General features: G+C 38.5%; 1 protein-coding gene across 1 annotated transcript; it reads left to right on the top strand.

Annotated features, from left to right (window-relative positions):
- Positions 1–111,961: 111,961 nt before the first annotated feature.
- Positions 111,962–234,735, top strand: LOC121443862 (probable ubiquitin carboxyl-terminal hydrolase FAF-X; the record flags this gene model as incomplete). Its single annotated transcript, XM_041645613.1, has 30 exons — positions 111,962–112,057; positions 123,336–123,481; positions 124,567–124,646; positions 127,274–127,386; positions 130,007–130,225; positions 142,150–142,265; positions 142,459–142,710; positions 143,037–143,172; positions 144,402–144,554; positions 164,288–164,392; positions 171,646–171,852; positions 174,247–174,383; positions 176,646–176,779; positions 189,690–189,777; positions 191,384–191,726; positions 192,734–192,829; positions 193,446–193,657; positions 198,017–198,257; positions 199,352–199,501; positions 201,156–201,276; positions 204,926–205,056; positions 205,223–205,501; positions 208,261–208,386; positions 211,552–211,677; positions 212,705–212,874; positions 228,178–228,286; positions 228,480–228,626; positions 229,891–230,037; positions 231,559–231,781; positions 234,515–234,735. Coding segments are annotated over exons 1-30 (4,824 nt in total), but the record flags the coding sequence as incomplete, so codon positions are not given.
- Positions 234,736–237,030: the final 2,295 nt, after the last annotated feature.

Genomic DNA, 237,030 nt, shown 5'->3' on the forward strand with positions numbered 1-237,030 from the left:
CCTCTCCCCCTCTCTCTCCAGCCCAAAGAGCAGTCAGATTTCCCTGCCCTGTGGTAAGTCCTAGGTCCTCCCCCCTCCGTGCATTGTTAGGAAGGTGAACATCCAAACTGGCTAGGCTCCCACAAAGCCAGCACATAACGTAGGTTCAAAACCCCGTGCCATTGTCCTTGGGTTCTCATCAGCCCTCATTGTTCGCCATGCTCAGAGAGTCCAGTTTTATCCCATGCTTTTTCAGTCACAGTCCAGCTGGCCTTGGTGAGCTCCCAATAGATCAGCTCCACTGTCTCAGTGGGTGGGTGCTCCCCTCGTGGTCCCGACTTCTTTGCTCATGTTCTCCCTCCTTCTGCTCGTCATCGGGACCTTGGGAGCTCAGTCCAGTGCTCTAGTGTGGGTCTCTGTCTCTGTCTCCATCCATCACCAGACGAAGGTTCATAGACAAGAGGACAACTATATGCTTTCCTTTGGTTCACCTTCTTACTTAGCTTCTTTGGGATCACCAAGTGTAGACTCCGTGGCCCTTGATAATGGCTAGAAACCAATTATGAGTGAGTACATCCCATGTTCATCTTTTTGGCTCTGGGATACCTCACTCAGGATAGTGTTTTCTATTTCCATCCATTTGCATGCAAAATTTGAGAAGTCATTGTTTTTTAACGCAGCATAGTACTCTAATGTGTAGATATTCCATACTTTCTTCATCCATTCTTCCATTGAAGGGCATCTAGGTTGTTTCCAGGTTCTGGCTATTACAAATAATACTGCTATGAACATAGTTGAACAAATGCTCTTGTCATGTGATAGGGCATCTCTTGGGTATATTCCCAGGAGTGGTATTGCTGGGTCCAGGGGTAAGTTGATCCCGAATTTCCCGAGAAACCGAAACACCGATTTCCAAAGTGGTTGCACCAGATTGCATTCCCACCAGCAATGGATGAGTGTTCCCCTTCCTCCACAGCCTCTCCAGCAAAGGCTATCATTGGAGTTTTTGATTTTAGCCATTCTGACAGGTGTAAGATTGTATCTCAAAGTTGTTTTGATTTGCATTTCCCTGATTGCTAAGGAGGTTGAGCATGACCTTAAGTGTCTTTTGGCCATTTGAACTTCCTCTGCTGAGAATTCTCTGTTCAGTTCAGTGCCCCATTTTTTAATTGGGTTAATTAGCATTTTAAAGTCTAGTTTCCTGAGTTCTCTATATATTTTGGAGATCAGACCTTTGTCTGTTGTGGGGTTGGTGAAGATCTTCTCCCAGTCAGTAGGTTGCCTATTTGTCTTGGTGACAGTGTCCTTTGCTTTACTGAAGCTTCTCAGTTTTAGTAGGTCCCATTTATTCAATGTTGCCCTTAAAGTCTGTGCTGTTGGGGTTACACATAGGAAGCGATCTCCTGTCCCCATCTCCTGTAGGGGACTTCCCACTTTCTCTTCTATCAGGTTCACTGTGTTCTGACTGATAGTGAGGTCTTTAATCCATATGGACTTGAGTTTTGTGCATGGTGATAGATATGGGTCTATTTTCATTCTTGTACAGGTTGACATCCAGTTATGCCAGCACCATTTGTTAAAAATGCTTTCTTTCTTCCATTGTATACTTTTGGCTCCTTTATCAAAAATGAGGTGTTCATAGGTTTGTGGGTTAAAATTCGGGCCTTCTATACGATTCCATTGGTCGACTTCTCTGTTTTTATGCCAGTACCACACTGTTTTCATCACTGTAGCTCTGTAATAGAGTTTGAAGTCAGGGATGGTAATGCCTCCAGACAATCCTTTATTGTATAGGATTGTTTTGGCTATCCTGGGTTTTTTGTTTTTCCATATAACGTTGATTATTGTCCTCTCAAGATCTGTGAAGAATTTTGATGGGACCCTCATGGGGATTGCATTGAATCTATAAATTGCCTTTGGTAGAATTGCCATTTTTACTATGTTGATCCTCCCAATCCAAGAGCAAGGAAGGTCCTTCCATTTTCTGGTATACTCCTCAATTTCTTTCTTCAATGCCTTAAAGTTCTTGTCCAATAGATCTTTCACTTCCTTGGTTAGAGTTACCCCAAGATATTTTATGCTGTTTGTGGCTATTGTGAAAGGTGAAGCTTCTCTGATTTCCCTCTCTGCTTCCCTACCCTATCCTTTGTGTATAAGAGGGCGACTGATTTTTTGGAGTTTATCTTGTATCCTGCCACATTACTAAAGGTGTTTATCAGCTGTAAAAGTTCTTTGGTGGAGTTTTTGGGGTCGCTTATGTATACTATCATATCATCTGCAAATAACGAAAGTTTAACTTCTTCCTTTCCAATTCGAATCCCTTTGATCCCCTTATGTTGTCTTATTGCTATTGCTAGAACTTCAAGTACTATATTGAAGAGGTATGGCGAGAGTGGACAGCCTTGTCGTGTTCCTGAGTTAAGCGGGATGGATTTGAGTTTCTCTCCATTTAATTTGATATTAGGTGTCGGCTTACTGTATATAGCTTTTATTGTATTTAGGTATGACCCTTATATCCCTAATCTCTCCAATACTTTTATCATAAAGGGGGGTTGAATTTTGTCAAATGCTTTTTCAGCATCTAATGAAATGATCATATGGTTTTTTTCTTTCAGTTTATTTATATGCTGGATTACATTGATAGATTTTCGTATGTTGAACCAGCCCTGCATCTCAGGAATGAAGCCTACTTGATCATAATGGATAATTTTTCGGATGTGTTCTTGGATTCGATTTGCCAGTATTTTGTTGAGGATTTTTGCATCGATGTTCATGAGTGAGATTGATCTATAATTTTCTTTCTTGGTTGAGTCTTTGTGCAGTTTTGGTATCAGAGTAACTGTAGCTTCATAAAAGGAATTTGGCTATGACTCTTCTGTTTCTATATTGTGAAATACATTAAGGAGTATAGGTATTAGGTCTTCTTGGAAGTTCTGGTAGAATTCCACATTGAAACCATCTGGTCCTGGGCTTTTTTTGGTAGGGAGGTTTTTGATAACCTCTTCTAATTCTTTGCGACTAACAGGTCTATTTAGATTGTTCACCTGGTCCTGGTTTAACTTTGGTATATGGTATTTATCTCAAAAAGTGTCCATTTCCTTTACATTTTCCAGTTTTGTGGCATATAGGCTTTTGTAGTAAGATCTAATGATTCTCTGAATTACCTCTGTGTGTGTGGTTATGTCCCCTTTTCATTTCTGATCTTATTAATTTGCATATTCTCTCTCTGCCGCTTGATTAGTTTGGATAGGGGTTTATCAATCCTGTTGATTTTCTCCAGGAACCAGCTTTTTGTTTCATTGATTCTTTGGATTGTTTTCTGTGTTTCTATTTAATTGATTTCAACATCAGTTTGATTATTTCTAGTCTTCTACTCCTCCTAGGTGAGTGTGCTTCTTTTTTTTTCTAGAGCTTTCAGGTGGGCTGTTAAGTCTCCATTTTCTTTAAGTGGGCACTTATTGCTATGAGCTTTCCTCTTCAGACTGCTTTTATAGTGTCCCATAGTTGACTGTACAGTTTCCATGAGTTTGTAGGCTTTCTGGGGGTAGCACTGTTGTTGAATTCTAACCTTAATCCATGGTGATCTGATAAGACACAGGAGGTTATGAATATTTTTTTTTGTAAATGTAGAAGTTTGCTTTGTTACCCAGTATGTGGTCAATTTTCGAGAAGGTTCCATGAGCTGCAGAGAAGAAGGTATATTCTTTCCTATTTGGGTGGAGTGTTCTATGGATGTCTCTTAAGTCCATTATTGCTCTGTTAGGTTTATGTCTGATTGACCTGTCCATTGGTGAGAGAGGAGTTTTGAAGTCTCCTACTATTAGTGTGTGCGGTGTGATGGCAGCCTTGAGTTTTAGTAATGTTTCTTTTACGTACGTGGGTGCTTTTATATTAGGGGCATAGATATTCAGGATTGAGACTTCATCCTGATGAATTGTTCCTGTTATTAGTATTAAATGTTCCTCTCCATGTTTCAGATTGATTTAAGTTTTAAGTCCACTTTGTTAGAAATTAGTATGGCCACACCTGCTTGTTTCTTAGGTCCATTTGCTTGATAAACCTCTTCCCAACCCTTTACTCTGAGTAGGTGCCTGTCTTGGCGGTTAAGGTGTGTTTCTTGTAAACAGCAGAATGTTGGATCCTGTTTTCGTATCCAATCTCTTAGCCTGTGCCTTTTTATATGTGAGTTGAGCCCATTGACCTTAAGTGATATTAATGACCAGTGGTTGTTAATTCTGGTCACTTTTATAGTAGTAGTGTTTGAGTGTTTCCTTTCTTTGAGTTGTGCTGGTAAGTGTCTCAAGATGTTTGAGTTATTGTGGTCATTGTTGAAATCCTTGGTTAGTGATTTTCCTTCTATTATTTTCTGTTAGGCTGGATTTGTGGCTACGTATTGTTTAAATTTGTTTTTATCCTGGAAAATTTTGTTTTCTCCATTTATAGTGAATGGAAGCTTGGCTGTGTACAGTAGTCTGGGCTTGCATCCATGGTCTCTCAGTTTCTGTAGTACATCTATCCAGGACCTTCTGGCTTTCATGCTTTCCATAGAGAAATCTCATGTAAGTCTGATAGGTTTACCTTCATAAGTAACTTGACCTTTTACCTTTGCAGCTCTTAATATTCTTTCTTTATTCTGTATGTTTTGTGTTTTGATTATTATATGGCGAGGGGATTTTTTTTTCTTTTTGGTCTAGTCTATTCAGTGATCTGTATGCTTCTTGATCCTTCAAAGGAATATCTTTCTTTATGTTGGGAAAGTTTTCTTCTATAATTTTATTAAATATATTTTCTGGTTCGTTGAGCTGTACTTCTTCTCCTTCTTCTGTCCCAATTATTCTAATGTTTGGTCTTTTTATTGTGTCCCAGATTTCCTGAATGTTTTGTGATGAGAATTTGTTGGTTGCTGTTTTCTTTAATCAGTGTGTTTATTTTCTCTATGGTATCTTCAGTGTCTGACATTCTTTCTTCTATCTCTTGTCATGTGTTAGTAGTACTTGTCTCTGTAGTTCCTATTCGTTTACCCAGATTTTCCATCTCCATCCTTCCCTCGGTTTGTGCTTTCTTCATTGCTTCCATTTCATTCTTCAAATCTTGAGCCGCTTTCCCTACCTGTTTGATTGCTTTTTCTTGTTTCTCTTGGTTTTTTTGGGTATCTGTGAGTGATTTATTCATTTCCTCTACCTTTTTGTTTGTAATCTCTAATTGTTTATGGCAGTTTTCCACCTCCTGTTTAAGGTCCTTTATTATTTTCAATTAGTTCACTTTTGAGTCGATTTCTTCTATTTCTTCAGGAGTAGGGTGTACAATTCTTCTTATTTCGGAATCCCTGAATTCTGGTGATGTCATGTTGCCTTTCAGGTTGTTGGAGGAATTCTTGCCATGGCACCTTCCCATCTCTTCCTTCAAATGGATCCAGGAGAGGCCTGGTGTCTTGGTCCAGTCTTTGCTGTGACTGACTCTCTGGTTGTATCTCTTCAATGTAGAAGCAGGAACCGTCCCTTCCAGATGGAACTCCTCAGCACCAAAACATGGACGCCTGGTATTCCAATGTCCCGTGGACAAAAGGAGGAACTCGGGGGGCTGGGCGGGGATGAGTTGAACACAGGAGACCCTGCCGCACAAGCTGTATGAGCTGTATGTGCATGTGCTCCCTTTCAGTGGTCCTTGAGGCTTGCCCGGTAGGCAGACACTCACCGCTCTTGGTGGGTAGCCTTAGTGTAGGAGCAGCTAACTGTTCCTGAGCAAAGGACCTTGCAGAAAACACAGGCTTGTGGGGGGGGTTCGTCTGTAAGAAAGACAGCCTTGTAGAAGGAGCTGGGGGAGGGGGGTTTGTGCTCTCTTTCGGGACAATCCACCACTGGATAGCACACACTCACCCGTCCATGTAGTAATAAGGGGTGGCGGGGCTGCGTCCCTGGCATCCCCGCCGCCTGGCTAGCTTATGCCCCGAAATAATTACACGGACACTGTATTCTTTTAATAACTGCTTGGCCCATTTCTATCTAGCCTTTTTTCGCTAACTCTCACACCTGGACTAGCCCATTTCTAATATTCTATGTAGCAGAGCTATTTGCGCTTACCAGGAAGATTCTAGCCTAAGTCCATCCTGGGTCAGAGCTTCATGGCGTGCATCTTCCCTGGAGTGGGGAGCATGGCATCCCTCTCTGAGGCGTCTGCTCCCGAGAGGAGAGCTGTCGAGTCTGAGCTCACTTCCTCTTCCTCCCAGCGTTCTGTTCTGTTTACTCCTCCCACCTATCTTCTAACCAATAAAATGGGCCAAGGCAGTTCCTTTATTAGCCAATGACCTTCCTCCATCACGTCCAGAGCAAGCTGAAGGTGCCCGGGCTCCCTTACCAGGGACTTGAGGCCTGCCCAATAGGCAGGAACTCACCGCTCTGGGTGGGTAACCTTAGTGTAGGAGCTTAAAACTGTTCTTGAGTACTGGTCCTAGCATACAGCAGGGCAGGGTTGGCGGCGTTGCTTGGGGGCTGAGTTGTGCTTAAGAAAGACAGCCCTGTAGAAGGAGCTGGAGGAGGGGGGTCGTCCTCTCTTCCAGGACAATCTGCCACTGGATAGAATACATTGACCCATCCAGATGGAACTCCTCAGCACCTAAACATGGCCGCCTTGTAGCCCAATGATCCGGGGACAAAAGGAAGTTCAAGCATTCATTTTAATACAGTTAATCCTATATTTTTTGCTTCGAATAAAATGAAAAATGAAATAGTTTTTCAAGCATAATGGAGAAGAAAGAAACCATATTCTAGATCCTATGTATATTTTCTGTATGCAGATTTTTCCCTGAAAATATCTCTAAATATGGCTTAATAGAGAGCTCTGTGGTCTTCCAGATGCAGGATGATATTAAAAAGGAGATTCTGAAGGGACACTCTAAACGTTCAGGTTTATCTTAGGAAATCTATTCCACCTGGTAACCATTTTTACTTGTTTCCCATTCTTTTTGACAGATCTTCATTAAGTTTTTTTTTTAAAGGCAGTAAAATGGAATTCTGTTTATGATAAAACAAAAAATAGTCTCTTCTCAGGTGAGATGCATTTAGATGGGTGAGAGCAGCAGATGAGCATGAGTGTGTCCTTTTCAACAAGACACTAATAATGTCATCACCACAGACAGGAGCTTTCTGATTTGTTGAGCACATTTCTTATGGAGCCAATGGCAATTGATGGGGAATCTCAACAAATCACCTTGTATGGGGGGTGTTTGCCCTGGGCCCCAAATAGCCTTTAAAGCCATCCATGTGCTCCTGTTTGCCCCTTTTTATTTCCTGCTCATCGCTGGAACACTGGTTTTGTAAGCTCTCCCCTTCTTCCCCTTAAAAAAGCTGATATTAAAGCTAGCTTGGTTAATCCTATTGGCTGGGCAGCTGAGGAGAGAGCCAGAAATGGCTCTATCCTATAGCCATATAGATGAATATGTTTCATATCACCATAGGAACTTCATCCTGTGATGGATGAAGCTAGAGACAGAGACCCACATTGGAAAACTGGACTGAGATCCTAAGGTCCAAGTGAGGAGCAGAAGGAGGGAGAACATGAGCAAGGAAGTTAGGACTGTGCTTGCTGAACCCGACCACATAGACAGTTGGGCTGCCCTAAAAAGAGCTCACCAAGGCCAGCTAGATGATACAGCATGTGATCAAACCAGACTCCCTGAATGTGGCTCACAAGGAGGGCTGATTGAGAAGCCAAGGACAATGGCACTGGGTTTTGATCCTACTGCATGTAATTACTTTGTGGGAGCCTAGTCTGTTTGGATGCTCATCTTCCTCATCAAGGATGGAGGGGGGAGGACCTTGGACTTTCCATAGGGCAGGGAATCACGACTGCTCTTTGGACTGGAGAGGGAGGGGAATTGACAAGGGGTTAGCAGGAGGAAAGTGGGAGGAAGGGAGGTGGTAGAAATTTTAATTAAATAAAAAATAAATAAATGTCACTTATGCATGAATTCATGTGATATTTTTCTTTCTGGGTCGGGGTTACCTCGCTCAATATGGTGTTTTCTATATCTAACCATTTGCCATTAAATTTCAAGATGTCATTATTTTTTCCACTCTGTAGTACTCCATTGTGTAAATGTACCACATCTTTTTATCCACTCTTCAGCCTAAGGGCATTTAGGTTTTTTCCAGGTTCTGGCTATGACAAGTAATGCCACTATTAACATAGTTGAGCACCTGTCAATGTGGTATGATTGAACATCCTCTGTGTTTATGTCCAAAAATATCATTGTTGGGTGTTGAGATATGTTGTTTCCTAATTTTCCGTGAAATTGTCATACAGATTTCCAAAGTGACTCTACCAGCTTGCACTCCCATAAGCATTTTAGGAATATTCTCTTTACCCCATGGACTCACCAGTATAAGTTTGCCTCGGTGTTTTGATCTTGGCCACTCTGACAGTTTTAATATTGCATCTTATAGATGTTGAACATTTCCTTCAGTGTCTCTCAGCCACTTGAGATTTATTTGTTAAGAGTTCTGTGTTTAGGTCTATACCCCATTTTTATTACATTATTGGTTCTTTTCATGACCAATTTCTTGACTGCTTTATGTGTTTTAAAGTTCAGTCCCAATCTGATATGTGTTGGGTGAAGATCTTTTCGCATTCTGTAGGCTGCTGTTTTGTCTTTTGCTTTACAAAAGCTTCTCAGTCTTCCATGTTCTTAGGTATGTAGAATTAACATAATAAAATGACAATCTTACCAAAAGCAATCTACAGATTCAATTCAATGCCCATCAAAATCCCAGCAAAATTCTTCAATGACCATAAAAGAACAATACTCAACATCCAATTGAAAAGCTAAAAGCCCAGGATAGCCAAAACAATTCTGTACAATAAAGGAACTTCAGAAGGCATCCCATTTCCTGACTTTAAACACTGCTACAGTTCTACAGTACTGAAAACAGCCTGGTATTGCCATAAATACAGACAGGAGGCCAATGGAATTGAATCAAATCATGGATATCAATACACACACCTACAAAGTCCTGATATTTCACAAAGAAGCAAAAAATATAAAATTGAAAGAGAAAGTGTATTCAGAAAATGATGCTGGTATTACTAGATATTAACATGTAAAAGAATGAAATAGATCTATATCTACCACCATACACAATCTCAACTCCAAATAGATCAAAGACCCCAACATAACACCATCAATACTAAACCTCATAGAAAAGAAAGGGGAAGTACACATGAAATCACTTGCAAAGGAGACCTCTTCTTAAATATACTCCCAGTAGCACAGACTCTGAAAGCAATAATTAATAAATTGAAATCTGAAATTAATAAATTTGAAATAAATAATAAATGAAATTAATAAATAAATGAAATTAATAAATCTGAAACTGAGAAAATTCCATTTTACTGTTATTAAAGTTGATTAATAAAATCTGGACATGGTTAGTCAGTTAAGTGCTGTTGAACTGTTGGAGGACTAAGATATAACAAGGACAGACACCTGCAATACAGTTCTAATTCATCATCAATCTTTGAAAGACTTAGATCTAGCAAGGCCAGACAACTGCAATTTCTCTTTGTGAAATTTCACTCTATAATCATTCTACAAGGACTTCTGTCTGGCCAAATCCAATCATGCTGTCAGATAGTTATTTATAGAGAACAGATTGTTAAGGCTTTCTATCTTTCTTTTTCTTTCTTTGATCCTTTTTCTCATTCTTTTTTTTCTTTTTGCAGTTTAGGGCTAAATGTTTGGTTGTTTTATTTGCCAGGATGCACAGTTTTGGGAAAAAGTTATTCTATTACTAGAATATTGTAAGTCTGTGCCTGACATATGAGGAATACAACGCTTAAGTTTCCCAAAGCTAGGCCCTGTTTAGGTACTGAGGAGTTCCATCTGGACAGGCAACCCACCCTGAGCGGATCTTGCCCTGCCTGCCAGGGTTTTTCCTTTTGTCCCTGGATCATCGGGCTACCAGGCGGCCCAGTATAGGTACTCAGGAGTTCCATCTGGACAGGTGAATGTGTGCGATCCAGGGGTGAACTGTCCTGGAAGAGAGCACAGGCCCCCAGCTCCTTCTTCAGGGCTGTCTTTTGTACACATAACCCTCCCATCCACAAGCCTGCATTTTCTGCAAGATCCTTTGCTCAGGAACAGTTTTCTGCTCCTACACTAAGGCTATCCACCCAGACAGGTGAATGCCTGCCTACCGGGCAGGCCTCAAGGATCCCCCCCAAAAAGGGAGCACATGCACCTTCAGCTGTTGCGGCAGGGTGTCCTGTGTTCTACTCGTCCCCGCCCTGCCCCACAAGTTCTCCCTTTTGTCCATGGGTCATTGGACTACCAGACGTCTATGTTTCAGTGCTGAGAAGTTTCATCTGGACTGGACGGTTCCTGCTCCTACACTGAAGAGTTACAACCAGAGAGTCAGTAACAGCAAAGACTGGACCAAGACACCAGGCCTCTCCTGGATCCATTTGAAGGAAGAGATGGGAAGGCGCCAAGGCAAGAATTCCTCCAACAACCTGAAAGGCAACATGACATCACCAGAATCCAGAGATCCCGAAATAAGAAGAATTGTACACCCTACCCTAGAAGAATTAGAAGAAATTGACTCAAAAGTGAATTATATAAAAATAATAGAAGACCTTAAACATGAGGTGAAACACTGCCATAAACAATTAGAGATTACAAACAAAAAGGTAGAGGAAATGAATAAAGCGCTCAAAGATACCCAAGAAAACCAAGAGAAACAAGAAAAAGCAATCAAACAGGTAAGGGAAGCGGTTCAAGACATGAAGAATGAAATGGAAGTAATGAAGAAAACACAAACCGAGGGAAGGATGGAGATGGAAAATCTGGGTAAACCAACAGGAAATACAGAGACAAGTACTACCAACAGATTACAAGAGATAGAAGAAAGAATTTCAGACACTGAAGATACCATAGAGAAAATAAACACACTGATCAAAGAAAACAGCACAACCAACGAATTCTCATCACAAAACATTCAGGAAATCTGGGACACTATAAAAAGACCAACATAAGAATAATTTTGATAAAAGAAAAAGAAGTACAGCTTAACAGTCCAGAAAATATATTTAATAAAATTATAGAAGAAAACTTTCCCAAACTAAAGAAGGATATTCCTTTGAAGGTTCAAGAAGCATACAGAACATCGAATAGAGTGGACCAAAAAAAAAAAACAAAACAAAACAAAACATCTCCTTGCAATATAATAATCAAAACACAAAACATACAGAATAAAGAAAGAATATTAAGAGATGCAAAGGAAAAAGGTCAAGTTACTTATGAAGGTAAACCTATCAGACTTACACGAGATTTCTCGATGGAAAGCATGAAAGCCAGAAGGTCCTGGATAGTTGTACTGCAGAAAACGAGAGACCATGGATGCAAGCCCAGACTACTGTACACAGCCAAGCTTCCATTCACTATAAATGGAGAAAACAAAATTTTCCAGGATAAAAACAAATTTAAACAATACGTAGCCACAAATCCAGCCTTACAGAAAATAATAGAAGGAAAATCACTAACCAAGGATTTCAACCATGACCACAATAACTCAAACATCTTGAGACACTTACCAGCAAAACTCAAAGAAAGGAAACACATAAACACTACAACTATAAAAGTGACCAGAATTAACAACCACTGGTCATTAATATCACTTAATGTCAATGGGCTCAACTCACATATAAAAAGGCACAGGCTAAGAGATTGGATACGAAAACAGGATCCAACATTCTGCTGATTACAAGAAACACACCTCAACCACAAAGACAGGCACCTACTCACAGTAAAGGGCTGGGAAAAGGTTTATCAAGCAAATGGACCTAAGAAACAAGCAGGTGTGGCCACACTAATTTCTAACAAAGTGGACTTCAAACTCAAATAAATCAGACGAGATGGAGAGGGACATTTTATACTCATAACAGGAACAATTCATCAGGATGAAGTCTCAATCCTGAATATCTATGCCCCTAATGTAACAGCACCAACGTATGTAAAAGAAACATTACTAAAACTCAAGGCTACCATCAATCATCCCACACACTAATAGTAGGAGACTTCAACACTCCTCTCTCACCAATGGACAGGTCAACCAGACATAACCCTAACAGAGAAAAAAGGGAATTAATGGAGGTAATGAATCAAATGGACTTAACAGACATAGAAAATTCCACCCAAATAGGAAAGAATATCCCTTCTCCTCTGCAGCTCATGGAACCTTCTCAAATATTGACAACATACTGGGTAAAAAAGCAAACTTCCACAGTTACAAAACATAACATCCTGTGTCTTATCAGATCACCACAGATTAAAGTTAGAATTAAACAACAATGCTACCCCTTGAAAGCCTACAAACGCATGGAAACTGAACAGTCAACTACTGAACAACACCTAGATCAAGGAAGAAAAAAAGAAAGAAATTAAAGTCTTCCTCAAATTCAATGAAAATAAAGAAACAACTTACTCAAACTTATGGGACACTATGAAAGCAGTCCTGAGAGTAAAGTTCTTAGCACTAAGTGCCCACTTAAAGAAATCAGAAAACTCAAACATTGTAGACTTAACAGCCAACCTGAAAGCTCTAGAAAAAAAAAGATGCAGACTCACCGAGGAGGAGTAGAAGACTTGAAATAATCAAATTGAGGGCAGAAAGCAACAAAATAGAAACACAAAAAACAATCCAAAGAATCAGTGAAACAAAAAACTGGTTCCTGGAGAAAATCAACAAGATTGACAAACCCCATCCAAGCTAATCAAACGGCAGAGAGAGAATACGCAAATCAATAGGATCAGAAATGAAAAGGGGGACATAACCCCAGACACAGAGGAAATTCAGAGAATCCTTAGATGTTACTACAAAAGCCTATATGCCACAAAACTGGAAAATGTAAAGGAAATGGACACCTTTTTTCGATAAATACCATATACCAAAGGTAAACCAAGACCAGGTGAACAATCTAAATAGACCTGTTAGTCGCGAAGAATTAGAAGCTGTTATCAAAAACCTCCCTACCAAAAAAAGCTCAGGACCAGATGGTTTCCATGCAGAATTCTACCAAAACTTCCAAGAAGACCTAGTACCTATACACTTTAATGTATTTCACAATATAGAAACAGAACACTCATTGCCAAATTCCTTTTATGAAGCTACAGTCACTCTGATACCAAAACTGCACAAAGACTCAACCACGAAAGAGAATTACAGGCCAATCTCACTCATGAATATGGATGCAAAAATCCTCAACAAAATACTGGCAAACCGTATCCAAGAACACATTAGGAAAATTATCCATTATGATCAAGTAGGCTTCATCAAAGAGATGCAGGGCTGGTTCAACATACGTAAATCTATCAATGTAATACATCATATAAATAAACTGAAAGAAAAAAACCATATGATCATTTAACTAGATCCTGAAAAAGCATTTGACAAAATCCAACATCCCTTTATGTTAAAAGTCTTGGAGAGATAAGGGATACAAGGGACATACCTAAATATAATAAAAGCAATATACAGCAAGCCGACAGCTAACATCAAATTAAACGGAGAGAAACTCAAAGCCATCCTGCTAAACTCAGGAACACAACAAGGCTGTCCACTCTCACCATACCTCTTCAATATAGTGCTTGAAGTTCTAGCAATAGCAATAAGACAACATAAGGGGATCACCGGTATTCGAATTGGAAAGGAAGAAGTTAAACATTCGTTATTTGCAGATGATATGACAGTCTACATAAGCGACCCCCAAAACACCACCAAAGAACTTTACAACTGATAAACAGCTTTAGTAATGTGGCAGGATAAAAAAAAAACAACTCCAAAAATTCAATCGCCCTCTTATATACAAAGGATATAGAAGCAGAGAGGGGAATCAGAGAAGCTTCACCATTCACGATAGCCACAAACAGCATAAAATATCTTGGGGTAAATCTAACTAAGGAAGTTGAAGAACTATTTGACGAGAACTTTAAGGCATTGAAGAAAGAAATTGAAGAGGATACCAGAAAATGGAAGGACCTCCCTTGCTCTTGGATTGGGAGGATCAACATAGTCCAAATGGCAATTCTACCAAGAGCAATTTATAGATTCAATGCAATCCCCATCATGGTCCCATCAAAATTCTTCACAGATCTTGAGAGGACAATAATCAACTTTATATGGAAAAACAAAAAACCCAAGATAGCCAAAACAATCCTATACAATAAAGGAACTTCTGGAGGCATTACCATCCCTGACTTCAAACTCTACTACAGAGCTACTAATGAAAACAGTGTGGTGCTGGCATAAAAACAGAGAAGTCGACAAAAGGAATCGTACAGAAGACCTGGATTTTAACCCACAAACCCATGAACACCTCATTTTCGACAAAGGAGCTAAAAGTATACAATGGAAGAAAGAAAGCATCTTCAACAAATGGTGCTGACACAACTGGATGTCAACCTGTAGAAGAATGAAAATAGACGCATATCTATCACCATGCAAAAAACTCAAGTCCAAATGGATCAAAGACCTCAATATCAGTCTGAACATACTGAACCTGATAGAAGAGAAAGTGGGAAGTACCCTACAACAGATGGGCACAGGTGATCACTTCTTAGGTATAACACCAGCAGCATAGACAACAAGGGCAATATTGAATAAATGGGACCTATTAAAACTGAGAAGCTTCTGTAAAGCAAAGGACACTGTCACTAAGACAAAAAGGCAACCTACTGACTGGGAGAAGATCTTCACCAACCCCGCAACAGACAAAGGTCTGATCTCCAAAATACATAAAGAACTCAAGAAACTAGACTTTAAAATGCTAATTAACCCAATTAAAAAAATGTGGCACTTAACTGAACTGAGAATTCTCAACAGAAGATGTTCAAATGGCTAAGAGACACATTAGGGCATGCTCAACCTCCTTAGCAATCAGGGAAATGCAAATCAAAACAACTTTGAGATATCATCTTACACCTGTCAGAATGGCTAAAATAATAAGCACCAATGATAGCCTTTGCTGGAGAGGCTGTGGAGGAAGGGGTACACTCACCCATTCCTGGTGGGAATGCAAACTTGTGCAACCACTTTGGAAATCAGTGTTTCGGTTTCTCAGGAAATTCGGGATCAACCTGCCCCTGGACCAGCAATACCAACCTTGGGAATATACCCAAGAGATGCCCAATCATATGACAAAAGCATTTGTTCAACTATGTTCATAGCAGTATTATTTGTAATAGCCAGATCCTGGAAACAACCTAGATGCCCTTCAATGGAAGAGTGGATGAAGAAAGTGTGGAATATCTACACATTAGAGTACTACTCAGCGGTAAAAAACAATGACTTCTCGAATTTTGCATGCAAATGGATGGAAATAGAAAACACTATACTGAGTGAGGTAACCCAGACCCAAAAAGATGAACATGGGATGTACTCACTCATAATTGGTTTCTAGCCATAAATAAGGCTCACGGAGTCTACAATTGATGAACCTAAAGAAGCTAAATAAGAAGGTGAACCCAAGGAAAAACATATACTTATCCTCTTGCCTATGGGAAGTTGACAAAATTGCCGGGGAGCAAAGTGGGATCTTGGGGGTGGGGTGGGATGGGGGTAAGGAGATATGGGGAGAGAAAAGTGAGAAGGGGAGGATGGGGGGAACTTGGGAAAACAGGATGATTGTGATAAAGGAAGGCTGGATAGGGGAGCACGGAAGCACAATTCTTAGTTAAGAGAACCACTTTAGGGTTGGCAAGAGACCTGACCCTAGAGGGGCTCCCAGGTGCCCAAGCTGAGGTCCCCAGTTAGTTCCTTGGGCAGTTGAGAACAGGGAACCTGAAATGACCCTATCCTTGAGCAATACTGACGAATATCTTGCATATCATCATAGAACCTTCATCTGGTGATGGATGGAGATAGAGACAGAGACCCACACTGAAGCACTGGACTGAGCTCCCAAGGTCCCAATTAGGAGCGGAAGGAGGGAGAAGATGAGCAAAGAAGTCAGGACCACAAGGGGTGCACGAATCCACTGAGACAGTGGGGCTGATCTATTGGGAGCTCACCAAGGCCAGCTGGACTGTGACTGAAAAAACATGGGATAAAACCGGACTCTCTGAGCATGGCGAACAATGAGGGCTGATGAGAAGCCAAGGACAATGACATGGGGTGTTGATCCTACTGCATGTTCTGTCTTTCTGGGAGCCTAGCCATTTTGGCTGTTCACCTTCCTAGACGTGGATGGAGGGGGGAGGACCATGGACTTTCCACAGGGCAGGGAACCTTGACTGCTCTTAGGACTGGAGAGGGAGGGGGAGAGGAGTGGGTGAAGGGCGAGAAGGGTGGGAGGAGGGGGAGGCAAATGGGAGACTGGGAGGAGGGGGAAACTTTTTTTTCCCTTTTCTCGATAAAAAAAAGAATATGACAGAAACATAACCTGTATAGGAAGGAATAAGAATGTTTTTCCAGATAAAGAACAGTGAGAGTCAAAAGTATGAAGGAAGTCTCTTGGGTGAGGAATGATGCTTCCTGTGATCTGAGGTCATTTACATAGAAGAAAGTAATTAAAAGTCTTAGAATACTTTGCTGTTCTTGTTTTGGATCAAAGAGGGGCAACTGAGTCTTGGAAAGTAGGGTAGAGACTAATTATATGTCCACTGCTAGTTAAGAAGACATTTCAGTGTTGGAAAAAAAAGGACAGAGTTATTAATGTGGTCAGGGGCAGTAGAGGTCATCAAGGTCTAGTTAATAGATCAGACCTCAGGGAGAAAAAGACAAGGTAAGAGTTGCCTAAATGTAAGAAGGAAGGGGTAAGAGAAAGACATAGCAAGGTTCATTAGTGGCTGGAATTAATAAGTAACACAAGACAGAATGGGATTTTAGGGGAAATCAAGTGGCCTCTTCATTAACCCTTTTAGTTAGAGTATCTTGAAACAGTTGAATTTTTGAAGGTGATTGTCAGCCAAGGACAAAGAGTGATGAAACCACCGAGACAGATAAAATTAGTGGGATGAAAGTTATGAAGCAAAGAGAGGAGATCACAATAGAATTAATACATAATAGCTAGGCTAGACAAATGGCTCAGTGGTAAAGCACTTCCATATAAGCACAGGAGTCTGTGCTGGTATTTCCAGTACTCACCTACTTAAGAGGACACAAAGAAAAAAGATTGTGGCACTTTGTCAAGATAAGGCAAGACAATTCTTCGAAATTCTTGATTCATAGGTGAGTCTGCCAGATATTCTAGGATTATAGGCCAAATGTTTTATGCTCCAGTGCTGCAGAGGAATTCTGGGTGACTGCCCAGGTAGCTAGATGTCTCTGTCATTTATAAATTTTTGAAAGTTGCTTGCAATGCACTTTATTTATTCAGGTAATATAATATCCTTCTGAGGTCTTCAATGGAGTTGAACACTGGAGAGTTACAGTTCTATTTTTTCCTTAGTTATGATAGAAGGTAAATTAGGCACAAAACTTTGGACTCACTAAGCAGGCTAAATAATACATTATTTTCTTTAAAATTGCCAAATATAAATGGAATGGATATTGTAAATGAAAAAAAAAGATTCCCAAAGCTAAGTTAGAATGGGAACATGTTATCTATCACACAAGAGAATTTGTAGAGACATGCCTCCATCAGATATGTCAATCTCTGATGGATTGTCTTCTAAATGCCAGCTGATATACTGTGTAGCCTTGTAGGTCCCCTAAGAATGGCCTCTTTGAAACTTCAAAGAAAACTCCAATGACACACTTCTCCAATAAAGCTACATCTTATAAGAATAGACTTATTTCAATAGTCTCATTCCCTGGTGACCAAAGATTCAAATCTATAAGCATTTGGGGAACATTCGCATTCCAACCACCATTATCAGCATGTCTTGAACACCAAACTTGCAATTCTCTAACATGGTCTATGCCCTCCCCTTAACTGGGAAACTCTGCTGCCTTAAGTGTAGGACCCATGGGTCTACCCCTTCTCTTTGGGTTCATCTTTAGGACAGTTTCTGGTAAGCCAACTAAAACATCCTGTTTGTTCCTGTTTTTACTCTGGTGATTAGATATAGGGCATTGTTACTCCATTGTGGATGTGGCATTTTCTCACCCACCTGACTCGCAAATTCCTTGTGCATGAGCTAGGCCTGAAAGGATGTTCCCAAGGCTGAATAAATGGAATTTTGCTGATCTCCTCTCTAATGACCCAGGTCTCTTCTGTCTTCTTTTACTCTTCAGGCCCTTGCCAGGCTCAAGGTAACACAGAATAACTTGAGGCACTGCTGAGATGATCAGGAATTACAAATAAGGCTACCACCACAAAAGTGGCCTTGAGTGTTTGCAGCTGTGGCTGTCCTTGGGCAGTGGCAATCTTACTGGTGGGTCGTCTTCTGCAACTGCCCAACATTACTACTTGGGAAGGAAGGGTGCAAAGGAAGGGGAGGGGATAAGAAGAGCAAGGAGGAAACCATGAGAAAACAGAATGTTCAAGAAGGGGAAGAACCCAGATGGAAAACAACGAAAGAGATATCTAGATTGAGGGAACTATCAAAGCTCTAGCAAGAAACTTGGCACTAGGGAAAATCCCAGCATTCTACTAAGATGAATCCAAAAAGGACTCTAAGCAACTGTGGAGAGGACACATAAACTGGCCTTTCCCCTCTTAGCAGAGTGATTACTACCTTACTTGTCCATTCAGCAACTGATGAAAACAAATAAAGATATCTACATCAAAGCACTAGGCCAAGCTACCTGAGACCAATCCAAGAGAGGAAGGAGTGATGAAATGAGTACACAGGTCAAAACCATGATAGTGATACCCACAGAAACAGCTGACCTGAGCTACTGACCCTGGACTGATAAGTGGGGGAATGTTCATAGGATCAATCTTGGACCACTGAATGTGGAGGACAGTTATGGGGCTTGGGAAGTCTATAGGGCCACTTTCAGTGGGACCTGGAGTAGTTATTCCTAGTGTTTGAACTGGCATCATGGAGCACACTCTGGCTGGAGGGATAACCTGCTCAACCTAGATATAGCAGAGTGGACTTTGGTCTTGCATTGAAGTTAAGTGTCAGCCTTTTTGACTCCCCATGAGATATGTTACTCCCTCTGAGGAGTGTATGGTGGGTGGGATGAAAAGTGCAGGGCAAGGGGAAAGGAAGTAGTGGAAATGGAAATAGCTTTGCAAAATGAGAAAAGTTTGTATTAAAATTGCTAATAAAAAGAAATGTATACATATATACATATAAAATTACACACACACACACACACACACACACACACACACACACATATATATATATATATATATATATATATACACACACACATAAATTATTAGGTATTTAACAGAAGTGTGTAGAGGCTTGTTTGCCACTGCTGGTGGTTGAAATTCAAAACATAACTGTATTGTGTGCATTCTCTTCTTTTACCTCTTCTTAGATTCTGCAGAATACATTTGGATTCTAGGACTAAATTGATTTCACATTTGGGAGAGTGAAGCGCCATTCTCTACCCTACCATTTTGCAGAACTTGGCCTCCTGTTCTAATGAAACAATACTTACTCTTTTATTTTTAATGGTTATTCAGATTTATATTTGCTATTATTTTCATAATAATGACCAATATGATGGAAATTCCTGATTTTCAACTGAACAACATACTGAAGTAATTACAATTGAAGTGGCTATGTACACCTGTGACAAACTTTTCTTAATATCATTTGAATTGGGAAGATTTACTCTAAATCCAGAGCTTTTGAGATGGGAACATACACCTTATTTTTAGGACACATCTTTTGGTGGCTGTCTCTGTGAAGGAAATGAAAGACACTCTTGTCCCATTTATATGTAGAAAGTCATTGTGACTAATACACACAATAAAGGCTTTTTTTTAAAAAAATCCCGTGTTATTATAGTATGAAATAAAATTACAACTCAATTGATGAAGTACATGAGGTAATTCACCTTATTTGGAATAAAAATTAATTTGTTCAGCGATAATTCATAACAATATTCTAGAAAAAATGCTAAATGTTGATTTGTGAAGCCTTGGCAAACAGAAATGGGTATGACACCAAGGAATAGGATAAAAAGTTATTGGAGGATTTGATAATAAGGGATTTCTTTTTTGTGTTTTAACTTATATTTTGTACAATGGCTTGAAAGATCATTTGGTGATTGGAGTGCACTGCCAAAGCTTGAGAATCTGAGTTAAGATCCCTATCCAAGTAAAACCTAGATATGGTGACAAACACATATGTATTCTCGGGCTGAGACAAAAATGTGCAGACTATTATATTCTGGAGTTCGCTGGCCAGTAAGCCAGACAGTCTAAATGAGTCAGTGAGCTCCAGATTCAGTGAACGATTCTGTCTCAAAATGAGGTGGATTACCATAGAAGAAGACATCATTTGCCAATATCTAGCCCCTTATTGTGCTTCTACAGTTACACATGTGCATGTGCACATTCACACACATAGACACACATGCACATACTACACATAAATCAATTTTAAAGTCCTTACAAGTAGCTGGAGTTTAAAGTTTGTCTGTGAAGAACCATTTGGTGTATGGTAAACCTAGAAGTAAGGAGAATGGAAAACTCTTGCAGTAATGGAGATGATGAGTTACATCAGAGTGAATTATGTTTGATGATAAGCTACATACATGTTTGTGCTTGAAGTTATAGGAGAATCATGAATAACGCCTAACTTTGCTGAGCAGAAAATAACCATACAAAAGTGTAGGTCCCTTTAGAGGTCACTGAAAGCAAATGAACCAAATTTTCTAAGACGTTCTCATGAAAGCAATTTGGAAAATTATTGGGTATATGTTTGGGTGTGTGTGTGTCCATGCACATGTGGACACATGCACATACATGCTTGTGTTTGTGTGCTTGTATGTGTATGTGATTGTGTTGTATAGTGCATGTTGTGTATGTACTGAATAAATAGAGTCTGTCATGAAGAAAATACTCAAATAAGCAATCCATAAATATAAAATGTGTAGTGTAATAAATGATACTTTGTGTTGATCATTACATTCAAAGGAATGTATCTAAGGTTACATTTATGGGTCTTGAGGAAGGTTGTTTCCTAATTTTCTGAGGTATCACCATACTGGTATCCAAAAGGGCTGTACCAGTTTGCATATTCACAAACAATGCAGGAGTTTTAAATTTAACCCACATCCTCTTCAGCATAAGTGACCATCATTGTTTTTTTTTTATTTTCTGTTGTTCTTTTTTGTATTTTTTATACTATTTATTTATTTATTATGTTTACAATATTCCATCTGTGTGTATGCCTGCAGGCCAGAAGAGGGCACCAGACCTCATTACAGATGGCTGTGAGCCACCATGTGGTTGCTGGGAATTGAACTCAGGACCTTTGGAAGAGCAGGCAATGCTCTTAACCTCTGAGCCATCTCTCCAGCCCCCCATCATTGTTTTTGATCCTGGCGATTCTTATAGGTGTAGGAAGGAAATCTCAGAGTTGTTTTGATTTGCCTATCTTTTATGACAAAGGATGTTGAGCATTTCCTTAATGGTCTTTCAACCATTTTAGATTTTTCTGTTGAGAGTTCTCTGTTTAAGTCTGTACTCAATTTCGGGGGGTAATAGAGTCTAAAAATTTATGGTGACTGTATGTTGATATCTTATTCCCTTTTTAAGATAAGGAAGTATCTTTACACTCTAGTTTATGAGGTTTTTCTAGTTATTCATAATTGAAACTGGATTCAATGATATATTTTTATTTGCACACTTTGGTTAGGAATGTTTTATAGTTTTGTCAATGTGTTCATTCCTATTCACATATTTAATTGGTAATCTCTCTTTGCATTCATATTATAAAGTATCTCTTATATTAATGGTTGTTTTCAAAACCACATCTTCTTTAGTAAATTCTTTTTCTCGTTATAATATTTATATGCCCTTGAAACATAAATTGCTCTGCTTTATTGATCTTACTTCATATAGCAGGCACCTTTTGGGAAACATATCTTTGTGCTGCTGCTGACATGAGACTATAAGACTATGAATCCCAATGAGGCTATGTTTCTGAGTGCTTAGAATTTTTTAAATTTTTTTTCTGGCCCTTTAGAAATTTGAGAGCCTCACCCACCAGTTCACGAATAACCACTCTGAGGCTTAATATTAATTATTAACTACAAATCTCTTAAAATAGGCTTAATATTGCCTACATTTTACAACTTAAATTAATAAATTTTTATTATTCCATGTGGCTTATGGCTTGGTACCTCATATTTTGTTTCTCTGATGGCTGCTGGCATCTCCCAGACTCTGCCTTCTTTTTCCCTTTATCTTTGCTTGGATTTCATGCCTGACTCTATTCTGCCTGGATATAGGTCAAATCAGATTCTTTATTAATCATAGGTAATAAAAGATACAGCATACAAAAAATATCTAACATAAATTTTGTGCCTTATTTTATATTCTCTTGAGAAATAAGGCGTATTAAAAGAATGGCACTGAGTTGCTGAGGAATCGCATCAGGACGGGTGAGGGTGTGCTACCCAGGGACGGACTGTCCTGGAAGAGAGCACAAACCACCATCCCCCAGCTCCTTCTGCAGGGCTGTCTTTCTTTCGCACGACCCAGCACCCCCAACACCCCTCCCCAACACTGCCCTGCTGTATGCTAGGACCAGTGCTCAAGTACAGTTTTAAGCTCCTAAACTAAGGCCACCCACCCAGAGCGGTGAGTGCCTGCCTACCGGGCAGGCCTCAGGGTCCCCTGTAAGGGAGCTGGGCACCTTCAGGTCCTGCGCCAGGCTTCCTGCGCAGTCCTGGATACCACACCCCCTTGCTCCATTCATCCTGTTGGCCCTGGATCATTGGGCTACCGGCGGCCTTGTTTAGTTGCTGAGGAATCCCATCGGGACAGGAACGGTTCCTGCTTCTACACTGAAGAGATATACCCAGAGAGTCAATCACAGCGAAGACTGGACCAAGAGACCAGGCCTCTCCTGGCTCCATTTGAAGGAAGAGATGGGAAGGTGCCAATGCAAGAATTCCTCCAACAACCTGAAAGGCAACATGACACCACCAGAACTCAGGGATCCCAAAATAAGAAGAATTGTACACCCTACTCCTGAAGAAATAGAAGAAATTGACTCAAAAGTGAACTATATGAAAATAATAGAGGACCTTAAACAGGAGGTGAAAAACTGCCATAAACAATTAGAGATTACAAACAAAAAGGTAGAGGAAATTAATAAAGCGCTCAAAGACACGCAAGAAAACCAAGAGAAACAAGAAAAAGCAATCAAACAGGTTAGGGAAGCGGTTCAAGACATGAAGAATGAAATGGAAGCAATGAAGAAAGCACAAACCAAGGGAAGAATGGAGATGGAAAATCTGGGAAAAAGAACAGGAACAACAGAGACAAGTACTAACAACAGATTACAAGAGATAGAAGAAAGAATATCAGACACTGAAGATACCATAGAGAAAATAAGCACACTGATCAAAGAAAACAGCAAAACCAACAAATTCTTATCACAAAACATTCAGGAAATTTGGGACACAATAAAAAGACCAAACCTAAGAATAATTGGAGTAGAAGAAGGAGAAGAAGTGCAGCTCAATGGTACAGAAAATATACTTAATAAAATTATAGAAGAAAACTTTCCCAACCTGAAGAAAGAGGTACCTATGAAGGTTCAAGAAGCATACAGAACACCAAATAGGCTGGATCAAAAAAAAATCCCCTCGCAATATAATAATCAAAACACAAAATATACAGAATAAAGAAAGAATATTAAGAGCCGCAAAGGAAAAAGGCCAAGTTATTTATAAAGGTAAACCTATCAGACTTACACCTGACTTCTCTATGGAAACCATGAAAGCCAGAAGGTCCTGGATAGATGTACTGCAAAAACGAAGAGATCGTGGATGCAAGCCCAGACTACTATATCCAGACAAGCTTTCATTCACTATAAATGGAGAAAACAAAATTTTCTAGGATAAAAACAAATTTAAACAATACGTAGCCACAAATCCAGCCTTACAGAAAATTATAGAAGGAAAATCACTAACCAAGGAGTCCAACAATGCCCACAATAACTCAGTCATCTAGAGACCTTTCACCAGCACAACTCAAAGAAGGGAAACACACAAACCCTACTACTAAAAAAGTGACCGGAGTTAACAACCATTGGTCATTAATATCACTTAATGTCAATGGGCTCAACTCACCTATAAAAAGGAACAGGCTAGGAGGTTGGATATGAAAACAGGATCCAGCATTCTGCTGTTTACAAGAAACACACCTCAACCACAAAGACAGGCACCTACTCAGAGTAAAGGTCTGGGAAAATGCTTATCAAGCAAATGGACCTAAGAAACAAGCAGGTGTGGCCATACTAATTTCTAACAAAGTTGACTTCAAACTTAAATCAATCAGAAGAGATGGAGAGGGACATTTTATACTCATAACAGGAACAATTCATCAGGATGAAGTCTCAATCCTGAATATCTACGCCCCTAATATAAAAGTGCCCACGTATGTAAAAGAAACATTACTAACACTCAAGGCAGCCATCAAACCACACACACTAATAGTAGGAGACTTCAACACTCCTCTCTCACCAATGGACAGGTCAATCAGACAGAAACCTAACAGAGAAAAAAGGGAATTAATGGAGGTAATGAATCAAATGGACTTCACAGACATCTATAGATTATTCCACCCGAAGAGGAAAGAATATACCTTATTCTCTGCAGCTCATGGAACCTTCTCGAAAATTGACCACATACTTGGTAGCAAATAAAACATCCACAGTTACAAAAAAATATTAGTAACCACCTGCGTCTTATCAGATCACCATGGATTAAAGTTAGAATTCAACAACAATGCTACCCCTTGAAAGCCTACAAACTCATGGAAACTGAACAGTCAACTACAGAACCATACCTGGATTAAGGAAGAAATAAAGAAAGAAATTAAAGTCTTCCTTGAATTCAATGAAAATAAAGAAACAACATACTCGAAATTATGGGAAACTATGAAAGCAGTGCTAAGAGGAAATTTCATCTCACTAAGTGCCCACTTAAAGAAAACAGAGAAAGCACATATTAAAGACTTAACAGCCCACCTGAAAGCTCTAGAAAAAAATAGAAGCAGACTCACCGAGGAGGAGTAGAAGACTGGAAATAATCAAATTGAGGGCTGAAATCAACAAAATAGAAACACAGAAAACAATCCAAAGAATCAATGAAACAAAAAGCTGGTTCCTGGAGAAAATCAACAAGATTGATAAACCCCTATCCAAACTAATCAAATGGCAGAGAGAGAATATGCAAATTAATAAGATCAGAAATGAAAAGGGGGACATAACTACAGACACAGAGGAAATTCAGAGAATCATCAGATCATATTACAAAAGCCTGTATAACATAAAACTGGAAAATGTAAAAGAAATGGACACTTTTTTAGATAAATACCATATACCAAAGTTACACCAGGACCAGGTGAACAATCTAAACAGACCTGTTGGTCGCGAAGAAGTAGAAGCTGTTATCAAAAACCTCCCTACCAAAAAAAAAAGCCCAGGACCAGATGGTTTCAATGCGGAATTCTACCAGAACTTCCAAGAAGACCTAATACCTATACTCCTTAATGTATTCCACAATATAGAAACAGAAGTGTCATTACCTAATTCCTTTTATGAAGCTACAGTCACCCTGATACCAAAACCACACAAAGACTCAACCAGGAAAGAGAATTACAGGCCAATCTCACTCATGAACATCGACGCAAAAATCCTCAACAAAATACTGTCAAACCAAATCCAAGAACACATCCGAAAAATTATCCATTATGATTAAGTAGGCTTCATTCCTGAGATGAAGGGCTGGTTCAACATACGTAAATCTATTAATGTAATCCAGCGTATAAATAAACTGAAAGAAAATAAACATATGATCATCTCATTAGATGCTGAAAAAGCATTCGACAAAATTCAACATCCATTTATGTTAAAAGTCTTGGAGAGATTAGGGATACAAGGGTCATACCTAAATATAATAATAGCTATATACAGCAAGCCGACAGCTAACATCAAATTAAACGGAGAGAAACTCAAAGTCATCCCACTTAACTCAGGAACACGAAAAGGCAGTCCACTCTCTCCATACCTCTTCAATATAGTGCTTGAAGTTCTAGCAATAACAATAAGACAACATTATGGGATCAAGGGGATTCGAATTGGAAAGGAAGAAGTTAAACTTTCGTTATTCGCAGATGATATGATAGTGTACTTAAGCGACCCCCAAAATTCCACCAAAGAACTTTTACAGCTGATAAACAGCTTTAGTAATGTGGCAGGATACAAGATCAACTCCAAATAATCAGTCGCCCTCTTATACACAAAGGATATGGAAGCAGATAGGGAAATCATAGAAGCGTCACCATTCACGATAGCCACAAACAGCATAAAATATCTTGGGGTAAATCTAACCAAGGAAGTGAAAGAACTATTTGACAAGAACTTTAAGGCATTGAAGAAAGAAATTGAAGAGGATACCAGAAAATGGATGGACCTCCCTTGTTCTTGGATTGGGAGGATCAACATAGTAAAAATGGCAATTCTACCTAAGGCAATTTTTAGATTCAATGCAATCCCCATCAAGATCCCATCAAAATTCTTCACAGATCTTGAGAGGACAATAATTAACTTTATATGGAAAAACAAAAAACCCAGGATAGCCAAAACAATCCTATACAATAAAGGATCTTCTGGAGGCATTACCTTCCCTGACTTCAAACTCTATTACAGAGCTACAGTAATGAAAACAGTGTGGTACTGGCATAAAAACAGAGAAGTCGACCAATGGAATCGTATAGAAGACCCGGATTTTAACCCACAAACCTATGAACACCTCATTTATGATAAAGGAGCTAAAAGTATACAATGGAAGAAAGAAAGCATCTTCAACAAATGGTGCTGGCACAACTGGATGTCACCCTGTAGAAGAATGAAAATAGACCCATATCTTTCACCTTGCACAAAACTCAAGTCCAAATGGATTAAAGACCTCAATATCAGCCTGAACACACTGAAAAGGATAGTAGAGAAAGTGGGAAATATCCTACAACAGATGGGCACAGGAGAAAGCTTCCTATGTATAACCCCAGAAGCACAGACATTAAGGGCAACATTGAATAAATGGGACCTACTAAAACTGAGAAGCTTCTGTAAAGCAAAGGGCACTGTCACTAAGACACAAAGGCAACCTACTGACTGGGAGAAGATCTTCACCAACCCTGCAACAGACAACGGTCTGATCTCCAAAATATATAGAGAACTCAAGAAACTAGACTTTAAAATGCTAATTAACCCAATTAAAAAATGGGGCACTGATCTGAACAGAGAATTCTCAACAGAAGAAGTTCAAATGGCCAAAAGACACTTAAGGTCATGCTCAACTTCCTTAGCAATCAGGGAATTGCAAATCAAAACAACTTTGAGATATCATCTTACACCTGTCAGAATGGCTAAAGTCAAAAACACCAAGGATAGCCTTTGCTGGAGAGGCTGTGGAGGAAGGGGTACCCTCATCCATTGCTGGTGGGAATGCAATCTTGTGCAACCACTATGGAAATCGGTGTTTTGGTTTCTCAGGAAATTCGGGATCAACCTACCCCTGGACCCAGCAATACCACTCTTGGGAATATACCCAAGAGATGCCCTATCATATGACAAAAGCATTTGTTCAACTATGTTCATAGCAGTATTATTTGTAATAGCCAGAACCTGGAAACAACCTAGATGCCCTTCAATGGAAGAATGGATGAAGAAAGTATGGAATATCTACACATTAGAGTACTACGCTGCGGTAAAAAACAATGACTTCTCGAATTTTGCATGCAAATGGATGGAAATAGAAAACACTATACTGAGTGAGGTATCCCAGTTCCAAAAAGATGAACATGGGATGTTCTCACTCATAATTGGTTTCTAGCCATAAATAAGGGTCACGGAGTCTACAAGGTGAATCTAAAGAAGCTACGTAAGAAGGGGAACCCAAGGAAAAACATATAGTTATCCTCTTGGCTAAGGGAAGTAGACAAAATTGCAGGGGAGAAAATTGGGATCTTGGGGGTGGGGTGGGATGGAGGTAAGGGGAGATGGGGAGAGAAAAGTTAGAAGGGAAGGAGGCCGGGCCTTGGGAAAACAGGAGGATTGGGATAAAGGAAGGTTGGACAGGGGAGCACGGCACCACAATTCTTAGTTAAGGGAGCCACTTTATTGTGGGCAAGAGACCTGACCCTAGAGGGGCTCCCACGTGCCCAAGCCGAGGTCCCCAGTTAGTTCCTTGGGCAGTTGAGGATTGGGAACCTGAAATACCTTATCCTAGAGCAATACTGACGAATATCTTGCATATCATCATAGAACCTTTATCTGGTGATGGATGGAGATAGAAACAGAGACCCACACTGGAGCACTGGACTGAGCTCCCATGGTCCCAATGAGGTGCAGAAGGAGGGAGAACATGAGCAAAGAAGTCGGGTCCATGAGGGCTGCACCCACCCACTGAGACAGTGGAGCTGATCTACTGGGAGCTCACCAAGACCAGCTGGACTGTGACTGAAAAAGCATGGGATAAAACTGGACTCTCTGAACATGGCGAACAATGAGGGCTGATGAGATGCAACGGACAATGGCACGGGGTTTGATCCTACGTAATGTGATGGCTTTTTGGGAGCCTAGCTAGTTTGGATGTTCACCTTCCCAGATATGGACGGAGTGGGGAGGTCCTAGGTCTTACCACAGGGCAGAGAACCCTGACTGCTCTTTGGATTGGAGAGGGAGGGGGAGAGGAGTGGGGGGAGGGGGAGAAGGGTGGGAGGAGGGGGAGAAGGGTGGGAGGAAGGGGAGGGAAATGGGAGGCTAGGAGGAGGTGGAAACTTGTTTTTTTTCTTTTTCTCCTTTTCTCAATAATAAAATAAAATAAAAAAAATTAAAAAAATAATAAACGAATGTCACTGTTGTTAAAAAAGCAGTTCCTCTTCTTGCAGAGGACCTGAGTTTGACGCCCAACACCCACTCTGGTAAGCTAGCAACTGCCTATAACTTCAGCTACTAGAGAGAGCTGATGTCTAGTTGGACCTGAGGACCTGTGCTTGATCTCTGGAATGGACATAAAAGCCAATCATGATAATATGTGCTTGTTCTAGTATAGAGAGATGGAGACAGGGACTTAGTTTATTCGTTAGATGACCTAGCCTATTCACTGATCTTCAAATAAATGAAGGCTTATGTCTCAACAAACATGATGGAATAATGGATAATTTTTGCCCCCCTAGCTTCCACATTTTGTGTAAATATGTCTATGTGAGCACACACATGAAAGAAAAGAGATCTTTTTGTCTGGCAGCTCATCTGTCATCCCTATAGAAAACAAGATACAATCCCACCTCTTTGGCTAAAAATTTTCAGCACTGTCTTTTATACTTTTCTGTTGCTTCAGCAAAATTCCATGGAGGAAATATTTTATTTGTTATACAGCTTTCAGTCCATTGCAAAGGAAAATCAGGAGAGGAGCCTAAGGCAGGAAGCTGGAGGTAAGAACTGAAGAACAGGCCAGGGAGAAACACTGATTTATGGCTTGCCTCTAGTCTCTTGTTTAGCTACCTTTCTTATACTGCCTAGGCCCACCTGCTTATGGATGGTACTAAGGGACCACCCACAGTGGTCTGACTGTCCTGTATCAATTAGCAGTAATATTCCAACAGATATCCATTGATTCTGTTCAGATAGCCGTGGTTCCCTTTTTCCATATGACTCAAGGTTAATGGCTAGTTTACAGCTAAAGCTAAACTGTGATGAGAAGCAAGTGACAGAAACCCACTGGAAACACTGGGAGCCCAATGTTCTGATTCTTTGCAGTGGCATGTTGCATCCTGGCATATGAGGAGGAGGAAGGTGTGGTATGCAAGCAAGGACTCAGAAGCTCCCAATTCTCATGTCTGTCCTTCCTTCTTATTGCCACTATGATTTTATATATGCTCCATCACTCCCTCTCAGTTCAGATTTCTATAAATGACAGATATCGCTTGTCATAGTTACTGGTTCTTATCTAATATTTAAGAAAGCATTAACAGTGTTTATTTATATTCATCAGGCACTTGAACCTCAAGTCCTTATTACTTTATTTCTCCTTGCTGTGGTCTATTGGTTTTTTGATTGCATTCATGATTCTGAAGAAATTCCTTTCTCAAAGTTCTCCTCTAGAATTCCCACAATGGGTAGTGTTTTTTTTTTCTCAACACAAATGACATTATTAATATTATTAGTATTGTTGTTATTATTCTTATTGTTGTTTTTGACAAGGTCTCTCTCTGTTGCAGTGGCTTGCCTGGAGCATATTATATAGACCAAGCTGGTTTTGAATTTACAGAGCCATGACTGTCTTTGACTCTCTGGTGCTGGGATTAAAAACCTGTGCCATCCCAGCCATCTAAACAGTTTACTTTGACCTGCTTAAGAATGAGTTACATGCAGAATGGCCATTTCTCTTTTTTATTAAATTTATTTAATTATCTATTTATTTATTTTTATTAAAAATTTCCACCTTCTCCTCTCCTTTCATTTCCATTGCCATCCCCCATTCCCCTCCCACTATCTCTCCATTCTAAAGAGCAGTCAGGGTTCCCTGCCCTGTGGGAAGTCCAAGGTCCACACCCTCCATCCAGGTCTAGGCAGGTGAGCATCCAAACAGACTAGGCTCCCACAAAGCCAGTAGTTGCAGTATGACATGAGGACAATGAGGGCTGACTAAGAAGCCAAGGACAATCCTAGTGCCATTTCTCTTTAGATACTTTAAAGACCTTTTGAGACGATAATTATCCCACACACACTCTTATTTTAGAATCATCATCCACAGTAGATGGTTCTGTTTGGTGAGGTTGTCGAATTTGGGAGGTGGATTTATGCTGGAGGAAGTATATTATTAGGGTGCACATTAAGGGTTTTTAGACTGCTCCCACTACCTTCTTTCCCTCTACTTCCTGATTGCCAGGCCTACCAGCTTGCTCAGCCCCATGCCTTCTTTTCTACTACTGTGAGGAAAAGCAAACCCATTTCCCCCAAGTCACTTTCTGCTGTGTAATTTATTCTAACCACTCATCCACAATATTTCCCTGGGGTTCTCAAGTGTCCAAAGAGACAGTTCTACAAAGGATTATTTCACCTCCAAGCTTTCTCCACATTTTATCATTTGTCTGATTGTGTTCATTGTAGCCAAATTATTTTTTTCATCTGAGGCCTTAGTCTAAGACACTGATTGTGACCTGTCTCTATTCCATAGCGCTTTCCCACACTTTGTTGTTCAGACTGTGACATGCTTATAAAATGTGTCCTCTCTTTGTTGAACAACTTCTGGCTGATTTTTTTCATGTCCTTGTTCCAAGTTCAGTTTGTACTTCCAAAGGGTCATTTTCAAGATCCAGGCTGATTCTTCACAAGTGATGTTATCTTTGATCATCATGCTGTAGTTGCTTCATTTGGAAATTGTTACTTCTGCAGCAAGACTAGTACACTTTGCAAATAGCCAGTTTCTTAGACTTCCTGTCAGCAGTGGAATCCATTAATGATTCTTACCTGAGCCAACTAATGCATAAATGGTGGCTGCCAGGTGGTGGTGTCTAATTTCATGATTCCTTTGCATTTATGTGTGGGAATGTCACCCCTAGGTCCCAGTTTCTTCCTCTGCTGTTTGTTTAATCAAAACAGTTGGGATTCATAAACTCATTTTCTTCCAAAGATTATAAATGGCAGCTACTATTGGTTCTGGGATGTTAAATTGTTTCTGGTCAGCAAGTGACATCCCTTCATGCCATCTCCTGTGTCCCTTTTGACATTTGTGTAGTTTGAGAACTTAGTTTCTCCCTGGCTGCATGAGATAGTTTAGGCTTCTGCCCTCTGCCTCCCTCTGCCTATCAATCCACCATTTCTCCATGGAGCCCTGTCATCTTCTTCAGGGAATGGTATGTAGAACTTAAACCCCAGCACTTGGATTGATGAATACTGAATGAGTCTCATGTTTGAATCTATGGCCTCTCAGAGAACGGACATGAGGAAAGGCCTTTTATACACACACAGTACACTCACTACTGTATACATGTGAACATACATAGGTCAGCACATTAGTTTTCTCACATGTTTTTGCTGATCTACTTCATGCTTACAGTTCCTGCTGTATCTCTTTTCCACTTTAAGACTCACTTTTCTAGTGGTAAAAGCTGTGGCTCTCATTCCTCAGTACCCCAATATGGTTTCCATGGTTAAATCACCTGCTAGACTGTGAAAGACACAATCTAATCAGAGCTCAGTGTGTGTGTTTGCAGTAAGTTTGAATCTTTATTCTGAGGAGTTATTATCAATGTGTCAGGAAGTTACTTGCAGCTACTGTTAGTAGCATTTTGCATTGAAAGTACATTGCTCAATCTACATGTCAAGTACTGGGCAGCTGTAAGAATCTTCTCTGTCTTTGTCCTGGGTCCTGGAAGCCATGAAACCTTCAATAATGTATTAATTATCTTTCTTTTGATCTATTAATGTCATATCTTTCTCTTTTTATTCTTCTGTCCATACATCCTTCTATCCATCCATCTATTCCTCGTCTGTTTACCTATTATCAAACACCTGTCTGTCTATCTATTTTTCTATCATCTATCTATCTATCTATCTATCTATCTATCTATCTATCTATCCATCTTGTTTTAGTTATGGTTTCTAATGCTGTAAAGAGACATTATGACCACCATAAGTCTTATAAAGGAAAGCATTTAGTTGGGAGTAGTCCATTAACATCATGGCAAAATTATGCCATACTGCAGGAAGACATGGTGCTGGAGAAGGGCAAAGGATCTACATCCTAATCCTGTGGCAGCAGGAAGGAAGAATAACACCCTGGGCCTATGTTGAGCTTCAGAAACCTCAAAGGCTATCTCTGGTGACATACTTTCTCCAACAAGGCCATAACTCCCAATAATGTCACTCCCCATGGGGTGAGAGAGGGCCATTTCATTCAAACCAACACATACTTATTAATCATCTGTATTTGGACCATCAATTATTATTTATCATCACTCTATCATTTATCTGTCTTTTATTTACTTATTTTTACTCTATCAGTCATCTATCTATCCATCCATCTATTTATCTACCTATGTTAACTCCTATGGATCGTACTGTCAAGCTATTATGTTTATCTATGTACCTATTAGTCTGTCTATGTATTTATCACTGTGTCTCTAAGATATATATATATATAATTTTACCTCTGTACACATTTCTGCTATTTATGTTTTTATTATTATTCTATTGATGTATCAATCTATGTATCTCTATATATCTGTATTTGGATTTTTCTATTAACCATTGTTTCTTTCTATAATTCTATCTGCCCATTAACCTACTTTCTATCTATATTCCATCTATATAACTGTCTATCTATAATATACCTGTCTATCTATCTGTCTGTCTATCTATCTATTTGTCAATCTATCATCAATTTTTCTCCCTTCTACCTATTTATCTACTATCTATCTATCTATCTATCTATCTATCTATCTATCTATAATCTATCTACAATTTCTGTATGTGCTTGTAAGTTTTCCTATCTGTTATTTCCCAGTATTCAGTCATAATAGTTTAAAGCTCCCACTATCCTCTCACTCCATGTGTTTTCTCCATAAGATTTTTGATCAAGTGTTGTCTGTTGACCATGGCCTCCAACAACTCTGGTATTAAATAATTTCCTTTAATAATGCTTGACAAACAACTCTATGTAGAAGGATTTTCCATTGGTGAGCCGAGACTCAGATCTCACACAGTTTGCCAAGCAGGTCCTCCTGTGACTTTAGGTATTGGAAGATCTCCAGCTGCACCCCTTGGGCAGTGTCTACACTAAAGGCATTTCGGTGAAGGTAAGATGCCAGTGTTTAAGACCGTTGCAGGAGAGGAGAGGAGATGTCAGGGTAAATGTCACTGAATTCTCTGGTTTCCTTTTGCCTAAAAAGCCCAGATTCTGCATTTCTTGAGTAAAGGGCCCCATTTGCATTTGGAATAATTGCTGTCAATGGTATTTGTCAGTTTTTTTGTTGCTTTCACAGGACATAGAATCTTCTTCTTATCTTACCCTCTATGTTCTGTGGTATCATTCAGTTGAACACTTTTGGAAATGCACTTCTGAAAGGCTGTCTGCCCACTTTAGTATGAAGTCTAATCCTTCCCAGATCAGGAGATGAGGAGTTATGTCCCACAACAGATGCTTTCCTTGTATCTTTGGCAGTGGATAATATTGCTGTGATGTTGAATGAGGCGATTTTTTTTCAGTTTGCTAAAGAAAGGGAGTGATAGATATCCATGGATGATGGTGAGTAAGGTGCAAAAATCTAAGCAACGCAAGGAAGAGTTGAAACATGGAAACAGAGACACTGAGCAGTGTGCAACAGAGTTGTAAGTCAGGGACAGCCTTGATTTGCCATAGCATATCTGTGCCTGTACTTGAAATTCAGGCTGGGAGAAACATCAGTTTCTGTTTCAATAAATTCTCAAGGGCATAAACTGATGCCTGAGCTGGCTTTATTCTCTAGAGCCCACCATATCCCCTAGTCTCAGAGGAGACTTTTCAGTTGCAAGTGATAAAACACAATTCAAACCTGCTTTAGGGAAAGCTGAAGTTTAGGTAAAGCAGAAATTCTTCTCAACATTGAAAGACAGTGAGTAAACTTCAGGTGTGGTTGGATTGGCTGACCAAGAAATCCTGACGAAGATCCTGGTCTTGCTTGCTATTATTTTACTGACTTTACTATGGACACAATGTTAGGATGTTTTTCCTGGCTGTTTTAAGGTCATGTGCCATTTCACAAAGCCTTATGTGGTCAGGTGAGGTCAACTCTAACAAATCCAGTATGATATAAGCTGACTGGTCTAGCTAAATGAGGAAGGTAGAATATACAGTGTCCATCAGTTTGCCACAGAAAGAGAGGAAAAGCCACACATTCCTGGACATGGAGAACAGTTTCAAGGAGAAATAAAGGTAAGGGGCAGGAAGGTCCTTGTGGCAGCTGGGGTATACAAGTGCTTATTAGTAGTCAGCATTCTCTCCATTTTTGATATGGTTTTCTTAATTTGAACCCCATAGGAATTCTGTCATCACTGTGCTGTGAATTTCCCAAAATTGAGCAATCACTTTCTGAATGAATCTCAAGCTAAGACTAACATAAAGAGAAGAGAGTTTTTCTCAGTGATAATCAGCTGTATGTGTACATTCCTTTCAGACTGCCGAGGGCTTATTAAATGCTTGCCAAGTTGGTAGTGTATGCCTGTAATGTCACTGCTGGGGAGCAGAGACTGGCGGCTCTGAACTGACTGGCCAAACTACTTCTTCTATTCAGAAAATCCTAGGTTCCTGTAAGTGATGCTTTCTCAATTAGCATAGTAGATGGTTTCTGAGGAATGATCACTGAAGTTGTCCTTTGGTCAACACACACATGCACGCACACAGACACACACACACACACACACACACACACACACACACACTTTCCAAAAGCCTCCAAATAACACCCCAAACCACATAACTGCAGATGTACATATGCTAATTAATTAAAACATTTGGCATCATTTTTGTGCCAAGTGGCAGTCATGTCTGCAAGATAAGAAGGATGGACAGTGCCCCTTCCACGGGAGAATAATGAGATTTTAGCTGTTGGGTGGCTTAATTATCTTCAGTATGAGGCAGAACACTACCCAACTTTCTGGAATCTTCCAGCTTACTGGGATCCATCCCCTTTTAGTAACTCTATCTATTAACAGCTCCATAAGGTCTCAAAGGGTGCCCACTGATGCTGGCAGTTAAATATATTGGAGCAGCTTTGTGGGGGTTGCGAAAAAAAAAGCTTGCTCATCAGGTGTGTGGTGCACTAGGTGAAAAAGCCACAGGACCATTATCAGACCTGAGAGTGAGAGGGAGAGCAGAATGAATTATATGAGATGTACAGCAGGTGAACATGACAGGAGATGTAGTAGGAAGAGTTGTTTCCTTTAAAACATGGAGAAAGTCGTGTAGAGACAGACAGCATAACTGGATGTCAACCTGTAGAAGAATAAAAATAGATCCATATTTATCACCATGCACATTTGTACTCAAGTACAAATGGATTAAAGACCTCAATATTAATCTGTCCACAGTGAACTTGGTAGAACAGAGAGTTTGAATGATTCTGCAACTCATGGGCACAGGAGACTACTTCCTGTGTAGAACCAAAGTAGCATAGAGAGTAAGACCAACAAGGAATAAATGGGACCTGAAACTGAGAAGCTTCTGTTATGCAAAGGACACTGTCACTAAGACAAAAGGCATCCTACTTAATGGGAAAAGATCTTCACCATTCCCTATCATACAAAGGTCTGATCACCAAGTATATAAAGAAATCAAGAAACTAGACATTAAAACTCAAATTAATCCAATTGAAAATGGGGTACTGAACTGAACAGAGAATTCTCAACAGAAGAAGTTCAAATGGCCAAAAGACACTTAAGGTCATGCTCAACCTTTTTAGCAATCAGGGAAATGCAAATCAGAACAACTCTGCGATATCATCTTACACCTGTCAGAATGGCTAAAATCAAACTCGCCAATGATAGACTATGCTAGAGAGGATGTGAATTAAGAGGAACACACATCTCTTGTTTGCAGGAATGCAAAATTGTGCAACCACTTTGGAAATCAGTGTAGCAGTTTCTCTGGAAATTGAGAGTCAATCTACCTCAGAACCCAGCAATTCCACTCTTGGAAATATACCCAAGAGATGCACAATCATTCTACAAAAGCATTTGTCCAATAATGTTCATTGTAGCACTATTTAATAGTCAGAACCAGGAAACAACCTAGGGGCCTGTCAATAAAGAATGGATAAAGAAGGGTGGCACATAGATACTTTTGATTTTACTCAGTGGTAACAAAAACAATGACATTTTGAATTTTGCCTGCAAATGGATTGAAATAGACAACACTTTACTGAGTGAGATAAACCAGACTTAAAAAGATGAGTATGGTATGCCCTCCCTCATAATTGGGTTCTAGCCATAAATAAAGGACATTGAGCCTATAATTCATTATCCTACAGAAGCTAAAGCTAAATAAGAAGGTGATCCTAAAGAAAAACATATACTTAATCTCCTGGATATTGGAAGATTGCCAGGCAAAAGTTGGGAAGCAAGTGGGTGGGGGTGGGATGGAGGTAAGTGGAGATGGGGAGAAAGAAGAGGGAGGGGTGTATTGGAGGGGGCTTGGAGGAATGGGATGGTTGAGATAAAGGAAGTGTGGATATGGGAGCAGGGAAGTGGATATCTTAATTAAGGGAACCATTTTAGGGTTGGCAAGAGACTTGACTCTAGAGGGGTTCCCATGTGTCCAGGAGATTTCCCCAAATTCTTCCTTGGGCAGCAGAGAAGAGGGTGCCTGACCTGGCATTCTCCCATATCCACAATGATGAATATCTTCCATATCACCATAGAAACTTCATCTGATAATGGATGGAGATAGAGACAGAGATCCACATCAAAGCACTGGACTGAGCTCTCAAGGTCCAAATGAAGAGCAGAAGGAGGGAGAACAGGAGCAAGGAAATCAGGAGTGCTAGGTTTGCATACACCCATGGAAACAGTGGGACTGATTTAATGAGAGCTCACCAAGACCAGCGGGACTGGGACTGAATGAGCATGTGATCAAACTGGATTCTCTGTTTGTGGCTGACAATGAGGGATTACTGAGAATCCAAGGACAATGGCTCTGGGTTTTAATTCTACTTCATGTTCTGGCTTTGTGGGAGCCTAGTCTGTTTGAATGCTCACCTTCCTAGACCTGGTTGGAGGGGTGTAGAAGCTTGGACTTCCCACAGGGAAGGGAACCCTGACTGCTCTTAGGACTGAAGAGGGAGGGCCTGGGGAAGAGGGGTGAGAGGTAAATGGGAGGAGGGGTGGAGGTAGAATTTTATAACAAATAAAAAAAATTAGAAGGGGACTTATGAAAGACAGAGAGAGGAGGAGACAGAGAGATAGACACAGAAATAAAGATACACAGACAGAGAAATAGACACAGAGAGACAAAGGCACCTGCTTAACAGTCTCAGAGAAGAGCTGTAAACAGGGTTCTTGCTTGATATTCATTGTAGGATTTGGCCTCTTCAGACTGACTACTCGGGTGGTGGTGCCACATGCCTTTAATACTAGCACTAGGGAGGCAGAGGCAGGTGGATCTCTGTGAGTTTGAGACCAGCCTTATCTACAGAGTGAGTTCTATGACAAGTTCCAAAGCTGAACAGAGAAACCCTGTATAAAAAAAAAACAAAACAAGCTGGGTGGTGGTTGCCCACGCCTTTAATCCCAGCACTTGGGAGGCATAGGCAGGCAGAACTTTGTGAGTTCGAGACCAGCCTGATCTACAAGAGCTAGTTCTAGGAAAGGCTCCAAAACCACAGAGAAACCCTGTCTTGAAAAACCAATAAAAAACAAGTAAACAAACAAAAAAGAAGCAAAACAAAAGCAAAAAAAATTAATATGAAATAGAGATCCACTCAAATTATACCTTCTTTAACAAAACTCCTCTCTTTGCATACCATAAAAGGAAATCTAAGACAATAATTTGGGTTTTTAAGTGAGTGTTTATTCTTATGTGCCACTGTGGCTCTTGACAGTGTATTTCTTTTGGCTCTGTAAGACCACTTTGCTTTTGAATAGAGTTCCCTGCTCTATTCAAAGAAAAGAGTGACTACTATTTTTAATATAAATGATTAAATTTCTTTTAATGTGTGTGAGTTTATCTGCACATTTGTATGTACACCATGTGCATTCAGTACTTGTGGAGGCCAGTGTCAGATGTTCTAGAACTGGAGTTACAGATGTTTGTATGGGTGCTAGGAATTGAAACTCAGTCCTCTGGAAGACAAGACAGTGATATTATCTTCTGAGCCATTTCTCCCAATCAAGAATGACATCTCCCTTTCAGGGGTTGGCCTATTTACTAACAGACCTAACCAACAAAACCTGTGGGGGATTTTTTGTAGTCCAAACAGGATCCCAGTTGGTGGGTGACTCTCTCAGTCACCCTCCCTCATCTGCTCACTCTGGTTACATGTTTGCTCACCTGTGCCCTTTTCTCTCTTGCTTAGTACACAGAAGTCTTGAACACCACCATCCTCACTGGAAAGTCATGGGGGTCCAAGAAGATAGTTCTGTGATGGATGTCTTGGAGTCTCTGCAATACTACTGATCTAATAAAGATTTTGTGAAGGTACCGGAGGAACACACATGCTCTGGTGTTCCATTCTCTCTTCCTTTACACCTCCAGAATGTTTTCTTTCTTTTTCTCTCCCTTCACCTCCACCATGTCCACCCTTCTCTCTCCTGAATGTTCTGTCTGAATGTCTTTCATTTCAAGAAAGGGAGATGACCTCACAGAAGAGGAGGTTAGTGTCAACAAAGAAGCTGTTGTTTCCTTCTCTGGTTCTTGGTCTCAACTGATGATCTGTTCCCTTTTCCTTCTTCTTCCTTCCTCTCTGTGTTTCTCATAAGCAGGCTGCTTCCTTTATTTTGGCAATCCATAGATCGTTGCAGTTTTAACCAACTGGCAATGTCTAGTTGGATTATTTATTGAGTATATTTTCTTCACCAGGCCTCCTTTCCTGCAGCTTCTGTCTGCCTCATCTGGCTGGAGTATGGTGCCAATAAAGCCTCCTTTATTTTGGCTTATAAACTAATTTAGGGTCATTATAAGATAATAAAACCCACACATTTGATGTGTTAAAATTTTGTTAATATACATTAACGTAAATGACTATTAAAATAACAACAAAAAGCCTCATCATGTATATCCTGGCTTAATTTGAATACCACCAAAGGAACACCCAGCTTGCAGTTGAGATACTGCACACGGGTATTTCTACCCAATTCTCTCCATTCATGATCAATGCATATTTTGACTCCAAATTCTTTCAGAATCTTCTGGAAATTTCATTGCCCTTACTGTCTATGAGAAAGCTTTAAGATTAGTATTTCTGTTTCCCCCTCCTAGCTTTTGGCATATTGGTTGCTCATTGCTCTTCTGACAGAAACCACAGAGAGAAAAAATTCTAACTTTGAATCTTTCAGAGAGCTCCCAGTTCCAATCTGCTCAGATAGTGTAGGAAAATAAAATGCACCCAAAGTGCCTGCTCTTTACATCTCTTCTGCTTCTGTTCAGAGGTGAAAGGAGACCTGGCCTTAGACTTTTCCAACTTACATTTATTAATGTAATTTCTTAACATGTGCATGCACAAACAGATGAATGCATGCATGTGGAGGTTAGAAGACAACTGTCCAGACTCATGTTCCTCCTTCCACTGTCTGGGTCTCTGACTTGAACTCAGGTCATGTTGCTTAGTGGAAGGTGACTATATGTGTCGATCCACGTTGCCAGTCCTTGGCATCAGTCTTATTAGCCACTTCCTGGTGGCTAGCAAGGGAATGTCTAGAAAAGGTTGGTGCTTTCTCTGTGTGGCCTGCACAAGAATGGGGTTGGTCTAGAGTATGTCTGTTAAAGAAGGAAGTTAGATCCATAAATTCTCATTGAACTTGAATGTTAAGCAGCATCCAATGTGACATACTTTGTTTCCTGGGCAAGGGCTGACTTATAATCTAAATATGGCCTTGCCCTAGAACTCCTGGCATTCCTTGTGTTCATTAGGTAAGACAAATTAAACAAACTAAGGCCTTCCATATTAGGCGTCAATAAAAACATGAGTCCAGGAGATAGGTACATATAAAACAGACTGACAACACATATGTAAACACACAGACACACACAGACACACACATACACACACACACACACACAAACATATTTTTGAGACAGCTTTTCTCATTGAACCAGATGCTTACTGATTTTTCTTGAAGAGGTGATCTAACTGGTGTGTAAGTCTGGATCTGTAGTTGACTCTAGATCAAAAAGAGGCTACCCTAGGGCCAGACTTGGCCCAGAGGGGAGTGGGGATGTTTACGTGAGCACTCATACATATGGAAGTTGTTTCTTTCTCTCTCTCTCTCTCTCTCTCTCTCTCTCTCTCTCTCTCTCTCTCTCTCTCTCTCTGTGTGTGTGTGTGTGTGTGTGTGTGTGTGTGTGTGTGTGTGTGCATTCCTGTGTGTGAGTGCAGGTGGGCATTGCCACAGTAAGCATGTGGGCTTGTGGAGATCAGAGGACAACCCAGCATGTCAGTCATTGCCTTCCATTTTGTTTGATATGCTATGTTGTTTTTGTTGCTTATTCAAGGCTAGTTGACTAGTTAGATTCTGAAGAGTCTCCTGTCTCCACTGCCCACCTCCTGTTAAGAGAACGGGCCTTGCAGATACTTGTACCAATCCTGATTTTAAGTAGATTCTGAGAATTCAGTCACAGTGCCTTTCACATTAATGGCAAGTATTTTGCCCACTGTGAAAACTCCCTGGCCCATGAGTTACTTATTGTTACTATTATTTAATTCAGTAACATTTTGATTAGTCATGGTTCTGTAGAGTAACAGAATTTATAGAAAAAGTTTTAACACAATGGTTTATAGGTTATGGCCTCGTTAATCCCACAATGAAAGGAAAGTCCAAGAACAGAGTAGGTATTCAGTCCAAGAGTCTGAGTGTGTCAGCTAGTCTTTGGTACACACCAGAATTCCAAAGAAGTAGGTGTTAATGCTGGTGAGGAAATAGCCTTGCCCATGAGAGCAAACAGGCAGAGAAAGTGATTCCTTCTTCCACTTCCTTTATATAAGCTGCCAGCAGAAGGTGTGGCCCAGACGAAAGTGCCTCTTCCCACCTCAAAAGAGTCCTATCACAAAGATCCAGATTAGGAGTGTTTCTTACCACTTCAAAATTGTAATTAAGAAGAAAGACCGCCCCACACAAATATGCCCAGTCATTATGGATCGAGTTAACTCTAGATGTAGTCAAGTTGACAACTAAGAATAGCCATCCCATCATTATGGAAAATTTGGCAAATTCATGTAGAAATCTGTATTTCTAGCTTTTGAAAACCTCCAAGGTTGTATGGCCACAGATCTCCATCACTTCCTATGAGACTTTTATTAAATAGAGCAGAGACTGCCCCTTCTGTAGAAGGTCAATCCTGCTCACTGTAATCTACACCACCAGTTTAACTCCTTGTGGGGGTTGTGGGATGTCACACTTACATGCTGATTTTCTGGTTTATATTTTGAAGGAAATTAGAAAGTTTATTATTCAGGCCACCCTGAGGAGGGTGGCCAGCTGGGCCATGAAGTAGAGGAGAAAGATGGCACTGCATCAGTGAAGAGAGGGCCATCATAATTCTCTCCACACCTGTCAAGGGCCCATGTGGGGTAGATGCAGTGTGACCTTGCCTTTCAGGTCCTCAGAGTGTGGGTCCACTCTCAGTGGAAAGAAAAATATGGTAGTGCAGTGTGTTCCTTGGTTAAGATTTTAGACGTTGGTAATGAATTCAGATCCTGGTTCCATCCTTCCTTTCTCTTGGAACTATGTTAGACTGTGTAACATCTCTGAGCCTAGATTTCTTATCTTTGAGGAAGAAAGGAGGCAGGAAGCAAGAGGCCAAATGAGATAGTGGACAGCGTACTTACAGAAAGATTTCTTCTTATGTCATTGTGCGAGGCATGCCAAAGAGCAGTCAAAATAAATCTCAAAGCTCCTACAAAGAAATGTGTATATTTAGAAATTCAAAAGACAGTTGTTTAAAAGGATGAGTGTAATTTTTTATGGAAATGTGTATGCATGCATGCAGAGGCCAGAGTTAACCCTGGGTGTCTTACTTAGTTATGCTCTCTCATGTTGAAGACACATCATCTCTTTGAACCTGGAGCTGGCCAATTCCCCTTGTCCAACCAGAGAGTCCAGAGACCCAGGTGTGGCTGTCTGCTCAGCACTGAGTGATGTGTGCATATCTGTAATGCCCAAATTTTTACACATAGTTGGTGGCATAAAATTGATATTCTCTTATTTGTATAGATAGTACGTTACTGAAGAATAAGACAGTTGGTAAAAAAAATATTGAGCTATAAATATTCTGGATCAGAAAAGGGAATGGTATAACTTTAAAAGTATTGTTGGGGAGATCAAGATGAGAGACATTCAAAGGTGAATGTTTTTTCTTCCTCTCAAGTCTCCTGGTGGATGTGTCCAGAGGGCTACTGATTTATCCCAGGATGGGGAAACTGGCAACTGTGCAATCTGTTTGTGCTCAGGTCTCAATATCAAATTTAGGGGGTAATTACATAAAAGTGTACATCCAAAGGAAACATGCAATTGTTGGCCTATTACAGTAGTATATTGTTTTTAAAGCCAGATATTAATTTCTGTAAATGATCATTTTAGAGGGACATGGTTGCAGATGATCAAGGCAGGGATGCATTGCTATAGAAGCTTAAGGCAAGGAAATATTGCTCCAGATACTCAAGGCAAAGATGCATCATTGTAGATGCTCAAGGCATCTACAATTCATTACTTGGGACTGAAATGGAATTCCAGCTCCTTAGCTCTGGCAGCCAGGATTTGTGGCACATTAACCTTTAAAATGCTCTCAGTATCTTTCTGGGATTGGGATTAGGGTTTCTTCATTGCTCAGTCTCCTCACAGCCTCTTATTTTGCATAGTTTCAGTTTTTCAACTTTCTGATTATGAAAGGCATTTTTTGCAGTCTTAGCTTCCTACAGAATGTAACTGAATTTACTTTCTGGAACTCAGCAATTCCTCATGGTGTTACATGCCTTAGCTTTGGTATTAGGTCATCAGCTTCATTTGATGTTCTGAATTCTTCATCTGTTTCCATATTGCTGCCTATGGAATTTTGGCTATGTATGTTATCCCTCAAGCTGGATGTTCTTGCTATTTTTCTGTTATTCCTGTATGTGGTTCATCCCACTGTACCTGAGATAGAGACCAGTCTGGGGAAGAAGTCTAGCAACGAGGTCACATTGATGCCCTGGTATTACAATACCAGATGAGATGATTCCCAAACCAGCAGGCATCCTGCTCATATGATCAGAAGAGAGGCAGATGTGCCTGTGGAGATTGACATAATCACTTCCTGCATGATGCATTAGCTCCCATCTCTGTTAGTTATAAAGCTTCCCCAAGGGTCAGTCATGAGCCTTTTGTTACATCAGTGAGACTTCTTCTTTTTTTTTAATTTATTTATTTATTTATTAAGGATTTCTGCCTCGTCCCCACAACCGCTTCCCATTTCCCTCCCCCTCCCCCGATCAAGTCCCCCTCCCTCATCTGCTCGAAGAGCAATCAGGGTTCCCTGACCTGTGGGAAGCCCAAGGACTGCCCACCTCTATCCAGGTCTGTGAGACTTCTTGCTGAGACTCTAGTGAGACATGCCTCCTTCTGTCCATGGTGAGGATAACTCCAGGGGAAAAGGTTATAAGTGACACACTCTGGCTTGGCTCTCTCTGAGGAGAAGCTTCCGATGCTTGTGCTAGCTACTTGGAGATTTTTGGCTGAGACAGGAGTAGTGACTGTGGAAACAGCTGTAGCTGGACTTACCTTTGCAGCCAGAGCTCAGGCTCTTCTTTGACTATGGAGTGTACTGACAAGGGGCATCTTGACTGACAGACAGCTCCTGCTCCAGGCACAAAGGGAGGGTCGATTGGCCGTTCTTCAAGGGGCCAAGTGGGTTTCTACTTATACTTATGGGTACTGACCCAAAGAGAGTGTTATTAGAGAATTACGATTCTCAGCAGTTTAGTAACATTAAACGATAGCCACACTTGAAGGGTGTTAAGGTTATAACATCTGTTTCTATGGTAACTGTAACAGGGACTTAAAATATAAATTTGTTGTCTTATTCTATAGGCAGTAATCTATAGGATATTGTTGGGGCCATCTTCCTTATCAAAGATGTTGGTAGAATCCATTCCTGGCTCTTTTAGACCTAAAAGTCACCCACCTTCTTAGCTCAAGTCCCCTCCTCCATTTTGAAAGCCTACAGGGTAGTGCCCTCATACTCCCTCTCCTTCTCTTTTCTCTCTCCTGTGTGAGTCCATAATTGCACCTTCTTATCTGACTCTGACCCTTCCACCTCCCCATATAAATATCTTTAGTGCAAACATGGAGTCTTGATTGGTAGACTCTATCCTGCGGGGAAACTCCTTAAGTTAGAAAGTAAACAACTCAAAGTAGCTATAGAGAGTCTTTGAACCTGAGCAGATTCACTAGGCTCCTTTCTCCAAACAGTATATTGGCAGTAAATATATAACTGAGCAATCACCACAGACAAATAGAGATGCTTAGAAGAGGCTCAGATAAACTGAGCCACGTGATAAAAACAAAACAAAACAAAAAAAAAAAACACTCTTCAGTTCACCGAACTGCCTAAAGCCTGCACAGTGAGTTCTATGTTCTCAAATTTACTGAACTATTATCCATGCTTGGTGGGCCTTGGTAAACCAACTGTCATTGAGTCATTTCTCCTCCTGTAAGTGCTCTCTCACCCATATTCCTGTAAGTAACTCCAATAAAATTCATTGGTTCACCTCATTAGACTTGGCCTATAGTTAGTTCCTTTTCTTGGATGAGTAGTCAATTTGTTCACACAACATAGGGTTCACCCAGATAATCCATATTAGGATAGTCAATGAATCTTCAATACCCTTTGTTAGTGGAGGCCACTCATTAGTTAGTTTCCCAACCACCTTAACTTAAAATAATCAAATAAACCCTATATTATTTGCAACATTGTTTGGCCCATAGCTCAACCATATTTCTAAATTCCTCTCTTACTCTAAACAATTCCATCTGCATTTATCTGTATCACCACTAGTTCATGTTTTACCAACATACTTTTGGCAGCTCCAGAGAAGGTTGTTTCCCTGGTGGTGTCTACGTGGCTTCTCAGTGACTCTACCTTCTTTCTCCGAGCATTATTTACTTTTCCCACTTAGGTCTATTTTGCTAAGCTACTGGCTGGAAACAACTTTGTTTTTAACCAATAAAAACAAACGTAGACAGAAGGACTTCCCAAACCATCCCTTTATCCAAAGCATTAATTCCAAGAGCTGGTTTAAAAATTTATTATTAAACCAGGCACTTGAAAGAGGTTGATATTTATTCTGTTACTGAGAATAGGATCTGGAATGAATGTGTTTGCGGGGACCATATTTCCTCAAGAAGTCCTATGACAGGTGGCTCTTGACATTCCTCAGTTTGTATCCCTTCTCTCAATGTCTGCCCTGTTGTGTGAGTTCACCACTGTTTTTCTGTGTGACCCTTTTGATACAGGGGTTTGCCATTGAATTTAAAGGCCATCCTAACTTGAGATGACCCATTTTTGTGAATTTCAAGCTTCTATTTGCAAAGTTATTTATTTAAAATATGATTCCTCTCAGTGGGGGCTAGGACTTGGATATATCTCTTGTGAGTCCTGGTTCTTTGCTGCACTGTGTATTCACATGTTCACAGGATTAAAACTGTGTTACTTGGCAAGAGGTACTACTTCTTAGGTGACCTTGTGTGATTTATTTTTCCTTTGTTAAATAGTATCTTTAATGGTCTCCAGAGAATGGTAGTGAAATGCTATTTCAATACCTTAAATATGTCTTAATCCTTGGACATCTGTCCTTCTGAGGGATGGTTTTGTGTTTATTTCATTCTGTACTTGCAAAATGTCATGTTTTCTTTCCCGCTGCTGTGACAAAGCATTATGACAAACAAACAAGCAAGCAAAAAGCATCATGACCAAAACAACTCATGGGAGAGAAGGTTTAATTTGGCTCACCATTTCAGAGGGATTGGTTCAATATCTACAGGGAAGGCATAGCAACATGAGTGTGAGGTTGGCTGTCCACATTGCATCAACAGTTAGGAAGCAGAGAGAGAACAGGAAGTCAGATGAGTCTGTCGATTCTAAGCGCCTATCCTCAACACATTCTTCCTCCAGCAATTCTCTGCCTCCTAAAGGTTTTGCAACTTCTTCAAAAAGCACCACATGTTGGGGATAAAGTGTTCAAATATGGGAACTTATGGGGGACATTTCTCACTCAAACCACAACATGTTCTATGCCAGTAGGTTCCAGAAACAACCAGTGAAAATTATTATCACCCATGATGGGCAGCTTCTCTACTCAGAGAGAGATAAATATAAACACATGCACATCTTGAAGATGGCTCCTGTAACTTTAGGCTGCCATAATTACATGCCCAAACTACAGGCATCACATAGATTCAAAATAATGCAACTTTGAAAGGCTAATATATTTTAATATTTTAAAGTCTTTTTAACCCCAAGCAAGGATCCTGCTTCTGAAGAAGCTGTTCTGTGGAAGAACAAGTGGTGAGGAAGTGAATAACAGAGAAAAGGATAAAATGTTCTGTAGCTTGCTAAGCTGTTTGAGGAGCTGGTCACTGAAGCTAAGTGGAGAATGACAGCAAGCCCCACAGTAGCAGTTTATTGGGTCAGTGTGTGACCACAGTAGGCTGTGTGATCAAAGTCACCCTAAGTAGCTGGGCTTCCAAAGTAGATTAAATGGAAGGCAAGTGTGTTCTGAAAGGTCTCCTCAGGGAGACACACTTTAGTTGACATTACCCCTCAAGCAGTGGGAAGATTTCAGGTGTAACAGAGAAAGGGGGATTTGAGAGAACAAGGATGATTTCTGGAATGAGCAGCTATTATTTTCATTGTTGTTTCAAGTCATTGATACCAAAATCTACCTGCCTCTTTCAATTTGACTTGAAAGAACATGGAGAGAAGGGAAAAATCAGAGACTTAAAGCCATTTCTTTTCCTCTTGCAATGTACAATGCTTCACACAAAATATTCTATATAAAAAAGCCCCACTCTTAGTCTATTTCTGGGCACAAATTTCCTTCTTTTCCCCCATTGCCAGGAGCCATACAGCTAAGAAAAATTGTCAAGTTGTTTGGCTGTATCTTTTACCAAATTCTGTCCTTCTTTTTGCTGGTAATTTGTATGGTTTTTGTTACATTTCGTATTGGAGATGTGTCATGTATTGGTCAGGCATACACTCTGCTGTATTCTCAAACTTTTTTTCTATAAACTTCATTACACTTTCAATATCAATTAGAGCATTTGTTCCTTTTTGTTTTTGGCATCTCTAATTAAGAAATAAGCATCCTGGAACCAGTTCTGCATATATCTGGGCAATCTTGGAGTGAGCCAGAGCAAACCTACATACCTCCAGCTTTTCCCAGGAGTTGTTCACCTGCACTTTCTTCCCACCCATTCTAAGAGTTGAATACCTGTTGCTCTCCTCTCTGGACAGAGACCTAGGCAGATCTGGTTGTTGGTACCTATGCCTTCCACGGATATATTTATTGTCTCCTAGACATGTGCTTTCTGGGTATTCAGTGAAACCAAATGTATTTTGTTATTTAACCTAAATGTAATTAGATGGTGGGTGGAGCTATCAGCTTTATTTGGCTTGAATTGAAACAACACACACATGTAAGATTCAGTCCCAGGTAGTGATGTATCTAGGGACAGGATATATGTGGCAAGGCTAGTGTCAACCTCTGCCATATGTTTCCTAATAACTTTTCAGAGCAGTAATTGATGTCCATAAAAGGTAAATCTTTATAAAAATCTGATAAGCTTCATTTTATGTTATATGTATTTTTCCAATGTATTGATATTATCAATGTTACTTACTATCACTATCACTGCTGGCTTTATCTGCAAACCTGACCCAACTTAGAAGCAGATAAGAGTCTCAGTTGAGGCATTACCTCATCAGGTGTGTCTGTATGCATGACTGTTAGTCAAGTGTTAATCAAGCCCAGTCCACTGTGGGTAGCATCATTCTCTTGGAGTGGGCTACCCAGCCTCACATTGGGTAGAGAGTGCTCCCCATTTCTATTATGTGTTCAAATGATAAAGGTGAAGCAGGAAAACTCATGTTTTTTTTCTACCAGCTTATATATTCAGAGGTGTGTGTGTGTGTGTGTGTGTGTGTGTGTGTGTGTGTGTGTGTGTGTGTGTGTGTGTATGTGCATGACAAATGTATACATGTATGTAGGATTGTACTTGCAGGTGCCTGCATGAATGCGGCAGCCAGAGGTCAACTTCAGGTATAATTTCAAAGGTCTTCCCCACATTTAGGCTTCTTGTTTTTATAGCATGTGTACATGTGCCTATGCCTTGGTGCACATACAGAGGTTAAGGGACACCTTGCAGGAGTTGGTTTTCCCTTTCTACCCTGTAGGTGGAATATCAAACTCAAGTAGTCATCCTTGACAGCCTGAATTTTTACTTCCTCAGCCATATCACTGGTTCCACCAAGCCATTTAAAGATGGAAATGCTGCCAGGGTATGGTGGCGCATGCTTTTAATTCCAGCACATGGGAGGCAGAGGCAGGTGGATCTCTGTGAGTTTGAGGCCAGCATGTTCTACAAGAGTTAGTTCCAGGACAGGCACCAGTGTTACAGAGAAATGCTGTGTAGAAAAACCAAACAAAAATTGCAAAGGCCTCACACTATCCAAAGTGACTTTCCTGATAAGAGTCCACATTGAATGGTTTGGGTTAGGAAACACTTTCCATCACCACAGTTTTCAAAAATGTCATTCCCAGCAACATTCCCTGAAAACCTGGAGGCTAATAAATCTGTCAGAACTATTCTGATAGTCCTGTATCTAACCAACAGAATAACCTCATGCTGAGATGACTATATTTGAAACCATATGGTAATGATGGACTTCCATGTCCTTTTGTTGGCTGAGCTCATGGGGACAAAATAGTTAACACGGATCCTAAAAAATTTACCAGCTCTGACCTCAGAACTTGTACTATGGTTCTGCAAAGTGGGGTGTCCCTGGCTCATGGGAGAAAGTGTTTTAGCAAAGAGGTACAATACATGGCTGGAGAACAAGGCTCTGTTGGCAGAGGGGACCTCTGGCATTCATGATGTCTGGTTTTGCTGCTCAACACATCACCAACTAGTGATAGCACACATGTCTCTTTAGCCCAACACTTGGGAGGTATTTTCTGTAGAGTCAGAAGTATAAAGTGTTGATGCAGAACCACAGTTTTGACATCAAGTTCAAAGAGAAAAAAAGATACTTTATTCTGGAACCAAATATAAGTGAACATGTTCTGGAAACAGTCAAGTTTTCTCAAATGCTATGTTCCACAGGGCTATCCTACTTGAAGTTCTAGGTCTATTTCGGCTGTATGAGACCTCATTTCAAACAAAAGCTCCAACCAGACACACATGATAATACAGAATAAATAAAACCTATATTTAAAACATCTAGTAAAGGGGCAGAGGAGATGTCACAGTGGTTAAAAGTACTGTGTGTTGGGTCTCAGCACCCAAATGTCAACTCAGAAACATCTGTAACTCTAGCACCAGAGGATCTGATGTCATTCTATGGTCTCAGTGAGCACTGCACATCTATTCTCTCTCTCTCATCTCTCTCTCTCTCTCTCTCTCTCTCTCTCTCTCTCTCTCTCTCTCTCTCTCCAAACACAAATATAAACACACATATATTTTTGAAAACAAAGCAATCAAGTCCAGTATCTGGCATCAAATATGCAGTAGATACTGCCCTGCTGTATGCTAGGACCAGTGCTTAAGAACAGTTTTAAGCTCCTACACTAAGGCTACCAACCCAGAGTGGTGAGTGCCTGCCTACCGGGCAGGCCTCAGGGTCCCCAGTAAGGGAGCCGGGCACCCTCAGCTCCGGAACCAGGGTCTCCTGTGCTCTTCTGGATACCACCCCCCCCCTGCTCCATTCATCCTTTTGTCTCCAGATTATTGGGCTGCCAGGCGGCCCTGTTTAGGTGCTGAGGAGTTCCATCTGGACTGGTGAGTGTGTGCTATCCAAGGGCGGATTGTCCAGAAGAGATCACAAACCCCCTCCCCCAGCTCCTTCGGCAGGGCTGTCTTTCTTACACACAACCACCCCCCCCACATGCCAAGCCTGCATTTTCAGCTAGATCCTTTACTCAGGAACAGTTATCTACTCCTACACTAAGGCTAACCACCCAGAGCAATGAGAACCTGCCTACCGGGCAGGCCTCAAGGACCCCTGAAAGGGAGCACACGCACCTTCAGCTTGTGCAGCAGGGTCACCTGTGTTCTACTCGTCCCCGCCCTGCCCCCCCAAGGTCCCCCTTTTTTCCGGGGATCATTGAACTTTCAGGCGTCCCTGTTTTGGTGCTGAGGAATTCCATCTGGATGGGACGGTTCCTGCTTCTACACTGAAGAGATACACCCAGAGAGTCAGTCACAGCAAAGACTGGACCAAGACACCAGGCCCCTCCTGGCTGCATTTGAAGGAAGAGATGGGAAGGCACGAATGCAAGAAATTTTCCAACGACCTGAAAGGCAACATGACATCACCAGACTCCAGGGATCCCAAAATAAGAAGAATTATACACCCTACTCCAGAAGAATTAGAAGAAATGGAGTCAAAAGTGAATTTTATGAAAATAATGGAGTACACTCACCCATTGCTGGTGGGAATGCAATCTTGTGCAACCACTGTGGAAGTCAGTGTTTCGGTTTCTCAGGAAATTCGGGATCAACCTGCCCCCGGACCAGCAATACCACTCCTGGGAATATACCCAAGAGATGCCCTATCATATGACAAAAGCATTTGTTCAACTATGTTCATAGCAGTATTATTTGTAATAGCCAGAACCTGGAAACAACCTAGATGCCCTTCAATGGAAGAATGGATGAAGAAAGTATGGAATATATACACGCTAGAGTACTACGCTGCGGTAAAAAAACAATGACTTCTCGAATTTTGCATGCAAATGGATGGAAATAGAAAACACTATGCTGAGTGATGTATCCCAGACCCAAAAAGATGAACATGGGATGTACTCACTCATAATTGTTTTCTAGCCATAAACAATGGTCACGGAATCTACAATAGGTGAACCTAAAGAAGCAAAGTAAGAAGGTGAACCCAAGGAGAAACATATAGTTATCCTCTTTGCTATGAGAAGTAGACAAAATTGCCGGGGAGAAAATTGGGATCTTGTGGGTGGGGTGGGATGAGGGTAAGGGGAGATGGGGAGAGAAAAAGTAGAAGGGAAGGAGGGGGGACTTGGGGAAACAGGAGGATTTTGATTAAGGAAGGGTGAATAAGGGAGCACGGAACCACAATTCTTAGGTAAGGGAGCCACATTAGGGTGGGCAAGAGACTTGAACCTAGAAAAAAAAGAAGCAGACTCACCTAGGAGGAATAGAAGATTGGAAATAATCAAACTGAGGCTGAAATCAACAAAATAGAAACACAGAAAACAATCCAAAGAATCAATGAAACAAAAAGCTGGTTCCTGGAGAAAATCAACAAGATAGATAAACCCCTATCCAAACTAATCAATCGGCAGAGAGAGAATACGCAAATTAATAAGATCAGAAATGAAAAGGGGGACATAACCACAGACACAGAGGAAATTCAGAGAATCATCAGATCATATTACAAAAGCCTGTATAACATAAAACTGGAAAATGTAAAAGAAATGGACACTTTTTTAGATAAATACCATATACCAAAGTTACACCAGGACCAGGTGAACAATCTAAACAGACCTGTTGGTCGCGAAGAATTAGAAGCTGTTATCAAAAACCTCCCTACCAAAAAAAGCCCAGGACCAGATGGTTTCAATGCGGAATTCTACCAGAACATCCAAGAAGAGCTAATACCCATACTCCTTAATGTATTCCACAATATAGAAACAGAAGGGTCATTACCTAATTCCTTTTATGAAGCTACAGTTACTCTGATACCAAAACCACACAAAGACTCAACCAGGAAAGAGAATTACAGGCCAATCTCACTCATGAACATCGACGCAAAAATCCTCAACAAAATACTGGCAAACCGAATCCAAGAACACATGAGGAAAATTATCCATTATGATCAAGGAGGCTTCATTCCTGAGATGCAGGGCTGGTTCAACATACGAAAATCTATCAATGTAATCCAGCATATAAACAAACTGAAGGAAAATAAACATATGATCATCTCATTAGATGCTGAAAAAGCATTCGACAAAATTCAACATCCATTTATGTTAAAAGTCTTGGAGAGATTAGGGATACAAGGGTCATACCTAAATATAATAAAAGCTATATACAGCAAGCCGACAGCTAACATCAAATTAAACGGAGAGAAACTCAAAGCCATCCCGCTTAACTCAGGAACACGACAAGGATGTCCACTCTCTCCATACCTCTTCAGTATAGTACTTGAAGTTCTAGCAATAGCAATAAGACAACATAATGGGATCAAGGGGATTCGAACTGGAAAGGAAGAAGTTAAACTTTCGTTATTCGCAGATGATATGATAGTGTACTTAAGCGACCCCCAAAACTCCACCAAAGAACTTTTACAGCTGATAAACAGCTTTAGTAATGTGGCAGGATACAAGATCAACTCCAAAAAATCAACCGCCCTCTTATACACAAAGGATAGGGAAGCAGAGAGGGAAATCAGAGAAGCTTCACCATTCACGATAGTCACAAACAGCATTAAATATCTTGGGGTAAATCTAACCAAGGAAGTGAAAGATCTATTTGACAAGAACTTTAAGGCATTGAAGAAAGAAATTGAAGAGGATACCAAAAAATGGATGGATCTACCTTGCTCTTGGATTGGGAGGATCAACATAGTAAAAATGGCAATTCTACCTAAGGCAATGTATAGATTCAATGCAATCCCCATCAAGATCCCATCAAAATTCTTCACAGATCTTGAGAGGACAATAATCAACTTTATATGGAAAAACAAAAAACCCAGGATAGCCAAAACAATCCTATACAATAAAGGATCTTCTGTAGGCATTACCATCCCTGACTTCAAACTCTATTACAGAGCTACAGTAATGAAAACAGTGTGGTACTGGCATAAAAACAGAGAAGTCGACCAATGGAATCATATAGAAGACCCGGATTTTAACTCACAAACCTATGAACACCTCATTTTTGATAAAGGAGCTAAAAGTATACAATGGAAGAAAGAAAGCATCTTCGACAAATGGTGCTGGCACAACTGGATGTCAACCTGTAGAAGAATGAAAAAGACCCACATCTTTCACCTTGCACAAAACTCAAGTCCAAATGGATTAAAGACCTCAATATCAGCCCGAACACACTGAACCTGATAGAAGAGAAAGTGGGAAATACCCTACAACAGATGGGCACAGGAGATCGCTTCCTATGTATAACCCCAGAAGCACAGACATTAAGAGCAACATTGAATAAATGGGACCTACTAAAACTGAGAAGCTTCTGCAAAGCAAAGGACACTGTCACTAAGACACAAAGGCAACCTACTGACTGGGAGAAGATCTTCACCAACCCCGCAACAGACAAAGGTCTGATCTCCAAAATATATAGAGAACTCAAGAAACTAGACTTTAAAATGCTAATTAACCCAATTAAAAAATGGGGCACTGATCTGAACATAGAATTCTCAACAGAAGAAGTTCAAATGGCTAAAAGACACTTAAGGTCATGCTCAACTTCCTTAGCAATCAGGGAAATGCAAATCAAAAGAACTTTGAGATATCATCTTACACCTGTGAGAATGGCTAAAGTCAAAAACACCAACGATAACCTTTGCTGGAGAGGTTGTGGAGGAAGGGATACCCTCATCCATTGCTGGTGGGAATGCAATCTTGTGCAACCACTATGGAAGTCAGTGTTTCGGTTTCTTAGGAAATTCGGGATCAACCTACCCCTGGACCCAGCAATACCACTCTTGGGAATATACCCAAGAGATGCCCTATCATATGACAAAAGCATTTGTTCAACTATGTTCATAGCAGTATTATTTGTAATAGCCAGAACCTGGAAACAACCTAGATGCCCTTCAATGGAAGAATGGATGAAGAAAGTATGGAATATATACACGCTAAAGTACTACGCTGCGGTAAAAAACAATAACTTCTCGAATTTTGCATGCAAATGGATGGAAATAGAAAACACTATCCTGAGTGAGGTATCACAGACCCAAAAAGATGAACATGGGATGTACTCACTCATAATTGGTTTCTAGGTATAAATAAGGGTCACAGAGTCTACAATAGGTGAATCTAAAGAAGCTAAGTAAGAAGGGGAACCCAAGGAAAAACATATAGTTATCCTCATGGCTAAGGGAAGTAGACAAAATTGCCGGGGAGAAAATTGGGATCTTGGGGTGGGGTGGGTTGGGGGTAAGGGGAGATGGGGAGAGAAAAGTTAGAAGGGAAGGAGGTCGGGCCTTGGGAAAGCAGGAGGATTGGGATAAAGGAAGGTTGGACAGGGGAGCACGGAACCACAATTCTTAGTTATGGGAACCACTTTAGGGTTGGCAAGAGACCTGACCCTAGAGGGGCTCCCAGGTGCCCAAGCTGAGGTCCCCAGTTAGTTCCTTGGGCAGTTGAGAATAGGGAGCCTGAAATGACCCTATCCTTGAGCAATACTGACGAATATCTTGCATATCATCATAGAACCTTCATCTGGTGATGGATGGAGATAGAGACAGAGACCCACACTGGAGCACTGGACTGAGCTCCCAGGGTCCCAATGAGGAGCAGAAGGAGGGAGAACATGAGCAAGGAAGTCGGGACCAGAGGGATGCACCCACCCACTGAGACAGTGGAGCTGATCTATTGAGAGCTCACCAAGACTGGCTGGACTGTGACTGAAAAAGCATGGGATAAAACTGGACTCTCTGAACATTGCGAACAATGAGGGCTGATGAGATGAAAAGGACAATGGCACTGGGGTTTGATCCTACGTAATGTGTTGGCTTTGTGGGAGCCCAGCCAGTTTGGATGTTCACCTTCCTAGATATGGACGGAGGTGGGAGGTCCTAGGACTTACCACAGTGCAGAAAACAATGACTGCTCTTTGGAATGGAGAGGGAGGGGGAGAGGTGTGGGGAAGGGGGAGAAGGGTGGGATGAGGGGGCGTAGGGGGGGGAGGAGGGGGAGGGGAGAAGGAGGCTGGGAAAAGGTGGAAACTTTTTTTTTCTCCTTTTCTCAATAAAAAAACAAAACAAAATAAAGAAAGTAATAGAAGGAAAATCACTAACCAAGGAGTCCAACAATGATCACAATAACCCAAATATCGAGTGGCCCTTCACCAGCATAACTCAAAAAAGGGAAACACACAAACTCTACTACTAAAAAAGTGACCACAGTTAACAACCACTGGTCATTAATATCACTTAATGTCAACGGGCTCAACTCACCTATAAAAAGGCACAGGCTAAGGGATTGGATACGAAAACAGGATCCAACATTCTGCTGTTTACAAGAAACACACCTCAACCACAAAGACAGGCACCTACTCAGAGAAAAGGTCTGGGAAAAGGTTTATCAAGCAAATGGACCTAAGAAACAAGCAGGTGTGGCCATACTAATTTCTAACAAAGTTGACTTCAAATTTAAATCAATCAGAAGAGATGGAGAGGGACATTTTATACTCATAACAGGAACAATTCATCAGGATGAAGTCTCAATCCTGAATATCTATGCCCCTAATATAAACGCAACCAAGTACGTAAAAGAAACATTACTAAAACTCAAGGCAGACATCAAACGGCGCACACTAATAGTAGGAGACTTCAACACTCCTCTCTCACCAATGGACAGGTCAATCAGACAGAAACCTAACAGAGAAATAAGAGAATTAATGGAGGTAATGAAGCAAATGGACTTAACAGACATCTATAGAACATTCCACCCAAAGAGGAAAGAATATACATTCCTCTCGGCAGCTCATGGAACCTTCTCAAAAATTGACCACATACTCGGTAACAAAGCTAACTTACACAGTTACAAAAAAATAATAGTAACCCACCTGTGTCTTATCAGATAACCATGGATTAAAGTTAGGATTCAACAACAATGCTACCCCCAGAAAGCCTACAAACTCATGGAAACTGAACAGTCAACTACTGAACCATACCTGGATTATGGAAGAAATAACGAAAGAAATTAAAGTCTTCCTTGAATTCAATGAAAATAAAGAAACAACATACTCGAACGTATGGGACACTATGAAAGCAGTCCTAAGAGGAAAGTTCATAGCACTAAGTGCCCACTTAAAGAAAACAGAGAAAGCACACTGTGGAGACATAACAGCCCACCTGAAAGCTCTAGAAAATAAAGAAGCAGACTGACCTAGGAGGAGTAGAAAACTGGAAATAATCAAACTGAGGGTGGAAATCAACAAAGTAGAAACACAGAAAACAATCCAAAGAATTAATGTAACAAAAAGCTGGTTCCTGGAGAAAATCAACAAGATTGATAAACCCCTATCCAAGCTAATAAAACGACAGAGAGAGAATAAGCAAATTAATAAGATCAGAAATGAAAAGGGGGACATAACCACATACACAGAGGAAATTCAGAGAATCATTAGATCTTACTACAAAAGGCTGTATGCCACAAAACTGGAAAATGTAAAAGAAATGGACACTTTTTTAGATAAATACCATTTACCAAAGTTACACCAGGACCAGGTGAACAATCTAAACAGACCTGTTGGTCACGAAGAATTAGAAGCTGTTATCATAAACTTCCCTACCAAAAAAAGCCCAGGACCAGATGGCTTCAATGCGGAATTCTACCAGAACTTCCAAGAAGACCTAATACCTATACTCCTTAATGTATTCCACAATATAGAAACAGAAGGGTCATTACCTAATTCCTTTTATGAAGCTACAGTTACTCTGATACCAAAACCACACAAAGACTCAACCAGGAAAGAGAATTACAGGCCAATCTCACTCATGAACATCGACGCAAAAATCCTCAACAAAATACTGGCAAACCGAATCCAAGAACACATGAGGAAAATTATCCATTATGATCAAGTAGGCTTCATTCCTGAGATGCAGGGCTGGTTCAACATATGAAAATCTATCAATGTAATCCAGCATATAAATAAACTGAAAGAAAAAAAAAACATATGATCATTTCATTAGATGCTGACAAAGCATTTCACAAAATTCAACATCCGTTTATGTTAAAAGTCTTGGAGAGATTAGGGATACAGGGTCATACCTAAATATAATAAAAGCTATATACAGCAAGCCGACAGCTAACATCAAATTAAACGGAGAGAAACTCAAAGCCATCCCGCTTAACTCAGGAACACGACAAGGATGTCCACTCTCTCCATACCTCTTCAATATAGTACTTGAAGTTCTAGCAATAGCAATAAGACAACATAACGGGATCAAGGGGATTCGAACTGGAAAGGAAGAATTTAAACTTTCGTTATTTGCAGATGATATGATAGTGTACATAAGCGACCTCCAAAACTCCACAAAAGAACTTTTAGAGCTGATAAACAGCTTTAGTAATGTGGCAGGATACAAGATCAACTCCAAAAAATCAGTCACTCTCTTATACACAAAGGATAGGGAAGCAGAGAGGGGAATCAGAGAAGCTTCACCATTCACGATAGCCACAAACAGCATAAAATATTTGGGGTAAATCTAACCAAGGATGTGAAAGATCTATCTGACAAGAACTTTAAGGCATTGAAGAAAGAAAATGAAGAGGATACCAAAAAATGGATGGACGTCCCTTGCTCTTGGATTGGGAGGATCAGCATAGTAAAAATGGCAATTCTACCAAAGGCAATTTATATATTCAATGCAATCCCCATCAAGGTCCCATCAAAATTCTTCACAGATCTGGAGAGGACAATAATCAACTTTATATGGAAAAACAAAAAACCCAGGATATCCAAACCAAGTCTATACAATAAAGGATCTTCTGGAGGCATTACCATCCCTGACTTCAAACTCTATTACAGAGCTACAGTAATGAAAACAATGTGGTACTGGCATAAAAACAGAGAAGTCGACCAATGGAATTGTATAGAAGACCTGGATTTTATCCCACAAACCTTAGAACACCTCATCTTCGATAAAGGAGCTAAAGTATACAATGGAAGAAAGAAAGCATCTTCAACAAATGTTGTTTGCACAACTGGATGTCAACCTGTAGAAGAATGAAAATAGACCCATATCTATCACCATGCACAAAACTCAAGTCCAAATGGATTAAAGACCTCAATATCAGCCCGAACACACTGAACCTGATAGAAGAGAAAGTGTGAAATACCCTACAACAGATGGGCACAGGAGATCGCTTCCTATGTATAACCCCAGAAGCACAGACATTAAGGGCAACATTGAATAAATGGGACCTACTTAAACTGAGAAGCTTCTGTAAAGCAAAGGACACTGTCACTAAGACACAAAGGCAACCTACTGACTGGGAGAAGATCTTCACCAACCCCGCAACAGACAAAGGTCTGATCTCCAAAATATATAGAGAACTCAAGAAACTAGACTTTAAAATGCTAATTAACCCAATTAAAAAATGGGGCACTTAACTGAACAGAGAATTCTCATCAGAAGAAGTTCAAATGGCCAAAAGACACTTAAGGTCGTGCTCAACTTCCTTAGCAATCAGGGAAATGCAAATCAAAACAACTTTGAGATATCATCTTACACCTGTCAGAATGGCTAGAGTCAAAAACACCAAGGATAGCCTTTGCTGGAGAGGCTGTGGAGGAAGAGGTACCCTCAGCCATTTTGATGGGAATGCAATATTGTGCAACCACTTTGGATATCAGTGTTTCAGTTTCTCTGAACATTCGGGATCAACCTACCCCTGGACCTATCACTCTTGGGAATATACCCAAGAGATGCCCTATCATATAACAAAAGCATTTTTCAACTATGTCATAGCAGTATTATTTGTAATAGTCAGAACCTGGAAACAACCTAGATGCCCTTGAATGGAAGAATGGATGAAGAAAGTGTGTAATATATACACATTAGAGTTATATCTGCGGTAAAAAACAATGACTTCTCGAATTTTGCATACAAATGGATGGAAATAGAAAACACTATCCTGAGTGAGGTAACTTAGACCCAAAAAGATGAACATGAGATGTACTCACTCATAATTGGTTTCTAGCCATAAATAAGGGTCACGGAGTCTACAATTGATGAACCTAAAGAAGCTAAATAAGAAGGTGAACCCAAGGAAAAACATATAGTTATCCTCTTGGCTATGGGAAGCAGACAAAATTGCCGGGGAGAAAATTGGGATCTTGGGGGTGGGGTGGGATGAGGGTAAGGTGAGATGGGGAGAGAAAAGTGAGATGGGAGGATGGTGGGAACTTGTGGAAAAAGGATGATTGGAATAAAGGAAGGTAGGATAGCAGAGCAAGAAAGCACAATTCTTATTTAACGGAACCACCTTGGGGTTGGCAAGGGAATTGAACCTATAATGGCTCCCAGGAGCCCGAGGCTATGTCCCCAGTTAGTTCCTTGGGCAGCTGAGGATAGGGAATCTGAAATGAACCTATCTTTTAGCAATACTGACGAATATCATGCATATCATCATAGAACCTTCATCTGGTGATGGATGGAGATAGAGACAGAGACCCACACTGGAGCACTGGACTGAGCTCCCAAGGTCCCAATGAGGAGCAGAAGGAGGGAGAACATGAGCAAGGAAGTTGGGACCACGAGGGCTGTACCCACCCACGGAGACAGTGGGACTGATCTATTGGGAGCTCACCAAGCCCAGCTGGACTGTGACTGAAAAAGCATGGGAACAAACTGGACTCTCTGAACATGGTGAACAATGAGGGCTGATGAGAAGCTAAGGACAATGGCACGGGGTTTTGATCCTACTTAATGTGCTGGCTTTGTGGTAGCCTAGCCATTTTGGATTTCACCTTCCTAGATATGGACGGAGGGGGTAGGACCTTGACCTTCCACAGGGGAGGGAACCCTGACTGCTCTTTTGACTAGAGAGGGAGGGGGAGATTAGTAGGGGGAGGGGGAGAAGGGTGGGAGGAGGATTAGGGAAATGGGAGGCTGGAAGGAGTCGGAAGCTTGTTTTTTTTTCCTTTTCTCAATAAAAAAAATAAAATAAAGAAAAAAAAATAATTTTCATCCTTTATTTTGGTTGTCTGTTCCCATCTACTTTGGTGAGCATTGTTTTCTCTTATTTTTCCAAGGCCTCGGGTGCATTATTTATTTATTCATTTATCTGAGATCCTTGAATTGTTTTGAAGCAGGAACTTAGTCATATGAGAAAAGTTTATAGCAGTGTTTTTATTGTGATTTTGGTATGTTGAATTTTCATTCTTTCAATTCTTATAAAATTCTTAATTTGATTATTGAACCAGTTATTATTCAGTAGTGTGTTGTTTAGCTTGCATGAGTTTGTCTTCTCTCTGTAGATCTTGTTGCTATTGAAATTCAGCTCTATTCAATTGTGATCAGTTCGAATGGATGATATGATTACAATTTTCCTATATTTGTTGCTTTATGTTCTAAATATTTGGTCTATTTTGGAGACAGGTCCATGGGCTAATGAGAAGCACTTCAATACTTGGGTGAAATTTTCTATAGATAACAGTTAAGTCCACTTTATTTGTGATGCATTTTAATTCTAGGGTGTCTGCATATTTCTGGATTACCTTTCTACTGTTGAGAAATATCTCTCACTGTGCTGGGATCAATCTTAGATTGACTTCCTTATTTCATTCATCTCTTTGTCTTTTTTGTCTGACTATGGTTATGTTCATGCTTCTTGAATTCATTAAGATTAGGGGTCATTACTGAGAGATTTGCATTTTTGGAAGGTGATATATTTCTTTGGTTGTGTGTGTGTGTGTGTGTGTGTGTTTGTGTTTTAAATTTATGTATTGGAATTTGTGCTTTCAAGTTAGTTTGCTGATTGACTTTTTATTTCCTTTCCGTTAAAGCCATCTTTCTTCTTTTGACCACCCAAATGAAGGGTGGCAGAGATTGAGAGTTCTGGAGCCTACCTAGGTCTACAACATGTGTGGTGAAGATAGAACCCCTGATGGCAAGTGAATCTGGTATAAGGAGAGTTCCAGAAGGAGGGAGACCAGCTGAGATGATGGCGTGTCTTGCAAATAGCAAAGGACTTGCGTAACCCAAATGGAGGGTGCCATGAAAGGGGAGTGCTGGGAATCCAGGAATATGCTCTCAGTTACTGCTACCTCGGTCTCTGCCATATGTGGTGGCCACCCTGACTAATTTAATTGAGCACAATAGTTATAGTGTTTCCCCTAGGTTGGTACATATCTCCCTTTAGTTTTTTTTTTTAATTTTTTTCCCTTTAGTTTTTAATACTTTTCTGCTTGCTGTGAAAGTATACTTGTCCAAAGAAACTTAAAGGATGAAGGGTTTCTTTGGATGTACCGGCCATCAGGGATATGAAAGCAGCTCTAGATGGCAGCAGGAGTGTGAGGTCCTGGTCAGCTATGCATGCAGTGAGGGAACAGAGAGATTAATTCCACAAAATTTTGTATCCCCACCAAAAAGGGTACAACTAGGTTCCCAGATCTGAAGGTCTGTGGCAATGCTGATTGACTTTGAATTTGGGGGTAATGGCTATCCTGAAAAATGTGAGGCAATATTTCATTGTGGTTTTCATTTATATTTCTCTGTTGTGATTTTGAGCATCTCTTTACATATCTGTGGGTCATTCCTATGTCTCTCTGGATAAATATCCATTCAAATCCCTAGCCCATTAAGATTTATAGTATGACATAGTTTTGCTTCTGAATTATAAGAGGTGTATTTAGGTGTTAAATATAGCATGTCAGTTCTGGTTCAGTTATCACTGACTGATACTTCTCTTCATTATCTGTGAAATACTCTTTTATTTTTGGGTTAGCTAACATTTGGGTGCTGATACCATTTATTTCTGTGGATATAATTTATCTTTATCCTGGAACAAAGTTAGGGAGGAAATAAATGCTTAATTATTTGAACTTACCTCATTTGTTGCTCATTTTTGAGGATACTTTTCTTCTGCTGTCTAATAACTGAGATCTTCAAACCTGTTGTTCCATAAATTGTGACCTTTTGAGGCTTCATTCAAGTGGTAAAATATGTCAAATTATTGCTCTTTCATCTTTTCCAGAAGGAATCTGCTGAAAATTAGTAAGGATTAAATTATTTTAGTTTATGACTCTACTTCCTATTATTTTTCTAAATCTAAATGGTTCTTGGATTCTTTGCTAAAATATGGTTTTAATCTGTATCTCCTTTCTTAAACTGAAGAAAGTTAGTTAATCCAATCTTTTTTTTTTCTTTTTTTTATTTTTTAAGATATTCGTCAGTATTGCTCAAGGATAGGGTCATTTCAGGTTCCCTGTTCTCAACTACCCAAGGAACTAACTGGGGACCTCAGCTTGGGCACCTGGGAGCCCCTCTAGGGTCAGGTCTCTTGCCAACCCTAAAGTGGTTCCCTTAACTAAGAATTGTGGTTCCGTGCTCCCCTGTCCAACCTTCCTTTATCCCAATCCTCCTGCTTTCCCAAGGCCTGACCTCCTTCCCTTCTAACTTTTCTCTCCACATCTCCCCTTACCCCCAACCCACCCCACCCCAAGATCCCAATTTTCTCCAAGGCAATTTTGTCTACTTCCCTTAGCCATGAGGATAACTATATGTTTTTCCTTGGGTTCCCCTTCTTACTTAGCTTCTTTAGATTCACCAATTGTAGACTCCATGACCCTTATTTATGGCTAGAAACCAATTATGAGTGAGTACATCCCATGTTCATCTTTTTGGCTCTGGGATACCTCACTCAGGATACTGTTTTCTATTTCCATCCATTTGCATGCAAAATTCGAGAAGTCATTGTTTTTTACCGCTGAGTAGTACTCTAATGTGTAGATATTCCATACTTTCTTCATCCATTCTTCCATTGAAGGGCATCTAGGTTGTTTCCAGGTTCTGGCTATTACAAATAATACTGCTATAAACATGGTTGAACAAATGCTTTTGTCATATGATAGGGCATTTCTTAGGTATATTCCCAAGAGTGGTATTGCTGGTTCCAGGGGTAGGTTTATCCCGAATTTCCTAAGAAACCGAAACCCTGACTTCCATAGTGGTTGCACAAGATTGCATTCCCACCAGCAATGGATGAGGGTATCCCTTCCTCCACAACCTCTCCAGCAAAGGTTATCATTGGTGTTTTTGACTTTAGCCATTCTCACAGGTGTAAGATGATATCTCAAAGTTCTTTTGATTTGCATTTCCCTGATTGCTAAGGAAGTTGAGCATGACCTTAAGTGTCTTTTGGCCATTTGAACTTCTTCTGTTGAGAATTCTCTGTTCAGATCATTGCCCCATTTTTTAATTGGGTTAATTAGCATTTTAAAGTCTAGTTTCTTGAGTTCTCTATATATTTTGGAGATCAGACCTTTGTCTGTTGAGGGGTTGGTGAAGATCTTCTCCCAGTCAGTAGGTTGCCTTTGTGTCTTAGTGACAGTGTCCTTTGCTTTGCAGAAGCTTCTCAGTTTTAGTAGGTCCCATTTATTCAATGTTGCTCTTAATGTCTGTGCTTCTGGGGTTATACATAGGAAGCTTTCTCCTGTGCCCATCTGTTGTAGGCTATTTCCCACTTTCTCTACTATCCTTTTCAGTGTGTTCAGGCTGATATTGAGGTCTTTAATCCATTTGGACTTGAGTTTTGTGCAAGGTGAAAGATATGGGTCTATTTTCATTCTTCTACAGGTTGACATCCAGTTGTGCCAGCACCATTTGTTGAAGATGCTTTCTTTCTTCCATTGTATACTTTTAGCTCCTTTATCAAAAATGAGGTGTTCATAGGTTTGTGAGTTAAAATCCGGGTCTTCTATACAATTCCATTGGTCGACTTCTCTGTTCTTCTGCCAGTACCACACTGTTTTCATTACTGTAGCTCTGTAATAGAGTTTGAAGTCAGGGATGGTAATGCCTCCAGAAGATCCTTTATTGTATAGGATTGTTTTGGCTATCCTGGGTTTTTTGTTTTTCCATATAAAGTTGATTATTGTCCTCTCAAGATCTGTGAAGAATTTTGATGGGATCTTGATGGGGATTGCATTGAATCTATACATTGCCTTAGGTAGAATTGCCATTTTTACTATGTTGATCCTCCCAATCCAAGAGCAAGGTAGATCCATCCATTTTTTGGTATCCTCTTCAATTTCTTTCTTCAATGCCTTAAAGTTCTTGTCAAATAGATCTTTCACTTCCTTGGTTAGATTTACCCCAAGATATTTAATGCTGTTTGTGACTATCATGAATTGGTAAGCTTCTCTGATTTCCCTCTCTGCTTCCCTATCCTTTGTGTATAAGAGGGCGACTGATTTTTTGGAGTTGATCTTGTATCCTGCCACATTACTAAAGCTGTTTATCAGCTGTAAAAGTTCTTTGGTGGAGTTTTGGGGGTCGCTTAAGTACACTATCATATCATCTGCGAATAACGAAAGTTTAACTTCTTCCTTTCCAATTCGAATCCCCTTGATCCCATTATGTTGTCTTATTGCTATTGCTAGAACTTCAAGTACTATATTGAAGAGGTATGGAGAGAGTGGACATCCTTGTCGTGTTCCTGAGTTAAGCGGGATGGCTTTGAGTTTCTCTCCGTTTAATTTGATGTTAGCTGTCGGCTTGCTGTATATAGCTTTTATTATATTTAGGTATGACCCTTGTATCCCTAATCTCTCCAAGACTTTTAACATAAATGGATGTTGAATTTTGTCGAATGCTTTTTCAGCATCTAATGAGATGATCATATGGTTATTTTCCTTCAGTTTGTTTATATGCTGGATTACATTGATAGATTTTCGTATGTTGATCCAGCCCTGCATCTCAGGAATGAAGCCTACTTGATCATAATGGATAATTTTCCTCATGTGTTCTTGGATTCGGTTTGCCAGTATTTTGTTGAGGATTTTTGCGTCAATGTTCATGAGTGAGATTGGCCTGTAATTCTCTTTCCTGGTTGAGTCTTTGTGTGGTTTTGGTATCAGAGTAACTGTAGCTTCATAAAAGGAATTAGGTAATGACCCTTCTGTTTCTATATTGTGGAATACATTAAGGAGTATGGGTATTAGCTCTTCTTGGAAGTTCTGGTAGAATTCCGCATTGAAACCATCTGGTCCTGGGCTTTTTTTGGTAGGGAGGTTTTTGATAACAGCTTCTAATTCTTCGCGACCAACAGGTCTGTTTAGATTGTTCACCTGGTCCTGGTGTAACTTTGGTATATGGTATTTATCTAAAAAAGTGTCCATTTCTTTTACATTTTCCAGTTTTGTGTTATACAGGCTTTTGTAATATGATCTGATGATTCTCTGAATTTCCTCTGTGTCTGTGGTTATGTCCCCCTTTTCATTTCTGATATTATTAAATTGCGTATTCTCTCTCTGCCGTTTGATTAGTTTGGATAGGGGTTTATCAATCTTGTTGATTTTCTCCAGGAACCAGCTTTTTGTTTCATTGATTCTTTGGATTGTTTTCTGTGTTTCTATTTTGTTGATTTCAGCCCTCAGTTTGATTATTTCCAATCTTCTACTCTTCCTAGGTGAGTCTGCTTCTTTTTTTTCTAGAGCTTTCAGGTGGGCTGTTAAGTCTTCCATATGTGCTTTCTCTGTTTTCTTTAAGTGGGCACTTAGTGCTATGAACTTTCCTCTTAGCACTGCTTTCATAGTGTCCCATAAGTTCGAGTATGTTGTTCCTTTATTTTCATTGAATTCAAGGAAGACTTTAATTTCTTTCTTTATTTCTTCCATAATCCAGGTATGGTTCAGAAGTTGACTGTTCAGTTTCCATGAGTTTGTAGGCTTTCTGGGGGTAGCATTGTTGTTGAATTCTAACTTTAATCCATGGTGATCTGATAAGACACAGGTGGTTACTAATATTTTTTTGTAACTGTGTAAGTTAGCTTTGTTACCGAGTATGTGGTCAATTTTCGAGAAGGTTCCATGAGCTGCAGAGAAGAAGGTATATTCTTTCCTCTTCGGGTGGAATAATCTATAGATGTCTGTTAAGTCCATTTGCTTCATTACATCCATTAATTCTCTAATTTCTCTGTTAGGTTTCTGTTTGATTGACCTGTCCATTGGTGAGAGAGGAGTGTTGAAGTCTCCTACTATTAGTGTTTGTGGTTTGATGGCTGCCTTGAGTTTTAGAAATGTTTCTTTTACATACGTGGGCGCTTTTATATTCGGGGCATAGATATTCAGGATTGAGACTTCATCCTGATGAATTGTTCCTGTTATGAGTATAAAATGTCCCTCTCCATCTCTTCTGATTGATTTAAGTTTGAAGTCAACTTTGTTAGAAATTAGTATGGCCACACCTGCTTGTTTCTTAGGACCATTTGCTTGATAAGCCTTTTCCCAGCCCTTTACTCTGAGTAGGTGCCTGTCTTTGTGGTTGAGGTGTGTTTCTTGTAAACAGCAGAATGTTGGATCCTGTTTTCGTATCCAATCCCTTAGCCTGTGCCTTTTTATAGGTGAGTTGAGCCCATTGACATTAAGTGATATTAATGACCAGTGGTTGTTAACTCCGGTCACTTTTTTAGTAGTAGGGTTTGTGTGTTTCCCTTCTTTGAGTTGTGCTGGTGAAAGGTATCTAGATGACTGAGTTATTGTGGGCATTGTTGGACTCCTTGGTTAGTGATTTTCCTTCTATAATTTTCTGTAAGGCTGGATTTGTGGCTACGTATTGTTTGAATTTTTTTTATCCTGGAAAATTTTGTTTTCTCCATTTATAGTGTACGAAAGCTTGGCTTGATATAGTAGTCTGGGCTTGCATCCATGATCTCTTAGTTTTTGCAGTACATCTATCCAGGACCTTCTGGCTTTCATGGTTTCCATAAAGAAGTCAGGTGTAAGTCTGATAGGTTTACCTTTATAAGTAACTTGGCCTTTTTCCTTTGCGGCTCTTAATATTCTTTCTTTATTCTGTGTATTTTGTGTTTTGATTATTATATGGCGAGGGGATGTTTTTTTTTTTTGATCCAGCCTATTTGGTGTTCTGTATGCTTCTTGAACCTTCATAGGTACCTCTTTCTTCAGGTTGGGAAAGTTTTCTTCTATAATTTTATTAAGTATATTTTCTGTACCGTTGAGCTGCACTTCTTCTCCTTCTTCTACTCCAATTATTCTTAGGTTTGGTCTTTTTATTGTGTCCCAAATTTCCTGAATGTTTTGTGATGAGAATTTGTTGGTTTTGCTGTTTTCTTTGATCAGTGTGTTTATTTTTTCTATGGTATCTTCAGTGTCTGATATTCTCTCTTCTATCTCTTGTAATCTGTTGTTAGTACTTGTTTCTGTCATTCCTGTTCGTTTACCCAGATTTTCCATCTCCATTCTTCCCTCGGTTTGTGCTTTCTTCATTGCTTCCATTTCATTCTTCATGTCTTGAACCGCTTCCCTAACCTGTTTGATTGCTTTTTCTTGTTTCTCTTGGTTTTCTTGCGTGTCTTTGAGCGATTTATTCATTTCCTCTACCTTTTTGTTTGTAATCTCTAATTGTTTATGGCAGTTTTCACCTCCTGTTTAAGGTCCTCTATTATTTTCATATAGTTCACTTTTGAGTCGATTTCTTCTATTTCTTCAGGAGTAGGGTGTACAATTCTTCTTATTTCGGGATCCCTGGTTTCTGGTGGTGTCATGTTGCCTTTCAGATTGTTGGAGGAATTCTTGTATTGGCGCCTTCCCATCTCTTCCTTCAAATGGAGCCAGGAGAGGCCTGGTCTCTTGGTCCAGCCTTTGCTGTGATTGACTCTCAGGGTATATCTCTTCAGTGTAGAAGCAGGAACTGTTCCCGTCCAGATGGGATTCCTCCGCAACCGTCCTGATGGGATTCCTCAGCAACCGTCCCGTCCTGATGGGATTCCTCAGCAACTAAACAGGGCCGCCTGTAGCCCAATGATCCAGGGCCAACAGGATGAATGGAGCAAGTGGGGGGGGTATCCAGGAGCGCGCAGGAAGCCTGGCGCCTGAGCTGAAGATGCCAGGCTCCCTTACAGGGGACCCTGAGGCCTGCCCGGCTGGCAGGCACTCACCGCTCTGGGTGGGTCGCCTTAGTTTAGGAGCTTAAGACTTAGTTGAGCACTGGTCCTAGCATACAGCGGGGCAGGGTTGGGGAGGGGTGCTGGGTCGTGGGAAAGAAAGGAGTTAATCCAATCTTAAAGGAAGAATGTCTCACTGTATGGGGGGAATGCCCACTGAGGATCAAGGCTTTACAGAATCAGTAGTCATGAATTTGCTTAGCTATTTTCTTCCTTTCTCTGCAGCAACCTGGCTGAGATATAGAAAAGGCAGAATACATTCTGAATAGGGATATATTCCATAGAGCTATGTATCAGAGTGGGACAGAAAGAAAGCAAAAGAGAGGTGTGGATGTGGAGAGTGTGAGGAGCTGCTGAGCACAGAATTACTACTAAATTCCAGGCCATGCATGTGAGGCCTCGGGAGAGGCTGGGACAATGGACGGGCACTGAGTCCTTCCAGGGAAGTGAGTGGTTCCAGACAAAAGATCTGGAGGGGAGCTAGCTGAGGGGCCAGTTTGTGACTGGGCTGTTTGGGGGGCATTTCTAAGGTCTGTGGGGAATACTGCTAAAATTACTGTGCTGAAGACAGAACACAATAATATATGTTTATCTTCAGAACAATAAGCCGTTTCAGATTCAAGCTGTTTATTATTTATACGGACAATAAAAGGCAGCATAATAAAACATGCCAATTCCCCACAGCTCTTGTCTCATACATTAAGAATGACATCACCACAAAGGAGGTCACATTGTAACAACACAAACCGTGGCATACCCCAGGACTAAGGAGGCAATTCCATACTTCAGCTACCCAGTGTTCTTCATTACAGTTCTGAAGAAGGTAATGCCAGACGCACCACACCTTATCAGAACCAGGAGAGAAACAAGTATCTCCTGCACAGCCTCTCAGGAGAGTCAGGAAAGTGAGGGGAAATGGTTTAGTTCCATGCACCTCACAAGCCACCCATCAGTTCATATTTAGGAAGGATGCTATTCAACCATGACTTGGATTAAATAAAGTTAGATAGATATGTGGTATATAGGTTTGAGGCCAGTCTGAGCTTCATAGGGAGCCCCCACTTCAAACACCTACAATTTAAGACTTTGCTTATATGAAAGAATATCAGAGTGCCACAGCAGAGACTCCTGCCTACTGTCCTTCTATCTCTGAGGAAGGAAAAAGTAGGCTCTAGCACTGGAGTCACAGAGTGACTGAGGGCAGGGAAGAAGATGGAGTACTTTCCCAAGGTAGGATTTCAGGGCTCAGACTCAATACTGCACTCTAGCCTCAGCTCTCAGTCAGCCGTGGACTCCCTGGCTGAGTAGGTAGAGGTCCTCAAAGGCGGCAGGGGTGGTAATGCTGCTGGCCCTTCCCCTTCCCTCTGCTGACCTAACCCTCTGGCTCTGAACAGGGAGAGATGGAGGGGGGGCACGGAACCAGCAACCAGCCACATCAGGAGAGCCCAAGGCATCCACACTTGACACAACCAATCCCCTCAGCACAGACAGCTCATCTTTGCTGCCTCCCCCACCCCTGAGCTGCCCAGGAACTGCAGGAAGTGGAAGAGGGAATCTCTGCAGGCTCCTAGCCCCTGCTAAAGAAGGGAGCTGTACTCAAGGCTTACATTTTTTTCTTTTCAGTAAGTCTTGCTGTGTAACTCAGCTGTTCTTCAACTCACAATCTTCAGCCTTAGTTTCCTGAGTAGAATTACAGGCATATGTCACTATGCATGGCTTCCAAGCTCATTGCTTGACAGAAAAATTGAGTAGTGCTCAGAGCCCAAGATCACTGTGGTTACATATTTATGGAGACACTCATGTGTTCTTGACTCTAATATCTTGTAGGAGGGACTAAAGAGTAGTGGGAGAGTGAAGTATAAAGGAACATTTATTTATTCAAAGTCCATTGGCCTCCACTTAGCTGGAGAGACAGGAGTCTAAAATTGGAGAGGACCACATTTTCCATGTATAACCCCTGCCTTGCCTCAGAGAACGACGATCCTTCTCCCCACCACTGTGGTGACCTTAGTTTCATTTCACCATTATAGATCCAACCTGGGTTTGTAATAGCGAACATGTGGTATCAGAGGACAAGAAAAGCCAGGAGGTGGTGGTGCACGCCTTTAACCCCAGCACTGAAGAGGCAGAGGCAGGCAGATCTCTGAGTTCTAGGCCAGCCTGATCTACAGAGTGAGTTCCAGGACAGCCAGGGATACACAGAGAAGCCCTGCCTCAAAAAAACAAACAAAAAGGACAAGACAGCCATACAGGGCCTGATGCAATAGGTTTTTTTTAGTTGGCACCACCAGACTAGAAGGGATAATAAAATCTCTTGTGACCTGGAAATGGCCCCTAGAAAAGTACTTAGCATTGGGGAAACAATAAAACTTGGGATAAAACTTCTTAAATTTTGCAAGCAAATGGACGGAAATAAAAAACACTATCCCAAGTGAGGTAAGCCAGACCCAAAAAGAGGAACATGGGATGTACTCACTCATATTTGGTTTCTAGCCATAAATAAAGGACATTTAGCCTATAATTCATGATCCTAGAGAAGCTAAATAAAAAGGTGAACCCAAAGAAAAACATATAGGCATCCTCCTGAATATTAACCTTCATCAGGCGATGTAAGGATACAGACACAGAGACCCACATTGGAGCACCGGACTGAAATCCCAAGGTCCAAATCAGGAGCAGAAGGAGAGAGAGCACGAGCAAGGAACTCAGGACCGCGAGGGGTGCACCCACCCACTGAGACAATGGGGATGTTCTACCGGGAACTCACCAAGGCCAGCTGGACTGGGTCTGAAAAAGCAGGGATAAAACCAGACTCGCTGAACATAGGGGACAATGAGGGCTACTGAGAACTCAAGAACAATGGCAGTGGGTTTTTGATCCTACTGCACGTACTGGCTTTGTGGGAGCCTAGGCAGTTTGGATGCTCACCTTACTAGACCTGGATAGAGGTGGGTGGTCCTTGGACTTCACACAGGGCAGGGAACCCTGATTGCTCTTTGGGCTGACGAGGGAGGGGGACTTTATTGGGGGAGGGAGAGGGAAATGGAAGGCGGTGGCGGGGAGGAGGCAGAAATCTTTAATAAATAAATAAATAATAAAAATAATTTTAAAAAAAAGAAGAAAATGGCACCAATTAAAGGTTCTGTGGACTTGGCTACTGTGCAGGAAAGGCCCAAAGATATAGCGAAATTTTTTGCACGATAAAAAGCCTATCTTGTTGTCAGGCCACGAAAGGGCTAAAAAAACAAAGAGATTCTGTGGAGGAATCCCTTACCAGCCTTTGAATGCACTGTGTACAAATGGGAGAAGAACTGAGAGGAAGCAGAACCTCTCCCTGAGGTCTGTGATAGAAGCACTGAGGCTTACTCACTGATTTCAGTGCAGACTGGACCTAGATCCCCCCCTGCAAGAGAAAGCAAGATAGGGACACTCTTGTAAGAGATTGCTGGGGATTTTATAACCATATTGTCAAAACTACACATCTCTGGGACTAGAGGCTCAGCAGTTAAGAAAACTTGTTCTTGTAGAAGACCTGGGTTCAGTTCCCAGCATTCCCATACTTCTCACAACTGTCAATAATTCCAGTTCGAGGACGCTTGCTCCCCTGACTTCCATGCGCACCAGGCACCCATGTGGTGGTGTACAGACATACATGCAAAATAGTCATACACATAGAACAAATAAATCTAACAACAACAACAACAAAACCTCAGCTTTTCTGGAAACTGAGAAACAAGCTACTGTGGAGTTGAGCTAAACCCATGTGCACATTGGGAAAATGGCTTTAAGTAGATTTGGAACTGACTCATATCATACAATGGAATGATATAATTTTGGCGTAGTTCATCTGGGGCCAATGCATGTTCAAGTGCTGCTAAATGAATTGCAGGAAGAGATGTGTTAAGTACGTGTAACACTTCTCTTGCTTCTCGATGGTATTCCAAATGGGGAGAATTCACAATTATAATAGCACTAGTTGGATATATGTACCATTGAGAGCCTGCCTTGCTCCTCCAGCCCAGTCACATGACATCAGTAAAACAGGTTAGGAAAGCCAAGAAATGGAAGATAACAGGGAGGCATATCTCAGTCCATGGGAAAGTGCAGCAGAGGTAGTAATTTCTAATTCCAACTGTGCTCTGTCTCCCTCACAAAATAATGGACTCAATAACAGAATTGAGAATCACAATGAAGAGAATGCTATTCTTTGTACAAAGAATAAGGAGAAACTAGGAGTGTTGGCTCACAGATAAGCTTCTAGTCTGAACAAAGAATGGAAGTCCTTTTATGAGCAAGGGGTTGGAAGGAAACACCCAGGAATTTACAAGGATGACTCCAGCTAAGACTTCTAGAAATAGTGGATAGGTAGCCTGAACTGACCATCTCCTGTGACCAGGCAAGACTTCCAGTGGAGGGACTGGAACACCAAGCCGGACACACAACCTCTGACCTACAGTCTATATTGCCTATGGGATGTGCTGGGGTAAAGGTGGTGCAGAGATTGTGGGAGTGGCCAACCAATGACTGGCACAGCTTGAGACCCATGCCACAAAAGTAAGTCCATTCCCTACACTGCCTGAATTACCAGGACCCAGAAACTGGATGGATAGAACCACACACGATTGTAGAAAAAAAATGTCAGTGTAATGATGCCAAACAATATTCTGCCATACTCATAGATTGGTGACTACTCAGTTGTCATCAGAGAGCCTTCATCCAGCAACTGATGGAAATAGCTGCAGAGACCCACAGCCAAACATTAGGCTGAGCTTAATAGAGGGAGGAAGGATTGTAGAAGACAGAGGAGGTCAAGTATATCACAAGAAAGCCCACAGAAACAACAAGCCTGGGGTCATAGGAGCTCACAGAATCTGAACTGACAACCAGAGAGTCTGCACGGGACTGAGGTAGACCCTCTACTTATATATGACAGTCGTGTAGCTTGGTCTACTTGTAAGACTCCTAATAGTGGAAGCAGGGACTATCCCTAATGCTTTGGCTGGCTTTTGGAACCCTATTCCTCATACTGGGTCACCTTGCCTAGTCTTAAAGCAGAGAGTGGTACTTAATCTTACTGCATCTTGATATGCCATGTTTTGTTGATATCCATGGGAGGCCTGTCCTTTTCTGAATAGAAATAGAGGAGGAGTGGATGGAGGGAGATGGAGGAGGAAATGGGAGGAGAGGAAGCTGCGGTTGATATGTAAAACAAATAAATTTAATAAAAATGAGTTATAAAACAGAGCGAGGGGTTGGTAATAAGGGAGAAGGTTGTGCATGACTTCTTCATGGAAGGAGTGACTAGACGGTCAATTTGGCATTTTTCATGTCTCAAGTTCATTTTGTCTGGTTATATTCAGCATCTGTTTGTAGCAGTAGCAGCAGCAGCAGACACAGCCCCAAATGTCTGTTTGGCTGGCTAGGTATTGTCAGAAACCAAACATGGTTAGCAAAAGTAATTGTCTGTCAGGGTTTGAGAGGAGGTTTTCTAGTGATAACAGAGACAAACAAACATAAAAAAATGATTATACAGACTGCACGAACTACCTTTCCACTTGTATCAGTCATTCTCAATGAGCCATTTAAGATCCCAGTGTCAGTGACTAATGAGTATACAATAAAGTGGTGACAATACCATGTGGCCAGAAGCCTATGGTGCTCCTGAAGTACTGGACACAGAACTTGTCATACATGACCACATTATGTACCCCATTTAGCATTGCACAAGATATAATAATTGATCTGCAATTCAGAACCGGGCCCCCAAACCAAGATGCAGTCATTCCAGAACACAAAACCTGAAAGTCTGACACATGTTAGACTAACAGAACAAAGCCAACTGAGAAGGGACACATATGCAAAGGTACAGGACCTGGCCATTTATGGAAAATGGAAGAAGGGGGTAGGGACACATATGCAAAGGTACAGGACCTGGCCATTTATGGAAAATGGAAGAAGGGGGTAGGGACACATATGCGAAGGTACAAGACCTGGCCATTTATGGAAAATGGGTAGCTATTCACAGCCTACGCTTTGGTTTTGTGGTGCTGGAGATAGAACCCATGGCCTCATATATGCTAAGCAAATGCTTTACGTTGAGCCACACCCCAGCCTCTCTGCCTCTTGAAGATACTATAAGCTCCTACACTGACTTCTGCAGATAACATCTAATATGTTGCTGCCATCTCTGTGGACTGGGGTTTCTGTTCCAAAGAAACACACAGACGTCTACATTAATTATAAACTGATTGGCCTAGTAACTCTGGTTTGTTGACAGAGGTTTCCTTCCTGCCTGATCCCACAGCCATTTAGTACCAAAGAAACACAAAGAGGTCTACTTTAATTGTAGACTGGTTGGCCTAGTAGCTCAAGCATCTTATTAACTAATTCTTACATCCTACAACTTAACCCATTATTCTTGTCTGTGTTAGCCAGGAGGATTGGTACCCTTCATCCGCCAGGCCTTGTCATCTGTGTCTTCTATGTCTGGGGGGTTTCAACTGCAGACTGACTCTTTCCTCTTCCCAGAATTCTCCTGTTCTCATTGCCCTGCCTCTACTTCCTGCCTAGCAACTTGCCATCAGCATTTTATTAAGCAAGTACAAGAAACAAATCTTTACAGGGTAAAACCACTGTCCCACAGCACATCTCTGTCTACCTAACAAATGTATATGATAGTATCTGATGAGTCTCAAATTATGTTACATATTTGAAATGTTCTAAACATAAGATCAGACATTGGTACTGCCTTTATAGCAAAAACTGTTCAAAAGAAAGAAGGACCATAGATATAAGTTTTATTGTTTTTATTGAGCTATACATTTTTCTCCACTCCCCTCCCTTCCCCACCCCTTCTACTCTCACCCATGATCCCCACACTCACAATTTACTCAGGAGACCTTGCCTTTTTCTACTTCCCATGTAGATTAGATTAAAAATTAGATAGATAAATAAATAGTTTATTTGTGTGTGTGTGTATGTGTGCATGTGTGTATGTGTACATGAGTCAGACAGTAAGATGTCTGACATGGATGTTAGGAATTGAACTCTGGTCCTTTAAAAGGGCACAAAAGTCTTAACCACTGACCCATTCCTCCAGATCTAAGGTAAATTCTTAAAGTAGAAAAATCAAATCTTGAGGATGACCAAGACATATCAGTGTAACATACATTCAATACAAGCAGTTTCGTTTGTGATCCAATAGGGTGTATGCATTTAAACTGAATGTTTAATTATGAGGTTGGTCAGAGTGAAAAGGTCCTGACTACTTTTAGGTAATGAATTCCTTTTCTAGTTTTTTCCCTGCCATATCTGCCCATGTGTAAAACAGCCATTGAAATTTGCAAACAGGCACAAGTTATGAACTGGTAGATGATTTTTCTAATTTCAACACATGTTAATATTACATACTAATAGGGGTTCTATGTGATATTTGACAATTCACATAATGCACACTTATCAAATCTGGTGTTTATCAACCATATGCCTACCTTCCTAATCTCTACTGAAGGCCATCCTACAGTAGGATATTTGCCTTCTTGTTTCTGACTTGTTTAATAAAACTTAATGTTTTCCAGTTTCATTCTCTTACAGCTAATGTATCTATATTATATCTATATGATCATGTTTTTCTTTATCCATTCATCCAGACATGATCACATTTCTCTCTACCCATTCATCCAAACACCTAGATTGATGACATTGTCTTAGTTATTGTGAATAGTGCTGGAATAAACATACAGATATTACCTTATAGGATCATTTGGAGAATACTTATTAGTTCTTATAATAAAAACAAAGTAGATAATACATTTGTATATTTACTATAGTGTATATTCATATATAAATAGAATAAAAATAAGCTTAACATTTCTAAACAAAAATGTCCATTAACTTTTATAAAATACCAACTCCATACAAGAAACTGAGATATTTTTCTCAAGTTTATGACATAGCTAAATTTTCTTCCTAAATAAAACTATACATATATATATATCATTTTTATGCACATAAATAAATAAATTTTAATGCTTTCATTTATTCTCTGATAATTTCACATAATATATTTTTATCATAGTCCATTCTCTCCCCAGCTCCTCCCAGGTCCTGTACTATGCATTAGTCAAGATTCTCTAGAGGAACAGAATTACTGAGGCACACAGGGTTAACATCAGAGAATTGGGAAGATTACAAAAAGCAATGAGTGATTACTATAGGGTCTAGTCATATTGATCATGTGAATCTAAAAAGAGAAAAGCATCCATAAATAACAATAAGAGAAAGTTTCTTTAACTTGGGGTGATGAAGTGTCCATTTATGAGTTCATAAATGTTTGCACCATTAGGAAGTGTGACCTGGTTAGAGGAGTATGTTTTTTTTTTTTGTCTGACCCTGAGTCATTTACTTTAGGCACACTCAAGCGCAGCACAATTTGGTGAAAAAAAAATTCCTGGTGATAAATTTAATCCCCTGATCACAATAAAGCATAAGACATGACTACATCAAACCTCTTTGTAAAATACATGTGGCATCTTCCCTAAACCTGGGTTCTATAGATTGACAAGCTCATGATAAGAGTCTGGTTGAGGCTCTGGTATGGTCTTTGATACACAGATAGCTCAAAGGTCACCAGGCTGTTAACTACGTTGGTTCCCAGGGTTCTGGATGGGAAACAGTTTGTGGATCCCTCTCTTTGAAGGGACAAAGGGGTCCCTTTGAGGGCTGTGTGTTTAGTGTTCCTGGTTCCTCAGTGCTTATCCGTGAGCATAAGGGCCTCTGTGCTTCCCACAGGTGGGGTAGGGGCTGGACTTGTGTGCACGATGTACATCCTGGCCTGAACTGGAGGCTGATGACAGTGGAAGTGGAGCTCACCAGAATACACCTGGGTGATGGTGTGGAGCCCAGGCTAGATCTGAGGAAGGGGGAGGGTATGCAGAGAGTAGGATTAGGAAGACCCTCCATGCTAGACCTCAACAGAAGTTATGCAGGACAGGACTGGGCCTGGATATTTAATGTTCCATATAAAGGATGAAGTCAAGGGATTCCAGTGGTGGGAAGGAAAGAATATTGTTTTGCATTATTTGAAACAGGGCACCACTATTCTGTATCTCTGACTATCCTAGAATTCACTATGTAGACCAGGCTAAACTCCAACTCACAGAGATCCATGTAGCTCTGCCACCCAAGAAACTACAGAATTTGATAGTCAGTGTTTGACTTGCTGGGTTTCAGTCTTTCGTTTTTCCCAATCTTTATTCACTAGGACTTCCCTTTCCAAATAAGAATGTATATTCCATGCCACTGTATGTTGGAAGTATGTGTATTTATATACATGCATTCATTATGAAATTGTGTATGTTGTACCAAGCTACCAACAAGTTCCAAAATCATGACATGGAGACTTCTTATTTGTTATGAATGTTTGGCCTATCTTAGGCTCATCTCTGGCTAGTTCTTTTAACTTAAATCAACCTGTTTCTTTTTATCTACCCTTTGCCTCAGGGCTTATTACCTTTCTTACTTTGATATATCCTACTTTCTGTGCTTCTCTTTGTCTAGCTGGCTAGGGGATGCTTGGATTCTTATCCTGGATGTGTCCCTCATTCTCTTCTTCTCTTATTCTTCTTCCTGAGCCTAGATTTCTCCTCCTATTTAATCTCTTTGCCTGTCAGCCAGCCCTGCCTATCCTTTCTCTGTCCGGGTATTGACATTTAGTTCTTTATTAGACCAATCAAATGCCTTATGCAGGCACAGTGAAACACATGCAACACATTTTATATAATTGAAAACACATCCTTAAATTATTAAACAAATGCAGCATAAACAAATGTAACAACTATATATATATATTCTTGAACATTCTAATAAAGACATGTGTTCATGTTTTATGTAAAAGAAAATAAAAAGATAAAATGGTCTAAGATGTGTTATATGAAAGCCACCTTTTCTCTAAAACACAGCCCAAACTTATGCAGAGAGTGATGTGTGTGTGTTAGGGATGGGAGTTGCAGAGGGCTCACAGTTAACAATCTACCTTGAGTCTCAAAAGAGACTTTGGACTCTTGATCAGTGTTAATATTGTTAAGGAGTATATGGACTTCATGAAGTTGGGTTAAATGCATTTTTCATCATGAGCTGGCCATGAGCATTTGTGGGTTGGAGTAGGCTGTAGAAGTTGTATGATGTATGTCCCCCATCGGCTCATGTACTTGAACACTTGGTCCCTAGCTAGTGGCACTGCACTGGAAAATTGTGGAAGCTATAGAAGGTAGAGGCTTGCAGGAGGAATTATGTCACCAGGGGTAGGACTTGATTATTTATAACCTCACACCACTTCCTGTTCTTTTTCTCCGATTCCTGGATGTGAATGAAAATGTGATCAGCCAGCTTCCTGATCCTGTCACTGTGCCTATCTAGTGCCATACCTTCCCTGCCACCGTGGAGTATATCCCTCTTGAACTTAATGCGAAGTAAATCTTTTCTTCCCCAAGTTGCTTTCTGACATGATAGTTTATCATCGCAATGGGAAAGAACCTAGTTCAAGGACCTTGACCTCAGTGATGAAGTTGTAGTCTCCTTTCATTTATTTGAGAGTCCATTCTGTAGCTCCCAACCCATACACTAGCTGATTCAAATTCCTGAGAGAATTGAGCAATTCACAGTTCTAGCTTTAAAATATACTTTATGCCTTATTTTGCATTTCTCGCCTTTAAGGATTCCTGAGCTGTAGCTGCTCAAGTGACTTGGACAGTGCTGATCCAAGGATTTAGAGATAGGCCCCAAGTATTTGGGCAGGCACTGACAAAAGACTTTTCTGAATTTTCCCATTCTCATGTTTTGGTCCTCTAGTAGGTAGAAGACATCTTTCTCTGTTGCCTTTACAGAAGCTCCACAGGAAGGCAATAATGCCCTTTTCAATTTCCTGTCAAACAGAGGCCATCAAGTCTCCATATCTAAAGTTCAGCTGTCCAAGGACACTTTATAATACTTGGAGCTACTTTTGTCACAGGGCACTAGGTCATTAAGTGAAGGAGTCCAGTGTCTCTTATCCACTGTCTGAAGCTCTGAAACAACGTACAGAATTCCCCGGAGTTACAGGATTCCGCTGGTTATGAATCGCTGGTCATTGTGACACAACTTGTTCTGTATCTGCTAATAAAAGATACCCAGGCATCAGTAATGTGTCTCTTGACTTGGGAACCAGAGGCACAGCATTCCTTTAGGTAGTAGTTAAAATGTGCTCTACTTGAAACCACAGTCTTGAGCTTTCCTGTTAGAAAAGTAGTTGACATTTATATGTCAGAAATGAAATGAGTGCTGTTGTGAGCTCTGACCAGCCCCGTGGTCTTGCCTGACAGCCTTTTGACTCCTTAAGCAAATAATCAGATTTAGGCCAGATATGATGGTGTGTGATTTTTAATCCCAGCACTTAGGAGACAGAAGCAGGCAGATCTATGTTGAGTTTGAGGCCAGTCTGGTCTATATAGTAAGTTATAGATCAACCAGGGATACATAATAAAACTCTCTCTCAAAAAAAGTATATATCTAGTGGCCAGCCCACCTTAGGGTAATAGTAACAGTAGCCCTCTTAATTCTTGAGGCTACCAAATGAACCTTGGGAAACAAACAGATTATATACATGGTTGGTTAAGCCTGTTATCCTCTAAAGGAAAGTTCTGGATAGCTAATAATTGGCCTCTAAGATATAAATAGCCCCCGTGTGAATTAAAAGCACTAGTGATCCACTTACAGTTACCCATAATGCATCAGTGTCACATTAAGGAACAAAGTAAAAGCACTTGCCATTAGAGTCATTTAACCAAGAATGAGTTCAGATTAGAATTTTCTACTATGCTCTTTGTGTCTTCCACCCTCTTTCTGTCTGTTATGTGAGTCTAAATTTGTGTCTACCTGTGGGTTGTCTTATGACTCTGTTCCTGTGTCTGTGTCTGTCCCTGTGTGTGACTGTGCCTGTCTGTCTGTCTCTGTTTCTGTCTGTCTCTGTGTCTGTCTGTTGTCTGAGCTATCTTTTGTGCTTCTCTCTGTGTGTATGTCTGTCTGTATACCATGTGTCTGTCTGTTACATGAGAGTTGTGTGTATTTGTGTGTGTGTGTGTGTGTGTGTGTGTGTGTGTGTGTGTTCCTATCAAAGGTCTTCAGTCTGTCTTTATTGAGCAGCACAGAAAGGACCACATGGGAAAGGAACAGTCTACTTGCCAGAGCAAAAAATTTCACAGAAATAAAAAAATTTCACAGAGTTTTACAAGTGATTAAGTTACCGGCTTCAGCTGATCCAAACAACAAAAGATGCTGCAAGCATTATTTATGAACAATATTCATAAAGAGTTTCTTTCAATGTAGCATAAATAATAAAAGTCTAGAGACAGATATTGGGGTTCAATCTGAAGATCAGAAAAGCAAAGCAGCCAAGCCACTAGAAAGATCTTACCTCTACCAACGCTCAGACAAAGGGACAATCCTATCCTCAGCATGACTGCAGACCATAATGTTCTCCACCAAACCTTAGATGGCAATGAGTTGTTGTCTCCCTCTGCCTTATATACCCCTCTCTACCCAGCCATATCACTCCTGTCTCCACCTCTGCAGTGCTGAGATGAAAAACCTGTGACTCCAGAGTGCTGGGAGCACCTTTGTGTGAGCTCTGTTTCTCCTTTTGGACAGATTAAAACTTGTGTAGCCCAGGGTGGCCTCGAGTCCTGAGATTAAACATGTGTGCCACCACTCCCGGCCTCTAGAAGCTTAGCTCTGCACTCTGATCTTCAGGCAAGCCTTATTTATTAAAACACATATAAAATATCACTATAATTTACACTCAGATATCTTAGTCAGTGTTTGCCTGCTATAGCAATCCTGCAGAATCCTGAGATGTTTAGTGGGGCTTAACCCCAGCATAAACCTCCATAAGAGACCAGTAAAGCAGACATGGACAAAGATTTCTGTGAGCCATTGAGGAATTAAAATTCCTCTCCAAAAGGAAAAGAATGATAAGTCTGTTTACTCCTCCTTTGGGGAATATGTAATATTTTATGTCCTCAATGCTAGCTAGCTCTTTATTTCTGTCTGCTTATACCCCAAATGAAAATTTGTTCCTTGTGTATGCCCAGGAACATGCTGAAATAGTAAAGAAAGCATGGTGGGTATGTTCTCTTTAAGGAGATCATTGAAATCAGTTATAGCAGAACATTAATCAGGCCAAACCTAATTCCTTGACTTTAAGCCACACATGTACATAATATAGTTTGATCAGAAGTGGGCTGAAAGAAATGTAAGTAGAGTCTGTATCAATAAGATAACTAATGAACCAAAAGGAAGTTGCTGTGGTGAGATCATGAAGGCAGACAAGCACTCTGACAGGCAGAAAGGCTGGCTCTTAAGTGTAGGGATAAGTCCTGCCCCTAAGGGGGCGTGTTCAAACTCGGGCTAATGTTTGCCTATAAATTTGGCGAACGTGCTCCCAGCCGTCGTTTCTGCTTTCCTGGTCTCCGCGGGAACGGTGGTTCTGTAAGTCTATTTCTCCATTAAAGCTGTATATATATTTTTACAATCTATCTGCATTCGCATATGCCGTTACACTTAAGGTCCGATGACATACTAAGATCTCTAACTACCTTAAAGTAACCTTATCACCGTGACAGAATTGTCAACTTGACACTGAGGAGACAAGGCTCTGGGTATACCTGCGAGGGATTGAATAGATTAAGGTTGCTTGTGACAATGTCTGCAAAGGATTTCTTGATTACATTAACCGATGTGGGAAGGCACATTTTCATCATCAGCAGGACCATTCCATGGGTGAGGATACTTAATGGGATAAAAACAAGAAAGCTGCATAAATCGCAGCATCCAGGCACTCATCCCATCCTCACTGGTACTTTATTGCATCTACTTTATGACTACCTACCTGGGGCTCCTGTCTCTGGGACCAACCAGGCAATTATGGGCTCTAACCTTGAGCCCTGAGCAGAAACAACCTTCTCCCACTTATTTGCTTTTCTTTGGAATATCTTATCAGAATAACAGGAAAATAAACTAAGACAAACACCACTTACTATTTTTGAAAGTTTTTCAATTCTCTTTTAATTTAATTTTGGAGGATGTCTTATATGAGTTCTGTATTTATATCACTTCCTCCTCTTTTTCCTCCTTCCAACTCCTCCCATGTCTCCCACTCACTCTCCAACTCATGGTCTCGTATTTGTTAATTATTATTGTCATGCACACGTTTATATAAATATAGTCTGCTGAACCCATTTAGTGTTGCTCATATGCATATGTGTTTAGGATTGACTTGGAGAAGATTCATTCTTCCTCTCCTAGAAGCTGTTAACTGCTTGCACCTCTTCATCTCAGAGTGAGGCCTTTTGCAATTTCCCCCTTCCATATTAGCATATCAACCAGTATTATAATTTTCAGGTCTTGTTTATGTAACCATATTGTTGAAAGATAATGGGTGCAGCTGCCCCATCATCTATAGAAGACAGTATCTTATTTTTTCCTTTTTGATTTTTTTCAAGACAGTGTTCCTATCTTCTAGATAGAACTAGCTCTGTAGACTAGGCTGGCACTGGACTCACAGGATACACCCTGCGTCTGATTCCCAAGTGGAAGCTGGGAATAAAGGCGTGTGTCACCACTGCCCAGCTTAAAAGACAATATCTTGCAGTAGATATCCTTGCCCTCTGGCTCTTAGAATTATTCTACCCCCTTCTTATATGATGTTTTCTCAGTATTAACTGTAGAGGTAGTATCAGTAGGGGCTGGGCCCAGCATAGTCAGTGGGTTTTTGAACTTCGACAAATTGTGTTTTTTTTTTTTTTTTTTTTTGGTTTTTCGAGACAGGGTTTCTCTGTGGTTTTGGAGCCTGTCCTGGAACTAGCTCTTGTAGACCAGGCTGGTCTCGAACTCACAGAGATCCGCCTGCCTCTGCCTCCCAAGTGCTGGGATTAAAGGCGTGCGCCACCACCGCCCGGCCTAAATTGTGTTTTTCTAAATGCTCCCCATGTGCTGCAAAAAGCTTGTTTGATGAGGGCTGAGAGCTACAGTTGTCTGTGGTTATAAAGATAATATTTAGAATACAGTTGGGAATTATACTTGGGCTTTCTATTTTTGTTTTTGAGACAAGGTTCCTCTGTAGTTTTAGAACATGTCCTGGAACTAGTACTTGTAGACCAGGCTGGCCTCAAACTCACAGAGATCGGCCTGCCTCTCCCTCCCAAGTGCTGGGAATAAAGGCATGTGCCACCACTGCCTGGTTGAATTATACTTGTTCGGGAAGTGACAGTAGTAGGTTATATTCTAAGGTCCATGACCTCACCAGCCATGGGTAGTGAGCTAGGTGTACAGTACCAGGCATTGAGTCCCTCCCATTGAGTGGGCCTTATAGAAAAAGCCACTTGTTCTCATATATATATATATATATATATATATATATATATATATATATATATATATATATATATATATATCACTCTTCCAGATGTCTTGCCCTGATGTTCACTGTTGTGTTTTTTGGTTCTTACAGCTGTGAGATGGGACTCTTGCTTACTTTTTTCCCTTGGCAGATTGTATAGCTCCTTCAGATGCTTTGAGAACTTGTCCTCAGGGCTTCCTGGTTATTTCCAGCTCAGTTCTAATTCCTGTGTCCAAGGTGTGTGGTACCTTCAGCAATAAAATCTTACCTTCAGTGTCTGGAAGACACCCAATGGCAGCAGCAGTAGCCTATACTGTTTTGGGAGTATCATGGACTCCCATAACCAACAACTCAAAAGGAGCTATCTCATTCCTGGAATTGGTGGTGGTTTTGCTAGATATATTCTATGACTGTTGTGAGATGCATTTGTCACCCCAAGAGGTTTTTCACTTAAACTATCTATATGTTATTTATGTAAGCATAAAACAGTATAAATTCCTATAACTTTTCCAAATATGCTTAATAGTATTTATTCCTCCTCCCTCCCCCCCTTAATCTCTCTCTCTCTCTCTCAATCTGCATTGTCCTTCCTCTCCCTTCCCAATTCAACCCCCTACCTCCAGTTTTGTCCTACTGTCCCTTTTTTTATCCCTACCCCATAATCACTCTTTTGCTTTCCTGGCATCTATGCTTATACCATGCTATGCAATTGCATCTAAAGGTTCAGGGGTAGAAGCTTCCAGTGAGAATGCAATGCTTGTCTTTCTGGGTCTGGGTTACTTCACTGAATACGATTTTTTTCTAGATCCATCTATTTACCTTCGAAGATTTGTTTACATTTTCTTTACAATTGAATAGTTTTCCATAATATATATGGACCACATTTTTATTATCCATCTATCAGTTGAAGGACATTTAAGTTGCTTCCATTTTCTAGCTATTGTGAAGAGTGCAGCAGTGAACATGGCTGGGCAAGGATCTGTGAAGTAGGATGGCAAGTCCTTTGGGCTTATGCCAAGGAGTAAGTATGGCTCGATTCTTGTATGTATTTACTCTTAGTGTTTTGAGAACTCTCCAAACTGATTTTCAGAGTGGCTGCCCCAGTTTGCAATGACAATAGTAAATGAGTGCTCCCCTTTCCCCACACCTCCTTAGCATGTGTTGTCAGTTGTTTTCTCTCTCTTTTTTTTATTAAATTTTATTTTATTTTATTTTATTTTTGGATTTTTTTTCCATTTTTTTATTGAGAAAAGGAGAAAAAAAACAAGTTTCCACCTCCTCCCAGCCTCCCATTTCCCTCCCCCTCCTCCCACCCTTCTCCGCCTGCTCCCACTCCTCTCCCTCTCCCTCTCCAGTCCAAAGAGCAGTCAGGGTTCCCTGCCCTGTGGTAAGTCCTAGGTCCTCCCCTGTCCGTCCTTTTCTAGGAAGGTGAACATCAAAAATGGCTAGGCTACCACAAAGCCAGCACATTACATAGGTTCAAAATCCTATGCCACTGTCCTTGGCTTCTCATTAGCCTTCATTGTTCGCCATGCTCAGAGAGTCAAGTTTTATCCCATGCTTTTCCAGTCACAGTCCAGCTGGCCTTGGTGAGCTCCCAATAGATCAGCCCCACTGTCTCAGTGGGTGGGTGAACCCCTTGTGGTCCCGACTTCTTTGCTCATGTTCTCCCTCCTTCTGCTCCTCATTGGGACCTTGGGAGCTCAGTCCAGTGCTCCAGTGTGGGTCTCTGCCTCTATCTCCATCCATCACCAGATGAAGGTTCTATGATGATATGCAAGATATTCGTCAGTATTGCTATAGGATAGGGTCATTTCAGGTTCCCTATCCTCAGCTGCCCAAGGAACTAACTGGGGACCTCGGCTTGGGCATCTGGGAGCCATTCTAGGGTCAAGTCTCTTGCCAACCCTAAGGTGGCCCCTTAACTAAGAATTGTGCTTCTGTGCTCCCCTATCTAACCTTCCTTTATCTCAATCCTCCTTTTTCCCCAAGTTCCCACCATTCTCCCCTTCGCTCTTTTCTCTCCCCATCTCCCCTTACCCCCATTACACACCACCCCCAAGATCTCAATTTTCTCCAAGGCAATTTTGTCTACTTCCCATAGCCAAGAGGATAACTATATGTTTTTCCTTTGGTTCACCTTCATACTTAGCTTCTTTGGAATCACCAATTGTAGACTCCGTGACCCTTGTTTATGGCTAGAAACCAATTAAGACTGAGTACATCCCATGTTCATCTTTTTGGGTCTGGGTTACCTCACTCAGTATAGTGTTTTCTATTTTCATCCATTTGATGCAAAATTTGAGAAGTCATTGTTTTTTACCGCAGCGTAGTACTCTAATGTATAGATATTCCACACTTTCTTCATCCATTCTTCCATTGAAGGGCATCTAGGTTGTTTCCAGGTTCTGGCTATTACAAATAATACTGCTATGAACATAGTTGAACAAATGCTCTTGTCATATGATAGGGCATCTATTGGGTATATTCCCAGGAGTGGTATTGCTGGGTCCAGGGGTAAGTTGATCCCGAATTTCCTGAGAAACCAAAACACCGATTTCCAAAGTGGTTGCACAAGATTGCATTCCCACCAGCAATGGATGAGGGTACCCCTTCCTCCACAGCCTCTCCAGCAAAGGATATCATTGGAGTTTTTTATTTTAGCCATTCTGACAGGTGTAAGATGATATCTCAAAGTTGTTTTGATTTGCATTTCTCTGATTGCTAAGGAGGTTGAGCATGACCTTAAGTGTATTTTGGCCATTTGAACTTCCTCTGCTGAGAATTCTCTACTCAGTTCAGTGCCCCATTTTTAATTGGGTTAATTAGCATTTTAAAGTCTACTTTCCTGAGTTCTTTATATATTTTGGAGATCAGACCTTTGTCTGTTGCGGTGTTGGTGAAGATCTTCTCCCAGTCAGCAGGTTGCCTTTTTGTCTTGGTGACAGTGTCCTTTGCTTTACAGAAGCTTCTCCGTTTTAGTAGGTCCCATTAATTCAATGTTACCCTTAAAGTCTGTGCTGCTCAGGTTATACATCGGAAGCATTCTCATGTGCCAATCTGTTGGTGGGTACTTCCCACTTTCTCTTCAATCAGGTTCAGTGTGTTCAGATTGATATTAGGTCTTTGATCCATTTGGACTTGAGTTCTGTGCATGGTGATAGATATGGGTCTATTTTCATTCTTCTACAGGTTGACATCCAGTTATGCCAGCACCATTTGTTGAAGATGCCTTCTTTCTACCATTGTATACTTTTGGCTCCTTAATCAAAAATGAGGTGTTCATAGGTTTGTGGGTCAAAATTAGGGTCTTCTATACGATTCCATTGGTCGACTTCTCTGTTTTTATTCCAGTACCACATGTTTTCAACACTGTAGCTCTGTAATAGAGTTTGAAGTCAGGGATGGTAATGCCTCCAGAAGTTCCATTATTGTATAGGATTGTTTTGGCTATCCTGGGTTTTTTGTTTTTCCATATAAAGTTGATTATTATCCTCTCAAGATCTGTGAAGAATTTTGAAGGGACCTTGATGGGGATTGCATTTAATCTATAAATTGCCTTTGGTAGAATTGCTATTTTTACTATGTTGATCCTCCCAATCCAAGAGCAAGGTAGGTCCTTCCATTTTCTGGTATACTCCTCAGTTTCTTTCTTCAATGCCTTAAAGTTCTAATCAAATAGATCTTTTACTTTCTTAGTTAGAGTTACCCCAAGATATTTTATGCTGTTTGTGGCTATCGAGAAATGTGAAGCTTCTCTGATTTCCCTCTCTGCTTCCATATCCTTTGTGTATAAGAGGGCGACTGATTTTTTGGAGTTGATCTTGTATCCTGCCACATTACTAAAGCTGTTTATCAGCTCTAAAAGTTCTTTGGTGGAGTTTTGGGGTCGCTTATGTACATTATCATATCATCTGGAAATAACAAAAGTTTAACTTCTTCCTTTCCAATTCGAATCCCCTTGATCCCATTATGTTGTCTTATTGCTATTGCTAGAACGTCAAGCACTATAGTAAAGAGGTATGGAGAGAGTGGACAGCCTTGTCGTGTTCCTGAGTTTAGTGGGATGGCTTTAAGTTTCTCTCCATTTAATTTGATGTTAGCTGTCGGCTTTCTGTATATAGCTTTTATTATATTTAGGTATGACCCTTCTATCCCTAATCTCTCCAATACTTTTCTCATAAAGGGATGTTGAATTTTGTCAAATGCTTTTTCAGCATCTAATGAAATGATCATATGTTTTTTTTTTCTTTCAGTTTATTTATATCTTCGATTACATTGATAGATTTTCGTGTGTTGAACCAGCCCTACATCCCCTGGGATGAAGCCTACTTGATCATAATGGATAATTTTTCTAATGTGTTCTTGGATATGGTTTGCCAGTATTTTGTTATGATTTTTACATCGATGTTCATGAGTGAGATTGGTCTATAATATTCTTTCTTGGTTGAATCTTTGTGCGGTTTTGGTATCAGGGTAACTGTAGCTTCATAAAAGGAATTTGGCAATGCCGCTTCTGTTTCTATATTGTGAAATACATTAAGGTGTATAGGTATTTGTTCTTCTTGGAAGTTCTGGAAGAATTCCGCATTGAAGCCATCTGGTCCTGGGCTTTTTTTGGTAGGGAGGTTTTTGATAACCTCTTCTAATTCTTCGCGACTAACAGGTCTATTTAGATTGTTCACCTGGTCCTGGTTTAACTTTGGTATATGGCATTTATCTAAAAAAGTATCCATTTCCTTTACATTTTCCAGTTTTTTGGCATATAGGCTTTTGTAGTAAGATCTAATGATTCTCTGAATTTCCGCTGTGTCTGTGGTTATGTCCCCCTTTTCATTTCTGATCTTATTAATTTGCGTGTTTTCTCTCTGCCGTTGGATTAGTTTGGATAGGTGTTTATCAGTCCTGTTGATTTTCTTCCAGGAACCAGCTTTTTGTTTCATTGATTCTTTGGATTGTTTTCTGTGTTTCTATTTTGTTGATTTCAGCCCTCAGTTTGATTATTTCCAGTCTTCTACTCCTCCTAGGTCAGTCTGCTTCTTTTTTTTTCTAGAGCTTTCCGGTGGGCTGTTATGTCTCCAATGTGAGCTTTCTCTGTTTTCTTTAAGTTGGCACTTAGTGCTATGAACTTCCCTCTTAGGACTGCTTTCATAGTGTCCCATAAGTTTAAGTATGTTGTTTCTTTATTTTCATTGAATTCCAGGAAGACTTTAATTTCTTTCTTAATTTCTTCCTTAATCCAGGTATGGTTCAGTAGTTGACTGTTCAGTTTCCATGAATTTGTAGGCTTTTGGGGGTAGGATTGTTGTTGAATTCTAACTTTAATCCATGGTGATCTGATAAGACACAGGTGGTTACTAATATTGTTTTGTAACTGTCGATGTTTGCTTTGTTACCGGCTATGTGGTCGATTTTTGAGAAGGTTCCATGAGCTGCAGAGAAGAAGGTATATTCTTTCCTATTTGGGTGGAATGTTCTATAGATGTCTGTTAAGTCCATTTGCTTCATTACCTCCATTAATTCTCTTATTTCTCTGTTAGGTTTCTGTCTGATTGACCTGTCCATTGGTGAGAGAGGAGTGTTGAAGTCTCCTGTTATTAGTGTGTGTGGTTTGATGGCTGCCTTGAATTTAAGCAATGTTTCTTTTATGTACGTGGGTGCTTTTATATTAGGGGCATAGATATTCTGGATTGAGACTTCATCCTGATGAACTGTTCCTGTTATGAGTATAAAATGCCCCTCTGCATCTCTTCTGATTGATTTAAGTTTGAAGTCTACTTTGTTAGAGATTAGTATGGCCACACCTGCTTGTTTCTTAGATCCATTTGCTTGATAAGCCTTTTCGCTGCCCTTTACTCTGAGTAGGTGCCTGTCTTTGTAGTTGAGGTGTGTTTCTTGTAAACAGCAGAATGTTGTATCCTGTTTTCGTATCCAATATCTTAGCCTGTGCCTTTTTATAGGTGAGTTGAGTCCATTGATATTAAGTGATATTAATGTCCAGTGGTTATTAACTCCGGTCATTTTTTTAGTCGTAGAGTTTGTGTGTTTTCCTTCTTTGTTTTGTGTTGGTGAATGATCTCTAGATGTCTTACTTATTGCAGTCATTGTTGGACTCCTTGGTTAGTGATTTTCCTTCTATTACACTCTGTAAGGCTGGATTTGTGGCTACGTATTGTTTAAATTTGTTTTTATCCTGGAAAAGTTTATTTTCTCCATTTATAGTGAACGAAAGCTTGGCTGAGTATAGTAATCTGGGCTTGCATCCATGGTCTCTTAGTTTCTGAAGTACATCTATCCAGGACTTTCTGGCTTTCATTGTTTCCATGGAGAAATCAGGTGTAAGTCTGATAGGTTTACCTTTATAAGTAATTTGGCCTTTTTCCTTTGCAGCTCTTAATATTCTTTCCTTATTCTGTATGCTTTGTGTTTTGATAATTATATGGTGAGGGGATGTTCTCTTTTGATCCAGCCTATTCGGTGTTCTGTATGCTTCTTGAACCTTCATAGGTATATCTTTCTTTAGGTTGGGAAAGTTTTCTTCTATAATTTTATTAAATATATTTTCTGGACCATTGAGCTGCACTTCTTCTCCTTCTTCTACTCCTATTATTCTTAGGTTTGGTCTTTTTATTGTGTCCCATATTTCCTGAATATTTTGTGATGAGAGTTTGTTGGACTTGCTATTTTCTTTGATCAGTGTGTTTATTTTCTCTATGGTATCTTCAGAATCTGAGATTCTTTCTTCTATCTCTTGTATTCTGTTGGTTATGCTTGTTTCTGTAGACTCTGTTTGTTTACTTAAATTTTCCATGTCCAGCCGGCCCTCTGTTTGTGTTTTCTTCTTTGCCTCCATTTCAGTTTTCACGTCTTGCACCGTTTCCATTATCTGTTTGATTGTTTTTCCTTGGTTTTCTAGGGTATCATTCACTGATTTATTCAGTCTTCAAACTTTCTGTTATATTTCTCATCCATTTCTATAAGGGCATTTTTTACATGCTGTTTAAGGGCGTCAATCACTTTCATGAAGTCAACCTTTTCTACTTCTTCTTGATTAAAGTGTTCATGTCCTCCCGTTGTGAGGTCGCTGGTTTCTGGTGGCTTCATGTTGCTTTTCAGCTTGTTGGGCGAATTCTTGCCTTGGCGTCTACCCATCTCTTCTTCCAAATGCTCCCTTATGGATCTTCTTTACCGGATCAGGTCTCCTTGCCTACCCAATGCTGGATCTCCCCAACGTTGTCTCTCCCCAACGCTGGGTCTCCCCAAGGCTGGATCTCCTGGCGCCGAGAGATCAGGCCTCTGTGCTGATGGGCAGGTGACAAACAAGGCGCCTACCCTGCTTGGTGCACGCAGGCCAAAGAAACAAAGGAACTCCCGCCTGCTTGGGTGCCCCGATGATTCGGACCCAGTGCCCAGACAGGCTGGGCTGGGTGATGTTATGTGCCGAAAGAGGGCAGTGGGGCCGAGGTGGGGAGGGTTCTTGATGGGAGCTGGGTGGGCTAGGAAGAAAGAGGTGGTATGCAGGGAGTGGAGGCCCTGCAGAGAGCCCAAGAAGGATAGGAGGCCAAGGAACCTCTGAGCTCCCCTTCCCATGCTGGCGCCGCGGGGCCACAAACTCACCCCAATGCTGTCTCTCCTGGAGCCAAGAGATCAGGCCTCCGTGCTGGTGGGCAGGTCGTTCTTTTTATTAAACTTTAAATTTATTTTTACATACTGCTACAGTTTCTCCTCTTGTTCCTTCCCCCACCTCCCATCTATCCCCCACCTGACATGCATTCCTCCTCTGCCTCCCTCTAAAAAAATCAGTTGTTTTCTTGAGCTTACCCATTCTGACTTGGGATAAAATAAAATCCCAAAGTTGTTTTAACTTGCATTTCCCTACTAATGATGTTGCTGAACACTTTGAAATAGTTTGTAAGCCACTTTTATTTCTTCTTTTGAGGATTCTGTTCAGATCCATAGCCTATTATTTTATTACATAACTTGTTTTCTTGACTGTTTTCCAGTTCTTTATATAGTCTAGATATTGATTCTCTGTCCAATGTATAGCCAGCAAAGATTACTTCCCACAACAAGGGCTTCCTTTTCACTATATTGATTTTTTACTTTGCTGTTCAGAAGTGTTTTAGTTTTAGGAGTTCCTACTTGTCAATTGTTGGTCTTAATTCCTGGGCAAATGGAATCCTATTTAGCATCCTTTGTAGGGTGCTGCCTATATTTTCATCTGTCAGGTTTTGTGTTTCAGGTTTCCCATTGAGGTCTTTGATCAACCTTGGAGCTTATTTTGTGAACGATGATGGATATTATCCTAATTCCATTATTATACAAGAACACATTCAGTTTTCCTAATACTATTTGTCAAATTATTCCATTTTGTAGCTAATATGATAACATAAGACATTGCAAAATTCCACCAGAATTTTTTTTAGGATTGAGCAACAACTTCATCTCGGCACCAGATTACAAAATCTATTTATAAAAATTAGTGGCATTTCTTTATATTAACAACAAACAGGTTATGCAAGAGATCATGGAGACACATTCACAATAGCCTCAAAAAATGTCTAGGAATAAACTGAACCAAGGGGCTGAAAGTACTACAATGAAAAATTTAAATCTCTGAAGCAAGAGATAGCAGAAGACACTGGAGATGGGAAGACCTCCATATTCATGGGTTAGTAGAATTTATGTGGAAAAATTGTTCATTCTACCAAAAGCAGTTTACAGGTTTCAATGTCATCCCAATCAAAATCCCCTTGTTTACATTCAATCTGGATAGAGATGTTTTTCTCAATTAAGATTCCTTTGCCCCAGTATATCTAGGTTTCTGTTAACAAAAAACCAAACAGCATACCAGGTTCTTGAATCCCATGACAAAGAACTAAACCTGGGACCCATGTTTACAAATAGTAATCAGAACATTTATCCAGACAGCAAAAGCATTTCCAAGAATGGTGGCAGGCTAGCAAGCTGAGGGTACAGCTCCCAAAGCCCTGTAGCACTTCTGCAAAGTGTTGTGATATAATATTTAGGACAACCTGAATTTATGTTTCCAGGCCATAGTCATTCATGTTTGATTTCAAAATAAATTATCTTACATCCCCTTTGAAGCATGAGCTGTGTTTTGTGTTGAAAATAACTTCACGTAAGTTCTCTCTTTGGATTTGCACAGTCACCATATGAGTCCTTTCTCTCTGAAGACAAGATCCACCTTAAATCTTTGAAAGTTCAAAGGGCCAAAAGAAAAAAAAAACAACTAACTGAATATCATAAGTGTTACCAGAAATCTTATGGAGTTCTGTTAAAGTAACCATATGATACTGAGATATTTAGGATCTCTTTCTAGCATTTTTAGCCTTGTTGATTCTAAAAAAAAAGCATTTAAGAATAGATGGGAAAGGAAGTTTGAGGACAAACAAGAAACCCCAGGGTACACAAGCTGTAGATCTTGGCAGTTGCCAGAGGAGGAAAAGATAAATTAAAGGCCATGCCATTTAATTTAAGGCAGCATGAAAGTCAACCACATGGCAGACAATCATCAGGAGAAGAATTAGAGAGAGACTGGGGGACAAAAGCCTAAAGTACCAGAAAACACAAACTTAGGCTTTTCTTTGAACTCAAACCAAAAAGACAGGTAGGGATAAAAGCAAAGGTTCTGAGTGCTGGACAGTGAGAATTCTGGGAAGGAAAAATACATTATATCATTAAAGGGACAATTATTCTGCATATCTCTTTAGCACAGCTTAAGGTAAACTTGCTTTCCTAAGGAGTGATGGCTTGGCCTAGGGTTTGGCTGAAGCTCAGGCCGTATTGATCAGAATACCAAGGGGCAAGTATGTGACCATGCAAAGCCTAGAGATAAAAAAAATAAGGTTGGAAAGATTAGTTCATGACCCTGGTTTTCTAAGCAAGGCTAGATCTTGCAGGTTAGGAAAAGGCTTAGATTGTTGAAGTTAGGGCTTTTCACTATATTAGAATCTGGAAGAGGATATGTGAAGTCAGGGCACCAAGAAGAATGGTAGAAATGATGCAAAACAGCCATGAATGGGGTTATGGGGAGGGTCATTCTGACTGAATCCCACAGCTTATCTGGCACACATGTGGTCATGGTCAGATGAGGTGGGTGTTAACAATCATCTCTTTTCCCCAAACTCGTCTGTGCCTAACCAAGATAGAAGAAATTTCCAAGCCCTCATCTCCTCACAAACACCAACAATATGAGAGATCAAGTCAGCATCTCCTCTCCAAACCCTACCAGTCTTGCAGAAATGCATGGCAGCAAGAATTACATAAATGAACTCCAACACAGAAGTTAAAGAACAACCATAATCTTCATTAAATAATTCAAGGAAAACACAAAGATACAGCTCAATGAAATTAAGGAGACTAAACACCTAAGTGTTGCCTAAGAAAACACAAACATAACACAGTTGGGGATGACAAAGACAATCTAAGACTAGAGAACAGAATCCAGTAAGTATGTAGAAGCATAAAGACTCAAGCTGAAATAAAAATGGAATTGAAAAACTCAATAAGTGATCTAGAAAATTCAAAGAAAAGCTTTACAAGTATATTGAATCAGCAGATATAGAATATAAGGACTCAAAGATAGAGGGTCTAAAACAAATATGCAAATAATATGAAAAAGAAGTACAAAAATTCCATTTATAAGCTCCCCACCCTTTAAGCCTTCAGAATCCTAATTACCTCTGAAGTATCTACAAATTATTTATTTATTTGTTACTTCATTTATTTTATTATTTATACAGGATTTCATTATGAAGCTTCAGTGGCCTAGACCTCACTAAGTAAACCAAGCTCACTGCCTTGAGTGAATGAACTTCTCTTATCGTTGACTCAGGAGTGTTGGGGGATTATAGGTGAGCTTACCATACACTTGGAGGTCCCTTATAATGCCATCTCATCAATGAGTTGGGCATCAACTCTGAACATTAAAAACACCAATATACTATAACAATCCTTTACATGGAACAAAAACTATCTCAGCTACTAGCATTCTGGATTCTGAGGCTGAGGGTATGTGGAGGGGATTGGTGACTAAGGAGACACAGACACTTGAGGAAGGCCCACAATACCAGGGAGCAGTGGCAACAAAGAAGCTGCCTAAGGCAGATAGCTAGAGGGAGCAGCATGTGACAATCCTCCTCTGTGACTGAGAAGCAAGTGCTGGGGGACGGGTGTCTCTTCAGATACTGTGGGCAGCAGATCACACACCCAAGCTCCTTCTGGCTTCAGTGGCTCCCCCATTCTTACTGGGGCAGGCTTGCTGCTGATCCCCGACACAGTATAAGGAGAGGGTATTGGTCGCAGAGGCGGACAGAACCCGTTCGCAGAGGCAGATGGAGGACACCCCCCACAGCCGGTGGGGACCCGCTGGGACCGGAGCAGCAGCAGAGGACGCAGGCCACAGGTGGTGGGAACCATCGTGGCAGCAGATACAGGCTGCAGGGACCGCACACCGAGACCAGATTGCCCCACTACAATTAAATCATAGAGGTAGGCCTTTGGTTGGCGACGTCCCTGGCAAAGGAGGAGCCAGGCCCTAATCCTGAAGATGCTTCCGAGGGGTGAGAGGGACATTGCCCCCACCCCACCCCCGCAGGAACCAGGAAACAGAGCAAGGGCATTTTGTAAGAGGAGCCCCAGGCCAGCAGGGAAACCTGAACCAGTTTTAAAAGACCCATTAGATAGCATCCATAGGAGGAGATGGGCAGGTGCCAAGGCAAGAATTCATCCAATAATCCGAAAAACAGCATGAAAACACCAGAAACCAACGATCTTACAACAGAAGGTCTTCAACACGCTAACACAGAAGAAGTGGAAAAAATTGACTTTATGAAAGCAATAGAGTCCCTTAAACAACACGTGAAAAATGCCCTTCTAGAAATGGATGAGAAGTATAACAAAAAGTTTGAAGAAATGAGTAAATACATACATAATACCCTGGGAAACCAAGAAAGAATGATCAAACAGTTAATGGAAACAGTTCAAGAATTGAAAACTGAAATGGAAGCAAGGAAGAAAAAACAAACTGAGGACTAGCTGGATATGGAAAATCTAGGTCAACGAGCAGAGCCTACAGAAACAAGCATAATTAATAGAATACAAGAAATAGAAGAAAGAATCTCAGATTCTAAGGACAACATAGATAAAATAAATGCAATGGTCAAAGAAAACTGCAAAGCCAACAAATTCTCATCACAAAACATTCAGGAATTATGGAACACAATAAAAAGACCAAACCTAAGAATAATAGGAATAGAAGAAGGAGAAGAGTCACAGCTCAAAGGGGCAGAAAATATTTTTAACAAAATTATGGAAGAAAACTTCCCCACATACAGAAAGATATTCCTTTGAATATTCAAGAAGCATACAGAACACCAAACAGACTGGATCAAAGAAAAACATCCCCTCACCATATAATAATCAAAACACAAAATATACAGGTTAAAGAAAGAATATTAAGAGCTGCAAAGGAAAAAGGCCAAGTAACTTATAAAGGTAAACCAATTTGACTTACACCTGACTTCTCTATGGAAACAATGAAAGCCAGAAGGTCCTGGATAGAAGTACTGCAGAAGCTAAGAGACCATGGATGCAAGCCCAGACTACTTTACCCAGCCAAGCTTTCATTCACTATAAATGGAGAAAACAAGACATTCCAGGATAAGAACAAATTTAAACAATACATAGCCATGAATCCAGCCCTACAGAAAGTAATAGAAGGAAAATCGCAACCCAAGAAATCCAACATTGCCAACACTGCCTACAATAACTAAGGAATCTAGTGACGCTTCACCAGCACAACTCAAAGAAGGGAGACACACAAATTCTACTTCCAAAAACAATAAGAATATCCGGAGTAAACAACCACAGGTCATTAATATCACTTAATATTAATGGTCTCAATTCACCTATAACAAGGCACAGGCTAAGAGATTGGATATGAAAACAGGATCCAACATTCTGCTGTTTGCAAGAAACACATCTCAACCACAAAGACAGGCATCTACTCAGAGTAAAGGGTTGGGAAAAGGTCTTTCAAGCAAATGGTCCTAAGAAAAAAGCAGGTGTGGCCATATTAATATATAACAAAACTGACTTCAAACTAAAATCAATCAGAAGAGATCGAGATGGACACTTTATACTCATAACAGGAACAATTCATCAGGATGACGTCTCAATCCTGAATATCTACACTCCTAATATAGAGGCACCCACTTATGTAAAAGAAATATTACTAAAACTCAAGGCAGACATAACACCACACACACTAGTAGTAGGAGACTTCTATACACCTCTCTCAGCAATGGACAGGTCAATCAGACAGAAACCTAATAGAGAATTAAGAGAACAACTGGAGGAAATGAAGCCAATGGACTTAACAGACATCTATAGAACATTCCACCCAAATAGGAAAGAATATACCTTCTTCTCTGCAGCTCATGGTACCGTCTCGAAAATTGACCACATACTTGGAAACAAAGGAAATCTCCACAGATAAAAAAAAATATTAGTAACCACCTGTGTCTTATCAGATCACCACGGATTAAAGTTAGAAGGCAACAACTATGCTAACCCCAGAAAACCGACAAAATCATGGAAACTGAACAGTCAACTACTGAACCATATCTGGGTCAAGGAAAAAATTAAGAAAGAAATTAAAGTCTTCCTTGAATTTAATGAAAATAAAGGGACAACATACTCAAACCTATGGGACACTATGAAAGCAGTGCTAAGAGGAAAGTTCATAGCACTAAGTGCCCACTTAAAGAAAATGAAGAAAGCATACATTGGAGACTTAACAACACACCTGAGAGCTTTAGAAAAACAAGAAGCAGACTCACCTAGGAGGAATAGAAGAGTGGAAATAAACAAACTGAGTGTGAAAATCAACAAAATATGAAGGCGTAAGTCACAAACAATGCCACACCAATTCGGGGTTATGATTATTAGGGTGGTATTTATTTAAAGGAGAAAAAACTTACAGATCACTGTCCCAGGCAACAGCCCTCTACGCAACCAGGAAAGGAGTCTAGTCGCAGGCGGAGCAGGAAGTGAAGAGAGAGAGGAGAGGGAAGTGGCCGCTTTTTTAAAGGGAGAGAAACCACGCCCCAATGGGCTGGTACCTCAGCAGTGATAGGCTGGAGGAGTGGGAGGACCTCCCGCAACACCTCCCCCTTTTGTTTAAATAAGAGAGTTCTAAACCTACTATGAAATTATATACAATAAGTACAAATATCCTATTCTAACTAGCTTAGGTCTTGTATAATAAATAACTTGGCCAAGTCATGAGAGAAAGTAACTACATTTATATAGTCTTCAACCCCATCAAAGATCTGAGAAGGGAAATAATGTTACTTGGGTAATTAGGAAGTTCAGTAAAACAACTTCCAAAACATGCAACAAATCACAGAGACAACTGGCTACCTGGGCAATCACCCAAAATCACGTTAGCAGCGTGGAAGCAACCAACTTTGGCTAAGGCCTAACATAACTGACATACCATTTTCAAAGGCAAGCAACTTTTCAAAACTATCTTATCCTGTCTTGGCAGGATATGACAGCCCTGTTTTATCCACTGATGCATGCTCTGTATCTTTGTCAGTCGTTGAGGTATGGGCATTTCTTTACCCAAAGGCCAGTTCTGACAAAAAGAAGGCTCCAGGTGGAGTGTCTTTGGTGCTCAACATTCTCTCGGGAATAGAGTGGTGTTGCCAGGAGCAATTGTGTCTCACTACCACAAAACTCTGAGTTAGATTAAAGGCCATTTTCTACAGCTCTTTGAAGAAGTTGAAGATTATCTATCTATACTGAGTATAATCTCTATATATCTAAAGAACCTGATTAGTCTATTATAAATGACAAACTTAGATGACTATTAGTCTATATAATTCTCAATATCTATCTAACTTAAAGACTAAGACAATAAACGACTGTGAAACAAATGAGGACAATGACCTCCAAATATAAACAATGTACAAATATACATTGCAGTAGGTAAATATATATCAATACACAATCATTATATAAGTATCATATTCAGAGGTAGAAATGTACACTGCAATATGGTAAATATAATATATATATCAATACAATATATGTCAATACATAAAAAATGTTTTAAACAGAGGTAGAAACATGCATGCGTACAATAGTCAATATAATTTAACTTTATATCAATATACCAGAATCTATACCAATGTATTTGTCTAAAAACAGTAACTCACAGTTACAAATCTATTATCCCATCATCCCTCTTTTTTTTTCCAAAATGATCCCTGAGCGTATAAAATTCCTCCCCCAACCCTCAATCATATACTAATTATAATCAACCCATAAATGATGTCCCTAAACCCAAGGGCAAACTTTACTGGGAGAGGGGACGTCGTTCTCTAGAATTACTTCCAGCTGTCATAGGGGCGACGTTCTTTCTGGGGGATCCTGTGAAAGTAAAATGATGGTTAAATTTCAAGATAATGTCTTTTAAAATTGCAAATAGTCTCTGAGTATTTTCGTGCAGGTCTGGCCAAAATGTTGTATAAGATGTGCACCATTTCAGCTAACCAAGTTGGAACTGTCTTGTGCAGCTGGTACCAAAAGCAGGTCTTGTAGTAGCGCTATCAGTATCATGACGTCATATCAACCAGGTGGAGTTGTTGTTATGGGGCCCCATCTTCTTCCTGGAAACTTCAAATGTCACTTCAGGAAAAACTCATTGTTCATTATGAAAAACTTAAACATTAATCATATAGACATATATATATATATATATTCAATGAAAGACATGATAGATATATTCAATGAAAAGTATGATAGATATGAAGAAAAACAAAGATGTTTTTTAAACTCATATTTCTTTCTGTCCCATATCATGGCTCTTGACATGAGACAGAAACTCCAGAGACTCTGGAGTTTTTTATTTTAGCCATTCTGACAGGTATAAGATGATATCTCAAAGTTGTTTTAATTTGCATTTCCCTGATTGCTAAGGAGGTTGAGCATGACCTTAGGTGTCTTTTGGCCATTTGAACTTCATCTGTTGAGAATTCTCTATTCAGATCAGTGCCCCATTTTTTAATTGGGTTTATTAGCATTTTAGAGTCTAGTTTCTTGAGTTCTCTATATATTTTGGAGATCAGACCTTTGTCTGTTGCAGGGTTGGTAAGACCTTCTCCCAATCAGTAGGTTGCCTTTTTGTCTTGGTGACAGTGTCCTTTGCTTTACAGAAGCTTCTCAGTTTTAGTAGGTCCCATTTATTCAATGTTTCCCTTCCTGTCTGTGCTGCTGGGGTTATACCTAGGAAGCGATCACCTGTGCCCTTATGTTGTAGGGTATTTCCCACTTTCTCTTCTATCAGGTTCAACGTGTTCAGATTGATATTGAGGTCTTTAATCAATTTGGACTTGAGTTTTGTCCATGGTGATAGATATGGGTCTATTTTCTTTCTTCTACAGGTTGACATCCAGTTGTGCCAGCACCATTTGTTGAAGATGCTTTCTTTCTTCCATTGTATACTTTTAGCTCCTTTATCAAAAATGAGGTGTTCATAGGTTTGTGGGTTTAATTCGGGGTCTTCTATAGGATTCCATTGGTCAACTTCTCTTTTTATGCCAATATATACTGCTTTCATTACTGTAGCTCTGTAATAGAGTTTGAAGTCAGGGATGGTAATGCCTCCAGAAGTTCCTTTACTGTGTAAGCTTGTTTTGGCTATTTTGGGTTTTATGTTTTTCCATATAAAGTTTATTATTGTCCTCTCAAGATCTGTGAAGAATTTTGATGGGACCTTGAAGGGTATTGTATTGAATCTATAAAATGCCTTTATTAGCATTGCCATTTTTACTATGTTTATCCTCCCAATCCAAGAGCAAGGGAGGTCCTTCCATTTTCTGGTATCCTCTTCAATTTATTTCTTCAATGCCTTAAAGTTCTTGTCAAATAGATCTTTTACTTTCTTGGTTAGAGTTACCCCAAGATATTTTATGCTGTTTGTGGCTATCATGAAGGGTGATGCTTCTCTGATTTCCCTCTCTGCTTCCATATCCTTTGTGTATAAGAGGGCGACTGATTATTTGGAGTTGATCTTGTATCCTGCCACATTACTAAAGGTGTTTATCAGCTGTAGGAGTTCTTTGGTGGAGAACTCCTTGGCTTTGTGAAAACAGAAGATAAATTTGGTTTGAAATTTGTTTGGTGAGGTCACCTTGCAAAACCTGTCACCATTTTAAAATATATGTATTATTATGTATAGAAAGAATGAACAGGAATTGGGCAATGTGGACAATTCTGATGGGCCCTATCAGAGACATGCCATTGCTCAAAACACATTTAACAGAGTTAGCATTAGGAGTCTAGTAAAAACCAAGTGAAAAGGCAGGGTAAAACCAGGAGAGTGTGGTCACGTGATCTGGCCCTCAGCCAAGACGGCGGAAAAAGTCACCTGACCCATCTGGCCCTCAGCCAAGATGGCGACCACCATGTGTAGTCTGCTCTGTTGGAGAGCCTGCCATGCCATAACAAAAGCCGCAGAGCGGAGGGGCAAAATGCTGGAACCGAAAAAACTGGCCATTTAAATTTTTTTAAGGTAGTTGGGGCCATTTTGGATAGAGACTGATAAGTGTGAGGCATTTAAAGCATGAGGCCAGAGTGATAGGTCTGGATGGCTTGGCTCCCATGGTCAAGGCTGTGAAAACACCCGCAAAAACCGTGGCACCTCAAGCCAAGAACGGCTCCCCATTAAGGCAAGATGCAGATGGCACGAACACCCAGGCCCTGTGAACAGGTGTCCGAGCTCACAGGGGGGGGTGCTATAACCTGGCTGAATTGACTTGAGCCTCCGATGGGAGAGGGATTCCCGGGCAGAAGGGATTCAGCCAAGGTCAGGCCGCACCGTAGCGGCGTGCTGCACCGTAGCAGCAGTTACGACGAAAAGAAGGAAGAAAAGGAATGAAAAAAGAAAAAGAGGGAGAACTGGAGACCCTGGGCCTCCAGGCGCGGGTGAGCTGAGGGGCTGGCTAAGGCCAGCCGTCTCAGGCACAGGCTTAGCACAAGAGACAAGCCGAATTGAATGCCAGCGAAGGGAACAACTGAGGCCCTGAAAGCCCGCGGTTGGAGGTCCCCCCATCCATAAAAACCGTGAAGGGTTGCTGGGAGCTCAACGGTCAATACCTTGGGTTAATAGAGATGGTTAAGCTAGCCGAGATGGGGACACTCACGATTAGTTGATTTGTTTTTTTTTAATATTTATTTATTTATTATGTATACAATCTTCTGCCTGTGTGTATGCCTGCAGGCCAGAAGAGGGCACCAGACCTCATTACAGATGGTTGTGAGCCACCATGTGGTTGCTGGGAATTGAACTCAGGACCTTTGGAAGAGCAGGCAATGCTCTTAACCACTGAGCCATCTCTCCAGCCCCCTTGTTGTTTGGAGGAGCTGCGTCCAGGCAGGTGTAACACGTGGGTCATTGTAGAGAAGGTCCTCAAGTCCTGATTCTGCCCCAGGAGGGAGCTCAGAGTCCCGGACGGCGCCTACAGCTGGAACTCTGGCCCCAAGTGAAAGTCTGGGGCGGGCGAATCATCCGAGTTACGGCACCAAAATGTTGTTCTTTTTTAAAAAATGCTCCAAGATCCCCGTGGCAGTAGGCAGCAGAAATGCTATAGGTCCCAAATGGTGGTGGCGGGCCATGTGGTGGCAGGCAGTGGGCTCTGGGAGCAGCCAGTCCCAGGCAGAAATGGCTACCGGTCCCAGAGTGGTGGCCTGAGCGGTAGCAGCGGGCCATGTGGCGGCAGACAGCAGGCCCTGGGAGCAGCCAGTCCCAGGCAGAGACAGCTGCTGGTCCCAGAGCAGTGGTGGCAGGCCATGTGGCAGCAGGCAGTGGGCCCCAGGCAGAGACAGCTACTGGTCCCTGAGCAGTGGCTGGTTCCAGGCAGGGAAATACATGGCTGGCGGGCAGAAGACAGAAACATGGATAGACACGATATGCAGGGTGAGGTTGAATGTTTATTCAGGGGTTTATGGAGGAGGGAGGGTGAAGGGGGGGACAGAGAGAGAGGGAGAGGGAGAGAGAGAGAGAGAGAGAGAGAGAGAGAGAGAGAGAGAGAGAGAGAGAGAGAGAGAGAAGAGGAGAAAGAGACAGAGAAGGGGGAAGAGAGAAGTGGGGAGAGAGGCAGAAGCAAAGCTGCCTCTCTGAGAGGAAGATGGAAAAGAGAGCGAGCTCAGGCCAGAAGCTGAAGATCAGCCTGCCTCAGCGGATGGGGAGGGGAATAGGTGTGGCTTGTCTCTTAAGGAGACCAAAACCATAACATTCCCAGGTCTTCCTTATAATAAAAAGCACGTACATCAAGGAAGCAGAAAAGGAAGGGCCCAAGATCAGAGGTAATGAAAGTGGGCATGGCTTGTCCCTTAAAGTGACAGGAAAGCACAACACAGACAATAGGGCAGGCTTGGGGGGGGATGCAGGGTCGTGTGCAACAAAGAAGCCCCTGCAGCAGGAGCTGAGGGGGCTGTGCTCCCTTCCCAGACTATTTGCCCGAGGGATGGCACATATTCACCCGTCTGGATGGAACTCCTTAGCACAGCCAACTGGGACTCCTGGCAGTCCAAGGACCCCCACCCCCAGACAAAAGGGCGAATTTGGGGGGAGGGTGGGGTCCTGTGGAACAAAGAAAACCCTGCAGCCAAAGCTGAAGGTGCCCTGCACTCACTTGTGGGAGACCTTCAGGCCTGCCAGGCCTGTAGACACTCTCCCCTCTGGGTGGATAGCCTTAGTGCAGGAGCAGGAACTGTTCCTGGGCCAATGATGGAGGAAGGTCGTTGGCTAATAAAGGAACTAAGGAACTGCCTTGGCCCATTTTATTGGTTAGAAGATAGGTGGGAGGAGTAAACAGAACAGAACACTGGGAGGAAGAGGAAGTGAGCTCAGACTCCACAGCTCTTCTCTCGGGAGCAGACGCCTGAGAGAGACGCCATGCCCCGCTCCTGGGCAGACACACACCATGAAGCTCCGACCAAGGATGGACTAGGCTAGAATCTTCCCGGTAAGACTGGTTCTCACAGTTTATTAGAGATGGGTTGATCGGGATGTGAGAATTAGCCTGTAAGTGCTAGAGCTAAAGGGCCAAGCAGTGTTTAAAAGAATACAGTGTCCGTGTAATTATTTCGGGGCATAAGCTAGCCATGTGGGCAGCCGGGGTGCTGGGGACGCAGTCCCGCTGCCCCCTATTTACTACAGCCAAGGACCTTGCAGACAATAGGGCAGGCTTGCGGGGGTGGGGGGATATGCAGGGTCCTGTGTAACAAAGAAGCCCCTGCAGCAGGAGCTGAGGGGGCTGTGCTCCCTTCCGGGACAGTTCTCCCCCGGGATGTCACACACTCAGCCTTCTGCTGTTCTTCCAAAGGACCTAGGTTCAGTTCCTAGCGACCACATGGTAGCTTAGAACTGCCTGTAACTACACCTTTAGGGAGTCTGGCGCCCTCATACAGATACACATGCAGACAAAACACCAATGCATATTAAATTAAAATAAAATAAATTAATGTAATAAAAAGAAAAACAGAAAACTGTCCTCAAAATGGTAATCAATCATTTTCGTCAATCATCGATATTAAAATTATACAGAGGCAGGCAGATCTCTGTGAGTTCGAGGCCAGGCTGGACTACAAGAGCTAGTTCCAGGACAGGAACCAAAACAGCTACGGAGAAACCCTGTTTTGAAAAATAAAAAAAAAATGAAATTATACATGTATGCGAGCAGTCTCAGGGCCTTATGGACAACTATGAAATTTGATCACTCCGACCACGTATAATTTTCCCAGCACAAAGTCAAGTTTCAGGTAGTGCCTAAGCGCCCTGTTTTTCCTGAACCGCTATAGGTAAGTGGGAACTTAAGTGTCATTTGTCCTCCAGTTTCTGACGGAACCATTTATTAGCTACTGGTGCTGGAAATGGGGGAAAGGAAGAAGAAAGGTAAGGACCACGGCATGTAGGAAGGAACCGTTTTGAAGTACGTAAGGGAAGGTTTACGGGGCGTGGCTTCCGTGCGTCACGATCCCTTGAGCCTTTGCGTGGCGCAAAGACTGTTGGGAGTTTTCGCTTTTGCTGGTAGCTACGGTCCGTTAGTGTGTGGAGGATCACTCGATCCGCCATGTTGGTATATTAAAAGGACCTAAAATTCCCTTTCCCCTGTTTCCTGTTGCTTGGTTATGCCATTCTTGTGATATCACAAGACCAAGAACAGTGATCAAAGAAAAGTGTACCCATAATCGCCGGAGAAATCGGAGGTGACGCCAGAAAAACGCCTGGAGTTACAGAAAGGGAATTCCGCGGTTAGAGCATTCGGCTCCCAGGACAGAGAAGAAAAGGTAAGAAGCTCGTTTTTTTGTTGTTGTTGTTGTTGTTGTTGTTTGTTTTTTTTCCTGTGGGGAGAAGCTGGGATAGTATCCTAGGTCTCTGTGGTAAGGCACACTCTTGCCACAGGCAGTAATTTGTTGAAATTTGCTTCTTGATTCTTGACGCGGCCACTATACTTGTGGCCTCAGAAGAGTCTCAGAAGAGACTCAGTGGAATTCAGACAGGATAGGAGAATGAAGCAGTGGCTTGTAGATCTATCACTCTTAGTTTATGCTCTCTGTCACGTGTTTTAAAAAGGCGGGCTGTTGCGAATTGTTAACGTTTGCGTATGGCGAGAAAATGGCTGACCCTCCCCTTCCCTTTCCCGTTATTTTGAGGACTGAGTGCAGAAAGAGCTTGGTCCTTGTTTAAAGCTTCGCGTCTTGTTTTTTGTGCACCCACGGGTTGGTCCAAATGTCATTCCTGACAATGAATATTTTACAGTCAAGCTAAGCCTCTGGTACTGCTTTTGGCCAAGCGACATTTGCCTACCCACTTCCGGTATGTACGTGGCGTCTTCTCCAGAGAAATAAACATTTTTGCCCTTCCTGAGGCTGCTGAGGTTGAACATACCTCGAAGGATGTTTTAATGAAAAAGTCTTTCCTAAGCTGGCCTTGGTCTGCCACTTTATCTGGTTTTCTCTGTTCAAAAAAGAAAAATCTGGCTTAGTTAGTGGTGGATCTGATTTTTGTGATGTTTCATAAATGTGTTTTTCTATTGCCGTACCAATTCAAAGGATGCAAAAATAGGTTTTATGATGTATTTATAAAAGCGTTACGTACATAACTGACGTAATGGAAACAAGTTAGAATTTGTGTGGTTTTTGCCTACACTTTGAAATTTTTGTTTAACTTTTTGACTCAAGGATTCCTAAATACTCGAGCTGTAATTTTTAATGAGACATTGCTTGTTCATCTTGTAAATCTAACTAACGTTTGTCCACTGTCATTAAAATTATTTGAGGTGTTTTGATTACTTTTTTTTTACATCTTTACAAAATGAATTAGGGTGTTTTGGTTATAAAGTTTCAGTATCTTAAGGCAAATTATCAATAATTTTATGTGATAAAAGGATTAACTGTACTACTGTTGATAATTGCAATCCATATCTTGAAAAGCTGAAAGAACCTTAAACTGCATTTCCTTGGTATGTTAATTAGCTGATAGTTGGGCATATGTGAATGTGAAGGTATCTTTGTTTACTCTTAATTCAAAGATCAGTCATGTGATTTTACTTTTAACATCTTAAACTTTATGTTTTCCAGTGTGGGAAGAATGAAAGCTTGAATTTATTTGGTGAGTTCACAATGATTTTTTTTTGTTTGCTTCTGGCTTTAAAATAAGTTGGATAGATTTACTTGTTTTCTTTACTATTCCTAACAGCATTAACATGAATGAATGTTCAGTCTGTTTTCCTCCAATCCCTAGAGAAGTAATTTTTAAGAGGTTTTTATGAGATATATAAATGAATACTTAGCTTCTAGAAGAGTAGAATTTAAACTACAATATACAAAATGCACAAACTTAGGTTACCATTTGTGCAAATCAACTTTTGATTAACCTGAATGATAATTGTTTCAACTCGAGAAACCTTTTTCTTTTGACAGTGCTGAGCCTCAAACCCAGTCCTGAAAACATGCTAAGCACACTCTCCCACTCAGCTCTATCAGCAGCCATTATATTGTTTTGTTTCTAAAGTGTGTTTCTTAGAGAGTCCTATCTCAGAACTTGTGGGACTGAAATTGAGGACCATGAGTTTGAGTGTAGAGTGAGATACATAGCAAATTGCAAGCTAGTGTGAACTCTATCATGACACTATCTCAAAAACAGAAAAAAGAAAGTTTCTTATTTTGATTTCTTTGCAACAGGCTATAGATAAATAATATTGTTTTCATAACTGTGCTGATTAACTTAATAGTGTCACAAAGATATTTACATATAAAATTTTTCCTGTTTTATGTACAAATCTGATTTTCAATAAATTGTGTTTATAGAATTCTGAAAGCTATCTCAATCTAATGTAGTCCATTCTTAGGCAAACAATAATGTTTGCTTCTTTTCTACTTCTAGCTCTAGATAATTTCTAATAGGTGATTTTTCATCATTAATTTTTAATTTTCAAGTGTCACACATAAAGCAAACACATAATCTGATATTTATCTATTTATTTATTTATTTTTTTATTTGTTTGGAGACAGGGTTCCTCTGTATAACAACCTAGCTGTCCTGAAACTAAGTATGTAGATCAGACTGGCCTTGAACTCATAGAGCTCTGCCTGCCTCTGTCTGCCTCTGCCTCCTGCAGTGCTAGGATTAAAGACAAGTGCCACTGCCACCTGGGCAATATGTAATGTTTGGGTATAGCTTTTTCCCTGTTTTTGAAATTAATGTTATATTATGCAATAGTGTGCATTTTAAATTATTGGTATTTATATGGCATACTAATGGTATTCCATTATATATGCACAAACCACTTTACTCGTTTGTTGGTTAACATTTGGGTTGTTTTTACTTTGAGACTATTAAATTGACAGAAAAGAACTTAATTTTGTAGAATCAGTTTTTCAATTATGTTTTGATTGGCTTGTGGATATAAAATTGTTGAATGTTAATTTAAATAATAGTTGAATTTATGTTTATTTAAATAGTAGTATTCCAGATAACTTTCCTTTTCTGTTCCTATGAGCAGCTGTTGAGCTTTCAATTCCTTCAGTCTTTATTTGACTTTTTTCTAGTGAATGTATAGGATACTCTTATTCGGGGTTTTATTTTGTAGGCCCCTCATTAATGGATAAGTAACATGGCACGTCTTCTCATATACTTATTTAGTACATGTTTTCATACTGGCCCAATGTAAGCTTTTGAGTACATAGTTTTTAAACTTTTTCATTTTTTATAAACCTTTTTATTGTTTTATTTTATATGGATGAATATTTAGCTTGCATATATGTGCACACTGTATGCCTAGTGCTTTCAGAGGACAGAAACAAGTAGTATTTCTCTTGGAACTGGCCAGTAGTAAAGCTTCTGTTTAGATGCTGGAAATCAACCCTTGATTTTCTGTAAGAACAGCCACTGCTCTTAACTGCTGAACCATCTTTCCAGCCTTTCCTTTTGTTATTTAAAAGCAATTAGAACTGGACTGCAGTGGCACAGGCCTTTAATCCCAGCATTCAGGAGGCTGAAGCAGGGGGATCTCCGAGTCCAAAACTAGCCTAGTCTACAGAGGGAGGTCCAGCACAGCCAGGGCTGTTACACTGAGAAATCCTCTCTTGAAAAATGGGAAAAAACAAACAAAAACTACCCTGATTGAATTTAATCACCCTGGTTCAATGCAGTTTATACATAATATAAATAATGAAAAGGGAAAGCCATTTTTTAACAATGACCTTCTTGCAAGAAAATAGGTATGTTCCTCAGTCTTTCTATAGAACAGATTTAAGCCAGTACCAAAACAGACAGATACGAAGCCAGTACCAAAACAGACAGATACGTTGCTCTCGATCTATAGAACAGATTTAAACTAATAACAGAAAGTTACCCTGCCTTAATTTAATGAAAACTTTTTAGTTTTATTAGCAAGACAAACCATAAGAAAACAATAAGATTGTCATGAAATTTTTACATAGGCTGTTTAAATGATTACTCATAGACAACAAAAGTAAGAATTTATAAGATATTATCATCACTATGGAGATAATGGATACATAAGTGTGCATATTTTATCTTTTTTTTTCTTTTCCACTTTTGGTCTATTACTTGTCTAGGATCACATTATTTCCTTTTGGGTGTTTTGTTTTATTTTTTTATTGATATTTATTGAGCTCTACATTTTTCTCTGCTCCCCTACCTGTTTCTTTCCAACCCCCCCCCCTCCTTAAACTCTCTCCCCAGGTCTTTATGTTCCCAGTTTATTCAGGAGATCTTATCTTTTTCTACTTTCTACTTCCCATGTAGATTAGATCTATGTAAATCTCTCTTAGTGTTTTCATTGTTATCTAAGTTCTCTGGGGTTGCGGTTTATAGCCTGGCTTTTCTTTGCTTTATGTTTAAAACCCACCTATAAGTGAGTACGTGTGATAAATATCTTTCTGTGTCTGGGTTATCTCACTCAAACTAATGTTTTCTAGCTCCATCCATTTTCCTGCAAAATTCAAGCTGTTGTAATTTTTTTCTGCTGTGTAGTTCTCTATTATGTAAAATGTACCACATTTTCCTTATCCATTCTTCGGTCGAGGGGCATTTAGGTTGTTTCGAGGTTCTGGCTATGACAAACAAAGCTGCTATGAACATAGTTGAGCACAAGTTCTTGTGGCATGATTGAGCATCCTTTGGATAAATACCCCAAGGTGGTATTACTGGGTCTTGAAGGAGGTTTGTTCCCTAATTTTCTGAAAAACCACCACACTGCTTTCCATAGTGGTTGCACAAGTTGGCATTCCCACCAGCAATGGATGAGGGTAACCCTTCCTCCACAACCTCTCCAGCAAAGGCTATCATTGATGTTTTTGATTCTAGCCACTCTGACAGGTGTAAGATGGTATCTCAGAGTTGTTTTGATTTGCATTTCCCTGATTGCTAAGGAGGTTGAGCATGACCTTAAGTGTCTTTCGGTTATTTTAGATTCCTCTGTTGAGAGTTCTTTGTTTAGGTCTGTACTCCATTTTTTTATTGGATTTTGTGATCTTTTGGTGTCCAATTTCTCAAGTTCTTTGTACATTTTGGAGATCAGACCTCTGTGTGATGTGAGGTTAGTGAAGATCTTTTCCCATTCTGTAGACCTTTGTTTTGTCTTGTTGACTGTGTCCTTTGCTCTACAGAAGCTTTTTTGTTTCAGGAGGTCTCTTTTATTAATTGTTTTTCACAGTGTCTGTGCTTCTGGACTTATATTTAGAAAGTGGTGCTGTGTGCCAATGTATTCAAGTGTATTCCCCACTTTCTCTTCTGTAAGGTTCAGTGTTGCTGGCTTTATGTTGAGGTCTTTGATCCATTTGGACGTTAGTTTTGTATATGGTGATAGGTCACATTATTTCTTGACAATTGTCATTTTGTATTTAAGAAAAATTCATGTTTGTCCTCACCATAATGATGTTTAATATCTAAAAAATTTAGTAAATTTTTCAAAAATTAACTTTTATTGGTTTCCTTTGTTTATGGTTATTACTAAAGTTTATAGTACTTTAACTTATTCTAAAGTTAGACTCTAGGTTATGATTATATTTTGCTTACTTAAGTACATGAAAATGAGCTTTTTTCCTTTTGTGCCTCTTTATTCATAAAAAATATAACCATTTTGTATACGAGAAAAATTAATCCACGAGAAAGACTACATTATTATTATAAAACCGTTATTATTAAATTATTTTACCTATGTATTGGTAACTGATCAATTACCAATATGATCAAACAATTCCTTTGGTTATTCAGTTTTCACTCTATCTAGCTTGCTTTTTGTGATCATGACTTCTTTTAGCTGGAGATGGTTCTTGTGATTATTTCAGGTAAATGTCAGATTATTCCTTTTTACTTTATTTGACTTCCAACACTTGGCTTTTCGTGTGAAACTTGGTTTTCACTAATTGGCACATTATTTTCTTAGAGATATTTAACAAATACCAAGTTCTAACCTTAGAAAGGTGGTCTAGCCCTGTCCAGGCCAAAGTCAGGCTTTATTAGCATCCTTAGAAAAGACAGGAAATTTTATTTTCAGATTTATAGCTTTGGTTAAAAATCACTGTCCTAAATATTTTAAACGTTTTAATCAATGCTATTGTGTTATTTTGCAAAATCTCTCGTCATAATGTAATCCTTTGAGGATTCTAGTGTTATACTTTGGCCTTTACTTAACTGGCAAGTCTTGTTTTCTCGGTAAAACAGTTTATCAGGGTGAGTAAAAATATTGTTAAAATTTTTATTACTTTTGTTTCATTTTTATAATCCTCTATTACAAATTATAGAGATCTTGCTTAAATTTGGAGTGGTCATTAAAGTTGGGTTGATTTCCTATTTGTCTTTTCAATTTTTATTATACTTTTAGGTTATTAAAGTAATTTCTGCAGTATTGTTTGCTCTTGAATTAGAGATTTTAGGGATTGGCACATGCTAGTACTTTCTCTCTTATGAGTAGATTATAATTTCTTCTCTTAGGACAACTCCATAAACAGACAAAACTAGCGAAGGTCTATTCTTTGGTGATCATGACAGTCATGACTCGTGGCTCTCCAGTAGGAGGGAATGAAAACCAGGGGCAGGCTCCTGATGGGCAGTCTCAGTCTTCTTTCCAAAAGAACCAGGTATGATTATAGTATATTTTAGGGTATTGTAGAAAATTAACAATTGGATAATAGTTCTGAACTTTTAACCAAAAAAGTTGTCTCATTGTACTTAAGAAAAATGACTAGCTGTTAGTAACAGGAAAAACTTAAATATTATGTATGCTGAAGACTTGTGTTTACTTTGTTTAAAGATAATTATGAATCTGGAGCAAAATTATTAAGTTACTCATTATAGCTGGTCAGAAGAATAGAGTGAAATAAGCTATTTATGTTCAAGTTCCATGCAAGTTACTAAACTTTAAACTTGTTTCCCTTCATTTGTAAAATAAAAATCAATGAAATATTTGTTTAAGTATTAAGATATACATGAGTATTAAAGTTTTGTTTTGATTTAGATCTCAAAAATTGTTTCTTTTCCTGTCATGGGAGTAAGAATTTTTATTCACAAGTAAGATTTTAGAAAGGACCAATTATCTAATGTTGATAATTTACTTTCATTTTTTGTTATTTATTAACTTATTATGTATGGAAAACAGAAAACATGGAATATATGGAAGTGCATATTTACTTCCACCATTTATGTTATTGGGATTTAACTCAGATTATCTGACTTTGTATGCATCTTTAATCTTCCCGACTCCCTCCCTTCTTTTCTTCTTTCATTCCTTTGTGCAAGTGTATGTGTATGTTTACATTATTCCTCCTTTATCTTGAGCCTATATTTCAACATTTCCAAAGCCACATAAAGAGAAGGTGTCTAAACAGATATGTAAGCACTATGTTAAAAATACCATGAAACTGGGAATTCAATAAGTGTATATACACTATAGATAAATAAAAGTAATATTTTTGTGAAATAAAAAGAACTAATAACACGGTGCAAAACTTAATCCTGGTACTCAAAGATTTTTATTTAAAAATTTTGATCTGTTATTTCTAGGATTGCCACCTAACATTTAGCAACAAGGCACTGCTTTATCTTGCTTAAAACCATATGAAAAATTTTAGTAATTACTTCTGTTTAGTTTTCATTCTTCTTTCTTCTGGATATATAAGTATCTCACATTTCTGGATATTAGTGTTTTTAATTCACTCTCTGCTTTTCTGTGTTGGAACACTAGTCTATTAACAATCCCGTCCATATTTTCCTTCTTTCTTATTATACTATTTATTGCTAATATTTTTTTTATTGCGAAAAGAAGAAAAAAAACATAAACAAAAAAACAAGTTTCCACCTCCTCCCAGCCTCCCATTTCCCTTCCCCTTCTCCCACCCTTCTCCCCCTCCTCCCACCCTTCTCCCCCTACCCCCACTCCTCTCCCCCTCACTCTCCAGTCCAAAGAGCAGTCCGGGTTCCCTGCCCTGTGTTAAGTCCTAGGTCCTCCCCCCTCCGTCCATATCTAGGAAGGTGAACATCCAAACTGGCTAGGCTCCCACAAAGCCAGCACATTAAGTAGGATCAAAACCCCCTGCCATTGTCCTTGGTGTCTCATCAGCCCTCATTGTTCGCCATGTTCAGAGAGTCCGGTTTTATCCCATGCTTTTTCAGTCACAGTCCAGCTGGCCTTGGTGAGCTCCCCGTAGATCAGCTCCACTGTCTCAGTGGGTGGATGCACCCCTCGTGGTCCCGAATTCATTGCTCATGTTCTCCCTCCTTCTGCTCCTCCTTGGGACCTTGGGAGCTCAGTCCAGTGCTCCTGTGTGGGTCTCTGTCTCTATCTCTATCCATCACCAGATAAAGATTCTATGATGATCTGCAAGATATTCGTCAGTATTGCTCTAGGATAGGGTCATTTCAGGTTCCCAATCCTCAGCTGCCCAAGGAACTAACTGGGAACCTCATCTTGGGCACTAGGGAGCCCCTCTAGGGTCAAGTCTCTTGCCCACACTAAAGTGGCTCCCTTAACTAAGAATTGTGGTTCCGTGCTCCCCTATCCACCTTTCCTTTATCCCAATTCTCCTGTTTCCCCAGGTCCCCCCTCCTTCCCTTCTACCTTTTCTCTCCCCATCTCCCCTTACCCCCATCCCACCCCACCCCCAAGATCCCATTTTCTCCCCGGAAATTTGGTCTACTTCCCTTAGCCAAGAGGATAACTATATGTTTTTCCTTGGGTTCACCTTCTTACTTCGCTTCTTTAGGTTCACCTATTGTAGACTCTGTGACCCTTATTTATGGCTAGAAACCAATTACGAGTGAGTACATCCCATGTTCATCTTTTTGGGTCTGGGATACCTCACTCAGGATAGTGTTTTCTATTTCCATCCATTTGCATGCAAAATTCGAGAAGTCATTGTTTTTTACCGCAGCGTAGTACTCTAGCGTGTATATATTCCATACTTTCTTCATCCATTCTTCCATTGAAGGGCATCTAGGTTGTTTCCAGGTTCTGGCTATTACAAATAATACTGCTATGAACATAGTTGAACAAATGCTTTTGTCATTTGATAGAGCCTCTCTTGGGTATATTCCCAAGAGTGGTATTGCTGGGTCCAGGGGTAAGGTGATCCCGAATTTCCTGAGAAACCGAAACACTGACTTCCACAGTGGTTGCACAAGATTGCATTCCCACCAGCAATGGATGAGGGTACCCATTCCTCCACAGCCTCTCCAGCAAAGGTTATCCTTGGTGTTTTTGACTTTAGCCATTCTGACAGGTGTAAGATGATATCTCAAAGTTGTTTTGATTTGCATTTCCCTGATTGGTAAGGAAGTTGAGCACGACCTTAAGTGTCTTTTGGCCATTTGAACTTCTTCTGTTGAGAATTCTATGTTCAGATCAGTGCCCGATTTTTTAATTGGGTTAATTAGCATTTTAAAGTCTAGTTTCTTGAGTTCTCTATATATTTTGGAGATCAGACCTTTGTCTGTTGCGGGGTTGGTGAAGATCTTCTCCCAGTCAGTAGGTTGCCTTTGTGTCTTAATGACCATGTCCTTTGCTTTACAGAAGCTTCTCAGTTTAAGTAGGTCCCATTTATTCAATGTTGCCCTTAATGTCTGTGCTTCTGGGATTATACATAGGAAGCGATCTCCTGTGCCCATCTGTTGTAGGCTATTTCCCACTTTCTCTTCTATCAGGTTCAGTGTGTTTGGGCTGATATTGAGGTCTTTAATCCATTTGGACTTAAGTTTTGTGCACGGTGATAGATAAGGGTCTATTTTCATTCTTCTACAGGTTGACAACCAGTTGTGCCAGCACCATTTGTTGAAGATGCTTTCTTTCTTCCATTGTATACTTTTAGCTCCTTCATCGAAAATGAGGTGTTCATAGGTTTGTGGGATAAAATCCGGGTCTTCTATACAATTCCATTGGTCGACTTCTCTGTTTTTATGCCAGTACCACACTGTTTTCATTACTGTAGCTATGTAATAGAGTTTGAAGTCAGGGATGGTAATGCCTCCAGAAGATCCTTTATTGTATAGGATTGTTCTGGCTATCCTGGGTTTTTTGTTTTTCCATATAAAGTTGATTATTGTCTTCACCAGATCTGGGAAGAATTTTGTTGGGATCTTGATGGGGATTGCATTGAATCTATAAATTGCCTTAGGTAGAATTGCCATTTTTAATATGTTGATCCTCCCAATCCAAGAGCAAGGGAGGTCCATTCATTTTTTGGTATCCTCCTCAATTTCTTTCTTCAATGCCTTAAAGTTCTTGTCCAATAGATCTTTCACTTCCTTGGTTAGATTTACCCCAAGATATTTTATGCTGTTTGTGGCTATCGTGAATGGTGAAGCTTCTCTGATTTCCCTCTCTGCTTCCATATCCTTTGTGTATAAGAGGGCAACTGATTTTTTGGAGTTGATCTTGTATCCTGCCACATTACTAAAGCTGTTTATCAGCTGTAAAAGTTCTTTGGTGAAGTTTTGGGGTCGATTATGTACACTATCATATCATCTGCAAATAACGAAAGTTTAACTTCTTCCTTTCCAATTCGAATCCCCTTGATCCCATTATGTTGTCTTATTGCTATTGCTAGAACTTCAAGCACTATATTGAAGATCTATGGCGAGAGTGGACTGACTTTTCCTGTTCTCTCTCTGTCGTTTGATTAGTTTGACTAGGGGTTTATCAATCTTGTTGATTTTCTCCAGGAACCAGCTTTTTGTTTCATTGATTCTTTGGATTGTTTTCTGTGTTTCTATTTTGTTGATTTCAGCCCTCGATTTGATTATTTCCAGTCGTCTACTCCTCCTAGGTGAGTCTGTTTCTTTTTTTTCTAGAGCTTTCAAGTGGGCTGTTAAGTCTCCAATATGTGCTTTCTCTGTTTTCTTTCGGTGGGCACTTAGTGCTATGAACTTTCCTCTCAGGACTGCTTTCATAGTGTCCCATAAGTTCGAGTATGTTGTTTCTTTATTTTCATTGAATTCAAGGAAGACTTTAATTTCTTTCTTTATTTCTTCCTTAATCCAGGTATGGTTCAGTAGTTGACTGTTCAGTTTCCATGAGTTTGTCGGCTTTCTGGGGGTAGCATTGTTGTTGAATTCTAACTTTAATCCACGGTGATCTGATAAGACACAGGTGGTTACTAATATTTTTTTTGTAACTGTGTAAGTTATCTTTGTTACCAAGTATGTGGTCAATTTTCGAGAAGATTCCATGAGCTGCAGAGAAGAAGGTATATTCTTTCCTCTTTGGGTGGAATAATCTATAGATGTCTGTTAAGTCCATTTGCTTCATTACCTCCATTAATTCTCTAATTTCTCTGTTAGGTTTCTGTCTGATTGACCTGTCCATTGGTGAGAGAGGAGTGTTGAAGTCTCCTACTATTAGTGTGAGCGGTTTGATGTCTGCCTTGAGTTTTAGCAATGTTTCTTTTACGTACGCGGGTGCTTTTATATTCGGGGCATAGATATTCAGGATTGAAACTTCTTCCTGATGAATTGTTCCTGTTATGAGTATAAAATGTCCCTCTCCATCTCTTCTGATTGGTTTAAGTTTGAAGTCAACTTTGTTAGAAATTAGAATGGCCACACGTGCTTGTTTCTTAGGTCCATTTGCTTGATAAGCCTTTTCCCAGCCCTTTACTGTGAGTAAGTGCCTGTCTTTGTGGTTGAGGTGTGTTTCTTGTAGACAGCAGAATGTTGGATCCTGTTTTCGTATCCAATCTCTTAGCCTGTGCCTTTTTATAGGTGAGTTGAGCCCATTGATATTAAGTGATATTAATGACCAGTGGTTGTTAACTCCGGTCACTTTTTTAGTAGTAGGGTTTGTGTGTTTTCCTTCTTTTATTTGCGGTGGTGAAGAGTCTCTAGATGTCTGAGTTATTGTGGTCATTGTTGGAGTCCTAGGTTAGTGATTTTCCTTCTATTATTTTCTGTAAGGCTGGATTTGTGGCTACGTATTGTTTAAATTTGTTTTTATCCTGGAAAATTTTGTTTTTTCCATTTATAGTGAATGAAAGTTTGGCTGGATATAGTAGTCTGGGCTTGCATCGTGGTCTCTTAGTTTTTGGGGAACATCTATCCAGGACCTTCTGGCTTTCACGGTTTCCATAGAGAAGTCAGGTGTAAGTCTGATAGGTTTACCTTTATAAGTAACTTGGCCTTTTTCCTTTGCGGCTCTTAATATTCTTTCTTTATTCTGTATATTTTGTGTTTTGATTATTATATGGCGAGGGGATGTTTTCTTTTGATCCAGCCTATTTGGTGTTCTGTATGCTTCTTGAACCTTCATAGGTACATCTGTCTTCAGGTTGGGAAAGTTTTCTTCTATAATTTTATTAAGTATATTTTCTGTACCGTTGAGCTGCACTTCTTTCCCTTCTTCTACTCCAATTATTCTTAGGTTTGGTCTTTTTATTGTGTCCCATATTTCCTGAATGTTTTGTGATGAGAGTTTGTTGTACTTGCTGTTTTCTTTGATCAGAGTGTTTATTTTCTCTATATTATCCTCAGAATCTGAGATTCTTTCTTCTATCTCTTGTATTCTGTAGTCTCTATTCGTTTACCTAGATTTTCCATGTCCAGCCGGCCCTCTGTTTGTGTTTTCTCCTTTGCCTCCATTTCAGTTTTCAAGTCATGAACTGTTTCCTTTATCTGCTTGATTGTTTTTCCTTGGTTTCCTATGGTATCATTCACTGATTTACTCAATTCCTCGAACTTTCTATTATACTTCTCATCCATTTCTATAAGGGCGTTTTTTATATGCTTTTTAAGTGTATCAATCACTTTCATGAAGTCAGTTTTTTCTACTTCTTCTTGATTAAGGTGTTCATGTCCTCCTGTTGTGGGGTCACTGGCTTCTGGTGGTTTCGTGTTGTTTTTCAGATTGTTGGGAGAATTCCTGCATTGGCGTCTGCCCATCTCTTCCTCCCAATACTCCCATTTGGATCTTCTTTTACAGGATCAGGTCTTCTTGCCCACTGATGTACCTTCCCATTGATATCACTGCCCAGAGATGTTTCTCCACAATGATGTTTCACTCGGTGCCCAGATCGAAACTCCACGCTGCTTGGTTAGCTCGCGAACAAAGGGCCCACCCTGCTCGCTGCGGGCAGGCTATGGGAACAAAGGAGCTACCGGCCACCCCTTTGTCCTCCCGGTTCGGATTCGGTCCCAACGTCCTAGCAGGCTGGGCAGGGAGGCGCTATGCCCCAAAGGAGGGAGGGAGGGAGCGAGACAGGGGGTGTGGGGATCTGGATGTTGGCTGAATGGGATAGGAAGAGAGAGGCGGTTTGGGCAGTATAGCCCCTGTAGGATGGCCAGGAAGTGTGGGCGGGCTGAGGTATGATCCCAGCTGCCGCAGCACTCACTCACCACAATGATGTTTCACTCGGTGCCCAGATCGAAACTCCGCGCTGCTTGGTTAGCTCGCGAACAAAGGGCCCACCCTGCTCGCTGTGGGCAGGCTATGGGAACAAAGGAGCTACCGGCCACCCCTTTGTCCTCCCGGTTCGGATTTGGTCCCAGCGCCCTAGCAGGCTGGGCAGGGAGGCGCTATGCCCCAAAGGAGGGAGGGAGGGAGGGAGACAGGGGGTGTGGGATCTGGATGTAAGCTGAATGGGATAGGAAGAGAGAGGCGGTTTGGGCAGTATAGCCCCTGTCTATTGCTAATATTTTATTTTGTTTTTAAAAATTTTCATCTCCTGGTTTTTATTTTTGCTCACCTTGCTGTCTTTATTTGTTAGAACCCTTCATTTTTTAATGGTTATTTTAAATTTACAATTTTTTTATTGATTTTACAGTCTCTGCAATTCTGAGGATAAATAAATACTTAATTTCCAGTCAGACTTACTCTCTCTCCAACATGATCTTCCATATGGCTTGAAATTTGCAGTTGAAATGTGAACATACTGTGTGAAAACAAACTTCTTAATAAATCCTTTGTGGTGATAAGTTTGTAGGAAAATAGAATAGTGGTTCAGTTTCAGTATTTTGATTTCTAACCATTTACATTTCTGAGCTTCTTACTGTCCTTTTCTACCCTCTAAGTTGGCTATAGAGAGCTTGCACTCCCACCAGCAATGCAGGAGTGTTCCCTTTACCCCATAACCTCTCCAGGATAAGTTGTCATTTTAATCTTGGCCGTTCTGACATGTGTAAGATGTGACCTCAGAGTTGTTTAGATTTTCACTCCTCTGATGACTAAGGATGTTGAACATTTCCTTATCAACTTAATAAATTTTTAGTTATTATCTTCCTTTTACATTTAGAGCATTTTATAAGTATTCACTTACGAATTATTCTAGAAACCTTCAATTTCTGAAAGTCCCCCTCTGTTAATTTAATGCAACCCTTTACAGCTTCATAGTTACTTTAAGTATAGAAATGTTAACCGCCCTATTTATAGATGTGTTTTTTCTGAATAGATTGTGTTGGAGACTTCAATTGATTCATGAAGATAATTCAATATGGATAGATAAAGTAATAGCCTTTTATACTAGTGATGTACTTTTTTCTGTTTGGATTACAGAGTTTTAGGGATCAAACTTCATAGCCTTATTCATTGCTAAATAACTACACTGCTTATGAGCTATAATCCTGTGTTCAGAAATTGTTCATTCTTTTAAGTCATGATACTTAGAACCTTTTTCTAATTTGGTGATTCTCATCTCCCTATTGTATAAACTGTACTTTGTGAGAATGCTAGAAAACTACTTCTTTAGAGCACTCCATTCTAGACTTTTATCATTCAGAAGTGCAACACCTGAACATTCTGAATGTTTCTTTCCCAGAAATAAAAAAATTTGAGTAAAGTTTTGCAGATTATTCATGTGACTTGTCATTTCAGTGAATTTTGATAAGTAGTATTAACTGGTTTGGTTATTAATTTTTTGATAGCTAATATTAACTATAATTCTTTTTTTTTTTTTTGGTTTTTCGAGACAGGGTTTCTCTGTGGTTTTGGAGCCTGTCCTGGAACTAGCTCTTGTAGACCAGGCTGGTCTCGAACTCACAGAGATCCGCCTACCTCTGCCTCCCGAGTGCTGGGATTAAAGGCGTGCGCCACCACCGTCCGGCTATAACTATAATTCTTATCTCTATTGTTGACCAAATTGATTGATTTAACATAACTATTTCTTTTGTTTTTTAAGTATATTGTAGTTGATTAGTATTTTTCTTTTCTTTCTTTTTTTTTCACATTTTTTATTGCTCTACATATTTCTATGTTCTACTCCCTGCCTCTCTCCTTCCCCCTCAAACCTTTCCTAAGGTCCCCATGCTTCCAATTTTCTTTCTCAGGAGACCTTGTCTTTTTCTACTTTCTACTTCCCATGTAGGTTAGATTTATGTAAGTCTCTCTTAGTGTCCTCATTGTTATCTAAGTTCTCTGGGGTTGGGGTTTATAGACTGGCTTTTCTTTGCTCTATGTTTAAAACCCACCTATAAGTGAGTACGTGTGATAAATGTCTCTCTGTGTCTGAGTTATCTCACTCAAAATAATGTTTTCTAGCTCCATCCATTTTCCTGCAAAATTCAAGCTGTTATAATTTTTTTTCTGCTGTGTAGTTCTCCATTATGTAAAATGTACCACATTTTCCTATCCATTCTTCAATAGAGGCGCATTTAGGTTGTTTCCAGGTTCTGGCTTTGACAAACAAAGCTGCTATTAACATAGTTGAGCACATGCCCTTGTGGCAAGATTGAGCATCCTTTGGGTGTATACCCAAAAGTGGTATTACTGGGTCTTGAGGAAGGTTTGTTCCATAATTTTCTGAGAAATCGCTGCACTGACATCTAGCTTGCATTCCCACCATCAATGCAGAACTGTTCCCTTTTCCCCACCACCTCTCCAGCAAAAGTTGTCATCAGTGTTTTTGATCTTGGCCATTTTTACGTGTGTAAGGTGGTATCTCAGAGTTGTTTTGATTTGCATTTCTCTGATGACTAAGGATGTTTGTAGTTATCAGAGCCACTGGCTGCAGCCCGGCTCTCTGCTAGCTTTACCCGAAATAATTAACCAATGAAAGAAACACATAGAAAGAAGACTCACCTACATCAGATGTTGAACATTTCCTTAAGTTTCTTTCAGCCATTTTAGAGTCCTCTGTTGAGAGTTCTCTGTTTAGGTCTCTACTCCATTTTTTTTATTGGATTTTGTGATCTTTTGGTGTCCAATTTCTTGAGTTCTTTCTATATTTTGCAGATCAGTCCTCTGTGTGATATGGGGTTAGTGAAGATCTTTTCCCATTCTGTAGGCTGTCGTTTTGTCTTGTTGACCATGTCCTTTGCTTTAAAGAAGCTTTTCCGGTTCAGGAGGTCCCATTTATTAATTGTTTTTCTCAGTTTCTGTGCTGCTGGTGTTATATTTAGGAAGTAGTTCCCTGTGCCAGTGCATTCAAGTGTACTTCCCACTTTCTCTTCTGTAAGGTTCAGTGTGGCTGGCTTTATGTTGAGGTCTTTAATCCATTTGGACTTGAGTTTTGTGCATGGTGATAGATATTGGTCTATTTTCATCCTTCTGCATGTTGATGATATCCAGTTACGCCATCACCACTTGTTAAATATGCTTTCTTTTTTTCCATTTGATATTTTTTGCTTCTTTATCAAAAGATCGGGTGTTCAAAGTTGTGTAGATTGATATCTGGGTCTTCTGTTTGGTTCCATTCGTCTTCCTGTGTGTTTTTATGCCTATACCAGCCTGTTTTCAGTACTGTAGCTCTGTAGTAGAGTTTGAAGTCAGGGATTGTGATGTCTCTAGAAGGTCTTTTATTGTACAGGATTGTTTTGGTTATCCTGGGTCTTTTGTTTTTCCATATAAAGTTGATTATTGTCCTCTCAAGATCTGTGAAGAATTTTGCTGGGCATTGTGTTGAATCTGTAGATTGCTTTTGGTAAGATTGCCATTTTTACTATGTTAATTCTACCTACCCAAGGTGTGGGATATCTTTCTACTTTCTGGTGTCCTTTTCAATTTCTTTCTTCAAAGATTTAAAGTTCTTGTCATACAAGACTTTCACTTGTTTGGTTAGAGTAATTTCAACATATTTTATGCTATTTGTGGCTATTTCTGAAGAGTATTGATTCTCTGATTGCTTCCACAGCCCTTATTTCATCTTTGTTAAAGAGGGCTACTGATTTTTAAAGCTAATTTTGTATCCTGCTACATTGCTGAAAGTATTTATAAGTTGTAGAAGTTCCTTGGTAGAATTTTTGCGATCACTTAAATAAACTTCCGTATCATCAGCAAACAGTGAGAGTTTGACTTCTTCTCTTCTAATTTGTAACCCCTTGATCTCCCTTTGGTGTCTTATTGCTGTAGCTAGGACCATAAGAACTATATTGAATATATATAGAGAGAGTGGACAACCTTGTCTTATTCCTGATTTCAATGGAAGCACTGGGAGTTTCTTTCCATGTAGTTTTATGTTGGCTGTTGGCTTGCTGATTATTCACTTAATTATGTTTAGGTATGTTCCTTGTTTCCCTGCTCTCTCCAAGACCTTTATCATGAAGGGGTTTTATATTTTGTCAAAAGCATGTTTCTAGTTATTAGTTATGTCATGGTATGTGTGTGGTGACAAATGAACGTTTTAAAGTCTTAAAGTTTTGTGAATAAAGTTAACTACAACTATTTATACTAGTAGTAATCATTTTAAAAAGTGTTCTCTAAGTTAGCTTAATTAATACAGTGCTATATAATAATTATTATTTTTAATCTTGTGGGAAATAGCATTCATGATGATGGAAAGGGGCAGAGATCAGTAGTACTACCCCAGTTTAATTAAATACAGAGATAATATATATCAGATAATAAGTAAGCCTATCCTAGATATATATTGATATGTGAATTGCTAAGTCCTGTACATGTGTTTATAAATAGTTAAGTCTGGGATTTTTTAACTTTTAATTAAGATCTCATCATCTGACTCTTCCAATGAGAATTCTCCAGTGACTCTTCCAGATGAACAAGGTCAAGGTGATGCTCCACCACAGCATGAAGATGAAGATCTTTCATTTCCCCATGCTGACCTGGCAAAGTTGGAAGATTTGGTCAACAGGTGCATTTATTTTTATCTGTATGCATACTGATGTAATGACTTGAAAGAAAAAACTGCTTTTGACCAAAAAATTAATTGGTATTAAATAAGAGGAAAGGGGAGGGTCAGTGGATAATACTAATTTAGGAGATTTTTTTATTCCTTTTCTGTGGTTTTCCCTTTGTGCACACTCTGTTCTACCCATAATACTCTCTTTTTTAGTTTTGTTGCTAATTGTACTCTGTTAGTACATTTATTGATACATTAGGTTACTAGAAAATATGCATAACTACAGAAAGAAGAAGCTACATTTGCTATTTAACATGTCTAATAAATCTGTCAAACTGATATTTAAAGGTCAGGAGTTAAACTTCCTTTTTGTTTGTCTAACACAGCCAACTTGATTTCATTCCACATATTCTTTTAAGTTGTTGAGCATATTTTCTTAGTTTTGAGAAGTTCCCTGCTTTCCAAACCCCTGGTTCTTAACACCTTTGATTGAGAGAATATACCTCTTTTTCTTGCTCTAATGAAGTAAAGTTCTGCTGCAACGTGTCCCTATATAGAACCTTCTAAGTAAGTTGTCAGGCTTGCCCACTCACCCATTGTTGGTAAATGAAGTATGTAGCTACATCTTCAAAAATCCCTGATTCCTGAATCAAGTAATAAGGAGATAGATGCCATCATCACATTATCATCAAAAACTGTTATGACAAAAGGCTCCAGATAATCTTGGTAGCTTTTATGGCACATAGCACGCAAGGGCACCCAAAAGACTCACATTCTCTTAACATCCTCTTCCTTTAAAAAAAAAATTGAAAGAACACTTTCCTTTCTAACTACAGGCATTAGCAATTGAATTTTGTTTTGTTTTTTGTTAAGAATGATGAGTTATTTGTTATTTGATATTATCTTTAAAAGTTTATATAGATTATAATGTATATCTTTAATGCCACGAAAGGAGATGTTTGCAGGATTTTCCTTTAAATCTAAAAGGATTTTGTTTGTTGTTTGTTTCACTCTTTATCCTACTAAAAGCACTCTACATAACTTAAAGTGTTTGAGTAATGTTCTGAAAAATAATCTTATTTTATAATCATTATTAGACCTCAATGGGTGGTTCCTGTTGTGCCAAAGGGAGAATTAGAAGTACTTTTAGAAGCTTCTATTGATCTTAGTAAAAAAGGTGAGTTTCACATGTTCCCATTCTTTTCATAGTATATGCTTTTTATATATGTAAATAATATTTTTGAAGGTTTTGTTTTTTTTCTATTACAAAGTTAAATATTTGTGATTTTCAGTCAATATCAATAAACTTCCTGGTAAGGCTAAGTGTGTATATATATATATATATATATATATATATATATATATATATATATATATATATGGGCATTCATTCACTGAGAGTAAGGAGTCAGGAAAAACTTTAGAGGAATTATCTCTACTCTAAGAACTAAGAAGCTAGGTGCTCTGCATGTGACAGCAGAAGCATCTCTTAGTTCTCTAGCCACTATAATTAGTATCGACAAAATAGGTATTTTCCATGTTACTCATTATGTTTATTAACGGGGTTAGTTTTATTGATATCCTATATGTTTAGAAATCTGTGTCAGCCTTAGTGACATTTATTCACTTAAACATGTCTTACACCCTCCTTACAATTATAAATAATGAAGAAGGAAAGTATTTTGATCTCACCTAAACTTTTATGTTTAGTTGTAGTGACCTGGTCAGGGAAATGAAATGGAAAATTAAACTTTTGTCCACATATTTTTGGAGAGCCTGAGGCTGTTGCAAACTTTATAGAGTGGTTCTGAACCGTCTAATCTGTAACACTTTAGTACAGTTCTTCATATTGTGGTGGCTCCAATCATAAAATATTTTTGTCCTTATTTTATAACCATAAGTTTTTTATGGTTAAGGATCATAATTTCAAGTTTTTTGGAGATGGAGGTTTGCCAAAGGGGTTGAGACCCGGAGATAGAAAACTGCTGATCTGTAGTCATTTTCACATTACATTAGATTAGTCTTAAGGTTGATACATAGAGGTTAAGGCCTATTTAAACATTGGACCATAGGATTTCAAAATGCCAGTAGGAAAATGGCCAGAGGAATTGAATATGGAGTGGATTTTAAAAAAAAATGAATTTTAAAAAACATGAAAAATATTTAACATGACAAATAAAAAGCAATCTGAACTTGTAAAATTTGAAGCAGGATTTTATGTGTACTTACATGTTTCTAAGAAGGCAATAAAGTTTAATTCACATTCATTTTAAATTATAATACACATTAAGGATTATTTACAATTTAAAAGTTTTGCTTTTTGATAGCTATATAATTTCTTGTATTTTTGGTGAAATTTAGATTTAAGGCATTGAGACATTTATTTATAAAATTATTTCAGCAAAAATTACCCAAACATGCTATTTTATTGACTAGAATGCCAGTAAATAAAATTATGTGATAATGAAAGCCCCTGATATTTTTTGAAAATTGTTTTTCCATTACTACTACATGTATATTTTCTAATAAATATTCTTACATGTTTGCTTTCTTTAATGAAGAAAAAGAGGTCTTTTGTTTTTCAAAAGGAACATGGATATTTTGAAATATGGGGTCTTTTGCCGTGAAGCAACCACAGGAAAAGAAATAATAAAGTCTAGTTTTTACTTTTGCAGCATAGCTGTAGTTTAAATTTTTATCTGTGTCTGTATGTACAGGTGAGCATGTGTGTATGATTGTACATAGAGAGGACAGAGAAGACCTGACATTTGGGAATGTCAGTCTTAGCACTTGTCACGTAGTTTAGGGAGCTCCAGGAATCTTTTTTTCCCCCCAGGAATCTTTTTATCCTCTCCAAGCACTGAGATTACATGTTATTTTTGTATAAACTTAGGAATCAAACTTAGGTCTTAGACGTATAAGTTAAAGACATTACTAACTGAATTATGTCCTAGATCCTAGAATGGACAGGTTTTTTTTTCTGTTTTATCATGTCAGGTATTGTGCATTCTTACCACTGATTAGGAATTTGTATAATATTCTTTACTTTTTAAGTCTTCAAAGGCAAACGATAAACCAACTTAATGTAATGATCATTTTTCAAGTCCTTGAAATGAGATGGCATATTTATATATCTTTGGTCCTTGTGTCAATTTTTTCAATCAGATCTATACATGTATATCTGTCTCTATGGGGAAATATGCCTATGACTTGAGGAGTCCATGAAGGCCAGAAGGTATAGGATACCCTGGAGCTAGAGTTACTAGTGTTTTATGAATCTGTGGTGGAAGTGTTGGGACTTAAACAATGTTTTTTCCAAAAACAGTACATTCATTCTTTTAACTGGTGACGTATCTCTTTAGCAACTGTAGAGAGATCTTCTTAATTCAGAAGATGTCACATACGTACAGGGCATTTTACAGTACAGTGTAAGCTGAACCAGAATTCTAAATTATGCTTGATAATGATTCACTTTCAGTTTATAGGGCTTTCCCTTATTTTGGGGCATCATGTGAAGCAGAGATGCCTTTCTTTTTAAGTAGTGTTTTAGGTTTAACTGACATCAGAAAATGTTAAGCTACATGATGTTCTGAGACATTTTCAGTTGTTGCAATTCCTTGATGAGTTTTTCATGTAGTTTTTCTGAATTCTATCCTGAGTTTTTATATTAATGCTAATTCTCTCAAACACTATATAATATTCTATGTGGATTAGAAAACACACCAGTTTCTAACAGTATGTTATATGTAGTCACAAACTTGGCTATAGGAATGTTTTTATCTGTTTTATTATACTTTTTCATAGGCCTTGATGCTAAAAGTGAAGCTTGTCAGCGTTTTTTTCGAGATGTTTTAACTGTATCTTTTACCAAAATACTTATGGATGAGGCACTGAGTGGATGGAAATTTGAAATTCATGTGAGTTTTGTAAAAGGGAGATTTGGTTTTATATAATGATTTCTATGAGTCTGTTTGAAAAATATTATTGGTAATAATAATAAAGTATCAACTTTATTAATAGGTGTGATATAATTTGGAAGGAGGAGTTTTTTTTTTAGGTAAATCTTGCGTGGGGTTTTAAGTACAGTTTTAAATAAAATCTGCCTCTAGGAATTCAAGTATCTTGTAACAATATAGTTTACCAGATGTGTGATAGTATTGATTCTAAGTTATCCACAGTTGTGTTTATTTTTAAAATATATTTCTAAATTGGGGAATAATGTCTCAATATAGCTGAAACACTAACTGATAATGATAAAATTACTTAGCAGTTTTCATGTAGAAGCAAGCAAAGAAACTTATACTTACCTTGACCCTGGAAGATAAAAGTTTAATTTTCTTTTTGAAATATAAGTCACAAATTAATACTAAAATATTTTGGAAGTTCAAACTTTAATTTTGACACTGAAAACGTCAAACATAATTTTGTATTCTCAGATGGATTATAGCTTAGAACAGAAATAACTTAAACTACTATTGATCCATCATAAGATTTCATTTTTCTTTTATTTTTTTAATTTATTTATTTTTTATTGAAAATTTCTGGGCTGGAGAGATGGCTCAGTGGTTAAGAGCATTGCCTGCTCTTCCAAAGGTCCTGAGTTCAATTCCCAGCAACCACATGGTGGCTCACAACCATCTGTAAAGATGTCTGGCGCCCTCATCTGGCCTTCAGACATACAGACAGAATAGTGTATACATAATAAATAAATAAATAAATAAATAAATAAATAAATAAATAGTAGCAGATCTTTAAAAAAAAAAAAAGAAAATTTCCACCTCCTTCCCTCCTCCCACAAAATCTCATTATGTGATGGTTGTGAACCACCATGTGGTTGCTGGGAATTGAACTCAGTACCTTGGGAAAGCAGGCAGTGCTCTTAACCGCTGAGCCATCTTTTCCTGCATCTCAGTTTTCTTTTTTCTTTTTTTTTTGTTTATTCATATTGCTCTCTTTTTTTTCCATTTTTTATTGAGAAAAGGAGAAAAAAAACAAGTTTCCACCTCCTCCCAGCCTCTCATTTCCCTCCCCCTCCTCCCACCCTTCTCCCCTTTCCCCCCACTCCTCTCCCCCTCCCTCTCCAGTCCAAAGAGCAGTCAGGGTTCCCTGCCCTGTGGTAAGTCCTAGGTCCTCCCCTCTCCGTCCATTTCTAGGAAGGTGAACATCCAAACTGGCTAGGCTCAGACCCAAAAAGATGAATATGGGATGTACTCACTCATAATTGGTTTCTAGCCATAAACAAGGGTCACGGAGTCTACAATTGGTGATCCCAAAGAAGCTAAGTAAGAAGGTGAACCAAAGGAAAAACATATAGTTGTCCTCTTGGCTATGGGAAGTAGACAAAATGGCCAGGGAGAAAATTGAGATCTTGGGGGTGGGGTGGGATGGGGGTAAGTGGAGATGGGGAGAGAAAAGGGAGAAGGGGAGAATGGGGGGAACTTGGGGAAAAAGGAGGATTGGGATAAAGGAAGGTTGGATAGGGGAGCACGGAAGCACAATTCTTAGTTAAGGGAGCCACCTTAGAGTTGGCAAGAGACTTGAACTTAGAGTTGGCAAGAGACTTGAACTTAGACTTGGCAAGAGACTCAGTTTTCTTTTAATGACAATATAGAAGTCTTTTTAACAAGTTACTGAATGACAAGGCAGTCATTTATGAACTGCAAGTAACCATGAGTTGTGAAACATACATATTTTTTATGGGCAGAATGTCACTTAAATTTTTCAAAAATGGCCAGGGCCTGCGTGTGTGTGTGTGTGTGTGTGTGTGTGTGTGTGTGTGTGTGTGTGTGTGTGTGTGTGTTTTGGTTTTTTGAGACAGGGTTTCTCTGTGGCTTTGGAGCCTGTCCTGGAACTAGCTTTTGTAGAACAGGCTGGTCTCGAACTCACAGAGATCCGCCTGCCTCTGCCTCCCGAGTGCTGGGATTAAAGGCCTGCACCACCATCGCCTGGCTATATGTGTGTTTATGCAGACGTGCTGTAAACTTCAGAATTTACTTTTTAATTGTCAGTTAATGCAAAGTTTGGAAGTAATGTTTGATTTATCAATTAAGACTTAATGTTTGTAGTGAATAAAGAATGTTTAGACTTTTGATTTTTGCTTCTAGACTGCAACATACCAGGGTGAGAAAATACTGTTGCATTTATTTTGTGTACACAGTGTAGTTAGTTATAAGCAATCCATTGCTGATACATCATTAGAAATCTTTTTTAGGTTTTATTTTAATATTCTCATATGACATAGAATTTTTATATCACTGGGCTCATTATACAGTTGAACTGGCCTAAAATCTTCCTGTTTATATTTTCTAAGTGCTAAGATTGCAGGTGGTTCTGAAACATAAAATTATACAGTGAATTGAATATTACTATAATGAAAATGTTAATTTGTTCACAGTAGTGCTGTGTAAGAAATTTCACATAATTACTGCAGAAATGAATGAAAAGATGATTAACAAGAATGAAATTTTCTGTATGTGAAATTGTAGTCTGTTCTTAATGTAAACCATATTGTCTCCCTAACTATTACTTGTTTAACAGAGGTATATTATTAACAATACCCATCGCCTAGTGGAGCTTTGTGTGACGAAGTTGTCTCAGGACTGCTGTCTGTTTCTAGAACTTCTAGCAATGGCCTTAAATCCTCATTGCAAATTTCATATCTGTAATGGTGCACGTCCTTGTGAGTCAGTGTCCTCAAGTGTTCAGTTTCCTGAAGATGAACTCTTTGCCTGTTCTCCAGACCTACGTTTACCAAAAGTATGTTGGTTTGTTTTAAAGATCCAGTATTAACTATTTTTAGCATTTGTTATATATAAATACTGCTACAAACTTGCATTTAAATAAAATGTACTGCTTAAAATAACAATAGCCAATCTAAATATGTAACCTTGCTTTATGCAGTTTTTTTATTTAATGTGTATTGTTGGTTCATAATCATGGAATTCCTGGTAACATTATAACTAAAACCTGAAGAAAACATATAACACACTAACTAATTGATTGATAAGTATGCTTGCTGAAAATTAATTTATATTTTTTTCTCAGGGAAAAATGATTCTTTGTATTTATTAATTTTGTGTTTCCTCTGATGTTAGACAATTTAACTACTATAGGACAAATATTGACTGCATGTTGTCTTCTTTGTGCTTTAAGTCCGCATGTACATGCATGTGTGTGTTTGTGTGTATATGTTCTTAAAAAACAAAAAATACTTTTTAATAGATGCTGAAAATTCACATTTAAATTTCCATTTTCACTTACCATTAGGCAGTTATTAGAATTTGATTCTCTAAAAGTAAATCTTAGTGTTCATCAAAATGTGAATATTGAATCAAGTAATAATTATTTTATTCTTAACTTGAAATGAAAGTTGTGCTTTATACTAGTAAATGTTATAACATGTTCATTAAGCAAGAAAATACTTTCTCATCTAAAGAACTAAAAATACTTATTAATAGATTTGTAGATTTTTTTATGTCTTAGTGTCACTTTTAATGGGTTTGTGGTGTCTCAAATATAGTTGAACTATGTAGAATAACCAACCATTTTTTAAAAAAGCATACAAAGAATAATACAGTTTTATCATGTGAACACATACACAGAAATAAAATCTAAGAGGGAATATAAAGTGATAGAGTACATCTTTTAAAAAGTAGGAAATTTTGTGCCTTGTTTTTTTTTAACTGTATATCTGTTCTTGTATAATATTTGAAACTTAGACATTAATATTATCTTGGCCATGAAATGTAAAAAAATTGGCATTCCTAATCTTAAAAACATTTTGTTACTACATTGAGTATTACATTAACTTTGATTCTTCTCTAGTGTGACCATTGTTATGTTGAAATAATTGTTGGGTGCTTAGGTGGTTGGATTTTGCTTGTTACTGGTTTTTGCATTAACAGATTATTTTGGTTTTCTGGTGTTTTATTCTGTTAATGTGATACATCATATTGGTTAGTAGTTAAATATTGAAATATGATTGCCCTCAGGAAGAATACGCTTTGGTCCTTGATCATTTTGTTGGAGTTTCTTCCAGCCCATACTGATAGACTATCAATAGTTATGGCCCTGAATCTCATATTGTCTTGTTTTCACTTAATCTGTGGAGGGATCACAGGCTTTTGTCAACACACACCCAGCTATTGAGTTCTTAATTACTAATTCAATAATATTCTCTAGTGTAGGATTAGTTTGGATAATTCTAGAAGTTTCTTCTTTTATCCAGTTTATCTAATTCATTACACTAAAGTACTACAATTGTTTTATTTCTGTAGAACTTGTAATGCCTATAATCAGACTTGGCTTTATCCATTTTTCTTGATGCTTTTCATATTCTTCTCTACATTTATTTCCATTGTATACATTCAAATGTGTTCCATTTTCTTCCAACTTTGTGTTTGGTTTTTCCTTTTGGTTCATAGTGTGGACCTGGGGGGGGTGTAATTTATTTGTACAGTGCCTTTCTAGCATGCCCAAAGTTGAGTTAAAACATTAGCACTGTAGAAGAAAAGAATAAGATGTGGCTGAGTTGCCGGTTTGAAACCCTTTTTCTCATAATTCTAGACTTCCCCCTACAATAACTTTTTTGCATCCTATGTTTGATTTTTTTACTTGTTTTAATTATCTTAATTTCAGTTGTCTTTTGCTCTTTGAGAGATAGATTGTTTCTAATGTATAATTTAATTTCTGTTTTATTTATAATTACGCTTTTTTCTTTTGATTTCTTGTTTCATTGCATTATGTTCTGAAAAACATTCTGTTTTATTAGTCTTGGATATTATCTTGTGATGTAGTGTAGGCTGATAAATGCTTCATCGGCTCTTGGGAAAGCATCTTCTGTTAATTTGTGGGGGAATGTGTGCTTGTTTTGTAGATTCTCCTGAACTTTTTTTTTTTTTTGATTTTTCGAGACAGGGTTTCTCCATAGCTTTTGGTTCCTGTCCTGGAACTAGCTCTTGTAGACCAGGCTGGCCTTGAACTCAGAGACCCTCCTGCCTCTGCCTCCTGGGATTAAAGGCGTGCGCAACCACTGCCCGGCTTCTCCTGAACTTTTGTATGACTGTTACCCATCATTAAAGTATGGTATTTAATGTTCTGACCAGTTCTCAATTCAGTTTGTGAATATTTGTTTCTTACAGTTGGTAGCTCTGCATTTTGGTACATATTTTGTCTGCTATAATATTTTTACTGTGTTGGTATAGGTTTTGGAAGTTTAGAGTAGAATATAGAGGCCCAAAATAAAATGTGGGGAAATTATATCTTGAAAAAATACCATACAGGTTTATTTTAAATTTGTCTTTCAGATTGGTTTGTTTCATTCTCCTTTCTCTAAAACTTTCAAATATGTAATTAATCCTGATTTGCAGGGTTCCTAATGATGATTCTGAGTTTATATGGATATGCATCTTTCTTAAGGTTCTTTTCTGGTATCTTAGTTACTTTTTTATTGCTGTAAAATGACACCATGACCATGGCAGCTATGAAAGAAAGCATTTAATTAGAGGCTTTCTTATAGTTTCAGAGATCTAGTCCATGACCATTGTGGTGGGGAGTGTGGGAGCAGGCAGACTGAATCAACAGCTAAAAGCTCACACATCTGATCTGTAAGTTATACACAGAGTGAGACACTTTGCTTGATGTCTTGAAACATCAAAGCCAGTGACACACCCCCAGCAAGGTCACACCTTCTTCAACAAGGCCATACTAACAACCTTTCATAAACAGTTCACCCAGTAGGACCAAATATTTAGATGTATGTGTCTGTGGGGATCATCTTATTCAAACCGCCAAATCTACTTTCTGTTTCTTGGTCATGATTTCACAGTAATGCGTATGAGTTCTTGCTTGTGTCTTCTTAGATTTTTATGACTTCTTAAATTTATATATTTCTGTTCTCAAAATTGGGAAGATCTTTTGTATAGCATTCAAATAAACTCCATCTTTGCCTTTTTTGAACATTATGTTCTGTATTTTTCTCCATGGGTGGTGATTTATAAATCCTTTGGGATCAATACAGCTTTTTCTTATCTGACTTTAGGAGTTAAAATTACGCATATTAAATTTCTAGTAGTTAAATCTGCCTTGTTCAGACTTACTGTTGAATGTGTTATATTTTTATCTATAATGATAGGTTTTTTAATTTTTTTTTGTCCTCACTGGTGTACTCAATTTGCTTATATTTTTTTCTAGTTACCTTCAGGTTTTCGTCAGTATTTCTTATAGCTCTTAAGAATACCTGATATTAATACTTTTCAAATAGGTCTGTCTGATTGTCTGGTTTTCTTTCCACAATCTTAACATTTGTTGAAATTTCACATTTTATAGTATTTTTGAACTTGGGCAAGAAAAGGAATACTTTTAATGTATGGACATGGACTTAAAGCCTGAAGAGATGACCCACCATATATATTCTTTTCTATGTGCATAGCTGCTTTAAAATTTTTTAATTTTTTTTTTGTTTTTTTTGTTTTTCGAGACAGGGTTTCTCTGTAGCTTTGGTGTCCGTCCCGGAACTAGCTCTGTAGACCAGGCTGGCCTCGGACTCACAGAGATCCGCCTGCCTCTGCCTCCCGAGTGCTGAGATTAAAGGCGTGCACTACCACCGCCCGGCTAAAATTTTTTAATTTTTAAATCCTACCTCAGATTGCTTGAATACCTCACTTTTATATTCTTTATTAAGTAATTTGTCTTAGTAGTCTGTCTGCTCTGTAGTTCCAGTATGTTTTCATACCATTCTTCTCTTGACTTATCTTTACTCTTCTGTCTTAAGCCATTTAACATAAAAGTTAGCACCTCAGGTAGCCTCCTGGCAGGTTACTACAAAATTATTTCTCCTTTTGATTCAACTGGGTTTTTTTGGCACTATGTTTAATTTATTGTATGTTTAACCAATTTTCAAGGTTTTTATAAAGTTCTAACTCATACAGAGTTTACAAACTGAATTCATTTTACTTTCAGATAACATTAGGAATTTATAAACAAAAGTGGAAACAACCATAAACCTAGTAGTTTTAGTCTTTATTTAGTTTCTCATCTCTTAAAATTAGCAATAGCTTATACTGATTTATTTTTCAAGAATTTGACTTTTCTGTAGCATTGTTTAATGTTGTACTTTTTGTTTTGTTTTGGTGTGTATTTGTGTATGGGAGGGTGATATTTAACTGGAATTGGGTCCCGCACAACTACAGGTCAGTGTTAGGTATCCTTCTCAATTGCACTTCATTTTAACTTTTGACTTAGGAGCGTTCCATGAACCTGGAGGTCAGTGATAGACATGACAAGGTGACCATCAAGTCCTGGGCATCCTCCCGTCTGCATCATCATTGCTGGGAGTACAGTCACTTGCAGCCACACTTATGTTTTTTACATCAGTCTGGCCTGGCAAGCATTTTGCAGACTGAACATTTTTTGGAGTCCCTTTTCTATATAAATTCAGAAAATATTTCCCCTGCAGGTTCATTATTCTCTCTCCATTACTATTTCTATTTTCTCTTAAAATTGATTTTTAGAACAAAAGACTCACAGGCCTTTTTAATTAAACATGTTTATTTTTCCAATTTTTTAATTTTAAAATTCACCTTTTTGTTGTTGTTGTTGTTTCTTTTTTTGTTTGTTTGTTTGTTTGTTTTAATTTATTTTTTTATTGAGAAAAGGAGAAAAAAAACAAAAAAACAAGTTTCCACCTCCTCCCAGCCTCCCATTTCCCTCCCCCTCCTCCCACCCTACGCCCCCTCCTCCCACCTTTCTCCCCCTCCCCCCACTCCTTTCCCTCTCCCTCTCCAGTCCAAAGATCAGTCAGGGTTTTCTGTCCTGTGGTAAGACCTAGGACCTCCCACCTCCGTCCATATCTAGGAAGGTGAACATCCAAACTGGCTAGGCTCCCACAAAGCCATCACATTACCTAGGATCAAACCCCCGTGCCATTGTCCTTTGCGTCTCATCACCCCTCATTGTTCTCCATGTTCATGTTCAGAGAGTCCAGTTTTTTTTGTTTTTTTTGTATTTTTTTTCTTTTTTTAATTGCGAAAAGAAGAAAAAAAAAACATAAACAAAAAACAAGTTTCCACCTCCTCCCAGCCTCCCATTTCCCTTCCCCTCCTCCCACCCTTCTCCCGCTCCTCCCACCCTTCTCCCCCTCCTCCCACCCTTTTCCCCCTCCCCCAACTCCTCTCCCCCTCCCTCTCCACAGAGCAGTCCAGGTTCCCTTCCCTGTGTTAAGTCCTAGGTCCTCCCTCCTCCGTCCATATCTAGGAAGGTGAACATCCAAACTGGCTAGGCTCCCACAAAGCCAGCACATTAAGTAGGATCAAAACCCCCTGCCATTGTCCTTGGTGTCTCATCAGCCCCCATTGTTCGCCATGCTCAGAGAGTCCAGTTTTATCCCATGCTTTTTCGGTCACAGTCCAGCTGGCCTTGGTGAGCTCCCCGTAGATCAGCTCCACTGTCTCAGTGGGTGGATGCACGCCTCGTGGTCCCGAATTCTTTGCTCATGTTCTCCCTCCTTCTGTTCCTCATTGGGACCTTGGGAGCTCAATCCAGTGCTCCAGTGTGCATCTCTGTCTCTATCTCCATCCATCACCAGATGAAGGTTCTATGATGATATGCAAGGTATTCGTCAGTATTGCTCTAGGATAGGGTCATTTCAGGTTCCCTATCCTCAACTGCCCAAGGAACTAATTGGGGACCTCAGCTTGGGCACCTGGGAGCCCCTCTAGGGTCAGGTCTCTTGCCAACCCTAAAGTGGCTCCCTTAACTAAGAATTGTGGTTCCGTGCTCCCCGGTCCAACCTTCCTTTATCCCAATCCTCCTGTTTTCCCAAGGCCCGACCTCCTTCCCTTCTAACTTTTCTCTCCCCATCTCCCCTTACCCCCATCCCACCCCACCAAGATCCCTATTTTCTCCCTGGCAATTTTGTCTACTTCCCTTAGCCAAGAGGATAACTATATGTTTTTCCTTGGGTTCCCCTTCTTACGTAGCTTCTTTAGATTCACCTATTGTAGACTCCGTGACCCTTATTTATGGCTAGAAACCAATTATGAGTGAGTACATCCCATGTTCATCTTTTCGGGTCTGGGATACCTCACTCAGGATAGTGTTTTCTATTTCCATTCATTTGCATGCAAAATTCGAGAAGTCATTGTTTTTTACCGCAGCGTAGTACTCTAGCGTGTATATATTCCATACTTTCTTCATCCATTCTTCCATTGAAGGGCATCTAGGTTGTTTCCAGGTTCTGGCTATTACAAATAATACTGCTATGAACATAGTTGAACAAATGCTTTTGTCATTTGATAGAGCCTCTCTTGGGTATATTCCCAAGAGTGGTATTGCTGGGTCCAGGGGTAGGTTGATCCCGAATTTCCTGAGAAACCGAAACACTGACTTCCATAGTGGTTGCACAAGATTGCATTCCCACCAGCAATGGATGAGGGTACCCCTTCCTCCACAGCCTCTCCAGCAAAGGTTATCCTTGGTGTTTTTGACTTTAGCCATTCTGACAGGTGTAAGATGATATCTCAAAGTTGTTTTGATTTGCATTTCCCTGATTGCTAAGGAGGTTGAGCATGACCTTAAGTGTCTTTTGGCCATTTGAACTTCTTCTTTTGAGAATTCTCTGTTCAGATCAATGCCCCATTTTTTAATTGGGTTAATTAGCATTTTAAAGTCTAGTTTCTTGAGTTCTCTATATATTTTGGATATCAGACCTTTGTCAGTTGCGGGGTTGGTAAAGATCTTCTCCCAGTCAGTAGGTTGCCTTTGTGTCTTAGTGATAGTGTCCTTTGCTTTGCAGAAGATTCTCAGTTTTAGTAGGTCCCATTTATTCAATGTTGCCCTTAATGTCTGTGCTTCTGGGGTTATACATAGGAAGCGATCTCCTGTGCCCATCTGTTCTAGGGTGTTTCCCACTTTCTCTTCTATCAGGGTCAGTGTGTTCGGGCTGATATTGAGGTCTTTAATCCATTTGGACTTGAGTTTTGTGCCTGGTGAAAGATGTGGGTCTATTTTCATTCTTCTACAGGTTGACATCCAGATGTGCCAGCACCATTTGTTGAAGATGCTTTCTTTCTTCCATTGTATACTTTTGGCTCCTTTATCAAAAATGAGGTGTTCATAGGCTTGTGGGTTAAAATCCGGGTCTTCTCTACGATTCCATTGGTCGACTTCTCTGTTTTTATGCCAGTACCACACTGTTTTCATTACTGTAGCTCTGTAATAGAGTTTGAAGTCAGGGATGGTAATGCCTCCAGAAGATCCTTTATTGTATAGGATTGTTTTGGCTATCCTGGGTTTTTTGTTTTTCCATATAAAGTTGATTATTGTCCTCTCCAAATCTGTGAAGAATTTTGATGGGATCTTGATGGGGATTGCATTGAATCTATAAATTGCCTTAGGTAGAATTGCCATTTTTACTATGTTGATCCTCCCAATCCAAGAGCAAGGTAGATCCATCCATTTTTTGGTATCCTCTTCAATTTCTTTCTTCAATGCCTTAAAGTTCTTGTCAAATAGATCTTTCACTTCCTTAATTAGATTTACCCCAAGATATTTTATGCTGTTTGTGGCTATCGTGAATGGTGAAGCTTCTCTGATTTTCCTCTCTGCTTCCCTACCCTATCCTTTGTGTATAAGAGGGCGACTGATTTTTTGGAGTTGATTTTGTATCCTGCCACATTACTAAAGGTGTTTATCAGCTGTAAAAGTTCTTTGGTGGAGTTTTGGGGGTCGCTTATGTAAACTATCATATCATCTGCGAATCACGAAAGTTTAACTTCTTCCTTTCCAATTCGAATCCCCTTGATCCCATTATGATGTCTTATTGCTATTGCTAGAACTTCAAGTACTATATTGAAGAGGTATGGCGAGAGTGGACATCCTTGTTGTGTTCCTGAGTTAAGCGGGATGGCTTTGAGTTTCTCTCCGTTTAATTTGATGTTAGCTGTCGGCTTGCTGTATATAGCTTTTATTATATTTAGGTATGACCCTTGTATCCCTAATCTCTCCAAGACTTTTAACATAAATGGATGTTGAATTTTGTCGAATGCTTTTTCAGCATCTAATGAGATGATCATATGCTTATTTTCTTTCAGTTTATTTATATGCTGGATTACATTGATAGATTTTCGTATGTTGAACCAGCCCTGCATCTCAGGAATGAAGCCTACTTGATCATAATGGATAATATTTCGGATGTGTTCTTGGATTCGGATTGCCAGTATTTTGTTGAGGATTTTTGCGTCGATGTTCATGAGTGAGATTGGCCTGTAATTCTCTTTCCTGGTTGAGTCTTTGTGTGGTTTTGGTATCAGAGTAACTGTAGCTTCATAAAAGGAATTAGGTAATGACCCTTCTGTTTCTATATTGTGGAATACATTAAGGAGTATAGGTATTAGCTCTTCTTGAAGTTCTGGTAGAATTCCTCATTGAAACCATCTGGTCCTGGGCTTTTTTTGGTAGGGAGGTTTTTGATAACAGCTTCTAATTCTTCGCGACCAACAGGTCTGTTTAGATTGTTCACCTGGTCCTGGTGTAACTTTGGTATATGGTATTTATCTAAAAAAGTGTCCATTTCTTTTACATTTTCCAGTTTTGTGTTATACAGGCTTTTGTAATAAGATCTGATGATTCTCTGAATTTCCTCTGTGTCTGTGGTTATGTCCCCCTTTTCATTTCTGATCTTATTAATTTGCGTATTCTCTCTCTGCCATTTGATTAGTTTGGATAGGGGTTTATCAATCTTGTTGATTTTCTCCAGGAACCAGCTTTTTGTTTCATTGATTCTTTGGATTGTTTTCTGTGTTTCTATTTTGTTGATTTCAGCCCTCAGTTTGATTATTTCCAATCTTCTACTCCTCCTAGGTGAGTCTGCTTCTTTATTTTCTAGAGCTTCCAGGTGGGCTGTTAGGTCTTCAATATGAGCTTTCTCTGTTTTCTTTAAGTGGGCACTTAGTGCTATGAACTTTCCTATTAGGACTGCTTTCATAGTGTCCCATAAGTTCGAGTATGTTGTTTCTTTATTTTCATTGAATTCAAGGAAGACTTTAATTTCTTTCTTAATTTCTTCCTTAATCCAGGTATGGTTCAGTAGTTGACTGTTCAGTTTCCATGAGTTTGTAGGCTTTCTGGGGGTAGCATTGTTGTTGAATTCTAACTTTAATCCATGGTGATCTGATAAGACACAGGTGGTTACTAATATTTTTTTGTAACTGTGTAAGTTCGCTTTGTTACCAAGTATGTGGTCAATTTTTGAGAAGGTTCCATGAGCTGCAGAGAAGAAGGTATATTCTTTCCTCTTTGGGTGGAATAATCTATAGATGTCTGTTAAGTCCATTTGCTTCATTACCTCCATTAATTCTCTAATTTCTCTGTTAGGTTTCTGTTTGATTGACCTGTCCATTGGTGAGAGAGGAGTGTTGAAGTCTCTTACTATTAGTGTGTGTGGTTTGATGGCTGCCTTGAGTTTTAGTAATGTTTCTTTTACATACGTGGGCGCTTTTATATTAGGGGCGTAGATTTTCAGGATTGAGACTTTATCCTGATGAATTGTTCCTGTTATGAGTATAAAATGCCCCTCTACATCTCTTCTGATTGATTTAAGTTTGAAGTCAACTTTGTTAGAAATTAGGATGGCCACAGGTGCTTGTTTCTTAGGTCCATTTGCTTGATAAGCCTTTTCCCAGCCCTTTACTCTGAGTAGGTGCCTGTCTTTCTGGTTGAGGTGTGTTTCTTGTAGACAGCAGAATGTTGGATCCTGTTTTCGTATCCAATCCCTTAGCCTGTGCCTTTTTATAGGTGAGTTGAGCCCATTGACCTTAAGTGATATTAATGACCAGTGGTTGTTAACTCCGGTCACTTTTTTAGTAGTAGGGTTTGTGTGTTTCCCTTCTTTGAGTTGCGCTGGTGAAAGGTCTCTAGATGACTGAGTTATTGTGGGCATTGTTGGACTCCTTGGTTAGTGATTTTCCTTCTATAATTTTCTGTAAGGCTGGATTTGTGGCTACGTATTGTTTAAATTTGTTTTTATCCTGGAAAATTTTGTTTTCTCCATTTATAGTGAACGAAAGCTTGGCTGGATATAGTAGTCTGGGCTTGCATCCATGATCTCTTAGTTTTTGCAGTACATCTATCCAGGACCTTCTGGCTTTCATGGTTTCCATAGAGAAGTCAGGTGTAAGTCTGATAGGTTTACCTTTATAAGTAACTTGGCCTTTTTCCTTTGCGGCTCTTAATATTCTTTCTTTATTCTGTATATTTTGTGTTTTGATTATTATATGGCGAGGGGATTTTTTTTTTTGAGACAGGGTTTCTCTGTGGCTTTGGAGCCTGTCCTGGAACTCGCTCTGTAGACCAGGCTGGTCTCGAACTCACAGAGATCCGCCTGCCTCTGCCTCCCGAGTGCTGGGATTAAAGGCGTGCGCCACCATCGCCCGGCGGGATGTTTTTTTTTTTGATCCAGCCTATTTGGTGTTCTGTATGCTTCTTGAACCTTCATAGGTACCTCTTTCTTCAGGTTGGGAAAGTTTTCTTCTATAATTTTATTAAGTATATTTTCTGTACCGTTGAGCTGCACTTCTTCTCGTTCTTCTACTCCAATTATTCTTAGGTTTGGTCTTTTTATTGTGTCCCAAATTTCCTGAATGTTTTGTGATGAGAATTTGTTGGTTTTGCTGTTTTCTTTGATCAGTGTGTTTATTTTCTTTATGGTGTCTTCAGTGTCTGATATTCTCTCTTCTATCTCTTGTAATCTGTTGTTAGTACTTGTCTCTGTCGTTCCTGTTCGTTTACCCAGATTTTCCATCTCCATTCTTCCCTCGGTTTGTGCTTTCTTCATTGCTTCCATTTCATTCTTCATGTCTTGAACCACTTTCCTAACCTGTTTGATTGCTTTTTCTTGTTTCTCTTGGTTTTCTTGCGTGTCTTTGAGCGATTTATTCATTTCCTCTACCTTTTTGTTTGTAATCTCTTATTGTTTATGGCAGTTTTCACCTCCTGTTTAAGGTCCTCTATTATTTTCATATAGTTCACTTTTGAGTCGATTTCTTCTATTTCTTCAGGAATAGGGTGTACAATTCTTCTTATTTCGGGATCCCTGGTTTCTGGTGGTGTCATGTTGCCTTTCAGGTTGTTGGAGGAGTTCTTGTATTGGCGCCTTCCCATCTCTTCCTTCAAATGGAGCCAGGAGAGGCCTGGTCTCTTGGTCCAGCCTTTGCTGTGATTGACTCTCTGGGTATATCTCTTCAGTGTAGAAGCAGGAACTGTTTGTTTGTTTTTTGAGACAGAGTTTCTCTGTAACTTTGGAGCCTGGAATTAGCTCTTGTAGACCAGGCTGGTCTCAAACTCACAGAGATCTATCTGTCTACCTCTTCTTCCCGAGTGCTTAGGTTAAAGGCATGTGCCACCACCGACCAGCTAAAACTTACTTCTTAAATGTAGAAAATGTTAGCTGATCAAAGCCCAATATTTTGCTCGTAATATATATGCAATTTAAAAAGTTAACTCTTTCTGAGCAAAAATATAAAAAGAAACAGTCACTCTTAAAGGGTCTTCCTAAACAAGTAAATCATATATGTGTGATTTTATAACAGTTTTTGGCTTATAATTATATATTGTCTGTTTTAAAACATAAATTTTAGGTAGTAATTTCTTAAAGAAGTAATTTAATGCTTATCATTCACTTACAGGGTTGGTTAGTGGATCTTATTAACACATTTGGCACATTAGATGGTTTCCAGATTTTGCATGATCGTTTCATTACTGGATCAGCATTAACAATTCAAACAATTTCAGCTCTAATTAAGTAAGTTATATTTTAAGATATTTTCAGCATAATATACAAGTTGCTCTTATTTACTTGGAAATAATTGAGTTTTAATTCTTAAATGTTTTTTTTCTGAATTTAGCATGATTTGCTTGTACGTATTGAAACTAATTTGAAAACTAGACTGTAGAAGAAAAATTGGATATTAAAGTTTTGTGTTCCCTCTTTTCAGGCCTTTTGGACAGTGCTATGAGTTTCTCACTCAACACACTTTAAGAAAGTACTTCATCCCAGTTATTGAGGTAGTTCCACAATTATTACAAAAAATAACTAATGAAGAACTGAAACGAGAAGCAAAGAGTGAAGTGAAAAATGATGCCATTTCAATGATTATTAAATCTCTAAAGAGTTTAGCCTCAAGAATTCCAGGACAAGAAGAAACTATTAGAAATTTAGACATTCTTAGGTTAAAAATGATACTCAGGTGAGATACTTTTTACCTATAGTTACTGTTACTGTGATTTATGTTGTTGCCTATTCGGTGATTGCATATTGAATTTAGGATCCTGTATGATAGGCAGCCATTTTACCAATTTGAAAAAAAATGGTTTGTTTGGATTTGGGTTTTTATTGTTTGTTTTGGGGTTGTAACAGTCTATGCTGGCTATGAATTCACTGTGTAACCCTGGCTTTCATTTTGTGATACTCCCACTTCAGTCTTTAGAGTTGCTTTTGTGTTATGCATGTGGCACTAGCCCTTTGCTATTCCTATGGATCATGAAAAATTATTATTGATTACAATTTTTATAGATTGCTGCAGATTTCTTCTTTTAATGGAAAGATGAATGCACTGAATGAAATTAACAAGATGCTGTCAAGTGTATCATATTATACACATCAACATGGTAATTCTGAGGAAGAATGGCTAACCGCTGAACAAATGGCAGTAAGCTCCATTTTTTTATATAATCGAAACATACTTGCCTCTTTATTTTTTTGTGTATAGGGCTGGAATTTCTGAGGACAGTTTATGAGACTCAGTTTTCTGCCTGTCAATCTGGGATCTAATGACCAAACTTGGCAGCAAACTCCAAGTGTTTATTACTTCTACCACAAAACAAAAAAATAATAAGGCCTGGAGAGATGACTTAATGGCTTCGAGCACATTTGTTGTGCTTCCAGAGCCATTGGTTTCCAGTTGCCGCAAATATCTCTAATTCTAATTTGAGGGAATCACACACCCTCTTTTAGACAACCAGGGAATGCTTCAAACATAATATACACATGGTTCACTAACATATGATAAAAACACACTGTATACACAAATAAGTAAACTCTTAAAATTAAAACTGCTGAACTTTTTAAGTTGATAAACAATGGATTGGTAAGAACGTTAAGTAACTTACTGTATCTTTTGTGAATGTGTACTGAATATAGGTGACTTGTTTAAATTAAAGAGAAAACTTCTGGAATCTAGTGAATGAGTATTCTATGGAATCACTTAAAACATTTTAATTTGAAGTGAATAGCAGTTATAAAAACTTGAATTATAATTTAATATGAGTACTGTTTATACATATTTGTGAAGAATAATCATTGTCTTACAAGAGTCTTAATTACCAGATTGACTCAGAACTTTGAGGGCTTTTTTTTCTTAACTGTTGTGAAAATAGTATATACCTAAGACAAAGACTTTGACTAAGGATTTATTTAAGCTCAGATTTTATGTTTATATCGATAAATTAAATTAGCATCTCTCAACAATGCAAAAGAAGAAGCATTTTTTGTTATAAATTAATGTGACATTTATGAGGTATTTGAATACATTTTACAAGAGAATGTTCTAAAACATACTGGAAATATAAAAGTCATTATGCTCATACATTATAACTAAAATATGTGATACTGCTGCTCATAGATGAGGAATTTCTCTTTATTTCAGAATTAAATTACATGCAGTTTGTAATTACCCATTAAGGCAGCAATTGTGTTATCTTAATGGGTACATTTTACATGCAGAATTTAATTCTATAAAATTACTTATTTTAATATTTAGTAACTGCATTAAAGATTGATTTCACTTGTGTCATCTGTATAAGTGAAAAATTTTATTTTGGTTTTTGGAATATTTTTATTTCCTACAGTTAAACAATATTTGTGCTGTTTTAAATTTAGGAGTGGATACAACAAAATAATATCTTATCCATACTGTTACAAGATAGTCTTCATCAGCTACAGTATGTGGAAAAGCTAGAGAAGATTCTGCGTTTTGTCATTAAAGAAAAGGCTCTTACTTTACAGGATCTTAATAATATCTGGGCAGCACAGGTAAGAAATTTTCTTAAGATAGTAAAAATTTAATAAAATTACAGGTTTATCTAGTGACTTGAGTAACAGATTTTTATTACTACAATTTCAGTAAGCTATTTTATTTAGATATCTGGTCAGGAATTCTTTTTTTAAAAGATATCCATATATTTATGTAGTAAAGATATAGATGATTTTATATTACAAAACCATCTATTGAAGCAATTTTGGAAGGAATAATGGTGGAAAAAGTATAAAGAATTTAGTAATTGGAAGAAGTTTTTCTTATAGTCTTTGAAGAAGGAAGTGTGAAAAATTTGGAAAAAAATTTATTACTGTATCAGTTCCAAAAACCTATGATTGCTATGTTAGATTGGAACTTTTAATAATAAGTTACCTTATTTTGCTAGAAAATACTGTGTAATTTTTTTTCATTTTTTTATTATTGAGAAAAGGAAGGAAAAAAAGTTTCCACCTCCTCCCAGCCTCCCATTTCCCTCCCCCTCCTCCCACCCTTCTCTCCTTCCTTCCATCATCCCCCTCATCCCACTCCTCTCCCCCTCCCTCTCCAGTCCAAAGAGCAGTCAGGGTTCCCTTCCCTGTGGTAAGTCCTAGGTCCTCCCCCCTCTGTCCATATCTAGGAAGGTGAACATCCAAACTGGCTAGGCTCCCACAAAGCCAGCACATTAAGCAGGATCAAAACCCAGTGCCATTGTCCTTTGCGACTCATCAGCCCTCATTGTTCGCCATGCTCAGAGAGTCCGGTTTTATCCCATTCTTTTTCAGTCACAGTCCAGCTGGACTTGGTGAGCTCACAATAGATCAGCTCCACTGTCTCAGTGGGTGGGTGCAACCCTCTTGGTCCCGACTTCTTTACTCATGTTCTCCCTCCTTCTGCTTTTCATTGGGACCTTGGGAGCTCAGTCCAGTGCTCCAGTGTGGGTCTCTATCTCTATCTCCATCCATCTCCAGATGAAGGTTCTATGATGATATGCAAGATATTCGTCAGTATTGCTATAGGCTAGGGTCATTTCAGGTTCCCTATCCTCAGCTGCCCAAGAAACTAACTGGGGACCTCGCCTTGGGCTCCTGGGAGCCACTCTAGGTTCAAGTCTCTTGCCAACCCTAAGGTGGCTCCCTTAACTAAGAATTGTGCTTCCGTGCTCCCCTATCCACCTTCCTTCATCCCTATCTTCTTTTTTCCCCAAGTTCCCCCCATTCTCCCCTTCTCCCTTTTCTCTCCCCATCTCCCCTTACCCCCATCCCACCCCACCCCCAGGATCTCAATTTTCTCCCCGGGAATTTTGTCTGCTTCCCATAGCGAAGAGGATAACTATATGTTTTTCCTTTGGTTCAACTTCTTACTTAGCTTCTTTAGGATCACCAATTGTAGACTCCGTGACCCTTAATTATGGGTAGAAACCAATTATGAGTGAGTACATCCCATGTTCATCTTTTTGGGTCTGGGTTACCTCACTCAGGATAGTGTTTTCTATTTCCATCCATTTGCATGCAAAATTCGAGAAGTCATTGTTTTTTACCGCAGTGTAGTACTCTACTGTGTATATATTCCATACTTTCTTCATCCATTCTTCCATTGAAGGACATCTAGGTTGTTTCCAGGTTCTGGCTATTACAAATAATACTGCTATGAACATAGTTGAACAAATGCTCTTGTCATATGATAGGGCATCTCTTGGGTATATTCCCAGGAGTGGTATTGCTGGGTCCAGGGGTAAGTTGATCCCGAATTTCCTGAGAAACCGAAACACTGCTTTCCAAAGTGGTTGCACAAGATTGCATTCCCACCAGCAATGGATGAGGGAACCCCTTCCTCCACAGCCTCTCCAACAGAGGCTATCATTGGAGTTTTTTATTTTAGCCATTCTGACAGGTGTAAGATGATATCTCAAAGTTGTTTTGATTTGCATTTCCCTGATCGCTAAGGTGGTTGAGCATGACCTTAAGTGTCTTTTGGCCATTTGAACTTCTTCTGTTGAGAATTCTCTGTTCAGTTCAGTGCCCCATTTTTTAATTGGGTTAATTCGCATTTTAAAATCTAGTTTCGTGAGTTTTCTATATATTTTGGAGATCAGACCTTTGTCTGTTGCGGGGTTGGTGAGATCTTCTCCCAGTCAGTAGGTTGCCTTTGTGTCTTAGTGACAGTGTCTATGCTTTAGAAGCTTCTCAGTTTCATTTATTCAATGTTGCCCATAATGCCTGTGCTGCTGGGATTATACGTAGGAAGTGGTCTCCTATGCCCATAAGTTGTAGAGTACTTCCCACTTTCTCTTCTATCAGGTTCAGTGTGTACAGATTGATATTGAGGTCTTCAATCCATTTGGACTTGAGTTTTGTGCATGGTGATAGATAGGGGTCTATTTTCATTCTTCTACAGGTTGACATCCAGTTATGCCAGCACCTGGATTTGTTGAAGATGCTTTCTTTCTTCCATTGTATACTTTTAGCTCCTTTATGGAAAATCAGGTGTTCATAAGATTGAGGGTTAAAATCCAGTCCTCTATTTGATTCCATTGGTCGACTTCTCTGTTTTTATGCCAATACCAAGCTGTTTTCAATACCATAGCTCTGTAATAGAGTTTGATGTCAGGGATGGTAATGCCTCCAGAAGTTCCTTTATTGTATTAGATTGTTTTGTCTATCCTGGGTTTTTTGCTTTTCCATATAAAGTTGATTATTGTCCTCTCCAGATCTTTGAAGAATTTTTATGCGACCTTGATGGGGATTGCATTAAATCTATAAATTCCCTCTGGTAAAATTGCCATTTTTACTATGTTGATCCTCCCAATCCAAGAGCAAGGGAGATCCTTCCATTTTCTGGTATCCTCTTCAATTTCTTTCTTCAATGCCTTAAAGTTCTTGTCAAATAGATCTTTCACTTCCTTGGTTAGATTATCTCAAGCCCTGAAAGTCTTTGTTTTTTTCTTTTATGCTACTGATGTGTCTTACCCTCTGAGCTTACATGGTAAGATTTTGATTTTGAACTTTATTTTGGTTCACCTTTTCTTTACCAGTTCTATTTTTTCTTCATCTATATTTTCATGTCTTGAATTTTTATTTCATTCAACTTTTTTTATCATGTTTATAAATGCTATTTTGAAGTCCTAGTGCTTCCAATATGTCTACCAATAAACAAATATATATGTGCTTCCAATAAATTACTTTTTCAGACCCAAACAGTAGTGTTGCTATGTTCTAGGTGAAGCCATATTGTCTTTGTTATTCATGTTGTGTTTACACTGACTCTGCTTATCTGTAGTTATGTTGTTTATTGGAATAGAGCTTTGTTGAATCTATTACACCAATCTGACAGTTGATTGGCCAGAAGAATGATGCTTGGATCTCAGTTTTCACAGCTCAGTTCTGAAACCTGATTAGAGTTGGGGTTTAGACCCCAACCATGTCCAAGTTGTTGTAGTGATGGGGTTGGGTGATAAGCTATCGGACCTCCAGTGACAACCAATCCTGGAGTTCCTTCAAGGTCTTTAAGTCAGAAAAAGGACTAGGATTACACTATTAAGGATGTGAATGAGTACAAAGAAGATGGAAGAGGTAGAGGTTGAGGAGGAGCTGAGATGGGCAGGTAGCAGAAAGTCTAAGAGTACTCTCCAGAAACCAGAATGAAAGAGGGTACGGTGTGCACAGTTAGACTACCTAGGTTCCAGACAAGTGTGGCACTTCTAAGGTCCCTAGTAGATAGTGGTTCACCAGTCAAACAAAAGGAGATGGTCTCAGAAGAATTACTGAAACTGACAGCAAGGAACAACTATAGAGATGCTGCCAAGTTTTTTGTTCAGATAAAATATTTTATATTTCCTTCATTAAACATTTAGGTTCCTTTCTTTTTTTTAACAGAGCAAAGGACTTTATTCATTATTTCTTTAAATTTTATATATATAATATCACAGATACATATGAAACATTAAATAAAAATACACAGCATAACAGTTATAACAGTAACATATAAGTATATAGTACCAAGTAGATAATAAGCTGGTGGTGGTGGCACACACATTTAATCCCAGAACTTGGGAGATAGGGACAGGCAGATATCTGGATTTAAAGCTATCTTGGTGTACAGAGTGAGTTCCAGGACAGCCAGGAACTCTTGTCTCAAAACAGACGGAGAGGGAGAGAGAGAGAGAGAGAGAGAGAGAGAGAGAGAGAGAGAGAGAGAGAGAGAGAGAGAGAGAGAGAGAGAGAGATTTTGGATAATATAACATTTAGGCACTCAAACTAAAAGACTGTGAGATAATGAATATACTGACTTGATTGACACCAATAGTTATTTCTAAATATATGACTATTAAGGCAGAATTTCATATGTCTTAAATATGATTTAAAATTTTTAATTATTTAAAACAACTTAAGTTTAATTATAATTTGATTCTACCCAAGTCTTTCCAGATCATTTCTTCCTCCCTGTTTATCCACCCAAATTTTAAGTTCTTTCCCAAACAAAAGGAAGGAAGTATAACAACAAACCCAGGAAACAAAGTACAAAAACAAACTTCAAACTTTAGCTAAATAAAAGCACACAAAAAACTGTGGAATCTATTTTTTTTGTTCCTGGAACGAACCTTGTAGACCATGCCAGCCTTGAACTCCCAGAGATCCACCTGCCTCTGCCTCCCAAGTACTGGAATTAAAGGCATGTGCCACCACTGCCCAGAATCCATTATTCATTGTTCAACTACTGCTAAACATTAGGCCTCTCCTGGAGTAGTTATTAATCCCTGTAGGTATTATAGTGTCTAGGTTTTATTCATTCATTAATTCTTTAATAACAGTGTAAAATGCAAGATAAAACAAAAGCAACCACATTGAGTCTGATCAAGGCAACTCAACAGAAGGAAAAGAGCCCAAGAGAAGGCACAAGAATCAGAGAACCACTACTTTGCACAGTAGTAATTCCATAAAAACATTTAACCTGGAAGTCATTATATATTCATAGAGGACCTGATGTAGGCCCTGTACATGTTGCCTCAGTCTCTTTGCTCAGTTGGTTTAGAGGCCTTTATTCTCGTTTTGGCTCTTTTGTGCCTCCTTTTCCATGGGGTTCCCTGGACTATTGAGTTGGGGTAATTTGATGGAGACATCATTTAGGGCTGAGTGCTCTAAGATCACTCACTTTCTGCCTACTGTTTGATGACAGGCCTCTCTGTATTTGTTTCCATCTGCTGCAGGGGAAAGTTTCTCTTCTGATGATTGAGTAAAGAAGGCACTGATCTGTAATGTAATACCATCAGGAGTCATTTATTCACTATTTTTTAATAAACCAGTCTTACTTGGTTTTGCCCTAGGCCTCTGGACTATCTAGTCTTAGGAGCTTTTAAACACAGGGGCTGGAAAGATGGCTCAGAGGTTAAGAGCATTGCCTGCTCTTCCAAATGTCCTGAGTTCAATTCCCAGCAACCACATGGTGGCTTACAGCCACCTGTAATGGGGTCTGGTGCCTTCTTCTGGCCTGCAGGCATACACATAGACAGAATATTGTATACATAATAAATAAATATTTAAGAAAAACACAGGTAGGTTAGGGTATGGTTTCTGTGAAGTAGACATTAAGTCGTTATATTGGTTGTGTTACTCCCACAAGCTTTGTGCCACCATTGCCCTATCATATCTTTTAGGCAGTCTACATTCTCCATAGGATGAACTGTCACTTCTGTTATTCAGCATGAGCTGTCACTTGTCACAAGGCATTCTGTCAGATGTAAAATGAACTATCAGAATTGTTTTGATTGGTATTTCCCTCATTGCTGAAAGATGTTGGCCATTTAAGTATCCTCAGTCACTGAATTTCCTCTATTTAGAATTCTCTGTTTATATCTGTACCCATTGTTTGTTTGTTTCCTTGATAGTTTCTTGAGTTCTTTATTTATTTTGGATATTAGGTCTCTATTGGATTGGAGTTGGTGAAACATCTTTTCCCATTCTGTAGGCTGCCACTTTGAATAATGTGTCCTTTGCCTTGCGGAAACATCTTCAATTCATGAGATCCTACTTATTAGTTATTGATCTTTTAAATATTTATTTATTATGTATACAATATTCTGTCTGCAGGCCAGAAGAGGGCACCAGACCCCATTACAGGTGGGCACCAGACCCAATTACAGGTGGCTGTGAGCCACCATGTGGTTGCTGGAAATTGAACTCAGGACCTTTGAAAGAGCAGGCAATGCTCTTAACCTCTGATCCATCTCTCCAGTCCCTTAGTTATTGATCTTACTGCCTGTACTATTCTTGTCTATTTCTATGTCAGTGCGTTCAAGACTGTTGTCATTTTCTCTTCTATGTGGTTCAGTGTAAGTGGTTTTATGTTGGGGTCTTTCATCTATTTGAAGTGTTTTTTTCAGGGTAATAATTATAAATCTATTTTCAGTCTTCTACAGTTTGACTGACCTTTCAAGATTTGTTAAGAATTGTGTTGGGATTTTGATGAAAGTGGCGTTGGTTCTGTAGATAGCTTTTAGTAGCATGGCCATTTTTACTATTTTATCCTACTGATCCATGAGCACAGACAGGTTTTTCAGTGTACTGGTGGTGTCTTCTTCAGTTTATTTCTTCATGACTTTTAAGTTTTCATACAGGTCTTTTATTTGCTTAGTTCAAAATACCCAGGTTATTTATGTTTGAAGCTTTTATAAAAGATGTTTTTTTCCCTAATTTCTTTCTCAGACTGCTTGTCATTTGAATATAGGAAGGCTCCTGATATTTGTGAGTTAATTTTGTGTGCAGATCCTTTGCTGAAAGTGTTATCATCTATAGAAATTTCCTGGTGGAATTAGTCTTCGGTAACTTGTGTATGTTACCATATTATTTGTAAATAAATATATTTTAACTTCTTCCTTTTCAATTTTTAACCCTTTGATCTCCTGTTGTCTTATTACTCTAGCTAAGACATCAAATTTTGAATAGATGTGGAGAGTGGACAACCTTGTCTTGTTCCTCATTCTAGTGAAGTCTAGAGTTTCATTTCTCTCCATTCAAGATGCTGTTGGCTATAATCTTTCCGGAAACTGCCTTTGTTATGTTGAGATATCCCTAATCCCTCTAGGACTTTTATCATGAAGATATCTTGGATTTTGCCAGAGACTATTTCTTTCTTTCTTTCTTTCTTTCTTTCTTTCTTTCTTTCTTTCTTTCTTTCTTTCTTTCTTTCTTTCTTTCTTTCTTTCTTTCTTTCTTTCTTTATTTATTTTTTTTTATTGAGAAAAGGAAAAAAAAAAGTACCCGCCTCCTCCCAGCCTCCCATTTCCCTCCCCCTCCCCCAAACTCCTCTCCCCCTCCCTCTCTAGTCCAAAGAGCAGTCAGGGTTCCCTGCCCTGTGGAAAGTCCAAGGTCCGCCCTCCTCCGTCCATGTCTAGGAAGGTGAACATCCAAACTGACTAGGCTCCCACAAAGCCAAAACATGAAGTAGGGTCAAAACCCCGTGCCATTGTCCTTGGCTTCTCATCAGTCCTCATTGTTCGCCATGTTCAGAGAGTCCGGTTTTATCCCATGCTTTTTCAGTCACAGTCAACAGAGAGTATTTCTTTTTTTTTTTTTTTGATTTTTTTTTTATTAAGAAAAGAAGAAAAAAAAACATAAACAAAAAACAAGTTTCCACCTCCTCCCAGCCTCCCATTACCCTCCCCCTCCTCCCACCCTTCTCCCCCTCCCCCCACTCCTCTCCCCCTCCCTCTCCAGTCCACAGAGCAGTCCGGGTTCCCTGCCCTGTGGTAAGTCCTAGGTCCTCCCCCCTCCGTCCATATCTAGGAAGGTGAACATCCAAACTGGCTAGGCTTCCACAAAGCCAGCTCATTAAGTAGGATCAAAACCCCCTGCCATTGTCCTTGGCGTCTCATCAGCCCTCATTGTTCGCCATGTTCAGAGAGTCCGGTTTTATCCCATGCTTTTTCAGTCACAGTCCAGCTGGCCTTGGTGACCTCCCAGTAGATCAGCTCCACTGTCTCAGTGGGTGGGTGCACGCCTCGTGGCCCCGACTTCTTTGCTCACGTTCTCCCTCCTTCTGCTCCTCATTGGGACCTTGGGAGTTCAGTCCAGTGCTCATGTGTGCGTCTCTGTCTCTATCTCTATCCATCACCAGATGAAGGTTCTATGATGATATGCAAGATATTCGTCCATATTGCTCTAGGATAGGGTCATTTCAGATTCCCAATCCTCAGCTGCCCAAGGAACTAACTGGGAACCTCATCTTGGGCACTTGGGAGCCCCTCTAGGGTCAAATCTCTTGCCCACCCTAAAGTGGCTCCCTTAACTAAGAATTGTGGTTCCGTGCTCCCCTATCCACCTTTCCTTTATCCCAATTCTCCTGATTCCCCAAGTCCCCCCTCCTTCCCTTCTACCTTTTCTCTCCCCATCTCCCCTTACCCCCATCCCACCCCACCCCCAAGATCCTAATTTTCTCCCCGGCAATTTGGTTTAATTCCCTTAGCCAAGAGGATAACTATATGTTTTTCCTTGGGTTCACCTTCTTAATTAGCTTCTTTAGGTTCACCTATTGTAGACTCTGTGGCCCTTATTTATGGCTAGAAACCAATTATGAGTGAGTACATCCCATGTTCATCTTTTTGGGACTGGGACACCTCACTCAGGATAGTGTTTTCTATTTCCGTCCATTTGCATGCAAAATTCGAGAAGTCATTGTTTTTTACAGCAGCGTAGTACTCTAGCGTGTATATATTCCATACTTACTTCATCCATTCTTCCATTGAAGGGCATCTAGGTTGTTTCCATGTTCTGGCTATTACAAATAATACTGCTATGAACATAGTTGAACAAATGCTTTTGTCATATGATAGAGCATCTCTTGGGTATATTCCCAGGAGTGGTATTGCTGGGTCCAAGGGTAAGTTGATCCCGAATTTCCTGAGAAACCGAAACACTGACTTCCACAGTGGTTGCACAAGATTGCAATCCCACCAGCAATGGATGAGGGTACCCGTTCCTCCACAGCCTCTCCAGCAAAGGTTATCCTTGGTGTTTTTGACTTTAGCCATTCTGACAGGTGTAAGATGATATCTCAAAGTTGTTTTGATTTGCATTTCCCTGATTGCTAAGGAAGTTGAGCACGACTTTAAATGTCTTTTGGCCATTTGAACTTCCTCTGCTGAGAATTCTCTGTTCAGTTCAGTGCCCCATTTTTTAATTGGGTTAATTAGCATTTTAAAGTCTAGTTTCTTGAGTTCTCTATATATTTTGGAGATCAGACCTTTGTCTGTTGTGGGGTTGGTGAAGATCTTCTCCCAGTCAGTAGGTTGCCTTTGTGTCTTAGTGACTATGTCCTTTGCTTTACAGAAGCTTCTCAGTTTAAGTAGGTCCCAATTATTCAATGTTGCCCTTAATGTCTGTGCTTCTGGGGTTATACATAGGAAGCGATCTCCTGTGCCCATCTCCTGTAGGGTACTTCCCACTTTCTCTTCTATCAGGTTCAGTGTGTTCGGGCTGATATTGAGGTCTTTAATCCATTTGGACTTAAGTTTTGTGCACGGTGATAGATAAGGGTCTATTTTTATTCTTCTACAGGATGACATCCAGTTGTGCCAGCACCATTTGTTGAAGATGCTTTCTTTCTTCCATTGTATACTTTTAGCTCCTTTATCAAAAACGAGGTGTTCATAGGTTTGTGGGATAAAATCCAGGTCTTCTATACGATTCCATTGGTCGACTTCTCTGTTTTTATGCCAGTACCACACTGTTTTCATTACTGTAGCTCTGTAATAGAGTTTGAAGTCAGGGATGGTAATGCCTCCAGAAGATCCTTTATTGTATAGGATTGTTTTGGCTATCCTGGGTTTTTTGTTTTTCCATATAAAGTTGATTATTGTCCTCTCCACATCTGTGAAGAATTTTGATGGGATCTTGATGGGGATTCCATTGAATCTATAAATTGCCTTTGGTAGAATTGCCATTTTTACTATGTTGATCCTCCCAATCCAAGAGCAAGGGATGTCCATCCGTTTTTTGGTATCCTCTTCAATTTCTTTCTTCAATGCCTTAAAGTTCTTGTCAAATAGATCTTTCACTTCCTTGGTTAGATTTACCCCAAGATATTTTATGCTGTTTTTGGCTATTGTGAATGGTGAAGCTTCTCTGATTTCCCTCTCTGCTTCCATATCCTTTGTGTATAAGAGGGCGACTGATTATTTGGAGTTGATCTTGTATCCTGCCACATTACTAAAGCTGTTTATCAGCTGTAAAAGTTCTTTGGTGGAGTTTTGGGGGTTGCTTATGTACACTATCATATCATCTGCAAATAACGAAAGTTTAACTTCTTCCTTTCCAATTCGAATCCCCTTGATTCCATTATGTTGTCTTATTGCTATTGCTAGAACTTCAAGCACTATATTGAAGAGGTATGGTGAAAGTGGACAGCCTTGTTGTGTTCCTGATTTAAGCGGGATGGCTTTGAGTTTCTCTCCGTTTAATTTGATGTTAGCTGTCGGCTTGCTGTATATAGCTTTTATTATATTTAGGTATGACCCTTGTATCCCTAATCTCTCCAAGACTTTTAACATAAATGGATGTTGAATTTTGTCAAATGCTTTTTCAGCATCTAATGAAATGATCATATGGTTTTTTTCTTTCAGTTTATTTATATGCTGGATTACATTGATAGATTTTCGTATGTTGAACCAGCCCTGCATCTCAGGAATGAAGCCTACTTGATCATAATGGATAATTTTTCGGATGTGTTCTTGAATTCGATTTGCCAGTATTTTGTTGAGGATTTTTGCATTGATATTCATGAGTGAGATTGGCCTGTAGTTCTCTTTCCTGGTTGAGTCTTTGAGTGGTTTTGGTATCAGAGTAATTGTGGCTTCATAAAAGGAGTTTGGTAATGACCCTTCTGTTTCTATATTGTGGAATACATTAAGGAGTATAGGTATTAGATCTTCTTGGAAGTTCTGGTAGAATTCCGCATTGAAACCATCTGGTCCTGGGCTTTTTTTGGTAGGGAGGTTTTTGATAACCTCTTCTAATTCTTCGCGACTAACAGGTCTATTTAGATTGTTCACCAGGTCCTGATTTAATTTTGGTATATGATATTTATCTAAAAAAGTATCCATTTCCTTTACATTTTCCAATTTTGTGGCATATAGGCTTTTGTAGTAAGATCTAATGATTCTCTGAATTTCCTCTGTGTCTGTGGTTATGTCCCCCTTTTCATTTCTGATCTTATTAATTTGCAAATTCTCTCTCTGCCGTTTGATTAGCTTGGGTAGTGGTTTGTCAATCTTGTTGATTTTCTCCAGGAACCAGCTTTTTGTTTCATTGATTCCTTTTATTGTTTTCTGTGTTTCTATTTTGTTGATTTCAGCCCTCAGTTTGATTATTTCCAGTCTTCTACTCCTCCTAGGTGAGTCTGCTTCTTTTTTTTCTAGAGCTTTCAGGTGGGCTGTTAAGTCTCCAATGTGAGCTTTCTCTGTTTTTTTTTTTTTTTTTTTTTTTTAAATAATTTTTTTTATTAAGAAAAGAAGAAAAAAAAACATAAACAAAAAACAAGTTTCCACCTCCTCCCAGCCTCCCATTTCCCTCCCCCTCCTCCCACCCTTCTCCCCCTCCTCCCACCCTTCTACCCCTCCCCCCACTCCTCTCCCCCTCCCTCTCCAGTCCACAGAGCAGTCCAGGTTCCCTGCCCTGTGGTAAGTCCTAGGTCCTCCCCCCTCCGTCCATATCTAGGAAGGTGAACATCCAAACTGGCTAGGCTTCCACAAAGCCAGCACATTAAGTAGGATCAAAACCCCGTGCCATTGTCCTTGGCGTCTCATCAGCCCTCATTGTTCGCCATGTTCAGAGAGTCCGGTTTTATCCCATGCTTTTTCGGTCACAGTCCAGCTGGCCTTGGTGAGCTCCCAGTAGATCAGCTCCACTGTCTCAGTGGGTGGGTGCACGCCTCGTGGTCCCGACTTCTTTGCTCATGTTCTCCCTCCTTCTGCTCCTCATTGGGACCTTGGGAGCTCAGTCCAGTGCTCCAGTGTGGGTCTGTCTCTGTCTCCATCCATCACCAGATGAAGGTTCTTCTTACTTAGCTTCTTTAGGTTCACCTATTGTAGACTCCGTGGCGCTAATTTATGGCTAGAAACCAATTATGAGCGAGTAAATCCCATGTTCATCTTTTTGGGTCTGGGACACCTCACTCAGGATAGTGTTTTCTATTTCCATCCATTTGCCTGCAAAATTCGAGAAGTCATTGTTTTTTACCGCAGCGTAGTACTCTAGCGTGTATATATTCCATACTTTCTTCATCCATTCTTCCATTGAAGGGCATCTAGGTTGTTTCCAGGTTCTGGCTATTACAAATAATACAGCTTTGAACATAGTTGAACAAATGCTTTTGTCATATGATAGAGCATCTCTTGGGTATATTCCCAGGAGTGGTATTGCTGGGTCCAGGGGTAAGTTGATCCCGAATTTCCTGAGAAACCGAAACACTGACTTCCACAGTGGTTGCACAAGATGGCATTCCCACCAGCAATGGATGAGGGTACCCGTTCCTCCACAGCCTCTCCAGCAAAGGTTATCCTTGGTGTTTTTGACTTTAGCCATTCTGACAGGTGTAAGATGATATCTCAAAGTTGTTTTGATTTGCATTTCCCTGATTGCTAAGGAAGTTGAGCACGACTTTAAGTGTCTTTTGGCCATTTGAACTTCCTCTGCTGAGAATTCTCTGTTCAGTTCAGTGCCCCATTTTTTAATTGGGTTAATTAGCATTTTAAAGTCTAGTTTCTTGAGTTCCTTATATATTTTGGAGATCAGACCTTTGTCTGTTGTGGGGTTGGTGAAGATCTTCTCCCAATCAGTAGGTTGCCTTTGTGTCTTATTGACTATGTCCTTTGCTTTACAGAAGCTTCTCAGTTTAAGTAGGTCCCAATTATTCAATGTTGCCCTTAATGTCTGTGCTTCTGGGGTTATACATAGGAAGCGATCTCCTGTGCCCAGCTCCTGTAGGGTACTTCCCACTTTCTCTTCTATCAGGTTCAGTGTGTTCGGGCTGATATTGAGGTCTTTAATCCATTTGGACTTGAGTTTTGTGCATGGTGATAGATAAGGGTCTATTTTCATTCTTCTACAAGATGACATCCAGTTGTGCCAGCACCATTTGTTGAAGATGCTTTCTTTCTTCCATTTTATACTTTTAGCTCCTTTATCGAAAATCAGGTGTTCATAGGTTTGTTGGATAAAATCCGGGTCTTCTATACGATTCCATTGGTCGACTTCTCTGTTTTTATGCCAGTACCACACTGTTTTCATTACTGTAGCTCTGTAATAGAGTTTGAAGTCAGGGATGGTAATGCCTCCAGAAGATCCTTTATTGTATAGGATTGTTTTGGCTATCCTGGGTTTTTTGTTTTTCCATATAAAGTTGATTATTGTCCTCTCCAGATCTGTGAAGAATTTTGATGGGATCTTGATGGGGATTGCATTGAATCTATAAATAGCCTTTGGTAGAATTGCCATTTTTACTATGTTGATCCTACCAATCCAAGAGCAAGGGAGGTCCATCCATTTTTTGGTATCCTCTTCAATTTCTTTCTTCAATGCCTTAAAGTTCTTGTCAAATAGATCTTTCACTTCCTTGGTTAGATGTACCCCAAGATATTTTATGCTGTTTTTGGCTATTGTGAATGGTGAAGCTTCTCTGATTTCCCTCTCTGCTTCCATATCCTTTGTGTATAAGAGGGCGACTGATTTTTTGGAGTTGATCTTGTATCCTGCCACATTACTAAAGCTGTTTATCAGCTGTAGGAGTTCTTTGGTGGAGTTTTTGGGGTCGCTTATGTACACTATCATATCATCTGCAAATAACGAAAGTTTAACTTCTTCCTTTCCAATTCGAATCCCCTTGATTCCATTATGTTGTCTTATTGCTATTGCTAGAACTTCAAGCACTATATTGAAGAGGTATGGGGAGAGTGGACAGCCTTGTCGTGTTCCTGAGTTAAGTGGGATGGCTTTGAGTTTCTCTCCGTTTAATTTGATGTTAGCTGTCGGCTTGCTGTATATAGCTTTTATTATATTTAGGTATGACCCTTGTATCCCTAATCTCTCCAAGACTTTTAACATAAATGGATGTTGAATTTTGTCAAATGCTTTTTGACATCTCTTCTGATTGATTTAAGTTTGATGTCAACTTTGTTAGAGATTAGTATGGCCACACCTGCCTGTTTCTTAGGTCCATTTGCTTGATAGGCCTTTTCCCAGCCCTTTACTCTGAGTAGGTGCCTGTCTTTGTGGTTGAGGTGTGCTTCTTGTAAACAGCAGAATGTTGGATCCTGTTTTCTTATCCAATCTCTTAGCCTGTGCCTTTTTATAGGTGAGTTGAGTCCATTGATATTAAGTGATATTAATGACCAGTGGTTGTTAACTGCGGTCATTTTTTTTTTTAGTCGTAGAGTTTGTGTGTTTCCCTTCTTTGATTTGTGTTGGTGAAGGGTCTCTAGATGTCTGAGTTGTTGTGGTCATTGTTGGACTCCATGGTTAGTGATTTTCCTTCAATTACTTTCTGTAAGGCTGGGTTTGTGGCTATGTATTGTGTAAATTTGTTTTTATCCTGGAAAATTTTATTTTCTCCATTTATAGTGAATGAAAGCTTGGCTGGGTATTGTAATCTGGGCTTGCACCCATGGTCTCTCAGTTTCTGCAGTACATCTATCCAGGACCTTCTGGCTTTCATGGTTTCCATGGAGAAGTCAGGTGTAAGTCTGATAGGTTTACCTTTATAAGTAATTTGGCCTTTTTCCTTTGCAGCTCTTAATATTCTTTCCTTATTCTGTATGCTTTGTGTTTTGATAATTATATGGCGAGGGGATGGTTTTTTTTGATCCAGCCTATTCGGTGTTCTGTATGCTTCTTGAACCTTCATAGGTATATCTTTCTTTAGGTTGGGAAAGTTTTCTTCTATAATTTTATTAAATATATTTTCTGGACCATTGAGCTGCCCTTCTTCTCCTTCTTCTACTCCTATTATTCTTAGGTTTGGGCTTTTTATTGTGTCCCATATTTCCTGAATGTTTTGTGATGAGCGTTTGTTGGACTTGCTGTTTTCTTTGATCACTGTGTTTATTTTCTCTATGGTATCTTCAGAATCCGAGAGTCTTTCTTCTATCTCTTGTATTCTGCTGGTTATGCTTGTTTCTGTAGTCTCTATTCGTTTACCTAGATTTTCCATGTCCAGCCGGCCCTCTGTTTGTGTTTTCTTCTTTGCCTCCATTTCAGTTTTCAGGTCTTGCACTGTTTCCATTATCTGTTTGATTGTTTTTCCTTGGTTTTCTAGGGTATCATTCACTGATTTATTCAATTCTTCAAACTTTCTGTTATATTTCTCATCCATTTCTATAAGGGCGTTTTTTACATGCTGTTTAAGGGTGTCAATCACTTGCATGAAGTCAATCTTTTCTCCTTCTTGATTAAGGGGTTCTTGTCCTCCCATTGTGAGGTCGCTTGTTTCTGGTGGCTTCATGTTGCTTTTCAGCTTGTTGGGCGAATTCTTGCCTTGACGTCGGCCCATCTCTTCTTCCAAATGCTCCCTATGGATCTTCTTTTACCGGATCAGGTCTCCTTGCCTACCAAACGCTGGCTCTCCCCAATGTTGGCTTTCCTGGCGCAGAGAGATCAGGCCTCTGTGCTGGTTGGGCAGCTCGCAAACAAAGCACCTACCCAGCTTGGTGCAGGCAGGCCACAGAAACAAAGGAACTGCTGCCCGCCCGGGAGCCCCGAGAACTCGGACCCAGCGCCCAGATAGGCTGGGCTGGGCGATGCCACACGCCAAAAGAGGGCGGTGGGGCCGAAGTGGGGAGGGCTCTGGACGGAAGCTGGGTGGGCCAGGAAGAAAGAGGCAGCACCCAGGGAGTAGAGGCCCTGCAGAGAGCCCAAGAAGGACAGGGGGCCAAGGAACCCCCGAGCTCCCCGTCCCAGGCTGGCGACGTGGGCCAGAAACTCACCCCAATGCTGGGTCTCCTGGCGCCGAAAGATCAGGCCTCCCTGCTGGTTGGGCAGCTTGCAAACAAAGCGCCTACCCCGCTTGGTGCAGGCAGGCCACAGAAACAAAGGAACTGCTGCCCGCCCGGGAGCCCCGAGTACTCGGACACAGCGCCCAGATCGAGTATTTCTTAATCTAACGATTTGATTATGTGTTTTTTTCTTTCAGTTAATTTTCATTTTATTTATTTTTGATTTTTTGAGACAGTTTTTTGAAATAGTTTTCAAGACAGTGTGGCTTTGGAGCCTGTCTTGGACTTTCTCTGTAGATAATACTGGCTCTGAACTGATGGGGTGTAAACGACCGGCAAATAGGATTAATCAGGCTAGCTTTAATATCAGCTTTATTAAGGGGAAGAAGAGGATAGCTAACAAAACCAAGGTTCCAACAAAGAGCAGGAAACAGAAGGGAAGACTGGGGAGTACACCCGCAAGATTTATAAGTAAATATTAGCCTAAGGGGATCCTGCCCTTCAAACAAGGTGATTGGCTTGCCTTCCCCCACATCTCCCCCTTTTGTCTAAATAAGACAGAACCAAACCAAATACAACTATATACAATAAGAACAAATAATAAATATAAAATTACAAATAACAAACAATATTGAGCAAGAAACCTGTAACAAAAGTTTTACTAAACATTCTATTTCAAGGAATCTAAATAATGTAGAGAGTAATTGCAATTATCTAATCTTCAACTCCGTCAAAGATCTGAGAGGGGAAGTAATATTACTTAAGCAAACAGGAAGAACAAACGAGAAATTTCCAAAATGTGGAACAAATGACAGAGACAGCTGACTGCCTGTGCAATCACCCAACCTCTCATTAGCAATGTTGAGTCAACCAACTTTGGCTAAGGCCTAACATAACTGGCAGATCGTTATCAAAGGCAAGAAACTTTTTTTAGAACTATCCTACCCTGTCTTGGCAAGATAGGACAATCCTGTTTTATCCACTTACGGATATTTTGTATCTTTGTCAGTAGTTGAGGTGTGGGCTTTTCTTTTGCCTGAAGGCCAGTTGTGCGAAGAAGAAGACAAGCTCCCAGTGGAGTGTCTTTGGTGCTCAACGTTCTCTCAGGAGTAGAGCGGTGTTGCCAGGAGTGACTGTGTCTCATTGGCACGGAATTCCTAGGTTAGATTAAAGGCCATTTTCTACAGCTCTTCGAAGAAGTTGAAGATTATACTATCTATACTAAATATCTCTATGTATCTAAAGAACCTGATTATCCTAATATAAATATGACAAAGATATAATTTTCAATACCTATCTAGCTTGAAGACTAAGAGAATAAACAACTGTGCAATATATGAGGACAATGATCTCCAACTGTAAACAGTGTCATTACATAAATAATATCAGAGGTAGAAATGTATATTGCGATATGGTAAATATATTAATACAATATAAACAGGTATAAGCATACTCTTATACAAGAAATAGAGGTAGAAGCATACTCACATTTAATATTCAGTATATCAATATACAAGAATCCCCTCAACCCGTATCAACCACTAAATGATGTCCCTAAACCTGAGGGTAAACTCCGCTGGGAGAGGGGATGTCGTCCTGTAATAGGGCTTTAAGCTGACATGGGGGCGACGTTCTTCTTAGGGGGTCCTGTGAAAGCAAATGATGGTAAAATTCCCATAATAACATTTGGCCTAAGAAAATTGTAACTAGCCTCTGAGTGTTTCTAGGAGATCTGGCTCAAAACTGGAAGTTAAACCACAGACAATGTGCTATGTGAATTAGAGTATGGCTGTAAACAGCAGTGGGAGCGTGGATGGCGCTGCCTGAGAGGTTAGAGTGATTGGGGGGAGCTCGCTTGGATGGAGTCACGTGCCCTGTGGTGCGCCTACCTTACTGCAGCGCTGGCGGTAACAGCTGGCTAGAACTGCAGCAGGGTTGTGCTCATTCAGCCGGGGCTGTACTGCTGCCAACCAAGCTCGAATGCTGGGAAACTCAGCCGAGACAGGCGGGAGGGGTTAGCGCGCTGGGCTTCCCCTACACTGAGCTCAGAGATCTGCCTGCCTCTGCCTCCCCAGTGCTGGGATTAACGGTGTACACCACTATTTCTGTGCCTTTATGTTTATTTATGTATTTTGAATTATCCCTGCATCTTTAGGATGGAGCCTGTTTGAGCATTGTGGTTGATTTTTTTTTTGAATACTTGGGTTTCTTTTTTATTTTCTTTGACAGGTGTAGTTAACTTTATTGATGGTATTCAAGAGAGTAGGGCTTCCTAAGCTCCTCCTGCTATTCTGGGGGTCTGGGATGGAAACTGACGAAGATGCTCAGTGTCAAGGGTTGAGTTAGGATAGAGACTGCTCAGCAACCGAGGGCGCCTCTCTTTTGCTGTGTCCTTGCTGGGATGGGGTTCCTGGGCAGGCTTCTTATTCCTTGGAGGCCATGTAGGCCATGAGGTCCACCACCCTGTTGCTGTAGCCAAATTCATTGTGGTACCAGGAAATGAGCTTTACAGAGTTGTCATTGAGAGCAATGCCAGCCCCAGCATCGAAGGTGAAAGAGTGGGAGTCACTGTTAAAGTCACAGGAGACAACTTGGTTTTCAGCCTAGCCCAGGATGCCCTTTAGTGTACCCCCAGATGCCTGCTTCACCACCTTCTTGATGTCGTCATACTTGGCAGCTTTCTCCAGGCGGCATGTCAGATCCACAACGGACACATTGGGGGTAGGAACATGGAAGGCCATGCCTGTGAGCTTCCAGTTCAGCTCTGGGATGACTTTGCCCACAGCCTTGGCAGCTCCAGTGGATGCAGGGATGATGCTCTGGGCAGCACCACGGCCATCTCACCACATCTTGCTAGAGGGGCCATTCACAGTCTTCTGCATGGCTGTGATGGCATGGACTGTGATCATGAGTCCCTCCACGATGCCAAAGTTGTCATGGATGACCTTGGCCATGGCAGCTAAGGAGTTGGTGGTGCAGGAAGCATTGCTGACAATCTTGAGGGAATTGTCATACATGTCATAGTTCACACCCATCACAAACATGGGGGCATTCGCGGAAGGTGGAGATGATAACCTGTTTGGCCCCACCCATCATGTGGGCCCCAGCTTTCTCCATGGTGGTGAAGACACCAGTTGACTCCACAACATACTCGGCACCGGCTTCGCCCCATTTGATGTTGGCAGGATCTCCCTCCTGGAAGACGGTGCTGGCCTTCCTGTTGATGATAAGCTTCCCATTCTCAGCCTTAACTGTGCCTTTGAACTTGCCATGGGTGTAGTCATACTGGAACATGTAGACCATGTAGTTGAGATTGATGGCAACAACGTCCACTGTGCCAGAAGTGAAGGCAACCCTGGTAACCAGGCATCCAATATGGCCAAATTCGTTCCCTCTGACCTTTACCATTGTGTCTCTGGAACGAGGCTGGTACTGCATGAAAAGAAGCTCCCTAGAACAGGGAGGAGCAGAGAGCCTACTTGGGTTTCTAATTTTGAAAAAGTTTACTATATTTTATAGACTAAGTTTTTTTTCCTGAATATTATTGGTGTTTTAATCTTTAATTCTTTAATTAATTTAATAAGTTAAATTAATAATTTCTTTTTTATTAAGTACTTTAAGTGGAAAAACTAAGTTGCTTTAGTTTCAGTGGAAATTGTTTTATGTTAAGGGTTATTCTTACACTTTCAGGTGAGAAGGTAACTAAGGGTTATCCAAGTCATAATACAGTGGTTTATATTTACTTTTACCTTTTTTTGTTTTCTTTCTTTGAAGGCAGGAAAGCATGAAGCCATTGTGAAGAATGTACATGACCTACTAGCAAAATTAGCTTGGGATTTTTCTCCTGAACAACTTGATCATCTTTTTGATTGTTTTAAGGTAAAAGTACAAATAATAAAATATTGCTATTATTTAATTTGGTCTTCTTTGCTTTTATGTGCCTTTGGAAAAAAACATTGATCATTGGATAGTTCCTTTTTCTTCTAATTAGAACTTATAAGTGGTTTATATAATAATTTCTGTCATGCGTATGCACTTGTAACCATTTTAATTCTGCTTAGTTCTTTGACTTTAGTCTTTTCTGGAAATTTTAATGTTTATGGTAAAATATCTTACATAAATATAATGAAGGGTGGGATGATGAGGAGAAAATACCTAACTGCTCAACCATGATAAAATAATAAGAAATATTATTTTGTACATACTCTGTAATGTGTATTTGCATTTGTATTGATGGAATTGTTTAACTATTAAGTATTCTTTTTCTGTGTATTTGGTTAGAAAGTTGACTAATCAAAAGTTAGAACCCTGTTACAGTATTAGTGTACAAATATTCTAGTTACCATTGACTTTATTTTTTTTAAATATTTATTTATTTATTATGTATACAATATTCTGTCTGTGTGTATGTCTGCAGGCCAGAAGAGGGCACCAGACCTCATTACAGATGATTGTGAGCCACCATGTGGTTGCTGGGAATTGAACTCAGGACCTTTGGAAGAGCAGGCAATGCTCTTAACCACTGAGCCATCTCTCCAGCCCCCTTACCATTGACTTTAGCTATACAAGATTTCTTGTTTAAAATCATTATTACATTTTTGGCAATAACTTTTACTAGGCCCTGAAGATAAAGTATTTGTTTGATAATTTTCATTAAAATGTGAAGAATTATATTCTATATCCCAATTGCTGTTAATGCCAGCTATACCTTGGAGAAATTCATAGTATATACTGTAGGATGCCTGTTCAGCATTTTAACAGTTGTAGTTTTGTAGGCCCCAAACTGAAATTAAATGTGTATAAATTATAGAAGGATACAGTAGAAGATACTCTCATTAAAATGACAAAAACCAATATATTAGAACCATTTTATATATAGGTGGAGCTATCTGAGGGAAAGAAATGAAGTGATATTCTAAAAAGTAAAGTTGTTTGATATTGTGAATACTACTGGCATGTTTATGTATATTTTTTACTAATTTTTATTGAGCTCTACATTTTTCTCTCCTCCCCTCCTTGCCTCTCCATTCCCTATCAACCCTCTCTTAAGGTACCCATGTTCCTAATTAACTCAGCAGACCCTCTCTTTTTCTGCAATCTATGTATGTCTCTCTTAGGGTCCTCGTTGTTGTCTGGGTTCACTGGATTTATGATTTGTAGGCTGGTTTTCTTCACTTTATATTTTAAAACCACATATGAGTGAGTCCATGTGATAATTGTCTTTCTGCATCTGGATTGCCTCACTTAAAATGATGTTTTCTAGCTCCATCAATTTGCCTGCAAATTTCAAGATGTCATAATTTTTTTTTCTGCTGTGTAGTGCTCCATTGTGTAAATGTACCACATATCCATTCGTCAGTCGAGGTGCATTTAGGTTGTTTCCAGATTCTGTTTATGACAAATAATGCTGCTATGAACATAGTTGAGTACATGTCTTTGTGGAATGATTGAGCATCCCTTGTGATATATACCCAAAAGTGGTACTACTGGGTCTTGAGGGAGGCTGTTTCTTAATTTTCTGAGAAATTGCCACACTAATATTGAAAGGGGCGGTACCAGCTTGCATTCATACTAGCAATGTAGAAGTGTTCCCTTTACCGCACAGCCTCTCCAGTATAAGTTGTCATCAGTGCTTTTGTTCTTGGCCATTCTTACAGGTATAAGATTGAATCCCAGAGTTGTTTTGATTTGCATTTCTCTGATGACTAAGAATGTTGAACATTTCCTTAAGTGTCTTTCAGCCATTTTAGATTCCTCTGTTGAGAGTTCCCTGTTTAGGTCTCTACTCCATTTTTTTTTATTGGATGATTTGTTCTTTTGATGACGAATTTCTTGAGTTCTAGTATATTTTGGAGATCAGACCCCTGTCTGATTTAGGGATAGTGAAGATCTTTTCCTGTCTGTAGGCTGTCATTTTATCTTGTTAACTGTGTCCTTTGCTTTACAGAAGCTTTTCAGTTTCAGGAGGTCCCATTTATTAATTGTTTCTCTCAGTGTCTGTACTGCTGGGGTTGTATTTAGGAAGTGGTTCCCTGTGCCAATGCGTTCAAGTGTACTTGCCACTTTCTCTTCTATAAAGTTCAGTGTGGCTGGCTTTATGCTGAGGTCTTTGATCCATTTGGACTTGAGTTTTGTGCATGATGATAGATATAGATCTATTTTCATTCTTCTACATGTAAATATTCAGTCATGCCAGTCCATTTGTTAAATATGTTTTCTATTTTCCATTTGATATTTTTTGCTTCTTTGTCTAAATTGGGTGTTATATTTCAAAGGATTAATATCCGGGTCTTCAGTTTGGTTCCATTGGTCCTCCTGTCTGTTTTTATGCCAAAACCAGGCTGTTTTCAGGGTTGTAACTCTGTAGTAGAGCTTGAAGTCAGGGATTGTGATGCCTTTGGAAGTTCTTATATTGTACAGGATTGTTTTGGCTATCCTAGGTTTTTTGCTTTTTCATTTTAAGTTGAGTACATTGCTTTCAGGGTCTGTGAAGAATTTTGCTGAGATTTTGATGGACATTGCATTGGATCTGTATATTGCTTTTGGTAAAATCGCAATTTTTACTATGTTAATTCTGCCTACCCAAGAGGGTGGGATACCTTCCACTTTCTGGTGTATTCTTCAATTTCTTTCTTCAAAGCTTTAAAGTTCTTCTTCTTCTGTTTTTTTTTTTTTTTTTTTTTTTTGGTTTTTCGAGACAGGGTTTCTCTGTGGCTTTGAAGCCTGTCCCGGAACTAGCTCTGTAGACCAGGTTGGTCTCGAACTCACAGAGATCCGCCTGCCTCTGCCTCCCGAGTGCTGGGATTAAAGGCATGTGCCGCCACCGCCCGGCCTTAAAGTTCTTGTCATACAAGACTTTCACTTGTTTGGTTAGCGTTATTTCAAGGTATTTTAATGCTGTTTGTGACTATTTGTGAAGAGTATTGATTCTTTTATTTCTTCCCCAGCCTTTTTATCATCTGTGTACAGGAGGGCTACTGATTGTTTTTGAGTTAGTCTTGTATCCTGCTACATTGCTGTAAGTTTTTATGTGTTGTAGAAGATCGTTGGTAGAATTTTTGGGGTCACTTATGTAAACTATTATATCATCAGCAAACAGTGAGAGTTTGACTTCTTCTTTTGCAATTTGTATCCTTTGATCTCCTTTGGTTGTCTTTGTCTTATTGCTGTAGCTAAGACCTCTAGAACTATATTGAATTGATATGGAGAGAGTGTACAACCTTGTCTTGTTCCTGATTTCAGTAGGATCTCTGGGAGTTTATTTACAGTTAGTTTGATGTTGGCTGTTGGCATGCTGTATGTATTTAGGTTTGTTCCTTGTATCCCTGCTCTTTCCAAGACTTTTATCATGAAGGAATGTTGTTGAAAACTTTTTTCAACATCTAATGAGATGTGGTTTTATATTTTAGTTTGTTTATTTGGTGGATTACGTTGACAGACTTTCATACAGGGAACCATCCATCCCTGCATCCCTGGAATGAAGCCAACTTTATCATGGTGGATGATGGTTCTGTTTTGTTCTTGGATTTGATTTGCCAGTATTTTATTTAGTAGTTTTGCATCAGTGTTCATGAATGAGATTGGTTTGTAATTCTTTTTTTTTTTAGTGTGGTTTTTCTTTATGTGGATTGGGTAATTGTAGCCTCATAAAAAGAATTCAGCAATATTTCTTTTGTTTTTTTGTATTGAACAATTTGAGGAGTGTTGGTATTAGTTCTTTAAATCTTGTATAATTCTGAGCTGAAACCATCTGCTCCTGGCTTTTTTTGTTTAGGAGACTTTTGATGACTGCTTCTATTTCTTCAGCAGTTGTAGGTCTGTGTAATTTGTTTATCTGGTCTTGATTTAATTTTGGTAAGTGATATTTATCCAGAAACTTGTCCATTTCCTTTAAGTTTTTCAATTTTGTGGAGTACAGGTTTTTGAAATTTGACCTGGATTTCCTCCATGTATGTTGTTATGTCCCCCTTTTCGTTTCTGATTTTGTTAATTTGGATATTCTCTCTCTGCCTTTTGGTTAGTTTGGATGAAGGTTTGTCTATTTTGTTGATTTTTCTCAAAGAACCAACTCTTTGTCTCATTGATTCTTTGTATTGTTTCTTTGTTTCTACTTGTTGATGTCAGCTATCATTTTGATTATTTCCTGCTAATTCTCCTGGGTGAGTTTTCTCCTGTTTGTTCTAAAGTTTTCAAATGTTCTGTTAATTCACTAGTGTGGGATTTTCCAGCTTCTTTATGTAGGAATTTAATAGCTTTCTTTTTAACACTGCTTTCACTGTTTCCCATAAATTTGGGTATGTTGTTTGGTCATTTTCATTGAATTTTAAGAAGTCTTTAATTTCTCCCTTTATTTCTTCTTTTACCCATCAATAATTCAGGTGAGCATTGTTAAATTTCTATGTGTTTGTGGGCTTTCTGGAATTAGTATTGCTTTTGAATTCTAGTTTTAAGCCATAGTGGTCTGATAAGATACTTGGCGTTATTCCAGTTTTTCTGTATTTGTTGAGGTTTCTTTTGTTACCACGTATGTGGTCAGTTTTCAGAAGGGTTCCATGAGGTACTGAAAAGAATGTATATATTCTTTCATATTTGGATGGACTATGCTTTAGGTGTTTGTTAAGTCCATTTGAGTCTTAAAATCTGTTAGTTCCCTTATTTGTTCATTTTTTGTTTGACTGACCTGTCCAGTGGTGAGAGGGGAGTGTGTTAAAGTCTCCCACTATTAGCGTGTGGGGCTTAATGTATGATTTGAGCTTTAGAAGTGCTTCTTTTACATGAGGGTGCTTTTGTATTTGGGCCCTAGGTTTCCAATATTGAGAGTTTCTTTTGATGGATTTTTCCTGTGACTAATATGAAATGAACTTCTTTGTCTCTTTTGATTGATTTTAGTTTGAAGTCTATTTTATCAGGTATTAGAATAGCTACACCAGGTTGTTTCTTAGGTTCATTTGACTAGATATTTTACCCTTTACTGTGAGGCTATGTCTGTTTTCATTGTTGGTGATGTTAATTTGTGTGTTTTTCCCTTCTTTGGGATTTGCTGCTTTAAAATCATCAATTGTTGTAGTATGAGGGCTGCTTGTCAGGATTTCTGTCCTGCCTGGCTCCCACAGTCTTTAGGTCCTAAAGAAAATCACACTGAGGTCTCCATAAGTTTATTAACTGATTGGCCCATTTGCTCAGGCTTCGTATTAGCTCTTATATATTAACCCATAATTCTTATCTATGTTAACCACATGGCTCTGTACCTTTCTTAGTCATGCAGATCACATCCTGTTTCTTCTGTGGTCTGGGCAGGACTCGGGAAAGAGCTTCCTTCTTCCCAGAATACTCCTGTTTTCATCGCCCGCCTCTGCTTTCTTTCTGGTTCACCCGCCTATACTTCCTGCCTGGCCAATCAGCGTTTATTTAAAACATGATTGACAGAATACAGACAATTCTCCCGCACCACTTTCCCCTTTTATTTTTTTAAACAAAGGAAAACATCCTTAGTCCATTTTTTGGGAATGTGGGCACAGTATTCCATGCTACTTCCAGCTGGTTGGGAGCGCTGATAATCTTATGGGGAGCTACAGAAAATGTAGAATTATGATCAAGTCCTGACTGGAGTATCCTGTGAGTCTTGATCATCTCAGGTGGCAGTCTTGAATCTGTTCTGGATGTAGAACTCAGACATCTGGGCTGTCTGTTCCTATCAGAGATTTCTCAGCTGGTCTTCCTTGATCAAACCAGATTTTTCTTAACTCAGAATGAATCCACAGCCTCTCATGTCCTGAGGAAAAAGCAAAATCTCTTCTCCAAAGTAACATACCTCTTGACTTCAATTTTGAAATCAAGGTATTTTCAAAGTACCTAACTTGGATTAATTTAGCAGCATTTATAAGCAAATATCTTTTAGCAGCTATTGCTCCTTCCTCAGCATTCAAACAATTCAGAGAGAGCATAATAACATACATTGTCCAGATTCTCTATGTGTTTTCCATCTTTATGCAGTTTTATTTTAAACTGTATTTTTTATTTTTAATTTTTGGCTTTTTGAGACAGGGTTTCTGTGTATCTTATCCTGGAACTCACTCTGTAGACCAGGCTATCCTTGAACTCACAGAGATCCACCTACCTCTGCCTCCCAAGTGCTGGGATTAAAGCTGTGTGCTACTACACCCTGAACTCACAGAGATCTGTCTACCTCAGCCTCCCAAGCTTTGGGATTAAAGACGTGTGCCACTGTACCTTGAACTCACAGAGGTCCATCGACCTCTGCCTCCCAAGTGTTGGGATTAAAGGTGTGTACCACCACACCCAACTATTCTCTTCTTTTTTTTTAAGGACTTTAACTGCTTTCTTTTCCCTCCCAAACCAGCATATATTTTAACACAGAGTAAACCATTAAGAGGTTTTTTTTTAATCTCTCTTTACTGTATATCTCTCTTTTTCTGACTACACGAGTCTTTAATTTACCAAGCAATATGAGTAGGATTAAACCGTGGCTTTGATGTCTGGATTCAGCTCATTCCTTGGCTTTCTGCGATGCCAGCATCATAGCAGAGGTACTGGCTGTAGCCATGTTTATTGCCACAACTCTGTGGTGTTTCAAGGTCCCTGCCAGCAAGCAAGCTGCAACAGTGTGCTCACAAACCACACTCAAATGCCCCATAATCAGACCGCTTGACTGAAAGAGTCAGAGTTTGCCCTGGCAGGATGGCCCAGAAAACCGGCATTTTAAAACTGCACAGCTTTTTTCCTGCTAAGTCTGAAAACCGAAAAGCGTGCAGTCAGCTTTTTATCAACACTATTTAAGTGTTTCGTGGCAGGACCTCTTAAAAGAGCTGCAGTTTTACAGCTAAAGCTGAGTCAGGAAGCTTCTCTTAGATGAGAGCGCTTGCTTGCCTCTAGCAAGCAGAGCAGACCCGAGAAATTGTGGCTACCAAGAAAACATGCTTTACTTTATTCTTTCCCAAGCTTTCTCAGGCTTTCTATGGATGCAGTTATCCATGTGGGTGCCATTCTTAGTAGGATCCAAGATTCAGTGGTTTTTCCTCATAGTACAGTCAGTGTTACAGTTCTAGTTACCCCATTGGTCACTCTGTGCTCTGCTCCAGTAGATTTTGCTGTGTCACTCCTATTTTTTCTAGGCAAGTTGGACAAATGCAAGTAAGAAACAACGTCAAAAGCTTCTTCAACTGATTCGTCGCCTTGCAGAAGATGACAAGGATGGTGTAATGGCACACAAAGTATTGACTCTTCTGTGGAATCTAGCCCACAGTGATGATGTACCTGTAGATATCATGGATCTCGCTCTCAGTGCCCACATAAAAATACTCGATTATAGTTGTTCCCAGGTTAGAAAGTGCTTCATTACTTTGTTTGTTAACTCTTTTTATTTTGTTAAATATGATGTCTTAGTTGGAGGACAGTTGCATTTTATTCCATAATTTTTGTTTTCAAAGACATTTTTAATTATTAGTTGAATTTTGTTATAGAATCCTCTTTAGCATCTTCAGTTAAAGATTTAGTAGGTATGATGTATTCTGTTTTGAAACAAAAGTTTAAAAGGTGTAGGTACAGGTTTCTTTATGTTTTACTCATTTGAATAAATCAGGTCATGAAAAATCAAAGTTAGGTGTTCCGAGGCCTGAAATATAGGTCATCAGGAATAGGTGGTTGCAATGCAGACCTGATGACTTTGTTTTAATCTTTGGATCCTGTAGTAATAAGGGCGGCGGGGATGCATCCCCAGCACCCCGGCTGCCTGGCTAGCTTATGCCCGAAATAACAACACACAAACTGTATTCATTTAATCACTGCTTGGCCCATTTCTATCTAGCCTCTTCTAGGCTAATTCTCACATATTAATTTAGCCCATTTCTAATTATCTGTGTAGCGCCCCTAGGTGCGCTTACCGGGAAGATTCTAGCCTATATCCATCCTGGGTCGGAGCTTCATCACGTGCGTCTGCCTGGGAGCTGGGAGCATGGCGTCTCTCTGAGGCATCTGCTCCCGAGAGGAGAGCTGTGGAGTCTGAGCTCACTTCCTCTTCCTCCCAGCTTTCTGTTCTGTTTACTCCTCCCACCTATCTTCTAACCAATGAGGGCCAAGCAGTTTCTTTTTATTTAACCAATGACCTTCCTCCATCAGGATCCTACCTTAAAATAGGAGACAACAGACTTTATGAATTTTTCCTCTTGCCTCTACACTTTGAACTACTGCTTAATGCGTGCACATATAATTTTTCAAACTTAAATTGGTCATAGTTATGAAAATGTATTGCCGATGTTTTGAAAGTACTTACAGAACTATCTTTATCAAAATACTCTTAAAATCTCTTATGTGTTAATTGTTATCCTTATATGTGTAAATAAGAGAATATTCTTAGGCTTGAATACTTTTTAAAAAGACAGTCATAGTCTAGACTACATACTTATTCACATAGCTGAAGGTTTGTTTCGATTCTGAAGAAGATACAAATAAAAATTTATCTTAGCTGTTTCCTTCTACAGTTAGATAAAAATACAGTAGTTTTGGATTTTCAGAGGCATGAGGAGGAAATCAATCTGAATCAAGTTACTTAATCAGATCATGGTATATTATGTATTTGATAATGACATTTTACTAAGCATTTAAAATTGTTAATAAGGTTCTTGCAAACAAATAATATTTTATCAAATAGAAAAGCATTGTAAGTAATCAAAATAATTATTATAAATGCTCATCTAGCACTTGCTTATTCATATTACTGCTTTGGATACTATCTTGAATTTGGCCAGATTATTGGTTATTATAGTCATTACGATAGTAAAATTTTCTTTTTCAAATTCAGCCTTTATCTCTTGTTATTTTGAAAATGCAGTGTTTATTCCTAGGCTTCCCATTGAAGACTTGAAAAGTAGTGACAAATTTAGCAATCATAGTATTTTCTTTAAATATTCTTTATGGAGTTGAAATAACTCAGTCTCTGAAGTTCTTGTTATGCAAAAACTAGGGCCCAAATGTGAGCTAAGTACAAAAGAGGTAGCAATTAGATAATCCCTGAGGCTTGTTGGTCAGACAATCTTGAAGAATGAACTCTGCAGTCAGTGAGACACCTTAAGTCAAAAATTCAAATGAAGAATGATTAAGGCAAATAACAAATGCTGACCTGTTACACACACACACACACACACACACACACACACACAACTTTTCCTTACATATTTAGTATTTCCTATTATTGTTCTCCAAATCTGCACAGAATCACCACTAATAAACTAAACCTAAAATTATGATTGCCAGCAAAGTCCTGTACAATATTAAGAAAAGTAACTGTGGCAGAATATTTAAAGTGAGCTCACTACAGTTTTTAATTTTCTCAAGATTAACACTTTTGCTTATTTTGCTGATTTTTTTGTTGAATTTTTATAATGATGTAGAATGAGCAAAACACTAAATAATACACAAAGCCCAAATTTAGATACTTTAAAAACCATGTTTCTTGTGCATAGATGGGAGAAATACTTAAAATATATTAGAAACATGTAACATTGAGTGTATTGTAATATTTTATATTACAGAGCATTTGGTTTGATTAAATTCAGTTAAATTACAATTATATGAAGTTTAAATTCTTTTTCTATTTTGAAAGTTTCAGCAACCTTAAAGAGAGACATGTTGAATTTTATTAATCTATATTAAATGCTGAATTCTATATAGTTATCATGAGTTATGCCAGAACTTAAGTAATTTTTTTTATATGTAAGGATCGAGATTTGCAAAAAATCCAGTGGATAGATCACTTTATAGAAGAACTTCGAACAAATAACAAATGGGTTATCCCTGCACTGAAACAAATAAAAGAGATTTGTAGTTTGTTTAATGAAGCACCTCCAAATTTAAGGTAAGGTTTTTATACAGTTTCCTTGCTATTTATGATTGTGTTGAAATTAGTCTATGAGTATTAGCAAACTGTAAATAAAGGAAAGTGACAAAGTTAGAGAAAGAGATCTTTCTATTTGAGTTTAGTTTTTGTATTGTAAGACAGGGTCTCTCTATACATTCCTAGCTGTCCTGAAACTCATTCTGTAGAGTACACTGCAGTGATGGGATTAAAGTCAAGTACTGCTACACATGGCCATTTTTTGTTGTTGTTTGTATGTTCTTTTGTTTGGAATATGCTAAATATTAGTTGTTTTCTATTCCTTTTTTATTGAATTAGATGTGTTGAAGAAGATACTATTGATTGTTGCTCTAATTCTAATTGGTCTTCATAATAAAAGCCCAGAGTCAGATATTAGTGGGTAAAAGTTGAAAGATAGGAGAAGCGGAGGAGCCAGACACTAGTTTTACATCTACAAAATCTTCAGACCAAATAGGGTATCCTGTCTCTATAAGTCCTCAGACTGAATATTTTGCTTCTATTTCCTCCTGCTTTATATTGCTTTGTTCGCCCAGCCATATCATTTCCTGTCTCCACCTCCCTAGTATTAAAGATGTGAGCCATCACTGCTTGGCTCTATTTCTCTTTTAGATTGATTATCTCTTGTAACCCAGGGTATCCTTGAACTCACAGAGATTCATCTGCCTCTTTCTCCCTAGTGCTGGGTTTAAAGGTGTATGCCACCATTGCATGGTCTCTGTGGCTAACTAGTGTGACTAGCTCCACATTCTGATCTTCAGACAAATTTTGTCAGAACACAAACAGAATACCACATTTTTCCTTTCTGTCTAAAATAAAAAGGGTTATAGCTAATATAAGAAAAACTACATACAACAACTACAATAACTATATATAATATAGATGGGCAATAAATATATCAACAATGTCTAGTTCATTTGCATTTGACAAATTCAGAGAAAATACTCTATTATCTAACCTATCTTAGTGAATCCAATATCTTGTTCCTAATTCACTTCCCCCCCCCTTTTTTTTATTTTTGAGACAGGGTCTTTCTGTAGCTTTGGGGCCAGTCCTGGAACTAGCTCTTGTAGACTAGGTTGGCCTCCAACTCACAGAGCTCTTCCTGTCTCTGCCTCCCAGCCCAAGAGCTGGATTAAAGGCCTGTGCCCACCACTGCCTGGTTCCTTCATTTTTTTTCCTTCACTTTTTAGTAATACATTTGTAATGAATTTTCTGAAAAATTTCCCTTCGTGAAAAATGTGTGTTGTCACCAAAACATTTGCAGTGCAATAATGATTTCTAGAGATTCTGAGAGGTGTACTAGCTAAATAAAATATGTTTTAGAAAGGAACTTCCATCTGTTTTAAATAGTTTCCTATGTTTATGATAATCGGCAAAATCCTTTCTATCTCGGTCTGGTATGATTATGACGTAACATAGAAGTCTTATATAAGTAGGAATGTAAGGTATCTTTTATGTGCTTTGACTTTTTTTTCAGAGGAATTTTAACTTATTTTTCTAGTACTAGAAAATCATATATAATCACAGAATTTCATGGAGATAAGCAATGGAGAAATTAAATAATATTGATTAACAATCTATTTTGATTACATAAGATCCAACCTTTTTTCATTTATAAAATACATTCATACTGTTTTCAGGTAAATGTATTAGTACTATCCTAAAGTTAGTAATTTTATTAGTATTAGAAGAGCAATGTAGGCTAGAAAACATAGCTCAGTTCTTGGTGAGCATACATGAAAGTCTGGGATTTGACCTTAATACTGAATTAAGAAAAAAATAACAAAGGCCCACAGCACTGGGGAGGTGGAAACAAAAGCATTGGAAGTTCATGGCCAGGAAGGATTGTGTCTCCATAATATTGAGAAACTGAGTGTTTTCATTAGAATAGCAACAACAACAAAATGAAATAGAAGCTAGGTAACTTTACTTCCGGTAATATCCAGAAACAGAACATGTTGCAAATGCAGTATTTTATAATATACCTTTGTTGTATAATGTTTGAGTCATGTAAACACTTGTACTCTAGTAGTAAATTGGAAAAAAAGACTGATACCTTTTACGTAAAATGGAAATAAATGGTACGTGGCATTATAGATCGTTGTTACTGTTACATTTATTATTAAGAGAAGACTACTGGCCATATTTTGCCTTAATTTTTTTAGCATTTTACATGTAGTGGCTAAATTTAATTTTCTACTAACAGTGGTATTAATGTTAATGCCCAATTTTTAATTTCAGTCGAACTCATCAAAGTCCTCATGTATTTTATCGTCGTGATTTAATCAGGCAACTTCAACATAATCATACTTTAGTTACTTTGGTAACAGAAAATCTTGCAACTTACATGAACACCATAAGATTATATGCTAGAGGTATGTATGCTAACCTAAAGTTAACTTTTAGGAATCTGTTTTAGAAATAAATTTCCTGACTTTATTTTGATTTAGTAGAATGTTAATGTTTTCAGAAATGAGATTTATTTTTATTGGTGAAAAATATCTGTTAGTGTCATGAATTGTAAAATTCTGTTAAACTGTAGGATTCCAGTACCATCATCCAGATAAAGGGCATTAATTATTTAAATTTTTGTAATAAAGTACATTAGCACTGCATATAATAAATATACTAATAAGATTCTTATTTATGTTTATGGCAGTGGATGTTTTGTACTCTTGTGTGTCTTATCCTCCCCATGTATGTATCTGGTGTTCTTAGGGCAAGGAGAGAGTGTCAGACCCACAATAACTAAAGTTATATATGGTTGTCAGCCACCATGTAGGTTCTGGAAATATAGCTAATATTCTTTGCAAAAGAAGCATGTGTTTCCAGCTGTTGAATAACCCCTAGTATCTCCATACGTTTTAATAATGTTGAGTTATGTCTAATAATAATAACTGATAAATCATAATAACTGTAAATAGCATAATAGTATATTGATTATATGATGACAAGAAAGAACTCAGTACGGATGTAGGTTTTTCATTTGAGTGAGTTTTCAATCTAAAGTTGTAGAACACTGTAAAATGGAGGACTACTATTTTCTTTATATTTTATGTCACCATAAATTGTGTACAATTTGAATTCTAGACTAATTTTCAGTGTCTTTTAACTATAACCAGTTTTGTTTTTGTTGTTTATATTTTTAAGTCATTAGCCCTCTGTCAGATGTGGTATTGTTAAAGTTCTTTCCCATTTTATACTTTGACATTTTATCTGAATGATGCTATCCCTTGCCTTACAGAGGCTTTTTAAAGTTTGTTCTTATTTGTCTGGATTTCCTCAGTGTTTGTTGTGTTGTCCCATTTTTATCTCTAATTTTATTTATGTGGATCTTCTCTTTCTTTTTTTTCTTTTTTTTCTTTTTTTTTTTTATCTTATATCCAAAAAAAAAATTTCCGCATCCTCCCAACCTCCCATTTCCCTCCCCCTCCTCCGGCCCCTCTCCCCCGCCCCCACTCCTCTCCCCCTCCTTCTCCCGTAAAAAGAGCAGTCAGGGTTCCCTGCCCTGTGGAAAGTCCAAGGTCCTCCCCTCTAAATCCATTCCTAGGAAGGTGAACATCCAAACTGGCTAGGCTCCCACAAAGCCTCAAAACCCAGTGCCATTGTCCTTGGCTTCTCATCAGCCCTCATTGTTCGCCATGTTCAGAGAGTCCAGTTTTATCCCATGCTTTTTCAGTCACAGTCCAGCTGGCCTTGGTGAGCTCCCAATAGATCAGCCCCACTGTCTCAGTGGGTGGGTGCCCCCCTCGTGGTCATGACTTCCTTGCTCATGTTCTCCCGCCTCTGCTCCTCATTGGGACCTTGGGAGCTCAGTCCAGTGCGCTCTAGTGTGAGTCTCTCTCTCTATCTCCATTCATCACCAGATGAAGGTTCTAGGTGATATGCAAGATATTCTTCAGTATTGCTCTAGGATAGGGTCATTTCAGGTTCCCTATCCTCAGCTGCCCAAGGAACTAACTGGGGACATCACCCTGAGCACCTGGGACCCACTCTAGGTTCAAGTCTCTTGCCAACCCTAAGGTGGCTCCCTTAACTAAGATATATGCTTCCCTGCTCCCCTATCCAACCTTCCTTAATCCCAATCATCCTATTTCCCCAAGTTCTCCCCATCCTACCCTTCTCACTTTTCTCTCCCCATCTCCTCTTACCTCCCCCACCCACCCTTAAGATCCCGATTTTTGCCTGGCAATCTTGTCTACTTCCCCTACCCAAGAGGATAGCTATATGTTTTCCTTTGGGTTCACCTTCTTATTTAGCTTCTTAGGATATCCAATTATAGACTCACTGACCTTTATTTAAGGCTAGAAACCAATTATGAGTGAGTACATCCCATGTTTATCTTTTTGGGTCTGGGTTACCTCACTCAGGATAGTATTTTCTATTTCCATCCATTTGCATGCAAAATTTGAGAAGTCATTGTTTTTTACCACTGAGTAATACTCTAGTGTGTAGATATTCCACACTTTCTTCATCCATTCTTCCATTGAAGGGCATGTAGGTTGTTTCCAGGTTCTGGCTATTACAAAAATTGCTGCTATGAACATAGTTGAACAAATGCCCTTGTGAGATGATCGGGCATCTCTTGGGTATATTCCCAAGAGTGGTATTGCTGGGTCCAGGGGCAAGTTGATCCTGAATTTCCTGAGAAACCGAAACACTGCCTTCCAAAGTGGTTGCACAAATTTGCATTCCCACCAGCAATGGATGAGGGAACCCTTTCCTCCACAACCTCTCCAGCACAGGCTATCATTGGTGTTTTTTATTTTAGCCATTCTGACAGGTGTAAGATGATATCTCAAGGTTGTTTTGATTTGCATTTCCCTGATTGCTAAGGAGGTTGAGCATGACCTTAAGTGTCTTTTGGCCATTTGAACTTCTTCTGTTGAAGAAGTTGAACTTCTGCAAAGAAGTCAGGACCACGAGGGGTGCATCCACCCACGGAGACAGTGGGGCTGATCTAATGGGAGCTCACCAAGGACAGCTGGACTGTAACTGAAAAAGCAGGGGATAAAACCGGACACTCTGAATATGGCAGAGAATGAGGGCTGCTGAGAAGCCAAGGACAATGGCACTTGGTTTTGATCCTACTTCAAGTTCTGGCTTTGTGGGAGCCTAGCCAGTTTGGATGTTCACCTTCCTAGACCAGGATTGGCGAGGGGGTGGGGGGGGAAGGACTTTGGACTTTCCGCAGGGCAAGGAACCTTGACTGCTCTTCAGACTTGATAAGGAGGGGGAGAGGTGTAGGGGGACGGGGAGAGGAGTGGGGGGGAGGAGTGGGAGTCTGGGAGGAGGCGGAAATTGTTTTTTCCTCAATAAAACAAAAAGAAAGTTAAAAAAAGTTTTTTAAAAAAAAAGAAGGTTGAGCATGACCTTAAGTGTCTTTTGGACATTTGAACTTCTTCTGTTGAGAATTCTTTGTTCAGTTCAGTGCCCCATTTTTTATTTGTGTTAATTAGCATTTTAAAGTCTAGTTTCTCGAGTTCTTTATATATTTTGGAGATCAGACCGTTGTTGTGGCATTAGTGAAGATCTTCTCCCAGTCAGTAGGTTGCCTTTTTGTCTTAGTGACAGTGTCCTTTGATTTAAGAAGCTTCTCAGTTTTGGGAGGTCCAATTTAATCAGTGTTTCCCTTACTGTCTGTGCTTCTGGGGTTATGCATAGGAAGCGATCTCCTGTGCCCATCTGCTGTAGGGTACTTCCCACTTTCTCTTCTATCAGGTTCACTGTGTTCTGACTGATATTGAGGTCTTTAATCCATTTGGACTTGAGTTTTGTGTATGGTGATAGATATGGGTCTATTTGCATTCTTCTACAGGTTGACATCCAGTTATGCCAGCACGTGGTTTTATTGAAGATGCTTTCTTTCTTCCATTGCATACTTTTTGCTCCTTAATTGAAAATGAGGTGTTCATAGGTTTGTGGGTTAAAAACCGGATCTTCTATGTGATTCCATTGGTCGACTTCTCTATTTTATGCCAGTACCACGCTGTTTCCATTACTGTAGCTCTGTAATAGAGTTTGAAGTCAGGGATGGTAATGCCTCCAGAAGTTCCTTTATTGTATAAGATTTTTTTGGCTATCCTGGGTTTTTTGTTTTTCCATATAAAGTTGATTATTGTCCACTCCAGATCTGTGAAGAATTATGATGGGATCTTGATGGGGATTGCATTGAATCTATAAATTCCCTTTGGTAAAATTGCCATTTTTACTATGTTGATCCTCCCAATCCAAGAGCAAGGGAGATTCTTCCATTTTCTGGTATCCTCTTCAATTTCTTTCTTTAATGCTTTAAAGTTCTTGTCAAATAGACCTTTCACTTAGTTGGTTAGAGTTATCCCAAGATTTTTTTTTTGCTTTTTGTGACTATCTTGTAAGGTGATGCTTCTCTGATTTCCCTCTCTGCTTCCATATCCTTTGTGTATAATAGGTTCACTGATTTTTTGGTGTTGATCTTGTATCCTGCCTCATTACTAAAGGTGTTTATCAGCTGTATAAGTTCTTTGGTGGAGTTTTTGGGGTCGCTTATGTACACTATCATGTCATCTGCAAATAACGAAAGTTTAACTTCTTCCTTTCCAATTCGAATCCCTTTAATCCCCTTATGTTGTCTTATTGCTATTGCTAAAACTTAACGCACTATATTGAAGAGGTATGGAGAGTGTGGACAGCCTTTTCATGTTCCTGAATTTAGTGGGATGGCTTTGTGTTTCTCTCCGTTTAATTTGATGTTTGCTGTGGCTTGCTGTAATTAGCTTTTATTGTATTTAGGTATGACCCTTGTATCCCTAATCTCTCCAAGACTTTTATCGTAAAGGGATGTTGAATTTTGTCAAATGCTTTTTCAGCATCTAATGAAAAGATCATATGGTTTTTTTTTCTTTCAGTTTATTTATATGATGGATTACATTGATAGATTTTCATATGTTGAACCAGCCCTGCATCTCAGGAATGAAGCCTACTTGATCATAATGGATAATTTTTCTAATGTGTTCTTGGATTCGGTTTGCCAGTATTTTGTTGAGGATATTTGTGTCGATGTTCATGAGTGAGATTGGCCTGTAATTCTGTTTCTTGGTTGAGTCTCGTGTGGTTTTGGTATCAGAGTAACTGTAGCTTCATAAAAGGAATTTGGCAATAACTCTTCTGTTTCTATATTTTGAAATATATTAAGCAGTATAGGTATTAGCTCTTCTTGGAAGTTCTAGTAGAATTCCGCATTGAAACCATCTGGTCCTGGGCTTCTTTTGTTAGGGAGGTTTTTGATAACAGCTTCTAATTCTTCGAGACTAACAGGTCTATTTAGATTGTTCACCTGGTCTACCGCCATACCACCCTGAAAGCGTGGATCTCGTCTATATTGTTCACTTGGTGCTGTTTTAATTTTGGTATATGGTATTTATCTAAAAACGTGTCCATTTCTTTTACATTTTCCAGTTTTGTGGCATACAGGCTTTTGTAGTAAGATCGAATGATTCTCTGAATTTCCTCTGTGTCTGTGGTTCTGTCCCCCTTTTCATTTCTGATCTTATTAATTTGCATATTCTCTCTCTGCCGTTTGATTAGTTTGGATAGGGGTTTATCAATCTTGTGGATTTCCTCCAGGAACCAGCTTTTTGTTTCATTGATTCTTTGATTTGTTTTCTGTGTTTCTATTTTGTTGATTTCAGCCCTCAGTTTCATTATTTCCAATCCTCTACTCCTCCTAGGTGAGTCTGCTTCTTTTTTTTCTAGAGCTTTCAGGTGGGCTGTTTAGTCTCCACTGTGTGCTTTCTCTGTTTTCTTTTAGTGGGCACTTAGTGCTATGAACTTTCCTCTTAGGACTGCTTTCATAGGGTCCCATAAGTTTGAGTATGTTGAGTCTTTATTTTCATTAAATTCAAGGAAGACTTTAATTTCTTTCTTATTTCTTCCTTAATCCATGTATGGTTCAGTAGTTGACTGTTCAGTTTCCATGAGTTTGTAGGCTTTCTGGGGGTAGCATTGTTGTTGAATTCTAAATTTAATCCATGGTGATCTGATAAGACATAGGTGGTTACAAATATTTTTTGTAAATGTGGAAGCTTGCTTTGTTACCGAGTATGTGGTCAATTCTCGAGAAGGTTCCATGAGCTGCAGAGAAGAAGGTATATTCTTTCCTATTTGGGTGGAATGTTCTATAGAAGTCTGTTAAGTCCATTTGATTCATTACCTCCATTAATCCTCTTATTTCTCTGTTAGGTTTCTGTCTGATTGACCTGTCCTTTGGTGAGAGAGGAGTGTTGAAGTCTCCTAATATTAGTGTGTGTGGTTTGATGACTGCCTTGAGTTTTAGTAATGTTTCTTTTACATAGTGGGTGCTTTTATATTAGGGGCATAGATGTTCAGGATTGAGACTTCATCCTGATGAATTGTTCCTGTTATGAGTATATAATGTCCCCTTTTATCTCTTCTGATTGATTTAAGTTTGAAGTCAACTTTGTTAGAAATTAGAATGGGCACACTTGCTTGTTTCTTAGGTCCATTTGCTTGATAAACCTTTTCCTATCCCTTTATTCTGAGTAGGTGCCTGTCTTTGTGGTTGAGGTGTGTTTCTTGTAAACAGCAGAATGTTGGATCATGTTTTCATATCCAATCTCTTTGCCTGTGCCTTTTTAGAGGTGTGTTATGTCCATTGACATTAAGTGATATTAATGACCAGTGGTTGTTAACTCCGGTCACTTTTTTAGCATTAGAGCTTGTGTGTTTCCCTTCTTTGAGTTGTGCTGGTGAATTGTCTCTAGATATCTGAGTTATTGTGGGCATTGTTGGAATCCTTGGTTAGTGATTTTCCTTCTATTACTTTCTGTAAGGCTGGATTTGTGGCTACGTATTGTTTAAATTTGTTTTTATCCTGGAAAATTTTGTTTTCCCCATTTCTAGTGAATGAAAGCTTGGCTGGGTTAGTAGTCTGGGCTTGCATCCATGATCCCTTTGTTTCTGCAGTACATCTATCAAGGACCTTCTGGCTTTCATGTTTTCCATAGAGGTCAGGTGTAAGTCTGATAGGTTTTTTTTATAATTAACTGGGCCATTTTCCTTTGCAGCTCTTAATATTCTTTCTTTATTTTGTATGCTTTGTGTTTTGATTATTATATGGCGAGGGGAAGTTTTTTTTTTGATCCAGCCTATTCGGTGTTCTGTATGCTTCTTGATCCTTCATAATTATATCTTTCTTTACGTTGGGAAAGTTTTCTTCTATAATTTTATTAAATATATTTTCTGGACCATTGAGCTGCACTTCTTCTCCTTCTTCTACTTTTATTATTCTTTGGTTCTTTGGTTTGGTCTTTTTATTGAGTTTCATATTTCCTGAATGTTTTGTGATGAGAGTTTGTTGGATTTGCTGTTTTCATTGATCAGTGCTTTTATTTTCTGTATGGTATCTTCAGAATCCGAGATTCTTTCTTCTATCTCTTGTATTCTGTTGGTTATGCTTGTTTCTATAGTCTCTATTTGTTTACCTAGATTTTCCATGTCCAGCCGGCCCTCTGTTTGTGTTTCCTTCTTTGCCTCCATTTCAGTTTTCAAGTCTTGAACTGTTTCTATTATTTGTTTGATTGTTTTTCCTTAGTTTCCCAGGGTATCATTCACTGATTCATTCAATTCTTCCAACTTTCTGTTATACTTCTCATCCATTTCTTTAAGGGCATTTTTTTTTACATGCTGTTTAAGGGCATCCATGACTTTCATAAAGTCAATCTTTTCTACTTCTTCTTGATTAAGGTGTTCATGTCCTCCTGTTGTGAGGTCGCTGGGTTCTGGTGGTTTCGTGTTGTTTTTCAGATTGTTGGGTGAATTCTTGCATTGGCGCCTGCCCATCTCTTCCTCTGAATTGTCCCCTATGGATCTTCTTTTACAGGATCAGGTCTCCTTGCCTACTGATGTACCATCCCAGTGTTGGGACTCCCCAGTGATGACTCTCCTTGTGCTCCAGTGATGATCTCCGTGCTTGTTGGGTAGCTCTTAAACAAAGCGCCTACCTTGCTTGCTGCATGCAGGCTATTGAAACAAAGGAGTTCCTACTTGCCTGGTTGCCCTCAGGATTCGGCCCCAGCGCCCAGACAGGCTGAGCTGGGTGATTTTATGTGCCAGAAGCGGGAATGGAGGCAGAAGGGGGGAGGGTTCTGGATGCAAGCCCAATGATGGCTCTCCTTGTGCCGAGATGGGTTTCTCTTTCTTAATTTGCTCATGGTCTATCTTACTGAATTCTCTCAAAGAACTACATCTTCCTTTTACTTTTTGGGAGGTGGGGTATTGTTTTTGTTGTTATTTTATTGATTTCAATCCTAATCTTTTTCCCCTTGCTTTCTACTCTTTTTGACTGTTCTTTCTTATTTTTGTTATAGTGCTTTCAGGTATGTTTTTAAGCTTCTGTGAGACTTCTCCTAGTTTTATTATGTTGACCTTTTCTTAGGTTACTATTGTTTTGATGAAATACCTAACCAAAAGAAAACTGGGGAGAAAAGATCTTAGTTATCCTACGCTTCCAAATCATTGTTCATCACTGAAGGAAGTCAGGACAGAAACTTGGGGACAGGTACTGGTGTAGAGGCATGGAGGGGAGCTGTTTACTGGCTTTTCAGCCCCCTTTCCTCATCCCAGGGCCACCAGCTCACAAATGGGATTGTGTCCCATGCCCTACCCCTGACACCCCAGTATTAGTTGAGAAAATACCTACAGGCAGATGTTATGGAGCCATTTTTCAACAGAGGCTTTCTTCCAAATGACTGTCACTGTGCCAAGTGTCAGAGCAGGTACTTAGGACTCTAAACTTTCCTCTTAGAACTGTTTTTATTGTTTCTAATGGATTTTAGTATATTTTGATATTCTTTTCATTTCTGCTTTTAATTTCCTTATTTATTTTTTTCTTGACTTTATTCTGTAGTGAGTCAGTTTCCATGAGTTTGGTCGTTTTTTTTTTTTTGTTTTTTTTTTTTTGTTACTGTTGACATTGATATCCGGCTTAAGCCACAGTCAGACAGGATTTCGGAGTGTTATTTCATTCTTCTTGTATCTGTTGCTTTGTGTCCAGATATGTGGTTAATTTGGGGAAAACTTTCGTGATACACTGAGAACAATATACATGTGTGTGTACTGTATAACTGGTATTTGAATGAATTGTTCTATAAATATCTGCTAAATCTTTATGGTGTTATTTAACTCCAGGATTTCTCTGTTTAGTTTTTGTTTGAGAGACATGTTTATTGCTGAGATTGGCATTTTGAAGTCATGCTCTATCACTGCATGAAACTCAATGTGTGGTTTAAAATGTAGTAGTGTTTCTTTTATGAACTTGGGTGCCCTTATGTTTGATGCATAGATGGTAAGAATTGCAGTATCCTCTTGATTTTTTTCCTTTGAATCTGTTGTGTCCTTTTGCATCTCTTCGATTAAGTTTTGTTTGAAGTCTATTTTGTTAGATATTGAAATGGTTGCAGCAACTTGTTTCATGGACTAAATTCATTGGAATAAATTTTCTTTTATTCTAATGTGATCTCTCACCTTTCAAGTAAGATGCATTTCTTTGATGCAGTAAAAACATGTATCTTATTTGCTAATCCACTCTCTTAGTGTGTGTCTTTTTATTTGGAAATTGAGATCATTAATACTGAGTTATCAATGAGCAGTACTAACTGATTCTGGTATTTTACTGTTATGACTTTTGTTTCTTTTTACCTCATTTAATATTCTGATAAGAAATTATTTATTCTTTCTGTTTTTTTGTCAGTGAGAACTTCAGGTTTTCTTCTAGTGCTTTCTGTATGGTTAAATTTGGAATATAGAACAACCATGCAGACCCTCTGCTTCTTACGAGTCTTCATTGACAAGTCAGATGTTATTCTGATAGGTCTGCATTTATATGTTACTTTTCCTTTTTACTTTAACCTTTGAACATTCTTTGTTCTGTACATTTGGTGTTTAAATTATTATGTACTGTGGAGAATTTTTTCTGGCCCTTTATTCTTGTACCCTGAAAGGCAACTTTATTTTCAAATCAGAAAATTTTTCTTCTGTGATTTTCATGAAAATGTTTTCTGTACTTTTGATCTGGGTTTCTTCTGTTTTTTCTGTTGTTTGTAAATTGGGTCTTTTGTGGTATCTCAGATTTTCTGTATGTTTTATGCCTGAATATATTTATACTTAACATTTTCCTTGGCTGTTGTTTCTGTTTCTTCTTACCTTTCTTCAGTGCCTTAGATTCTGTCTTCCATGTTTTGTTCTGTGTTGGAGAGGCTTTCCTCTGAAGTTTTTGTCTGCCTTCCAAATTTTAATTATTAGTTTTATTTCAGTTTGCCTTGCCTTCATTGATTCTGCTTCTACTTTCTTGTCTTGAACTATATTCATTATTTCATCCCATTGTGTTTTCACAGACTTTATTAAGGGAATGATTCTTATCACCTTTAAGGTTCTTGTACATGTTCATAATTGTACATGTTCATAATTCTCCCTTCTTTTTTCCTTTTTTCCTTTCTTTTTTCTTTCTTCTCCTCTTACTCTTCCTCCTTTTTCCTTTTTTTTTCTTCCAAGAGTTTCTTTGTACAGTACTAGCTGTCATAGAACTAGATTTGTAGACCAGATGGGCCTTGAACTCACAAAGATCTGCCACTTGTCCCTGCCTCCTGGAGTGCTAGGATTAAAGATGTGTTCCACTATCCTCAACTCATAATTTTTATTTTGAAATTCATATCTTATGCTTCAACTATAACTGGACTACATTTAACTATACAATGGTAGTGCATTTTAATGCCCTGTTATAGTACTAGGTTTTTGATGGACGCATGTTCTCTTGAGTGTTAATATGTCCTTTTGTGATGTTGTGTAGACATCTGGGTTTGGAGTGATTTAGTTGATTCTAGGTGTTGATACCTGCTCCTGTCTTTGTTAGTGGATTTGTACCTTGTTTTCTTTCTGGACCTTAACAACATATGGTGGCTGTGTAATACCTGGTAGAGAGTACTTTTCCAGGTTAGTGGATAACAGAGGGAAATAAAGATGGGCTAAGATAAAAGGCTGAGATAAATTTTGGGAAGGAACTTAGAGGATTGTACAAATTGGCTCTTAAAGACAAAAGAATAATTCAGAAAGATGAGTTGAAAGGGCTAGGTAGACCCTATCATTTATAAAGAGTGTATTCTCCAGTGAATGCAGTTGATATGGGAGGAATGGCACCTGTAAACTTGGTGTTACTTGACTGAGGTGAGAATGAGGAAGTCATAGTGGAGGACAGGGAGGATTGGGTCTTTGCCAAGTTGACCATGGAGTTACTGTTTCTGTAAAATGAGAGCTCTAATACACATAGAATTTTTAGGTATTGTGTTTCTAGGTATTGGAGTTTGACCCAAAGGAATGGGACTGGACTAGAAGGGAGGGCTGAGAATGTCCACAGGAAAGAGAATGGAAGTAGAGTGGGAAGGATCCCCTTCAGACTGTCTACTCCAGGGTTGGAGATGAGACTAGATATTGCAGTGGTGTACAGAAAGGAGAGTAAGAATTCTGCATCCTCTTCTGTTTTTCCACAGATAAATTCTTTTCTCCCATTAAAGAACTTATAAAAGCAAATTCAAATGACCAGTGCCATAGAAAGGTTTTCAGTGGATTCCTTGAACAAGCAAGGCAACATATGCATTAAAACCTTGTAGCATATTTCTTTTGAAAAGAAACAGTTAGACAAGTGAAAGTTTACTGTTTTTCTTAGTCTGTTACCTCAAACCTACTTGAGTATAAAGAGCCCTCAAAATGCTAACAAAGTTCCTTCTGAAAAGTAGACTATTTTGGATCTTTTTTTCCTATGATTTCATTTCTAATGTCTAGTCAGGAAGTGAAGGTTTCCAAGATAGTCTGGAAAAAGGCCATGTATGTATTTCAAAGCCAATGTAATTCTCTCTGCTTTATAATCAGATTCTGTTCCCATTACTGGTTCATCCCTCCTGATCATAAAAATGTTCACATTTTTATTTTTCTATATTCTTTATGTTTCGATAAATTCAGAGCTCTGGTGCAGATTTAATCCTTTTCCCACTGAACAGCTAAGAACCATGGAAGTTATTTCAAGCATTATTATGGTTTTTACATTTATAGAATAATAACATACTTGCATTGTAGATAAATTACGTGTTAAAACAGAGGTAATATCAGAATGTTTGCTTCATTTCATTAGTATACATTTGTCCCAGATAGATGTCCTTGGTCTCCACTGGAGTTTCTAAAAATTTAATTTTATCTTTCTCATCTGTTATAATCATTGATGCATTCCTGTAATCTAAGATTAATAAATTAGCATGGTCATTATTTTTTAATCATAGTAGATACTTTAGTTTTTGTCAGAATGACTTTCAGGGGAGCTTGATAGGTTCATTCGCATTTGATTGGAGTTTTAATATATTCTGTCACTGTATAGCTATGGATAACTTAGAACTTGCTGTGTAGATCAATCTGGAATTGAGCTCCCAGATAGCAGCCTACAACTATCTCCTGAGTGCTGGTAATAAAGATATGTCACCATGCCTACCCCTTTAGAATTTTTACTATGCATTTTTTCTTTTAATAGACACTAGAGACATATGTGATGCTGTTAATAAAAGAAATCCATACTGTTGATTTTATTCTTAAGAAAAAGAAAGTATTTCAGTCTGTCTTAGGTCTAGTTAGTAATGCATGTGTCAATAATCATAACAGGAAGAATAACATTAAAATATTTGATCCATGCTTAATGCTCATACCCTTGTGACAAATATAATTATGGTAATTTCATAAAATTTAATGCCTTCTTTTCTTACTGTACCTTTTGGAGTGAATGAAATAATACCATATTTTACACTAAATATTTTATATAAATTTCCAAATTATAATAGCAGAATAAAATGTGGTGGGAAGTATAACTGTGCACAGAAGGAAAGAATTATTACAGAGAAAAATGATTTTTATAACATTTGACAATTAGGCAGATTAAAGTTCAAGTCTTTTTTTCTCAACACTCTGGTGGTAAAGGCAAGCCTCTCTCTAGTCTATACGTCTTGAATTCGTTGTCAGCAAGGGCTGCATAGCAAGACCTTCACTCAGAAAACAAAAATTTAAAAAAAAACACTTGGCAGTTTATACTTTGACAAATTAAAAATCTTTGGCTTTCTGTCTACACATAGAAATATTATGAAGTATTACATCTTACTTATTAAGTAAAGTGATTATTTCTGTATTTTTGCTAAATTCAGCAGTGGATGCATGTAATTTCATGGTATTTTTTTTCACGGTATTTTTAATATGCAGATTATGAAGACTATGACCCACAAACTGTAAGACTAGGAAGTAGATACAGTCATATTCAAGAAGTCCAAGAACGACTTAATTTCCTCAGGTTTGTTTTGATCAATACTGCTGTTCTCGTTAATGCACAGATAAAAGATTTCAATTTGCTAAATCTTCATTAGGTGACTAGCTGGCTACCATAGCAAGATATTGTCCCCCCAAAAGGACATTTTCAAAGTTTGCATATCATTTTGCTTTATAGTCATTATTATTAAGTACTTTTTAATATGTAGTATATATGTGCCTATGATAGAGTCCAGTAAGCCTTCTCCATTACTCTGACCTTTTTGCTTTTTGTTTTTCTTAGGGTTTTTACTAAACATTTCTTTTTTATCTGAGATCTGTCTGTGTCTGTTCCCCCACTAACAGTGTTACAGGCCTGAATCATTACATTTAACTTTTGGTCCACACATAGACCCTGATGTTTGTACACAAAATGCTTTACCTATTGATCCTCCTCCCTATGCCATAAATGTTCATAAGATTGTTTGTGGTAATTTAGCTTAACATTTTAAAATTAAAAAACAGGTTTAAATTTTGATTTAAATTTTAAATATCAGAATACATCTGATTTCGTATGTGTGGGAAATTGGTTTATTGTTTTAAAATATTTTAAAATGACATGGTAAGGCCCTATTTTGAATAATGCTAAAAAAACACTTATTAGGTTTACTTTGACTTTATTAAAAGTGTTTGCTTTTCTGTCTATACATAGAAAGTATATGAACACTACCTTTTAGTAAGGTACTAAGCATCAGAAAAATGAATTAAAAATATCAGCTCTATAAAGTTAAGAATCAAAAGACATTCCTTTGTGGCAGCTCTATAAACTGTTAACAGTATAATTAATTCAAAAGAAAATAAACTAAGAGTTAATGCCTTTTATTGATGTGTCATCATAGCAACTTTGTAAGGCAGGTGTTGCTTATTTTGATTTTTAAGAAAATGTAATACTCATTGAGAAATACTCAGAATAGGTTAAGAATTTAAGGAAGTGTTTAGTAAACTTTTAAAATAATGATTATCATTATTTTTTAGTCTTGAAACTAAAAATGTTCTTCTCGGCTAATTAAATTTTGAGCATAAAAGGATAATCATAGAAATAAATTAAAATTATAGGTAAATAATTTTGTTTAATATGACTGAGTAGTGGCTAAAGAATTTCAACAATGTAAAGATTGCTAAAATAGCTTTAATTTTTTTCTTCTGACACAGTTTCTTTGTGTAACCATGGCTGTCCTGGAACTCCTTCTGTAGACCAGGCTGTCCTCATACTCACAGAGATCCGCCTGCCTCTGCCTCGCAAGTGCTGGGATTAAAGGTGCACCCTGACTGTCATGCGTTAAAGCCGATTTAAGTCATAAGAACTATTTGTTGTTAAACTCAAACCTACATCAGTTTAGGTATCTAACTTGTTTCAAAAGCTGTAATATTTTAAAATAAAGCAAAAGTCTTTTTGAGTCATGTAGATAGGTAAAGTTTCTGGTTGCGTTCATTAAATATGTGGAAAAAAATAGAATGTAAGTTTAGATGTATTACTTTTAAAGAATGTATGGTCTTCAAGATATTTTACTATGTGTTCTGTGTGTCAAAACAGTGTACTGATGAGAATAAAATCATTTTGAACCTAATTAGTTTCTTATGTGTTTTTCAAGATTTTTACTGAAGGATGGTCAACTTTGGCTCTATGCTCTCCAAGCCAAACAAATATGGAACAGCTTAGCAGAGAATGCAGTTTTCTTTAGTGATCGAGAAGCCTGTTTTATGTGGTTTTCCACGTTAATGGGCGACGATCCAGACCTAGATCCTGATATTATTCAGGATTTTTTTGAAAGTAATGTGCTTCAACTTGATCCGACTCTATTAACCGAAAGTGGAATAACGTGTTTTGAAAGATTTTTCAAGGCTGTCAATTGTCAAGAAGGGAAATTAATGATAAAAAGAAGAGTCTATATGATGGATGATTTAGACCTAATAGGATTAGATAACCTTTGGGAGGTAAGTAAAAGAGGAGAAATTATGGCAAAAGTATCTAAAGTAGTTTTTTACAATTGCAGATGTTTTTATAGATTTTCTTCTGTATATTTATACGGATTGGATATATGTCCTAGAAATTAAAGGACTTAGTTTATGTCTGACACAGGTAATTCTTTGGCATTCACATTAAATATATTCTTTTCAAAGGTTTCATGTAAATGTAACTTTCCTCGCAAACATATTTTGCCTGTTGTCATCCATGAAAGTTAGTCTCTCCGGTTTTTATATAAGATGGATACATATTTAAGTACCATAATTAATGATAGAGCAGAAAAATGATTTAATAGGAAATGTGAATAATAAAACCTTTATATAAATTGTTTCACTTGAAATCAATAGTAAGTATCTGAAAAATGTTTTATGCTCTAATGCTGACTTTGCAATTTTGATATAGTGTATTTATTTCAGTCTTAGACTCTCTTATTGTAGCTTAGTTTCATTGGGGATTTAATCACTCATTTCTTAAGCAAATTTTAAATATAGTCATGTTTTTAAGGATCGTTCATACATTCGGGTTAATTGTTTAAATTTTCTTCTGACTGCAATCTGCAAATGGAACCTAATGATAAAAAGGAAAAGAAAGTGAGGAAAGAAAATCAGAACATGTTTTTGCTCCTTTCCTTTTCCAATTTTTATTTATAATTCATGAAAAAAAATCTCTTAAGCCAGGGAATCTACAGTATATTTTAATAAAGTCATTTTTAATAAATAATATCAGAAATTCTGGGAGTGAGTTTTCTGTAGTGACTTATTGATAACTTGAAACGTCTTAGTTCAGCAACAAAATTGCCAGTATAATACTATTGTAATTTTTCTAATTGTTTCATCTGAAAATCTTTTGTGTTATTTCCTTTTTTAAACTTGAATTTATATCACATTAATGTAAGCTTTTATTTATTGGAAAGGAGAATATTCTAAATGGCAAGTTACATCTTCAATGGTATTTATTTTATTATTTTAAAAATTAGGTTGTGATAAAGAGTAATGACAATATTTCGAACAGAGCAATAGATCTTCTAAAAGAAATACACACAAATCTTGGTCCCAGATTACTGGCAAATAAGGTAAGGATTGAAGTACTGAAAGAACTTCACAGATTAAAATAGCATTAGTAATAATACCATTTTAAACTTAAAATGAATTAGGAATTGGTTATTTTATTTGTACAATATTAACTAAAGACATATTTCTACGGTTGTTTTTGTTGCTTTTTTATTTTGTTTTTGTTTTGGGGAATTGCTTTAGTGAGAGAAAGATTCACATAATGTATGTAGCCCAGACTGGTCTGGAATTACTGAATTCATGGTATTCCTCTTTTCTCAGCCTTCTGGATCCCGGGACTGTAGTCATATGAAGAAACCCTAGCTTATTTTTTTATTATTATTTTTAACTATACATTTTATTTTTGTGCTTTTTTCTGTGTGTGTATATGTATACATGCATGTTTCTCAGTGTGAGTGTGAAAGAAAGATTCAGTTTTTTAATGAGAATATTAATGTGTTCCCTACTTTGTTTCATATTAAGGCTTTTTAAAAAAAAACAACTTGTATTTATTGTGATTAGTTATAATTGTAATTGAGAATTGCTTTTAAGTAATTTTTTTTGCTTTTTGTTGTCATGTTTGGTGATTTTTTTTTTACAAGCAACTATTGTATTGTTTTCTGTTTGACACATTTGCAGGTAGCTATCCATGAAGATTTTATTCAGACATGCTTTGATCGCTTGAAAGCCTCATATGGCATGTTGTGTGTTTTGGATAGTGAAAAAGACACTATTAGTTGTACAAGACAGGAAGCCATTCAGATGGTTCGTGTACTAACGGTTTTAAGAGAGTACATAAGTGAATGTGACAGTGATTATCATGGGGAACGAATTATTCTTCCTTTGTCAAGGTTTGTAAACTTGATCTAAGAGTAACTTGCAACTAATATTTTCTTACAGTATTATTTAGCAAAATGTGAATGCCATTTACATTTTAATGTATTTTACTTTTTTAAAAGTGTGAACTTTGAGGAAATATTTTATATCTAGTTATAGTCTAATAAAACACTCATCCCTTAACTAGAATTTTTTTATTTTGTTTTTCCAAGTTGTTACTACCTGTTAAGTGTAACAGTTAATCTATTTTGAAGTTCATTCCTCACTACTCCCCCATGTTTTTGTGATACAGACTGCTGTTTGCTTGGCTAGTCTTTAACTCTATAATGTAGTTAAGGCCAGCTATAAACTGATTCCAGAGTGCGTTGACTACAATCATGGGACCTTCATTTGATGGGATATTATATTGTCAAAAGTCTCTTCTGTTTTTATCCTTTTATTGAAAATATTTTTTTTCACATAATATATTCTGATATGAGTGTTTCCTACCTCTGCTCTAGGTTCTGCACCTCACAATCCATCGCGATTCATTAAGAAAGAAAGAGGTCTCTAAAAGATAATAATACAATACATTATGATAAACTAAACAAAACCAACACATCAGGATTGAACAAAAGAAACAGAAGGAAACTAACCCAGGAAGATAAAAGAAGCAGAGACAGATTCATACATACTCTTACTTGTTAATCCCACAAAATAATGTAAAGGACATAGTGCACACCACCGCAGGCCCTGTAAAATGCTGCTCCACTCTTGAGTTCATTTGAACTTTGATCATGTTGATTTAGAGGTCCTTGTTCTGGTGTCCTCCTTCCCCTCTGACTCTTAACACTTCCCACCTCTTTTTCCTAGGAGATACTTGTGGATAAAAGCTTTTCACATTATATAGGCTGCCTCTTTGATCAAATGACAGTGCCCCTGGCTGTGTAGAAGCTTCTCAGCTTCAGAGGTCCCATTTATTAATTGTTGATCTCAAGAGTCTGCGTTAACAGTGTTCTTTCTGTTCAGGAAGCCTTTTTTTGTGTGCCATGAGTTCAAGGCTATACCCCCATTTTCTCTTCTTTGAGGTTCAGGGAATACAGTTTAATCTTTCATCTTTTTGAAGTTTGAGTTTTGTTCATGGTGTTATGTATGGATCTATTTGCATTCTTTTGCATGCAGCCATTCAGTTCCATCAGCACTCTTTGTTGAAGGTACAGTTTGTTTGGTTTTTTTTCTAGTGTATGTTTCTAGCTTCTTTATTAAAAATCAGGTGTCTGTGGGTTTTTTCATTCTCATGTTGGCCTTCGGTTTGATCCACTGGTCAACGTATATGTTTCGTGCAAATGCCTTTTCATTTTTTATTACTTATAAGTCTGTAATAAACTTAATCTGGGATGGTGATAGCTCAGGCAGTTCTTTCTTATTTTACTAAATAAAAAGCTGTCTTTTTTTTCATTTTACCTAACAATCCAAGTTTCCACTTTTCAGAGAGGGTAAGACGCATTGTTTTGAGGAAGAACATAGGAATTCCACTACTGTATCTAGATTGAAAAAGGTCTCCCTCCTATGAGAATGGGTTCCAAACAACCAGTTCAAACAATAGGGATAAATTCTGGTCCCACTGTCACTGATCCTACAGTCTGCCCCATCCATAAAACAGTCACCCACATTCTGAAGGCCTAGTTTTGTTGTATGCTGGTGCCTTCCCTGTTCTGAGCAGAGTGGGTGAGCTCTCATTAAGTTAGGTAAGCAGTTTCACTGGTTATTCCACTCATGGTCTTGACCTTTTTGCTCATATTCACACTCCTTCTGCTCTTCAGCTGGACTTTGGGAGCTCAGCCCAGTGCTCTGCTGTGGTTCTCCTCATCTGCTCCCATCAGTTGCTGGATGGAAGTTCTATGGTGACATTTATGACATTTAAGATCATCATTAATCTGACTACAAGGCAAGGCCAGTTCAGGCACCCTCTTCAATAATGCACAGGGTCTTACCTGGGATCATTCTTGTGGATCCTGGAATCTAGTGCTAGTTTTCTTGCTATCCCCATAATGACTCCCTCAATTAAGATATCTCTTACCTTGCCCTCTGTCTCTTTCCTTCCCCCATCTTGACTATTCAGTTCCCTCAAAATCTTCTTCCCATTCCCTTTCTCTCCTCCTTCCCTTCTGCCTTCCACTTTTTCTCCCATCCCCATGCTTTCAGTTTTCTCAGATCTTGTTTATTTCTCCTTCCCAGGCCAGGAGCAGGGCCAGGGGTTTTATTGAGGTACTGAAGGCTTACAGAGTGGGATGTCCAGCTGTGTGTGAGTGATTACTCACTTTTTGGTCCTCTCTCTTGGCAGTTCTTTTATTACTCAGAATTATCATAACTTCCTGGGATTTTTATGTTTCCTTTTGAGGATTATCTTTTCCATATTTGTGAAGAATTATTTTGGAATTTTGATGGGATTACATTAAATCTGTAGATTGCTTTTTACACTGTTATCTTCTGGATCCATGCACATGAGAGATCTTTCCATCTCCTGATATCTTTTTCAGTTTCTTTCTTCAATGTCTTTTAAGTTTTTATCATACAAATTTTTACTTGCTTGGTTAAGTGCTACCCTAGAATATTTTATGTTCACAAGGCTGTTGTGAAAGATGCTGGAGATCTGTTTTTGTATGAGCTGAAGATGGGGATTATTAGAGGGATGATGGATTATATTTGGAGGAAGTGAGCGAAGGGTCCTTTAGGTAATTAATCTACCTTCTTCACTGGATTGAGTTTAAAAGTCTAATCTTAAAAATGCTTATTCAGACTTCAGTGTTTGTCATATTTTAATAATCATAAATGTCATAAAATAATCTATAATATATAGTTTTAGTTGTCTCAGATTTAAAATTAAGGAAGCTGGTTGCCATTTCTAAGTGTAAGGTGTTTATCGCCTATAAATAAAAGATTTTCATTCTGAATAGTATTTATTTTTCTTAGATCTTACTTATGATGACAGGATATGTGATAATTTGTCAAGCTTTTGATCAAGTTCTGGTAGTTTAAAAACCATTGAATTGAAATATATATTTTAGAAGGTTGCCTTCACAAATTGAGATACAAGTTTTTTTCAAATTTTGAATTCATGTACATGATACTACGAAAAGAAAACTCTTTATGTTAGTGTCTCTACTTTTTTAGGACTCCCAACGAACAAATTATTTTGTTGCTTCTTAACAAATTTATTTTTGTTATTATTATTAATTGTGATTGCACACACTCACTAATGTTACCTTTAGGCTTGAGTAACCTATTTGCATATGGTTAATGTAAAGTGTGTGAAATTTAGAGACTGAGAAGTTATTTAAGGAGTTGAGAACACTAACTGCTCTTCCAAGGTTCTAGGTTCAATACTCATCCTTTTTAAGATAACTGACATTCTTCATAATTACATATTCAGGGCATCTAGTACCCTCATCTATCCTCTACAGGTAACAGAGACACATGGTGCACGGACATACATGCATGCACACAGAATACCCATACACGTATCGTTTTAAATAAATGTTTTAAAATGTGAAGGAAACTAAGTGAATTTTGATTAGAATTCAATTACATCTCTAAAATAGCTCATTCTATATATGAATTTTTTTTTGATTTTTCGAGACAGGGTTTCTCTGTGGTTTTGGAGCCTGTCCTGGAACTAGCTCTTGTAGACCAGGCTGGCCTCGAACTCACAGAGTTCCGCCTGCCTCTGCCTCCCGAGTGCTGGGATTAAAGGCATGTGCCACCACCGCCCGGCAATATGAAAATATTTTTAAAAATCACATACTGTGCATACACTTACATAACCTACATATAATGCATGTATGTGTATATGAAACTACACTTTTAACACTCATACTTGTAAATATTTTTGCCAAAACATACTTTCAGCTGAAATAGTCTTAATGTAGATTTTTGAGAAAAGACTCAGTTGTTAAGGTCACTTGTTTTTCAAGAGATTCAATTTTTAGCATAACATGACAACTCAACAATCATTTGTAACTCTAGTATCTCTAGTGGAAGATGATCTGACATTCTCTTCTTGCTTTTTTTTCATACAAAAACCAACTATTTTTTAAAAATCGTTAACACCTCAAAAGAATTAAATATAGTTTTAATAAATTAAGCTTTTTGAGGTGTTTTGTGATTATGCCTCACCACAGTTAGGAGACTTTTGTTACCATGAAAATGCTAGTTGATTAACTAATCAAGATACTTTGTAATTCAAAAGTCATAATATTTCTCACAATAAACTTAAAATAAGTTAACTACTACTTTTTAAATAAGGAACAAATTCATATCTTCCTATTTTTAACTATTTGTTTAATATTTCTGAGACTCTTTTTCAGTTTTTAATTTAATGTTTTTCTCCCCAGGGCATTTCGTGGGAAACACTTGTCTCTTATAGTTCGCTTCCCAAAACAAGGGAGACAAGTTGATGATATAGACATATTGTCTCATACAAATGATACCATCGGTTCTGTGCGACGCTGCATTCTCAGTCGTATTAATGCCAATGTAGCCCATACAAAAATTGAGCTGTTTGTAGGTGGTGAGTTGATAGAGCCGGAAGATGACAGAAAACTAGTTGAACAATTAAATTTGAAAGATAAATCAGTAAGTAAATATAATTCTCAAATATTTCCCTAATTTCAGTATTTGTGCCACTTATTATTGGTCAAGTTTATTGAATAATAGTGTGCATGTTTTGTGGCAATAGTGTAGACGGAGACTGCTTGTTCATTTCCTGGCTGCTTAGACCCGAATATTAGCACAGGAACTATATGAATTAAAGCATTGCTTGGTTTATTAGCTCAGCTTTTTTATTAGCTAACTTTTACATCTTAAATTAACCCATTTCTATTATTTTATGTATTGCCATGAGGCTTGAGGTTAACCTGTAAGGTTCCAGTGTCTGTCTCCTTCGACAGCTTCTTGTCATCTCTCACTTGGGCTTCTTTCTCCCAGCCTTCAGTTTAGTCTTTCTGCATAGCTTTTTTTCTGCCCTGCCACAGGCCAAAGCAGCTTCTTTATTAACCAATGGTAATAAAACGTATTTGTGGCATACAGAGGAAAATCCCACATCAAGTTATCTTATAAATAACCAGGTAGCTACTAATGTGATATTGCACACTTTAATTCCATCATGTGGTAGACTGAGGTTAATCTGCTTACCGAGTGGATCTCTATTTATGCTAGCCTGGTTTATATACTAAATTACAGGCCTGTCAGACCTACAGAGTGAGGTTATTTCTCAAAAAGTAATTAAATTCAATATAAAAGGAGAGATGTCAGAGGACTTTAGATAAAGGAAATAAACTATGATCTTCCTGATAGGTCCAAGAATTACATACAAGAAAATAATTTCATACCTACTGATCATTTGCAGATGTTCTTCTTTTCACGGTCCACCAAACTATATATTTATAAATTTTATATATCATTTGCATTGCATTCTGTTATATAAATAATCTAAAGATATTATAGACTTTCCAAAAGGTATACTGATGATAGATGACTTTACGATTTATGGAATTTAATATATAACAGTATTCTGCAGACAGTCTTCCAAGCATAGGAAAAGTTCATATTATAATAATTTTTTAATGTGCTCTCAAAAATAATCTTGAAAGAATAGCCTTTTTTATTTCTTGGTTCTGTATTTTGTACAAAAAAATCATCTTCATTATTGAATATATTATTATTTTCAGGTAATTACTGCCAAGCTTATACAAATAAATTCCAACATGCCTTCAAGTCCTGATAGCTCATCTGATTCTTCTACTGGATCTCCTGGAATCTACTGTCGTAACTACAGTGATGTTCTCATTCTAGAGATGGAAAGTTGTTTACCTAGTGTGGTAAGTAATTACTATATAAAGAGGAAATTTTCTTTTAGGGAGATGATATAAAATATTCCTGTTTCGAAGTTTAAAGTTTTACATGTAGGTGAAAAAAATTAAAGATTATAAAGTTGATAACTTTTAATTAATTCTAGAAATTAATGATTATAATTTAGTTGTAATACCTTCTGCAGGTCTTTTTAGTCAGTGCATTCTCAAGAATACGTATGCACACACATATGCACATAATTAAGTCTCGAAGTATGTAACAATATTTTTAGTCTTTGAATTAGTACTGTTTCAAAGAACAAAATACATGCTCAAATTAAATCTTAGCTGTAAATATGTTTTACTAAGGTTGTAAATAATTACTTAGTTATGACAAAAGAAATGTGCCCTGCTTTTAAATTAGCTCTTTTCATCCTTTTTTTAAAAATTAGTATCTCTAATTTTTCTACCAACTTGGTTGTTGTTTGTACTCCTGTTGAACATATGAATGTATTTTAGTTACTCTTCTGCCTCCGTGTCAAAAGCACCCATGATCAAAGCAACTTGCAGAGTTTATTTGAGACGTACATCTCAGAGGATACATGACAGTTGTTGTGGCAAGCGTGTTACTATAGCACACATCTTGAGGCACAACTCAGGCACAAGGGCTCACTGGGAATGAATAGAGTTGGGAAACCTTGGTGTCGGTCCTCAGTAACACATCGTTGTAAAAAAAAAAAGTCACACCTCTTATAATGACATATTTAAGTCTGTAGGGAATATTCTGATTGAAACCTCCACAGTAAGCAAAATTTCCTTTGCATTAGAGTGGCATAAGATACAATAATTTACGAATAATAGATTATCATAGAAAAATTACTATTTGAAAACACTGTGAATGAAGCATACTTTTTGTATTATAAACAACCAGAGGATAATGACTGAGCTTTGTACAACACCTTTTAACTCAAGTACTGGGAGGACAAAGAATGTTATGCCTTTGAGTTAGAGGCCATTGTAGTCAACACATTATGTTTTTTAGGCCTAAAAGGGCTAACTAAATTTTTTTAAGAACCAGATTTATAAAACTGAAAAGATTAAGGAAGAACATCCTCAAACTGAGTAACCACTTTCAAATGAAAATTTAGTTTCCGCTAGGAAAGTGAAGAAAACTCTTATGGGTGGATGACATGCCCAGTGTTAAAAGACAAACAGAAAACCAGTTCAGCATCATCTTAGGAAGTTCCTTTTCCTACAGTATTGTGTCAGGGCTTTTTTCTTTTGTGTTTTGTTGTTGTTGTTGTTTGTTTTATTTTTGGTTATTGTTGTTGATGATGATGATGATGATGATGATTTGGTTTTTTTAATATTATCCTTTTTAAAGTATTTTTTTTCTTTTTTGTTTTTATTTACCCTGCATGTCTTTTTGTGTATAGATAATTGATTCTTGTTTTTCATTTTTATAGGATTCCTTTATGAATGAATGGGACTCTGTGTCTGTATCTCTTTCTCGAGCCTTTCCTCGGGTTCATTTCCTTCTGCTTGATTGTTAAGAGATTGTTTCAGTAAGATATGTACTAGGTGCAAATATAAGTTTTAAGGACACTTAGTAGTTAACTTGTTAATAAAAGCCTTATAGTGTCTGATTTATCCAGCTATATATTTTATTTGTTCCATTTTCTAGATAATGTCACTGCAGCCCAGATATATATCTTTCCTTTGGCAAGTTGCAGACTTAGGTAGTGCGTTGAATAAGCCAGCTCTTAGAGATGGAGCCAGAATACTCATGAAACTTATGCCACCAGGTAAGTAAACAATCCAGTCAGTAAGAGTACTTATGAAACTTATGCCACCACATAAGTAATCAATCCATCCAGTGATATTCATGACTACCAAATAACTAATAGATAAAAAGGAAAATATCAAACTCTATTAATTTGTATTGTGTGTAGTGTTACATATGTGTTTCTACATAATTGTTCTTGAATAGTTCATTGGGTTGAAAAATGATTTGGGACCCTATCATTTTATATCTACTATTTTGTAAAATATTTTCGCTAGTTTAGGAATTACAGGCTGTTCGTAGACCCAAGATGAATGACTTATTACCTTCCGTTATTATCTCAAAGGAAAACAACTTTCAAACTTTAGCTCTTATTGTTGCATATACTGTTGCCTCTTTTTCTTTCTAAACATTTATTCTTTTAAGATAGATTTCTCTTTTATTTTGAGATTATAATTACATTATTTCTTCATTTCATTTCTTTGACCCATAAGTTCCCAAACAAGCCACCTTGATCTCTTTCAAATTCTTGGCCTTTTGTTTTTTTTAAATTGCTACATACATATGTGTGAGTTTCGGGGGGGGTAGGGATGGGGAGCTTTTGTACATATTCCTAAATATAACCTGCTCAATCTCTATAATGTTACTTGTATGCTTGTTTTCCAGACTGATTTTTACTGGTGTTGGATAATGAAATACTTTGTTCTTCCTTGGGGAAGGAAGCACTGGGGGCACAAAAGCAGTTGACTCTTTTGAGTTAGAAGCCAACCTAAGACAGTATATTAAGTTTTTTAGGCCTACTGATGTAGGTGTTGCTTTCTATGTGTTGCTTTCATTGGTTAATTAATAAAGAAACTGCCTTGGCCCTGATAGGACAGAAAATTAGGTAGACGGAGTAGACAGAACAGAATGTTGGGAGAAAGAAGCCTAGTCAGGCAGTCGTCATGATTCTCCTCTCGGAGGCAGACACAGGTTAAGAATCTCCCTGGTAAGCCACCAGCTCGTGGTGCTACACAGATTATTAGAAATTGGTTAATTAAGATGTGAGAGTTAGTCAATAAGAGGCTAGAACTAATGGGCCAAGCAGTGTTTAAAAGAATACAGTTTCGGTGTAATTATTTCGGGTAAAGCTAGCCGGGTGATAGGAAGCACCCCGCTGCTCCTTCTACAGCCTACAGCGGTTAATTTAATTTTTTAGGAACATATTTATAAAACTGAAAAGATTAAGAAGAGAGATCACCAAACTGATAACCACTTCCATATGAAAATTTAGTTTCCTCTAAGATAGTCTCACTGGTGAAGCAAAATACTCAAGTGTGGATTGTGTATTTCTCCATTCTCAGCCTTCCTTAGTTTACTTTAGTTCTTTGTGTATGAGCGAGGACTCATGGGCTTTCCCCTATGTTCTTTGATATGTCTTTAGTATTTTCCTTGTTTAGCTCATATTTAGGGAGTTATTATGGCGAGACTTTGAGTATTCCTGGAAGAAGAAGACTCGCAACAAATATGCTATTCCTCTGGCTCCTTTTCTACAATTGTCCTTAGCCTTAGGTTTGAAGTAGTGTTGTAAATGTATTTTTGGAAACTGTCTTTACATCTCTGCATTTTTACTTGTAATTTTCTATAGTGGTCTCCATCGTTTGCAAACATAAATTTCCTTTTTGGGGCTGGGAACCGCACAGTTTTAAAGATTTTATTTTTCTATATAAATACTGTTCCATGGTATATAATGTACCACAGTTGTTCTCCTTTAATCAGTTGCAAGGCACTCATGTGTTTCCATTTTCTAGTTGTGAATAGAGCAGCAGTAACAGGGCTGAGCAAGCATTTGTAGAGTAGGTTGTTACTTCCTTTGGGCATATACCAAGGAATGGTAAATCTGGGTCATATAGTTGATTTATTTCTAACTTTTTGAGAATTTACGACAGTGATTTCCAGAGAGGCTGGACCAGTTTGTGGCTCCACAAACTGTAAATGAGTGGAATTTATTTTGTATTTGCCAACTAATACTGGCCATCTTCTTCTACATTGGTGCATGGTAGATATATTTGATTATATTCCATTGAAGAAAATGATTTTTTTCTTTGTCATTGTTAAGAATATTTCCTAATGCCAGCTCTCTGCCAGTGCAAAAATCCCAATCAAGCCAAAGTAAAGGATATCCAGGTTTAATGGGATTTCTGCTCTCTCAGGTGTCCCTAGAGGAACTGGGAAGCCACCAGTTCAACCATGGGAGTCACGGGGGAGAGGGGTGACACCACAGAGGGACTCTCTGTGGAGCAGTTTAAATAGACTGGGAGGTTTGGCGGGTTGCCTTCACACTCCTCTGGGGATGGGCAAAGGCTTGGCAAGCAACCTTGACCCTCCTCAGGGGAGGGGTCAAGGTTTTGGCGGGCTACCTTGACACTCCTCCAGGGAGGGGTCAAGGTTTGGCAGGCAACTTAAAGTCAACTGACATCCATTCCAAATAGCATCTTGGTTTTAGGTGTTGGACCCCATCTGGCTTGAATTTGTGCAGGTCTTGTACATGCTGCCACACTCTGAGAGTTTCTGTCTGTGCCAGTTAAAGTATATCTGCAAAACAGTGCTTCATTGGAGTTGTTTATCACCTTTGGCTCAAAATTTTTCTGCATTGTCCAATGGTGGATGTCGTTGTTAATTCCCATCTACTGCAAAAAGAATCTCCTTTAACCAGGGTTGATCAAGACACTGACCTATGAATATACCAGTTTTAGTAGTCATCTTATTAATAAGTTCCCTCTAGCACAATAATGTTAGTTTTTTTTTTATCTAGTCTATCTAGTCTCATGTTCTTGTCCATTTGAGCTATATCAGATATGGGTTCCATCTCATGGTGATTAGTTAGTCTTATAACATAGTGCTACTATTGCACATATTGTAAGTCATAGGGTGTTTAACTGGGTTATGCTGATGAGTATCTTCCGATACCATGTTTATTAGTTAGTATGTGGTGAACCTTCTGGATACTGGCTTGATTAATGTTCAGTGACATAAAGTCCTTTCTTTAGTGATGAAGATTCATGTTAAGTTGTATATAACATTTGTCTTAGTTACTGTTCTGTTTCTGTAAGAAGATTAGATAAGAAAACACGTGATTAGGAGCTTGCTTGTAGGTTCAGAGGTGTGTCCATGATCATTTTGGTTTGTGTACATGGCAACAGACAGGCAGATGTAGCACTGATGTAGTGCCTGCGAGCTTACATCTGATCCACAAGCACAATGCACAAGCACAATTCATCTCAGTGGTGGATGAATAAGAATCGGTTGATTAGAGGTCTGTTTATAAAAACTTTCCTACATATTTGATATAACATTTGATTTTATACCTCACGTTAGTAATCATTTGTTATATTACACACTGTTATGTGCAACTATCAAACATATGTGCTTGCAGAGGGCCTGGGTTCAGGTCTGAGTACCTACATGGTGGCTTTTAGTATCTATAGCTCTTGCAGGGTAAGTGCGAGATGATGTTCTCTTCTGGACTCCTGAATACCAAGCACAGATGCAGTGCCCTTTAGTACATGTAGGCAAAGCATACACATAAAATTAAATCTAAATATTTTGTTTTATGTTAAATAAAAGTATAACAATCCAACATAAAGTATCAGGAATTTATGAATTGCATTTTGTCCCTTTTTTTTTTACAGATAGCACAACTATAGAAAAATTGAGAGCTGTGTGTTCAAAACATTCGAATCTTAGAGAAAACCAATTTGGTCAGTCTCTTGACTCGCTTTTCTTTGGTTCTTCTGCCTCCCAAGTTCTATACTTAACAGAGGTTTGTTTTTCTTTGCGAAAAAATATTTTGTAGACTGTTATGAAATTAAGAGGACACCTAAGATTGTAAAGCAACATTTTAATCAAGTGCAAATGTGAGAAGAAATAAATGTCACTAAATTTTTAAAAATATATAACTTGTAATACTTTTTCCTCCCTTCCTGTAGGTAATTTATACCTTGTTAATGCCTGCTGGTGCCGCTCTTGCTGAGATTTCCTTGGATTTTCAGTTTCACTTCTTGAAAAGTGGTGGCTTACACCTTGTACTGAGAATGCTGATAGAAAATAACTTCTTGCCAAATACAGATGTTGAAACTCGTAGAGATGCTTACTTCAGTGCCCTTAAAATAGCCAAACTATTATTAACTACAGTTGGCTATGGCCATGTCCAGGCTATAGCAGAATCTTGCCAGCCTGTTGCAGATGGTACAGATCCTAAAACACCGGTAATATATTTTAACAAATAATATGTTATTTATCCTACGTCTTTAATTCTTGAAGATAAATTCACTGACTAGGTATAATAAAGATTTTCGTCTATTTAGTTCTTTATACTAAAAGTCCAAATAGTAGTATGTCATATTTCTTGTTTCTCTGCTTCTCATTTTTTACTTATTTAAAGTTTCAAGTAACCCGAAACCTAACTTTTTAAACACATACCTCAATTAAGTCTAAAAATAAATCTTATTAAAAGATTTAAATATACAAACATTTTAGATCTGTTGTAAACGTTGAGCTGAAGTTAAAATTGAGCTCATGCACTTAAATTGTAAATTACTAATGTATTAATGATTAGAAATAAAGTAGATATCATTTTTAAACATGTTTAGAAATATCCCTATATATGTGAAAAATGTTAATCAGAGAAGTTTGAGCAATAAGTAGAAGTCTAATACTTGAAATTTTACTCTAATTTATTTCAACATAAAATGTCATTTTATTCAAAATAAGGCAAATAAAATAACAGCTGTGATAGGCTTCAGAATGATATTTCTGGGACAGTATTAGCAAAATTGTCAGAGCATTCATGAAATAAGATTCATACCAGTAATCACTGAAAATACTAATAGGTAACATGTTTATGGATTTATGGTAACATGTTCATGTGGATTTATATATTTTGAAACAGTTTCTCTTTAAAAAGTAAAACCAGTGTGAATTATACTTTCATATATACTAAACATTAATTAAGACTTTTTCCGTTGTAAGGTTAAATTCTTTAATTTTGAAGTTCATATATATTTTTACCCAAATAAAATGTAGCTTTTTTTTGTTTTTCATAATTTTAGACACAGGATATTTAAAGATCCATAAAGGCAGTTCTGTGTATCTTTACAAGATACAATTTTATTATATCTTTTTCTTGTTGTATATTGAAAATTATACCACAGGCTGGTAAAGATGGCTCTGCAAGTACAGGTATTTTTTTTTGCCAAAGCTTATAAGGACCCAAGTTCAGTCTCCTCAGAGATTGGGTGAAAAGAAACGACTTACCTTTCTGCTCTCCCAACATACACACATACATACATTGATATAATTTAAAATAAATAATTATACAACAAAGACTGAGGAATTACCAACCTACAATCACACTGTGTTCAATTAGAGAGCTAAAAGCAATGACAGGTTTGTAATTATTTACTTATTGCCAAACCACTTGCTTGGTTTGCAATAGACAGATGAATAGAAGATTATTGATAGATAAAAAAGTAAATGATTTTTTCCCTAAATTTTAATTTTTAAGTAAAACATTTATGTACTAGTTAGTTTCTTTTTGAGTTTCAAAACTAGGGGTTTTTTGGTTTGGTTTTCTTTTTTTTTTTTTTTTTGGTTCGGTAAGTTTTTGAGTGTCAGTCATCTTGTGTATCTCACTAAGACGTTCAGACAACCTTGAATGGTTGGAAGTTCCTATTTTCTGCTGTAGTAGAAATGAGCTAAGATTTTCAATGAAATATGCTATACTTTAAAATCTGTACCGGATGGATTTTTAATACAACAGATCCTCATAAATAGGCTGAAGTATCAAAACTACTTTACTGTGTATGGAACTTTGTATATGTAAAATATTTTTAGGTTCTCTAGTTAAAGAAATTTGTGAGTACTAGACTTTTGTATTTGTTTTGCCTACTTTATTAGTACAGTATGTACACACTCTAAATTTATTTAAGACAGTTATTAAAATATTCTTAGCACATATATTCATATGCCTGTAATGGCAGCTCTTGGGAACCTCAGGCAGGAAAATTACAAGTCCAAACCCACCTTGGGCTATATCAGGAATTCAAGGCCAGCCTGGGACAAACAGCCAGACCCTGTCTGTAAAATAACAGCAAAAAAATAGCAATATGACTTTTAGAAAAATTTTACAGTGAGAGTAATATTTATAGAGCGTTAGACTTTGAGAAATTTTGTTTCTTAGTAGTTATGATTACAAGAGTACACGTAGTCATGAATATAAGAAATGTTATAAACAAAGTTAATTATCACAATAGGTAAAAGTATACAGATTTCAGGAATCAAAGGATTTTTACAGTGTGTATGTGTAACACATGTATATTCATGTTTATATGTATATATGTGGGTATTCGTGTGGAAGCTAGAGGTTGACATTCGGTGTTTTTGTTAACAACTCCACCTTAAGTAGAGGTCAGATCTGCCATTTGAACTCAGCAATCGCCATTTAGCTAGTCTGTATAACTGGCTTTCTGGGGATTTTCTGTATGCTTTTTGTGTAGACTAAGCTACCACATCTTCCAGGATTTAGGTAGGTCCTGGGTATCTATAGACACTATTATTTTTCGGCAAGCACATTACATTGAACCATGTTTTTGACCCTGAAGGACTTTATCTGCTAACCTTCAGCCTTCTCTAAATAGACATAACCATCTGTTGAAAACTGAAGGCCTGTGAGAAGAGGCAGCCCAGAGATGTGTCAAATGTTAGTTCAGAGTCGTACTTTTTAAACCTTGCCATGGTAATTAAACTGAAATGTAGGCACAATATATTTGTTTTATCTAAAATTGAAATTTATAGAGGTTTTTATTAAAATGACAGGCAACTTAGAAAGGAAATGCATAATATTGACAGACTTAAATGCTTTTATTTAAGTAAACTTAAATTCTAGCAAATAGAATTCTTAAGAAGTGATAGTTGAATACTTGATTTGGGAATATTACATACAAATTTTTGAATTTTTTTCTTCCAGATTAACCAGGTTATTCATGATCAAGCTGTGGTGCTACAAAATGCCCTTCAGAGCATTCCTAATCCTTCTTCTGGATGCATGCTTAGAAATGTATCAATCCGTCTTGCTCAACAAATACCTGATGTGGTTAGTATCAAACTTTAAAATTACTAGGATTGAGGAGGGCCTTATACTCATAAATGAATAAAACTTAAACAACTTCAAAGTGTTCTGAAATATAACACTTTTACCTCTGTCTTGTTTTTTTATCTGAAATTTCATATTCATAATTTTATCGATTAATTTTGTAAAATTTTAAGTAAAGCATCTTGAGATCCCATTTACTTGTTTTTGTTTTCTGAGTCAGGGTTTCTCTGTGTGGTCCAGGCTGACTTCAAAAATCACAGCAGTCCAGCTGCCTCTGCATCCCAAATACTGGGATTAAAGCCATGTACCACCACTGCCTGGCTGAGATATAGTTTGTAATTCATGAAATAAAGTTTTAGTGGTTATCTAACTTTCTGATATCATCAAAAAACATAACATTTCTGTTATTCCCAAGTTTCTTTTGTGATATTTCTGTAATCATGTGTACTCATAGCATTGTAATCATCTTAAACTTAAATAGCTGGATAATTTAGTTTTAGAATATTGAATTTTTATTTTTTAACTCTTATAAGGAAAACATTTAATTGGGGAGCCTCACTTATAGTTTCAAAAGTTCAGTTCATTATCATTATGGGGTACATGGAAGCATGCATGCAGGCATAGTGCCGACTATATCTTGATATGCAGGCCATAGGAAGACCACTGAAACACTGGGCTACTATCTCGAGCATAGGATGCCTCAGAGCCCACACCCACAGTGACACACTTCCTTCAAAAAGGTCATATGCACTCCAACAAAGCCATACTTCCTAACAGTACTACTTCCTTTGAAATTATGGGGGCCAATTACATTCAGACTACCACATTCCACTCCTGACCCTCATAAGCTTGTAACAATATCATAATGCAAAACTGATTTCAAAAGTCCCCATTATATGGAGGGAGTCCCTTGTTTGTTTGGGCTGCCCAGCTAGCTTATACCTGAAATAACCACACGGAAACTGTATTAGTTAAAACACTGCTTGACCATCAGCTCTAACTTCTTATTGGCTAACTCTTTTTTTTTAGTTTTTTAAATTTATTTATTTAACATTTCCACCTCCTATCCTCCCTTTCCCCTCCCATTCCTCCCTCTCCCCCTCCTCCTCACTCTCCAGTCCTAAGAGAGGTCAGGGTATCCTGCCTTGTGGGAAATCCAAGCCACCCCCGATCCAGGTATAGTAAGATGTGCATCCAAACAGACTAGGCTCCCAAAAAGCCAGTATATGCTGTAGAATCAAAATCCAGTGTCATTATCATTGGCTTCTCAGTCTACCCTCGTTGTCAGCACATTCAGAGAATCCAGTTTGATCACATGCTCGTTCAGAACTCTTACATATTAGTTTAACCCATCTCCATTAATCTGTGTATCGCCAAGTGGCAGTGGCTTAATCGAGATTCTAACCGGCATTAATCACAGGCAGAGGATCCATGGCTTCTCTGACTCTACCTTCTTCCTCCCACGATTCAGTTCTATGTCCTGCCCTATCAACTAGGCCAAGGCCGTTTCTTTATTCATTAACCAATGAAAGCTACACACAAACAGAAGGAACTCCTACACCACCTCATATTCTATCACAGTCTCGACAAGGTTTTAAAATCCAAAGTTCAAAGTCTCTTCTGAGATTCATGCAATCTCTTGACAGTAATCACAAAATGAAAATCAAAATTCAGATCACAGCTGGGTGGCAGTGGCTTTAATCTCACCTTTAATCTCAGTACTCAGGAGGCAGAGGCAGGATGATCTCTGAGTTCGAGGCCAGCCTGGTTTACAAGAGCTAGTTCCAGGGCAGGCACCAAACCTACAGAGAAACCTTGTCTTGAAAATCCCCCTGCCCCCAAAAAAAGCAGATCACATCTTTCCAACATATAATGGCACAGGATATACATTATCATTCCAAACATAGGGAGGAAAGCATAGTAAGTAAATACTTGGCCAAAGCATGGCCAAAAACCAGCCAGGCCAACTCCTAACTTGGCATCTCCATTTCTGTGGTCAAATGTTCTTCAGATCTCCAACTCTTTCTCAGCTTTGTTGACTGCAACACACACTTTCTCTTGGGCTTGTTTCACTCCCTATTAGCAGCCTTACTCAATAGGTATTCCACAGCTCTGGCATTTCTAACACATTGGGTTCTCCAAGGCAACTCAGGCTTCAACTTCACAGCTGCACAAAATGGCCTCTCTGGGCCTCCCTCCATTCAGGGACATAACCTAGACACATGCCTGGCCTCAGCAGCTTTCTTTAAGTACAGACATAAATTCTGTAATCCATTTCTTCCACCCTTAAATCTAAAGCCAGACCCCATGTTGGCAAGGCTACCAAATTCTGCTGCTTGCTAGGTATGGAACATGGCCCTCTCATTCAATTACATCTTCACCGCCTTTTGTCCTTCACTGTCTAAACTTGGCTGTACTGAAACTGGATCTTTAGACCTGGTTGGCTTCTAACTCAGAGATCTTCCCTCAAGTATTGAAGTTTTAAAAATAGGAATTTCAAATATAAGTAATATGTTTGCATCATTCACCTTTTTTCTACTTTCTCTAATTCCTATTATGTCTCTTCCTCATGCCTTCTCAAATTCATGGGTTCTTAGTCTTTAAGTGTGTGTGTGTGTGTGTGTGTGTGTGTGTGTGTGTGTGTGTGTTGATACAGTACAACTTGCTGAAATTATTTTTGCCAATGTTTTGGTTAACCTAATGACACTCGTTCATGCAAAATACTGGTTGCCCCACTCAGAAACTATTATCGCCTGTAGCGTGTTTGCGAGGGATTAAGTCTGTGAGAACTGCCCTCATCCACATTGGCATGTGAATTGGTGTTGTCTTTTTTTTCTTTGTCGACTGTTGTTGAGGTCTCTTGGGCGGAGCTTCTTTGTCATCCATAAAAGTCTATCTCACAGTAGACACCCCCATTTAGTTTTTCTGGCACTAAGAATTCTTTAGATTACCTCATTTTTAATTTCTCCTGAGCCTTAGGTACAAGGATCATATTATAAATGTATCAGTTGGGGTTGACCACACTACTATCACCATTAAAGTAGCCCATCATGTATTTTGATGTTTTGAAGCTCATTTCTGATTTGACAATGGAAAAGATTTTTTTATTCTGGTTATTTCACTTTATTGTTATGGTTAACATACTTAGTACTCATTGTTTTGCAGGCCTCGAGATATATACCTGACATACATGCTATTAGAGCTATACAAAAAATTGTCTGGGCATCAGGATGTGGATCATTAGAGCTAATATTTAGTCTAAATGAAGATATCACAAAAACTTATGAGATGGTAAGAATTAGAACAAAAACAACAGTCCTTTTAAGAAATACTACATAGCCAGGCTTTAGTGGCACACGCCTTTAATCCCATCCCAGGCAGGTGGTTCTGTGCGTTCAAGGCCAGCTTGGTCTACAAGAATGCTGCATAATTTTCACTTTAGTTAAATCTCTGTTATATATATTATATTTGAAAACCAAGTCACTTGTTTATTTTATTTTTCCTTTTTTGTTGTTGTTGTTTGTTTGTTTTTTTTGTTTTTCAAGACAGGATTTCTCTGTAGTTTTTGGAGTCTGTCCTGGAACTAGATCTTGTATACCAGGCTGGTCTCAAAACTCACAGAGATCCGCCTGCCTCTGCCTCCTGAGTGCTGGCATTAAAGGCGTGCACCACCACAGCCCTGCCTCTTGATTATTTAGGCTATTATGTGAGGTTTTTATTGTCATATAGCATTTAAATGTTGTCTTAATTGTTTCTATCATTATTTACATGTTATCTCTAGGCCTGTTATCAACAAATTAGCCTCTTGGTAAATAAATTGTGTGTTTCTGGAAATTGTTTTGCTCTGGTTGTAATTACCTGCCCAATTGGTACTTCTGATAATTTTTAATAAATGTTATTTTCAAATAAATTTATTTTTGTATTGAATACATTTTGGTGGTTAGTAGCAAATAAAAACTTTTTGCTACTTATCTTAGGTTTCAGAACTCTTTGTGGTCTCCTCAATATTTTTTTTTAGTGAAAATGGCATTCTGGGTAGGATGTACAACCCTCTTTAGTGTTCTAATTTTCTGAAAAGAGTTATGATTGACACAAAAGTACATCACTTCATTTTTTGGAAAAAAGAAATTGAATAAGTGGATATCACTGATTATGCTTAATTTCATTTAATAGAGCAACACATTAAATATACCAACACTTCAGTAGATACAAGTGAGAAGTAAAAGCTTGTATGTTATACATAGAGAACCAAACTAAAACTTTGATTATGTTTTTATAAATGGACCTTATTAATTTTCTCATGACTATAATTTTACAGACCACCAGTACAATTAGTAGCCCAGAAGTGGAGGATGAACAGCTTTGCTGTGAAGCTTTGGAAGTGATGACATTATGTTTTGCTTTAATTCCAACGGCTTTGGATTCACTTACTAAAGAAAGGTTCTGGCAATCATTTGTCATTGACTTACTATTGTACTGCCCTAGCAAGTAAGTATTCTTAAACTTAATTTAAAGAAAGAGTGATACTATTTAAAATACATTTTGAGGACATATTAAAGGGGTCAGTGATTTTTCATTTTACTTTTTAATTTTTGAGATTGTATTAATTGCATCATTTCTTCAGTTCTTTTCTTTTCCTACCTCCTGTGTACCATTCCTTTTTGTCTTTCAAATTCATGGCCTCATTTGGTGAATTTATATTCCTAAATATAACCTCCTCAGTCTTTATCATTTTTATTCATTTATATATTTTCTGGGCGAATCAGAAAGACTATTCACTCAGCATTTTTTAGTTACTTGTATTTCTTTTTGTATGATATATTGTGGGCTTTACCCAGTCAACTTGATATGTCTGTTGTTCTTACTCAACTCATTTGTAGGCAGTCATTGTTTTGAGCATAGCTTCTTATATTACTGGGAGGGAGAAACAGTCTCATAGTAGACTCCCTGATTCATCTGGTGTTTAAAAATCTTTTTGCCCCCTCTTCTGCAGTGTTCTCTGAGGTTATTCAGGAATAGTCTTGTTGATTTATCCAAAAACCATTTTTGCTTTTAAGTACAACAAGCTAGAAACTGATACATGTTCTTCCTTTGCAAAATCCTATCATTGTCAGTAGATTTTCATGTTTTTTTTTGTTAAAAGCACATAATTGTGTATGTAAATATTAGCGTAGTAGTCTCTTAAGTTGACAGTGCAGACTTTAAGTTTTTTTCAATGTTGTGTCTTAAGAACTACAAGCAAAATCTTATCATTAAAAAATCTTTTAAATAGCCGTGCAGTGGTGGCGCACGCCTTTAATTCCAGCACTCAGGAGGCAGAGGCAGGCGGATCTCTGTGAGTTCGAGGCCAGCCTGGACTACAAGAGCTAATTCCAGGACAGGAACCAAAAGCTACGGACAAACCCTGTCTCGAAAAATTAAAAAAAAAAATCTTTTAAATAATTTTTTAATGTGTCCTTAGGTTGTGATTACTAGTCGTAGTGAGAATTTTTGCATTTCTTTTTAAGGGATATTTGTTTATTGGTTTCGTTGTTGGGTCTTTATATAATTTAGAGTAAGTGTAGCCTCATGAAAAGAATTAGGCAGTATTTCTGTTTCATATCAATTTGAGGAAAATTGCTGTTAATTTTTCTTTCAATATCTAGTAGAATCTTGCAGTGTAAATACCTTGTCCTGGGTTGCTTCTTTATTTTTTTTCTCTTGAGAGACTTAATTAGAATTACAACCAGCATAAACAATATCAAGCAAGAAACGTGATGAATATTTTAATAATTATTCTATCCTAATGAGTTTAAGTCTTGTATAATAAATAACTTGCCAAGTCATGAGAAGAAAGTAACAACAACTGTCTAGTCTTCAACCCCAATGAAGACCCTAGAAGGGAAATAATATTACTTGAGTAAGCCTGAAGTGCAGTCAAGCAACTTTCAAAATGTGCAACAAATGACAGAGACAACTGGATACCTGGACAATCACCCAAAGTCTCATTTGCAACCTTGGAGCAACCAACGTAGGCTAAGGCCTAGTGTAACTGACAGACCATTTTCAGAGGCAGGAAAATTTTCAAACCCGTCTTACCCCATCTTGGCAAGATTTGACAGTCTATTTTCCTTTATCCTGCTTGTCCTGTCCAGACATTGTGCATTTTTTCAGTGGTTGATTCATGGGAAGATTCTTGCCCAAAGTGCAGTGTTTCCATGAAGAAACCAAGCTCCAAGTAGAGTGTCTTCACTGCTCATTGTTCTCTTGGAAATGGATCAGTGTTGCCAGGAACAGTCGTGTCTACCATCAACAGAACCCTAAGTTATTTAATTGACATATTGTACAGCTCTTTAAAGTGCTTGAAGACTACCTGTTTATGCAGAATACAATCTCTAAGTATCTAAATAACCTGAGCAGTCTAACTATAAGTATGACAAACATAGATGACTATTGATCTGTAATTCTTAATACCTATATAACTTAAAGTCTAAGAATTCGTATTAGAATATTATACAATAAACAATAGTGCAACAAATGAGGACAATGACCTCAAAATGTCCTAAAATTGTATCAATATACAAAATGTCTTAAGCAGAGGTAGAAGCTAGCATGCATAAAATATTACAAAAAACTTTGCATAGGTATACAAATATTCTGGATGAAAATTGGGAACATATTCAGTATAATTTAAGTTTGTACATGTCCTCCACAGTGACTGGGATTGATTGGACTATTTTTGGGTAGGGGGCGAGGCGCCCCCCCCCACGAAGGAGTTTCCCGATGGTATCAGGTTGCCTTGTCTGTCTTTTGTTGATCTGCATCCATTGGTCCAATGTCAGCCTTTGCCATACCTTCTACATATACCGGAAGGCTGAGTCCTCCAATTCCTAGAGGAGATACTATTCTTAGGAATTTTTTGCTTTCAATTCCTTCTCAGATGTCCTATTCTACCACAATTAAAACATTTGGCATTAATTTATTAAGTACTCATCTACCATCTGGCTCTGTCACTCCTGTATGTGTACAGTTTTAGATAATCTGTGGGAAATGTCACTAAAGGGTTCTCTCTGGCCCTGTTTGACTCTGATATATGATTCAAATTTTTTCCTAGTTTTTTTTTTCTTGAAAAAAATTTCTGCCTCCTTTTATCCTCCCATTTCCCTCTCCTTCCTACCACTGAACTCCCCCTCCCCCCACTCCTTTCCCCCTTCCTCTCCAGACCGAAGAGCAGTCAGGTGGAAAGTCCAAGGTCCTCCCCCCTCCAACTAGGTCTAGGAAGGTGAGCATCCAAACTAGCTAGGCTCCCACAAAGCCACAACATGAAGTAGGATCAAAACCCAGTGCCATTGTCTTTGGCTTCTCATCAGTCCTCATTGTTCAGAGAGTCCTGTTTTATCCCATACTTTTTCAGTCAAAGACCAGCTTGCCTTGGTGAGCTCCCAATAGATCAGCCTCACTGTCTCAGTGGATGGTTGCACCCCTCACGGTCCTTACTTCCTTGCTCATGTTCTCCCTCCGTCTGCTCCTCATTGGGACCTTGGGAGCTCAGTCCAGTGCTCCAGTGTGGGTCTCTGTCTCTATCTTCATCCATCACCAGATGAAGATTCTATGCTGATATGCAAGATATTCATCAGTGTGGTTGTAGGATAGGGCCATTTCAGGTTCCCTATCTTCAGCTGCCCAAGGCACTAACTGGGGACATTTAGCTGGGCACCTGGGAGCCCCTCTAGGTTCAGGTCTCTTGCCCACCCTAAGTTGGATCCCTTAATTAAGATATATGCTTCCCTGCTCCCATATCCATCCTTCCTTTATCTCAACCATCTCAATTCCCCAAGTTCCCTCCATCCTCCCCTTCGCACTCCTCTATCCCCATCGCCGCTTACCCCTATCCCACCCCACCCCCAAGATCCCAACATTTGCTCGGCAAACTTGTCTACTTCCAATATCCAGCAGGATAACTGTGTTTTTCTTTGGGTTAACCTTCTTCTTTAGCTTCTTTAGGATCACAAATTATAGACTCAATGTCGTTTATTTATGGCTAGAAACCAATTATAAGTGAGTACATCCCATGTTCATCTTTTTGGGTCTGGACACCTCACTCAGGATAGTGTTTTTATTTCCATCCATTTGCTTGTAAAATTCAAGAAGTCATTGTTTTTTTACCACAGAGTAGTACTCTAATGTGTAGATATTCCATACTTTCTTCATCCATTCTTCCAATTAAGTACATCTAGGTTGGTTCCAGGTTCTGGCTATTACAAATAATGCTGCTATGAACATAGTTGAACAGATGATTTTGTCATATGACAGGGCATCTCTTGGGTATATTCCCCAGAGTGGTATTGCTGGGTCCAGGGGTAGTTTGATCCCGAATTTCCTGAGAAACTGCCACACTGCTTTCCAAAGTGGTTGGACAATTTGCATTCCCACCAGCAATGGAAGAGTGTACCCCTTTCTCCACAACGTCACAGCAAAGGCTATCATTGGTGTTTTTGAGTTTAGCCATTCTGACAGCTGTAAGATGATATCTCAGAGTTGTTTTGATTTGCATTTCCCTTATCGTTAAGGAGGTTTAGCATGACCCTAAGTGTCTTTTGGCCATTTGAACTTCTTATGTTGAGAATTCTCTGTTCAGTTCAGTGCCCCATTTTTTAATTGGGTTAATTAGAATTTTAAAGTCTAGTTTCTTGAGTTCTCTATATATTTTGGAGATCAGACCTTTGTCTGTTGCAGGATTGGTGAAGATCTTCTCCCAGTGAGTGGGTTGCCTTTTTGTCTTAGTGACAGTGTCCTTTGATTTACAGAAGCTTCTCAGTTTTAATAGGTCCCATTTATTCAATGTTGCCCTTAATGTCTGTGCTGCTGGGGTTATACATAGGAAGCGATCTCCTGTGCCCATGTGTTGTAGGGTACTTCAAACTTTCTCTTCTATTACGTTCAATGTGTTCTGACTGATAGTGAGGTCTTTAATCCATTTGGACTTGAGTTTTGTGCATGGTGATAGATATGGGTCTATTTTCATTCTTCTACAGGTTGACATCCAGTTGTGCCAGCACCATTTGTTGAAGATGCTTTCTTTCTTCCATTGTATACTTTTAGTGCCTTTCATAAAAATGAGGTTTTCATAGGTTTGTGGGTTAAAATTCGGGTCTTCTATATGATTTCATTGGTCGACTTCTCTGTTATTATGCCAATACCATGCTTTTTCATTGCTGTATCTATGTAACAGAGTTTGAAAACTATTATCTATGTTAATGCCTCCAGAAGTTCCTTTATTGTATAAGATTGTTTTGGCTATCCTGGGTTTTTTTTTTGTTTTTCCATATAAAGTTGATTATTGTCCTCTCAAGATCTGTGAAGAATTTTGATGGGACCTTGATGGGGATTGCATTGAATCTATAAATTGCCTTAGGTAAATTTGCCATTTTTACTATGTTGATCCTCCCAATCCAAGAGCAAGGGAGATCCTTCCATTTTCTGGTATCCTCTTCAATTTCTTTCTTCAATGCCTTAAAGTTCTTGTCAAATAAATTCTTCACTTCCTTGTTTAGAGTTACCCCAAGATACTTTATGCTGTTTGTGGCTATCGTGAAAGGTGAAGCTTCTCTGATTTCGCTCTCTGCTTCAATATCCTTTGTGTATAGGAGGGCGACTGATTTTTTGCAGTTGATCTTGTATCCTGCCACATTACTAAAGGTGTTTATCAGCTGTAGGAGTTCTTTGGTGGAGTTTTTGGGGTCGCTTATATACACTATCATATCATCTGCAAATAACGAAAGTTTATTCCTTTCCAATTCGCATCCGCTTGATCTTCTTATGTTGTCTTAATGCTATTGCAAGAAGTTCAAGCACTATATTGAAGAGGTTTGGAGAGAGTGGACAGCCTTTTCGTGTTCCTGATTTTAGTGGGATGTCTTTGAGTTTCTCTCCATCTAATTAGATTTTAGCTGTCGGCTTGCTGTAAATAGCTTTTATTATATTTACGTATGACCGTTGTATCCCTAATCTCTCCAATACTTTTATCATAAAGGAATGTTGAATTTTGTCAAATGCTTTTTCAGCATCTAATGAAATGATCATATGGCTGTTTTCTTTCAGATTAATTATATGCTGGATTACATTGATAGATTTTCTTTTGTTGAACCAGCCCTTCATCTCTGGGATGAAGCCTACTTGAACATAATGGATAATTTTTCTAATGTGTTCTTGGATTTGGTTTGTCAGTATTTTGTTGAGGATTTTAGCATTAATGTTCATGAGTGAGATTGGCCTGTAATTCTCTTTCTTGGTTGAGTCTTTGTGTGGTTTTGGTATCACAGTAACTGTAGCTTCATAAAAGGAATTTGGCAATGACTCTTCTGTTTCTATATTTTGAAATACATTAAGAAGTATAGGTATTAGGTCTTCTTGGAAGTTCTGGTAGAATTCCGCATTGAAACCATCTGGTCCTGGGCTTTTTTTGTTAGGGAGGTTTTTGATAACAGCTTCTAATTCTTTGCGACTAACAGGTCTATTTAGATTATTCACCTGGTCTACCACCATACCACCCTGAACGCGCGGATCTCGTCTATATTGTTCACTTGGTCCTGTTTTAACTTTTGTATATGGTATTTATCTAAAAACGTGTCCATTTGTTTTACATTTCCCAGTTTTGTGGCATACAGGCTTTTGTAGTAAGATCATTAAATTCAAGGAAGACTTTAATTTCTTTCTTTAGTTCTTCCTTCATCCAGGTGTGGTTCAGCAGTTGACTGTTCAGTTTCATTGTGTTTGTAGGCTTTCTGGGGGTAGCATTGTTGTTGAATTCTAACCTTAATCCATGGTGATCCGATAAGACACAAGTGGTTACTAATATTTTTTTGTAACTGTGTAAGTTAGCTTTGTTACCGACTATGTGGTCGATTTTTGAGAAGGTTCCATGAGCTGCAGAGAAGAAGGTATATTCTTTTCTATTTGGGTGGAAAGTTCTATAGATGTCCGTTAAGTCCATTTGATTCATTACCTCCATTAATTCTCTTATTTCTCTGTTAGGTTTCTGTCTGATTGACCTGTCCATTGGTGAGAGAGGAGTGTTGAAGTCTCCTAATATTAGTGTGTGCGGTTTGATGGCTGGCAATGTTTCTTTTACATACTTGGGTTCTTTTATTTTAGGGGCATAGATATTCAGGATTGAGACTTCGTCCTGATGAATTGTTCCTGATATGAGTATAATATGTCCCTCTCCATCTCTTCTGATTGATTTTAGTTTGAAGTCCACTTTGTTAGAAATTAGTATGGCCACACCTACTTGTTTCTTAGGTCCATTTGCTTGATAAACCTTTTCCCATCCCTTTACTCTGAGTAGGTGCCTGTCTTTGTGGTTGAGGTGTGTTTCTTGTAGACAACAGAATGTTGGATCCTGTTTTCATATCCAGTCTCTTAGCCTGTGCCTTTTTATTGGTGAGTTGAATCCATTGACATTAAGTGATATTAATGACCAGTGATTGTTAACTCCGGTCACTTTTTTGGTAGTAGAGTTTGTGTGTTTCCCTTCCTCGGGTTGTGTTTGTGAAGGGTCTCTAGATGTCTGAGTTATTGTGGAGTCCTTGTTAGTGATTTCCTTCTATTTCTTTCTGTAAGGCTGGATTTGTGGCTACGTATTGTTTAAATTTGTTTTTATCCTGAAAAATTTTGTTTTCTCCGTTTATCGTGAATGATAACTTGGCTGGGTATAGTAGTCTGGGCTTGCATCCATGGTCTCTTCGTTTCTGCGGTACATCTATACAGGACCTTCTGGCTTTCATGCTTTCATGTCAGGTGTGAGTCTGATAGGTTTACCTTTATAAGTAACATGGCCTTTTTCCTTTGCAGCTCTTAATATTCTTTCTTTATTCTGTATGCTTTGTGTTTTGATTATTATATGGCGAGGGTTTTTTTTTTTATTTTGACCCAGCCTATTTTGTGTTCTGTATGCTTCTTGAACCTTCATAGGTATATCTTTCTTTTGGTTGGAAAAGTTTTCTTCTATAATTTTATTAAATATATTTCTGGACCTTTGAGCTGCACTTCTTCTCCTATTATTCTTAGGTTTTGTCTTTTCATTGTGTCCCATATTTCCTGAATGTTTTGTGATGAGAGTTTGTTGGAATGCTGTTTTCTTTGATCAGTGCGTTTATTTTCTCCATGGTATCTTCAGAATCAGAGACTCTTTCTTCTATCTCTTGAATTCTGCTGGTTATGCTTGTTTCTGTAGTCTCTATGCATTTACCTAAATTTTCCATGTCCAGCCGGCCCTCTGTTTGTGTTTTCTTCCTTCCCTCAATGTCATTTTTCAAGTCTTGAACTGTTTCCATTATCTGTTTGATTGTTTTTCCTTGGTTTCCTAGGGTATCATTCACTGACTTACTCAATTCTTCAAACTTTCAGTTATACTTCTCATCCTTTTCTATAAAGGCATTTTTTACATGGTGTTTAAGGGCCTCTGTCACTTTCATAAAGTCAATTTTTTCTGCTTCTTCTTGATTAAGGCATTCATGTCCTCCTGTTGTGAGGTCGCTGGGTTCTGGTGGTTTCATGTTGTTTTTCAGATTGTTGGGTGAATCCTTGCATTGGCACCTGCCCATCTCTTCCTCCAAATGGTCCCCTATGGATCTTCTTTTATAGGATCAGGTCTCCTTGCCCACTGATGTACCTTCCCAGTGATGTCACTCCCCACTGATGGCTCTACTGATGCCTAGATTGGATCTCCGTGCTGCTTGGGTAGCTCGTACACAAAGGGCCTACCTTGCTTGCTGCAGGCAGGCTCTTGAGACAAAGAACTACCATTCTCCTGCTTCAGATTTGGTTCTAGGGCCCGAACAGGCTGAGCTGGGGGATGTTATGTGGCCAAAGAGGGGAGGGAGGCAGAAGGCGGAGGGTTCTGGATGCAAGCTGGGTGGGATAGGAAGAGAGAGGAGGTATCGGGCAGTATATCCCCTGCAGGAAGACCAGGAAGTGTAGGAGGGATGAGGAACATCTGAGTTCCCTGTCCCGGGCTGCTGCCGCGGGTCAGAAACTCACTCACCCCAATACTGGCTTTCCTGGTGCCCATATCGGATCTCCGTGCTGCTTGGGTAGCTCGTACACAAAGGGCCCACCTTGCTTGCTGCAGGCAGGCTATTGAGACAAAGGAACTACCGCCCTCCCACTTTGGATTCGGTCCCAGCTACCGAACAGGCTGAGCTGGGAGATGTTATGTGGCCAAAGGGCTTTTTCCTAGTTCTTAAATCCTGTTCCAAGCATTTAAGGCTGCTTTGTGGCATAGGAACAAAATTTTTTCATCATAAAGAGCTTGAGCCTGTGGGTCAGCATAAGTGACCTCACCAATAATTTGATCTTTGGAAGTCTCAAGTCCTTTTGCTTTTCCCTGCTGTTCTAAAATTTGAGCCTCTTCCCTAAAATAACATTTAAACATCATTTGAGGCCCGTCATCTAGGACTGCTGAAAATAACTGAAGCCAGTCATGGGGCATCTAATGCTAGAAGCCCATGTCTTTACCAGCTCCCTAACAAATGTGGAATGTAAGCTGTAAGTTACTATAGCTTGCTTGATTTCTTTTAGATCATTCATTCCTATAGGTATCCATATTATCTTCTTTGGATGCTTTGGACCTTTAGAACTTGCAGGGTAGGCAGCTTAAATCCAGGGTAAGTCATGTCTGACAACTACTGGCAATGTTGCACCCTGTCCTTGTGCCTTCTTTCCCAGCTCATCAGCTCCAATAATTTCCTTAATTGTTTCAAATCTTTTTACTATTGTCTTTTGCAATGCCTGAATCTCTTGTCCTGTATATATTTCTCGTCGTTTCATTGAGGCACCTAGCCTCTGGTCCTCATTCTTCACATGTGATTCTAAGGTCTGAAATTTTACTTTGTTTTAAAGATTACATCTCTTCCTTGGACATCATTTGGATAGCATGCAGATTGTTTTCTTGGAGAAATACTCTATCTGCTAACCATAACCATAACTTGTTAACAAATTTTGATTGTCAAATTCAACAGTATTCATTCAGATAATTTTTTAGTACCCTTTTACATGGATTCAATTTTGTCAAATTAATGTTACCCTTTTCAAGAGTTTTTTTTCCCTCAGGTAACTTTTGATTTTCAATGGTATTAATCCTGTCAGCTAGCTGTTCATTATTAGTCTATAGACAGTATCATTTCTAAAGTGCCTCATTCTTGGCTGTTATCAAATCATTTTCTTTAGGATATAATATGAAGAAGAAAACTGAGTCTCAACATCCAATAAATGGATGTATAACAATAACCATATAAGCCTTGCAGAATACAATCCATAGTATAAGCAAAAAAGGTACTAAAATTTTACATGGTAATGTCTTTCATTACATGTTTATTTATTAATTACCTATTATGAGGTCCATTAAATTGTTTTAGGTGTGATAATCCTTATTGTCCAGCAGGTGTCATGGTTGCAGAATCGCTACTAGCAGCGCAACCTGGTGCTGTGAACTGTCCTGAGTGGGTTTTTTTTTCACTTTGGTGCTGGTGAAATACTGAGAAATATGCTTTGCTTGACAAATTAAAAGCAATTAATACTGTAAATGGAGCAAGAAGCCCAGAACTCAGGAGCTGGGAGCACAAACTAAAAGTTAGGCAAGTTGTTACACAGTGGGGTGAGGGGAGGCATTCGAGCTTGGGAAATTTCCAAGTCACCAAATGTAGTTAGCTCCACTCTGTCTGGGTTTAAAAAAAGAAGTTTAGGTTAAAAAAAAAAGCAAGCCAAACTGGTAGGGGTGCAAGACTTTCTGGGCTCTGAACTGGTTAGGCCATTAAACCAGTCCATGTGGGGTACCAGATGAAGACAGATGGTTAAAAGAAATCCCATAGTAGCTATGAATTGAGAATACAGAGTTATTTATTTAAGGGTAGACTCAACAGATTATAGTCTTCTGCTCGAACAGGTATCAGCAGTAGAATCCCACATCAGGAAAAGAGGCTAGACACCTGCTTTACATTAGCAATTATAGTATAAGAGGCCACGCCCAAGTGGGCAGGTAACTGAAAGGCTACTTACTGGCAGTGGGAATTCCTATAGCAATTGTCTGCATCTTTTCTGTCTCTTTAATTTTCTTTCTGTTTTCTTGGTTATTACTCAGGTTTTCTTTTTTTTAAATTGAGTTATTTTGTTGTGTCTTTAAATTTCTTGAATTATTTGAGTAAGTTTACAATACTTTAAAATTTTGTAAAAACAAAAAAAATGTGTTCTAGAATTTAGGAAATTCTTGTTGACAAACATTTTGGTTTTGGAGAGGAGACACTGGCTTTTTCATATTGTTATTTATGTGATGAGATCTAGGTATATTGATTTTCTTTGTCAGCTCTGCATTTGTTGTAGTCAAAACAGGCTGGGAAAGAAGAGTTGCGGACCTCAGTTGGGTCTGAACATTAAAGTTTGGATGAAATAAAATCATATAGACAGAAGACCACTGGGCTGTTACAGTGCGCTTCTAGCTCCATCCAGAGGGTGGATGTATATAGGTCTGAGTGGAAATGTTGTTAATAATGTGGGAGAGTCCTGTGAATTTGTGGATCTTTGGGGTGAATCTTGAGATTTTTTTTTATTATGAAGGACAAACAAGGATAGTACACTGATTCTGAGACCCAGATTATTATAACACATTGGTCTTATTGAAGGTACTCATTAATACCACCCTTCCAAACTCACAATGACAAGCACAAACTTTCCAGATTTTATATAAAGATACATTTATAGATATAGTACCATCTATTTTATACAATATCAATTAAAGATACACACCATGTCATCTACAATCAATATAAATATCACCACCATGCTTTTTTAATTGATATTTATTGAGCTCTACATTTTTCTGTGCTCCCCTCCCTGCCTCTCCCCTACTTCTTCAACCTTTCCTCTTAGGTCCCCATGCTTCCTATTAACTCAGGAGATATTGTATTTTTCTAGTTTCTATTTCCCGTGTAGATTGGATCTATGTAAGTCTCTCTTAGTGTCCTCATTGTTCTCTGGAATTGATGTTGGTAATCCGGCTTTCTTTTTATGTTTAAAAGCCACCTGTGAGTGGGTACATGTGATAATTGTCTATCTTTGTCTGTGTCACCTCACTCAAAATAATGTTTTCAAGTTCCATCCATTTTCCTGCAAATTTCAAGATGTCGTATTTTTTTCTGCTGTGTAGTACTCCATTGTATATATTGTCTTTATTACGTTTAGGTATGTTCCTCGTATCCCTGCTCTCTCCAAGACCTTTATCATGAAGGGTTGTTGTATTTTGTCAAATGCTTTTTCAGCATCTAATGAGATGTCTATGTGGTTTTTATTTTTCAGTTGTTTATGTGGTGGATTATGTTGATAGTTTTTCATATGTTGAGCCATTCCTGCATCTGTGGGATGAATCCGACTTTGTCATGGTGGATGATGGTTCTGATGTGTTCTTGGGTTGGATTTGGCAGTGTTTTGTTTAGTATTTTTGCATCAATGTTCATGAGTGAGATTAGTCTGTAATTCTCTTTGTAATGTCTTTGTGTGATTTGGGTATCAGGGTAATTGTGGATCCATAAAAAGAGTTTGGCGATGTTCCTTCTGTTTCTATTGTGTGGAATAATCTGAGGAGTATTGGTTCTTCTTTGAAAGTCTTGTGGAATTCTGACCTGAAACCATCTGGTCCTGGGCTTGTTTTTTTCGTTGGAAGACTTTTGATGACTGTTTGTATTTTTTTTTTTAGCAGTTTTAGGTCTGTTTAATTTGCTTATCTGGTCTTGATTTAATTTTGGTAAGGAATATTTATCCAGAAAGTTTCTCTTTCTTTTAAGTTTTCCAATTTTGTGGAGTACAGGCTTTCGAAATACGGCCTAATGATTTCTCTGTATTTACTCTGTTTCTGTTGTTATGTCCCCCTTTTCATTTCTGATTTTGTTAATTTGGATATTCTCTCTCTGCCTTTTGGTTAGTTTGGATAAGGGTTTGTCAATTTTGTTGATTTTTCTTGAAAAACCAGCTCTTTGTCTCACTGATTCTTTGTATCTTTTTTTGTTTGTTTGTTTGTTTTTATTTTAGCTCTCATTATTTCCTGCCATCTAGTTCTGTTTAGTGAGTTCGCTTCTTTTTGTTCTAAAGTTTTCAAATGTTCTATTAATTCTCTAGTGTGAGATTTTTGTAGCTTCTTTATGTTGGCATTTAGTGCTATGAACTTTTCTCTTAACACTGCTTTCATTGTGTCCCATAAATTTGGGTACGCTGTTTGGTCATTTTCATTGAATTTTAAGAAGTCTTTAATTTCTTTCTTTATTTCTTCCTTGACCCATTGATGATTCAGGTGAGCATTATTTAACTTCTATTATTGTGAGTTTTCTGGAATTAGTATTGGTTTTGACTTCTAGTTTAAACCATGATTATCTGATAAGGTACATTGGGTTATTCCAATTTTTTGTATTTCTATAGGTTTGTTTTGTTACTGTGGTCTATTTTTGAGAAGGTTCCATTAGGTTGAAAGAAGAAGGTATATTTTATGTTTGGATGGAATAGTCTATAAATATCTGTTAAGTTCATTTGTGTCATAATATCTGTTAGTTCTGTTATTTCTCGGTTCATTTTTTTGATTGATCTGCTTAGTGGTGAGAGTGGAGTGTTGACGTCTCCCACTATTACTGTGTAGGATTTGATGTATGATTTAAACTTTAGACGGGTTTCGTTCACATATCAGGGTGCCCTTGTATTCAGGGCATAGATGTTCAGTATTGAGATTTCCTCTTGATGGATTTTTCCTGTGACTAATATGAAATGACCTTCTTTGTCTCTTTTGACTGATTTTAGCTTGAAGTCTATTTTGTTACATAACAGGATAGCTACAAATGCTTGTTTCTTAGGACCATTTTATTGGTATATTTTTTCCCAACCCTTTACTGTGAGACAATGTCTGTCTTTGAGGTTGAGATGTGTTCCTTATATGCAGAGAAGGATGGATTCTGTTTTTGTATCCAATCTGTTAGCCTGTGCCTTTTTATAGGTGAGTTGAGTCAATTTACATTAAGGAATTTTAATGACCGATGATTGCCATCTTCCTTGGGTTGAAGTTTTCCTTCTCGTATTTTGTGTAAGGGCTGGGTTTGTCGCTAGGTATTGGTGAAATCAAGATTTTTTATGGAATATCTTGTTTTGTTCTTCTATGGTGATTTATAGTTTTGGTGGGTATAATAGTCTGGGCTGGCATCCGTGGTCTCTCAATGTCTGCATAACACTTTCATTGTCTCCAGTGAGAAGTCAGGTGTAATTCTGATAGGTCTGCCTTTATATGTTACTTTGTAACTTATTTGTAGTTCGTAATATTCTTTACTCTCATGTTTAGTGTTTTGATTATTATGAGGCGACCGGACTTTTTTTTTTGGATCCAGTCTTTTTGGTGTTCTGTAAGCTTCTTCTATCTTCATAGGCATATCTTTCTTTCTTTTTTTTTTAGGCATATCTTTCTTTAGGTTGGGAAAGTTTTCTTCTATGATTTTGTTAAATCAATTTTATGTGCCTTTGAGTTGAATATTTTTTTTCTTTCTTCTATACTTGTTATTCTAAGATTTGGCCTTTTCATGGTGTCTTATATTTCCTGAACATTTTGGGTTAAGCTTTTGTTAGATTTAATGTTTTCTTTAACTGAGGAGTCTATTTCCTCTGTTGTTTCTTCAGCACTTGAGATTCTCTCTTCCATCTCTTGTATTCTGCTGTTCATGCTTGCGTTTGTGGTTTCTGATCTTTTTCTCATGATTTCTCTTTCTATAATTCCTTCAGCTTGTGTTTTCTTTATTGTTTCTATTTCAGTTTTCAAATCCTGAATAGTTTCTTTCACATGTTTGATTTCTTTTTCTTGCATTTCTTTAAGTGATTTGCTGATATCTTCCAATTTTTTGTTTGTCTTTTCCTCGATTTCTTTAAGGGAATTTCTCATTTCCTTTTTAAGAATTTCAAACATTCTCTTGAAGTTATTTTTTTTAGGTTATTTTTTCTGGTTTATCTATATTTGGTTGTTTAGGTCTTGCTGCTGTAGGGTCTGTAGGTTTTACTGGTGTTGTGTTTTAGCGTGTGATCTTACCTTTTCTACTGATCTTTTCCTCTAGTGCGTGTGGTTGGAGATGTCTGAGATTCTGTTGAATAATCGTCTAGGTGCCTTTGAGTCCAAAGTTTAGATGGTTGTTCCTCGTGGTACTCTCAGAGTCACAGTTCTAGTTACCCTATTGGTTACTTGGTGTTCCTGGAGATAGCTCAGTTCTCCTGTGCTTTTTTTTCTGCTCCCTTGGAGTTTTCTGTCTCAGGCCTACTTTGGCATACGTTGCTGGCTTTGACCTGCTTCTGTAAATCCTGGTCTGGATCCCCCTCCTGCAGAAGTCCCTGGTTTGCAGTTGTACCTGTTCTGTTGGAGATGGCTGTCTCTGGGTCAGATTGCTAGCTCAATCCTGGTCTGCCAATGTCCCAGGACTGGATTTTCTCCGGTGGAGCTTGTTCGCTTTCTGTCCTAGCAGATGGTTCTGTCCCACTCTGGGTCTGGTGAAGATTGCTTCCTCTGGGTCGGGTTGCTTCTTAATGAAATAAAATCTATTCATACTCTTTTGTGCCTCTCTTTTACATAATTCTACACCATCCTTGACTTGTAATACTTATATTTTAATAGATTGTAAGTTGTAAATTATCACAGTATTTATCTTTTATATAAATGTTAGGAGATTTAACTCTGCAAATATCTTAAACTCCTTATTTGCTACTAATTAAGGGTTAATGTATATTTGTTGCCTTATATTATTACAGACCTATACGGCAGTTGGCACAGGAGCAGTTCTTCTTAATGTGTACCAGATGTTGCATGGGACATAAACCTCTGATGTTCTTCATTACTCTACTCTTTACCATTCTGGGGGTGAGACAATTTTAGTGGAACTGTCAATATATTTATTCTTAAAAATGAGAGATATTCAAAGATAAACTACAACTTTTATTTCATTTAGTTCATGTTCCATAGGAATAGATATGATATTACAAACATTAAGACTTTTTTTGGCAAATAAGTCATTAATGATCACAGTTTTAGTTTGTGTTTGTTAATATTTCAGAGTGTCACAACAGAAAGGGGGAAATATTCAGAAGAATACTTCACACTTTTGAGGCGTCTTCTCACTCATGCTTACAACTGCAGTGTTCTTGTACCCAATGCTGATGTTCTTCTTAGTGATGAAATTGACTGGCTCAAAAGGGTTAGGGTAAGATGAATAATATTCAGATTATTTTATTATTAAATTAACTTTAAAGGAAGGATATGTTAGCTTTTTGTAATTAAAGCAGAATGTGTTTGCTATGAAAATTAGGGAGGAATCGATGAGTTTTGGTCACCATTTTAGAAATTTCAGTTGAAGTGTGCCACAGTCATTCATTTTCTTGTGTCTGAGACAAGATGAACTACTGTGTTAGTATGAGTATGTTGCATAGCCCACACATCTACTGGTGGCTTTAAAGCAGAGAAAATGTCTGTTTGTGGATTTCTTGTTTCTGCACTTATTTCATTCAGTCTTCTATCCTATAGAATGTTAAAGTTGTTATTCAGGACATACTTTCTTCTATGCAAAACCTCACACTTTTGGACACTTCTGAATCCAAGAAAATTGATAACGAAGATTAACGATTTCAGAGGTTTTAAAACTTTGAGATTTTATTCTGCTTTGAAGACAAAAGTGAACAAACTAGACATGATCATATTCTCTTTAATTTCAACACTCAAAAGTAGGAAATAAGTATGAGCATTATGAAATACTATTTAAAATATCCAACAAAAATTTTACAAAGACAAACTGTTGTTTCTTGGAGTTGACTTACAGAAAACACATCTTATTTTGCTTAAATGAATTTGAAACTTGTTAGTTTGCTGTTTGATTATATCTATTTTGGTATTACTGGCCTGTTTGCGAATTACAGTGCTACCATTTAGGGCATATGTTGGTTCTTAGGTTTGATAGGGGTGTTTTTCTTTTAAGGCAAGATCTTACAACAATTCCCAGATGCTATTTAAACCTAATGTGTTACACTGATTACAAATTACACTGAATTTTTTATGTTACTGGTATTATTCTTAGTTTATTTTTATTCAGAATGTTAAATTTACCAAATTATATATTTTATATAATCTGTAGTTCAAAATTTTGTCATTAAAATAGGCATTATTCTATTAGTATGTAAAGCCTTAAAATGCTGAAAGTTAACTGAACCAGCATTATTTTGTTTGGTACTAGATAACCCATTTTCGTTATCTAGCCGCCCTGTTTATATTTTATAATATTAAAGGACAGTTGTGACCTCAAATTCTAATTGTTGCCATAGAAATTTCTCTTTCCCTGGGATTGTATAACTTCAAAATAACTATCTGTACAGAGAAATTATACATGCATTCTTAGAGCTTTTTTTTTAATTGTGACTTCCTGCCCCTTTGTTTATCCTCATAGGTTAGACTGGTATTATTTTTTTCTTTGGTAGGATTGTGTTAAAGACTCAGGTGAAGCAGGTGTTGAAGATCCGATCTTGGAAGGCCATCTTGGAGTAACAAAAGAGTTACTAGCCTTTCAAACTCCAGAGAAAAAATACCATATTGGTTGTGAAAAAGGAGGTACTAATCTTGTTAAAGTAAGTTCTAAATTCAACTGCTTTTGTGTGTGTTTGTATGAATAAGTGCAGGTGTGTGCATACTGGGGTAGATGTGTAGCCTTCCACCTTGTTTGAAATTGAGACTCCTTGTTATTCACCACCAAATACACCACATTAGATGACCTACAAGCTTCCTGGAGTTGTCCTCTTCTGCGTGTCCACGCTTTAGTAAATCTTGGATTGTAGATGCTTAATATTGCGCCCATTTTTACATGGGTTCTAGGGTTTTGAAATCAGATTATTTTTACCTACTAAACCATGTTCTTCAACTCCTTATTTTTAAATTGTAATTCTGAACTATTCACCAACATGAGGACACATATGCTTCTTTCTAGGATTCCAGAGGCTAAGGTAGGCAAGGTTCCGTGTCATCCAAAAGGATACACAAGTGAGTTCTTTATCCAAAGGAAGAAAAAGCAAACTGTTGAAACACTTCATATGTTACCATGTTTTTGATAAAACTCATTAATAGGCTATATCTTTGAAAATAATATTTTTTGTTAAGCTGAAGTTTAAGCCAGCTTTTATTATTTTTCTCTTATTAAAATATTTTTGCATGTTTTGATTTCCCTGCTTTCTGTTCACCCATGTTTGTTATTTCTCTTTCCCTTCCACTCCCCTTCTCTTCTCCCCCTCTTCCTCTTTTCTTCTCTCCTTCTCTTTTTCTCTTTAAAAAATTCTTGTAAAAAGCCTATCTTTTAAAAAACTTTATCTTAATAAAATCCTTAATTTTTAAAGTTTTGAATTACTTTGCAATTTTTTTTAATCTTTTATTCTTTGATAGTTTCATTCATGTATACAGTGTATTTACTCCAAACTTTCTTGTTCCACCCCCAAATGGACTATCATTATCATTTGGGTGCCTCTGTGTTCTCCTTTTCCAAAAATATGCTGTGATTTTTTTTTCATTTAATGACTATCTTCTGGGGACATATGGGAAACAGGGTTAGTGATGTCATGGATTTTATCACACACAGTTTTCAGTGACTCTTGGTTTGTTCTTTCCCAAGACCTTTGCTGCAAGAGATGATAATAAAAAGGGTGCTCATAACTGTTAATAAACATAATTATACAAAAGAATACAGATAGAATATAGGATCACTAAGCAGCTGTATAAGATTTGCTGTTTGCTACATCTGAATTCTTCCCAGGATTGTGTTGACAGTGAGAATTTCTTAAAATACTTGTTTTGTTTTTTTGGTTTTTGGTGATCTTTTTTGTGCTTTGTATAACTGGGATGTATTTTGTTGATATTTAAAATGAACTTAAAGTTAGTATATGATTCGTCACTTGTTTTGTCTAGAAAATTGGTATTCATTAATTACTTTGTTTTATTAATGTCTTGTTAGGATTTCTGAAACTGCTTTTTGAGTTAAGTAGTTAAATGTCAAATTACAAAAGTAATTTCTTATAAGAGATTTGTTTTTCTAAAAATATATTTATAATGTAATAAATATAAAATATAAAATAATGGACAATGTCTTTTTTTTAACTCCTTAGGAACTAATTGATGATTTCATCTTTCCTGCATCTAAAGCTTACCTCCAATATATGAGTAGTGGAGAACTGCCAGCCAAGCAAGCTGTTCCAGTCTGTGGTTCACCAACTACAGTTAATGCTGGGTTTGAACTACTCGTAGCCTTGGCTTTTGGCTGTGTAAGGAATCTTAATCAGATAGTAAACTGTTTGACTGAAATGTATTATTTAAGCACAACAAGAACAAGTAAGTAAAATGTAAAGTTTTTTTATTGTTTCTTAGTATTCCAGTGTTTAAAATTAAAATGTCTGCAAACAGAAAAATTACATTATTGAAAGTATCACAAGTGTTGTATGTAATTTAATAATAAAGTTTAACAATAAATGCCACAGATATAAATATTTTTACACAAGATATTGGAAAGAATTTCATACCCTACTATGGAGGTCATTTAATGTTTCTTGAGTTCTGAGAATAGGCTTATTTTTAAGGTTCAAAGAGAATATTTAGGTGACTTACTATGCTTTCCATGCCCTCAGAGTTCCATGAAGTGACTCTGAAGATTTTACAAGAGTTTTAAACTTAAAAGGAAAGTCAAGCTAAACTTAGAGCTGCATGCCAATAATCCTAAGACTGGGAAGAGTGGAGGAAAAGGATGAATTTGAGGCCAGCCACAGTGCTATCCACAGGAAGTTAAAGAAGGCCACTCGGCAGTATAGCAAGCTCTCTGTTTTGAATCATGTGGAATGGAGCATGGGGCTAGATAATTTTAATTATAATGAAAACATGAACTCATTTTAGTAGAAAAGCATGATAGTTTATTAAATTTGTTACATTATTTAACAGAAATATAAGACCTGAAATTCTGTCATAGATTCTGTTATACCTTTTGTTCTTATATTATTAAATAAATGCTGAAATTCTTTGTTGTGGTAAACTTATAATGAACTTGTAATGAAAAACTTATTTGTCAGAATTTGTTTTTTTCCTCTGATACTTGTTGACAGAGATTTCTGTCCTTCCTGGTCCCACAGCCGTTCAGTCCCATAAAACACACAGAGGTCTACATTAATTATAAACTGATTGACAAATTAGCTCAGGCTTTGTAATAACTAATTCTTACATTGTACAGTAACCCATAATTCTTTTCTGTGTTAGCCATACACCTTGGTACCTTTTTCAGTGAGGCATTCTCATTTACTTGCTCTGTGTCTGTTGACAACTGCAGACTGACTTTTCATCTTCCCAGAATTCTCCTGTTCTCATTGTCCCACCTCTATTTTCAGCCTGGTCACACCACCTGCCTGGCTACTGGCCAAACAGCATTTTATTAAACAAGTACAAGAAACAAATCTTTCTGGGTAAAACCATTGCTGCACAGAAAATGCTTTTTGCATTGCTAGTTTTCAAAGATACCAAAATGCATACAAAAACTGTTAACTTCCCATGTATTCCATATTCCTGTTTTAGTAATAGGGATATGCAAGTTGTACATATACTACATGTATACATACAGATAGCCACACGTGTGTGCGCACGCGCGCGCACACACACACACACACACCCATACATTATATCTGCTTAGGTTGATTTTTCCCACCCCATATAAGTAGAGATGTAGTAAATGCAATATTCTCAACTTTATTTTATAGTTAATATATTTAGCAGCATCTTGATGTCTGATTCTTGTTGGTTTGTTTTGTTGGTGTTTTTCTTGAGACAGGGTCTAAGTAGGCCTGGTACTTACTAATAGGCCATGTTGACCTTGAACTCATAGAGCTCAATATGCCTCTGCCCAGGTATTGAAATTAAAGGTGTGCATAAGCTCAGCTAGAGGTCTGATTATAACTATTAATGGTATGAATTTCAATTTAATATATTTTAATTTTTGTAATTTACAGATTTTTGATGATTTTTAAATTGCTTTTGGATTTTTGCTAAGTATTGGACATATAAAATAATAGTTCTCACAGTAATTTCAGTTTTACTATCTACTTCCCTTGTTATAAAGCTAGATCTAAACCAGTGGTTCTCAACCTGTGGGTCAGGACCCCATTATGGATCAAATGCTCCTTTTCCAGAGGTTTCATAAAACTGCCAGAAAACACAGATACTTAAAATTCACAAGCATAGCAAAATCACACTATGACACAGCAATGAAATAGTTGAGGCAGTTACCACTGAACTAAATAAAGGGTATCAGCATTGGGAATGTTTAGGGCCACTACTCCAGAGAGCAAAATAAATTTTTCACTTTATTATGAGGAACAGTAAATATTTATGTGGAAGAACCTTTTTTTTTATGAGTAGAACTGTGGCTTGAAGGTAAGTGATTTTATATTTAAAACTAAGACGTTTGGACTGTTTCTGTATAGTTCTGTTCATACTAAATTGACCATACTAAGGTTGGTTTGGGGTGTGTTTTGTTTGGTTTCGGTTTGGTTTGTTTGGTCTGTTTTTGTTTGGTATTTTGAGACAGAGTTTCTTTGTAGCTTTTGAGGCTATTTTGGAACTAAATTTGTAGAGTAGGCTGGCCTCAAACTCACAAAGATCCACCTGCCTCTGCCTCCTGAGTGCTGGGATTAAAGGTGTGCACCAAAACCATTCTGTGAGCATACTAATTTTTAAAAGTACAAACTATTTTTAATGTTTATTCTTTAAATTATTGTCTTACTAAATTACAGAAATTTAGTATATAGTCCTAATTAGTGTTATGCAGTATAAATTTATTATATAACACTAAATTATTAAAATATTAAATAATATGCAATCCTATCTTATACTAATATTTCTAAGAAATATAGAAGTAATGTCAATAAAATTATGAAATCAGTTTGACTCATTGCTAAAGGAAAATTTTAGTATTCCAAATCTTGTGCTTTAAAATAAAAAGTTCCTAATAGTAATTTCTTAGCCTAAAAGAGTTGTAAATTAGAAGCATCACTTTCTTGCTGTAAACATTTTATTTTCTTCTCTCAGCTTGTGAAGCACTTACTGAGTGGGAATATCTACCACCTGTTGGACCGCGCCCACCAAAAGGATTTGTGGGACTCAAAAATGCTGGTGCTACTTGTTATATGAACTCAGTGATCCAGCAACTATACATGATTCCTCTTATCAGGAATAGTATTCTTTCAATTGAAAACATAGGGAGTAATATAAATGATGATACATTCAAGGATGAAAAGCAGGACAGTAAGGTAAGTTTCAGTCACTTTTTGTATTATTTTTCCAAATCCTAAAACCAGGTATTCCCAGTTCTCTCTCAGGTTGTTATACTTTTAATAGTATCCTCTACTGTCTTTGATGCTGGTGGTAGAATAATGTCTGATTTGGTGCGTCTAGGGTATTATAATACCCCATTATATACTACAGATTGGAAAGTACAATAGAAAATTTTACTTGTTTTATGTTCTTCCCTCAAACAAATACAGTTGATGTATTCCTGTTTTCTGTGATGTCTTAAGTATAATTAGTTTTTAACTATTTTCGGCAATTATCCTTACTGTGTACCCAATCTATTGTAAAGCTTTCCTGCTATTTTTTTTTATAAACTATCCTTTTTCATAGCGTTCCCTTAGTGTTTTAATCAAATCTTAGTTCCTTTTGATGGAACAGAGCTGTTTCTTCAGCAATACTATATAATTCACTGATAACATTAACAAACATTAGCAGATAATCAGTACCTTGTTGCATGATTATTAAAAACGCAGAAACAGAAATTGGGGTTCAACCTGAAGGTCAGAAAAGCAGAACAACCAGCCAACTGGCTCTTACCTTTACCTCAGTCTGAAATGGCAATCCTGCCTCCAAGAATCCTCAAAATACTGTGAGAGCTGGTGTATAAGCATGATCGGTGCAGCTATTTTACTCTCTAAACTTTATTAAAATACAAATGAAATATTACACAGTACCCACTGAATGTACTCAAATGAAGCAAAAGTGGACAGAAGTTAAGTTATAATAAAAATATTTATAACTAGCATGATTCTGTTTACGCTTTTATTAAAATATAATTATCATTTCCTATTTTCTCCCACCACCACCTTTCTTTGATGAAGGTATAAGGAAAAATATTTAGAACTCAATTTTGAGATACACTGGCTTATTAATGTGTCAGTAGTAAATTCTTTATTAAGATCCATGATCTAATTAGCACCAAGTAGTTAAGCTGGGTTTCCAGTACCAGGCATGATTTGCCTCCTGTTAATTGGTTAAGTCCAAGTGGAGAGCTATGGCTTACACCTGTTGTCAGTGCTGATATTTCACCTTTACGGGTGTCTAGTCACACTGGTTTTTGTTGTGGTTCATAGTCAAAACAGCTCGATTTGATTGTTTCCCTTCCTTTCTATGAAAACTAGTGTACTTATCAATTAGGCTTCCAGGCCCAATCCAGGTTGGACCCTCCATATGTTTTCTTATGCAATAAAGACATACACTCAAACTCTGGGAGACAACCAAGGGAAACAGCAGTAGCCCAAATTGTTTTTGAGAGTCTCTTGAGCATCCTGGACAACTCAAAAGGGATTGTCTCATGACTTTCTGGGATTTTGCTAGTATATATAGCTCTTGTGAAGAGCATTGCCAGGTCAAATTGAGCATAACTTAACATAAACTATACACACACTTATTAAAAATATTCTTACAGCTTTTACTTTTTCTGGTTTCTGCATTACTTGCAGTAACTTACTCACATCTGACAATTTGCAGCAAGGAACCCCAGTTGAGAGAATGTGTAGCCTTTGTCTTTTTGAGTCTAGGTTAAGTCAATCAATATGATGTCTATCTGCTGATTACATTTTAGGTTTTCGTACAGCTGAATAGTATTTTATAGTATACGTCTCATATTTTAATTAGCTATTTGTTGGTTAAATGTTGTTTCCATTTTCTGGCTATCATCAGGAGAGTAGAAATTAATGGAGCAGGGTATTGTTCTTTGGGCATTTGGCACAGAAAACTGGATTGCATGTTAAATTTATTTTTAACTTTTTGAGGTTTCTCCATACTGATTTCCAGAGTGGCTGGACCAATTTGTAAGCCTGCCAACAATAAAGGAATATGCCCCCTTTTCTACATCTTGTTCATCTTTAATTTTTGATCATTTTGTTGATTTTTGCCATTCTGACTGATGTCAGATGAAGTTTCAACATTGTTAGGATTCCGTATTTCCATAATTCCTAAGACTATTGAATGGTTGTAATTTTTTTGTTTGTCAGTTGCTTGGTTTGTCTGTTTTTAGATACTTCTTACCCATTTTTTGTGTCTTTTGGGATTCTACTCATATGCATAGCCCATATCTGTATCATTTGTTTCCTTGACTTTTTTGAGGGATGCCTGTATATATTTGAATATTCTGTATCAGATGTACAGCTGGCAAAGTTTCCCATTCTGTGGGTTCCTTTTTACCATTTTTTGTTGTTGTCTTGATTGTTTTTTTAGCTGTGTAGAAGCTTTTTTTCATTTTATGAAGTCCCACTTGTCAATTATTGGCCTTA

This window comes from Microtus oregoni, unplaced genomic scaffold (genome assembly GCF_018167655.1).
Source record: "Microtus oregoni isolate MIOR12 unplaced genomic scaffold, Mior012 000113F_ref0000058, whole genome shotgun sequence".
Classification (NCBI taxonomy): domain Eukaryota; kingdom Metazoa; phylum Chordata; class Mammalia; order Rodentia; family Cricetidae; genus Microtus; species Microtus oregoni.